This window comes from Patagioenas fasciata, chromosome Z, assembly GCF_037038585.1.
Source record: "Patagioenas fasciata isolate bPatFas1 chromosome Z, bPatFas1.hap1, whole genome shotgun sequence".
NCBI classification, from domain to species: domain Eukaryota; kingdom Metazoa; phylum Chordata; class Aves; order Columbiformes; family Columbidae; genus Patagioenas; species Patagioenas fasciata.
Genome location: NC_092560.1, coordinates 36,786,633 through 37,074,990, shown reverse-complemented (window position 1 = coordinate 37,074,990; position 288,358 = coordinate 36,786,633). Strand labels below are relative to the sequence as shown.

Below are 288,358 nucleotides of genomic sequence, written 5' to 3'. Positions count from 1 at the left end.
CTCCTGCGAAGAATTCAGAAATAAAATAATTCTAACTATGGTGACACTAAGATTTTTCATCTTTGAACACAGAAAGAGCTGAATTAAGATACATTAAGGGAATACCAAAGCTAAATTATTTTCAAAAAGCGTTTTAGAGTATGCTTTTCCTTTATTTTCACTTGCTTACTTTGCTGATGAGCTAGTAGATCCAAGTGTAAATTAACCAGCAGGTGGTAGCAGTGCTTAAGATTTCTAGAACTGGTGTATAACTCATGTAAGTTACTAGTTTATATACAGAGAAAGTATTTCAGAGATACCACACAGTCAATGCCGCTGCAAGTTTATTTTCATGGCCAGTTTCTTCCATCTTTGTTGATGATGGACTGACACTTGTCACTTTTAAGATATTTCAAAGATTATTTTGCTTTGTGCGTGTGTGTTTTGTTTGTTTGTTTTGTTCTTTTGTTCTTCTATCATTTCTTTGTAATTACTTTTGTTACCTAAGATAAATAATTACAAACAATATGAGATATCTGGATGGTGTAGCACAAACAAAACTAGATTTTAACACGAGAATTTTTCTGTTCAGAGACATGGTACATGCAGTCTCTGTTAATGGCCGATTCATTTCTGAAAAATGCCTGACGCAGATGCCTGTTAATGAACATGGACAAGTGTGATATCAACACTGTAGCAAGGTAGCTGTACTTGAATAGGTGACCCTGTTTGAGAAGGAAATTTTGACCCATACCAGACAATCACTAATAACAACATAATTATGCTGAAAGTACTGATCCATTTAGACACGGAGTTTCCCAGCTGATAAATAGAGGAGAAGTATATGTCCCCAGACATCAATTTAAAGAGGTTATGACTGATGCATTCAAATTGCATTTAAGATAATTTCAACAATTGCCTACATTCATGTAAACATTCTCAAGAAGACTCTGTCAACAAAATATATTGGGCATTGCACAACATTCAACTTTGAGGTCATATCAGGGCTTGTCTTTTGCATGTATGGCATATTAGTTGCTCTTCTCCATATCAGGCTATCAAAACTCTCACTGAATGGGAAGGGAAAACATGACTGTTAGGATATAATTATGACAGAAACAGAAGACAATTACAGGATACTGCAAAATACTTGTTTTTGTAGTCTGTACCTTCTAATTTTAGAGTGGAGGAAAAAAAAAACAGTGATAAGCAGGAAGATGCAAGAAGAAGAAGATGGTCAGAGTCCCAAGTTAGAAACATAGAGTGATTCAGTCATAACTTAATACTATGTAAACAGCCATGGTAAAGTAGTACAAATGATCAGCGGACAAGAGGGTCTCAAACCCATTAATTTAGCTGAGGTTATTTTGTCTGCCGTGATGTTCCTAGTGATTTCATTTGTAAGTTAATAAGATCTATCTATATGACAAGACGTATTCACTTATTTATACAAATAGACTCTGCTTCAGCTACATTGATACAGCTGCCCTGCACAGACATTGCATTCAGAATACTTTATTATTAACTATTTGCAGTTATTCTGGCATGAAAACAAATTAAGCATGTGATATTAGGGTGATTATTTAAATATACCAGAAGAGAATGCACATTTAATGTGCATTTGCCTTTAGAACTATAAGAAATTTATGCTGGTATAGCAGCCTATTGCAATTCCCAGACAGGGATGTATAGCTTCTCTCAGTGCCTTAACTTGCTACATCTTCTAGAAAACAAAGGTCTTGTGTCCTTGGTACTTCAGAGGTAGTTGCAATGTAAAAACCTAATATGGCTGCGAAGAGCTATCCCTCTTGGCAAGGTCAGTCACATTTTTGGGAACATAACTTCCTCTCTTCCATTTACTGCTAGTAATTTTATGGACATTTTTTATTTCTTAAAGTTGTTTTTCTTATATATTTATCTTTGCTGAATGTGTTGTAATCCATTGACCCTTGATTCAAGGAACTCCCTAGATGTTGTTAATAACATTTTCTCTTTCACAACTTGATTGTGAGTGGTCTTAGTAAAACATCATTTATTGTCTTGCACCTGTTAACAGTATGAAGAATAGATAACTACAGGTTTGTGGGGGAAAAAAAAAAATCTAATAATTAATCTAGAATTTAGTTAAATATTTGGCTGCACATGCAACTTCACAGGGTGTTTTTAAGACTGTGAATGCAGGCAGTTGCTCAACTAAGTCATTCATGAATTATCATGTGTTACCCTTCTTGCCTTGTTAAGAATTCAGTGGCAAGTAGACTAGCAAAACTTTGTTCTTTCCCATCAGTAACCAGGTGCAATTCGGCAGTTGCCTACAAGTTATAGAGATGTGTCAGCTCATCATGTCTGAAGTTAAGTGGGTTGAACACCAAAGTTGCGCAGCTTCCAGATCAGATAAGGCTTCTTTGGATCATCTTGGGCTAGAGAAACTGATCTTGCATCTCCCTGCAGCTGCCTGTGTAGTTTTACCTTGAGAACTGGGGTGTCTCATTACAGTCTGCTGTTCACTTTCTTTTCCCCATGTTTGCTACAAATTTTTCACACTGGTATTCTCTATAGTGGAGGTTGCCAAGTTACCATGAATGGTATACCTCAGGTTGTGACCCCGTTGTTTCAGACATTCTGATGCTTGTTCAGAATTTCTGACCTATTACAAGTTCATTTCAGAAAATAAATTCAATTTATGGTAACACATATCAACTCCATCCACGGTCCTGGATTACGGGTACAGTTAGCCTTGAGAAAGAGACAAAGCCTAGAGATCCCTAGGTGTGGAGCTGCAAAGAGGCTGCTAAAGGAAGGGGTGGGCTGCAAAAAAGTTTCTCCCCTAAGACCATTTTCCCCTGGGCTGTGATGTGTGTTAAGGTTAGCAAGGGTGTGCTTAAACTGGCTTTGTCCTGCTCGTAATGGAGAAGCATCTGAGTCACTTGCTGTGTTTCATACATATACATACATACATACATACATACATACATACATATATATGTATACATACATACATACATATACATATACATATATGTATATATGTGTATATGTATGTATGTATATATGTATATATGTGTGTATATATATATTATACAGCTCTCAACCATGAGCAAATCTATGGCTTGCAGGGTGAAGAAGGTTGTACATGCCTTTAGTGGGCAGATAAGACACATAAGCAATTTTTAAAGGATAGGTTGAGCACAAACTGTCAGTGTTAATTATTGTAAAACCAAACATTTATGGTTTTTCCACTTCTCAACATCACTATTCATTTTTTCATTATCCACTTATGATCTAATCTGAATCCCATCCAGTAGGTGGAAAGACTCCTTTTGTCTTTAAATAGAATAGAATGTGAATATGAAATATTGTTTATGTACACTGACTTCATGATTATCAAAAATTTGCAATTTTATGTGGAAATCAACTTCATTTCTTCATGTGGAGTGCACAGCCTCATTCTCTGAATTACTGATGAAAAAAGTAACAGCAATTTTATCCCACTGCATAATGAATCACACTTGTTCCCTGTTAATTTCTGAGAGTATTTCATCAGATTTTCCATTCCAGTGCACAAAGAAACATAGCTTGAATTTGTTTATGGACTGTGTTCTTAATAAGAACTTAATCCATTCCTTGAGTAGGCTTTTTCTTTTTGCTACTTGAAAGGTTTGATCATTTGGTGCTTTTTTGTTTTCAGGTTGTAAACATCTTGAATGACAAGTAGGATTTTATATATGGTCTTTCATTTGCTTTTATTTCAGCTGCCCTTCTTTCCTAACTTATAGATGCCTTTCATATCAATGCTTGGTTTATGAAAATCTGTACCTTGCCTGTATTACACATTTAACAAGCAATGTATTAGACATTTAATAAGTAATTTTTGTACTCACTTTGCAAAAAGAATCATAATAGTGATTATGTCTGCTGTACTTGAATATCATGGTTTATTATTTGTTTTGGTAGTGCCTCACACATACTTAGAAATATGTTACACCGCCAGCCAGTAAGCAACTCCAAGCACTCTTTTTTTCAGTCAAGCAGAACACTCTTGTGCTAAAGCAGTGCTGAGAAAACATCTTGCAGAAGGACAGACATCTGCAACAGCTGAGCTCTTAAGCATTTGGCTAATTCGCAATATTTCTATACTTCTGTGAAAATATTTAAGCCTTTCTTACATTTTTACCTACCAGAAGCCCCCACTAGGAGCATTCCTCTCAGTAGTGTGTTCTACTGTGACTAAATAAAAATCAGTAATGCTGTACTGACATTCCCTATTGAGCACAAAAAGGACATCTTGTCTGAGGTTTTCTTTTCATTTCCTGCCATAACTTCCTCCTCTTGAAAGGCTGAGTGAACTTTTATACCGTACGCTTGCCAGGTATTGCTAAATCTTTCAGTCTGTATGATAGCCGTCTTACTAAGGTAAAAGCTGGGACTTGTTTGTGGTTTTGAACAGTGAAAAATACCCTTCCATATATTTTTTAATAATTTTCATCTACGTAAGAGGTGATTACCTTCCCGGGTGAAAGGGATATTGACATACCAAGAAGCAAGGAAGACAATGTGACCTGCTTATTCTACTGGTTCATGGGAAAGGAATCTGAGGACATATAGTAACGTGAAGAAATTGCAGCATTTGTCCAACTGACCTGCCTTCTCACCAGGCACTGATTGTTAGCATAGTCCTAAAAATATGATGGGAATAATCAAGTGCCTTGTTTCTGTGGTGTAACACCTGGACTTGTTTAAGAAAGGGGTGTCATGTTCACAGACGGCCTAAGGAAGCTTATCAGATGCTGCAGGTGGTGCAGTCAGTCTATGCATATCATTTTGCTATTATAGGACTGATTTGTGGATGAATCAGCCATGAAAAATGATTTAATATGTTTCATAACTTAGAACACTAGAAATTACTGAAGAAAACTGAAGTAGCTGAACTACATTTAAAATTAAACCCACAAGTTGTTTGTTTAGAGTATAAACTGAGAACTCTGGAAAAGGATCAATCTCCTCTCCAGTAACCACCCACACAGTTCCTCAAACTCTGTGATATCATGACACGTTACTTCACTTCCTTTTGCTTGTGTCACCATCTAAATATCATTTAAATGTGTAAACTGGCAAAACTTTATCCAATAATTTATCTCTGCCATTCTGGATAACCTCTCCAGTTTCCTGGTTAGATTACTTATAGTGGCTGTAATGTGAAGAGCTAATCAGCTGTAATCAGCTAGCAAACTTGCCTTGTGTTTGCATGTCTGCTGCTGCTTGTTGCCCTTTGAAAATGCACACCCTCTTTTCTGTAATGAAGAACTAAACTGATAATTACAAAGCTTTGGATAACAATAATGAGCAAAGTTCTGCAAACTAGAAACAATTGAGGAACAGAGCCTATATTTTGGTTTAGTAATATTTTGGTTTAATTCCAGGTTTCCCAGGTTTTGGGGTTTGTTTTGGTATTGTTTGAGGGGTTTTTTTGTTTGGTTGGTTGGTTTTTTTGTGTGTGTGTTTTTTTCTGACAGAACTTAATTCTAGGGAATGGCTATGTACCTTGTTGCAAGAGGCTAGTCTGGGAGAATAGTTGTGCTGGGATTTATGAAAATTAGGAAAAAATGTTTTGAAATATCTCTACCAAGATGTGTAGCTAGTAAACTATTTAAATATATTATTTTATAAATGTTTTTTATTTAGCTAGTTTATGGCTAAGAAAATTATGCATACATGTTCACAAACCCTTCTATTATTTTTTCTTTCAATAAGGGAGATCAGGTTTGTTCTACATTACTCTTTTCAGTGTATTTTTGTTTCCAACAGTAAATCAGTTCCTGCAGCAGATCTTGGATATTTTTCCCAGTGTGCTTAAGCTTCAAGTCAGACTAGAGCAGGAAACCATGCTTAATCTTACTTGATAGTAATGATATGTTCAGCAAAAAGGTCAAATGCCTACTAGATCTATCATAACCTTTCCCCTTTCAATGAGACATTGCTAATAACTCAGTTAAGGAACCTTGCAGAATTGACCAAAATTTCAACAGTGTTGATTCAACTTCTCTTTAGAAGGTTACTGTTAGGGAAGTTCTTTTTCTCTAGGTTTCCTGTAGCAGAGACTCGGGCATGGATTCCAGAAATTCTCCTAAAATAAATAATTTATTTGCAAAGTACAGTGTAGAGCAGCTTGAGCTGGGTGACTCTTGAAGAGGGACTCTGTAGAAAAAAACTTCAGCATCTACAACCTCACAATCCAAGCGCCCAGACCCCAGTGTGTCATTCCAGGACAGCTGGAAAACTAGAGCCTGGGTCTCCCCATTCTTTATTGGATCTCTTCATTTTTGTCAGGCAGGTTGTCAATCAAAATCCTGACCTTCAGTTGCTATTTCAGTTGCTATGTGCAGCTAGAGAAAGATAGGTTCTTGGCAATAGTCAAAGCTTTCTTTCATCTTCTGTTAGACACCATTCTGTTCCTATACTAATCGCCAGGGACACAACTCTCCTTATCTTGTAGCTTGAAGACTCTGAGGTTTTTTTTAGTTAATGAGGCAGAAATTTCAAAGATTGACGTCTTGCAGAAGTTACACTAAGCAAACTTACTTATGCCAATCAAACTCTATGTAAGTAGTTTCTAACCAAGTTCTATAAGAAGCAGTACACTCCATAATTCAATTAAAATAAGGCAGTCTATTCCCTAACAATCACATAGCATTGAATAATCACTCTTCCTCTCTGGGTGAACCTTATCCATGACATCACTGTTTTCAAATCAATCACCTGTCTCAGCCAATATGTAAATATACATGTACAGATACACTCACACACAGGCATATGCATATCATAGAATGGTTTGGATTGGAAGGACCTTATGGATCAGCTAGTTCCAAACCCCCTGCCATGTCCAGGGACACCTTCCACTAGACCAGGTTGCTCAAAACCCCAACCAACCTGGCCTTAAGCACTTCCAGGAATGGGTCATTCAAAACTTCTCTAGGCAACCTGTTCCAGTGCCTCATCACCCTCACAGCGAAGTATTTTTTTCCTTATATCTAATCTAGATCTACCCTCTTTCAGTTTAAGTCTTTACCGTTTGTCCTATTACTACATGCCCTTGTCCCTCTCCAGCTTTCTTGCAGGTCCCCTTTAGATACTGGAAGACTGCTATAAGGTGTTTCCAGAGCCTTCTCTTCTCCAGATTGAACAACCCCAACTCTCTCAGCCTGTCCTCATAGGAGAGGTGGTCCAGCCCTCTGGTCGCGTTTGTGGTGCCCTCTGGACTCACTCCAATGGATCCATGCCCTTCTTATGTTGGGGGTCCCAGAGCTGAACACTGTATTCCAGGTGGGGTCTCATGGGAGCAGAGTAGAGGAGTAGAATCACCTCCATTGACCTGATGGTCTCACTTCATTCGATACAGTCCAGTACTGCATCTGGGTCAGAGCAACCCTCAGTATCAATACAGGCTGCGGGATGAAGAGATTGAGAGCAGCCCTAAGAAGAAGGACTTGGGAGTACTGGTGGATGAAATACTGGACATGAGCTGGCAATGTGCACTTGCAGCTGTTGTGTTAAGAGGGATAGTTTAGCAGAAGTTAAATTTCCCTTGCATTCCAGCTTGTCCTCAGTATTTCTCTGGCGGCTGGTTGCAGCTGAGCTTAACTCCTGAGTGATGCCCAATTACACCAAGTTACCTCAAGTCAGCACTAGAAGTCCAACTGTGCTCAATAGCCAGTCCAGCATTATGCTGACCAGCAGAACTAGAGAAGTGATTGTGTCACTGTACTCGATGCTAGTGAGGCCCCACCTTGAATCCTGTGTTCAGTTTTGGGCCACTCATCATAAGAAGGACATTGAAGAACTAGAGAGCGCAGAGGAGGCAACGAAGCTGGTGAAGGTCCTGGAGCACAAGTCTGATGAGGAGCGGCTGAGGGAACTGGGGCTCTTTATCCTAGAGGAAAAGAGGCCTAGGGGAGACCCTATTGCTGTCTACAACTACCTGAAAGGAGATTGTAGCATGGAGGGTGTTGGTCTCTTCTCCCAAATTGTAAATGAGAAGAAAAGAGGAAATGGCCTCAAGCTGCACCAGGGAAGGTTCAGATTCAAGATTAGGAACAACTAATTTACAGAAGGGGTTGCAAAGCATTGGAACAGGCTGCCCAATGAAGTGGTGGAGTCACCATCCCTGGAGGTGTTTAAAAGGTGTTTAGACAAGATTCTTAGGGACATGGTTTAGTGCTAGAGCTAAGTTAGGTTATGGTTGGACTCGATGATCCTGAGGGTCTCTTCCAACTGAAATGATTCTATGATTCTATGAATTCACACGATTACAGATTCACAGTTCACAGTCATTGAATTGACATGCTTGCACAGATTCACGAATAGTATAATATATACTTTAAGTCTAAGCGCATCCAATGAGAAATTCTCACGAATAGATTCACAACTAATGAGGTTTATTAAAGATACAGGTACAAGTGATTTTATAATAGATTGCCATTGATAAAATACACTGTGCAAAAATACATTTCAGTTGCAAAGATACACTTTAGTTGCAAAAAATACATATTGGTACCAAGCATAAATATTCTAAGATGATTATATAGCACCACTAATGTGATTAAGAATACAAGCTTGAAGTCTAAATGTCCCAGGAAAACACCTGATATAACCAAATTTGCAAATCTTACCCAAAGGTTTCCTTTTGGGGGGGAGAATATAGGTTCATGTCATCTACTGATCCCAGAAGTCTGCAATGCTATTTCCTTGACTTCTCAGTGATTGTGTCTTCCCTAACTTTCTCCTATTGTTAGGGTATTTTTTACTATTTTCTACGTTTAGGTGGAGCTTGGGTGACGCCAGATGTATATACTTTTATTACTGATGGGTGTAAAGTTCTCTCACTTTGATTTTACCTAAAAGAATGCACAGAGCATGCTCAAGGCAGAATAGAGGCATGATGGAGAAGGGTATCTTTCAGGCTGGAGGTGTGTTTTGGTATTATAATGAGGTCATTATGAGAAAAGTTCATTCACAGGACAAGTTTCAACACATCTGCTAGCTCTGCAACTATCATTTGGATGGAATGGAGTATTTATCTCTTTAATTGACAGCAGCTCTGTGTATGGTTCCATCTGGTTCCTGAACTCGCCTTTTACACAAGGCTTGTCCATCATATTGCCACACCACTCCACCTGTTGGGACCAGATCTACCATCCCCAGGCTGGTGCTACTGCTGCTGTCGTCGTGCCCACTGTTTGATCTAATGGTTGACTGTGTGCACAGAGGATAATATTCATATATTTCCCTTTCTTTTTGTTAGAAAGTAGGCCTTTATTATATGTCCTTAGGAAAAGTGTTCTGGCCATCAGACTATAAATGTTTTGAAATAATCTATTTTCTGTCTAATTCAATACACATTATAAATATTTTAGATATCCTGTCAAAAATAAATGCCCTAAACAACCTCCATTCTGAACTCTTTACTCACCTGTTATATATATTAAAGATCTGATATAATATTCAGTATCACCATACTAACTGAAAGAGTGTCATAGTACCCTGTAGCCCACAGATGAATTTACCTGAGAGGAAGGGCATCCCAAAGCTACTCTTTCTCCTCTCTGTCTTTGCTGGAGAACACAAATTTGTGCTCAGGGCTCCCTGACCTTGGTGAAGATCCTCAGCTGAATATTAAGTGTTTGTGCTGCAAGAGGGAAGGAATAGATTTAGTAGAGGTCACAAGGCATTGGTGTAAAATAAAAGCAACTTGCCCTCTGAAGTTTGGTAGTGCAGTGTTTAAGGCTCACTCTTTTAAACATAACATTATAAAAAGAAATTTTAGAACAAACAGAGTTCTATGAAGACAGATTACTATGAAAAAAAATATATTAATTGTCCTAGCATTTTTTCTCATGGAAGTTTACTTAGGCAGTTTATGTGTATGACATATGTGACATACATACTAGCAGTGCATAATTTAGGATCCTGTCATCTTTGTCTCTGTGTCTAGACCAGGTATCCTGTTCAGTTCAGCGGTAGACCAGCTGTTACAGTTTACCAACTATTATATAAACACTGAAAGCATGGATAGATTTCCAAACTACTAATGCCATTTGCCTTTCTAGTCTGGAAAATGACCCATTAGCTCTTCAAGTACTGTACGCAAACTACAAACTAGACTATTTCAGCTTTAAAACTGAAGGTGTTTAGTTATTTCTGTAAAATTATTTATTTCCATATAAAAGCATAACTATTTGACTTGTTATAAATAGCAATGGACTTCTTTTCCATTAGAAAGCAGCATTAATTTGTTACAGTATTTAGTACAGAGTATAGGATTAGCAAATAAGGGTTCTTAGCTTTTATCCCTGGTTCTTTCAATGGTTTGTTGTATTATTTCATGTAAATCACTTTCTCATCTTTACAAATGCATTCCACATCTTTAACTACTTTTCAGGTTTATAATACTGAGATTTATAAAACCACCTGATGTCTTTGAATAAGCAGTATTGTAAGTAAAAAAAAGCTCTCTCTAGATATGAGAAAGGTTCAGATGCAAATCTGAATATGAATGTATTTGATCAACCTGTCCTATATTAATAATATTGTATTCTTCAACTTTCTTGCATCTGGCACAATAATTAAAAAAAAAAAAATCATTGATTGCTTTGCTTCGAGTACACAATCTAGATGACTTCTTCCCTTTGTCTTCAGCTTCTAACTTCTATTGATGTCAATCCAAGATAAGGGAGAAAAAGTTGCCTTTTAAAGTACGTTATCTGGCTACGGTCCATATTATTAAGAGTGCTGGGTAGCAGTGCCTGCTCCTTTCACTAGTTCTAGACTTACTGATATTTGCCTTCCATTTATAGTAACTCAAAATTATGTCAGTTGTGAAAATTAAGAAACACTTCACATGGTTTAAGTATCAATTCTGTCAGGAAATGTCAGGTGAGTGTTGCTCCTTTGCTTATATGCTCTGCAATGTAGGAATATAGCACAATATCTTAATTCTTCTGTTATATTAGTCTTACATATAGCATTACAGGACATATTCTTCTCAGCTTGTATTAAGGACAGTGTGTGTAAATACTAAGAAAAAAGCGTAATACCCTGTAGTGTCAGCAAGTTACTTTGTAGTGGATAAAATAGACATAATGTTGATGTCCATTTTTTATTATCTGTTTACAGATTAATATAGAGGAATCTGCTTGAACTCTAAGAATAATTGCACCTATAAAGTTCCTTTGTGTGCTTGCAGAAATAAGATTTTTCAAAGGTAGTAAGGTTAAGAGCTGTTTTCTTTTAATTACTTTAAAGGCAATTTACTGCTATCAGTCTTCAATGTGCTGAGACGAAAACCTTTAGTCTTTAACGCAGCCCTGGAGGCCACACAGCTCTGCACTGCCTGAAGAGATCTCTTCCCTGAAATATAGCAGGTTAAAAGAGGGAAAGAAATTTACAACATGATTTTTAAGACTCAGAGTGATCACTGTGCTGAAGTAACAGGCCCACTTGATTACAAGTGTTGCAAAGCTGCAAATGTATTATCTTTTGAGCTATGAGACTGGGCAGACATCTTCAACAAAAGTGACACAATTTATACAAGCAGTAACTTGCTTTGCTTTACCAGACTCAGAGTGGAAATGGGGTCTTCATCTCACTACAGAAGTGATGGACTTCTGATCTCGAACTCTTTCTTGAGTCCCAGCATCCTTTAGCCTTCATCTTATCAGATGAGATCAACATCTCAGATGTTCCTGTAGCTCTGTGTTTTGTCCTCAGAGGCATTCAGAAAGCACAGCAGGTAAAATTTGACATGCTGATGAAAAACAGAAACTAATATTCTGAATTATTTTCATTTTTGTTTTTCATCATAAATTTCACTTTTTGCCATGAGAAAGGGCTCACAAAACTGGAAAACAGTAGTAAGTGATTAATTTGAGTGGTCCCAGCAGAAAATCTTGGCAAAATCATATTAGGTTACAAAGAATTATCAACTTCTTATGTGATTAATTTTAAAACTTAAAAATTGGCATATGCAGGAGATGCTATCACAGTTTTAGGAGCTGGTAGGAGATGAAGACGATAATGTAGGGTAAGCAAAACAAATGTCAGGAAAACTGGAAGAAATTATCCAAAGAATTAATTTTTAATATTTTCTTTATAAGAGATAGTAAGCATAACAGCAAAGCTGTTATAGGAAGTTCTACGACAAGACACTGTGAGTTAAGCAAAAATTTAACCCCCAGACAAGGAGCAGGACTCTTTTTCTGCCATACTTGTAAGATTAAGAGCTGTTTTCTTTTAATTACTTGGAAGGCAATTTACTGCTATCAGTCTTCAATGTGCTGAGACTAAAACTTTTAGTCTCCAATGCAGCCCTGGAGGCCACACAGCTCCCTGAAATACAGCAGGTTAAATGAGGGAAAGAAATTTACATTATTTTTAAGACTCATCGGAGTGATCCCTGTGCTGAAGTAACAGGCCCATTTGACTACAAATATTCAGCAATATTCTGCAATATTCAGCAGAGACTCAAAAGATGGAGCTGTTAGTAGCAGAATAATTACTAAGTAATTATCTCAGAACATTAACTGAAATGCAGCACAAATTAATTTGCTTCACAATAATTAATTACTCATATCTGAGAGATTAAAATATTGTAATGTCAGTTTATGCATTAACAAATTTTTTTATTTGTTAAGTAAAAGGTCAAAAATGTTGAACTTTTTTTTTCACTAACTTACGACTTCCATATGACAGCTAAATATTTTTTAATGATAAATATAACAAATATTTAATTTGTTAATTAATCATAAATGAATTATTTGTTTTGCTGTAATTAAATAAGGATATGAAAGAGTGTGCTAGGCCAGCTGAGATAGGGTTAATTTCTACACTGCCAGGATGGCTGAACCAGAAGTAACCAATGGGGGGGGGTATTCTATCCCTCATAAGGTCATGCTCATTTACATAGAAGAGGAACCGGGACGGGGGAGTGGCGCGCAGGGAGTCTCTGTGGCTTTTGTGGGTGAACTGGGCAGGATGCTTCTTGACCACGCAGTTTGGTGCTTTTGTATTTCTGCGGGAGCGGCAGGTCAGGGCAGGGGTGGAGCGATTTCGGTGTGAGCTGTGGCTAAGGGAGAGTTTCAGTGCGAGCTGCGGGAGGAGCCCGCCTAACACCTCAGTGAGGGCGGGAGCTGCAGTGCTACCACATGGTGGGACCACCGTGCGGAGCAACTTGCGCTGTGTGTCCATCGCTTTTGCAGATTCTTTTGTTACTATTGTTGTTACCGTGTGTTCGTTCTGGTGTTTTGTTTGTTTGTTTGTCTTTATTTTCTTTGCTGTTCTGTTAAATTGTTTTCATCCTAACCCACGAGTTTTGTTTTTGTTTTCTGGTTCTTCTCCCCATCCCACTGGGGGAGGGGGAAGGGAGAGCGAATGGCACAGGTGCCAGCTGGGGAGGGCTGCGGCTAAGCTAGCACAGTCCTTTTCTGGCAAGCCAGGCCGGAGAAACAAACAGTTGGGATAAGGACAGAGCTGACCAGAGTGTGTTAAACTGTATTAGTTAAGTTCTCACTATGTTTCTTTGTTCATCCACGTGGCTGTGCCATCTGAATTCCTCTATGTGTTAGGTGTTCTGTGTGGTGCTGTTTATTACATCTGGGAAAAGAACTAGGTTTATCATGTTTCTGTCTTGTGCGATGTCAACCTATGAGATCATGATTTCATTTCTTACATGTCTTTATTGGTATTTTTATAACATATTATTGGTATTTCTATACCTCGGGCGCCATCTCTCAGAATTGGTTAATAATCACACCCAGTCTATGGAGAAGACTGATGGGGTGTGAATTTTCACCCGTTTCTTCACCTTTCTTCACCTCCCTTTTCTCCTTCAGCTTAGGTGCAACAGTTTTTGAAGATTTTGAACACCCTGGGGATATCCAAGCTAGCATGCTCTTGTTGCTATGCCTCCTGAATTTGTATCAGGTCATATACAGGGTTACAAAAGTATGTGTTAAGAATATCACCCATAGATTTGCCCCGAGGTTGGATAGTCATGAGTGGAATGGCATGTGGGAAAACATGGAAAACATCTAGATAACTTCTCACCTCTAATGGCTTTGAGTTTCACTCCTGAAAAACTGTGGGACCCTGATGAGGTGACAGAATATTTAAAAGGAAAATACTCTGGCTATTCCAAAGAAGCACAACTTCTTGCACTGCGGTGGTCTCTGGCCAGTATCCACCAAACATCATGGTGGATAATTCAACACTATGCAGCACACTAGGGCAAAGAGAGGAACAAGAAACCAACAGCCACTATGACTGCTTCCATCCTTGTGCCGAACACTGCAGTTGCTCAAACCCCACTGGCAGACACTGTGGCCATCCAGACCCAGGCACCAGGTCTGCAGCTGAATTAGAGAACCAAACTGTGCCTTTATCAGTTGCCCCTGTATAGAAAAAGAAATACACAAGTGAAGATGATGACCCAGTCCCATCACGAGAACAGGAGAAGGCAGAACCAGAGATAATCACCCAATCTCTATCCCCAGGTGAGCTGTGGGATACGCAGAAGGATTTCAGCTGCAGGGATGGTGAGCATATTGTTACTTGGCTGCTCTAATGCTGGGATAATGGGGCTGATAGTTTGGAATTAGGGGGTAGGGAAGCCAAGCAACTAGGATCCCTGTCTAGAAAAGGGGGCATTGACGTGGCGATTGGACGAAAGACAGGAACACTCAGCCTCTGGAGGTGATTTCTGTCAGGTGTGAAGGAAAGATGCCTCTCCATGTTACCTGTCACCCAGGCAAGTGAACCACCATGGAGAAAGGTATTCAGTACTTGAGGGAATTAGCTGTCCTGGAGCTGATTTATAATGACCCTAATGATGAGGATTCACCCACAGATCCCGAGGAAATCCAGTGCACACAACTCATGTGGCAGAAGTTCCTGTAGAGTGCACCATTGTCCTATGCCAGCTCTTTCGCAGTGATGGCCTGCAAAGAAGGTGAAGAATGAATGGTGGATGAATTGGCTGACCAGCTCAGGCAATATGAAGGTTGTCTGTCTTTCTCCTTGCAGGCCTGCATCTTGGCTGTGGAGAAACTGCCAGACATGATAGCTGAAAAATTATCCTAAGAGTTCCAGCATTTTGAAGACTAGTTCTGCTCCCTACCTGCATGGCCTAGGGTCTCAGCTACTTAGAATAAGTGTCTCTCCAACCAAGAGAGAGAATATAAAAGGTATAAAAAACAGGGCACCCTGTGGTTTGTCCTGCATGACCATGGAGAAGATATGAGAAGGTGGGGTAGGAAACCTACCTCAGTCCTAGGGGCACGGGTACATGAGTTGCAAGGAAAGACAACCAGAAGAGGGGATTCTGCCAGGAAAAATGCTGCTCTGCTTTCCAGTTGGCAGTTTCCCAGAGGAAGTAGAAGAGCTGATCTTGCTTCTGACCCTCCTAAAGTGACTTCTGATTAATTCTTGCAAAAAAGAAGCAATGAGTACCATGACCACGACTAGAGGGGCCCTGCCTTCAGTGGGCTAGAAGAAAGGGATAAATGGGTTTATTGGACTGTGTGGATTCAATGGCCTGGAATGTCAAAGCCACAGGAGTACAAGGCTCTAGTGGACACCAGGCCCAATGTATTCTAATTCCATCAAATTATGAAGGGGCAGAACCCATCAGCATTTCTGGACTGACTGGGGGGATCCAAACATTTGACTGTTTTAGATGCTGAAGCGAGCCTGACTGGCAATGACTGGCAAAAGCACCCCATTGTGACTGGTCCAGATGCTCCATGCATCCTTGGTATAGACTACCTCAGAAGAGGGTATTTTAAGGACACAAAAGGGTATCGGTGGGCTTTTGGCATAGCAGCTGTGGACACTGAGAATATTGAACAGCTGTCTACCTTGCCCGGTCTCTCAGAAGACCGTTCTGTTGTGGGATTGCTGAGGGCAACAACCAGCAAGTTCTGGTTGCTATCATGACAGTATATTGGTGGCAATATCACACTAACCGAGAATCTTTGATTCCCATCCATAAGTTGATTCGTCAACTGGAAAGCCAAGGAGTGATCAGCAAGACTCACTCACCCTTTAATAGTTCCATATGGCCAGTGCGAAAGCACAGTGAAGACTGGAGACTTACATGGCCTGAATGAAGTCTCACCACCATCAAGTGCTGCTGTGCTGGACATGCTAGAGCTGCAATATGAACTGGAGTCAAAGGCAGCCAAGCGGTACATAACAATTGACATTGCCAATGCATTTTTCTCTGTTTGTTTGGCAGGAGAGCGCAGACAACAGTTTTCTTTCTCCTGGAGGGGGGTCCAGTCCACCTGGAGTTGACTGCCTCAGTGGTGGAAAGAAACACACCATTTGCCATGGACTGATCTAGACTGCACTGTAGCAGGGCAGAACACTAGAACACCTACAGTACATTGACATCATCATGTGGGCCAACACAGCAGAGGAAGTTTTTGAGAAAGGTGAGAGGATAATTCAAATTCTTCTGCAAGCCATGTTTCTATAAAGCAAAGTAAAGTCAAGGGACCTGCACAGGAGATCCAGTTCTTAGGAGTAAGATGACAGGATGGATGTCGTCAGATTCTGATGGATGTGATCAACAAAATAGTAGCTATGTCTGCATCAACTAGTAAAAAGGAAGCACAGACTTTATTAGGGGTTGTGGAGAATTCACATTTCAAGCCACAGTCAGATTGTGAGCCCTCTTTATCAAGTGACTCGGAAGAAAAGTGATTTTGGGTGGGGCCCTGAGCAACAGCAAGCCTTTGAATGAATTAAGTTGGAGAGAGTCCATGCTGTAGCTCTTGGGACACTCTGGGCAGGACTAGATGTTAAAAATGTGCATACAAAAAATCCAAGGCCTGCTACACTCCAACTGAAAAGGGGATATAGGCAACATACAAAGGGGTTCAAGTTGCTTCCGAAGTGGCTGGTACTGAAGCATAGCTCCTCCTGGTACCTTGATTGCTGGTGTTGGGCTGGATGTACAAAGGGAAGGTCTCCTCTGCTCATCATGGAACTGATGCCACATGGAGTAAATGTGTTGCATTGATCACACAATGGACTCAAATGGGGAACCTTGATTGCTCAGGCATCTTTTAAATGATCACAGACTGGCCAGAGGGTAAGGATTTGGGGGTATTGCCAGAAAAGGAGGTGACACATGCTGAAGAGGCCCAACTGCATAATAAGCTATCCAAGAATGAGAAGTAATATGTCCTGTTTACTGATGGATCCTGTAGGAAAGCATCGGAAGTGGAAAGCTGCCGTGTGGAGTCCCACATGACGAGTTACAGAAGCCACTGAAGGACAAGGTGAATCCAGTCAGTTTGTGGAGGTGAGAGTGATCCAGATGGCTTTAGACATTGCTGAACAAGACAAATGGCTGATGGTTCATCTCCATACTGACTCCATGGACCGTGGCAAATGCCCTGTGGGGGTGGTTACAGCAATGGAAGAGGAGCAACTGGCAGCACAGAGGCAAATCCGCCTGGGCTGCTGAATTATGGTGAGACAGTGCTGCCTGACTAGAGAACCTACCTGTAAGAGTATGCCACATAGGTGCTCATGTGCCTGAATGTCAGTTCACTGAAGAACGTCAGAACAACCAGCAGGCGGATTAAGCTGCCAAGATTAAAGTGTCTCAGGTAGATTTGGACTAGCAACACAAAAGCGAATTATTTACAGCTTGGTGAGCCCATGATGCCTCAGGTCACCAAGGAAGGGATGCAACATATAGATGGGCTCATGATCAAGGGGTGAACTTGACCATGGACACCATTGCACAGGTTATTCATGATTGTGAAATGTGCACTACAATCAAGCAAGTAAGGCAGTTAAAGCCTCTGTGATTTGGGTGGTGATGGCTGAAGTATAAATACGGGGAGGACTGGCAAATTGACCATATTACACTTCCATAAACCCAACATGGCAAGCGCTTTGTGCTTACCATGGTGGAAGCAAACACTGGATGGCTGGCAACACATACCATGCCCCATGCCACTGCATGAGAATTGAGTCAGACAATGGGACTGATTTCTGGAACAACCTCACAGACACTTGGGCCAAAGAGCATGGCACTGAGTGGGTGTATCACATCCCCTATCATGCACCAGCCCTTGGAAAAATTGAATGGTACAATGGACTGTTAAAGACTACACTAAGAGCAAAGGGTGATGGAACTTTTAGAAATCAGGATTCAAATTTAGCGAAGTCCACCTAGTTACTTAACACCAGGAGATCTACCAATTGAGCTGGCCCTGCCCAGTTGAAGCTTCCACATACTGTAGAAGGGGATAAAGTCCCTGTGGTGTGCTTGAACAATGTGCTGGGGAAAACAGTCTGGGTTACTGCTGCCTTGGGCAAAGGCAAACCCATCCATTGGATTACTTTTGCTCAGGGATCTGGGTGCTCTTGGTAGGTAATGCTGATAGATGGAGAAGTGTGATGTGTACCTCAGGGGGATTTGATTCTGGGTGAGAACACTCCCATGATGTGAATTTTATGATGGTAATTGCTGCATACTATACACCGGACTAACAATGTATTCAATCAGTGACTTTCAGATTAATGAAGAATCAACTTCAAAAAGCTTAGCAAGTGTGGCAATGATGGAGCTAGAGCTGGCTCTAATAACTGATATCCAGCCATCTCCCTGAAGTTAATGCCTTTGACATGCAAACCGTGAGCACTAGTTATGCTTTCCAGATGCATGCAGCAATACAACACTCCAGCATGACATTTCCTGCCCCAGGAGACTGTCCTGATAAAGTCCAAAGTCATAGACTCAATGAACATTACAAAGGAATGTGCTGGGCCGGCAGAGATATGGTTAATTCCTACACTGCCAGGGGGTGCTGCCGCATGAGGCAGGTTGTGTGTCTATTGCTTTTATAGGCTTTTTCATTGTTGTTGTTATTGTTAGTTCTGGGGGGTTTTTTTGTTTGTTTTTTGTTTTTTGTTTTTTTTTTTTTTTACTTCTCTATTCTGTTAAATTGTTCTTATTCTAACCCACAAGTTTTGCCCTTGTTTTCTGATTCTCCTCTTCATCCCACTGGGGGTGGAGGACAGGTGAGCGAGATGCACGTGGCTTTAGTTGGTGGCTGGATGGGACTGGGGCTAAACTATGACAAAGAGCTATTATTTTCTAACAGTGATATCCTGTACCAAAGCAGGATTCATTCTAGCTATAGTGTCATTTCAGACTGTGAAATAATAATAATGCACCTGGGATTACATTAAATCTCAGTGCAAAAGTAACGAACTTCAGGGATTTCAAGAGAATTAGTCCTGCATATCTTTGGTCAACGTCTACTATCCTTTACTCATTATGCAATACCTGTTAAATCCCTGTAACACTCCTCTTGCTTCCTTCCTTGTTTTTGCTGGAAGTACTTTGGCCTGGTATACTGAATTATGAGAATAACAGTATTTTATTATTTCAAATGCTTTATTGAATTGGTTTTTGGTTTGGCAGATATGAAAAGTCACTCCACCAATCTGTTGGATAGATACAAGAAATATTATTGTCCTGTGTTCTTCATTGGTACCTAGTCTCTGTGATGTTCCCACCTCCTATCAGAATATCTGAATGTTGTATACTGAAATTGAGTCTTGCAATGCCTTGACAATAGATACCCAGATAACAGCATATTAAATACAGGAGAATTCGAGTAAATGGATAGTGATACTTCTGAAGCTGTAGTCTGACTGTGTAGTACTGCCATTTTTATTGTTTTGCATTTGAGTCTTTATTTTTTATTTGTAGATACCACGAAAGAACTAAGACACAAGATAGTCATCTAGGCATCTAGAGATAAGATTCCTTGACTATAAAAATATTCAGGAACTACCTTAATTTATTGCTTTCTGCCATAAAAACATCAAAACATGCTACGATAATGCATAAGCCCCTTTGTTTTGGAAAATAATCAAAGAAGTCTTTCCAAATATTTGTCTCAGTCTAAGGAAGGTAAGTATAAGGCAAAAAAAAAAAAAAAAAGGCATTTGGCCTCAGAATTACTGCTGCCAGACAGCTTTCTGAGCATGTGAACAACTCATGATATTACATAAAGACTTATGTTAGAGAGAGGCTGCAGGATTCTCAGTCATGTACATGAATTTGATCTGTTGGACCCCTTCAGGATCCCACTGATACCATCAGGACCCACAGAGGCATAAAACCAACCCGTTCTGCATGGGTTTATTTGCAAGGATCAGTCTTAGATGGTGAACATGTCAATTTTGTTGAATGGTTCATTAATTTTTAACAGCATTGAGGGAAACACAATGAATCATGAAACTAACAGTTTCACAGCTCATAGATCCCAACTTGCAGAGGAGAGACTGAGCACAGGCAGGGGTGCTGCTATTCCACACTAAGGGCTCTCATCATCAGAAGCACAAACTTCCTGCTACTTGGTGGGAGGCATCTGACTGCGTTTGGCAGGAGACATCAATTATTTTAGAAGTTTAGTTTGCTATAGTGAAAGGGTGTATGTTTTTAAAGAATAATTCATAGGAATGCTAAGGGTTTCTTTTGTCTGTATTTTATCCATGGTGGGCTATATCCTTAGACTAGTGAAAACATATCCATAGATTTAAGTGGATTTGAGCCTTTAACAGGGTATGACCTTGAGAGCAGGTGATCTTTTCATCTAACTCCATCACTTTTGAGGTAGAAAGTGGAGTATTGATCCCTGTACTTTTCAGTTGTCAGGCTTATTTAAAATGCCTCAAGTTTTAATTGTTTCTCCTAACAGCACAAAAATAAAAGCAAATATAAGCAAAACTATGAAAGTAGAATACTCCTTTCTCCTGTGTCCAGGAAAATTGTCATTGCCCACTGACATACCTGTAGGAAAGAACAGCAAATCCCAGTTTTTCCCTAGGAGAAATTTCCAGCAGTAGCACATGTGGAAAGCTCTGATCTACACTGCAACTCCTGCTGGGCAGGGCAAGACTTCCAGGACACTGGCAGAGAGGGCAATGGATAAAATGGTTGTTCAGAAAAGAGATTCAATAAATGGGATTATCTTTAATGGGATCACTTGGTAGGGAAGCAAACTCTGAATGAATTCTCTTATGAGGAAAAAAAAAGACTCAATTAACAACAGGGTGATGTGACAGCACTAAAAGGGGTGGCAATCAAGTTGGTCTGAGATATTTGATTTGAGATATTTGCCTTTCTGGAGTGAAGAGTTTAGTGGAGGCAATTGACCAAAGTTTGCTTTTAACTCTTGAAATATTGTACATAATATGAAAAAGTGAGTTTCTTTAAACTTAATATTTTTTACTAACTATGCTTAATATGAGAGGCTTGGTAAAGTACCTACTCTTACTGGCTTGCCCAAACCTAGAACTGGCATAAAAATTGAATTTTTTATTTCATCTGGGACTTCTGAAGTACCATAGTTTTGTTCTCATGCAGAGCAAAGTTGAAAAATTTAACTCACAGAATGCTAATCCTAGAAAAAGTGCCGGAAGCTTTCCGTTCATTATACATTTCTTGATGGATTTCCTATTTAAATAAAAATGTGTAACATCTACAAATATTTTTGTTTGGCTTGATGAACCACCTTTTCTCCTTTATAGAGATTTAATGGAGGAACATTATGCAATTCTGCAGGTACTTGGCAAATGATACCTCCTAGATAAGACCGTTGATAAGGCTTTATAGGAGGGAAGGATGCATTGCACTGCAGGAGAGCAAATCTTCAATGGATCTTGGCTCAGAAAAGAAGAGTAGTACCTTGAATTACAGGTCTTATGGTGCAGGACACTGCTCAGAAAATGCTGAACTGATTAAGTTCAACAAACAAAGCAGCTCTGATAGACAAAATATTTTATATTACTTCCATTGATAAAGAAGATTCTTTAAGCCTAAGCAGTATGTCTTTTCAAATAAGACTTCTATTAGGTGTAACATTTTGACCAGTTATAGTTTATTTTTTTAATAAATTTTCATATTAAACAATCTGTTGCTGGATACTAGTGTTACATTTGATGCCATTTATTTTGACAAGCAGTAGAAACTCTTCAGTGAAAATTAGGTTCATTGACAGAATGTGTTCAGAAACTGTTGTGCCTAAAACACTAATTTTAACACATCCAACATCTGCCTTACATTAGATTTAATCCATACAGAGTAATTCCAGTCATTTACAGTAAGTATTGACAGCAATTTAAAACATATGTCCCATAAACTGTCTCCCATAATCTATGTGGATTCACTGCTACAGCACAGATGCTTTCGCCCAGGATGCTAAAAATGGGTTTAAGAATATTTTTGCATTTACTGAAAATCTCTAAAATTTTCTGTCAGTTCTTGGCATCTGTGTACCATATACAGCTTATCAGCTGGAACATTTCTTTTTACAGTCCCTAAATAGCTTTTGTGTGATTCTGAGAGTAGGCATGAACTGACTTTTCCTGGTATAAGCTACCATGATGACACACCACTAGCTGAGCCGAACACATGCACTAGAACTGTTTGTTTATGGCTGAATCCATCCTTTTATGGGTGTGCCATATATTCCAAGAGCCATGACAAATATTTAATCATTTTGTATATAGAATATAGGCATGTATCTGTTCCTATGATACATGTCCATGGTAATTCTAGAGAATGCATCATATAAAATATGACTGTCTCTAATTGCACCTTAGAATATTCACCTTGTATCTTTGCTAGTACATAGGACATACTCTCTGCCTTCCCCTGTTATAATTTTTAATCTAATAAAACTCATTAAAAACTCTGTTTTAACTATGAGAAATACGATGCTTCTTGTGTTTGCAGTAGAAGCTACTGTCACAAAGTGTTCGCTATGACTCTGCCTTTTATTATGCTTTAGGAAAAAGAAATCTGAGAAAAGACACTGGATATAATCTAAGAAGTAGAAGTAGAGAGGTGATGCATGGGATATGATGATCTTTACTCACTTTCTGGGTACTGAATTTAGTCCTCTGCTTAAACTGGCAGTGGCAAACACGATCTCAGTACTTGAGTCTGTAAAAGAAAACAAGGCAATTATGTTTTTGAAGACTTTATACCGGAAATGCAAGAAAAAGAGATAAATTATTGAAAGTAGAAGTTTAGTTTCTTAGGGCTACATGGTCCATGCACACACACGTATGTGCATATATGCATGTATATGTATATAAATATATATACACACATATGTTTTTATACCTATGTATAGAAACATAAAGATAACTACAGACTTGAACAGTGGGCCAGCTGCACCTGAGATATTTTGACCTCCAGTTTCACAGATAGGGATTCTCCAGTTACATCTGAGTAACAATCATGGGTGATAAGGCTTATCTAATAAGAGGTACAAGGGAACTGTGGTGTTACAAATCTTGTGCTGTTTTAACCAGTAAGAGTATTTGTTTTCCTAAGCTACAACAGGACATCCACTCTGAGATCTCCTTCTCTTTCAGTATTTATAGTTAACCACTTTTCATGAAATGGTTTCATATGTATGAGTCAAACAAAATAACTGTGTGGAAAGAACATTTTTTTTATACCTTGTATTCACATTTAACATAGGTTAGTGTTCCAATGCATTAGCAAACCTTAAATAAAGTAAAAGTAAACTTTGTCCAATAGCATTTTCTTATGAAATGTTACAAGGAGTCTACACATCCAGCCCTCCTTGCCCCTCTGACTGAATTTCTTGGGTAAACTTCCAGCACCACTGCAAGCAGCTGAGGTTTGCCATTCTACCTGCTGGGGTAGGAAACCCCCTCCTGTTTCTCACCACATAGTAAAATTAAAATAGAGGAAACATTAGCTCTTTGACTTTCGCGGTGTCAGAAATATGGTTTGTTTTCTATCACTGTTGGATGCAGATAAAATGCTATCTCTTAAATGCCACTGACAGACCATTAACAATAAGTTAATTAATAACTAATTTGCTAACTAGTTGTATTCCTAAAAAGAAAAAAAATTGTTTCCTTTCATTACAGTGAGAAGAGGGTATGATTTACAAACATTTCATCTATGAAAAAGCCACATACAAATAATGACCATTCTCCTGACGTTTCAGAAACTTCTGTCCAAAACCTGCAAGAAACCTACCAGGAAACAGGAATCTTAGTCAGTAGTCCCTAAGGTAGTTAAGCGTTGGTTACTAAAGTAAAGAGCTCTTTGTCACCTAAATACTTCCTTTGATTTAACTTGGAAAGGTTGCTGGAAAATTGTTTGAGTTGGCCTTTTCCTATCCAGTGATTTCTGTGTAGTCCACATCTAAGAAAATATGCAATCAGAACAGCATAGAATCAAGTTAAAATCTGATTCTAGAATACTAAAAGATTTAGTGGTTTTGTCAAAGTGCCCAGAAATATTTTTTGTTGTAATGTTAATTGGCACTTTAGTTTTGAAATGTGTGTTATTATGTAGCTTGGCTTGTTAAAGCTGGATGAAGGTAAAAGTGAAAACAAAATCAAAATTGGCTTTCTTCTTCCTTTCCTGCTCAGAAAAATATAAAGAATTTCATTTGATTAATCATTGACTGTAGCTCATGTGTGGCCTTCACATATATTGGGAGGTTAATATCATAAACCAGACTATTTTTCTTCTATGAAGGGTTGTTATTGGCCAGCATTATTTGATCTGGAAAAAAATAATGGTATTTTTCCCTGTTTTACTATCAGAATATTGTAAATCAGAATGATTGAACTCAGTATGACAAAAAATTTTCTGTAGGCGATAACTTAATTGAGAACTTGGAGATTAGACTGGACAACTGTGAGCTTGGAGATTAGACCAGAAAACCTGAGCTAGAAATATCACTGTCAAGAACTATGCTCAGTAAGTCTAAACACAAGAATTTCTGAGGATTTCTGCTTGATAGCCTTGCCTTCTCACACTTGGGAGATATTTGAAGAGAGCAAAGAGGAGAAGACAAGCTATTGATGGCCCCTTAGAAGGACTGCTGGTTCACTCAGATTCTCAGAACCCTAAGAAATATTGCCTAGACAGAGTCTGATTCTCTCAAATCAGGACAAACTGGAGAAGAACACTGAATTATTTGTAGGACAAAAAACTATGAGGAATTCAGTAAAATAAAATCTCAACAGAAATGCACATTGGAATTGGTGTAGTTTGTGGTGTACTGCTCTACTATTGAATACAGAAAATCTAATCCTCCATGAAATTCTGACATTCAGCATTGAATTTCCTAAGAATATAATCAGTATATTATGAACTAACCTACAAAATCACTTTTCATTAAGTTGAAGCAAGTGAGTTTATTTCAAACTTGGTGATGATTCATTACATTCCACTTTGAATAACAGCTTTGCTCCCCTCCCCCAAGCTGTTTTCTTTTACTGCCAGCCAGATTATATATTAAATTCTATTGAAAACTGACTTTTTTTTTTTTTAGCTTGCTTTTGGCCATACTTACAGTGCCAGTGATATGCAGTATGTTACCAGATAGAATTCCTGTTACACATTTTAAAAGATAACTAGATAGCAATTAGTTGTCTCTCCCTCTCCCTCTCCCTCTCCCCCTCCCTCTCCCTCTTCCCCCCCCCGTCCCCCTCCCCCTCCCTCTCCCCCTCCCCCTCCCTCTCCCCCTCCCCCTCCCTCTCCCCCTCCCTCTCCCCCTCCCCCTCCCTCTCCTCCTCCCCCTCCCCCTCCCCCTCCCTCTCCCTTTCCCTCTCCTCTCCTCTTTTTCCCTTTCCCTCTCTCTTTCCCCACAGTGAGTCAAATAACAAAAAGACTATTTGTCTCTTCTCTTTCATTTTTCTACCTCTCTTTCTTTTCTCTCTCTTAATTTCTATCAAATCTTACAATAAATTTCTGAAGTACTAGAAGGCTGATAATGAGTGCACAGAGATTTGAATTGTCAGTCAGTTCCAAGAAAAATACTGGAACAAGTAATCATTGTACTGCAACACAGCGTTATCTAAATTCCCCTTTCCAATTTCTAAGAACATACTTTATCTTTTAAAATAAACATGTTTAAATACTCTAATGGACTATAGAGACCATGTAAGACTATAAATTTGTCTTTTGCACATACATACAGTGTTATAGCACAAATACATAGATGCAGTTGTTCAGCTGAGCAGGGAATGCATTAAGTTCAAGATATCTCATGTTTCTCTTTAATCCTTTTTACTGAAAATTATTTCCAGTCTTCAGTTTCCATCTTTACTTCCCAGTGTCAAAGATCTTACGGCTTGGAGAAATCATCAAGGTGACCTATTTGTGGAAGAATAATATGCAAATATAAAAAGTCAGAATAACAGAGAATGTGAGCACAATTTGATGCGGAATATTTGAATCCTGGGATTTCACATAACAGTATTTCTGTCTTTACTTAGAAATGATAATGATATTTTTTTTCTATATGTTTTACTTCACAAAGGCAAAAATACTTCTGAATCCACTCCCATTTGCTGCCATGAGAGGTTTCTTTTGCCATTGATTTCCATGAGCTTGAGTTTGAGATGAATATTACTTTGAAGCATTTGTTAACCGGAAAAAAAAAAAAAATCTGATGATTTTTTTTGTTTGCTCATTTCCTTAAAAGGCTAAAAGGGGCCTTTCTGTAGACAATATCGAGGGGTTTGAGTGTCTCTCATTTTTGCAGTGTTCATGCTGCAATATTCAGGTAAGCTTTTCTGCACTCTCTTTGTCAAGAAACATGTGACTGTCACTGACAAAACAGCTCACACATATCTACAGCTAACTGAGAAGGTGACAGCCTGTTGAGACAGAAGATTTGTTATAAAGGAACTATGCAAAAGTCTTAATCCTGCTTTCTACAGAGGTCAGTGAGAGTTTTGCATCTGACTTTGTGGAAGCCAAACTGGTCCCCAGTTGAACAGAAAACAATCACTCACTGTATAGTGAGAATTTATATCCTTCAAAAAAGAGTGTCTATTATTTTAAGGGATGGGGATCACTGGGCAATTTTAGTAGCCTATAGGTAATTACATTTAGCACCCAGTTGTTTGTGTTTTTTTTTTGTTTTGTTTTGTTTGGTGCTTTTTGTTTGTTTGTTTTTTATGCAAGAAAAACTCACAGAGACCTCAGTAAGAACTTTTCTTACCGAAGGACTACAGGATTGGGTACTTACTGGAGAACTAAAGCAGCATTAATGACTTCCATATGTCATTGCATAAACCTCATTCATGTGTTTCTCATTTCAAGGATTATAAAACAGAAAACAAAAATATTCTGGGTAACTTTTTGTGAGAAGCAAAAATGCTTTAAAGATCACGGATGAGAACAATTGGACTCTAGTTAGATGTGCAGTAATTGTTTGAACCCTGGAAATCAATTCTACAAAACAGTCTCTTGTTCTTTTTGTTCAGTCTATCTGCCTGACATACTGTTTCCATTCTCTTGTCTTCACCTTTTTTATTTCGAAAAGCCCTGTGGGGATATTATGTCAGCACTTCTTGACCTCATGTGGTGAAGTTGTCAATGTTGAATTAAGTATTTTTTAATATAACCATTCCAATCCCATGCACAGATCTTCCATGCAATGTCCTTGATTGTATAGTGAGATGAAAATGCATAGGGTAATGCTGTAACCAAACCAAAGTAAGAATGTGGAAGCTAGCAAAAGAATATGAACTTTTTACATAATGGTTGATATGGAATTGCAAGGAGAGCAAGACTAAAGAAGAAAACAGAAACAAAACCCTTTGCTACTGGATCTGTAAATAATATTAACAGCATCCTTATGTACTGAAACTTATTTGTTGTTGTTTTAAAGATCATAACAAAATATCATATAACCCTGTCCTGTAAGGACAGCTCTCCAAAGTGGACTTCTACTTTGAGGTCAAGATTTGGGATTTACAATTACTTTTATTCTCCAACTCACGTTTCCCCCCATGGCCATTATTTGTGTTCCTCTGCTAGATAGCTGCAGGCAGACAGCATGAAAACAGCTGCTATTTTTGCATTTGCTGTATTGAAAAATCTAGCTTGTAATTTACCTGGATGTAAACCATATAAAATAGTGTAAGCCTTAGATCATGATACAAGGACTTGATCTTTTTTATTTTTTTCATATTTATTTATTGAACTGTACTGTGTTATTCTCTTACTGATTAAGTGAGGAAGAAACCATGAATATGGTAGTCTTTTAATGAGCTGTGGTCATACCAGACTAGCAGTTTTCAAGTGAACTTGTTGTGGGTTGAGATTTAGGTCAGTAGGTCAGGAACTGCTCATTTAGAGAAAAAAGGTTGACACTGACCAATGAGGCTGTAAAATTTAGCAGCACACGTTGTAACAGACATATGTAAAATCAGGAAATAATGCAAGGTGAAATAAAGGATCAAGGCACTGGAAACATCTCCAGGCCTCTTCCTGTGGATTACTATATTTTTAAGGGCTTTACTGAGGTCATTGTCAAGTGTTGAGGGAAGAAGATGAGTGAGTAGAAAGAAATTAATAAGCAATCATAAATTCATACATGCAAAATGTACTTTTCCCACTGTCTACAATGTCAAAGCTTTTTCCCAATGGTTCATATATCTATTTCCCTGAAAAGTGAAGTTAGAGTTTCTTTTGTTGTACACTTCCAGGCCTTTGAACACCTCCAGTCTTTGAAGCAGTTTCTCCCTCATTTCATTCTTTGATGCCTGATGTCTACCCTCAGCATGGTCATTCTCTGCAGTATTGCCTGCATGGGGCACTCTGGAACACTGTCTTTTGAACATAGCAGAGAAATGAGAGAATTAAAGCAAAATAGGTTGTGGAGAAGGAATGAGTAGGTTGTTATTATCTCAGAGCATTTCCCATCTCTCACCATTCTTCTGAATCCTGATGGAGCTTTCCAGCTGAATGATATGACCACTGAAGTATTTATTACTCATCTAATCCTGAACAGTTCACATGTAATTGATGAGGAATGCTGCTTCTCCATTTTCATTTTAAAGAAATTATTTGATCAGTGTAAGCAAACAACTGAACAATCTCCCACTTCTTTACTCTCAGAGGTCACTAAAATGTTTTCTCTTCTCTCTGAACTGCTGATACAGGAGCTGACTCTTAATAAAGGTAAAAGGTTGCTTCTCAGGACATAGGTAATGCCTCCTGGGTGTTAGCCATATAAATGGCTAGATTTGGGCTATGTTTCAGCTGCATAAGCAATTGTTTGCATGGTATTTATCTCGATTTTAAGCAGATAGGATCTCACAGAATGAATTAGAAACAGTAAACTGTTATATAAACATGATAGAAGAAATAACGTTTGTGTAGTGAGAACAATCAGGCACTGCAACAACTTCTCCAGGGACATGATGCAGTCTCCATCACTGGAGATGAAGTTTCAAGACATAATTGGAAAGGCTGCTATATAATCTCTTTCAGGCTTCGTTTCCCACAAAGTTTGGACCTTTTGAGGTCACTTCCAACTTGAGCAGTTCTATAATTCTATCATTCTATGATTAAGTTGAAAATAGAAAAAAAGCCATACAAAATTATAACTCAGTAAAAAGAAACTCTGTCCTTAGCTTTTTTTATCTTTATGTTGACAGTAAATTTCCAAGGCACTTAAAATTAGAGGCAGGAGGTCATCTTGGAGATTTCATTGCCCAGCACAACTTGATCCATCTAAAGTTCCCACCAAAAGAGACCAGAAGCTTGTGTCCCAGTCAGGAGCAGTAAGTCCTTAAAGGTATGCTATACTTTCTGGATTTCTAGACAAGTTTTTGCTATTTAGGTAGGCATCCAAATTCAATGCAAAACCTCTAGTCTTCTTAATGGAATTTTGTACTGTTTCCTCCACCTAAAAGTAGTAGTAGTTCCTAACTATACAGTTGAAAAATGTGTGTATTTACCCCCTTTACAATGATGTAATTAGAGAATTAAAGGCAAACACTGTATACAATTTATTTCCTCCTGTAAACTGCAGGGAAGATTTAGGTATATAGTGTGTTACTGTATTATTAGTGAAACCGTGAGGCTTTTTGAGTATGTAGATAAAATGATAATACAAGATCAACTAAAATGTAGGTAACTTGGATCAATGTTTAAAAAAAAAAAATTACCATCCAGTCACCATCCCCCAAACCCTCATAATTTGTTTTTCATTTATAAACTTTGGTGGCAGAGCATTGATCCCATTGTGTCAAAGACTTAAAGAAATATCACTTAGAGAAGAAGGATTTAGTTAAAGAATGTACTTTGTTAACAGGAATGGTAATAATAACATATGAAGTGTAACATATACACACAGCATGGCTTCCAGCTGTTTGGCTTCACAGTTATTATGTGTACTGTGAAAGAATAAATGAATCTCTCTGTAATGCAGCAAAACACTTTGGACTTCGACAGTTACTGTTTCTGAAGACGAGGAAAATTTCCTTTCACTATTAATTCTGAAGTACATAATAACATCTACTGGGTAGATCCTAAATAATTAGAATGACTGATGAATTGGAAGTGAACTTAAAAGTTATTAACTATCAAAATTATTAAAATTGTTAGCTCTGCAGAAAGAAATTAGGTTTCAAATCAGTAGTACAGTTAGTATTATTTCAGAATCTTCTGATACTGATTAAAATCTAGGCAAGTATAAGTCAAAATTTTGGCAAATTCAACTTTTAGGGGAAAAAAATATATCTTTGAGAGAATTGTCTCAGGTCCGTGTGTATTAAAAGGTGGCTGAATAGTTCTAATTTTTGCCATTCTGATTTTTTTCCCTTTTTTATGCCAGATAGTCTCCAAACTACATTTGAGGGAAGTTCTTTAAGCAGCTTTATTGTTTTTACAGTACTTTCGAGGATCACATTTTAAATAGGACAGTATTTCTACTTCTTGAGCTGTTTCTCGTACATGTACGCAAACTCTTGACAATATAACCTGTATCCATATTTAAACCTAGGAAGAAGTGTTCACGTCAGAAAAAGAACAGAAAATGAAAATAAGGGTAAATGCAACATAACATTTTACTTGTAATGCTTAGGTTGAAGGAGATCTTGCTCTGGTATCACCGCATCCCACTGGCTACAATACTCTTTTTAACGAGAAATTAAAAGTTGAGTTTTAAATCAAATATAAGGCCTTCTAAACTTGGTAATTCCTTAAGACACAGCATTTTAATGAACAACACTGAGATTTAAGTATGAAATGAACAAACGGTGCAATGTGTTGAAAGAGCTTGGAATTGTCTGAACAAGACCCGATATGTACAAATGGGGAATCCTATTTGTGAACCTGCATTTAAAGGCTGTGATTTTGACCATATATGCAAGTGTAATTTACAAACAAGAACTTCTCTCTTCAATCTCCTGATACATTTGCCAAGAAATTTTAGAATTGTAAGATAATGGAAAATAAGACACATGATTTAAGAAGTTAAGTATCTCTTCGGTCTGCTTTGTGGGCTTCAGCCTGGGATATGAAGGTGGCTGCCAACTCACCAAAACATTAAAAAGGTTAAGCAATGAAATGAATTACAATCATTCTCCTAGGTGATTTGTTTCAGCAAATGGCCTGCGTCATTATACAGTAAAGTGAACTTCATGTTAAGCCGTTTTTTTTCATCTTGAATCCATATTTCACTTAAAGGGAAGATGAAAGAGTTTAGCTCTTACTGGAATTTCAGGAAAATGTCTGTATTGGGAGAATGGCCACTGGGGAATTTGGGTTTACTCAGTAATCCGGAGCATAGACAATAACTGTTTTCATTTTTTTGTGTAGTTCCATCCAAGTTACTGGTATTTCTGCATTCATCCTACAGCACTGCACTTGACACCCTCCTCCTATCTGAGGTGAAGCTGTTCATCCTTACTATCTTGTTTTCATCAATAGCACCATTTTTTTTTTGTCTTGGCATTAATAGTGTCCTTGTGTAGTTTTCTAGTGTTCACTGTTACTGTATCAACAGTTATTTTCTCAGTTCTTGTATTCTAGTCCATGATTTACCTGTTTATTAGCATTGCTATTGTAAGAAAAAAAAAAGTGCATTGATGGTCCTGATTCTGAGTCTGGAGCAGCATGAGCGGAGCCCCAAGCTTCTAGGTAGCTACTTTAAAGATAAATAACAAAACAGAAGACAATAAAACTCCATAAAAGGTCCTCCTTTGAATGAATTTATTCTAAGTAAGAAAGGTAAGTGATGGATATTTTTCATAAGTAACTTACCTACAATACACAGCATCCTGCAATGTGTACTCAGTCACAGACAACGGGGCTCAGAAAACAGAAAAATTCCTCTTCTAGGATAAAACAAACTCAGTGGGAAAAACAACATAACTTATATCAGGAAGTGTATGATTTTACTTCCAAATTTTTAACTCTGAGTGGATCACTTCATTCATTTTTCATGGATAAAAATGGATAAACAGTTTTAGATATTAAAAAATATTAAAATATTGTGTTCCTCTGTAAGGAACTCTGAGAAAATAAAACAGAAGACAAGATTTACTAAATAATTACATAAAGACTGATTTATTCCTCTTAAGGAATTCAATTATTTCTTTTTAGCTGGATCAATACTAAATCACACTATTTAATTTAGTTTATGCTGAAGAAATCTCTCCTGATCTTAATAAGACCTTCTGCTGTGACTAGGAGGATGTTTGTCATGTATTTCAAAGCTATTTAACATTTTTTTGTAAACAAATGGGTTTTTAAAAATATAACTTTTTAATGTCTTAAAGTCACTGTATATTAATTGATTTTTTTACTCATCACTAAAGCTTACCTCGCCTGTTGGCACCTCTGTTCTCCCTGGAAAACTTTGACATACAATATATTTATTGTAGTTTCACAGTTGTTTCTGCTTCATCTGTCACTAAGGTCTCCTTACACAAGTGCAGAAGTATGCAACAATGAAAAATAATGGCAGGAATACAAACATATCCAAGTCTGCAAGCGAGTTTGGTCTGGCATGAGAAAAAAGAATGAATGTTCAGGTCATGGAGGTAAAATGGGCTCCTTATTTTTTTCTGAACTGTTTTCCCCTCTTCTCAGTGATACCATAAAAGAAAAAGCTACTACTGACATAAAACATTTAAGCCACTGCTTCAGTGAATTTATGTAGACCTGTATTCCAGGAACTGCTGCAACTGAGAAGACACCCTTACTTTATGAGACCAAAATTCATCAAATTTTTAAGGTAACTAGTTTTATAAAAATAATTTTGTAATTTTCAGTCTACTAAAATGTACTCTGGGCCTCTGGTCAAGACAGTTCTGCTAGATTATGCTTTTGAAGTGCCTAAAAGCGACCGTGATTTATCACATCCCAACTGAAAGCTCTCAAGTGTAAGGGAAAAAAGAATTGTCACCTACTTCACCAAGTGCAAAAACAGATGAGACTGCGTTAGCAGTCCTCATTTGTGTGCTTTGGGGGAAAAAATGAAGGTTACACACTTTAATCAGCTGTAGTAAATAGAGTCTGGATATTGATTTCAACTGCAGGTTGCCTGCTTACAGCTAGTGCAGGAGTCACCTGGCACACAGGTGAAACGAGTTTCTGTCTGCACTTATCTCGTCTTCCACTTCTTCCTACTACAAAACCAAAAAAGTGTTTTAAAACTGCTTAACCTCATCTGCTTGACAGGAAAGAAACAGAAGTTTTAAAAGTTCAGGAGTTTTAAAAAACTGGTTTAGAAGCAACCATCTCATTCTTATCATTTACTGTCCCTTGTTTCAGCCTAGAAACAACTGTACTTTTGTGGAAGGGCTTAGGTACATGTTAGCAAGTTAAAAATGGATGAATGGGCAATTTATGAACAAATCTGGACTGAAAATTCGAAGGCACACCTCTGTTGCAATATTTCCTGTAAAAGCACTTCAACACTATGTGTATCCTCTTATTTCTGAGGCATGGTTCTGCACAGGGTTCTGCTGTCTTCCATGCTCTCCTAACTCACCAGAACGCTCCCAGTTACTGCCTTCCTCTCTTTCCTCTTCAAGAAGATAATGAAAGATATGCAAATGCAGAGGAAAAGGCGAAATGGTATGTGCATGAGAGAGGAGCTGAAAACCAAGGTGAAATAACCTTTAATGTTTTAAATATATGTACATAAATATAACGTGCCATTAGCCAAAAGCAAACTATATTGATTTCTTTCTGATTTTACCACTGTATTATACATAGTTTCTCTTTGTGCAAAAGTCTGTTCTAAAAAGAAATCTGGGCCTAAAAATCAACACAAATACCTAGGTAGCTAGACACCCAGAGATGTACAGCCCTGACTCCAGTGTGATTTGCATGCATACCATCATAAAGCTGAGCTATAGTATTTAGCACTGGAATGGTTAAGAACATATTGAGGGTGCCTTGTAGTTGAAACTGCCTAAATACATTTGAATTATTAGTGGGTTAACACAGAAAGCAGGAGAGGCTACTTAAGCATTTCTTACCCTGTTCAAGTTGTTTATCAAGTTCAGCCAAAGTTAAATGTTATGTTCAATGCACTTCAAGTTTTATAGGTGGTATGGGGATAGATACATGGAGAGCTGTGCTACTTCTGCTTGTATTCAGCAATTGCTAACCTTCTTCTGCTCATTGTCTAATGCTGGTCTCCATGGGTCTCAACTATTTGGGACACATATTATACATTTAGCAACACCCCTATGTTAATATGGCTCTCCTGAGATCACAGCTGGGACACATAGTTTCTGTAGCTGCTTACGATTATACTAAGACTTTTTTTTTTTTTCTTTCCCCAGCTTTTACTTCTTATATGTCACTGTAGAATCACAGAGCCTGGTTTTGCAACTTCTGCACACTTAAATTCTGGAGACATCTCAGGGAAGATGCTAGTTTCTTGATTTATTTATTTTTAATTAGTCCTGCTGTCATTCAAAGAGTTTTTACTGTAAATGCTTTTAATCCACTGTTATTCCTGAAGGAATAACAAAGCACTATGTTCACATCCACTTTCTCATGTTCTCTTATTGTGAAAAAGGAAAGGATGTTCATCACTACATTGATACCAGAGAGTACCATTTGCTTAAAGCTGCTACGTTGCCCATACAACAGCTGCTTAACCTGCTTCATTTGAAATCTGATCTGCTATTGTAAACTGATTAAGTACTGGATGTGCCCTGAATCCACTTAAGAAAAAAAAAAAAAAAAAAAGAAAAGAAAAAAAAAAAAGGAGAAGGCATACCAGATAAATATCTCTACCACCACATCTGAAGGGTTGTGCTGCTTGAGGGAGTCTGCAGCAGGGGCTATAATTTCCTGCTCTGACATGGCTAGATTTCAAAAACTATTCCCAGTGCCTGAAAATGGACAACTGGGCCCGTACAGATACAACTGGGAGTCCTGAAAACCTCAGACTTCTTTCACAGGAGATAGTATTCTACAAGTTTTGGTTCTTGACTTGCTGTGTCTAGGTTGGACCTTCCTGTGTCCCACATGGATAGTTGTACATACATGCAGAGTCTTTCAAACTGATTGTATTTCTCTGATGGTGTAAATGGTATACTGTTTTCCCTCTTCCATATGAGAAGAGGCTGTCTTACTGTTCTTTGATTCCTTATGCAGTTTTTGTCATGGCTGCCCCCAAAAGGCAAAGCCCTTATCTTGTGGCTGCTTTAGTGCACCCAGTTTTCTGTCTCTCTGCTAGACAGGGTACAGCTGTACATCTGCAAAGGTGTACAGATGTTGTATGCTGAGCGAAGAGACATACTGAGTATTCTCACTTGGAGGTCATCTGTACCTCCTGGCAGAGGACAAATCAGGAGAGGCCTAAGGCTCTCAGGAAGTTCTCTGGTATTAAGTCAATGAACACGGTTTCCTATTTAGTAAAGAAAAAAATCTGCAATTAATATTGTTTAAACATATTTATTGCTTGCAAGGATGTTTATTAGGTGAAGCATTTAGTTTCATTCTGTTTAGTGCTGTACTTGCTACGATCCTCCAAAAATTATTTAATCCACATTCTTTCTGGTTTGGTGTTTTTTTAATTTGTTTGTTTGTTTGTTTTCTGGAAAAATCTGGAGAAGTGAAGTTTTTATGTCTGTCATATTGTGAAAGGCTATCAGAACATGACATGTGAAGTATGAAGGAAACTAAATGCCCATCTGTAACATCTGTTTCATTACCTTTTCAAATTTTGCATATGTGTTAGAAGAACAATCAATTCAGATACTGCTCTTTTCTGTGGTGTCCCTGACTTCCAAGGCCATCAGTGGGGGAACGGCAGTGATGTTATCAACCTCCAACAATAATACAAAATAATATTTACCAAAATACATAAATAATGAGGCAATTAAAAAAAAAATCCACTCTCCTTTCACTATAAACTTTAGAACTAGTTAGGCGGTCTGTGGTTTGATAACCAGGCATTCATTTACTATCTCACAAAAGTGCTGTGGTCATATCTTCTGTCCCTGAAATTCAACTTAGTGAGAGAGAGACACTGAAATGGCGTCAATGAAGCACATTAACACAAGAGCAAAAACAGCTGTTTGGGGTGTAGTGCTCTTTGCACAGACATCAGTCTGACATGCTGCACCCATATGGTACTTACTGGATCAGTCCCCCCAGTTGTTGCATTAGGTGCATAAACAACTCAAGAAAGGCTGAGCTCCTCTCCATCTCCTCTCTTCCTTCTCTTTTTATCACCCAGCTGTGAGAATTCATGCAGACAGTTTTATTGAAGTAGAGTTAGTCCTGTTTTGCAGGATAAAGCTCTCTAGTATATCACAGCCTTCTATGGGGTGATAGTTTGCAGTTATGGAATTTAGTTAGAATTGTCTTCCTCCTTCTTTCCATCCCTCCTTGTCTGTCTTTAAAATAGACATATTTGAAATAAACTATAAAATAATTGCTGAGAACATGTTTATTCTTAAGGTTTAATACAGTCATTGCAAGAAAGTGTGATGTAAATATGGACTTAATTTTTAATATGTAAGATATATTTTATAAATTTTCATGATGTTGGTAATTCCTGTGTAATGGATGGCCACATGTGGCGCATATGCACTATGATGGCACTATGCTGAGGGTTTATTGACACTTGGATATATAGCTAATAGCTGATACTTCAAGAAATAAACGAAGATACTCTTCATCCTATCCTCTATTTAATGGCACTGCAAATGTGCAAATAGTCATAAGTATTAAATCACTAAACTGGTGTGGTACATAGTTCTCTGCAGAAGTACATGACAATTTTCAAAATTCACTGCAAAAATTATTGTTAATAAGGAATGACATATTTAATCTAATGTAAGGCAGGGCTAATCTCACAGCTGAGATTTGCATGTTTTGAATTTATTAATGATCTTCATTCATTTTGCATTGGTCTGCTTTAAAAAAATAAATCAAAAAATTCCTTCTATTCTCAGTACTGGTGCACACATCCTCAGCTGGCTTATGGCTGAGCAGGGCTCAAAGGAGGTACCTTGACACAGTGACAGCAGCCAGAGCTGATACTTGCTACTGCCACTCCTTTTGGTGACCGCAGCCTGCAATGTAGGATTCAAGGAGATGCAATAAAATCCCTGTAACAGATTAAAAGACAAACCTTATACGCATAGTAGTGCTATCAGTTGGCATGATTCTTACTTTTAATGTTTCAGCATTTGTTTGTTTTTCCTAAAATCCTAATTACTGAATACTTGTGATTGAAGGAAAATTTTAACTCAGAATTTAAATTTCTAACCCTCATTTTGCCACCACCACTCCATGTCTTCTCCACAATTTCCTAAAATTCATTCCTAGGTATGAAAGCCTATACAGTGTAAATAAAAATAATCTAAAGGCACTTTTACAAATCCATATATTACCTGATAGTAAAATATTAACTATATTGAAGGTCGTATCTTTACACTCTTCTCTCAAATGTTTTCTATCAGAGTGGTCTTAGATTTTGAATATATTATAGCATTGGAAAAATTTTGTTTGTATTGCACATCTGTGGTTAATCTATTTGATGGTTAGGCCATTAAAGAACACAGCACAAAAATCAGTGGAGGGTGTAAACGATATTGTGTATGTTCAGCTTTTCAAAACTGGTAAAATAGTGGCTGAACTATGATACATTATAATTTTATTTTTACCATTAAATGAGAGACCTGTCAATTTTAACATCTGCAAGTTTATACAAATTAATTTAGTAAGTTTAATAAATTACTTTAAAATGGCCATAAGCATTGATTTGATACAGATTGGGAAAACCACTGAAGTTCCTTGAGCCTCACAGTTTGCATAATTGTTGCACTCCATACAGACTTTCACTCCATAGCTAGTTTAGCTAAAATCACAGGTTTTAGAGGAATTTTTTCCTATCCGTCTCTTAATTTCTTCACTATTGAAGCTGCAGATGCAGAACTCCAAAGGGTATAGTGACAGTGAATTTGCAAAAAAAATGGAGGGGCCTGTCACGGAGGCACCCGAGGTTAGTTTAAGGGACAACAGGGTCCAACACAACTTTTATTAAACCAGTGAGAAACAGGGTTTTAGCACTCCAAAAGTGACTTGAATACAGGTTCGGATATCAGTTGAGGAAAACTATTAAGGGGCAGCAACTAATACAACAGGAGTTTCACAGTCTGCACGCACGGGGCTTCACCAAAAACAATACTGGAGCCGTCCCTGAGTCCGGGAGGAGTACACACTTGCCTGAACACGGTGTGGGATTATTTTGAAGTATTACTCGTATTGAGTACAGAAAGCGTACACTCACAATCCTGCGAAGGTAAATTTATAATACACTCGCAATCCTGTGAGGAGAGATACACGTGCAAATGTGCACGGAATATTACACAAGCTTATGTGGAAGCACGGGAGGAAAACACACTCACGATTATGCGAGGAAATAATTTATACACGTGCTCAGATTGAGCACGGAAAGTACGCGTGCAAATGTGCACGGAAAGTATAAATACACGTGCTGATGTGGAAGCACGGGAGGAAAATACACTCGCAGTTCTGTGAGGATTAATTTATACATGTCCTTGTATTAAGCACGGAAAGTAGATACACTCGCAATCTCGCGAGGGTTAATTTCACTCACACACGTGGCGGCAAGGCAAGTGGAGTCTCCACCCCGGGGAAGGGGAGAGGCGGTGTCTGCAGACTGCGGTGGCTAAGCTGTAACTCCAAGAGCTCGGTGCAAGGAGGGCAGAGTCTCGACGAGAGTCACGTTTTTTATAGGCTGATCAAATCTGACTGTGGGCATTCCAGAAGCTTCTCTGCACCCTCATCCTGGCTGTGGGGTGCCCCTGAAGCCTCCAAACATCCCCCACAATGGCCGTGGACGCCCAGCGGCTCCCTGGCACCTCGGCACTCCCTTCTCCTTTCTCTTAACGGCCCTGGCCAGGGGACTCCTGAGGCCAAACAAAAGAAGCTGTTAGCCTCAAACAGCAGAGAGAGAGAGGGAGATGTGTCTACTCCTTCCATGATGAAGGAGGGAGGGGGAGAGAGGACGGTTTGCATTCTGCCACAGGGCCTTAGAACAGCAACTCAATCTTTGATAATTTAGAAATAATGTTGACTTGAGATGGGTCTTAGATTGTGCAAATTTCAAAAGAATGTATTTCTATTAGACATGACTTTTCTTTCTTTACTTTCTATTCAAACCCTCTTTTAATTTGTGTGTAGTTCCTTTTTTGTTCTCTATCAGATCAGAGAAGCTCTTTGATCTCTATAATTTACAGACTGTGAACCTGGTCTTTGCAGAGCATGTCTTGAAAGTGGTAACATAAGGCTTGGTTTTGCTCCTGTATCCTTTCTTGGTGGGGGGGGGAGGGCACGTGGGAGGGAAGCAAGGTCTTTTGCCATGTTCAGAAAAATTGGTTGAATTTAATTGTTGACAGCTAAATGACTGCAGGACTTCATTGCTACATCCAGGAATACAGTAAAACTGTATACTGGCTATACAGTAGAATAAAGATTTTCAGTCATATGGTTTGTTAGTTTTTTGGGTGATTTTTGTTTTGGTGGTGTTTTTTCTTTTGTGTGTGTTTGGGGTTTTTTGGTGGTTTGTTTTTTGGTTTTTTGGTTTGGTTTTTTTTTGGCAGAGTCCACCTTGATCAAATTCACTTTCCTCCTGGCAAGTAAGAACACAAATGTTTTAGAAGTGAACACTGAACTCCTTCACCTAACCAAAATCTTGCAAAGGAGCTAACAAAGAGGTCCACTATTTCCTTTCAGTTATGCAGCTCACATCTGGCAAGTGTGTAATCCAGTAATAACCTAAAAATCCCAGTAAAATGTGAGGTCAGTACCTAGAAAAGGATAGAACTTGGCTACCACTTCTTAAATGACCTGGTAGGCTCCAGAACATCTGGGAAATGGCAAAATAAAGGATTCTGCCATCTCCCAAAATATTTGTTAAGCGTGGGGTTGGGGAAGATCACAACACTGAAAAGCCATGGGACATAGAAAAAATATGCCTGATTCCTTTTTCTTCTGCTTTTCCCTTCCCTTCCCTTCCCTTCCCTTCCCTTCCCTTCCCTTCCCTTCCCTTCCCTTCCCTTCCCTTCCCTTCCCTTCCCTTCCCTTCCCTTCCCTTCCCTTCCCTTCCCTTCCCTTCCCTTCCCTTCCCTTCCCTTCCCTTCCCTTCCCTTCCCTTCCCTTCCCCTGTCTATCCTCTGTTCTAGAGAAATGTAGTAATGTGATCAGAAAATTTAAGTAAATAGTACTTCAAAAATATTTTAGTTCTAGGGTAGAGTGAAGATTTAGTAAAGAGGCTATGATGTTTTGTATTATGAGTTCACCCCATTAACATCATGTAACACAGTGGAATATGCTATAAACCAGCATTCTAATCCATAAGATAAATATTTTTCAGTTCTGTAAGCAATATTGTGAATGTGAACATGTGGCTGAAATGAACGGTGATAAAGCTTTTTTTTTTCCACAAGGTCATATCAGCATGAAATATGTGTTCTGTCTATTATAACAATAAAGGAATTTTTTATTAAAGAGTTGTTTATTCACACACATTACAATTTCATATAAAAATCACAAAAATTTGGCTGAAAGGAACAAGTAACACTTGCAAACACTATGCAGATGTTAATGTCAGTTTATCATTGTGATTTTGTTTTGTTCATTACGTGGCAGCTGGAGATCTGTTCTCCACGGGCTTTGCAGAGGTCAACAAAAGTCTTCCTTGTGATTTCAAAGGCTCTATTCCTGTCCTGAAAAAGAGCTTGACATCTTCCAGGACATAGTCCAATTTGCTAATACCAAACCATTCTGTACTGATGTATATTTCAGATATGTTTTCACAGAAGAGTTTTATACATATGTATATATTAATGTTCACATATAATGCTAAATGGAGATTCTTATCCATATTTGGTTCTGATTTTCTGTAGGATCTTAACAATATGTCTCTCCTGTCAAACACCATTTTAGAGTTTGGGCTTTATATTAACCATTTATTGGAATGGTATAGTAAAGCAGTAGGATCAATTGATTATATGGCTAAGCGACTTCATTTGTATTTCATACTTGGTTCTTCCTTACAGATTTGAACTGTAACTAACTGAAACTCACAAAAAAGTTAAATGTTTCTGTTTCTTTCGGGAAAGATCTAGTATGATGGAATGACTATGTGTGATCTAGGTTCTTTTCAAAACTGGAGAAATGATGATATGGTGAAGGATTTATCTAGCTGTAAGAGGAAATGACAATGAAACAATTGATTTTATTTTCCAGATTTCTTTGACAAGTCTGTGAATGTACTTGTGTGTATATGCAAAGTAAATATTAGTGTGTTTAGAGGTTACTTGCAAATGAGAGAGACTCTGGGTTTTGTTTAGGCAGCAGATAGAAATACTGTAATTATATATATGTGTGTGTATATGTATATACACACACACACATATGTATATATATTTACTCTTCACATTTAGGAATGCCAGTTTATAGTATGATTCTACTTTCATATTTTGCCTTGGGGGGAGGAAGAACCTGAGTGAGATGTTACACATTTTTGTTTTTTCCAGGCAGAAGAAGACATGTAATCTGAAGGTACTCATTTGAGTGTAACTTGTGATTTCGGTGGAGAAAAGGGTAAATTTCCCATTTAGTTATTAAGTAAGGATTTTTTTCTTCCAAGGGACTCAGAAACTGGTGAGTTCTGTTGTTTGCATGAGAATAAAGGTTACACTTCTTTGAAGAATCTCGCACTGAGTATGTGTAAGTCAGTATGACTTGTTCAAAAAAAATTCTGGTATAGACTGGTTTGCATTTTCACAGAATTAAAGCAATGCAGAGGCAACAAGAGGCTTTTCTCCTGTGTAATCCTAGATCATTCTCTCTGTCTTCTTGACCTTTGTTCTTTCAGCCTACCAGGGCCCAAACTCTTACGTACTATAGTACTCTGCAGCATATTCCATCCATTTTGAGTTGTTTGATTTTTGTCAAGTTCAGTTCTAAGTCATGGAGAGAGTTTGGAAGACAACTTTTATATTTAAACTGCTATAAGGAATACCTCCCTAAGAGATCACACTTATGCATTTCAGTCTAACACTGTTGTCTGATACATTCTCCATTAATTTCTATGGTTTCTATCCGTGCCACCATTTTACCTTTTGAAGTGACTTGGCTCATTGTTTTGACTACTAGTGCATGATTCAACATGGTAACAACCTAATTTTGTAGTAAGTTTTTGGGTAATACGACATACAACATCAAGATTGTCTTAAAGCAAATAAAAACTTTTCTTGAAATAAATATTATAATATTAAAAGCAGTTAGTTTTCCAACTTGTACTTCTTTCTAATTATGATTGTTACTGGAAATCTAGGACATAAAATAGTAGATGTGCTACTTTATGTAGCGAAATTAAAATAGACCTTAAATATTAATGTATTTCAACATTCAAGAGCACAGAGGAAAAACTTTTATTTGTTAGATTTAATTACATTTACAAAAATGTTAAACAGTTCAACCTTCATTCATCTTCAGCTTTTACAGTGTGAGAAAACTAGCTTATCTTTTTCTCTGATTGTTATTGTTTTTAAAGAAATAATCTACTTGAGACACAAAGCTTGTACGAGGGCAAACAGAACTTCTGTTCCAGATTGACTTTTATTCCGTGACTACAATGATGTGAAGCATATAGGAATACATAACTTGGATTAAAATTTACAGATTCTTTTTAACAATACACATATCTCATATTTCCATACTCCACATTTTTCAGATTTTTACATTCATTATTTGGTATTCCTTCAATAAGGCAATGAAGGGAACAATCAGTTTCTTTGTTGGACACAATTTCATTTGGAATTCCTAGTATACATTTTTCTAACATTGTGTTAGGGTGCATTGTAACAGATGGCTCTAAAAATACTTGAAGGACGTTCATTTAGAGTAAAACTGTTCTTCAAAGAATACACAAATACTATATTTTGGTGGGCAAAGCAAATTAATTTGCTGTTTTAAGAATACGTACATACTAACATTCATGACAATGATTAATCAAGTTTACATAAGAGTTTCAGTGTAACTATAGAAGATCAGTCATGTTTATCAGTCGTGTGCTAATAGCATTCCTTGGTATTCCAGTTCTTTTATGTTCCTGTCTTGAAGTTTTTATTCTTGTAAACTTCTCACTCATGCTGTTTTGTACTCATGAGCAAAAGATTAGCAATGAACCAGAATACATACACTCAAGTTCTATCACCCTTTTGCTGATTTTTTTTTTAAACTACTATTCAGTGTTAGTTCTTCTTGAGACTCTGATGAACTGCAGAGGTTTTGAGGTTGTTTTTCTGGCTTCTTTTTGAAGGAGAAGGGACTTAACATCTAACCCACTGTTTGTGAAACACCACTATATTCTGAAATGAGGTATCTCACTTTATGTATGTATTTATATATTATATTTTGGCTTTACAGTCTTCCACTACATTGTCAGGTGTCTGTCTGCTCTGGGAAGTCCGAGTCCTGTATATGCTTCATTCTGTATCCATAATCATCTTAGTGACACAACAGTATATGTGTATGATTTATTTTTTTCAATAATGAAATATAATGCTGAAAAATGATCCTACTTTATTTTTCTATTTGCTTATTGTTAGGCTTACATATACTGGACAGATGAAAAAGCCAATAAGCTATTCTCACAGTTTCTATCATGATGTATCTAATCAATCTCAAACTATTCATCAATGTAGACAGTAATTTTTAAATCAGTATTTTAACAGATTGGCAAAAACTTCATCACATGTATACAGTCTTCCTTGAATTTAACAGGATGACGCTAAAAAAATAATGTCATTATCAAGGACACTGTACCCATAATAAGAGGGCATTTCAAAGGAACGCTGCTGCTTCAGTCTCTGAGGCAGTGAAGTATGTTATACAGTATTGCAGGTTTATGCCTAACCATTTTTAGGTCTTATAACTAGGTTCATTGTAACTTGAGTAATTTCCAGTATCACTTAAATACAGCAAAGGGTATTCAATAAGTGCTCAGTACCAATCTTAGAAAATGTCCTCAGCAAGTAACTATTAAGAATATTTTGGATGTTACAACTCCAAGAAATTAGCATGTGGTACCAAACAATTTCCTATGAATTGAAAGTTTTAAATGTCAATGGACTTGCTTGTTACCTGGCTTCTACTGCTAGTATTGTAACTTAGATTAAAAGAAAACAATCACTTTTGTTGTGATAGGAATTGTAAATTATGGTATTATTAATACATACACAAGTTGTATGAAATTTTAGATAGTTAAGGTAGCAGCTGTCCCTGGCAATACTAGTGCAGGGTGAGGAACTCTAAACAAATGTGCCCTCCCATCCACCTGTTCCAGTGTCTCTGTTGTACATTTCTTCCAACAGGAGAGCTCAGTATGGAAACAAGCCCAGGTGCTTGGGCCAGAGGAACAGGGGCCCAGTTCAATTTATTGGTGTACTCTCTGCACCAGCTGCACCATATTGCTGAATAAATGTATTAGGATAAGAAAGAGATGATGGCCACAGCAAGAAGGGAAGAGAACAAACAAGAAGTGGCCAGCTACAGAATATTGATCATTTCTCAGGTTACAAAAGTGGCTGAAAAACAGTGCTGTAAAGCTGCTTGCATTTGCTCTTGTTTTGCATATAAGGAAGCTCTGAATACTACCACTTACAAAGTACTGACTGTGCAAACCATTGATTTGACAGATACGCAGACTGCTGTTTCAAAGGACTGGTAATCACAAGCATATTCTCCGAAGGTATAATTACTGAGTACATTAAGAAATTTACTTTTTTTTTTTAATTTCAGTTATTTGAAGTGTAATAACAAATAAACAAGGTATATGGACCTTGGGCATTGAATATTAGAATATAGTTTAAACATATTTTAAAGTTATTAATTTAAACACTGCTTGTGGCCTATTTATGCTGCCAAATGCAACAAAAACTTTCAACAGTTCTTTATAGAAGCCAAATGTCACAATAATATCACAGCAGGAAGTTGATAAATGCTTCTGTCTGAAAATTATTTACTATTTCTTATTCTTCACTTTTACTCCTGATTTTCAAAATCTGCAGTTAAAAGTATAAATCAGTTGCTCGGTAAGAAAGAGTTGCTTTCCAATATTTTCTAAATTCCTTTTAATAGCATATTTCTGCACGCATGTATTTTTAAATGACTGGGGTTTCAGCTGTGTGAAAATCAGCACACTTATAAAAAAAAAATTTCTACACTTTGTGTCTCAACACCAAAGTGATCTAGTTACTGTTTCATGGTAGGAATGGTTTCTCAGGTTAGGCTGTACAAATAGGCCTCAATTCTATTCCTTTAGTAGGTCTGTGACTTCAAATTTATAAATTATTTCGTTAACATCGATGGGACTATTCACATGTTTAAAGTTATGAAGATCTAAGGCAGTTATCTTCAGTATATGCTTATGCTCTAGCCCCTCCCCATCCTTTGGGAGTTTTCAGTCATATTTTGATAACAGGTGCATATTAACATTAAAACTTCTTGATACAGTGTGTCACTCTCATATGAAAAGGAATATTCTTTCCTCCATGCTTGCTAATTTTTTTTTCATATTCAAGATATATTAGCCTTCTCTTCAATTAAGAACATAGCGTGTGATCTGGAAGTCATGAGAAAACCGAATCAAAAGAAAACCAACAAACATAAAATATCAGACAAAGTATAGAGTGAATACTGTATTCATAGTTTTGTAGAAATGGGAGACATCTATAAATATTTCTGGAAGAAAATGAAAACATCACATGTAACAGAGCATTATGAAGGGATGGCACTCTTCAACAAGATACATGCTGTTGCCTTGAACTGGTTTATAAGTATTCATAATTAACAGCCAGTTATAATTGTTGTAACTATTGGTGCTGATTTCATTCAAGTGTAAGTTGTGGAAGACACTGCCATTCCTTTTCAATTCAAAATCATTGGTTTAGACAACACTGAATAGATTTTTTCGTTTTCTTCTCAGTTTGTGCATCGAAATCTTCCTCCAACTATATGCAGTGTAGCTATTTCTTTTCCTCATCTTGAGGACTACTTAGCAGTTCAGGATGTTAAAAATATCTCTAGGTACATTTTTAGCCTGGTTTCCTGAGGAAACAAGGCTTAGAGAGTCATGCTGTCTGTGTGTCTGTGTCTCTCTCACTAGTACCTTGGAGTCCCTCAGACAGTTTCAAAAAAATTTGACAAAGACATCAAGTTTTCAAAGGTATTAAGCTCTTTCAACTGGCCTGCACAAAATATTGCCCATGGGCCTCATTCAAGCTCCAAAGATGTTTGCTTGATCCATTGAAGTTGAATTGTTCTGTTTAGGCTCACCCAGCAGCCAAGAAACAGCAACCAGCCAGGCAGACAGCTCACAGGGAGCTGCTGGTCAGTAGGCAAGGCTGTGATTTTCAGCAAGCCACAGCGCATGTTGCTCCTTGCCAGGTTGCAAGGCCAAGAAAAGATAGAAAGGGACCTAATGGGCTGCGAATAGGCTCCTGCAGGATATGGCTGTGTAGAACTGCAGGGCACTGTGATTCAACTATTCTATAAAATAAATATTAAAAAATTAAGGACAAAACCTCTATAGCTTTATTTGTCTCATCACAGAACTACTTAAATGATGAAACAAAACACAGGGTTCAGTACTCACTTGCTAGCATCCAAATAACAGTTCTCAAAACTGCATGCACAAATACGTCTGTTGGGAAGCAAGCACTATCTAAAAGCTACAGGAACAGTTACACACATCCAAAACACCTGTGAGCATGTGTGTGTGTATAGATACATGTGCATAGTTGCATATGAATACATTAATCCTCCAACCATTACACTCTGATGTGCATTGTCCATATTAAAACCCCTCAAATTCTGTGCTTTTGTTATTTCCAGTGCATTTTGGCAATAGGACACTAATTTGTTAACTCACTCCTAGATGATGGAGTAGAAATTTGCTCACTAAGATTAGGGTCAAGCCCACTGATTGTACTGTAAAGCTTAATGGTTTCATTTGTATAAATAAGATTTTTAGATAAAATATGTTTTCGTCAGCGAGGCTGCTAATAAGCTTCACAAGGGCAATGGTGTCACAGAAACAATCTAGTAGTTCTAGTAAACAGCTTTGTTTCTGAAAAAAAGTCAGAAACTATTTCACAAATTTATTTCATTGCCAAAAATCTATCTTAAAATGTGTTAACCATTTGCCTTTACTCTTTACCGTGAACTGCTGTCTGTCTTTGGTTAAGAACTAGAGATTGGAGCCAAATGTTTAAGGCAACATTTTAATATTTTTGTTTCATTTCATGAAAGGTCCATATTAAAAATGAAGAAAAAACTGGAGGTAAGGAGAAAAAAAAAAAGCATTCAGAGTGCACAGCAGAGTGGACAGCAAATGTCCCGTAAGTAACGCCAGCAGGCAGGAAATAACATATATTAAATTCAAAGCAGCCATTTGTGTCTTCAGTCTCTCCAAGAATGCTAGTACAAGTCCAGCTGGCACCTCAGGTAGGTTCTCCAGCCACATCTGCCTGACGCATTTGGCTGTGTCTGACACTTCTTTTTTTTTTTTTTTTTTTCTTTTTTTCTTAAGGAAAGGTCTAAATGCTAAGAAAAGTATAATTCATTTATTTCAGGATTTCAAGGAACAGATAATCCACCACGTGGCAACATTTCTCCTCATCAGCTTTTTCCTACTGTTGTAATGCTGAGCAGGAACAACTGAACAGCTATGACTGCCATGCTTCATACTATTTAGAGAGGCATAACTGTATTTCCATCATGTATCTGCACTGTGGTTTTCCTTATCCAGCAAGATGCACAGTTATCAGCTTGAAGAAATGCTAACTCTTGCTATTGCATCTAGAAAACTCTGAAGCAAACCTAGTAGCACAACAGCAAGCAAATAGCTGCTTGTTCTGACCATATAAAGCACTAGCTGGTTAGCATCAAGTTGGCCCAAAATGTTTTTATAAGATAGTAGAAATCATTTTATATCACAAATTATTTGGCCAGATCCCTCCTTCATTTGATTTCATTGACTTTTGGCTTGAAATCAAGAAGGACTTGGGTAACTTTGGCTAATAGTGGGTTGTAAGCTCAAAATGTGAATCTAAATTTTCAAATGTCTCTAACTTGGAAGTCAGGTTTTGTTACAAGTTGTCTTTCTTTGTAATAGCAAGACAACATGGGATTGTGGAATTTAAATGCTTTGTATTTTGGTTATATGTTGCTCATTTCATGAAAGTACTAGCCATTTTTCTACTTGAAATAAATGTCTTTTGTATATCTGACTGCGTGCAGTCACCCTGGAAAATTGTACGTAATTTCCCAGTTCAGTTTGAGTTACAAGTGTCTATGTGAAACCTCAAAAAGACAAAACTCTATTGCACAAAAAAAGGAACATTAAAAATAAAGAAGTGCATTATTCAATCTGTTTCTTTATGTCTGCACACCATCAGGCAAACAACCAGCTCTCAATAGACTATAAAAAATAACAAATAAGACCAAGGGAGTACAACTGAAATAATCCCAAAGAATTAAGGCCAAGTAATTACAGCTTTTTAGATATATTGACTTTAAAGAAGTGTTTTCTTTGAGGGAACTTGAGGTTAACCATATGGCAGAGTGACCTAATCTTCAAAAGTACAAGAATGAGAGGCTTTTGATGAAGCATGGCATTGCTATCTACATCTGTGACACAGGAGAACAAATTATGTAACTCTGTAGATAATTCGATAGTCGTTACTAATAATTATAGTTATGCAAGTTAATATTATGGCAAACATTCAAGTATAATGTTTTTGGATATAAACTGCACAGTGATGGAGCCAGGAAATCAAGTCCCCTATGTAGAACAGTGACTCACTGCAGTATGAATCATTTATGTCTAAAAGCAGAACTGATTCTATTGTGTTTTGCATCGTGTCAATATTTCCATGGTAAATCATTGTTTTCAGGGATTCTACCCATGGAAAATGGATCTTTTATAAATACTGGTACACAAAACAGCAGGCCAACAGCACTAATGTTAATTTCTGTAATAGGTGTTTTACCATGCAAAAGCAATTTGGGTCATTTGTATGTGTGTTCAAGACAAATTTGATTTTCAAATGAATATTTTAACTGTATCTAGATCTTGTGGTCTTAAGAGGAAAAAATCTGTGTATTTGACTGTCATTATTTAGCTTTTGCATTTATGTTCATTCTTTCCACTATCTTTCCTCCCAATTCTGTCTACTTTGTACAACAGACATGTTTAGTTCAGGATTTGTTTAGCTAGAAGTGTAAACCCAGTGGACTTCTGAGGGCCTGATTCTTTAGTCAAAAACAGCAAACTCTTAGCTCCCTGCATGTTCCTTGTAATCACATGTATATTTATGGTTGATTTCCTAAATGTTTTGTAACAGGTATAATAAAAATCTGGTCTACAAGTATAAATGTTTTCAGTCCACACTTTTAATCAAACCTTCATGACTTGAGCATAATCTTTCTCAGTAATGACAGTACATGAATAGTCCTAGATTTGCCAGACAGACTGAACCCAGATTTCATTTGTTTCAGGTTGATATGTGAGTAGGATAACAAAATTGAGGTTTGACAGACTCCTACTCCTAGCAAAATCGTAAGGATGGAGGTGGAGGAGATTTTTCTGTTCAGTTTCAGATATGGATAAACTGGACATTTGTATGTAAGCCACCTACCTATGTATTAAACATCAGTGACACATTTGTATAATTTGAAGATATTCCACCATGAAAATGATTTTTTTGTTTCTTAACTCCATTTCTCCAAATTTCAGTGCTTGGGATCTTGTATGCATCTATTTCACCACCAGGCACCTACCCTGAGATAAGCAGGGGCTGCCTGACAGTTTGGTGAAGGTGGGGGAATTTAATAAATGTTGAAAAAGATTATTAGTAGCAGGGCATCATTATACATTCTGAGTCGTGTGGAACTTGTTTATTATAGTACATCAATTCACTGAATATTTGAAATTTTATGGTCTAATTTGATGGATTTTTTAATCAGGGGTTCTATTTTGATTATTTTTCTTTTCAGCATGACACGACAGCTAGGTCAATTTTATGCTATATATATATATGCTATATATATATGCTAGGTCAATTTTATGCTATATACATACCTTATCTAAAGTTTAGCTAAGATTAACTTTTGCCTCTGAAATATTGTGGGTTTCAAACACTTTTTGCTTTCTCAGATACACTGTTCTGCTGTTACGCAGCCTGCTTGTTGTAGCATTCACCTGTCCCAAAACTTTAGAAGCAGTATTGTTTGCCAAAACAAAGAATTGTCTTTTCATCTATGACTATATGTTTTGCTAAGGTAAATAAAATTAGCACTTCACAATTTTGACAATAACTATCAACTCAGTATGACCATTCAAATTATCATTAAAATGTGTTTTGGACAGCAAATCTAAACTCTAAAATGTATTAAATACAGCATCAAATAAGAAATATGATGCTGCTTAATAAATACTGAGAACAAAATTTAATAATTGTAATATTTAGTAACCAAAACCTGGTATTCTACCACTTCCTGTATAGTACGAGAAAGTCAGCTCCAGAGTTAGAATGAAAGTATAGAAATTTAAGAACTATTAGCAGGGTTTAATTTTAAAGCCCTTAAATAAAACCCACACAAAAAAGAGAAAATTAACTTTCTTGGGACATGGTATTTCAGTGTTTCCAAGTAATTAAAATAAGACTGAAAATAATTGAGGAAGTATGATCTGTAATCTGATATTTTTACTTTGACTCTAGTGTCATCTTAGAGCTCTGAGAATGGGGACGATTATTCTTTTCTTATTATATGATTTCTCAGCATGAAATGATGTGACTTTTTTTATTTTAACAGGGACATTTATAGTTGAGGGCTGCCTAGATCCTCTTCTTTGTGCCATCTGGCATACCTTGACTTGTCCCATGATAGTTCTTTGTTTTGCAAAGAGATGTGCAAAATCCCATGGAAAATAATGATGTTTAAAGATCCAGTGTACAGCTTTTTTATGTAGGGTGTAGAGCCTCTGTTCCTGGTTTTAAACCTTCAGGCAGATTAGGAAATGATGACAGTTACAACTTCTTTCAGCTAAGAAACAGATCCAGTGTGGATGACCAGATATTCGACTTGCACATCCATACTTAAGTAAAGAATAGCATGGGAATTCCTTAACAGCAAAGTAGGAATTGTATATCTACTGCATTAATACTTAAAAAATAATCTGACAACTCCTTTGCTAAATGAATACACTACTGAGTGGTTCTTTGAGTGAAGAGTGAGAAAGATTACTTACCTCAGTTTACTCTGACCATTTTAGAGTATGCATGTAATTTATAGGTATTCATGGAGAGGTCAGATGGCTCTCAATTCAGAAGCATTACTAGTAAAGCTTTCTCCTGGAAATTGCTGATGCAACTTTGTTCACCTAAATAATTAAGACCAAGAGTTGCAACAGTCTATGTTTCAGATATTTAGAATCACCTGCATCCCCCATGACTTGTAAGACAATTACTAAAACTTTTATGCATCCAGCATCCAGATAGTAGGATGGTCCATAATTTCCCATGCAATAATGTGCCATTCAAAATGAATTTGAAATTTTAATTTTTCCAAACTTTTTTCCTGTACTTTTCCATAAGTTATTATGAAATGAACAAGCTTCAGTAACAACAACAAAAAGGAAAATATAAAAAGAAAACAAATACAAACTAATGACTCCCAAATAATTGGTTTTGAAGTGTCAAGTAAAAGGTTGTTTTTACTACTACAAGGTATCCAGGTCTAAAAATAAGAAAGAAGATGAAGTGTTTTTACTAAAATTGCCTTTTTTCTGCAAAAAGCTAACATGTTCAGCCCCCACTGTCACTTCTTATTTGTGTGGGAGAAATCTTGTCTTTCTAGATTTTTGTTGTTTCTTTTCCTGTTCTGGCCTAAATGTAATAGTATGAGTTCAGATTTTAACCAGAAAGTAGTCAGGGGAGAAGATGAGAGAAACCATAATCATTTCACTTCTTGGAGAGATTATTAACAACAGTGTACCAACCTACACAAAACATGCAGGAGAAACAGAAGAGTGTAAAGTTCATAACTATGTTTTTTGTTTGTGGTGGGGTTTGTTTAGTTTTGCTTATTTTGTTTATTTTTTGTGTTTGTTTGTTGTTTTGGATGTTTGTTTCTTTGGTTTTGCTTGTTTCTAAATATGAGTCAGAAGAGCAATTACTTGCATGAGCGATATGTACTTCATTCAAAAGGATGTGACATTTCCATTTTGCCCTTGCAGCCCAGGACACAAGAGTTGTACATGTGTCATAAACCTTTTGACTCCAAGCATTGAAGAAGTAGTCAGGTTGAAGTGCAACAGTTAAAGGTTTTATTTGGTTTCCTGTGGTACATTCACTGTAGATACTATGAGAAAATATTTCACACCTGATACTGTTTTTACTTTTACAAAGGGAGAAAATTTCCTCTGAAGTGCTACTCAGTGTCCTGTGGATACATTATCTCTGGCACAGTGCATCTGCAGGGGTAGGTTGCTCTGCAGTCTTTTAGCAAAGGTCTCACAAGAGACACAAGGAACTCCCTCTGACACTTCACTGTCTCTTTCAATTATTTCATCCTTGAAGCTGTCAAGTGGAACTTTACAGATAATTTAGCTATAATAGTTTGTCCACTGCACTCCATGGCAAGGCAAGCCTCTATAAGCTCTCAGTATGTTTGCAATGTAGTAGGCTTTCTTTGGAATCACTGTTTATTTTGGAAGCTTATTGCCATTTATAGGAAACACATTCCTACCCTCAAAGGTATGTATGATTCTTTCCATCCCTAGGTGTTGTATTCAGAACTCTGTCTGGAGATTGCAAGTGGGTCTTCAGTCAAAATTAGAACTGTTTTATAGTATGTTCATAAATACCTGAGTTTTCTTAACTGAAGATTAACAAAACTGTTATGGATGCCAAAGTGTGGCAGCTGTATGCTCAGGTAGAAATCAGTTACTGAATAACAGGAGTCCCTGTGTTACTTGTCATGCATGAAAAGATGAAGGTGAAAAAGTTCAGCCTAACAGGCTCTTGAATCAGGTGAGTTAAATGAAGGAGTAACTACTTACTGCGTGTATGCCTCAAGGGGAGATCTGTTATATAAATGTGCATCTGTTGTTGTATTTAGTAATACTTCCACCCTTGGAGGTATCCAAAGCTTGACTGGACACAGTCCTCAGCAACCTGATCCAGTTGACCCTTCTTAGAGTGGGAGGGTTGGACTAGTTCATCTCCTCAGATCCCTTTCAGCCTCAACCACTCTGTGATTCTCAGCAATAATATCTCTGATAATCTACAAAACCAAGTGGACTGTTAGTTTACTTGGATGCCATTCCTTCCACATCCGTATTCCAACAGCTAGTTAATCTCATTTAGGATGCTTGCTAAAGAAAAGAAATCAATATTTGTTTAATGTTAGCTTTTTCCATTTCTTTAAATTCTAACTCCAAATGAAAACACTTGGAAATTGTTGTGCTCTCAAAGAAGTTAAAATGCTTTCCGTTTTTTTTTTTTTTTTTGTCTGAGGCTTTTTTCTTTTTTAATGTAATTTTATTTCTTTTCAGTAAAATGATAATTTTATTAGTTGTAATTTTAATATCTCCTCTGCATGCCATGCCTTCACATACAGAATTCAGTAGCAGAATTAGCTGCGTTGTGGTTCATAGTAAGCAATATTTGCACTTGAGCTACTAGAAGTTGTACTTATATGCTTGTCAATCTAGAAATAGGGGACAAAAAACGATGACTCTTTTTTATCCTTGAACCATCAGTACTAAAAAGCCAATGCTAGAAGTTCCTGAGACATGAGATTTTATACTTGTGCTTTTTCTGGATGAAAAACATACCGAAAGTCATTCCAGCTTTTTAATTATTGCTGAATTTTGAGCCCAGTGAAGTTGCTTTCATAGTAATTAAACTACGGGGGTTTACAAATTCAATACAGAAATTGTATGTTAAATTAAATTGGACTTCACAATCAATTGCAGTAGGTAGTGGGTATACTGTTCCAGAAATTTGGTTTTTTTCTTGTTCGTGTCCAGATGACATGCAGGTGTCTCTTTTAAAGATCATTGTCTCAAGCTGAGGAATTTTGTGTTTGCATGTACTCAGCTTATTAAAAGCATTGCATTCTGGAAAGATACAAATATCATGGGTAATGGGGGTGGATAAGTTATCTTAAAAAAGGTGCCAAATAGTCGGTTTCATATGTGTATTTGTAGGAGAGGGAGGGATAGGATTTAGTTGTGGTTGTTTCCTTGGTTTTGGTTTTTGTTATTGTTTAGGGGGGGGTTGTTTAATATTTTATTTTGTTTTATTTTATTTTGTTTCATTTTATTCTGTTCTAGTCTAGTCTAGTCTAGTCTAGTGTATTCTATTCTATTGAGCTTGTGCAGATCTTTTGCCTTTCAGGGGTTAAATCAGATACTGGGCAGACTTGTATTGACCAAGAAGTCTCCCCCACTCTGCTTCCATTAGAAGCCTTTGAACTCAGTTCATGTCTGCAATCCTCCTTCCATTACAAAGTAATGTCATGATCTCTGCAAAGACTGTGGCCTGTTTAATGTCTTATTTGTCACCTAGTTAAATCCTACTGTTTGACATATAGAATTATTTCTAATAGATTTCCCACTTTCCTAGGATCTTTGTCCCCATTCAGCATAGCCTTTGTATAATCTTTGCTAAAATACTGTGCCTAAAACTAAATAATATGTATGTTACAAAGATTTTAAAATTGTAAAAGGCTATATAAACATCAAGTCCATGGAGACTCAATTATGTAATTTCAACTGTAAAGAAAAGAAAACAGACAGTATACACTGCCTTAATCATAAACAGAACAGATCAAAAAAAAAAAAAAAAGGAGAAACCTCTTATTGTTGTTACTATAACTTCAATAATTTTCAAGATAATTTCTCTTTTAAAAATGACATTTTAAATAAAATTTTTAAAAGAGCCGAGTGGCTTACTTCTAATGAAGAATTTATGTGGCTAATTATCTTAATATATACATTATTTAGTAAAAATACTTTTCCCTAATATTTCATTATTACTATGAATTAAGTGAATATTTTCCACTACACTGCAGACTTGATTGTAGAGTAGCTGCGTCAATATGATATTCAGACTAAACTTCTCTCTTTGAGATTAGTCATTTAATTTGCACAATGTTTTACACGATGCAATCCAGATCATTATGTTTCTTAGGCTCAGACTTCACTATTTAAATGGAGAGTCAACTTTTTTGACAGAAATGATTTTTCACAATTTGTTGAAGCATTTGGCATACAAATCCATGACTGCTTTTGTCAGGGAGCAAAGCTGAATGAAGATGTATCCCTCCACTCCCTGAAACTTCAAATGGTGCTTCTATTTCTGTGCTCTAGCATACCAAGTCCTTGGTTGTTCCTCTGCAATTCTTTGTGGGTTAGTGCTGGAAATAATGCCAATGAAATTATCTGTGTTTAAAGAGCAATAGATAAACTTGAAAGGCTCATCCCAAAAAGGGCCAGAAGGAGAATCAGGGAAACTACAGACCTGGCAGTCTAACCTTGGTGCGAGGGAAGGTCATGGAGCAAATCATCATGAGTAATATCACATGGCACATACAAGAGACCCATATGATCAAGCCCAGTCAACATGGGTTATGAAAGACAGGTCCTGTTTGACCAGCCTGATCTTCTACAACAAGGTGACCCGCCTAGTAGATGAGGTAAAGGCTGCGGATGTTGTGTACTTAGACTTCACTAAAGCCTTTGACACTGTATCCCACAGCATTCTCCTGGAGAAACTGGTTGCTCATGGCCTGGATGGGTGTACTCTTCAATCAATAAAGAACTGGCTGGAAGGCTGGGACCAAAGAGTTGTGGTGAATGGAGCCAAATCCAGTTGGTGGCCAGTCACAAGTGGTGTTCCCCAGGGCTCGGTACTGGGGCCAGTTATACTTAATTTCTTTATCAGTTATCTGGATCGTGGGATTAAGTGCACCCTCAGTATTTTTTAAGACGACACCAAATTGGGTGGGAGTGTTTATCTGCTGCAGCGTAGGAATGCTCTACAGAGGGATCTGGACCAGCTGGATCATTGGACTGAGGCCAGTAGTATGAGGTTTAGCAAGGCCAAGTGCTGACTCCTGCATTTGGGTCACAACAACCCCAGGCAGCGCTACAGGCTTGGGGAAGAGTGGCTGGAAAGCTGCCTGGCAGAGAGGGATCTGGGCGTATTGATCAATAGCCAGCTGAACGTGAGCCAGCAGTGTGCCCAGGTGGCCAAAAAGGGCAACAGCATCCTGGCTTGTATCAGGAATAGTGTGGCCAGCAGGACTGGAGAAGTGATTATGCCAGTGTACTGTGCACTGGTGAGGCCCCAGCTTGAATCCTGTGTTCAGTTTTGGGCCACTCATCCTAAGAAGGACATTGAGGCACTAGAGAGAGTGTAGAGGAGGGTGATGAAGCTGCTGAGTAGCCTGGAGCACAAGTCTAATGAGGAGTAGCTGATGGATCTGGGGCTGTTTAGCCTGGAGAAAAGGAGGCAGAGGGGAGACGTTATCACTGTTTACAACTACCTGAAAGGATGTTGTAGCATGGAGGATGTTGGTTTCTTCTCCCAAGTAGCAAGTGATAGGACAAGAGGAAATAGCCTTAGGTTGCACCAGGGGAGGTTTAGATTGTGTATTAGGAAAAAAATTCTTCCCGGAAAGGGTTGTCAGGCATTGGAACAGGCTCCCCAGGGAAGTGGTGGAGAGGAGACTATTGCTGTCTACAACTACCTGGAAGAAGGTTGTAGCATGGAGGGTGTTGGTCTCTTCTCCCAAGTAGCAAGTGATAGTAAAAGAGGAAATGGCCTCAAGTGGCACCAGGGAAGGTTCAGATTCAAGTTTAGGAAAAACTAATTTACAGAAAGGGTTGCAAAGCACTGGAACAGGCTGCCCAGTGAAGTGGTGGAGTCACCATCCCTGGAGGTGTTTAAAAGGTCTTTAGGTTCTTAGGGACATGGTTTATTGCTGGAGTTAGGTTATGGTTGGACTTGATGATCCTGAGAGTCCCTTCCAACTGAAATGATTCTATGATTTCATTAGCAAGTAAGTTATAGTGGTGGTGAGGGATGCAGCATCAGGGATATTCTGGCTCTTGATCTTTTTTTTTACTAGAGAAAGCTTTCTACTTAGGTGGTGTATCCAGTGACAATCCAACATGCAGAGATGGTGGTAAAGCCCTCAGTGTGATACAGGTACTCGTTCTAAAATGCAATGGAGAAGTACTTTTTCCTGCATTCACAGAAACAGGAGTGACCAGAGAAGAGAAGAGAACAAAAGTATGCATCCTATACATCCAATTGATTGTTCTGACATGGGTAAGGACACCCATGTCAATAAAGCTTGTTGTGACCTTCTGTGGGTGCACCACCCACAGTTAGCATGTCAGAAGTGCCAATTGAATGGCACATGTTGCCCGGTAAATCATATTGATATTCTGACTTACACCAAAGTAACTAGAAACAGCACAATACATCTGCGGCTGGCTGTTTTCAAATAACCCTGGCCTTTCTTTACCTAGCAGAAATTTCCTGTTGGCTAGCTTCCTCACCAAGGTAGAGGGTAAACACTGATGTCCATGGAAACAAGTTTTCTCAATCTGACATTTTCCCCAAACTCTATGATTTGTGGCACTGTCCTCTGTCCCCCATCCGGGTATAGAAATTCATCATTTTATTTAAGCTTTTACTGACAGCAGTGTCTGACCTTAAAAACAAAGTCAGTTCCTCGGATAGCCACTGAGAACTAATCCAAATCATCAAGTTATGAGGCTAACCATACTGATAGTGATAGACTGTTCTTCACAGATATGTATGGGGAGACTCCACCACCACCATGCAAAAAGAGAACAAACAAAAGCCATCAGGGCTATAGGTCACAATTTTGTAATTGGTAAATTACTACATAAATATCTAGTTATATGCTCCAGCTAATTAATTAAGATACACCTATTCCAGCTCTGGTTTATATTACCCAGTGATTAAGCCATGCAAACAGCTGATACCAGAGATCATCAGATCTTGTCAGGAGTGGGGGGATGAGGGTATAAGGCGCAACATTGCTTGCACAGGAGGAATGAATTATGCGTAAGTAGTGCATTTTCCATATCTTAGTCTCCATGTTTAAACCAATTTTCAGCAAACTTTTGAAAATCTATTAAGAATCTAAATGAAGACAATTCTCTTAAATGGCCAGTTAAATTGTGGCTTGCTTCAGAATCGTAGAAGTCTGGATATGACTGCAAATACTCTGGAGAATCTATTTTCAGTGGTTCTGTGATGTTGAAGCTGGACATGCTTCTTTGCTTTGAATCAAATACTATACATGGTGCTTAAGAGCAGCAAAATAATAGAAATGGAAATCTTTAAAGTGCCTGTGAACTGATCAAAAATCTAAAGGAGAAAAGAGCGTTATAAACTGAGAAACAAAAGATGAATTAACACATCTCTCCATCATAGCTAAGAATGCTTCAATTGTGATGGGATTCAACCCAGGACTTGTGGTGTTAGCTACAGAGACATATCTATAGTACTCAGCAAAGAAACAAATATAATTGCTGCTGCTGCTGCTGCTGCTCAGCATTTTTCAGAGTGTGATTTGTACTCATGGTCACTATGTAACACAGTAGAAAAAGTACCACAAAATATTCAGAGAAGTTGTCCCTAGGGAGCCGCCTTTTCAGCAAGATGACACAACCAATTGTATAAGTGCATACATTTATTACTGTAACAGTATTGAAAGAGCACATTTATTACTCAGAACTCATGTTAACTCTGACAAGCATGTACCCAGTGACATCAAATTAGCATTATATTCTATACAGAATACTTGAAACTGTGCAGAAATACATTGTTTCCTATCTAGACAACTATAAACACAAGTTGTAAAATAATAAAGCCATGCAGCACAGTCTACTCACTTACCTTGACTGCCTCTGTCTTAAAAGACAAGTTTGAGAGACTTAACAAACTGCATTACATTGTGCTTGGCTCAGAGAAGGGAAGCACATTGTGAAGTTGAGTTTTTTTTTTTTTTTTTAAGAAAAAATCCCTCCTGAAGCTCCCTTCTAAAAGAAATAAAATTCCAACCTGAGACAACTACATGATTGCAGCTGTGGCAGTATGAGCTGGGTGGCAAGGCAGCCCGAGGCAGAGTTGGGCTCTGTGTGCTCCATATCTTCAGCTCCATCCAGATGCACAGCAGAACTAGGGCACATCCTGGGAACTGTAATCCCTGATGTTTTCAGTGGGAAATTCAATCTACCAGCAAGCTCTGAAAGCCTTTGAATTCTGGTCTGTTTTGGAGTAAAAAGAGCATAACATCCTAGTGACTCAGATGCGGCTACCTTACTGTCAGTGGACTAGGAATTCTGCCTAGAACTTGCCAGTGTTGGACATTTTTTGATGAAAGGTACATCCATTCTATATCAAATGCAGAGTAATCAAACCAAAGCAATGCTTTATGTAGCCTTTATCTTAAGCAGATGATAAACTGCCATCTCTGAAGCGATGCTGACCACTTCCGTCAGCAGGCCACCAGTTTACTATTACAGTTACCACAGGTCTAAACCAAACCGAGCAAAAAAGGGACTAACTGCAGATCTCTGCCACCTAGTGAGGTGATGTTATTTAACCAGATTTACTCCCTTTTGAGTTGATACAACCCCTGCTCTGTTGTCGTGGGTGTTCAGCCACCCTCCTTGACTGCATCTCGGTTTGCCTTCTTCCCATCAGCTCAGTAGCCAGAGTAATGAAATCCCTTTAGTTTACAGCCTATGGGTAGGTATTAGGACTTCCCTGTAAGGCTTTTCGCTAATTCCTGTTGTCTTGCTGGAAGTAACTTGGTTCGCCTAGCCTGCCATGACACAACCTGCCAGGAGACAGCAATAGACTTATTCTCCTAATTACCCTTTCAGCCCTCGGGGGAGCTGGCATTTTGGTTGTAAAAGAAATTTCATGAACCACAAAAGGAGCCTGCCATTTGTAATACTAGTTAAGTGCAACACTGCAAGCATTCTGCTTTGTTCAGTAGTGGGCAGTGTTTGGTATCATGTAAGAGCAAGTAATTATGTGTAGCTAGAAATGGAAACTTTACTGTAGAGTTTTTGCCCTGCATGTTAGATTTGCTCATTTAGAAAATGTTTGTCAAATAATCACAAGTATTTTCCTTTCCCCTGTTCAAGCCATCTACATTTAGCATATATATATAACAATACAGTTTTCTGAAAACTTATTAACAAATTATATGTATAAAATAGCAGTAAAATTATGATAGTTTTTAAAAAATAATTTTAAGGCATATGCTCTTGTCTGTTTCTGGCCTATATTTTACCCATTTCTAACTTTTGATCTCTTTAATATCTCAGTCTTTCCTACTAAAAATTGCCCAACAAGTTTTACACAATTTAGTCTTTCCTAAATATAAGTCCTTCCTCTACTCCCCTGCATTCCAAGACAATGTGATTTCTCAGATTTTTTTGCCTTTCCATGTCACCCTGTTTTAAGGGGACATTATCACCAAGACGAGACCTCAGTCTGCTTTCAAAATCCTTTTCTGTTTTCCTGTTAAAGACAATTGTGTTGGCTGTAGAGACAAGCCAAGCCATGAACAAGCTTCCCCTAACACACTGTACTTATGTCTGATAATTTTATTGCTATTACACGTGTCTAACACAAGACCACTGTGCTGTCTGCAGCTTCAGAAGAACAGAGGATTAGAGCATAGCTCCCAGGCTTATTTCTGCTTGAAAAAAGGTCTAAAATATCTGCATATTATCATAAGGATAAACTTCTGAGTACCATTATTTGCAAAACTGCCAATGTATCAAGCCTGCTGTTATTTGGTTTACCAGCTTTGCCATACCTTCAGTCAAAAGTCCACTTTCTGCTGAAATGCAGACTTCAACAGTCACTGTAAAGTGCTTATAAACTCCCTATCATATATGTTGTTAGTTTCCTTCATACAAAGTGTTTTGGTTAAACAAATACTAGAAAACGCTGTGTCAGTTTTAAGCTTTGTAGATGGAGAAGAGAACAGCTAGTTGTTTGTTCTTCTGTTAAAAGTGCCTTAATTAATTTCTAAATCATGTTTTCATTCAGATTCATGACCTGAACATGTAGTATTTTTGTTACATTTTTTTCAATGTCTACTGTCTGACGATATCAATGACGATCAATGAAATCATTAACTGGGTTTTTTTGCTTCTTTTGTGAATAATTTTTAAAAGCTCTGTGATGAAGATACAAATTTGCTCTGAACAGCTTGGTCTGTTTCTCTTTCCCCAGTCTATGTGAGACTGAGAGATAGACAAATGACTGTCATGATTCTTGACACACTTCTAGTTCAGATAGAGAAGGTTATAGAATTGAAATTACATGGCTGTATCCCACTACTGACAGAATGATGGGTACATTTTTTGTGGGAAAATCAACCAACCAACCAAAAAACTTCCAGATGAAAAAGAGAAATAAAACAAAAAACAAAACAACAAAAAAAACCCCAAACAAAACAAAACAATAGACCAAACACAAACAAACAAACAAAACACCCTCCAACCCCACAAAATCTAGCTGTGTGCCCTCAAGATTTAGAAAATAAGAAGGGCAATCCATTCTGAGATTTTCTGTAGACCTAGGATTTTTCCCTAGAGACTCATTGGAAACCATTCATTCAGCCAACCAAACACAAAATTGTATTTTTAAGGTGATATAGGATAAAACTCTGGGTTTGAAAAAAGAGAAAAGCAAGATTCTAATATATTCGTAGTCTCAGAGGACAGACTGATTTTTGTAATTAAATGAAAATGGTAAAGGAGATGTGGGAGTAATTCTGGATGTGTGTACAGAAAAAAAGAGCAGAATCCAGAAAACATGCATATATGTAGACAACAAGTTAATGAAGAAGTAAATTGGTTAAGACAAATTTGCTCTAAATCACAGAATTTAGCAATAACTGATAAAATAATCAGAAATGACAATTCATTGAAAACCTTTGAAAAACTTGCCCCTTTGAAATTTTAGATTAAAAGGGTTAATCAGAATGACCTACTCAGTGATTCAGCAGATAAATCTCATCTTTTTTTTGACTGTACTCGTAAACTAATGTTGATTCTAATTAGGTGAGGTTCATAAAGCTAAAACTAAATTAGTTTTCAGAGCTTCAGTGTCTGCACTGTGACCTTTAAACACCTTTCTAAACTTTAACCTCATTCTAAACATGTTTCTAAAACATCTTTGACACATCCAATGTGACTTAAAAAAGACAGCTGTTGACCTCTATCAATGTATCAGGAAGACTGGTGAGGGGAAGGGATATATGCAGGAAAACCAAATGAGTGTAAACTTCTTATGAGTAAACACAGACTGGAAATTAGATTTCTGAGAATTTGGGGAATAAGATTTTGGAGGAAGTTTCCTAGAGGGATAGAGAGGGACAAGTTCATATTAAGTGGAAGTTTACATGTTTGTGGAATAGAGGATATGAGAAGGTTATTTGCAGTAAAAAGGGACTAGACTTAATGTTCCAAGAGGATCCTTCCAGTTTTATGCTCTTATATCACATTTGAGCAAACTGAAAGTTAGTGGGGTGCATGATTTTTATTATGCAGTTGCTGAAGCTTTGCACATGAAACAGTGTTAAATATTTAACCCCAAAAGAGTCGGAGCTTAATTTGAAACTAAATAGTACTCAGCACATTACACAGTTGGAACTACTGTCTAAATATTGAAAAGAATCTAAATGAAATGCCCATTTTCAAGAAATTACTATTTAGGAATTTACATCTCACATTCTTAGATAAGTAAGTCACTACTAGAAGTAAGTTTTGTTCCCTTAAATTATCCATTTGCTTGAAAATTGCTTTGAAATCTGTACTTAGTAGTTCTTGTAAATTTATGGTTGGAGAACCATTCTTTTGTAAAAAAAAAAAAAATAATAGAAGCTCAACAGAAACTGATTAATCTGTTCTTGAAGTATTTCTAGGATTTACTTTCTGGATTTTATGATTCAGCATATGACTTGATGTGATGTATCAGCCTCTTTTCATACATCTAAGAAATTGAATAATTCTGAAATCTTATCGTTATCTACCTTGCTACAATATAAAGTTGGTACCTTTGAATCGGAAACACTATAGATCTGTAAAATATTAAGCAATTTTACTATTTCTATGACTATTTGATTTATACAAACAACATATCAACTTTTGTTACTGCTTTAATTTTGCCAGTTACTATCTGTTATTTTTTAGGCTATTTTTTAATTGAAAGTTTAAGCAAATTATTATTTTTGCTGATACTTGATCAGTTGCAGCTCAGCAGACATTTACCACATTTATATGCCTAAATAGCACAGCTGGTGACTCTTAATTGAATTTCTGGTTAGGCAACGTGTGCTTTCTAAAAGGAAGTTGTAGAAAAATCTTGCATAAACTCTTAACTGAGAATAGCTATTATGAGGGAGCAAACAAGTAGTTCATCAATACTGGCCTCATTTTTCCTCTGAAAAGATCTATTTCTACTTGTGGATTTAACTGTACTCCTTCCCACCCCAGTATATCTAAAGGAGAGCAGTGGAGGCCCCAGAGAACACTCTCCTGGTTTCAAGCCATAGTCCTATCTCCTACAGACAACAGCTGGCAATTAATCACAAAAATCCTGGTCCTATCCAGACACATTTATATTCCAGGTGTCCTTCTGCAAATTTAGGCTGTGAATGAGATTATGTCTGCCTTTTTTATGTTGCTTGCTCTGTTGGGTTTACAGCACAGTACCCCCAAGTGGCCTGTTTAAGTCAGAATTCAAACACAATAGTTCACTGATGGTTTTTTTAATGAACAAAGCTGAAACTGAACTACGATTAAAAAAATAGAGAGAGTAGCAGGGAGCACTTCAAAGAATGCTATGTAAACAAAATTGCACCTCGGTGACTATGTCAGAGGAAATTAATGTTTTACTTAAAATCATGTAGAAGGCAATCATGAAAATTTTCACTTTGCAATGACTTTCAGTGGCTTGTGGGTCCTGGCTCATGGTTTTGCTCAGAATGCCTGTAAAATGGTAATAGTAATCTTTGGAAGTAATTTTTTCCTTCCTTCACTGAGGTTTTCTATGATCCTGAGCCAGGAAGGACTGGGTAAAGCTCAAACTTGTTATCATGGTTATCACATGGCATATAAAACAGCTGGGCAAACAGTGGACTTAGAACAGTGACACTGAGAGGATGGCAAGAAGGAGAAGGAAAGGGAGAGGGAGCTTCACGAGGACTTTTCCTTTTAATTGGCAGTTCCTGCTAACATTTATTAACTAAATTGTAGTACATTTTGTACTGGCAACTTCTGCTCCAAGACAATTGAAGAAAAAATTCTTTGGACAGTTGTCATCAAGTGTTTTGATTGAAACCATGTTGTTTTAACAGATGCAGGGCCATATTTTGAAAGGACCTGTGTACTTAATAGCTTCACTGAATTTACGAGGAGGTTAAGTCGTATTGGTATCAGTCACGGACCATGTAGTAGCTTCTTCAATGTGTAGCCAAAGTCAGGGGTACTGGCTCCGTAACTGGATGGAGACTGCCAAGGATGCTGAAAACACCTCTTGCTGTAGCCATTACTTGCAGCACATGAGAGTCGTTCTGAGATGAATGCTGAGGCAAAGAGCAAGGGAACATTTGCTATGAGGCCTGCCTGGCTTACATATGATGATAAGGATGTTAGCATCTGATTTGTTCCTACCATTGGCATAATCATTACATAAAAGCTACTAGATACTGCAGCCACTGTGTCTTTCACTGCAGTATGGTAGGGTATCATGCCTTGAACTGAGATTTCTTGGTTATCTCATTGAACATGATGGCTGAATTATACTGTCAGCTGAAATAACCAAGTTAAATTCTGTCTGATAAAGCAATAATTTCCAAGCAGTCCTACAACTACTTATTTCAAACATGTGTATAATGTGGGTTTTTTTGTTGTTTTTATTCATTTGCTTGTTTGTTCATTTTTTCTAATTCACCTGGTTTCAGTGATTTGTTAACTTCCAGAATTTAGATTTCATTATGTGATATCTACATTTTTTTATAACGTTGCTTCCCTGCCACTGGACACTTCTCCCTACATTTTTTTCAAAAAGAGGGATTAACCTCATGGGTAGTCACTAGTTGACTATTCATATTCACCTTGTTATTTCAAACTGTGAAGGTTACACAATTTTGATTATATTATTTGTTGGTGTTTTTTTGTTATGCTGTATGGGCTGTTATGCTGGATGGACTGCGCCTGCATAAATTGTATTTATCTTTCAGAATCGGAAAAGTATAACATTTCAGTATTTTAAAATATTTTTTGTCATTTTAGTACAATTTCAGAGAAGTCCACTGTAGTTCTGCAAAGAGAGTTTGACCTAAATAATGTTATTTCTTCTTCAATACTCTGTTATATGGGTATGTATGATGCTGGCAGAATATTTTCTTGCATTCTGTAAAGAAAATCTAAAATTAAATGTTATCTAGCTGGTAAAGCAGCCAAACTTTAAATTTCTGAGTGAGGGTTTTGAAGGCTTTCTGCAAACCATAAAAACTTGCCAATCACAATTTGAGATTGAATGCTATATATTCTGTCCCACGAGCAAAAATTCATCAAGAGAATATTGGATGTATAGAAGCAATTATTTTCTCACTTGTTCGTCTTTGATCATGGACAATTAGACATGGTAGTATTCTTTAAGGAAAATTTACTAAGCATTTCATATGAGGCAAGTAAAAGCAGAGAAAAAGAGTTCTGTCATACAATAAATAACGATTTTCCATAATTATTTTCTTTCAAGCTGTGTTGCTTAAACAACATAGTCCTGAAATACATACCTCTCTTCATTCTTCTCAGTTTTCATATTTAGACAAAAGAAAGCCCTGTAAATAACCTTGGTCTTTCAAGAAATATTTTATCTTTCTTTTTTTTGTTTTTTCCCTGTAGATTTTCCACCTATGTAACACTGCCTGAATTTAGTCTTACAATGACCTTTCATTTGCTGAAATCCTCAGTCACATATTAATCACTTCTTATCTGGATTATTGCTATCCTCTTGAAAGTCTTTACAAATACTTTTTATTTCAACTTCAGAGGGACCGAAGTGTAACAGCCAGACAGTTCTGTCTGTCCAGTAAATATCACTACATCAGCTTCATCTTCCAGACCATTCCCTGGCTTTCTACTTAGAGTGACCTTCTAATCAACCTCAAAATGTTGTTTTTCAAATACTTCATAAATTATTCAGATTCACTATATTAACTTGTTGTCCAACTACACCTAACTTTGCTCTTCCATCTTGATATCTTCTCTGCTTTTGCTCCATAATTTGACCTGACTACTGAGGTTTCATTCAAACCAAATGAGATTTTCCATCTTTGCAGTGTCTTTGTGACCAAGTAATTTGAAGTCTCACATTACTTTTTTAGCATAGGTTGCTTGGTTTTTTTTTGTAAATCCTTATATGATACTGTTTTACACGCAATTGTATTTCAGAATATGCCAATATGAGACTGCAGAATAAAACTAGAAGATAATCCTGTGTAATTCAGTAGTTTCATTCATTTCATGCTGGATGACTTCAGCTGACACACATGATTTTAGCATAGCTTTTGTTTATATGAGTATAATATTTGTTATTTTTAATCTTGAAAATTGAAAAGGGAGTGTATATCAGAAATACTTACATCAGAATATAAAATCTATAGCTGCATGATGAATATGAAGTTTTTCAATTTTATAAAGTGATATAGTTTAAATGCATTTATTGCATTTATTTTCTGAGTCAGGTACCAAAAAAAAAAAAAGGAAGTTTGAGGAAGCAATATTAAAAAAAAAAAAGAGCAACAATGTTTAAAAATCTCTAGCTCAAGATATGAACAAAATGTGATGAAAATACTCAGGTATGAAACTTGATATAAATTGTGAGAAATGCTTTATGGAAGGAGAAACAAAAAAATAAAACAAATAATAATTCTTAATCCCAATGCTAAAATCTGCATTTGTTTTTTCTAATACGGAGACTTCAGTGACTAATTCCTCTCCAAGCTGAACAAATGACCACTTCCCTTTTCATAAAAGCAACAAAACTTCACAAGGCTAGGAGAATGTGACATTTTACTGCAGCCTGAAGGAATAGACTTACAACTGTCAAAACCACCTCATAATGATTGTAAGCCTTGAATTTATTCCAGCATACACTTCAAGGCAAGCTTACATTGGGAAGCTCACTTTCTAGTAAATGGGAAGTGACATCCCTGCTTTAAATCATCCTTTGAAGAATTTTATTTCATTCTTTCTACTGGCAACATTTTGAATACTGTATAAAAAATACAAAAATTCAAGTATAGATATTTTGTTTGATAAATTCTTATCTGTGTCATGAGGCTAATTCATAATGTGTGAGCTCTGCTTTCTTTCATTTTATAAAATGTTGACTTGCAAACTGAAGTAGGAAGTTATCACACTACTGCAGGCACTTCCCACAGTTTTACTGCCTTGGTTATACATAGTTTTACAGGAGAATCCTTCCTTTTACCAGGCTAATTGAAGGGATGGTTTTTTTTTTTTTTTTAATTATGGGTTAAGAATTACTGTGTGATTTAACTTGAAGAGCTGCTCTGTAAGGTCTGTTTTAAAGTAATAAGGATACTACAATCCAGGAAACTGTATATATGAAACACCCCGACTTTTCAATGAGGTACAAAATGTCATGTGGTCTGTGAAAGCTGCCAGTAGAAAAGTAATAGAGAGAAACAGAAACAGAAAACAGGGATAAGGTCAAGCCTGGAATATTTCAGAGATTTAGCAAATGACAGATGAGGGTGATAGAGGCTTGAAGGAATAGATTCCTGGAAACTTATTTTATAATTAGAATATGAGTCCTGAGTATCTCATGGACACTTGTCAACTACAGTTAGGCTGACAGGTTAAATAACTTGGTGTATTCTTTCCATATAATGTCAAGGTCACCAAAACTTCTCATGTTCAAATCACCGTATGGCACACTGAGAGCAGCTGGCCATTCACCACTTCATTTGTAATTAAGTCTCTCCTAAGTAGAAGGCAGAAAATTGGACACAAAGTATCTCAACAAAAGGAAAAAAATATTAGAAATCAGAATTTTCTGATTTCTCTGGAAGTTGCACTGTATACATTTAAATTAAATGCCAGTGCAGAGGTGTGGGTGATCACATTTTGCACCATTTAAGCACATCCTTTATCAGATTTAGAAAGGATTTAAATAAGGTTCTGTGAATGCAGGTGAATTTAATATGTAATTACCATTTTGCCATTTTATAACTACCAACATGGAAATATGCCAGTCTTTTCCATAAAACAACCTGATTTTAAATGTATTACTTTTTCCTTCTCTCAGTATAAAACTGCCATGATTTCTAGATAAAATCATGTGATGTGACAAAACATGCACAAATATGGAAACAAAGGGAGATTTTTAACAATGAAGACAGAGAAAAAAAAAAGAAATTAGAAAATTAATGGACAAAAAGGATAAGATTTTCTGATATACCTAAAATATAGCTTGAGACCTGGGAACATGGTGACAGCACAACTCAGAGGAAGGCTCAAGAATCATTAGTTTAATTAGGTTTATTGACTATTGCTCAGACAGTTGCTGAGTTTTGTCTATAGGCTTTCTACCTACTACAAAATAATCAGTTTTATGAGTACTTCTTCATTGCAGAGTTGAAAAAATTGGTTTCCTTGGATCATTTCAGCTTGCATCCCAAGGAAGTCAGTCTGAGAAGCTGCAACAGTGAGGATATCCGGGGACAACAATTTCATTTCCAAACATGCACACAACACTTAGAGTGAGGATTTTGAAACAGAAAAGAATTATTCTGCAGACACCACCGAAAGACATAAGTATTAGTTTAAACATAAAAAAGTCAGGATCTGCAGTTATTTTAAACAAACATTAAAAGTCCAGGTTACTCAAAATTCAGGCTAAAGAACAGGCAAAACACTCTGCTACCTTTCATTCCACTCTGCTGCTCATCCCAAAAATAAAATAATAAAGAGACCACCCGTGCAGTGAGTTACATTAATTAATGTTTACCACATGATGTATTACTAAATGGTATGCTACAAGAGACGTGAATGAGCTCTTCCCAGAGCCTAAGCCAATAAGAGCCATTTAACTGCCGTTAGAATATCACAGAACCCAAGCTAATAAGCCCTGCTGTGAAGCACTGTGTATTATTTTAGGAATGATGCCATGCTGATGTGGCATGGCTTGTATTGGTAGAGAGTGCAAAAGAACAAGATTATTTGCTAGCTAAAACCTATGTAAACACAGTCATAATTATACCGAAGAGTTTAAGTTCCTTAGGCAGCTTAGCTGAGTATCTCTAAAATGAGTATTTTCTACAAGTACAGCCAGAGACCCATCTAAGAATGAGTAAGTGCCTTGTTTCCATACAGAAGTCATGACATCTGCTACCTAGTGACTTTCAATTAAACTAATTAAATTTTTTTTTTTTTTTTTTTTAATGGTAGGCTACCAAATTCCATTGCTTTTTAACTATCATTAGATGTGATGTTGGAAATTTGGGGGAAGTGAGATCACAAAAAAGTTTATCTCATATTTCCTACCCTTTTGAAATGAGACTTCCCCAGAGTTACCATAAATGCCATTTTGCCTAAATTACATGTTTAAAATAAAGATTGATTTGCAAATAATGGATATATGTATTTTTAGAAAATACTCTCTGTATTCACAGACATTGCTATGATTTTTTTAAAAAACTCTTTACTTCAGAGGCTAATATTACTTGCCGCGAAGGCATCTCATATGCAGATGTAAGGCCACTGCATAATCAGATTTCTGAGAAGTACCTCCTTCTGGACTTACCAATAAATGAGTACCAATATAAACTAATATTTCAGACAACGGCTTTATTTTCTAAACTGCTTTGTACTAAAACATCTATTGTGTTTACTAGTTCTGCAGTGCACCAAGAAGATATAGATAGGTATTTGCATGATGTGCTAACACTGCCTTCTATAGAAAAGGAAGGTCATGTGTGTAAAAATATGAAAGACAAGTAAAATTATGGAATAGTCTGATTCTTCACCTGCAATTCAATACAGGCTGTTATTTCAACCTGTCCTGGGCCACTGTAAGCCCAAGATAGACGGGTCAAAACCAGGAACACAAAGAGATTTCTAGGATATCCATAAATAATATTTGGCAAAATATTCAGAAGAAACTGTCGTCATTTCCTGCACATGCCATAAAAGAAGGGAAAACCAAACAAAATAGTGTTTTTGCAGTCTGAGCAAAAACTGACAAGTCTCAAAACTAAGCAGACAAATACTGGTACATTGACCGGGGGTAGGTGGTAGCCATAACCAAAGCAAATCTACAGTCCATGCCCAGTATAAACTTACAGTCCCCAGGGCTTCCCCAAAAGCCCATAAATCTCATTTTCCAAAGAAAACAGAGATGATTTTGCACTTTATTTTTCAAGATGTGGTGTATCTAACACAATGTATAATGTACAGACCAATGAGCGTGGCTTCAGGTACTGAAGTTTGGCTTTATATATAAAATTGCTCATCCCAGTCCAACAGGAAAACTGTCTTAGAGTTGCAAAGTAGCTTTAGAAAAATTATTTTGAGTCATTCATACTTTACACTATTGAATTATTTTTTGGCATCTTCCAAGTACAGCTGTCAAATTTAATAGAAAACCGGATGCAGTGAGCCTGAAAGATTTAAAACTGATGCCAGAGGAAATGAGGAATTGCTGAAGTACAGAGAAACAAAAAGGCCAAACAGAATAATCAATATGGTACAGTATCTGAAAGTCTTTCCCATACAGGGAAAGATATTATGTCTTACGAGGGAAAACAACAGTAACAGCTTGTAGAAGGGTCCTCAAAACTTGGTAGACAGAAACTTGTATCTGTTCTGTCATCCAAACATCCCACAAAGGTGAAGAGAAGGGGCAATAGGAACCTGACAATCTGTAGAAGAATGTCTTAAATGACAATGATAGCAGGTTAGGACTAGTGCCTCTACTAAAGCAAAGAGACCCCATATAGATCTGTAGCAAAAGTAGTGTCTATGCCTGAAGGGTAATCCACAGGTCCAAGCAACTAGACACATCACAGATACATCAAATGTATCTGATATGCTTTATGTGGTGCTCTGCATTCAAACACTTTGCCGTAACTACATGTGATATGCCATATCACTGTGTTTAGTAAAGTCTGAAAGTCTACTGCATTAGCACATCACCAATTGAGCTGTGTTTAATAATCCTCATGAACGGCTGGTAAAAGCTCCTCCTCAGAGTAGCTTTCCCGAAACTATCAGCAATATTGTGCCTCATAAAAATCTGACTTAAAAATTTTAATTGTGCTACTACTGTATTTTGGTATTGTTCTGTCTTGGACTGAATTGTTTTTTTTTCTTCTCCTGCACTCATCTTCCCTGACAGCTGGGGAACCACAGTATGTGCTTGTGTCTTTTCCTCATGAGATGTGGCTATTCCCAGAGTGAGAGCTTCTTTATTAAGAAATCTTGTCTTGCTTCCCAGTTACAAATTTTCTTCTCAGTTGTTTCCACTCTGTGTGGCTCTTTTATGAAATGCAACCAGCTTATATATATTGCAGTAACGACATTTCACTTGCTGCAATCATGATAAGCATCTGTGCTGTATGTTCCACTTGAGAATACTGTGGACACTTTTACCAAAAACAAAAACAAAAATAACAAAACAAAACAAAACCAACCAACCAACCAACCAACCAACAACAACAACAAAACAAAACCAAACACCACCCCCCCCCAAAAAAAAAAACAAACAAAAATCAAAACAACTTTCCAAACCCCTTAGAGAACAAATATATAAATATATCACTATTAAAGAACAAGTAGGCTTTTTCAGGCATAACACAGTAAATTGAGGTATTTCTTTATAAGATGCTTAAAATACCTATTTACACAAAGATATCTGGAATGTAATGACCACACTGCCACTTTTTTAGATGATGTTTAAGTCTGTGAAATGTTTTTACCTAATTTCCTCAAGAGTAACTGAATAGTTGAGAAAAAGAGCTTTAACTTTTGAGTGTTCTTGCTTTTCCTATGTCACTTGACCTTGTTGCTGCTCTGCAGTTGGGTGAACATCCATCCTGCAGTTTGGGAAGAAAAATTTGAAGACCTACCAAGGGGGGTGAATTTCTTAGGAAAATAAAATTCAGGAGTTTTAAACAGAAGGAATAAATAATCATGATTAGATTGTTTTTGTTCAGGATTGTGCAGGCTTTACATAAAGCATCGTATCTAAAGATAAAACACAGCTACTGTCACATATAATTCAATTTGAAGATAATTTCTCTAGGCAGACTCGCACAAAAGGGAAACATATGTATATACTGTTCAGCTCAAAAACAATATGGCCACCTCTTTATCTGGTTTATTTGATTGCTTTCCTGCCAGGGATTGTGGGAATCTCCCTCTTTCCTGAATGAGTATCCCAGGCCATTTAAAATACACCAAATGTTTTGAATTTACTGATCTGTAAATGTCTGTCCAACCCACAGCTATTGATGCTGAAGAGTTACATGTGTTGTCTCCACCATGGCAGGCTCGTGCTGCAGTCTGTTTAACGTTTGTGTTCCCTGAGCATTCACTGAGGGCTGTTCGTAATAGCCTCCTCATGCATCTTCATGCTGGTAGACACCAGACCATTCCTTACATCGAGCTGAAATAAAGAACCATAAGCACAGTATCACTAATTTGTTTTTAAAGCTATACATACCACAGATAGCCCCAGATCTGTTTTTTTTTACCTAAGGCATGAAGAAGGTAAGAATTCTTCTTAACAGCTGAGAGTGGCTATGATATGTGTCATGATTTTTATGTGTCTCTGAAAAGCTGACAAAGGAGCAGAAAATTTGAGCATGATGCAGAACTGAGAAGCAAGCTGATGCACAGAAAGAAAACAGAAGATGATGAGAGCGGCACAAAGATGGACAAGGGCATGTGAAGGCCATGTGTCAGGTTTCTCACTTAACCCCAGCACAGAGATGGGGCTCAGCAACATCCATTGCCTTCTTTTGGTGGCACTGTATAACAGATAGCTGGCAGATAATTAAGACTTGCTGTTCTACTGGAAGGGTCCCTGAAGTCACCTTTCATAAGCATTTTTAGTAGCTTGATCTTCGTTTGGGTTCATTCTACTTGCAAGGGAAATGGAACTGCAAGGAGGCTGGACTGGGAGCTTTGGGATCTCTGGGGGCACTCTAGGACATGACAACCCAAATGCAATCTAAGTGTGAACAGCTTCCACTTGATGCTTCTGAAAAAGAGATGTCCATGGAGGAATGCACCTCCTGCAGATAAGGTGAAGCCAATAGCTGTATAATTGAAAAGGTACCAAGCAATAAAATTATCATGAAGACAGAGCACAAGTAAACTAAAAGATCCCTGTTACCTTCACTGGACTTGAGACTGGTCCCATAAACAAACCCACTTGCTGTTGTTGCAAGCTAACCCTTTTAGAATTTTAGAAAAACAGATACCTATTTGCTCACATGGGCTTGAAAGTCTTAGGGCTTATTACCGAGCTTCATATTCTTTACATTTCCCCATAGTGCTCTGTGTTGCAGCTCTAATCAATTCAAGAGTTTACAGTTTCTTTACCCAAAGTATAGACCAAATGCTGTTCTTACTTATCACATGGTGGGATTCAGCTGATAGACTGGAATTTTTCCTACATATTCTCTAAGAGAAGCATAAGCAAAAACTGAATATTTAGTATGAAGGGAAATTGTTTGTGATTTAGCATGGTGCCAGCATTGTAAATGATAGTTTGATTTAATTTTGAATAAAGCAGAAATAAAATGTTTAACATATAGTAAATGCTCAAATAGATGCATTATGGTATGGTGGTGTTTATTTTGTTCAAGGCAGAAAAATTAGATTAGCTTGTCTGGTAAATCTTATTTAACAACAAATCTATGCAATGACTGTCATTAATCATTTCTGCTTTAACACACATCTTGTCAAAAGTTTATATATGCTTGAAATTGAAATTGCATATATTGTTTTTAGTTTGTAGCAGCATGTTTTATGTGATATTTTCATTTCCAAATGGAGAAAAAACGAGTAAGTTGTTTTGCAGAAAGGCTTGTTTGGTTTTGTTTGGTGTTTTTTGTTTGTTTGTCTGTGTTTGTGTTTTGTTGTTGCTGTTGTTGTTTTGGGGTTTTTTTTAAGATCCCTTCATACTCTTATGGTCTGCTTGGCTGCTAAGAATATCAAACCTCTGGTTTTTGGCAAATATGAAAGACAGCAGTACAGCCATGTTCAACAATTTAATGCAAATATCTGTACATATAAGGATCTTTTCTATATATATGTGTGTCGAGTGTTTTTAGTATTCATACTATCTCTTCACCACAGCCTCATTTGTCCAGTGCCATACATACAAGAGTTTTCCTTCCTATTCCAACCCCCTTACAGCTAAGTATGAATAATAAGAAACGGTTGCTGAAGAAGACAGAGGGGTGAGGACATGACCAGGGACAGGACTTGTACTGGGTAGGGCAAATGGTTGAGAGGAAATGATTTCTTGGTTAAAAGAAGCCATGGGAGATAAACCTGTTCTGTAGGGTAATGATGGAGAGGAAGGGAAAGGCTGCTGTGATGGTGAGAGCCAGAAGGAAGTTGGAAGAACTCTGCAGCCAGTGAGAGAGTATTGGCATCTGTTTAGGCAGTGCTAAAAAAGGTTAAAATTTCAGTAGTTGGCTGCATTTTAACCAGTCCAGGAGATGCTTGTGTTTTGCTGACACTGTGGTCAGAAGAACCCAAAGATGAAGAAAAAACATGAAGATGTTACAACAGAGACAGTACTTGTGGCAGCATCTTCAAAGATAGTAAATATTGCACCGAACTGTGCGGCAAATAATTCCACTTAGAAAGTATGACTTTGCTCCAACTGGAAAATGAATTCAGGAGGCAGCCCTACTTTTAGAGCTACACCCCAGTGCAAGGGATAAAAGGCAGAATGACTAGAGACCTTCCTTAGTCACAGGGCAGAAAAATACACTTCTGTCTATATCTTGGGTCAAGAAAAATGGAAGGTAAGATAGTGGAAGAACCATAATTATCTGCTACTATCAGAGCTGTGAGCTTTGAAAAATAAGATCCAAAGCAAAAGTTCAAATCATTAAGGCTTTAGGATGGGCTTAACTGCCCCCAGTGTGTTTCTGTGCCAGTAAGAAATAGGATATTACCTAGTGTGCCAATATGTATTTCAGAGGAAGATGGTGTATGGGGTTAAGCAGTGCTTGTGAGGGTGAACTCTGCATTCTGCAAGTGCTGAAGCCAGTTTAGCAAATGTTGAAAGTAAAGGCTGTGTCCTGCACAGCCATGCTTACCATGAGCTCAGCTTCCCCTGCAGCATGCTTCCTGGGTAACAGCTGAATAAAAAAGGTTGCCATCAATGCAGTACTGGATAGGGTGAAAGGAGTAGATGTTGGGCTGCTCAGCCTTGTAGACAGCAGCTGCGTTTTTAGTTATGACTATTTGCTGTGGAAGTCATCAGCCTTGTAATGTGTGAAGGAACAGTTTGTCTAACATGCAGCTTGTTTGTGATGAATGTAATGTAGTGGGAGCATTTTCCTTATTCCCTACAGATGTAAAAGAGGCCATCAGTGGACTAGCAGCTGCAAAGCATAATTACGATTAGTCTGAACCTCAAATGAGGTCATAATAAAAAATATCATAAACACTGTCAAGTACGTTTGATGGTCTCCTTCAGCGTCTGTAGTTTGCATAGTATTTGTGACAGCCCTCATTTTATGGAACAGAAAAAAATATAATATTTCAGATAATGAAAATTGGTCTAGATTTTCTCTGTTTCCATCTTCCCCCTTCTCTATTCCTTCACTAACTCTCTTAATCTTTTATGAAGTAATCTGCTATTCAGATCCTTTTTTCTAAGGCCCAGTTTCCTGGAAAGAAAATCTTACAGAAGGAGAGGGAGTAAGAGACCGCAACACAAGGCAGACACTGTTTTGCAGTACAATTTCTCAGATTCTGGCATAACTGTTTCTCTGCAGTAAATGTATGTTTTCCATCAGACTTTGCTCTATCATGTGGCCTAATCTTCTTGATATTTTGCCCAACATATTATGAGCTCAAGCTACTATTTCTTTCCTTTGTACAAGCCAGTAATATAAATGCTACAGCAAATGGTATAAATCCCAATGGAAAACACATATCTATTTCATTGGAGTTATTAGTTGCCAATGGGAATAAACAGATTTTTGTCTTTGAAGAGCTCATTATCTTTTAAGAAAACAAAACAAAACAAAATAAAATGAAAAACAAACAAACAAACAAACCACAAAAACCCAAAAGAAAATACAAAACCCTTTCTAACCCTGCAAATCTATTGGAACCCAAAAATAAAATTTAATTTCTTATTTTTGGAACTTCTGCTGACCTTGGCTTTGACAAACCTTGTGAGCTGTACTTTAGGCCACACAGCTTTAGATGCTCACAGTTAACTTATAAGATATCCATTACTGCTTGTATCTGAACTGAAAAAGGGTGTTGGTTTAGAAAACAACTGCCTGAGCTTCCACGATGAGCTCCTCTATTAGATCATTCCTATTGCCATCTTTTCCCTGCTATTTGAGTACTTACCTTTTCCTCAAGGTTACCCAAGGGAATATCTTTCTTGGACAGTGTAAGGCACACGTCGATATTCCCTGAAAATCATATCCCCATTCAGAACTGCAGTTTATGCAGAGGGTGTAAATCACCAGCTACCTATCTCACTCTCTGTTTCCATTAAAAGAAAATGAAAGAAAAAAGTCAAATATTGTGATTCTTACTTGATCTACATTGCTATCATTGTTGAAAGGAGAATTTTTCAATAAAATAACAGGATGTCTACTGTTTCTCTTTTCCCAGAAGGCAGTCACATCCTGCTGGTGGTCTTCTCTCCAGACTGAATCTCTAGAGGGAATTCTAAAGAACCACTTTTAATCATACTGTACTTCAGAATACAAATAATTTTACAAACTGGAAGAAGCCTGTGGATAAACAGCACCCATCAGAAAAAAAAAAAAAAGGAAAATTATTTTTCATTTGGGATCAATTTTACTCTTAAAAAAAAGTATAAGTAAACTATGAAGTATCCTCAGCCTTCTGAATTGCCATCAAATATCCATAGCATTTGCTGTTAATGTATGGTGTCATTTTTAGAACTAGTCACAACTCTGGTTGCATGGCATATACCATGGGTGAAATCCTGGCCAAATGAAATGACTGATGAACTTCCCTTGCTCCAGCAGGTTACTGAAGGTATTTTTTTAGAGTTTTTCAATTTCCTGCTTAAATAAACACCAATATCTAATTTTAAATTAAATGTTTAAATAATTTCATATGAACACCAAATCCCCAGGACAACTTCAAAATTTTATAGATTCTGTAAGTTGCAATGAAAGAAATAAGTATGATCATTACAGACCCTGTGTATTTAGTGTGCCTTTCTCTGGATCTTGCTTTTGATACAAGACTGGAGATAGCAAAAGTGCAGTATACAGAGTTCATATTCTATATAGAATCCAATTAGAAATGGCTTAACCAACCTCATAACCTTTTATAAGGACATAACCAGGTGGACAGATGATGGCAAAGCAGTGGATGTGGTCTATCTTGACTTCAGTAAAGTATTTGACACCATCTCCCACAGCATCCTTGCTGATCAGGTAGTGAGGTGAACTGTGAACTGGCTGAAGGAAAGAAGTCAGAGAGTTGTGGTCAATGGGGCAGAATCTAGTTGGAGGCCTCTATCTAGTGGAGTGCCTCAAGGGTTGTTACTGGGACCAGTACTATTCAATATGTTCATCAACGACTTGCATGAGCCAATAGAGTGCACTGTCAGCAAGTTTGCTGATGACAGCAAACTGGGAGGAGTGGCTGACACGCCAGAAGGCTGTGCTGCCATCCAGCGAGACCTGGACAGGCTGGAGAGTTGGGCAGGGAAAAATTTAATGAAATAACAAGGTCAAGAGTAGCGTCTTACATCTGGGCAGGAACAACCCCAGGCTCCAGTATAAGTTGGGGAATGACCTATAAGAGAGCACTGTAGGGGAAAGGGACCTGAGGGTCCTGGTGGACAGCAGGATGACCATGAGCCAGCAATGAGACCTTGTGGCCAGGAAGGCCAATGGCATCTTGGGGTGTATTAGAAGGCGGGTGGTTAGTGGGTCAAGAGAGGTTCTCCTCCTCCTCTACTCTGCCCTGCTGAGACCACACCTGGAATATTGTGTCCAGTTCTGGGCCCCTCAATTCAAGAAGGACAGAGAACTGCTGGAGAGAGTCCAGCGTAGGGTAACGAAGATGATTAAGGGAGTGGAGCATCTCCCTCATGAGCAAAGGCTGAAGGAGCTAGCTGTCTTTAGCCTGAAGAAGAGGAGACTGAGGGGTGACCTCATTAATGTTTATAAATATGTAAAGGGTGACTGTCACAAGGACGAAGCCAGGTTCTTCTCGGTGACAACCAATGATAGGAGAAGCGGCAATGGATACAAACTAGAATGCAGGAGGTTCCACTTAAATATGAGAAGAAACTTATTCACAGTGAGGGGGACAGAACACTGGAACAGGCTGCCCAGCGGGGTTGTGGAGTCTCCTTCTCTGGAGACATTCAAAACCCGCTTGGACGCCTTCCTGTGTAACCTGATCTAGGTGTTCCTGCTCTGTTGGGCAGATTGGACTAGATGATCTTTCAAGGTCTCTTCCAATCCCTAACGTTTTATGATTCTGTGAAATCACACTAATCCACTATGATTAAGGATTTCATTGTCATAGTCCAGACTATTTGCTAACCCAGACTGGCTATAAGGAGCTCTGAAGAAGATCTGTTCTGCTGCCTATTAAGTGATTGTTAAACCAATGTGGTCACACCTGTAGGTGCAATGCTGCCTAATAATCCCTTTCAAGGCTTAGCATAGTAGTGTACTAAAGTACCACAGGAGATAATTAGAGTGTCAGTGACAAAGACACTGGTAAAGGCTGTGTTTTTTTGCCATGAGTGTTCATGAAAAAGATATATGAGCTTTCTTTTCCATGACATCTGTAACATCTCAGTCAGTGACTAGTTCCAAGTAATTGTCTACTCTTGGGGTTGCTTGAGTGTTTCATGATGAGGATTTTTTGTTATACTTGGATAAACTCACTAAAACTCAGACTTGACTTTTGAATTGCAAAGAAAAAGGCTGGCTTCAGAAAGGACAAATAATTTTTTGGCTTGAGTTTTGAACAACAGTATCTCTTGGTGAGACTCTAAATGCACTGGGGGAGTTTCAAACTGATAAATAAGCCAAACACACAAGTTTGTTTTGATCAGTGAAATTACTGGAAAAATGAAAGATACCATTTAATTGGTAATTAAAATTGGTTAAAACTTGCTTTAGTTCTCATTTCTTTGTTCACTGACAAATCATCTAACTACCAATTCGTTATCAAACATTCCTTCTATGACAATGCATGTAGTCAGAGCAAAAAAATAAATTGTTTTTCTCGTGTTTTTATGTTGTGTGGCACAATACTGTGCTTATCATTAATGCTTGTTTGCCACTTCACTATAACTGAGAATAAAGAGAGTAAATTCTAGCTATTGGTGCTAATTGAACAAAATGGGTTATAACCATTGTCCAATGTGAGAGATAAATCCAACCTGGAGGAAATTTTTATTTCTTTATTTAATTATCGAATTTATTCATAGACTAAGAACAATCTCTTGGGTCATCTTCTCCTATTTTCAAGACAATTTGTGATGGGGGTTATTATAGCCTTTTGTGAAGATCCAAATCACTATATGTGAAATCCTTAAGAAATTTGTTTTTCACAAAAGAACTCCGATTCAACAATGCTAAATTGTAATCATTATTAGCATAATGCTGGAAGAACTGACAATGACTAGTGATGTATTTCTTGTCCTCTGATGCTTGATGTGCCTCTTGCGGGGGTTACAAATGATCCATGTTCTGTCTTTTCTGTAAATTTTCAGGTATAATAGTAATGGACTAACCAATCCTCTCCATATGGGATTAGACAGGGTTGCCTGCATGCAGGTCTAGTGATGCATGAGCAGGTTTGCCACTAAACATACTTCCCAGCATCTGTCTTTGTTGTTGTATGTAGCCCTTTTTGGAACAAATCCTGTTGTTTCAGTGCATTTTACTCCACTTTCATTTATTGACATCCTCTAGTATTAAGTCTACTTGCCTCAATCGTTATTACCATTTTTTTCTTTTTTACTATAATGACTGCTTCTTTTTGTTTGGTTTGGTTTTCTTTGTGTTTGTTTGTTTGTTTATTGTGATTTTTGTTGTTGTGTTTGGTTGGGTTTTTTTGTTGTTCTTTGTTGTTGTTGTTGAGGTTTTTGTTTTGTTTGGTTTGGTTGATTGTTTGATGGTTTGGTTGTGGTTTTGTTGTTTGTTTTTTTTTTTTTCCTCTGTTCCTTTATTCATTCCTCATACTGTCCAGGGAGTCCTCTTTGCCAAAGAAGGTAAATCTTTACCTGACCCTTCTCCTTACAGCCTTCTGTTTCAATTTCTTGCCCAATGTTCCTCTGTTTTTTTCTATCAGAGAACCTTGAGTCATCCTCATTAATTTTAATAATCCAACACATTCATCAGTTGAGAAGGGGAACCCAGACACTGTGTTTATGTGCAGGTGTATCCATACACAGTGTGGACACCTCTTTTACTTACAGGCCTGTGGGTTTGTCCATATGCTTGGGCAGCGATCCCAAACTCCTGGGTGAACCAGAGGAACACAGAACAGGACTCTGCTCTTGGTAACCTCCGAGGAGTTGTATTCCAAGTCTATGACCTAGATTGCCATTGGTGTCCCTGTCTATCAGTTCATTAATGCATGGATCCTCTCAACCTATTACAAATTTCCCTACACACTCAAAGGTAAAGATCCCATTCATTCCTCTTGACTGCATAGCAGGATGCTATTTTACTTGTGTGTGTGTGTGTGTGTGTGTGTGTGTGTGTGTGTTTGGTCCAGATGCCTTTCACAATCGCTTACTAAAACTGAAAGTATAGCATTTGAGGGTGTGCCTGGAGGGAAATATTAAGGATTGCAGTGGATTTTAAATTGTTCCTCATATCCTTGTTTCTGTTGAACATGATCTAAGGCAAGCTTCAAATATATGTACATAACAAAACTGGACATTGAGTTCACTCTTAACTTCATGGCACAAATTCAAAAACTTGTTATGATTGAAGAAGAAAAATGGCAATTCACACAAATATATTTCTGTGCAGTGAAGCCATACGTCTAGATTGTTCCTGGCACCCCACAGCTGGAACCCTAAGTTGGTACTTAGAAAAATACAAACTTCTTGATATGCCTCTCCTCAGACTGTGAACAAGCACATTATGTTCACTGCTGATTCTATACTGCTGTTGACTAAATTAAAACTGAATCTTTCTAACCAGTTCACATGACCTGAAGTTGAAAAATGTCAGCATTTATTGTCACCAAAGAAACAGCAAAACCATTTCATAAGGTAAACCAATTTTAGTATGGGAAAGTGAGCTTATAAATCTCCAAGGTAAAATATCTTCGTTTTTGATTTAAGAACTCAGTTGAAACAAATAATGTGTCAAAAAAAAAATAAAGTCACAAATCTAGGAGCATATTACAACCCATCCTATTCACTTGCTTATGTGAAGCTGAGAACTAAGATTTTAATTTGAGACAACTGTGATGAAATCTAATTCAATATTAGTTCCCAGGTGATAACAGTGAATGAAAATAATGATACACCCGTGAGAAGGGATGAAGATCTTCCAGAACAGAAATGTAATTAATTGGTCCCTGAGATAATATAGGTGATCTATTTGACTTCAGTTGACCCACTGTATATTAACTGATAGATAGACAGATAGATAAGTAGCTGAGAGGCCATCAGATATCCTTACTAGATGTCCAAGTATGTAGAATTACGGAACTGTGATGTGGGCATAAAAATAAACATGTTCTTAGCCTTGATCTCAGCCACATTTTTGTTTGTTTTTTCTGTTTAGTAAAGCCATTTTTTTTCTCTTCCCTTCAGTATTACTTGACTTTTGTCCCATGAATTGCCTAGGGCCTAGTGCATAGTGAAAATCAGTGGTTGGTCCCCCAACTGTTGAAGCTAATGAAAAGTTTACCATCTGCATGGCTATATAGAAGTAGAAAAATCTTTACTGCTAGAGGGCTAGCAACAGTTTTCCATAGTGTTCATTCTACCTGCTCTTTTATTTCTAGCTATTACCACCAATCTAAATTTCTATTTTAGTTCTCCGGCTTCCTGACTCTTAAGTTAGTTATTTTTCAAGCTTCAAATAATCATTTACAATTCCTTTACACTTGATAGCTTCCGTAAATTCAGTCTTGCATTGTCCCAGAGCTAAGATATATTCTACTGTGTTTTCTTGATAGGGTTGAATGTCAAATTTTTTTAAGATAACCTGTGGCTATTTTGTTTTCATTCTTAAGATTATGCATTCCTCCTCTGATATTTTTAAGAAGCTCCCGTGTTGAGCTGAGTGATTCTTATTACTGACTCTTTAATGCCACATGGTGAGGCTTTTAGCTCTGTCTTTTAAGTACCCTACCCTCAGCACAAATGCTTTTTGTATTGTTTTGCAGACAGTTGTACTTTTCTGTACTGTGGAGAGTAAAAGATCATAATTGTAATCTTGCTGTGTTATCCTTCAATGTCATGATCTTAGAATACAATCATAGAATTGTAGAGTTACTTAGGTTGGAAAAGACCCTCAGAATCATCAAGTCCAACCATAACCTAACTCCAGCACTAAACCATGTCCCTAAGAACCTCATCTAAACATGTTTTAAACACCTCCAGGGATGGTGACTCTACCACTTCCCTGGGCAGCCTGTTCCAATGCCTGGCAACCCTTTCTGGGAAGAATTTTTTTCCTAATATCCAATCTGAACCTCACCTGGTACAAGCTGAGGCCATTTCTTCTTATCCTATCACTTGCTACTTGGGAGAAGAAACCAACACCCTCCATGCTACAACCTCCTTTCTGGTAGTTGTAGAAAGTGATAAGGTCTCCCCTCAATCTCCTTTTCTCCAGGCTAAACAGCCCCAGATCCATCAGCCGCTGCTCATAAGACTTGTGCTCCGGACCCCTCACTAGCTTCATCGCCCTCCTCTGCACTCTCACTAGTACCTCGATGTCCTTATGATGAGTTGCCCAAAACTGAACACAGGATTCAAGGCGGGACCTCACTGGTGCCGAGTGCAGTGGCATAATCACTTCTCTAGTCCTGCTGTCCACACTATTCCTGATAAAAGCCAGGATGCTGTTGCCCTTTTTGGCCACCTGGGCACACTGCTGGCTCATGTTCCACCAGCTGTTGATCACCACGCCCAGATACCTCTCTGCCAGGCAGCTTTCCAGCCACTCTTCCCCAAGCCTGTAGCACTGCCTGGGGTTGTTGTGACCCAAATGCAGGACTCAGCACTTGGCCTTGTTAAACCTCACACTATTGGCCTCAGCCCAATGATCCAGCTGGTCTAGATCCCTCTGTAGAGCCTTCCTACCCTCCAGCAGATCAACACTCCCACCCAATTTGGTCCTGTCTGCGAACTTCCTGACGGTGTACTCAGTCCCTTCATCCAGATCACTGATAAAGAGATTAAACACAACTGGCACCAATACTGGGCCCTGGAGAACAACACTCAGGCCGAGGCCTCGAGCCAGTTCTTTATCCATCAAAGAGCACACCAGCCAGGCCATGAGCTGTCAGCTTCTCCAAGAGAATGGTGTGTGATACAGTGTCAAAGGTTTTAGTGAAGTCTAAGTACACAGCATCCACAGCCTTTCCCTCATCTACCAGGTGAATCACCTTGTCATAAAAGGAGATCAGGTTGGTCAAACAGGACCTGCCTTTCATAACCCATGTTGACTGGGCGTGATCATATGGTTCTCTTGTATTTGCTGTGTGGTGTTGCTCAAGATGATTTGCTCCATGATCTTCCCCAGCGTGGAGGTTAGACTGACAGGTCTGTAGTTTCCCTGATCCTTCTTCTGGCCCTTATTGTAGATGGACATCATGTTAGCCAACTTGCAGTCAACTGGGACCTCCCCAGTTAGCCAAAATTGCTGATAGATAATGGAAAGTGGCCTAGTGATCACATCTGCCAGCTCTCCCAGCACCCTTGGTTGTATCCCATCTGGCCCCATCTTATTCAACTAATTCAGGCGCATCTCTAACACCAAAAAAGTAAATCCTCTCTGACTGCCACATGCTACAGCATTTTTGTTCCTTGTATCAGTTATACACAATTGATTTGCTATTGAATACTTGCCCACGTTGTATCCATGTGTGTCATTAGCATAAAGTGTACCTCTGCTCATGATAAAGGCTACCAAACAGGTTAAAGGATACCATTATCAGATTCCATATTAAATGTTTACTTTAATCAGTTCGTTGCTTGACACTGCAATGGAGAGCGGGAAGGTTATTCTGACTGGTTTCTGGGGAGTACAAAGGAAAAATAATGAAACAACTCAGCAGCCTTTCTAAGCCATGGCTGAGGCCCCACCTTGTAGCAAGAGGGAAAGAAAGACAGAAGGTTAGGAGAACACAGAGGAAAATGTAAATGTATACGAAAAGAAAAAGTTTATGAAATGGATAAGGTTTAGAACTACCCTTACAGAGCTTGAAACCCTGACCTCTTCAGCATATGTCTCACTTCGCTCCAGAGCGTGGCTTATGAGAACATGCTTGCACTCTGTTAGCACATCTGTTCTCTGCTCTTAATTGCATAAGTCTGAGGTTAGGCAAATTAGAATAATAGTTGCAAATTAAATTCAGTTTGGGCTACTTTCATATAAGCGTCATGCAGTATTTCAAAAAAGCTAATGCTAGTAGTAACTAGGGTGGTTTTAGAGGCAGACATTTGCTCAGATCATTATATTTGCTTTCAGTTAGATTAGATTATGTGAGATCATTATAGAAACAAGTGAATTGTTTTTTTGGTAGTACATTTTGTGCTCTCCATGGAACTACTACTCTCTGATTCTTTATTTTAAAATTGCAGTCTACAGTTTCATATTCTGTTTGTTGACTATTAAATTGAGAGAGAGATTTATTTAAAAGATTGCACTTACCACTTTTGTGAGCAATTGAAATTGAAGCCCATTTGTAAGAACCAGGTCTTACAGCTGTCATGGGTTAATAAAATGCCCATGTGGATAGCCATAACTCTTCGGCTTACGACTACGGAATGTTCTAAGGAGAATAACAAATCATCATAATGTTTCTAAATTTTGAATCTGAAGTATACAAGAAATCATAGCAAGGTAGACAACACCCTATCAAGTGCACCAGTTTATTCCTCCTGATACCTGGAATATATCTCAGAGATACTTGGAATCCCTTGTTATCATTCTTAATTTCACCCTATCAGCAAAACAGGTGAAATCAAAGAGTGTTCTTTTCTTTCCTGTCACCATCCCCACTGTTTTTACTAGTCCTTAGAATATAGCAAAATATACTGTATTTCTATGTGTCTTTGTTTTTGTATAATATTTATTCTAGAAGAAGAAATGGTATACTGTCCTGGAATACAATGTACCAATACTGACTTACATCACTCAGTCATTTGGAATGCATTTCCTATGAAATAACACAAGATAAGTATGTTACATAGTTAGTTCTTATGCTTACAAAAGATTAAAAGTCATTAGAGTTTTCTTGTCTGGGATCAGAACCAAACTCTATGTCAACAAGTTTCCATAAGTGTTGCTGGATGCCTTCTTTGTAAGTCCTAAATAGTTGTGCTTTTTCAAAGCCAAGGAAACAAAATATTTTCAACCACTTTTTCTTCAAATGTGCAGTTGATGAAGAAAAGCATGAAGAAACACTGAAAGGAACTGAACTGTAGTGAAGGAGCCTCCTGTTGAACAGTATTGTTCAAGTCCAACAGTAGCAGAAAGTAAATGAAAACATGACCTGAATCAGCAGCTGAAAAAAGTAGAACTTAAACCCACTAAAAATGCTTCCATCAGATATTTGGCATAGTTTTGCCCTTATATGTCTAAAATACTGTAGGTATGTTCTCAAAATAACAACAACAACAACAACAATAATAATAATACAATAGTAGACATTAAAGCAATTCTTCTTGAAGAAGCAATACAAGTTAAATAGAAACCATCTGTTAACATGCTTGGGCTCAAGAAGGCATTGTTTTAGCTGGTTATTCTGATTGTTTCTGTGATACTTTTAACAACAAATTATTTGCAAAACTACCCTATTTAAATAATTTCTAAATTAGGATGTATTTTCCCATTTTAAGGGGTGGGGGGTAAATCAATCACACGGTACTTTTATTTACTTTAGAAGTACTTATATGCTCTTTTCTTCAGGGCAATAAGCTTCTCCTGAAACCATTTGCTCCTTTGCATTTAATTAAGTCTTACACTAAAGCTTTCCTGTAAGCATAGCATAAAGAGTTAAAGCTTGTCACTAATATCATGTGATACAGGCTTTTCTTGCCTGTTTTTTAACACTGGGCTCTACTGCTCAGTAAGATGTGTACAGAAGGGAGAGACAGCCAGAAGTCAGTAATGAGGTTCACCACACGGTTCTTAACTTTGTCCATTCCTTCATTTGGGGGCCATCCCTGTACAGAGCACTGCAGTGCAGAGCTCCTGAAACAGACCTTAACTAGCAACACAGTTATAGGAGCTAGAACATTTAGTACAGGTAAAATGACAGAAGATTTTCTTGCTCCACACAGGTTTTGCACTGGGGCCATTTCACACAAGGGAATTTCATGCTGCCTTGACTACTAGCAATGCCAGGACCCACTAATGCAAAGCAGATGCTGAGAGGTCATAGCAGCACAGCTGTATGGAGGTAGCAAATTGAGCAGTGAGTAAGAAGGCAGACTGACTTATTGAGGAATGAGGAGATGAAGTATAATTTATGGGCCTAATTGACAAAAGAAGTTGAAATCTTGATCAGCTTAAAACACATGAGTAGAAATGGTAACTTTTGCAGAGCTCCTATGTTTCATCTAATTGTACCTTAAAACCAATGGATGTTTTGCCTAACACAGGATCAGACTTTTCACTGCATTTCTTGTACGACAGCATGTTCTTTGTCTGCATTTAGGTTGAAAATAGGAAAGGAAGTTTATTCCTTATTACATAACATTATTCATGTTCTGGCATCCATAACAGAATGACCATTTAAAGATAATGCTGTTAAAAGCAGACTCTGATAACAAAACTAATGTTCAAAACAAAAACTATATTGTTCTACAGATCATCAGTAACCTTGCTGTTGTGCTTCAGATGACACATAATATATGTATGCCATTCAAGATCACATTAATTTATTTATTCTGTTTAGGTAGATCACAAATTCTTGTAAAGTTCACTTGTTTGAGTTAATATGTAGCTGCAGAGCTCCCTCTAGCAGAGTTTAGTTATTCCCAGTCATTTTATCCAGTGTGTCCTCTGAAGTGGTTCTACAAATGCTTCTCTGTTTTCTTAAAATAAATTTCTTCACATAGATGCTTTTTCAGAACTTAAGGCTAGATATTCTGGGAATAAAGCTTATTTTGAAAGAGGTCTATATAATGGAGGAATAATATTTTGATCACAGACCTAAGAGAGAAGAAAAAACACTTTTATCTTGAAAAGATGTGAAAAGATACCTGAAATGAGCTTTGAAATTTGCAGTCACCTATATGCTCCTGTGAACATGTCAAACATGCTTAAAAAAGAAAATGACAACAATATTACCACCAAAACAGAAGGATCATTCTTTTTCACCGTGTGCAACATTGGGAATGTTTCTTAAGAAGTTTGTAATTGTTAAATTAGGAAGGTACACTAACTAAAGAAAGGCGAGTTCAGTCTTTTTATAGAAAATAATTTAATTGAACTTCCATTTTTTACTAAGTTGAAAATGCATTAATCTCAGCATGAATCTTTACTATGAAACTCTTTAACTGACAGCATTTGCTTTCTGATTAAAAGTTTTTTTAGTTAACTTAATTATACTTACTGCTTTTACGATTTGTATTGTTTAAAATATATTTTATAGGATGCAGCAGATTTTCTTACAATCAATATTTGTGTGTTGCTTTACCAAATGTACTACAGAAATACTTTTATTTTTCTTAATTAAATAAATACATTTTAACAAAATCTTCTGTTGAAGCTATAGCAAAAAATCAAGCAAAACACAGCAGGGTAATAAAAGGCATCAGGACCACTTTTGGTCAATGTCACCCTGAAGCTTTGAGGAACAGAAAGTGGGCATTCTCATTAATATATGACTGTCTCCAATGGACTATTAAAACACACAACTCATATTTGAATAACCATGTGAAACAGAAAGATTTTTTTCAAGATTTCAATTTTTTCAAGCCCCAAAAGCTTTGGAACTTTAATATCAACTGCTGATCTACTATAACTGGTATATTCATTTGTCTAAAAACAATGAGAGTGTTTGTTTTTCTTAAATTATATAAACTACTGATGGACATTAGGAAAACAAATGCTGTAATCTACTGATAGATGTCAGGGATTTTAAATTAACCATTTGAAAGACAGAAGTGGTATTAATTTTGCCTGGATGCATTTTTCACTTTTAATAGAAACCCTTTAGAAAACAATGTGTCGAAGTTTGATGTAGTCCCTTAGATACCCTGAAATTGTACGCCTTTTGCATAGCTCTGTAGGCTGCTAAAGCAGGAGCAAAGCTTCAGCAGCCTTCAGACCGACAGCTGATATGTCAGAGAGTCACCATAGGAACCTTGAAGTATTCATAAACATTAAATGGAAAAGGATGTTCTTTCTCTTCTTCTTTTAATTTTTTTTTTCCCTACCCCCCCCCCCCCCCTTAGTTGTCTCCTTCCTCATTCATCAGTTTTGCTTCTATTTATGAATAACACTTCTTAACACAAGAGACACTTGATTTTGTGTACTGGCAAGTATTTAAGAAAGGAAGAAAAGCAAGCAGGGAAAAAATATGATGTGTTAATATGGGCAAGATGGCACTCCACTGCCAGCCAGGTTTGAACTGTACATTCTTGCTGGTTCAACAAATGAAGCTGATCTCCAGTGTATTAAGGACTGAACAGTTTGCTACCATAGGTTTTGCAGTTCTTAAAAGGGGAGGAAGACTTTGCTCTCCAAGTAAGTTTTTTTGAATGAGGCACTGGTCCCTCTCACTAGATTTTTCATAAGTCAAAAGGGAGAAGAGTAGGAACAACTTGTTCATTTGGTGCATTTCCACTACTGAGATGGTCATTTCATAGGTCAGGAGGGACAGTTAGAGGAAGAGCTTGCTTATTTGGCCAATTTCCACATAATTTCCTGCAATTAAACCATATCCCTGTTTGCTTTTGCTGTGCTTTCATCTCTTTTTTCTCTAGAAATCAAACTAAAGGAAAATATAAACTATACGGTCTTCCTAGCATGTAAAAACACATATGTTTCTTAAAGAACTCTAACATTCATGACCTCAGGTCAAAAAGGAAACAAAATTTATCTACCTTTATATAAATATCAAGTGGAAAACAAGTAATATCAATTATGTTTTTATACAGACTCTGAAATATTAGTGATAGCTGCCATGGTGCATACATATCATAAACAACCATATTTACCTTCCTTGCCAGCACTAAGTTAAGCCTGAATGCAGGGCGCTGGACTTAGGTTTCTTCTGAGCAACCAATGGTTTAAAGCTGAATTTAAGATGTTGATTAAATGGTAAGGGTCCTACCTGTGTAAGCTATTGCCTTAACAACCTCCATATCTGTAGCTGAAGTCATAAGAGGCCTCTTGTGCTGTAACACCTGGCTACAAAGAAGGACTCTATTTAACGAGGTAAGGTGCATCCTTCTTCCCTTTAATCTGTAATAACTTGGATTTATTAACTTGCAGGTTGTATTATAAAGCCTCCATCTCCCCACCTCCACACAGATTTCTTCATTGTTTTGCAAAAATTAGTTCTTTGGCTCCTTTTAACATTTGAGAAACTTTTCAAGATGAGATGTCTTTATTTCAAAAGGCCAAAGGAAGTCTTTCTCCTAGTAGGTGTAGACTGATGAATGAAAGGATAAGTAATGTACAAAGAAATTTTGCTATGTTATGAAAGAAACTGGAGGTGCTGCATTGACACCAATGTGCAGATACCAAACATGTTCCCTAAGGCAAAAAAGCCCTAACATTCTCTGATCTGTATTCTGAAAATATTTTCCTTACCTAGGTAAGTGCAAAATGTATATTGTATAAGTGTGAAAGTATATTCCAACTATTAAAAAAGAGGACAGGCCAGAAAGGCATAATACTTGTATTTAAAATATAATATTCTCCCTTAAAGCCATCTTCTGTGTATATTTATGAACAACTTTGTACAACAGGTTAAGCCACTTTCAAGTCACACCTAATTCATACTTGCACGAAGGTCCTGCGTTCTCTGCTCAAAAGCTGGAATTGTGTCCATTTTTATTACTAGATGTCACTGCTTCTAAGGATAAGAGATCTAATTGAGCTTATGTCCTACCTCACCATTATTTTGGTGCGATGAGCTTGAAAAGTCTAACTGGGACGCTTAAACCCCACTGTATTATCTGTAATCCCAAGACTTTACTAGTTCTTACTCTATGAAAAGAAAACCCTTATTCTGATTTCAAACACGAAGGAAAGTCCAAAACATCCCTAGAGGCATTACAGATTGGACTGAGGCCTTCAGAACCTTGGGGGTTAACATTTGCTTTTACTTACTGACAAGTGGTAAGGCTTCATCGAGAACCTATTTTGGGTAATTGCATTTCCAGAAAGATATGGGTAAGTTTGAGAGTCCAGGAGAGACCAGCAATGCCCATCAAAGGTCTGGAAAACATGAACCTGAAAACATGACCAGTGGGAAAACACTGAAAAAATGTGTTGGGTCTAGAGTACAAAGACCCCAAAGAGCAGTGATAAATGTTTGGTAGGCTGCTGTTGAAAAGAGAAAGGGAAATGAATTTTCCTCCTATCTAAAGCTGGCAAAGCAATAGCTTGAAAGTGGAACAAAAATATCAGCTTGGACCTAAGCAAAAATAGGCTTTTTAGCAGTTATGATAGTTTAACAGTGGAATTCATATCAACTAGAGAGCATGGATTTTTCATCACTGAGATTTAAAATCTGATTGACTTGATATACAACTCTCAGACAGGATACTGGTATTACAACTGTTTCTTGGGCAGAAAGGTGGATAAAAGGCCTGCCCAACCATATTTTTCAGAATTATGTGATGTGGAAAGGTGAGGGAAAGGGAAGCTCTCTGGTATGCTTACCCTATATCTCCCTACCATCATGATGAATAGCTATGTAATTGGGTTTACTTAATGTCACCTTCCTTAGGAAAGAAAAAGGGAAGCACATCTAAACATTTCTCTGAGCATCTTCCCACCTGTTTTTTCACTTCCTTGAATGTGTGAGCTACTGGTCAATAAGCTAATAGTCAGAATTGACTGTATTGGTTGCAAAGCTTCATTCTTCCTACCATCCAGAGCAAGTGCACTGGATGGCAGGAAGACTTATGGAAAGAAAACAGAGTGAGGAAACAATATATAGAAATCAGGTCTCTGTGAGTGAAAATTATGACTGGTATATGTATGAGCTTATTTCCACCTCATGGATGCAATCTTCACAAAAATTCTTCCATGGAGGAAAGACTGGATATCTTAATGGAGAGATAACCCTCATGAAGGGAAAGTGGGACTCCAAATTTTGGGATTATAATATTTCACTGGAAAAAAGGTGTGGCTGGATAACTTAAAAAGTTGTTGGTGATATGCAACTGAGAATCTAAATCAAGGCCTAAAACAGTAGTCATGAAAGTGAGGGGCAGTAAAATGAACACCAGAAACTTATGAGAGTACCTTATGTGGTTAGACATTATCTCTGAAAAATTGTCATATTGACACTGGCCTTATCAGGTCAGCCACCCCTACTGATAAGCTTCTAGAGCATATCCTTTTCCTCACATCAAAATTAAGGTAAAATATTGGAGGCTAAATTGCAGGTAATCTTCCTTGTTTAGGAAATGACTGAATGTATAAAAACTCAAATTAACATTATCTTCTTTACATAACACAAATATCAAAATAACAGTGTCTGGTATATAGGACACCTTATTAGGAAGTGAGAGATCATAGAATCATAGATGTGACTTTAAACTTGGCTTTTACTACCTTATCTGGTGTAGACTTCAACAGATCATTTGGTTGTGTCTAGGTTGTTTCCTGTCTTTCAGGCACGTGAATAGATTAAAAGCGCTGAAAACTGTGAAAGGCTATGATAGTATGACCTTTGAAAGCTAGGGTTGGGAACCACAAAACTGGTTTTGTAATAAGGCATTACTTTGATGTCCTATGGGAAATATTTCTGTTGAAAGGAAAAGTCCTCCATGTTTTTCATATTATCAGAACACTTGCTAGCCTTTTCTTTGCAGGTTAGCCATTACTTCTGGTCTTTTAGTGATATGTTTATACTACCTGTCGCAGGTGTCATATGGCGTTGTACTTACTTCAAATACATAGAAATCTGTTTCCTTCATATTGGCCATGGAATAAGCTTATCCTGCTATCTAGACATGGAGGTAAAATCCTTGGTCTACAGGATCTTACATTGGCAGGAAAAGCAGGAGCAATCATGGAAACCAGATTTACGTCAGCTGGTTTAGAAAAAGTGTTTATAAATAATCCCAGTGTTTTCTGACAATACATCATAGTTCACATTTTACTGGGTAACAGAGCTTTTTGCATAGTAGTGACATATAGCATTTTAATCTCCAGGGTGCTATGCAATCAAGAACTACTGTCTCCTATACAGCAGAGATCTTTGAGCTCTCTGTTGACTTTGGCCAGGAACATGAACACTGTCAAGTGGATTGCCAATTTGATTATTTCTACCACCTGACCTCACTTAAACACACCAACTTTTGCACTTTATTCTTATCTGTCTCAGCATAATGGGAGGGCGAGGGAGGTAGAGATTAAGAATTGAGGAGCAAAACTGGGAACATCTCATACGGCAATACTTTTTTCCACCTCAGCTCAAGCAAGAGACTACTAGAGAGTAGCTTGGAAACCCTTTAGCCATGTGTCCTTGGCTTTTTGCCTGTTTAACAGAGGTCTTGCACAACCTGTGTTTTATGTGCTGTCACCTTGATTTCTCTATATTTTAGCTGGTCTCCTGGTGCCACTGTTTGCCATTGGCCTGCCTTCAAAGTGAGTGCCTGTGGACAGCACTCACATGGTATTTAACATACCGTATGCTTTGACAACTCATGCGGTCTTAATGGGTTTCCCAGTTACAGAGGCTAAAAGAGCAAGGCATCCTGCTCTGCAGGTTACCACACAGCAGTTCTTATGAATAAATTCTTCAGATAGGAAAAAATAAATCATTTCTGCAATGTTTGTTTTTATCTGGTAGATATAGTGAAGTCTTTCTCTCTTGCGGCAGGGGAAAGTGCAAATAGGATATCAGCAACGTCATTTAGATGAATAATGGCTTAGAGACTAGTTAATTTCATTTCAATAAGGCTTCATGATATCTTCAGTGCTTGCAGCTAGTTGACATGTTGAAGAAGGATGGTCTAGAAATCAGTTATATTTGTTCAGCTACGCTATTGCATGCTTTCTTTAAATCTATACAGGAAGAAAGATGTGTTTCAGTAAGCAAGGTTACTTATATGCCTCACCTTACAAAACAGCAAGAAAAAGTACCTTGATGCATGGACCACTTTTTCTGATTTACTTACAGCTTTTGAAGTGGTATCTCGCTATCTTCTCTCTATCCTGTTTTGTTTTCCTTTACTTTGTTATCTTGATTGTCTTTTCATCAGCTCTCAACTGGCTTCTCCTTATCCTGGATCCATTCTCCTGACTCTGTGTGAGTTAATAGTGTAATAGATATATGTTTTTATATAATATATAAGAAAAAAAAAAGTAATGCATCTATACTGATAAACTGAAGACCTTACAGCAATTTGATTGCTAGAATCTCTAAAACTCATTCAGTTTTAAACCTTTCTTGGCGCCATATTTCATGTTATACAAGATTTGCCTGCATTGCCTTTAATATTTCTCACTTACATATTATCATTCCCATTCCTGTATTCTTCATTTTTATCTTCAAGTTTATATGCTTTCAAGTTATGAAATTATTAAAACCTAGCATCTTTATCTGCTTTACCCTTTTGAAATGACAAAGAACAAAAGTCTAAAGGATGGACTAACTAAATTATTACTGTTTCAAATATTCATTGACAAAAAAAAAATAGGTTTTTTGTCTTTTTTTCTGAATGTAAATAGTGTAAATACATAATGATGTTAATATTACTCAGCCATTTAAACTGTGTTTCTAAGTAATGGAAAGGTATATTTAACTCACTATATGATTCTTAACATGATTACTCCATCTCTCTACATAAAATTAGAATAAATTCTGAAACAGACTGATTGCCTTGTAGGGTTGGGATAACTTTGGCTTATAGAATCTTTTAAACTTACTATATAGCTGAGCCATAGCAGACACCTACCTAGTGTTCAGTAATAATCTAATGTAGCTGTCAATTATTCTGGTTTGACCAGAAATGCTATGGAGTTTTGTACCCAGTCCCAGATGTTTGTAGTTCCCACCAGCCATGTTCCTTCGTTGTACAGCTTGTATTCCTTCTTGCTGTCCCCACCGCCTTTTAAAATGGGGACATGTGGACAGGGAGAGGATAAAGTAGCCCAGTCAAGTTCTCTGAATTTGTTTCTGATATAAATGAGAAGAGGTTCAAAATACAAATGCTGCAGCCACAAATGGAATACTTTTCCAATAGGAAACAGAACTCTCTTTTTCCACCATTTTTGATGATGCAAAATTTGTTTGATCTTCTAACCTGCTCTTAACTTTGGCAAAAGAGTTGGTTTCATTATCGTTATTTCAAAGAGACACTTCCCTCTACTCTAAGAATTTATGTCTATCAGGTTATTTTAAGGATATTGTCTGTCATTGCCTTTTTTTTTTTTCTACAGTAGCTTATGTTTCCATGTTCTCATATACATTTACAAATTTTAATACAATTGTAAGCAGTATTTTTATTTTGAAGACATGATTATTTTAAGATATGCTTACTGTATTATTTTAAAATGTAATTTACAAGAAGAACCATGCAGTGTTAATCAATTACGTGAATGTATTCTCCGTAAGTAATCTGTGCTATAGCATCTCTTCTACATCCTATGATAGCACTAGTGATACACTGGTTTCAATGATAGATTGTACCTGCTATTGAGTGTAGGTAGAGTTTTACAAAAGTTTGAATAAGATTTCAATAACACCTATAAAACAACGACTGTAAGATTATACACATTGACCCCAAAAGGATTAGTCTTCTAAACTTAGGCACTCATGTCAACCACGGAAGTGTACAAATCTTAATTTTTACTGAGAATCAGGTTCAAAATGCAAACTCAAAAATTATTAAAACCTAGCGTCTTTATCTGCTTTGCATTTGGAATAATAAAGTTTTGTAATGACAGAGGACAAAAGTCTAAAGGATAGACTAATTAAAATGTTACTGTTTCAAAATATTTTTACTATGCATTTTTCTATAATTCTTCCACTTTAAAACAAGTAATTTATTTTGAAATCAAAGCAAGTACATTTTTATTATCAATGGAAATAATTGTTATCAGAGATCCCCAATGCCACACAAGGTCCTGAATTGTTATTTTAGCCTTTTCTCTGGTTAGAGATAAAAGTTTTGAGATAGAAGCCTGCATTTGTTTGAATGTTTGTATTCACAATTCTCAGCTATCTTTTGAAATGCAAATTAAGCTGTCCTTTGCCATCTTCTTAATTAGGAAGAAACTCACAAGGATTTTTTTTCACGCTTTTGAAAATTCAGCAAATACACTTTCTTTATAAGTTGTTTGAATTTGAAGAGAAACTCAGAATCTTGATGGATTTGCTTTTATATTGGAAGAAATCAAGAAGAGCTTTGAAATCTGTGATGTACAAAAGAAACCTTACTAGATGGGTCACTACTCACAGGCAGATCTTAAGGCTGGGGCAGTGAATCTGTGTTCAGGGTTGTGAGTTTTGTTTTGCTTTTTTGTTTGGTTGGTATTTTTTTGCTTTGTTTTGCATTTTGTTTTGTTGTTGGTTGTTTGTTTTTGTTTTTAAGATGTATTACATTGTTTCTTATGTTGGTTTAAATTTCTCTTTATGTTCAAGAGTGAGAGATCCAATTTCTGCCTCAGAGAAGCTTTCTTGCAAATTAGCTTTTTTTTTTCCTCCAACAGGTTTCAAATTTGAAGTCTTGTTCTTTTAAGGTATTCCAAAAATGGAAACTATTTGTTGATCATTCTGAATTATGCTTTTCCACATAATTGATCAAGTAGAATATTTGCTTGATAGATTATTTCTAGTTTAGAAATTTTAGGAAATTCCTCTTTGTGGAAGACTTCAGCTTGGCAAATTGCGTGGGACTCTGGTTCACAGAAAGAGTCATGCTGTCTTCTAAGTGGCTTCCACCTGAGTACTCTGGTACCTTCCATTGTACAGATTGAGCTTTCTGTCAAACCATCAACAATTGCCAAATATAATTTTTTCTGAGAAAAAAAATCAAATGAAAAATATATAATAATAGAGTTGTGAAAGTCTATTCTATTAAATAGTGACTCTGCCAAACATTCCATCTAACTAGTGTATTTAAAGTGTCTTTTTATCTATATGTACCATTCACAAGGATCTCAATCAATTTCACAACATGACTTCATGAAGTACCTCAGAAGGTAACAATGGTGACTTGGAAGTAAAGTTCACTGAATTAACTGAACTCATTATGATAATAAGAATTGGTGATGTAGCCTAATAGTATTAAGCTGCTATGAGCTTAGCTTTGCACTTTTAAAGATTTTCACTATGAACCAGTAGAGGTATTAAGCTCAGAATAGTTCTGCACACATCTTGCTCCACAGGCCATCTGATTGTACTACTGAGTTTAGATGAAAATGTGAGATTTGCTCTGAAGTAAGATCTGCTAAATAGAATGTTTTTGAAGCAGTCTTAAATATATACATTTTAAATAAACCCTTCATTTCAAGCATGTAAATCACAGTATAGAATTACAGACTAAACATTCTAGAGTCCATGAGCTAACAGGAAGTGGAAATTGGGAAATACAACATTTTCTGAAATGGAAGAAAACTAATTTCATTCACGCTTAAGCAGAGAAAATTTACATCAGTTCACACATATCCTGAAGCTAAAAAAAATTTAGTTCTATCTGGTTTTAAACAACTTTATTTATACTGAGATAACATTTGCAAAGCACCCAAGAAACAGGAAGATGTGAGTTTCTGTTTCTAATCTCAACAGTCATATGATACATAACCTTAAGGTAGTAAGCACCATTCAAAACAGAATAGATTATTTCCAATCATCTAACATATTTTGTTAAGTTGTAAAAATTTGAAACAAATGTACTCAAATTTTAAAAAAATATATTGTATAATCACATATTGTATATGTGTATGTGTATGTGTATGTGTATAGAATATGCACAAATAATTAGCAGCTATTTCCTTGTGAAGACAACTAAAGGTTTGGGATCTTTTGGTAACAATCACTCGAGGCAATCTTCTATATGTTGTAAACCTGAAGTAATTTGAAATCACTCTTCTATATATAAACTTCATAGTTTTTACAGTTAGATAGTTAAGAGAAAAAATAAATCAGGGAAAGTGGTGTCTGTCTTGCTAGAAGCTGACATTTTAATTCCAACAGTACGATTTGTCCATACTATCTTAAACCTCAGAATTAAATCACTGAAACAGATTCACCGAGATGGAGGGGAAAATTCTGCCCTTGCTAGGGTAAACTAAGGGAGTAACTGCAGCACAGATTTAAATAAAATCATAGTGGTAACCGGTGTGGCGGTTGAAGAACAATGTCCTTGTGCACAAAAGGTGCCTATGGTACGTCACCAGTGACTGGCTCACTATAGTGAATTAGCTTGAGCCACTAAAAAAATGTGAAGTCAGGCTGTGGTGGGGCCTGAGAGAGGTGTTGCCCTGCCAGCCCCAAAGGGACTGATGGCACAGTTCTGTAAATTTAACATCAGGGATGACCAAAAGAAAGGAATTGCCCAGTCTCTACTGATTTCAAGAAAATTAGGTTGATTTATCTCAATCAGGAAAGACGGATGATGACACATTCTTCACCTCATTTTCTGGATTTTTTTTTCTTATGTCAGTGAGATAGACTGGATCATCGATATCTATTACTGTACCGTTTAAAGAATCTACTGTTGCAAACTGTTTCTTTTCATTTTGCTCTATAGTGATTCTGAAGATACTATTTCTTCCAATTTTAGGAAGTCACAGTTAATACTAGCCAGCATACAATATGTTCTGTAAAACAAAAACTATTATGCAAAGAGTTTCGGTGACTTTGTGGTTAAGAAAGTAAAGTCTTTTGTATGGTACATGTGGATACAATACTATTTTCTCTGAAAAATAATTTCAGTCTGAAAGCATTTTTTTTAATTTTAATTCTTATTCTTTTAGACATAGACTTCTTTGCACTAGTTTCACAGTGACGACAGTTAGCTTGTGGTGGGCTACAGTACCGTCTACCAGTATTAACCTATGACCAGACTCTTTGTTAAAACTAATGAACACCAGTAGGGGCTCTATTTTATAGTGCACTTTCCCCAGAGTTAAACATAGAGAACTTCCCCCTGTATTTTTACTTTAACTATTGAAACAATAAAATGAAAACATAAAATGAGGTAAAGAAATTTGCTGCAGCTCCACGTTTGCTTTAGCTTACCTTGTATTTGTATGTGGAGACTTATTTGAAATGGTCCTCCTTTTTTTGGCTGGTGATAAAGTAAAACATATTAAAGTCTTTTTCAATTGGCTTTTTACAGTCTCTTTACCACCTGCAGCTTGTGTCGAAAGGGCCAAATTCTGCCTACCTCACCGACAAAAGCATTTGTCTGTTTAGTGAGATTATACATGTGACTAAGAGGAGCAGAATTTGATCCAAAGGACTAACTTAACTTCAGCAGATTGAAAATAGTTACAGCAATTCACAGTTTTAAACTAAGAAAATGTACATCCCAGGTCTTCCCTTATTTCCGTTGGTTATCCATTTATATATTTTGGGATGTAACTGTATGCACCTTATGCATCTTGTCCATATATTCAGATTTGGTTTTTTAAAAAATACAATCAGAGTTTGTATCTAATATTTGCACAGGAGCTTATAAAACACATCTTACAGCATTTTCTAATCTGTTGTAACGAGAGTTTTGGCTGTGGAAAGGCTGCCATATTGGGCCTATTAACTGATTCCACCGTGTGTGTGCTGTTAGTTACTTGGAAAACAAAGCTTCACCTTAAATGCATTTTTAAAGCAACCTAATTATCAGGCAAATACTAGTTTGCAGCCTCTGGAGAACTCCCCTCTCTCTAAACTGCTAGATGTAAATGTGTCATCTTGTTTTTACGAAGTTTGTCTGATTTTGTTTAGTGTAAGTTGGCTCAGATGCAAAAAGAAAAAGGAGAGAGAAGAGAAGAGAAGAGAAGAGAAGAGAAGAGAAGAGAAGAGAAGAGAAGAGAAGAGAAGAGAAGAGAAGAGAAGAGAAGAGAAGAAAGAAAAGAGAGAAAAAGGAAAAGAGAAAGAAAAAGAGAAAGAAAAAGATAAAGAAAAAAGAAAAGGAAAAAGAAAAAAGAAAAAGAGAAAAGCAAGAAGAAGAAGAAAAAGGACCACCGTATGGTAAGATTTTTTCCTAAAATACTGTTTGGAGTTAGTTGAGAATACATACCCATGCCACATAGGTTTCAAACAGCTACTGAACAAGGCAGAGAGCAAACCCCAGCTGCATTTGGCTTCTGTGGAGTCCAACATGTTTTTTATTTGGAGCCCCAATGTGATTGTTTGTTTTGCTTTTCATTTTATACAACTAACTTTCAGGAAGAATTGTTGCAACTTCGTAGCTTACTCTTAAAAGCACAGATGGCTTTCCTCTCCACAGTAGATTGCCTCTCTTTCCCCTAGGGCAGAGTAGTCACCTTTGACACCACCAACAGTAGATGAAGCAGAAGTTATGATAAGAAATCAGGCTTTTAGAGGAAAGTGTTTACCTGTTGCTTCTACAGTTTATAATGATGTTAGATGTGCATTTAAAGCTTTTGCTTGACTCACTTAATAATTCATTTGCTGACAAGGGTTGCGGTGGAAAATGATGGGTTTCCATGGAGAACTGTGCAGCGGGGGGGAAAGGAGTTTAGAATCGAATTGCACAAAACCATGCAGAAATGTCTAACCTCTGCTGTTCCCTGAATTTGAGGCACAGGCTGTGCAGAGCGCGTTCCCGGTGGCGGGATGAAGGGAGCTTGTCCCGCTGTCAGGACGCACGCGGTACGGGTGCCAGCTCCTGCACGGCCGGCGGCGGCCGGCGGGTGCGAAGCGCGGTGTCCAGCGGGCCGCGCCCGCGCAAGGTGCCCGCGGCACGCAGCCCGGAGTCAGCTGCGCACAGAGCAGCCCGGGCGCCAGCTCACGGCGCGGCGGCGGGACTGGCCGGGAGGAAAGGGGGGCCGCGCCGGGTGCCCGCCCGGGCGGGGCGGGGCGGGGCCGGACGGGACGGGCCCCGGCGCGTCCCGCCCCGTGGGGGCGAGCGGCAGGCGGGGGCAGCGTGGTCGCCGCCGCCGGGGCGCAGCTGCCCGCCCGCCGCCGGGCGCTGTGCGCGCGTACGGGCCGCGCTCCCGCCTGCGTGCGCCCTCGCAACGGCCTCTCCCTGCCCGCCCCCCCCACGTCGTGCGCTGCACATCCAGCGCTGCCGGTGCTGCCCGCCCGCCCCGCCGGGACGTGAGCTTCGCGCTCGCCTGCAGTTTCTCCGCGGGCGCCCAGGTGGCTGCGCTCCCGGCCCGGCTCGGCTCGGCACGGCACGGCCCTCCCGTCCTGCCCGCCGGCGTCCCGCGGGCGCGGAGCCGATGGGAATGGGCGGGAGGATGCGCCTGAGCCGCGTCTGCTGCATTTTCTACCAGCTGTGCGTACTGTCAAGCGGGCTTTCGGCAGGTAAGTGCGCGCCTTTCGCGGGACGGGGCCGAGTCTCGGGGCGGCCTCCGTGCCCCGCCGGCTGCCGGTAGCCGGTACATGTCCATTGTTAAGTGCCGCAGCTGCAGTACTCATCCTCTGTAACAGATGGGTGATCAGATAAAGCATGCCTCCGCTGTGAGGGTGCATTGCAGTGCGCTCGTCTGCACTGTACGAGGTCCAAATTTTCATACTCAGCCCTGTCATCTCGGCAGTGCTGTTACTGTCCTGTGTAGGATGAATGTGTAGATTGTCTCCTGTCTCAAGCTCGTGCAGATTGTGTGTACTCATATCTTTGTAACACTGGCATACTGGGAATTTTGGTTAAATTGTGATATAGTGTATGCAATACGGAGACATCACTAATTAGTGATTGTAACTCAGTTTGACTATAATGATAATGGTGATACAGCATATGCATGCATCTACCACTTGTATGTGCACTTGCAAATTTGCAGCCATGAGGTGTGTGTGCATTTGAATGCACTTTTGAAGTCATAGTGGGTCTGGCAAAACGTACTGAAAACAAGGTTCAAATTTTCAGTTTTTCTTGTTCAAGTTTTCCCTGCTAAAAAAACATTATTTTTAGCTGTATGAAAAAGTTGCCAGTTTGTCTAAGTGATGAAAAGTTTGTGCAGCTCTCTTTGCATGGAGGTGGTGGTCAAGAAGAACATCCCCAGCTGCTGGTAGAAACGCACCTTCTGCCCAACTTGAACTCCTGAGACCACGGTGTGTCCCAGACCCCTCAACAAGCACAGGGACATCTAGCGGCTGGCCTACCTGCCATGTGAAAAGACAGGATGAGAGGGCCAAATGTAGCCTACTGTATTTTGGGTGGCATGCTTGGTCGGCTGGGAGCTAGGAAGAGTGCATTGCGGTGGGGCAGAGAATAGGTTGCTGACAGGCACTCTGTGCTGCTGGGTACTCCACTCACTTAAAGCATCTGCTGGCCTTCCCACAGGTCTCCATGCTTCAGAAGAGATGGAGGAGTGGGAGATCGTCTTCCCCGCGCTGTGGAGCAGGGGCCAGCAGGAACCAGCGGGTGGCAGTGGTGGTGGGGGCGACTGCAGTGCCGACCCCAGCTGTGGGAACCGGAACAGCACCCTCAGTACCCCTGTCACACCTAACCCAGTGGCCGGCAGCTCTCGGGAGGTGCGTTCAGTCTCCTCCTTGGTGGAGGAGCAGGCACAGGCTGTGGGGGAGGCAGCAGAGGAAGAGGACACTGAGGATGAGTATGAGTCTCAGGAGTTTTACCACTGGTCCCCTCTGCCCCAGGGGTCTGGTGCTTCTGACCAGTTGCCACCACCACCATCCCCTCCGCCACCACCTCCAGCAGAGGATGGAGATGAGGTGCTGCTGAGGATTCCAGCTTTTGCTCGGGAGCTCTACCTGCTGCTCAAGAGGGACAGCCGCTTCCTGGCTCCTGGCTTTGCTGTGGAGGAGCGGCTCAGGGGTGAGGGCAAAAGCCCACCCAGTGCTGCACAGTCACAACCTGAGAGAGCTTGCTACTACAGTGGTACTGTCCTCCGCTACCCAGGCTCCTTCGCCTCCTTCAGTACCTGTGGTGGACTGGTAAGATGACCTTGCATGCAGGGGTAGCACCAAGGTCTCCATACAAGTGTTAGCTTCATCTGCTGCTTTTCACTCCCATCTGTTTCCTGAGGTCTTCTTCCATATTCTCTTGGGTCCTACCTCTGTACTTATTTTTAACCATCTCGCCACTCACAATTTTATTATCCCAGTCATAATTTTTCTCAAATCTTACTTCTGCCTTTATCCTGTAAAATTTTCATGTTCTTGGTCCCACTTCCAGATACGCTTTTTTCTTTCAGTCCCGTACCTTTCTGTTTCAGATCTCCTTTTTATTCTTATGCCATTCTTTCTTCAGCTTTTCTCATCTACATCCCTAATTTTACTGTGTGTTCACTGTGTGCCTGTAATTGGTTACATCCATGCTCATTCTCCTTTCTTTTCCCTGTATCATCATCTCTCCTCTAGTCTATCTGTAATCCATTTGTTCTTCATTCCCATCCTATATTATAAAGTTATTTTTCTTATTTGTGTTATTTTCTTAATCTTCTACATCTCAGTTTTCAGACTGTTCTGTCTTTCCTACTTGTACCCATATTTTATGTCTGCTTTCTTATCTTCATTCCTTTTTTCCTTCTGCTTATCCCATTGGCCTCTTTTCTCTACCTCACAACTTCCCACATGTGGTACCTGTAGTTACTTGGATTTGGGACTCCATACCCTTCTTTTCTTTGAATTCCTTTGTAGACATAAACAATGCATATGTTCTCAGGAGAAATGTCAATACAGTCTGATGTTTTGAATGGTTATTACTCCTCTCATTTAAAACAAATTTCACCTGCTATAATTTCTGTTAGTTTTTACCAGATAAAGACCAGAATTGCGCACAGTGACAGCAGTAGTGGTGATCCAGTGAGCTGCAATCTCAGGATGCTTGGGGGTGGATGGGAAGAGTAGAAGGCAGCTGGAACGATGTAAAATGCTGCCAGGATTTTAAACAAAAGCAATTATTATTACTATTATTGTCATTTGGGGTCTTTATGTAGTATCATAAATGCACATGCCTGCAACACTTTACAGACTATAGAATACAAACAGTAATGGCACTAGGAAGAGTTAACATCATGATGATCCTGGGTTTTTTGGGTGTCTAGATGGGTGTAAATCACCACAATCACATGACGGGATGTTTTCTTATATTTTTTTCCGAATTTGAACATCTAACTTGTTCCATTGTTGATTCACGAAGATTTGCCTGCCTGGTTTTTATTTGCATGGTCATGAAGTGAAACCAGGTAAAATGTGGAAATTTTGACTGCTTGTTCATTTGCCTGTTTGGACTTACTCAAAAGTCAAAACCAAACTGAAAGTGGTACAGAGGGAACATATGTGGATTGACACCAAATAAAATATTTGCCTGCACTCCTGCAAAGCAAAACCGCCAAGTTTCACACAACACTAAGTGGTTGGCATCTAATTATTGACATTTTGTCAGATTTTCCAAAGCATAATAGCAGAATTAATTGCAGAGAAAAATACTGAAAGTCAACGGAAGGTGGTGTGAAAGCAATCAGGTAAAGGATTTTTATATTCTGGAAAATCATTTGACTTCTGAACTTCTTTTTCTTGTTAGAGTTTTACTTCCTTCTACATTGCATGTGGGTAAAATTAGGTTAGAGAAAATCTTTGTGAAGAAATTGATAGAGATAATTATTACAAATGTCTACTGAAAAGTGAGGTATGTCATTATGTATCCGTAATTCCTTTGGCCTGATTTATAAATTGGAATTCACTGTTTAAGTAGACTGTTCTCTAGGAGCCCCACTAGAAATTTTTGATTCAGTCAAATTTTTTCTAAGAGTACCAGCTTATTCACAGCCTACTGGCTGTGCAGATATGTTCCCCATTCAGAAAGCTGGAGCTGAAGTGTAAACTATTCTATGTCTCTCAAATAAAATTGGAAACTGTTGTTGATGTTGACTGGTGTCATGATCCTCAACTGCATAGTCTTGTTTGCAGTGAAATAGTTAAGCAGCTGTTCTTCCTGAGAGTGCTGCTGTGTCGGACATAGAATTAAAAAAATTTCACAGTGCTATTATGTCAAAGTTGTCATAACAAATCTTAAGTTATTTGTCGTTCTCTATTCTGTCATGGCTTGGGCTCTGTTACATACGTAAGTTGCTCTGTTTCCAAGAGTCTTGAAAAAACATCATACCTACATTGCATATTCTATCCTGTTTCCTCTAGGCCTTGCTGTGCAAAAAGAGCCAAGCAATATTTCCAACTACATTTTCTCTTTTAAGATGTAAAAATGCATTGAAGCTTGAAGCTGCAAATATTTTATTGTAGTTACCTCTATTACAAATTATGTTTTATTTTTAAATATAGAGAAATTTCAGAGAAAATATGGTTTAAATGTCTGAGGTACACTCTCATTTCAAAGCTTGCAGACTTGGGCTAGGATTACTAGGCTGCCTGCATTTTGGAAAACCACAGAAGTGGGCTGTAAGTCCCTTAACATGAACCTTAGATTCCACTTGACAATTTTTCTTTCTGGTCTAACAACAAAACTTACACCATTCTCTTCTTTAGATAGGAGACTTTTCAGGAATCTCTTTGCTCACCAAGGAAGGTAACTATAGTCTGACAGACAACAGTGATTTTTTGCCACACAGGAAGAAGACTGAATCAGTCAATAAAAAAAAGTGTGGCCATCGTGTGCAAGGGAGTGTCATACTTGGCAGTACAGATGTGTGGCTGATGCTGTAGGGCTAATTTTGTGAAAAGATACCGGATCTCCAATATAATGAAAAAAGGCCTTGCATGAAATTGTTGTGACATACAAGTTAAGATGTTAGTGTTGGTTCCACGTTCTCAAGGCACAGAAGACCTGACATGCCAGTGGCATTCACAAAATTGAAAAAAATGTTGATTAGAAGTCTTAACTGCGTCTGTAGGCAGAAAGAAGAATATTGTTGCAGATGTTGGGCACCTTCACCCCTTGAAGTGGGATTTGTATGCTTTTTGAATAGTTCATTGGTTGCAGCTGGGTAAAGCATGTACAGCACAGCATTAAAATTTCCCCATATTTCTTATTTCACAGTTCTTGAGAGCTTCAGTACTGTGTTTTTTCTTGAGCTGATCATCAAAAGCCAGTGATAATAATGGTGTTCTTAGCATACCATGTTAATCATGTGAACATACAAGTGAAAAAGAAGAGCTGTACTCCCAGCTAATTACTAGCCAAATTCTGACTGTCAGCGTTGGCTTCATTTGGCAACCTGTCTTGACAACTGATGGAAACATAACTCAGTGGATATTTTCTAATCAAACTAAAGACTTGAGATATGCATGGACCGTCTAGAAACAACATCGCTGTGACCTTGGCATAATCTTGGAGATCACATGATCAGTAATGACAACCCTATCCAACTGCTTGGTAAAAACACCTTGGATTGTTACGTCCTTTTGTAGCTCAGTGGGATTGCTCTGAGTACCTTTTCGGATTCTGCACTGGTGCTGCAGGAATATTAAAAAGGAGACGTTTCCAAGAACTCTCCATCTGTATGCTGACTGCCTACTTGTTCATTGTTAGCCAAATACCAGGATGTAAGCAGGCCTACTGATGCCAGTGAGACTGCTCTTCTGAAACGGATGACTTGTAGAGTTGGACCATTAATTATTTGAATTTTTTTTCTACTGCTTGCTCTTGTTTTGCCATAATATTTGAAATAAGAAAAAGTCTGGTAATACTTATAACCTACAACTGACCATTCTTTTAGAGCACACTCTAAGAGAAACTTACTGTGGACTTAGAATAAAGAAATCTGGCTTACTGGTTCTTCATCAACAATCTGTTCTGCTGCAGGCATGAAAGTTGAAGTAGTCTCCCTGCATTTCCCCAAAGAGAGGACTAAACATGGCAAGTGTGTGCTTTATCCCCTACTCCTTTCATTTCAGAGTGTTTTTTCTCAGCAGTGAATTGCTTAGGTACTAGTCTATAGCTATGTGGTGAAAGGCATGGGATTTGCCAATGTTCCTGTTTCTTTTTCTTCTTAACAGAAGCAGTCTGCAATAAATAGAGAACAGCTAGGAAGAGAAAGGATTTTCATGTCTTCTTATACCTAAAGCAGTGGGATATCTTTAGATTGTTCGGAAGTGCGAACAGGAGCAAACGTACTCACAGAGGATGGGCAGGAGAATGCAGGTCCATACAGCTATGCTGTTCATGGCAACACTTACCAGTTTGTCTCACACAGTAAGTGTCGAGATCTGCCTAAATAGAAACACCTTTACAGGAAATGCATAATTTTTAAATTCCTGACACAAGCTGTGTTTTGAAGATTAGTGCTATTAACTAATAGTAAGGGAATGACATGTGATTGATTCAAAATATTTTAGATTTTTTAGGATATTCTAAATTCACATGACCTTTAAATTCAGGACATAGAACAGAGCTTTTACAAAATAGGAATTTTTTATTTTGTTGCTATCCATTGAGGATAGTCTGACTTTACCGGTTGTCTCAGGATGAGCAGAATGAAATTGTAATAGAACAATAGTAATAAAAATATTTTCTGTATTCCTAAAATTCTGCACACAGTCACTTTTGAGGATAGGATTCAGCCCAAGAAAAGACTGAAGACCTGTTTGATGTCTTTGCTCCTGGAACAGGAAACACCAGAGTATTTCAACAGTTTTATATGGGAAAACTCCCAATTAATATAGTTCTTAGCTACACTTAGCGATTTTTGCAATGAGAGTGGTGTCTGACATGGCAAGCATACTTGAATTTATGGACAGCTTGGAAAGTTTTGGAGACCTGTACTGAACTCCTGCCTTTTGGTTTTACAGCTTCTTTCAGTGGCAGTACAATACTTAAATCTGCTGCAACTTCTTTCCTGACATAGGGTCAGACTGATTGGGAATGCATAGTTTGTTTGCATTGGGTCTGAGTGTTGAGGCTGACATTTGCTGTGCAGTACATATGCAAGGGAAATTCTTGCTTTTGTGAGCATCCCTACTTTTGTAGGGCTTTTGGAGCAGAGGGTCAGGAGCAAATCATGGGCTTCGTAATTTGCCCTGGGAAGCTGTGCTATTACAGGTTGTGAACTTCTGGTGTAAGACTCTGAGCCTTATAACAGACTTACTGCTTTGATCAAGCTGGAGAGTGACTACCGCTTTACACACCCTGGACCATATAGTACCAATATATAAGCCTGAAATGGATTAAATACCAAGCTTCTTGTCAACCAAAAATGGTTCCCCTGCCTTCCCACTTAAGTGATGTTGCAGTTACACATCAGTATTGAGTACCTTCCACAGCACATACTTTTTCAAAGGAAATTGGAGACAATTACAGTTTCTTTTGTACTAAGGGTAAGCATTAGAAAACAAAGATCACTAATAATTTTTAAGAAAAGTGGAAAGAAAAAAGATTGTTAGTAATATGCATGGTCAATTTGATACAGATAGGCTGAAGTTCAACATTGCAGAAGGAGGATTACACAATTAAATAGGATTATCCTTAAAGGCTGCCAGGCTGAAATGAAGTAAACACTCCCTACTTCTATATCCTCAGCTTTCTGGGATAGTAAAATGACAGAGAGGACAAATAAAAGCAGTAAAATATGTGTTTAGATCCCTTCTTTTTAAAAACTAGGACTAACTCAAGACAGAAAGATGTGGGAAATCACAGGTGTGGTTTTTTTGAGGCTTTTTCAGTTGCTTATTTAGAATGCTAACCTCTTTATTTCTTAGTGCACAGTTTGCCTATTGTGGTGAGTTTGTTAGAGAAAAAACTTTGCTGAGAGGGACGGAAATAAATATGTGAATGATGGTACTTTGTGAGTATTTGAGATTACTGGTTCACTAACTTTTTCTTGGTTGACTCGAATGTACACTTTATTTTTGTTTTAAACATCTTTAAATGGGGAATATGAAATTTGTCATCAATAGAAGTAGGCGGGTCAAGCAGGGAATGAGTGGAAATGTCAGCTCTGAACAGAAAGATGCTTTGCTCTGTTAGGAAAACGGTTTTCTTTGCAGAAGAAACAGAAGCACCACTGGGAAAATAAAGTGTTGGAATAAAATTTGGGCTTCCCACCTCTACGTAAGGTAGAAGAACCAATGAAATGGTGGTGATGCTCCTGGGAGAATACCCATACTGTACGTGTTGAATCTAAGCCGGGTTGTTCCTCCTGGATTTACGTAGCACTGAAACATGGGAGAGAGGAGGGCAGCCAGGCCTCTAGGTAGTCAAATCTCCAGTTAAATAAAACAAGTTGTTTACATGAGGTTACTTTGACATGCTTAGGTGCAGACACATCTTCCTCTAGCATAGGCTTATCAGCTGTTTTTGTTAATCTCTCTGTTACATTAATCATAGAAACATGCTAGGACACTTCGGGCTGGAGGGAACCTTAAAGGTCATCTGATTCCAGCCCCCCTGCCATGGGCAGGGACACATTTTCCTACACCAGGTTGCTCAAAGCCCCATCCAACCTGGCCTTGAACACTTGAAGGGATGGGGCATCCACAAATTGTCTGGGCCACCTGTTTCAGGGCCTCACTACCCTCATGGTGAAGAATTTCTTCCTTGCGTCTAATCTAAATCTGCCCTCTTTCAGTTTAAAGCTGTTATCCCTTGTCCTATCACTACATGCCCTTGTAACAAGTCCCTCTCCAGCTTTCTTGTAGGTCCGCTTTAGGTACTGAAAGGCTGCTACCCTGTTTCCCTGAAAATAAGACTGTGTCTTAGATTAATTTTTGCTCCAAAACTTATTACTTTTTTACATGTATAGCTGCCTGGACACTACTTACATTGGCTTTTTTAAATGAACTGTAACTACAGCTTATTTTTGGAGTAGGGCTTGTATTTCAAGCATCCTCAAAAATCCTGAAAAATCATGCTAGGGCTAATTTTCGGGGTAGGTCTTATTTTTGGGGAAACAGAGTATAAGGTCTCCCCAGAGCCTTCTCTTCTCCAGGCTGAACAGCCCCAACTCTGTCAGCCTGTTTTCATAGAAGGGATGCTCCAGCCATCTGATCATCTTGGTGGCCCTCCTTTGGATTTGCTGCAATAGGTCCATGTGCTTCTTATGTTGGGGGTGCCAGAGCTGAAAACAGTAATAAAGGTGGGGGGGTCTCACCAGAGTGGAGTAGAGGGGCAGCATCACCTCCCTCAACCTGCTGGTCACGCTTCTTTTGGTGCAGCACAAGATACAATTGGATTTCTAGGCTGTGAGCACACTTTGCCAGGTCATGTTGAGCTTCTCATCAACCATCACCCCCAAATCCTTCTCCTGAAGGCTGCTCTCAATCCATTCTCCTCCCAGTTGGTATTTGTGCTTGGCATTGCTTTGATGCATGTGCAGGACCTTGCACTTGGCCTTGTTGAATTTCATGAGGTTCTCTTGGGTCCACCTCTCAAGCCTGTCAAGGCCACTCTGGATGACATTCCTTCCCTCCAGCATGACACAGCTTGGTGTCATAGGCAAACTTGTTGAGGGCTTGCTTGATCCACTGTCCATGTTGCTGACAAAAATGTTAAACAGGACCAGTCTCAATACCAAACCGTGAGGAATGCCACTCATCACTGGTCTCCACTTGGACATCAAGCCATTGATCACAACTCTGAGTGTGACCATCCAGCCAATTCCTAATCCACTGAGTGGTCTATCTGTCAAATCCATGTCTCTCCAGTTTAGAGACAAGGATGTAATGTGGGACACTGTCAAATTCTTTGCACAAATCCAGGCACATGACAGCAGTTCCTCTACTCTTACCCACCAACTCTGTAGCCCCATTGTAGAGGGCCACCAAATATATCAGGAATGATTTCCCCTTAGTGAAGCCACCAATCACCTCCTTATTTTTGATGTGCTTTAGTGTAGATTCCAGTGGGATCGTCTCCCTGATCTTACCAGGCATAGAGACACAAAAATCTCTTCATTATCTCACCTTGAACATCTAATGAAGCACAACTGAAAACACATGAAAGAAGCCAGAGAAAATTAAAACTAATAAAGTGACTATGACCATGTGGCATAACCAGCATATATGTACAAGCAAAGCACTATTAACAAACATTGCTTTATCCTACCTGAACAACATGTTAATTACAAACAAAACTACTAAATATGGTTCATCTTAGAGCTCTCAAAGGAAAATAGCAACAGTCGTTAGTCCTTCATAGAGGAGTACTGGAGGTGGTATCCCTGTAAATGTTTGATTAGGGTCATTAAGAACTGTAAACCAATTAAGATCTATGTAAAGATGAAGGACTAAAGACTCTTGCTATTTTCCTTTGAGAGCTCTGATGCTGCAGTCTACTGCTAATCATCTTTGCCTTTCTGGATGAAAGAGTATTTGGTTGGATTTGTGTTTTGTGTATCTGAGAACTCTTGCTTATCGGTAAGAAGGACAAGTCTTTTAAACATAAGAACAGCAGTGTTAATGTAAATCTGAAAGGTTTAGGCTGAGACTACATTTGAACTATAATGAGCTCTGTTTCCTTTAATATTCAACGCTGTGGCATGGTGTGTGAGATATTGGACCAAGATGCCGCAGACCATGTGGTAATGATTCCTTTCTCCTTCTAAGAGCTCTCCTATAATCACGTAATCACTCCATCCTGAGACAGATTTGATTTGTGATTCCAATCCTGTTTATAATAGCCTGCTGTTCTTGTAAAGTGCTTAGTTTCAGTACAAATACTTCCTTTGTGATAAATTTCGAAGCTATAATTAGAAATGAGAAATATGCTATCTCCAGAGTAGCTTTATTTAAAGAAATTGAGACTGTTGTGAATCACTTGAGAGCTCTTCCCAATGTAATCAATAAGTATAAATTTATCAAGGTTATTTTGCAAGATACAGAAGTGAGATGGTAAATCAGAAAAACCGGCTAAGTCCATTAATGAGTAAAGGTTTTGCATTAATCAGATCAGTACATTTTTGACCCTCTAATTTGAAGGTAATTGCTCCCAAAAGGAAGAGCACTGAACCTCTCCCAGTTACAGCTGTTAGTGGAATTAGCATTTTCTCCAAGACTTGTATCCCTGAATTTTATTCATATCTCGTGTTATGTGCCAATTGTTCCTTTTACAGCAAATGACCCAGAATTTTTGAAAGAAACAAATGTTCTTCATGTTACAACCCTTGTTATTTTATTTTAAAAGCACTGTTCTTTGTCTTTCTTTTTTAAAAGATTTCTTGAGCCTGCAAGAATGGAGATTCTTTTTGGCCATTAGCGACAGACTGTGATAGGGAAAAATAGGAACATCCATGATTACCAAGATGTAATACCATAAAAATAGAGGAGCTGGGAAATAGGGAGTTAAAAATAGACATCTTCAGGTGTGAGACTCATTGTGAGGTTGATGGTAGGTGAGGATATTCAGGGACGAGTCTGTGAAAACTGACGGTCATGTAGAGATGGCATGTGTGATGCACATATATATTTGCTATGGGTTAAAGAGAGCTACCAGGGTAGAAAGGGATGAGTTGAAGCCATATGGATTTGGGGGAGAATTAGATGTTTGCAGAAATTCTTCTGTAGAGCATGTGCCTTTCCTTGGTTTGCTCAGGTCTCTCACTGATGACTTAGGGACATAGCATAAGGGTTTGTTCATTGCTCCTTGTTTAGCAGAAGCAGCAATGTAATAGAAACGCTGTGAAATAGCTTAAGCACGTGCATGTGTGTGTTATATTGCATATCCAGATGGTAGTTTGTCAAATTGTTATAAACCAATAGCCCAAAATATCTATATTAGATTTAAAATCAGGTGTACATCTGCTATGCATTAACAGTTCAGTTAACCTTTTGCTGTTAACCTGTCATTGCCTGAACAATCTGCTCTTCTTGGTTATTTCTATTGCCTCTAATAATGACATAAATAAGCAAAGAAGTATTATTTAGAAGGGAAAGAATTAATAATGTTTCTGTTGTTAATTGCAGAACAATCTATTCAGAATAAGAAATTTGTATCATAACATTAGTTGCTAATAATACATGCCCGTACTGCAAATGTTTTTCTTGGGTCTACCAGTACTTCAGTCAGAATTATTTTCTGAATGAGTTTTGCATCCAAAAATGTAGAAATGTGCCCAAAACTGACTTGTGAAGTGATTTACTTTCTGTGTGATTATCTTTCAACAATTGCATATGCTTATTTTATGTTCTCAGCTGTGCTACCTTAAGTTCTCATTATATGTCAGAAGTTTAACTGGGTCAAATCAGGTCAAGCTTACTTAGGTTACAGTATGTTAAGGAAAATATAGATATTTCTGCACACAATGTTAATTCAGCTGGGGACAACAGCTTGTGATTTAGTACAGAGTAAATGTCCTGTTATGTCCCTCTGGGCTTAAGGAGATGCTGGCTGGGAGAGGTGCCCAAGTGATTTTTAAAACCATTATAGTAATGCCATCTTTTATATAAGAGTTAAACTGTGCTTCAGATATGCTTAAACTTCTCAGTGATATTTGATCAGTGGAAACACTGATTAGCCTAGTGATCAGATTATAACCTTGAAAACTCAGGTGTAACTTGGCTTCAAGGCTTCTTGCATGAAATGTTTTGATTTTCTCCTGAAGATGTGGGATAGGGGGAAAAGGATGGGGGGGGTATGATAGGGGACAAAAAAAAAAGCTGAGTGCCTGTTATTCTGGGATACAGCAGTGGATGAAGGTTGAGGTCTTATTCTTGATATATGCAGGTAACATAAAGCTAGGTTTGTACACATACTCTCAGAACTAAATATTAATTGTGGTTTTGCTTAATTTGTCTTTTAAATATACTTGCTAAGTATAAAGCTATCTGGATCTATGCTTCTGTCATAACCACTGTGTGCAAATCTTCTCATTTAGGCAATTTTTAAAATCTTCTGAGAATTTACAAGCTTTTTGCAAGTTAGAGTATGGGAAGTCACTTACGTGATTTTATGCCCAGATTGATCCGCAATCTGTTTTGTCCCTTCATGACATAAATAGACCTCACCCAAATATTAATTAAGTAGTATATGAGGGGAGTGAGGGAGTTAAAAGTAGAAGAGAATTTATAGACTAAAATGGATACAATTGTGAATATTAAGCACTTTGTTTTCCAATTTGTGGCTGACAGTCCTAGCATTTTTCACTTTTTCTGTCTGATCACCAGTTTCTTGTAGTAACTTATTTAAGGAAGCACAATAACAAAAATTTATTCTATCTGCTTTTGAGCTCTTTTTCCTTCTAATACTAAATTATTTGCATTGGAAATAATGGAAGGAAAGAATTCCTTCCTTTCTCATTTCATTTTGGGTGATAAATTTTTCTTGTTTTCATAGAAACAATTTGCTTAAAAGTGACTAGTCAGACTGATGCTACTTGATCCAGGCTGCTAATATCAAAATTCCATTCTGCTCACCATTTCTATTCTTATACACATCAAATCAAGCTCTCTAGTGAAAAAAAAAAAGAAAAGAAAAGAAAAAGCCTTCTTCCAAAATGTATTTTCTTCCTTTTCATTAAAATAATAGTTCTTGAAAAATAATTACATACTGTTCCTTCTTTCATGAGGATAGCAGAACTTTAGTTTCTATGTGTGAGAAAAGTGGGGGTTTTGTTTGGTTGGTTGGTTTTGTTTGCGTTTTTGTTTGCCTTTTTTTTTTTTTTTTTTTTTTTTACCTAAAAAGCAAGAGGCAATCTAAGCTTAGAAGTGAAAAGCAAAAAACTATCTATGAATTTCAGTTAGCAGTCATAGAGGCATATGACTTCTCTAGATCTTTAACTTTTTTAAGCACTGTCAATCTAAAATGATAATGAATTGTGAGAGATTTAGTTGTTTCGCATAAAGCCACCAGGTCTGGATTCCTGTAATTCTAGATGGAGATATAAAAAGCCTAAGCATAGCTTTATTTTATAGATGGACTAACTTGATCTGTTGAATTATAGTTCTATACCCATAAATATAATTTATTTTCCTTTCTTGAATTACTGTTTTCCATGGTTAGTAGTTTTGGCAGTTGTAGATTTGAACGAAACTGAGTTTCATGGAGTGTTGCCTTGAATTAGATAGACTTTGAATGCAGTTCAGCCCCTCTCCCAGAAGAAAACTAAAATAATGGAGTTGTGGATAGATATTTCAATGAGGATTAGCAGAGATTAAATTTCTCTATGGGCAGTCATGGGTGTGTTCTGGAGCTGTGCCACCTCCCTCTGCAGCTACAATGAAAGAACATGGACTTGAACAATGGTAGCTCATTGGTATGCACTATTTAATTGTTTTACACAGATGAAGCAATTTAAACTCGGATCCCTTTTATTGGTCTTTTTGGTACTAGTTTAAGCATTTTATCTAACATAGGTTACATAGACAGTTGGTGATGCTTTCTGTTTAGATCTCCTGCATGGGACTCAGTATAGAATGCTTTATGCTCATCCTTTGTGTACTATTACATTTTTGCCTGCATAACATAACATTTCAGATTCTGATGGGTTTAAATCCAGGCTTGCACTAAAGAAATGGAGTTAATGCAGTTTCATTAGCTAAAGGTACAGCAGTTTAATTCATACTCCAGAAGAGTGGGGTTTAATCTTAACACAAGAAGTACTGAAATGACTCATATTACACAAAAATGCTCAGAAGAAAAACATATCCTTACAAGCACCGAGTCTTTAATTGCAAGAATTTTTTTCCATACGTGTTGATTTTTCTAGGACAAGTCATGTTTAGATATGAAAAGGGACTCTCTTATGCAATATTAATAATTACAGAAATGTTATACAATAAATGATTTGGAGTATCACTAAACCAGTTCACTTTAAACAATTTTGAACTCAGGTTTATAGAACAAAGTTTCTTAAATCCTGTCTTTCTTTAGAGAAGCTGTTGTATTTATTTTGGAAAGGGGATAAGGCCGGGCTGGTGAATTTCTTTTTTTTTTTTTTCTTTTAATAGTAAATTACGGGTGGTGTTCCATTTAATACAGAATATACTTGATGGACAAAATCAGGTGATGCTAGTGACGACATGATAGACATAATTTACAGGTTAGGTGGCTGTTTTAAAAATGGGGTTTTGTGCCAGTTCCACTTTGAATTGTGCAAGTAAGGGGCTGTGCCATGCTTGTTCAAGTATAATTATATCTTGGTTTTCAGTTTGATTCTAGTTTATTTTATTGGTATGTATTAGTCTTCTGGGGTTTGTTGAGCATATTGTTTCAGCATACTTTTTGAAGTGAAACAAAATAAGGCTTTCAAATACATTTCAAGCAACAGACAAGAAGAATCTTTATTCATTTGTTAGTTGGTGCATGCACCAGCAATGCACTTGAAGCCACACAACCACATTTAATGTATGATTGTGTAGGGGACAGAATGAAGATCTTTGTCCATGGGACTCAAGTGTTCGTTATATTTGAATTTTTCCTTTAGGTTAAGCAGCCTTGGTAGATGGTTAATGCTTCCTTTTGTAATGGCAGTTGCTTCCTTTAATTCATTTGGAAACTCTGCTTGAATCATGGTCAGCTCTGATTGTTGTTTTTTTGATACACTAAACAGAAGATATGGCTCTTGTGAGTTGCTGTACTATTACTGTGTTTTCCTGCTTGTTGAAACATAGGCCTGCATGAAAATTGGAATTCATAAAAAAGTATTTCTCTAGCCCACGAAAACACAGATCAAAATATGGAACCTGAAGACCAAAAAGCTGAGACATCACTGAAATAATCTATTTTTTTTTTTAAAAGGTGCTGATTGTAATTGACCATTTAGAGCTGAGCGTACAAAAAGTTTATGTGTATGATAATAAATTCCATTTTAATTAAATTGTTTTCTAATTAACATTATTTTTTCATGCAAGTGAAGAGGAATAAGCTGGGTGGCCAATTCATTATTTTTGCACAGATGTTGCCTTCTAGTTTCCATCTCTTTAATAGCTCTAGCTCCGTTTATTTTAAAAATAAATTACTTTTGTAACATAAAGGTATAAGAATGAATTTTTCTACACACCATAAAATCAGAATCTTGATCATATAACATAACTTTATACTTACTATCGCAGCACAACCATTGATCTAAATTGATATGAAATCAGATCTGGATCTGCTTAAAGTTTAGGCAGAGAGGGTGGAATACTCTGTCCTGCTTTACTGAACATATATTGACAAGAGCAGATTGAGAGTTTTGAGGGTTGCATCCATGAAATGATTTTTCCACAACAACAACCTCATTTGTCTGCCCTTTTAACAGTCTAAAATAGTAGAACATCTCTGATCTTAACTGTAATCTGATTACCCTCTTGCCATAATATCAGGGCTTGGTCATAGTTGACATAAACACATTGGTTTTGAAAGAGAGATAGGATAGTCTTTAGTGTTATTATTCTTCGAAAGTAATAAACACTTCATGTTAGGCAAGGTTCCTGAGAAAAAGATACTTTTTTTTTTTTAATTCAGCTTATGTCATTGGTATAAATAAACATCCTTTAAGGCTTTCTAGCCCTTCCTCAGGGCTCCTGTTTCTTCTGTAATAGAAGCAAAGCTACTTCAGAGGTAAGAATAATTCCAGAATCTAACTAGTTTTACGAATCAGTTCAACCTTGTGAGATAAAGATGAGGAGCTACAGAGTGAAAGGAGAAATGGTCAGACAGTGACCAGTAATTTATTATTTGGTGGGCTGGGAGGACAGGGAATGTTTTGTTTTGTGACATAGTCAAGGTTACCATAAAATCTGTGTTTTTTAGGTTTTTAAAACACCACATTTGCTTTCTTTGATTTTGAAATTTTATAAAATAAAGTCACCTATGCTACGAGTAGTAGGCTTTCTGTACCTCATAAACTTCCAGAATGCTGTGCAAGGGAACCTACAGGAAAGCTAGACAGGGACTTGTTACAAGGGCATGTAGTGATAGGGCAAAGGGTAATGGCTTTAAACTGAAAGAGGGCAGATTTAGATTAGACATAAGGAAGAAATTCTTCACCATGGGGGTAGTGAGGCCCTGGAACAGGTTGCCCAGAGAAGTCAAGAATGCCCCATCCCTTCAAGTGTTCAAGGCCAGGTTGGATGGGGCTTTGAGCAACCTGGTCTAGTGGAAGGTGTCCCTGCCCATGGCAGTGGGGTTGGAACTAGATGATGTTTAAAGTACCTTCCAACCCAAACCATCGTATGATTCTGTGATACGGAAAAGAATAAGGACTTGCTGCGTTTCTTACTTTATAGTTCCTAAGTATAAACCTTGAGGTGCTAATAATTTTAAATTTATGATTTTAAAGGTATATCTTTCGAATCCTTTTGTTGAGTGAACATGAACCTGTTTGTGTGTGAAAAAAATGGCGTTTCATGTACTGCAAACTCTAAATCTTGAGCTCATGTGCATATTGTATAATCTCTCCTGCCCCTCTCCTTTTTTCCCCCTTTGTTTAAAGGTTGTAGAGTCTAAACATTTGATAGATTCATAGATGTGTAGCTGTGGAAAGTGTGTACTTAGCATACAGAGAGCTGCAATTTAGTAAAAAAATATGTTTATTTACACAGTAATTTCAGCTGTGTAACATGATAACAGGAAAAAAAGAGGCTTTTAGAATATTATGCTTCTGTCAAACATTTTTCGTGTATCTATGTTTACAAGCAACTACAATTGGTTGTTTTGTAGATGTTGCAATAGAAAGCTAGGCTTTAAAATTTGTTTATGTCAAAATTTTAAAACATAGACACTAGTTTTGAATGTGTTATGTTATTAGTATTCAGCATATACACACACAGTCCCCAAACTGAGTGCTAGTTAAGAATACTTGAGCATAAATATCTTGGCCCAATTTATGTTGCAAGTCAGTGACAGAACAAGATTAGAATTCAAAATTTATTGGGCTGGTGCAAAAGGAATTGTGGTTTTTACATTGTTGAAACTTGCCCTTTGATATTGGAATACATACTCAAATGTGGATATGTTGTGCATAATTTTAATGTGCTTTGCTCACTTTTTTTACTTCTGACTCATTACTTGCTGTTTATTTTGTATTTATTTTAGACTATGGAAATGATGATAGACAAAAAGCAAATGTGAGCAATTTTCTTATTTCAGTTCAAAATGGGTTGTAAAGCAGTAGAGACAACTTGCAACATCAACAATGCATTTGGCACATGAACTGCTAACACTAACTGCAGTGGTGGCTCAAGGAGTTTTGCAAAGGGGACAAGAGCCTTGAAGATGAGGAGCGTAGTGGCAGCCAGTGGAAGTTGACAACGACCAATTCAGAGCAATCATTGAAGCTGATCCTCTTATAACTACACAAGGAGTTGCCGAAGAACTCAACATCAACCATTACATGGTCATTTGGCATTTAGAGCAAATTGGAAAGGTGAAAATGCTCCGTAAGTGGGTGCCTCATGAGCTGACCAAAAATTCAGAAAAATCCCAGCAAAACCATTGCATCTGAGAAGTATGCTCAGCAAATTGATGGGATGCACCAAAAACTGCAATACCTGCAGCCAGCGTTGGTCAACATAAGAGGCCTGATTCTTCTCTATGACAATGCCCAACCACATGTTGCAAAACCAACACTTCAAAAGTTGAACAAATTGGGCTACAAAGTTTTGACTCATCTGCCATATTCACCTGACCTCTCACTGATAGACTACCACTTCTTCTCGACAACCTTCTGCAGGGAAAATGCTTCTGCAGCAGCAGGATGCTGAAAATGCTTTCCAACAGTTCCTCAAATCCCAAAGCATGGGGTTTTCTGCTACAGGAATAAACAAACTTATTTCTCCTTGGCAAAAAATGTGTTGATTGTGGTGGTTCCTGTATTGTTTAATAAAGTTGGGTTTGACCCTAGTTGTAGTGATTTAAAATTCATGGTCCAAAATGACAATTACTTTTGCACCAGCCTAATAAAATAAAGGCAGAGGAAAAGTAAATAATTGAATTGGATTAGAATTTAGAGATCAGGACAGCACCATCTTAGTGGAACATCACATCCAAGTATATGTCCCTTATGTGAGAGCTGATGATGTTGACCTAAGCAGTGGCATAGATCATCTGCTACTACCAGAAAAAAACAAATTCCAGCAGAACAAAGTTGTAAGGATTATTCAGGCTGAACTGAGGAAGTACTGAACGAGCTGTTATATCTTTTAGAAATTGTATACACAGAATTGTTCATGCAGGATTGCAGCACTGTTGATTTTTTTTGATACCTTGGACAAAGACATTTGAGTAATTTTTTTTTTTTTCTTTCTGGATATATGTTACACTTAGCAGGATTAGGTAATTTTTTTTCATTATACTTTTTCTCTTTGTTTGGAGGTGTCACTTTGTTATATACCATGCTCAACCTACTGCCCACAAGGACCACCAGGTCCATTTTATCACATCTGTTTGCCATCTATCCATCCATCCATCCATCCATCCATCCATCCATCCATCCATCCACCCACCCACCCACCCAATGGGAAGTCTGTATCAGTGCAGGGGTAAATCTGTCCCATAGGCTGGATTTGGCATTCAACCTTGCTGAATTTCATAAGGTTCCTGCTGATAACTATTCATAAATATGTATTTATAAATACATTTTATGTGTATAGGTTAGATGGTAGTAAAATGAGGCATTTTAATGATTTGTATCTCCATGAGACTCACATTTCTGTCATTGTGTGGCTTCAGTAAAAATTCTGGGGCTCTTGTTGGCTGTCCCTGTTCTTTATATTTTTGTCTGCCTCATAGATGGCATTCTTTGTCCAGTCATACCTGTTCAACCCCCCCAAAGGGGGTTACTGGCATCTATAGTGCAGTAAGAGAGTTACTTTCATGTGTCACCTTGGGAATAAATGATTTGCAGTTAAACACAGTTTGATTGCCATCTATTTGTTTTAGAAACAGATTATACAACAGGAATAGTACATTTAGCTGAAGGAGTTTGTTACATTTATGTTTGAAGTGTTTGAAAATAGCACTTAGAATTGCCTTATGGTAGTAGTTTTCAATAAATTATTATTAAAGATACACCAGTTACCTCAAGCTGGAAGAAGTTCAGACTTGTCTCTCTGGAGAGAAAGAACAGCATACATACATCTAGTTCATGGGACAGTGTGTGTAGAGTAGAGGTTGTTTATAAAGGTTTCTGTAGTTGTCCCAGAGTCATCTTAGAACCATAGGGTTTTGCTCAAGACCGGTGTGCTATTTACATCCTTTTAACATTCAGTATTTTGAAACTTGAGTTATGGTGTACAAGTGATTTTATATTTTTTATGTATGTTTCAATTATACTGTACCTTCTCAGTGCAAGACCCAAAAGAGTTTGGGATGCATTCTGTGTTTTAAAGCACTGAGCCTCTTCCAGTGTTTTGACACAACTAATTTGACTAAAGCAATGACGATTAAACTATTGTTCTGGGTAACTGCTGCCAAAAAAAGAGTGTACACTAGAGTCAATTTACAACGTGCTGTTGAAGCAATAAATCTGTGAAAAGAATAACATATGTTTAATTTCAGTAAACTTAAAGTTGTGGCTTTTGGTTTTTATCTTTTTTTTTAAGGGAGAATCTATGAAAGCTTATATATGATGCTGTAATGAACTTGCTGGCACATTATTTTCACCACCATATCTAGCCAATAACATGTTATATGCCTTACAATACAGGAAAACTAAGTAGCATCGAAGACTATCAGAGAAAACTAGTTAGATCTAGCAAAGTGAGATGAAAAAAGGTACTTCTGCAAAAACAGAATGTCAGATGTAACTATGTCTGAAAGGAACAAATTGGAAATAACAATGGTAAGAATTCTGTTGTCCCTCATGATCCTAGTATGTATGTGACTGTTGTTCTGTGCTTTCCCACTTCTTAAAGACTTAATTCTCCATGTGAAACTGGCTGCCTTTCAGTGGAGGACGTACCTTTGGTGTAACTTGGTATGATCGTTCTGAAGTCCCACTCTCACAAATTTAGCTGGCAGAGTGAGAGACAGGTTCCTGTAAATCTTGCCTGCTTTTCAGTCTGATTTCTGTTGATGTATGGAAAGAAGGCAGTGGTTTAGATGGTGAAGAACATATTATTTTTAATGATTCAGTATTTTCAAGGGAAAAAAAAAACTCTTTTGCTGGAAAGCTCCTGTCCAGTTCTAGTCATGAAGGGCCTAGCTAGGAGGCTTTATATGAACAAGAGGTAAGTTTGGTGGCAACACCTGGGGAGTTGATTTTTCTTTAGTGGTAAATTCAAAACTGGGAGGCACAGGAGAATTAAACAGACCAAAGGCTGGTGTAAGTGGCGTCTAGCGTGACTTACTACTTTTATACTACTGCTTTATAGGCTGATGGTAGCTGTTAGTGACAGAATGTGGAAAAGATGGTGTATTGGCTGATCACAGGATCATTAGGAGCCATCAGGCGTGATGTGGGTGTGAAAGATGCATCTAACTGGTGAAGGACATTCAGTGGGGATACAAAAACTTTATTCTCATTTCAAAGTTACAGTAGCTGAAATATGTCTTGCAGTTGTTTGCTGATGTTCAAGGAGAGGAATTCAGTTGTGTCTACAAGGATACTTACAGTAGTAAAGCCTGTTTCATCAACCAGCAGTCAAATGCTGGTGTGCTTATCATCACACAGCAGAAATAGTGATACAGTATGATTACCTTTTATAAAAACATTGGAGTGAAGATCAAGGAGCCTGGAAAGCTGGCTAAGGAGGAAAACAATACTGACTCATTGTCAGATGGGTCTAAAATAATGTCCATAAAGAAATTAAGCTTAGAGAATTGGAAAGATTTCCAACTATTAGAAGAGAAAAATCTCGAACAAATTTCAAATAGGAATGGTAAAATAATAGAGCAGCAGTTCTATTCAAACTACTTTAATTAACAGCAAGGAAATTAAAAAGAAGTCTAGGCTAATAAAGGATCTGTGTTCCAAGGGTGTCAGAAAGCCTCTATTTTACTAAGTCTTGAATGCATAGGAGGCTGGAATTGATCTATGGATCACATACATCTAAAATACAAAGTAATTTGCATTCTCTGTTCTGGACTGTTTCCTATCCTTTATTAATTTTTCAATGCTACAGGACTTAAGCAGTGAAAGTTAAGTTAGTAAAATGAGAATAAAGAAATAATGCATGCTGCACGTGACATAAAGTGAAAATTGGATTTGATTTAGCAAGTTGATTTTACCTGAGTCTGTTTTTAATATTCAAGTGAAATTTATAATTAAACCTAACGTATGCATGGTCTGTGTTTATACCAAGTGCTTCAATCGGCACTGGAGAAGTCCAGATGATTCACTTAGTTGTAAGTGGCCTTATCCTGCTGCGGTTTTCTCTTTCACAGAGTACATAACCCTTTTTGTTTATTGAGGTGTGCTTTCCTTTATCAGAGATGCTTCTTAAATTTAGGGTTTTTTTTGATCCTTTAAGCCACAGCTTAATCAACCAGAACCTGGGCAAGAGCTTCCTGAGCGGTGGAAAAGAAAGGGGGTTTGAACATATAATTTTAACATTTGACAATTGGTTTATCAATTCTACTGAATTCTTCTGGAGATCAAATGGCAAGTGTACAGTAGTTGGAAATGCACAGACTTTTACGGAAACAGTGGTACAAGCTGAACAAGTGGACTTCATGAGTGCTGTGACATTCTTGTTGCGAGAGTCTGTAGCCAGTTGATGTTTCTAATAAGAAGAGACCAGTTGGCATGTGAAGAGATGGTAATTTGAACCTGATGACTAGCCTGTTACATTGCACAGAAAGCAATGTCACTTGGAGTGACTTGTGTCAGATTCGTGAGTTTCACTGCTAATGGCAGTGACTGAATATCTGATTTTAGAACACCATGATGAGTTTAGGCAGCACATTCTGTGCTTTTATCTAAATAAAAGTCCTTGAAAGAAATAAAAAAGACTAGAATTGATAAATTTTCCGTATTTTATTTGCAATTCCATTTTGTGTATAGTGAATGCCTGTTCAGTAGCAAGTAGCATAGTTTATGCTGCTGATTAATAGCGTAATTATTTTCTTGCATCTATGTGGATTTTTCAGAGTGAAGAGTCTGTATTTCTGTGTCTGTCTAGTCATTGTAAAATACTATAAAATGACAAGAGAAACAAGGGTAGTAACTACTTCCGCATTTTAATGTTATTCTTCAAAAATAATGGATTTTTAAATAGTACCTCTCTAAGATGTAGTCATGGAAGATGGATATACTGTGCTGGAAACTAAGGAATTTGTATTTACTCTGAAATTTGTGTTAGTCTGTAGCAAAAAAGGAGTTTGTACCCTTGTGTTAACCCTTGTGAATTGTGTACCAATTCATAACATGACCTTTTAGGTAATATCTTGATTAAAAATAATCTTAACCATGTGTGTTGTAGGCTAAAGTCCATTTGGTATAAACTCAATGAAATATAAATATTATAAGGACATTACACATTTATTATGATGATCACATATTTTATCATGAGGAACATTTCAGCCTTTCATCTTTTAGCATGGATTGTTGTGGATTTAGAAAACTCCACAAGACAGCAGAAAGCACAAGAGATGAGAACTTTTATGGTAAACCCAAATACCACGGGACCCATTATAAAAGTGCCAATTCTGAAACAAAAACCAGATGTGAAATGTGGATAAGAAGTTTATAATGTTGTAGTGATATAGATAAGTTTTCAGCATAGACTTTTGTTGATACCTGTGCCTTTACAGCTTTTTACTTCCTTTCTTTAAGGTTGGAATTAATTGAAGCACTTTAAAGCTTAGTGTTATTAATGAGATATTTACCTGTAAACCTTGAAAAACTTTTTTTGAATGCTTGGAAAATCACAGTTTGTACTATCTGTGCTTACATTAATTTTATAATATCTGTTTTTGCTGCTTTATCACCTCATGGTGGGTATGCAAAATGCATCCTCTACCTTTAAAGACACTGTATTGCAGCTATGCAGACAGGTTACAGCTTGAGGGTTAATTATCTCAGATGTGACATGACAATTTCCTGAAGTGTCCTGCAAAAATTCTGATGTTTGATTCTTTATCTTTGAGATGTGAGAACTAATCATTGTAAGCTGTGGACTTCATAGCCTAATACTACAAATTATACTGAAGCGTTTTTGTCTGACTTCCAGTAAAACCTAAGTCCATCACAAAGAGCATATTAAACAGAACTGAGAGATTTCTGCAGATGCCTCTCTCATAAATTAAAGTAAATCCCAAATGTGAAAAGCTAGCCATGTAAGTTAGGGTATTTATACTCTGTAAATGGCTAACATGTAAACAAGCCTGTGTAGATTTTTTTGTGTCTTTTATATCTTAAAAGTACGGACTGCAGTTAAGAGATATACATTCTAATCTGAGAGATTTACCTTCTAAACTCAGATTTTTATCTAGGGAAAATAAATGTGAGCTCCTCATTTAAAAGATTGGCACTATTTGGGACCATTTGGGTGAGCAAGCAGGTTTTTGCAGAGCTGTGGGATTCTTGCAGAGAATAGAGCCTGTCACCAACTTCTCAGTTGAAACTCAAATACGTTTTCTTAGTTTAGCTGTATTTCAGCAAAATGCCATTGAAAGAAAACAAGTCTTTCAACAAGATAGGTTGCACGTCACTGAGAACTGAATAACTAAAATTCAGAACCTGAAACTATCATGGGAATCTTGTAGGCAGTGAATTTGGAGCATGGCTATAAAACAGTATGTTGCTGGTGAGATATTCTTATCACTGAGTAAATACACATAGTTTCTGATAGACCTGATTTAACTTAGAGTTGGAACTTTTAATTTATAAGCATAATTCAGAAGGAATTTATGCTATCCGTATCTTGTTGCAATTCACCATATAGAAAGTAATATGTCTCAAAAAGGTATTATTGAATGTTGCCCAGTAATCGTCAGAGTGTATACCTATACTGAATCGATTTTAAAATTAAGTGATTGTTACTGTGTTTCCAATGTATGTATGTGACCATTAATAAATATTCTTAAGGTTTTAAAAAAAAGTTACAGAACTGGCTACTAGCTTACTAACACGGTATCATTTTAGAGACTATCTGATAAAATTGCAGGTGATGTAATTTACATCCTCCAGACGAAAATGTACCTTGAATCTGTTGTCTTATAACAGCAGTTGAAGCGTTAGGAAATTCTGCCTTGCAGAGAGGTAAGATACCAACAAGTAGCTGAATGGGGATGCCTTATTGTCCTAATTTCAGCTGGGATAGTTAATTTTTTTCCTAGTAGCTGATACAGTGCTGTGGTTTAGATTTACAATGAGAATAATGTTGATAATAAGCTGTTTTAGTTGTTGCTAAGTAGCCAAGGCCTTTTCAGCTGCTCATGCTGTGCCAGGTGCGCAAGAAGCTGGGAGGGGCCACAGCCAGGACGGCTGACCCAAACTGACCAAAGGGATATTCCACACCATATGATGTCGTGCTCAGTATATATTTTGGGGGAAGCTGGCTGGGGGAATGCCTGTTCAGGAGCTGGCTGAGTATCAGTTGATGGTTGGTGAGCAATTGCATTGTACATCACTTGGTTTATCTATTCTATTACTGTTATTATTATTTATCATAATCACCATCATCATTTGACTCCCTGTTAGGAAATCAAACCAGTCTACTGCACGACAGGCAGGGATACTCACCACTATACAAAGAAATGATTTATTATCACCTGCAAGAAATACGGGCAGTCCAGCTGGCCATAATGACACAGGCACACTTTGGAAGTGGAGGCGGGCAAGAAGAACTATTGCTGGTAAGAGTGTAGGAGGTTTTAGGGGTGGAGGTTTTATTTTGAGTAGAACTGGTTGTGATGCGAGTTGATAAGACAGACATTTGTGGAGTAGGATGGAAGAACCAATATAGGGTAAGGGACTTCAGACTGCAAAATACTCTTTAATGTTAATTTTAATGAGAAAAAATGCAGCTGTATCAAAGCAGCCTTTCTTGAGGTCCTAGTGAATGCCTGCAAACTTGAATAAAAGTCGATAGATATTTCACAATTTTGTCAGTTTCACAGTTGTGACCATATGTCATGTTGTCTCAATTACCTTGCTTCCAAGGTATGTTAAATTTGTCACAACTCTGTAGTGATATTTAGGAGCCTGACAACCTTTTATGGCCTGTGAGATTACTAATAAATATTTGACAACATGGAATAATTTCCAAAGCTATGAATCCATTGTCTTCTTTGAGTTCTACACTGTGTAAGGACAGCACTGGACTTAACCAACAATGTCTGAAAGCACTTGCAATGCAGGGATCACAAGACCAATGCTTGTATGTTACTCATTATAAAGTGAAAAACAAAACAAAACAAAAATAACCACAACAAAACAAAACACCCCTCCCCCCCCCAAACCAACCAACAAACCAAAACCAAACAAAACCCAAACTTAACCAAAACAGCAACCAAAAAGGATGCTTTTTAAAGTAAATGTTAAAGAAAGTGGAGTCTATAGGTCATGGAAAGTTAACTAACCCTCTGTCCACCCTTCCATATGCTAAGATCTTCATAGATCCTTTTCCATATTTTTCTTACGGGTTTTGTTAATTGACTAAATATTTTTGAAATCTCATTCACCATGGTTGGAAAAAGAAAGCTAACCAGTTTTACTTTTGTATGAATCCTTCCTGCATGGCAAATAACTCTTTAATAGTGTTTTTTGACTTCTAATCTTGTAAATGAGCAATGTGAGGAGGAGGAAGAGGAGGAGGAGGAGGAGGAGGAGGAGGAGGAGGAGGAGGAGGAGGAGGAGGCGGAGGAATTGTTGTGTTTATTTCCCCTACAGTTTATGTGTACCGTAAAGTTTATGCATACTGTGAAGCTACTGGTACCAGGTCCCTACTGAAGTTTTCTGTAGGCTATGAGCATAGAAACTACATTTGCTATGTTCTGACGTCCTTTCTTGTCACCTGTTACGCACTGTCAGAGAGAGGATAACTGTACAGGGTGGACCTTTGTTCTGACTCAGTCCAGTTGTTCCTATGTACTTAACAGAGCTGTGTTTGTGTTAGTATCGTCAATGGGCAATTTTGTCAGTGGTACAGGTGATCAGTCATCCTGGTAAAACAGGGTGAGGACAACATTGCTAGATAGAAAATTTCCTTGAGGAACAGCTGTCAAGATTTGAGAAGGTGAGATTCTGAAAAAATGATGCAGTAAAGGCACAAATGCTAAAATCTATTTTATGTACTTGCATTCAGTAAAGCTAACATTAGAAATAACTGGTGACATCTTGTGATCCCAATCTTGTTACAAAATAATTTATTGAACACACAGCCATATTCAAGTATTTTTATCGTGGAGATAGTCAATGATTGTTTGTGGTCACTTCTGAAGTAGACTGTACTTTGTTTTGATATCATCCTGCACTGTGAAGACAGTTTAAAAATCATAGCAAATAAGAGAATATTGGCAATTTCAGCAGCACGTGTACCAAATACAGCAGTAACTTCTAATAATGTGTTTATAGAGGCAGACTTGGTCTCAAAAAGGAAATAGCTTGTTTCTGTCTAGGAAACATGAAATTTGGAATCTGGAGGAAATGCCAAACATTGTAGGGCTTGACCAGCAGTGAATTAATGGGCAAATGGAAGTTTGAGGGTTAACAGCCACAGACCCTCTGGGCGGACCGGATGTCTATAGTTTCTTTGTTCACTGGTCTCCCTTACTGAATTTTCTTTTCAACAAATCACATTCCTTGGGATTTGTGTAGTTTCTGTGATCACCTTACACTCACTCTCCACTGTCAGCTTGAGAGATTCTTGCTCAGTTAAGTATGGTTATGTGAATTTCTCAGAATATGTCAGAATATGCAAACTCATCTCAATTTTTCATGTTTCACTATTTTACTTTATTTGCGTATAACAAAAACGTATAAATCCTTTTGCATGTGCAACATCAGCTTGTTTTGATAAAAATAGCCATCATCTTAAACATCATGAGAGCAGCATCCTATAGAGAATGATTTTCCTAAAGATTCAGGGTAGTGCCAGAGAAAGTCTTGATATGATGTGAATGGATGTTGTGGAAAGCCTTCATTTGTGAGGGCAAGTGCCCACTTTAAAATGCATGTTGTGGATGTGAATCCATTTCAGAGTGTCCATACTTAATCTCACATAAAGCTTTACATGCAGAGCAAGTACCCATTTCATCCTTACTTAGGAGGTCTGAGGAATTTTTTTCCAAATAAGGTTGTACTGAGCTTGAACTCCTGAGATGCTGAGATGTATGTGTGCTACATTTTTTTTTTAATTTCGCAGTTCTAACCCAGATACTTTTTTTTTTTTTTAACACTTTTTTGAAAATCTTTGTTTTGCTATGAATTTTCATGACATGGAGGTTTTGTCATTGGAGCGGTCTGATACCTGTATTTGGCCCTGGCATCCAATATTTGAAAACACATTGAAACTGTGGTTGTTTAATGCATGGCTTTGATTTTCTCTGCTTTCTGTGCTTTGTTTTATGCTAGAAAATGTTCTTAACTCCACTTCTAAAGTTTATGAAAAAATAAGGATGTGGTTGGTAAGGATATGGCTTCATTGTCCCTTTTCAACCTGTGGAACGGTGCAAGAGATAGAGAAATAGACATGTTTTTTTTTCAAAAGCATTTGAAATGATCACAGAGATTATTTGTTTATCCAGATTTGTCTGAAAATCACTCGTTTGAATACATATAAATGAGGTTAATTTTATTCAGTAAACTTTACATCAGTGTTTTGACTCACGAGATTGGCAATAATTTTCAGAGTTCTCTACCAATGGATTAACCTTCAGTTTATGCAAGGAGGTGAAAAAACCCAAAATGTCTGTGGTTGAAGCATAGCTTCTCACTATGTGTGGCTGGCAGTCTGAAGAATAGCATCTTAAAGCCCTGGTTTCATTTTGCAGCAAAGACAGTGAAGACAGAAGAAGTAAGCAAATGTGCATTGAGTTTCTGTTCAAGGTGGCCTAAGGTCTTGGTTTTTTTCAGATTTAGATAGCCACCTGATGGGCTGATATTCCTGTTCTATATCCAGAGTTTATCAGCATCTCTCACAGGCTAAATAATTATTAAAAAAATAATCTACACCTGAGTGAAATTCAGCATTAGACATGAAAATCAAATTAAAACTAGTTTATGCATTTTACTGTAATTGACAACTATGCTTTTAAATAAAATTTCATTTAACATCATCCATAGTTTCTATTAGAAAAGTTAATTGTTACGTAAAGGTAACATTATTCAAGACATATAGAAGTGGTATCTGCTAGGCATACAGAAAGTACCTAGCAATACACCTGTAGCTAATCTTCTGAATGTGTAACATTCAAGGTCATGGTGAAGATAAACTCCCTAAAAACCACATGCAAAAAGGAAAAGGAACAGCCAAACAAACCAGCTACTCTTATGTATCTGTACAATATTAATGGTGACCTTTCAACAGTTGTTCAGCATTCTGCTGTTAGTGTAGCTGATTGAAAAATTAAATACATCTATTCACATTTATTTAATGTGATTGTGCAGAAAGGGTTGGTTTTGGTTTTTTTTTTTGTTTGTTTTGTTTTGTTTTGGATTTGGTTTTGTGTTTGTTTGGTTTGGTTTTTTGTGTGTTTTGTTTGGTTGGTTTTGTTTGTTTGTTTGTTTTTAATAGTGCCTGCTTACATTTTAAGGAAATTGTGTTTTGTACCACCTATAAAATTTCATTTTTCTGCTTGGAATTTCTTTTTTATTATTTATCAATATGTCAGGGAGGATATCCGATGTGATAATGGCATCTGAAGAAACAAAATTGTTTTCTATTTCTGTCCGGTCATGCTACTTGGAAACATACAGATGAGATCTTTACTTCTCTCAGCCAGATGTACCACATTGTTTTCGTTCTGTAGCAAAACTATTTAATAGATTTTTAACTTTAAAGATGAGAAAGTTAACTGTCAGTCTTGGTGATGACATTGTCTAGGTGGAAAAAAAATCACAGAACCTTGCTGTCTCCAACTTTACTCTTGACAGAAACTTGTGTGTGTTGGCAGCTTGACAATTTAAACTGAGTTACATTTGTATGGTATCTATATAAATACGTTTTATAGAATTTTTTTAGCTTTTTTTTTTTTTTTTTTTTTTTAAATTCTGGCCACAGTCTTGTAAGTTTCTTATGTATGTTTGTGTGTATAAATATGTTGTGGCTGGAGGGAAGCTAACCAACTAAATGGCTCTATCAGAATGTTTTTCTGTTTTACTTGCTGGTAATCAAGGAAGGATTGCTGCTAGTTTGGATTAATTTTTTTTTGCTTTTTTTCTTTTCTCTCTCTTTTTTTTTTTTAATTTGAAAAAGTGTAAAATCAAAGTTGCAAGATGTAATTTCCAGCTTCATAGTTGTTCAGGATGTATTCTTATGCCCTAAAGTATTCCTGTGATTTCATTAAATATAATTATCTAAAAATGTGACAATACACTGCATAATAAAACTAGTGTAAAGACTTTTCTATACATGCTGTACATATTTAAATGACCCCATGAGTCTCCCATAGCAAACTTTTAACATTCCAGATCTTTTACCGTGCATCTGCTACTGGCATGTTGCCACCCACCCACCCAGATCTAACTGAAATAAATGAAATTTATTTTATTTCACTTAAGTAGAAATGCTTGTAAAAACTAAAGGTAGGCACCTTGCTAGTAAGGTTGCTTAAACAAAGGGATTTCTTAAATAGAGTTTTGTGGGTTTCTTTCTTCTGCAGGACTGTGCACAGTTTCATACTTTCTTAAATTCATATCTTATGTTTTCCTTTTGTTTTCCTTTGCAGATGGGCTTTATACAGATTAATGAGGACTTCATATTTATTGAGCCACTCAATCGCACTTTGGCTGTGACAGGTCACGCACACAGGGTGTACAGACGAAAAAGGTCCATAGAGGAGAAAATTATTGAAAAGCCAGCTTCTCACAATCAGTACTGTGGTGTTGTTACAGGTAATATACAAATCTCACTAAAAAGATGTAATGTAGCAGACATATTTTTAAGATATGTAGATAGTAGTTAAAAACAACCCCTGACAAAAGCATATCTGATTATTCTTGTAGCAGTAACTTATGGTGAACTTTGAGGTAGAATGCTGAGGCTGCCATTTCACTTGTCAGAAGAGGGTATTGTCCACTGAGGAACAGATGCTGCTTCTTAATGAGCAATTATATTTCAAAGTAGAAATCTTCATGTCATTTGTTTTACTTCTTTCTTCCTTATTTGCAACCTATTTCTTGTCCCTCTCTGTCCTTGTAGTTGCTTAATTCCTTACTACAGGCAGTGCTTGTAGTTCATTTTCTGTCTTAGAACTTTTCATCCCAGTTTTGCTTAGTAATAAGTCTTGAACTTCCAAATGGGTCTGATACTGAATTGAAATTATGTTTGTAACAGAGTTGTTGTTCTGTGATCGACACTTAGAATAACTGTATGAAACAATCCTAATACATCTGCCTCAATCCTAATACATCTGCCTTAATGGTGGTAGAAAAGCTGTTGAAGTAGAAGGTTTCAACAAACATTTGGCTTGTAGTGATGACTTAATAGTTTTCAAAGGAGAGGGGAGAAATGACTTTTGTGAAAGAGCATTCTATTGTTCAGAAATAGCAGAGGTGCACTGACATGGCTAGGGACCTGGATTAGATGACATTAGGGGTGAGACAGAAGGAACTGCGTTATTTCAAATAGGTAAAGAAAGGTAAAGGAAGGTGCAGCTGCAGTCTTCCAGTGCCTAAGGGGTGGCAGAGAGAAGATGAAGCCACACTTTCCTTAGAGGTGTGTTATAACAGTACGAAAGAAAACAGTTGTAACTTGCATTCAAGGAAATTTTGATTTGGCATAAGGAAAAAAATCTCAGCAAGAGTGCCTTGCACTGAAAGAGGTTGTCCAGAGAGGCTGCAGAGTCCACGTCCTCAGACATTTCCAAAACACAGATGGAAGTATCTCTAAGAGACCTGATCTTACTTTGACGCTTGCCCTGACTTGAGTGGGAGGTTGGCCTAGCTGACCTCTGGACAACCCTTCCAGCCTCAACTTTTCTGTGGCTGTGTAGTTCTTTCTGAACGTTTATGCTGCTCTGGCCTTTTATATGGTTATGGAATAGATGTGACAGGTTTTTTTTCCATTTTGGAAGTATTTGTAATTAGGCATCCATCCACAAGTTTAAATCAAAGATGAATTAGCAAGGCAAGGCTCTTTTTGTAATTATTAAAAGATGATAAGTAAATGACATGTAGCTTCCTTTATATTTCTCTTCTAGGCATTGTATTATGTTGCCACTGCTTATCTAGAAGTGAAAATTTCTATATTAGCAAAAGTTGTTGACATAAAGGAAAGCTGGTTATTCTCCCTTATTAGTGATGAGTGAGTTAGAGTACATGTGTCTGCATGTGTTTGGGAGAGAGAAAAAAAGAGAATATGAAAAGCGTGCGTGATGTGTGCACTGTGAAAGGGGAAGGGGGCATCTGATAAATAGGAAACCATGATGTGTATGAAAATGAGTAAAGATACAAACTCTTCTGTAAGGACATTATTTTTCTGTTATGTTCATTACCAGTCACCCTTTTGCTTTGTCTTATGCACTAAAATGGGAAAATCAGCTTATTCTGTTCTAGTAATCCTATGCCCAAGGCTCTGAATTGGTGCAAATAGTCTGTCAACAGACATTCAAATATTTGCTTGAAATAAATTTCATTATATCTGCTACCAGCCTGAAATTTCAAAATAACTCAAGCTATGCATAGCTGATTAGCATCTGCTGGCATAACCTTATTGCTAGGGGGGTATAAATATCTGCAGTTTTTAACTGAACCTGTTGTACTGGCAAGACAAGTCCCTCACTCTGCCGTAACAGGTTATTTTACTAAGCAGGGCTTGCAGTAAGTGACATACGTAATAGCTCTGTCTGCTTGAAGCAATTTGCTGGTGTGACATGCCTTTAACTAATATCACCAAAAACATTCATGGTACAGGCACAGCCTTAAAGATGGGTTGATACAACAAAAGTAAGCCCTTATAGCAATATTGGAGAATTTTAAGTCAAATCCTTAACTAAGTAGATGAATGAAACCAAGATACAACAGATGAGTATATGGGGCTCTCTGATACTCTCAGGTTATGCACAGCTGCCTTTGGTAGAATTGTAGCTGTGTCACACAGAGAAACTATTATCTTGGCAACATGGCAACTTCTCAGCAATATGGACTTATCTTACAGCAAGATCTCTTGGTTCTATAGTACTCATGTGTCAGAGTAGGTGCTCTGGGACAGACTGCTGGTTTTAAGCCAAATTGATCTCAAAAGACTGGCTAGCTATCAAGCGAATGTGTATTGCCAGTGATGAATTGTAATTATTAGAAAGAATGAATGTCTGTGCTGGAGGTGTTGAAGGGTCACTATTGGAAATAATAGCTTTTCCTGCAGAACTAGAAGAGGCGATCAAAGAAGGTATTGTTTGTTGTCTGTTACTGTTGTGGACTGAACTGAAAGAAGCTACACAGCCAAACTTGTTTGGAGAGAACAAAGAACTTGTTTTTCTGAATGGGGTGAATCTTTCTTATTAATTAGGGAAGGGAGAGAATCATACCAACAGAAGCAGATGCTTTCTGGATTTGTGAGAGTGTGCGTGTATATCCTTTTGTTGAATGTGTGTGTGTTTTATTTACATATGTGAACCAGTTGCACATACAAAGACCTCACTCTCCACACTTTTCTTTAGCACATGGTCCATGAAACCTTTCAGAGCAACCAGTTCACAAGTGAGTTACAGAGAAAGTGTGAGAGAAGCAGATGCTATTTAAACAAAGGGCCACATCAGAGAGTGTCCTGGTTTCATCTAGGACAGAACCAATCCACCTTTCAGTAATATTTCTTTTCAGTTAAATTTATTATAAGTAACTGCACTTTCTAAATCTAACTACAATTTTCAGTAAATATCTACTCCTAGAATTGATAATGCTTGATGTTTACAGTTATTCTAAGGTAATGGTAGGAACGATATGGAGAAAGGCCCATGCTTACACCTATTCCCATAGAGGTCGCTGCTAAATCTCTTATGTTCTGTAAGTAAAAGGGCATAAAAGAGTCACACCTGAGGAGAGGACGGTATAGAACAGGTGATGAAAAATTGACCAACAAAGTATTCCATCCCATACATGTCATACTCAGTTTAAAGCTGAGGGATTATGGGATTGCACTTTCTTCTTTTATGGCCAGCATCCTCAAGGGACTCTGTTCAGCTGCTGCTGATTTCAGTCCATGCATTCCTGGATCTGGTTCCACCTGCTGTTGAGTCCCTGTCTGAGATTATCCAGCACCATCAGCGGTGCTCACCATCATGGAGCACAATTCCATGATCATCATTGGGGAAGCTAAATATTGGGTTTGTGTATTTTTCATTAATATTGATATTAATATTCTCTTTGTCATGGAGGCATCCCAGAAATCAATTTAGGCAGATGATAAGCTCCAAACAGACTTTATTGTAACCAGAACTATTTAGCAGAAAACCAACCAGAAACGAGGTTTATCAAAAATTATCCAGCACTCTGACAACACTAGAAAACAGATTTGGATACTGGTTAGGGGTTAAATTACTGCACAAGCTGATTCAAACTCAAGGGATCCCAGAACTCTAGAGTGATGATTCTAAATGCACATCTTCCCACCTAAACAAAGTGGGAACTCTGAAGGATACACAGAAGATCACTTGCCAATAAGGCAAAGTGTCTCAGTCCTCAAGGAAATTTCCTTAGATGGCCAGTATCAGGAGGAGAGTCTTCCAGTACAGACTCACTGTTCCAAGGAAAACCACCTCAATGTGGGTCTCCACCAGGCTCCATTTTTACCCTAGCTGAATCTGAGCTGTGGTCATTTATAGTAGTGACCTAGAAACTTCTCTCAGCCAAGGTGTCTCATTTGTCAAGGTTTCTGTCTGCTGACCAATGGGTGTTGTGCATGACCGTAATGGTGAATTGTTCTAGCAGTTTCTGGTGCTTTTGAGAATAGAGGGTCAAGTGAGTGCATCTGCCACACCCTTTTTCTTTATTGTTGTTTTATTAAAGCTGTTTTAATTTTCTAACCTGTAAGTCTATCTCCCTTTTCTCCTTTCTGTTTCCCTTCTGGGGAAGTAAAGGGTTAATAGAGAACATCTGTCATCCATTTGATTGCCAGCTGAGCCTCAGACAATGACAGAAAACTAAGCTCTTCTCCTTCTAGACAATCTGAAGCACTTATTCCAGGCTTAAAGAGAGAAGCCAGAGAGTGGTGGTCAATGGTGCGGAGTCCAGTTGGAGGCCAGTATCTAGTGGAGTGCCTCAGGGGTCAGTACTGGGGCCAATATTATTCAATATATTCATTAATGATTTAGACGAGGGAATTGAGTGTACTATCAGCAAGTTTGCTGATGACACTGTGCCCTTGTGGCCAGGAAGGCTAGTGGCATCCTCGGGTGTATTACAAGGGGGGTGGTCAGTAGATCGAGAGAGGTCCTCCTTCCCCTCTACTCCGCCCTGGTGAGACCCCATCTGGAATATTGTGTCCAGTTCTGGGCCCCTCAGTTCAAGAAGGACAGGGAACTGCTGGAGAGGGTCCAGCGTAGGGCAACAAAGATGATTAAGGGAGTGGAGCATCTCCCTTATGAAGAAAGGCTGCGGGAGCTGGGGCTCTTTAGTTTGGAGAAGAAGAGACTGAGGGGTGACCTTATTAATGTTTATAAATACATAAAGGGTGAGTGCCACGAGGATGGAGTCAGGCTCTTCGCAGTGGCAAACAATGATAGGACAAGGGGCAATGGGATCAAGCTGGAACACAAGAGGTTCCACTTAAATTTGAGAAAGAACTTCTTCTCAGTGAGGGTGACAGAGCACTGGAACAGGCTGCCCAGGGAGGTTGTGGAGTCTCCTACTCTGGAGACATTCAAAGCCCGCCTGGACACATTCCTGTGCGACCTCACCTAGGCGTTCCTGCTCCAGCAGGGGGATTGGACTAGATGGTCTTTTGAGGTCCCTTCCAATCCCAAACATACTGTGATACTGTGATACTGTGAAGTCATTTGTCTTCTCAAATGGTCATTCCTTTTCACACAAACTAGTGAGTGGAAGCACTAATGTAGGCAAGGTACTGTAGATCTGAATTTTGGATCCCGTCTGTATTTGGAAGACTGGAAACCTTGTCTTTTACTTCTCAGTTCTGTCGATAAACAAATACTGTTCTGAGTTATGAGCAGGCTGTTCGTCTCTTCCTAGACTGATGCCAGTTTTTAGGGAAAAGCCTGCTAGTTTCACTGAATCAAAAGCAGAAGTTTGTCTATGGGCACCCAACTGGGAGAGCTGTCTTGGTTTTTACTCTGCAGCCTGTTTCCATGGGATAATAATGAAATGAAATACATAAGCTATCTTGGTCTAGATCTATGAGATTCCATGAGACGGTGACTGGTGCTGCTTGTCATTCTGCATTAAGACATTTAAATCTCTGTCCCAACTACATTGGAGCTATAGCTTGTGACTTCCTAAATTCCTGAATATGCCATGTCTTGCCAGAATACTGCAATTTCCATATGGCTGGGGTATCCATTTTCTTTAGCCTGAGAAAAGAAAGCATGGGGAGTGATGGTGATTGCTCTGTAATCTAAGCCTTATGGATCTACTCAGGGAATGTTCTTTGTGCCTGAGGACTTGTAAGTGTCCAGGAGTCCTGTAGTCATAACATGCTCTTAAAGTTGTCTCAGATGCTTTATGCAAACTGTGGTTATAGTAGCTGGATTTTCAACTCTTTAAGGTTTTTGTTGTTGTTGTTTGTGGTTTTGTTTGTTTTTGGGGGATGTTATTGTTTTGTTAACACTTCTTGTTATTTTCTCTTAATTGCCTACTGAATGTCAAATGTACTTGCTGAAGTATTTCTAGCTCCCTTGCTAGACTACCAGAGTACTTCTAGTTTTCCTTTCAGTCAACATGTGTTTAAGTAACAAACTGATAGGGCATGTTCGTATCTTCTATTGTTGCACAAAAATAGAAGTCTTACTGCACAGAGCCCTTCTTCAGTGTTTATCATTTATTTTGCCAAAGTAATTACATTTCTAAGATTAATTTATGCATCTTCAATTCCAAGAAGCAGTTTCTTCAGTTAATCTGACTTTTATCTTGTTAGTAGACACATTATTGATGTGGGTATGGGTTTTTTTCAGGAGTTATTATCTCTTACATACTGTGCCTTCAATAATGAGCAATTTTTGCAATTTTTACTTATTTATGTAAAGAAATACGTGTTTTTGCCTAAATCCTGTTTTGACAGTAATCATGGCAGTTGTTTGAATACCACTGGTACCAAAATTACTAATTATGTTTATGTAAAAGTCTTACGGAACAGATAAAATTTTCAGATAAATGACATCTCATGTGATGGTGAGTTCTGCCAGCAATTTGGAAAAGGTTGGCTGACCAAAAGCAAACTGTTCCTTGGTTTGTTAACATGGCAGATATCTGAGGCAAATGACAGGCACTGCCCCTTCCAGCCAGCTTGTCTATGGAGCTGTGCAATTTTCTCAGTCACTACAATTCTGAAAGACAAGAGGTTTCAACAGTTCATGGGACTGATGTGACCTCTGTGTTAAGGACAATGCTGTATTTTATTGTGGGCTTTTTACTCTCAATTCTGGATAAAAATGCACCTCTAGCTAAAACTTTAAGAGAGGTGTGTTAGCAGACTTCTCTGAACAGCCATATTAAATACTAGATTTAAAGTTTTCAACCACTAGCTTCTGTTTTTTGCAAAAAAGTGAACAATGAATAAACTGTGTTGTTGGAAACTGCACAGGAAACAATCACTGCTCCTAGGAGGAAGGCAAATTGACCAGATGGCTCATGAGAGATCTTTGTTAACCCAAATGAGTTTACTATGTAAACTTTGACCTACGCCTACTCTTGCAGCGTTAGGTGGTTGTATGGTAGGTCATAGTTGTATAGCTTATAGGGTGTGGGTTTTTTGGCACAAATCCTGACACTGAAGTTTCATTAAAAAATGTTCTCAAAAGAGTGATGGAAACACATATAGTGTTTTATAAACTAGGCTGTAGATCCACAGTTAGCAAACACAAATAAAACTGGAGGCTAGCTGTATATGTAAGGCTAAGCAAGTGTCTGAAGTATCAAAATGAGAGAGGTTAAATTAATTTTAGATAGCTTATGCATTTATAAGTTGTTTCTCCTTCTAGGAAATCAAAGACCAAATATTTATTTCTGGAGAATATATACTTTTTTTCTTTTAGTAAATTTGTATGTTTATCAGTGGTAGTAAGTCTTACATTGTCATCAGTTTTACAGGAGTCAGTAAGCTCTTCTAAAATACAGTGTGATGGACTAAAACACTCTCATATATAATCTTTAAAAAATGACTACAGAAAAAAGAAAGACAACCTTTTTTAAGAATGGATACTTTATACTTTTGACATTGAAAAGTATCGACACTATGTTTACATTAAATCTACATTACAAATACATGTATTAAACCACATGTGCTTTTACAACTAGTATGTTATATTTTCAAGTTAATTTGTGAGTTCAGTGTCTTGTAAGGCATATTTTTAGCACCTTCCTGAAGAGTGACTTCTTTTTGGAGAGTAGTTCTGTGTTATAAGATGAACTGCAGGAACTTTCCTATTAGAGATGAGACTGATTAATTGCAAAACATTTCCTCAAAATTTCTAAATATTTGTTTTTTTCAAGAACATGTGTTTATAATTGTCATCTCGAACATCACTTTTATTGTAAACGGAGAGCCCAATATTCCATTGTGGAAGCTGGAAAATATTTCACTATATTTCAGTGACTTCAGTGAGATCAGTACCAGAAGTTTTAAGTCTTTGAAGGGGCTCTAACAGAATTTGACTATTACAACAGGGAGTTGCATTTGTTTTAAATTAAATTATTTTAAATATAATTGCTAACTACTGTATGCATATCTGGCCACCTTCTGGCTTGAATTGTTTGTGTGTATTTAGTTTTTCTTTTTCCATATGTACTTTAGTAGTAATGAAGATTTTATCACGGTTTTTGATGGGAAACTTAACAAGAACAATAACATCTAGCTTACCACAAAGGTAACAACTTTTTGATTTGGAACTTTCTGTGGGTTTAGAAGCCTGTTTCCAGGTTTTGATTTTGTTGTTTTACGTTAGCTGCTTATGATGACAGCAGTACTGACTTTGAAGTCATGTTAGTAGAACTTCACTTTTTTGTTTCCAGCAAACCTATATTTTACGTATCATTCTCTGTCATTCACCTGAAATATTTTTTCATCTTTGCAAGTCACTGAATTGTTCCATGTCTTGTCTTAATATTGAATATGTGGCAAATCTATATTTGTCATCTTTTATGCTAAGATACAATTACATCAAGATGTTTTCTCTGTGATTTGTGAAGATGGGAAGATAGGAATTCCACAATCTCAGTGAGATTATTTTTCTGTCAAACTTAACATGAATTTAGTTTTCTCCCACCAACTGAACTAGGAGGTACATACTCTCATGTAAATATGTTAGGTGAAAAGATGCAAAGAATCTGAGGGACGTTATTTAAGCAGCTGGATAAGATTGCTCTTTTATTGGTGTGAACTAACTTACGTGTAGTACAGGCCCTCAGTCTGCACCTTAGCATTGTCAGTGCCACATAAGCATGTATTAATGTTAGAGTTCACAGCTGATACATTCCACATAATCAAAATTATACCATAATGACAGGTAGGAAATCCTGAAAGTAGTGTAGGAGTAGTTTGAAGGATGAGTTTGTCAAGTAATGCTTTATGTTACAGATAAAAGAAAATCCAAGAATCGGAAAGTATCAGAGAGTGGAAGAGGAAAACGATACTCTTACAAGTTACCTCAGGAATACAATATAGAAACTGTTGTGGTGGCAGATCCAGCTATGGTTTCGTATCACGGAACAGATGCTGCCAGAAGATTTATTCTAACCATCCTAAACATGGTAGGAAATTTAAAATTAATTTTGGCATTTTGCCAACAATGCATGCATGCTGGGATGATCATTGCTCCTTTTAATTATTCTGATGGAGCACCTGTGAGGGACAGTACATAACTATGAGCAGGCTGTCAAGATTTAACTCCATATGCTCTGCAGCATAAATTGATGATATTACAGACTTGTCTGTACTGTCTGGTCTTATATTTTCATGGAAGCCAGTAAGAAAGAGCTGAACATGATGATTTTTTGGTTAGAAGCCCCTGGTGTTGTTGAGAAGGCTGGGGTATTGGATGATTTCTCATGATCTGTGCTTCTTATGAAGAGGTTACGTTGTTAAGAAGGATTGTGTGATCATTAGTGGCTGGAAAAAGAAAAGATGGTGCACTCAGACAATTAGATCCCTCCCCAGCTCTATCTGCAGCTTCAGTGTGCTCATTTGGTGTATAATGCAGTGAAAACTAGCATCTGTAATGTGCAAGGAAAGTCTATGCTGAAGAAGGAGCATAAACTGAAGAGCAAATAAAAACTTCAACTGTTCTGAATGACTGGAAGACTTATGACCATGTTATTGCTCATGCCACTTGGGCCATCATCCTGGCTTTAACCTAATAGAAATTTTCATGTGAATAGTATTAAATTCATGTCTAAGTACTTGGAGAAACAGCCTTTAGTTTGTAAAGTGGTCATGGCCATAGAGGGGAAAAGGTGTTTTTGTGCTCCCAGAATGAATATTGCCTAAGCTCTGTTTTCCCTTCAGAAGACCAACACAATACATTAGTTTAATATTCTGTTCAAAATATGGCAAAATAAAGTAGTCACAGTAGAATATGAGAAATTTTTAAAGTTCTTTGAGGTTCTGTTATTTTTAGTCTACAGTGTGTTGTGTGCAATACAAGCAGATATTTTTATTTACTGTTTTTTATCTTAGGTTTTTAACCTTTTCCAGCACAAGAGCCTTGGACTACAAGTAAATCTTCGGGTGACTAAGCTTGTCCTCCTTCATGAGACTCCAGTAAGTATATATTATCTTTGTTTTAGCCTAGAGAGGATAGTGCTACTTAGCTTGTTGCTCTACAAAGGCTTGCAATATTCATTCACTTTAATGGCTGACAAATTTTCTCATTTAGCTTTTGTGCATTATTTAGTTATTTACATTACTGTGCATCTCCAGTAGAGATTAAGCTTCTCCTACTTTATGTGCTGCACATATTGAGATTTTTCTGTGCTTGCAGTTGGAAGTCAAGCAAAGTTGCTGTGTGGAAATCAGTTAGTTCTGAAGAAAATCTGCTTGTGCTCTGCTTTTTGTGCATTCGTATAGCTCAATAAAAAATCACCTCCTTTAAACTCATTGGAAAGTAGAAGGAGAATGGATGTTTTTCGTCAATTAATTTCTGGATGAACAAAAAGTGCCATGATATAGCACTATTCTTTCATTGCACTTTTCAAGAATTATCTCAAATCCTTTTCTTCTTTCTTTCTGAAGAAAGGCAGTCAGCTGGTATCTTGATTGATACTTCCTATTAACCTATGGTTAGTATATCGTATTTCAGGATAATGTCAACTTTGATTTCTTGTTGTTTCTACTAAATATTATGGAAAACCTTTCATATTTTAGTCAGTTCCTAAGAAAATGGGATTCCCTTATCCTCATTTTTAATTTTAAAATATTGTATTTTTCCAGTGAATAAGAAATTATTTCTTTCTTCAGTGTCCTCTCAGCAGGTGGAGATGTCTCATTTCATGTTCAAATTCTGGATCTTCACATCATTAATTCTGTCTTCCCTATGGATAGTGAAAAATCAGTAAATGAATGAGAAAAGCATTCAGGTGAACAGATCCACTGAACACCTCTCAGTACACCATCTTCACCTGTGTTCTTAACATGGGAAAAAGACGGTCTCCATTCCTGAAGTTCAAGTCATTCTGCCATGAATATATTATGCCATAAAAAGGAGAATATTTTTCCTGACTCAGTCAAAAAAGTTCTTAATTCTATTTAGAGAATCATAATTTTAATATTTTTTTTCTTTTATTTCCAGGCAGATATGTATATTGGACATCATGGGGAAAAAATGCTGGAAAGCTTTTGTAAATGGCAACATGAAGAATTTGGCAAGAAGAATGATATACACTTGGAAATGTCAACAAGCTGGGGAGAAGATATGTCTTCAGTTGATGCAGCCATACTGATCACAAGGTAAAGTACTGAAAGATGAACATTAAAAAATAGGCAGTGGTCTAATATGGACATAGATCAAAGGAATTGACAGATGAACCAACACAGTTAGAATTCAATTCTGCAATAAGGAAGAGTGCAACTTGAGGCTTCTTACCAGAACTCAAAGGTCTTGGTAAGAATGGTTCAGAAAGCAATAGCTCCCAGATGGTAAACATGTGAAATGACAGATGAGTCACTCGTGTTTCTTCCTTGGCTATATAGCTAGGGTCGTGGGTGCCTTCATTTAAAAGAGGCAGCACACACAGACCTGTAGATGCTTTCATTCAAAACAACAAAGCATTTTTAGACCATTCAGATCTGTATCAGCATGGCACAAGGCACACTACTGAGTTATGCTTACCTCTAATGGATCCAGAACTCATATGTTTGATTGTGTGCTGAAGGTACATCGTGTGCATGGTATGTGCTCTGCAGCCACAGGGGTGTCACCACAGATCTGCAGTTCCTTTTAACTCTTTAAGTGTCAAACCTTTCATACATTCAGAAAGAAATATGCCTCCAAATCACCTCTTTCCTCCCCAGTAGGTGCTGTCATGGTTTAGGCTGTAAGTCGTGCACAGAAGGATGTGTCTTGATGTTCAAATAGCACATAGCCATTATCAAAAGAAAAGGCCAGAATGATAGTTCAGCTGGTCTAGAGTCCCATTTTTGAGGTGGACCTTGTACTTGATGACCTTCAAAGTTCCTTTCCAAAGAAAATTCCTGTGATTTGCTATATTATATTACTATGGTGCTGTCCCATGCTAGTTCGTGACATGGTATCCTAAAACTATGTGTAATCTTCAAACTAGGGCTGCATTCTTCAGCTTGTGAGATGTATCCCACGAGCAGTAAGATACTGTGAAATAAAGCATTTAAAACCTCTTTCCACTCATGTCAAGGTTTAAGGCAAGGCGGTGATAAACCATGGCAGATGCTCCCTGTTATCCCGTCACTTCCCACTACCCCTTTCCTTTGGATCGGAAAGACGACAGGAAAGATAAGAGGAGGAAGAGAGACTTCAGTTTGGAGAGCTTTAAAGGGTTTTACTAATGCTACTAATAAATAGAGAATATATATACAAAATATACAAAACCAATCTTGAATGCTCGATGTGGAGCTGGCGTCGCTCCAGCAGTGGTGGAGCTGGGTATGCAGAGCTGGCGGCTCCAGCAGCTGCAACTCAGGACCCTGGAAGTCATGGGCGGGACTGCACAGCAAACCGGAACCTGGTTGCAGGGGTGCAGGGCCTGAGGCCTGTAGATCGCAGGCAGACAGGCAGGGTCCTCTCTAGACACCGACCATGGTCGAAGAGAGAGTGACCCTTGTGATCACCCTCTTATATAGGGGGTATGACGGTTATGGGATGGGATACTTCAGTTTGTCAGTTATAGTCACCTGTTCCATCCACCCCTTCTCAAACACGCCCCTCTCACAACAGAACATGGGAAAACTTTTCAGTCTTTCTTGGCTACCATAGTAATAAATCTAAACATGAGCTTCTTCAGGATTCCATTGTTCTTCTTATCAACACTGAGTACAGCATCCTAGGAAAAAAATATGCAGGCTAAAACTCAGAAAAGTACAGCCACCTAGAAGAACTTAGCTAAAAGAAAAATCACTAAAAGAGGGCTGGTCTTGTTTTTAACAAAACCAGGACAGCTCAGTTTTCCATCTTCACCTTAACCAGCCTTTATGGGAAGAGGCAGAAGAGTTCTGAACTGATATGAGTGATACGTCAGTTAAGCAGTTGAGAGGTAGTGGTCTGGAGGTGTCTTTAGCAGTCAGTGTGTTTAACCAGAGAGCTTTTTGAATTTCATGCAACATTTCTAAATGGTAAAAAAGCTTTTGAAAAGTCTAATCATGTGCTATTCTGATATGCAGTGTAATAATGATATTCTGATTTGTGCTGCCTACAGTTTTTTTTACCTGTCAGTTTTAATATGTTTTTTTGAGTAGATCCCTGATCAGTGTTAAGGAAACTGAAGAGAGCAGGGAAATTATTGGTTGGATACTAAATAGAAAGTCAGTGCTGGAGCCAGAAATTAAAGACCTGTTCTGACATTTTTAGTTTTTCAGTGGTATTCTCTAGACTATACTGCCTCCCATCTCAGGGCTGCTTTAACTGCTAATAAATCATACCAGTGCAGTTTGCTGACTGTGGGAATGTTTTGCTAATCCAGACTCCCTCTGCACACCATCAGGTTTATGGTATAGCTAACACCATGTGTGGCTTCACTTGTGTATTTTGTTAATTCAGTCTCATTCTGTTTTGGAAACACAGAAAAAGCTCCTTTGTCACAACTTCCAAAGAGGTTTGGACCAGCAGACCTGCTTTATTGAGAGAAATAATGAGCACCAACTGTTTGGTATTTTTCAAGTAAAAATGTAGTTTTGGTTATCTAACACATTCTTTGGCAGACCTCCTAAAACACCTCCTTTTTTGTCTTGCATGATAATAGAACAGTAAGAGTACTTTGAAAAAGCTTTCCTGTGCTTTCATATGCCAGTTGTGTCTAGTAACTAACATAGTTAGAAATGAAGTAGTGAGCATTCTGCAGAGTTAATTTTAATGCTTAGCTACAAAGAACATAATATGTGTGTGTGTGATAGAAGACTTAGTCAATAGTCAAAGAACCATCATAGCCTTTTCCTGAAAAAGGTACTTTTCAAAACTTATTTTTGCATTTGTTACATAAAGCAGAAAGCAAAACAGGCTTCTCCTCACAACTTTCTCTGCTGCCCAAACAGGCTGTAATGATGCATATGAATCCGCTACTGATTTGTTTGGTTCACTTTACTGTAGTCCTATTTCAGCCTGTGACTTTTTGTTTAGTTTCCCTCTAAACTGACTTATCCAGATGAAGTAATATCATGTTCAAAATATGGTGCCATAAAGTAAAACGAAGACAGAAAGAAAAAGTTTAAATAGTCTATTTAGAAATTATCTCCAGGGAGGTTAGGTATAAAAAGAATTAAGACAGAAATTGTTTTGATTCTCTTGATAATACTACTTGATTCACAGTTATAAATTAGCACTATTACTTTAGAGATACATATATCAAGAAGTACTTTGAAGAAAAAATATACCATGGCACATCAGCATCCATGCCTTTTAAGTTACAGTGTTGGAGTGCACAGAGATAAGCCCCAATGCCAGTGGCCACTGAGATTATGTTACCAGTTGTTATCTGCATAGGTTGTCTTACCTGAATTAGGTAACTGAAACTAAGGCAGGAAGAGGTCCATGGCATCCACAGTTGTTCTATGATGACATTTGAGTTCTTATGTTGCCCCTATTGCAAACAAGGTAATGAAAGCTGCAGTCTATCTACAATAAAAAAAAAAAAAAGGTTAGAAGAATGATGCAGAATCTGCCTTCACTTAAAAATTATGCATCATGCTGCTTTTCCAGCACATAGATCAATCCCTGTCACAGTGTTTTTTAGAAAAATATGTAAATACAAAAATAATAATAATAATTAAAAAAATCAAGTTCTGTATTCTCCTTCTCAGAATTGCCATTTTCACATGTGCTTCTCGCAGAAAATAGATTTCTGATTCTCCTAATATTCATCACATAGACAGTGATATTCCATGTTCACAGTTTATATCAGCTATTTATACATACTGATATGCAGTATCTGAAATCTCTTTCCTCTAGGTGATACATAATTGATGCAATACTGCAAGTCATCCTCACTGTGGTAAAGTTCCTCATTCTGTAAAAGTAGACAGTGGCATAGAAAGCACTTAGACTTTGTAAATATTGTTTCATTTCCAATCGTGCCAACCTTACAGAACTCTCCCCAGATCTTGGACAAGAATTTATTAAGCATTGCTATTACCATCCAATGCATACATTAAGTACAATTATTTTCCTGACTTTTCTCTTTACTGTCTTTCTGATGAGAATGGTTTGAACCAAAAATGACACCACAAGGAAGCCACAGTTGGGACACTGTGCACTTGCACAGAAACTAAAATTACCCAAAAAGATTCCAGTGTTTGAGAGTATGAACCTGTTGAAATGTAGAGCAATAGAGATTGGGTTATTAAGCTGCTACTGCTGTCCTTAAACTTATAGTGAAATTCAGCTCTGGAAAAATGATTTCTTGCAAGTTCGTGGTGAGACATGAAATTATTCATAATTTTGTCTTCATAATGATATTTTTTCATCACTGTAATTTCAATACTGCCAACTGTTGTTATTTTTTCAAAGTTTTGCAGTGTTTACTGTTCTTCTTTTGACATCAACAGCAGACATCAAGGGAGTTCATGAGAATGTCAGATGTCCTTACCATTAATTATTTATTAATAGGATTGTAGATGCAGAAGGAAGCACAGAAATGTGAAAAGAGCACACTTTACAGTCAAAGGTGTCTTTTTTTTAAAAAAACCACAATATTTCTGTATTTGGCACATTAATTTTAAGACACGTATTTTTATCTTGTGTATTTTAAAAATCCCTCTAATTTTAAGTCATCCCAAACTGTTTGTTTTGAGTTGTTTGAGTCTGTGATATGGTAATGCTTTTGATAATACATGTGAGAAAAATCTACATGAATTTACCTGTTTATGTCAGCTTATTTCCTAGAATTTTAGTAGTCAGGCTACGTATGTTCTGTTCACTCATGCAAATCTGTTGCATAGCATTATATGAGCCTAAACTTCATTTTAAAACTCTGATTATTTAGTGCAAGGCCCTAATACTAAATTGGGTCTGTTATTTTAACATTAGTTTTCTTGGTGAAAAAGAAAGCTAGACAGTCTTGAGACAAAGATTTAAAATAAAGGAAAATTAACTGTTTTCTAAAGTAGAACATTGCCACAGTTATTTACTTTCAGAATGTTTCTTATTTCTAATTTTTGTTACTTCAGTTTTCATCCATGGATCTCTTTGTACCGTTTGCTGCTGAAGAGCTGTTATGAAGTTCCTCCCTATATAAATACTTGTAGGCTGTTCTCAAGTCACAACTCATCTTTCTCTTAGATTAATTTAGAGAGGTTTTAAGTCTGTTTCCCAGACATTTAATCATTCTCTCGGCTCTTTCCAGATCTTTTCCTATTTTTCAAATTGTTCTTGAAGCATAAGTGCCAAAAATGGACACAGCAGTGCGTAAGTGGTTGTACTGGTGCCACGTCTGATATTTTACTGCATCTTTATACAAGGATGCTGTTCAGTCCTACTGTCTGTTTTCAAATGCTGATTTTTTTGTTGTTGTCGTCATGCTGTTGCCGTATCATATCAAGTTTGGGAGTCCAGCTTTTGCTACATTAAAAGTTACCCAGATGAGCCATCTTTAAAGATTGATTTGTGTTCATTCGTATTTTTATTTCACCAGAACTCATTTAATTTTCAAACTTTACCAGCAGTGCTCTCTGGGCCACCGATGTCCTGGGGTGCATCAAGCACAGCATTGCCAGCCAGGCGAGGAAGGTGATTGTCCTGCTCTGCTCTGCACTGGTGCGGCCTCACCTGGAGCACTGTGTGCAGTTCTGGGTGCCACAGGATAAAAAGGACATAAAGCTACTGGAGAGTGTCCAGAAGAGGGCTACAAAGTTGGTGAAGGGTTTGGAGGGGAAGCCATATGAGGAGCAGCTAAAGTCACTTGGTTTGTTCAGCCTGGAGGAAATTGAGGGGAGACCTCATGGCGGCTACAGCTTCCTCACAAGAGGAGGAGGAGGGGCAGGTGCCAAAGTCTTCTCTGTAGCAAGCAATGACAGAACTCAAGGCAATGTCAGGAGAATGTGCCAGGGGAGGTTTAGGTTGGACATTAGGGAAAGGTTCTTCATCCAGAGGGTGGTGGAGCACTGGAACAGGCTCCCAGGGAGGTATCACAGCCCCAAGCCTGACAGTGTTCAAGAAGAGACTGGACAATGCCCTGAGACACATGGTGTGAACTGTGGGGTTGTCATATGCAGGGACAGGAGTTGGACTCAATGATCCTTGTGAGTCCCTTCCAACTCAGGACATTTTATGATTCTATGATTTTTTTTGAGATCATGGTTTAATGAAATCACTGAGTCTAGGTTCTGTTTGATTCCACTCAAAAACACCTTCCTTGGCTTCCTGGCCTTTCTATATCTCTGTTCATATGTTAGCTACACATTTGGTTCAATTTTTAGGTCACTTATCACATTTCTGAACTGTTATTTTTTAGTGTGCCTGAAACATGAACTTTAGAAGAACCTATTATATTGTCCTTTTTAATCTCAGTTCAACTTTACAGGCCCTGAGTGATCTGTGAATTATTTAAATTATTTCAATGTAGTATTTCCTGACTTGTGAAAATACACTGCCCAGTGCATACCAGTGCATTTAATGTTTACGCTCAAAATACTGAATAGTTTCCAAATTAGCATTTATGATAGTAACATTGTCAATTTGTTTAGGTTCCCTACTGGATAATAAATGTGTAATTTAATTTGTGATTCATTAACTCTAAAATTGACTTTTTAAAGTGCATTTATTAGTTAATATGTATGTGCCTAGTTTACATGTGGGAACCATACAACAAAGATAATGTAGTGAGCTTATAGTTTATATTTGTAAATTGGATAGCTAGTCTCTGTGACTTGGAACCTTCTGTGAAGGCCCATCATAATGCTTTATGTAGTCGATTAGAAGTGCACTAACTAAATGTAATTTTCACAAATAATGGATTGGTAGTTACTCATTCTTGCTTAGAATTCTTTTCTAGGATTAGCCAACTTGTTCAAGCTCAGAAGTCAGTTCTAAATCTCATGAAAGCTCCTCTTTTCTTGTACTTGAACAAGGACCTGTTTTCCGTTCCATGTACATTCAAAGTAACCATTTAGAGTAATGCAAGTTGTGTGTTGGATACTGGTTAGAAGGGAAATCTGGTGTACTTTAACCCATTTGTTGCTTTTCAGTTTAACTTGGTTAGTAACTTGCACCACAAGAGCTTCTACATACTTTTAATGGTAATGGTAATATTTGCTCTATTTTGCTAAGAGAAGGGAGAAATAAACAAAGGCCTTTTAGTGTGCTTTATTGCTCTATTTTATACCTCCTCTTCCTCTGAAGAGTTCATATAATCTCTTTTGCTTTGTGTAGTTTTAGTATGCCAATTCCATATATAATGTGTAGAGGCATATATATATATATATATACACACATAGATATATATGTATGTATGTGTCTATGTATGTTATATACACACAGGAACATCATATAATATGATGGAATATTTAAGTTACTCTGTGGGAATTAGAGAATGATTTCAATGAGAGTCATTGATAGGTCTAGCTAGAGCTATAAATCTTTACTAAGGAGCCTGCTCTCAGGTGTATGTAATGTATTCGTATTCTTGAACATTAAAGGAGCTATTACATTCTTTCAATGTAAATCAGGAACTAAGAATGGTTTATTGTACTTCTCTCTTGCCAAATCATAGCATTACCATTTCCCCCAAGTCCCATAATGAAACATGCATAACATAGCCATAGTCAGAGTCAGCCAAGAAGGTAAAGCAAAACAAAAACAGCTCTGTAAGTGTATGAGAACAAAACTATTAAGTAAGCAGAAACCTCTTGGATATTTTCAGTTTAGAATGTCAGATGGTATTCTTGTACATTTAAAGGTATGCTTTCTTTTTTTTTTTTTTCACTTGTTACGTTGGTTAATATTTATGGTACTTGTATGAGATGAGTGTGTGTGGAAAACAGTCTGTGTCCTTAGATTGTCTTTACACATTTTCTTGCTTCACCATAAGTCCTATATTTCTAATCATTCTGTCACATTACTTAACAAGACAGTAAGTCCCTTGTGTCACACGGCACAAGACAAAGAATTGTGTTAAAACCCAGTGCATTAATGCAATTTTTTGCAGGTTTGAAAAATATTAAAAAACTTTCTTCTGTATCTGATCATAGTTTCGTGTTCACAATATTTGGCTCAATTTCCAGGGCTCTCCTAAGTGGATTCCCAGAGTTTCTTCATCAATTTATTTGCAAGATTCATTTCTAGCACTGTTGTTTTGCTTTTCTACTCTGTAGTTAGCTGACAGTGGTTAACAGAGAATCAAAAGCTATACTATCATATGTCTTTGGATGTGTAGCTGTTAACAAGTGTTACAAATTTGCCAGCCGCTTGAGATTTCTTTTGGGTCTAAATAACTCTGTGGAAATAGTCTGTGGGAAACAAACAAAAAGCTCTTGGACCAGTTGCATTTGTAAAAGTCATAGGTATCACTAGTCTACTGTCTTATCTCAAGCATCAAACAATTCCTGCATTTTGTTCCTGGAAAATGAGTGTTTATATTGTCTGTATCTTTATCAGTTCATGTGTATATCTGTGTAGCTTCATAGCCAGAATATAAAAATTAAATCTTTCTGGTGCATATGCTCCCTCTTTAAAAACAGAGACCATTACTCTGTGATACAGCTAAAGAACAGAAATGTCTTTATACATGTTAGAAGGAAGTTGAGGTAACTACATTGTATTTTGCTTAGATGCTATACATGTTTATTTTGTTGCTGTTTGTTCCCTGTTGGTTCTCTGCCTCCCTGCCCTGTTGATGCATACCTCAGCATCCCAATTTTTACTTAAAAAATTAACGTAAGTTATAAACATCGCAGTGAAACAAAGCTTTTCCTTTACTCTCTTGATACCTTTGTTCTGTGTCTCTGAGAAAAGATAAAATAGATGTGAAATTAAAGTTAATCCCAAGCAGATATTGTTAAATACCAAGAAGAAATATTTATTCCACTTCATGCAGTTCAGCAGTTTTATTTATAGAGCTATGACTGGACTGGAATCTGTGTTGGAGATAGGATTGTCTTCTCCCAGTGAGTTAATTTGTAAGTCTTCCACTGCTAGAATGGGATGCCTCAGCAGAAATGCTTCTTCAGAATGGATTCCTGTTAGTCACTTTAACTTTGTTTGTTTTGTTCTGGCTTAATCCCAGCCAGAAATTAAGCGCCACACAGATGCTTACTCACTAGCCCTTGGTGGGATGGGGAAGAGAATCAAAAGAGTAAAAGTGAGGAAACTTATGGGTTGAGATAAAGACCGTTTAATAAGGAAAGCAAAAGTTGTACATGCAAGCAAAGTACAACAAGGAACTAATTCACTACTTCCCATTGACAGACAGGTATTCAGCCAATCCTGGGAAAGCCAGGCTCCATCACGAGTAATCATTACTTGGGAAGACAATAGCCATCACTCTGAATGTGCCCCGCTTCCTTCTTCTTCCTCAAGCTTTATACGCTGAGCTTGACATGATATGGTCTGGAATATTATTTTGGTCAGTCGAGGTCAGCTGTCCTGGCTGTGTCCCCCACCAGTTTCTTGTACCCTGCCAGTCTGATCGCTGGTGGGTGGTGTGAGAAGCAGAAAAGGCCTCAAGGCTATGTAAGCACTGCTCAGCAAGAACAAAACCATCCTTGAATTATTAACACTGTTTCCAGCACAAATCCAAAATACAGCCTCATAGTAGATATTATGAAGAAAATTAACTCTATCCCAGCCAAAACCAGGACAACTTTTTAGCACAAAAACTCTGTCTGTCTCTCTGATTTAAATGCTGGATTACAATGCTGCTTTTGGACCTGATATTAAGCAATGAAGATTTTTTCATTTCAGATTAAAGAAAAATTAACTTTACACTTGTTACATTTTGATATACTTACATTAGTAAAAAACCCCATAAATTAGGTACAGTGCAATTTAAATATATGGTACATGGTTTGCTACTTGACTCCTCCTAAATCTGTTCTGAGAATAAACTGAAGTTTAAGTGTTCTGGGTGATTCTGACCTCTGCTTCCCTGCTCTCTTTGTTGAGATAATGATGTTCTCTATTTATTCATTGAGCCATACAAAATATTTGTAAATAGGTCACACAGTCATTACCAGTCTAACAGCTTGGCTTGCTTAATGCTTTTCTTTTCCCCCCAATTCTAGGAAGGATTTCTGTGTACATAAAGACGAACCATGTGATACTGTTGGTAAGTAAATAAACATAAGAGACTCTGAGTATAAACCACTTCATAAAGTGTTACATAAATAGAGATGTGAAGCTATAAGATGACAATAGCATCTGTGATGGACAGCTGTAACTAGCTAAAATGCAAAATACATCTAAATTGCCAATAATACTTTGTTGCATTTGTGTATGCATCTAGCAAAATTGTATGTTTAAGTACAATTTCTCTATCTCATTCATAGAGCAAACTTTGAAAACTTTTTAATCTTTCACCGTCAGTTTAGTACCAAATTGTTTTAATATTCTTAATATATAAAGCTAAACAAATGTGTTTATCAGTTTTTTTGTGCAGTGAATTTATCTTTGCTTAAAGTACGTCTGATGTTTAAAAAAAGTTTCTGTAAGAACATAATGTAAATATAGTAGAATGATACAGTGTTTATGAGCAATGTAACTTCAGAAGAATACAGGATGTAAACTATCATGCAAGGCATCTTCTGACATCTTCAGTTAAAGTGAGTGCTAGCTGCACTGATTTTTTCTATCAACAGTCATTAATTTAGTTCACACCCTTTTTGGAAAACAGTTTTTCAGTGTAAAGGTCTGGTGGAAAACATAGCACAAGGTAGCAATCATTCTGTAGGATCATACTTCTGGGTAAAACATGCCATGACACTAAATGAAGGATGTCATGGCATGTTTTTAGCCTAGAATTTCTTTTTGGCTAATGGAAGTCTTTAGCAGTTCTATATGTAAATACGAATACTCAAAACTTAAATAATTTCAGTAAGATTAGGATGATAGTAATGGACTATTAATTATTGTCACTGTTTTGGTCGCTATTCAATACAGAAGTAGATTATTTTTCTTTTCCCTTTTTAATTTCAGTGGCAAAGGTTTGGAGAGAATTCTTATGTGAACTGTATTGCCTCATTTCTTGCTAGTCTATTTTCTGTTATTACTGTGTCATCCCAAGTCTATGTGAGCATGTCTGTGGGGTGGATATCAATAAAGAATCCTTCTAAATGAAGACTGGAATGTTTCTCACAGCAGTTAGTGGTTAAGAATTCATAGTGTTCTTCAACTAATCAGTATGTTGGTCTTAAGTGAATTTTGTATGAGTGTTTGGTGCTCACAGGTACTTATTTTTGGAAAAATGTTTCCTTCTCGCTGAAAGAAGAAAAGATGTGAGAAGTTTTCAACATCTCATGCTGATCTAAACTGAATATCAAATCTGGAGTAGTTCCAGTATATCTAAGTCAGGATAAGCTTCTGTCTGGATTTCACAGATGAAGTCAATGTATCAAAGGATTTTCCCTGAAAAATATTTTCTCTTTGGTTGAACCTTGGAGGTAATAGAGTGACTATTTATCTCTGAATTTGTCCATCGAATTTTAAATGGGATAAGATTGAACTGACTCAAGTATCAGTCATTCACATTTCTTTGATGAAGAAATTTTGATTAAACTTGAAAATGAGGCAGTGCATTAATGATAAGTGCACAGAGGAAGTAAAGAGTTTGCAGTCTTAATATAGTCATAAGCAAAATGAAACAGGGAGTCTGATTTGGCATTTTGTGGAATGGCTGTTGTAAACTTTCCCACTCTGAGTATTGTTGTTTAGAGTTTTCCTCAGGAATTGAGACATAGTTCATATGTGTAACTCTTCCATATAGCTACAATTGTGCAGCAAAAGCTAAGGTCATTCTTTTCATCAGTTATTATATGAATTTAATAATTAGCTTTCCAGATAAATATAGCACCTTTCCATAAATTCAGGGTATTATCTCTTCCACTTTTTCCACATAGTGCTATGGGCCCATGCTCACTCTTAAGAAGATAATGTTTTTTTCTGAAGCTCTTGCCAACCATCATCTGTGAGCTGATTTAAGGAAGAGTGTTCAAAAACTAGGGAGAACTTTGTGCATTTCTCTTGACGAGAATTTTTAAATTGTCTTACTGGCATGGATATATTATGTCAATATTTTTAGGACTGCAAATTTATACACAAAATTGTTGAAATGTTACATAGATGGTGATTTCAATTTGACATGTTTTGATTTCCCTAGGAAAACCAAATGGTGATTTTTAGTCTTAGTTTAGATGATGAGTAAGAGTTCATTGAAAGGTAAGGAAGTGCAGTTTGATCTTACTACAGATCTTCACACAACATATTTATAGGCAAAAGGAGACAGCACATTCCAGGGATATTTAAAATGCTGTAAATTATAGAACTTGGCAAAGAAAGTAGAGGAGAAACGCTAATGTAGCATCAACTCTACAGTTCCCAACTGTCCAGGGCTTGCTGCTCCTTCCTCTGAAAAAACCCCGAAAGAATACACCACAATACAGACTTTTGTCTGCCATAAAGAATGGAATAACGCAATTCTCTGTGAAATGTTAACAGAACTGTACATGTACGTGAGGCAGTCAAGGTGATCTTTGTGACACATTACACAATCCAGAAATGAAAATCATGAAACAGGAACATTTACAGGATGGACCTCATTATTGGCAAGGGTTGTCATGTTGGATCGTTGTTCTTCCCAGTGATGGATACTAAACAGGCAAATACTGGATTTGTTGTTTATTCATGAAATTCCAAGACTCACAGTTTCCACACTGCACGTGAATACCAACTTAAGCCAGATTGCATAAGTGTGAGTATTCTGTTTTATAAACAAAGTATTGATGTGTTTTGGTGGCAAACAATACATTTATCTGTCCTTCTAGTCTTGTTCTCCTTCAAGTACAGATCTTATGCACTCTTTAATTAGTACTTTTTAATTGTCTCTTAAAATAACAGCATGATTTATATGAAGATTTAATGGTTTAAAGGTAACATTAACTAGGAACTCTGATAACCAGAAAAAAAACGTTTACTCAAAATCAAAAACATGTGTCAAAACTCCCTAGAAATATATAGTTTCATTCTTGATTTTGAAATAAAGTTCATGATACTAATCTTCCAAATATTCCTTTGCAAAATCATTTAAGGTGGACAAATATAAGATTTTTTTTTTTTTTCCATAAGGACAAAAACCATGTTTCAGAATGGTTGTCTTATTTTTACATTCTTAATCAGGGAAAAAAGTTCTGGCTATCTTGGTGATCATGCACAAAATGTATTAACACGTCATATTTGATAGTTTTGAAAAGTAGGCAGAAATAGAAGAATTAGTGCTGCAATTTTATCCTATTTCCCAAAGTGTGTTGGAGTTTAGAAAGTAGAATGTCTTTATTTTATGCTTTTCAGAGTTATATTAAGTAGTATACTATTACTATAAGTGTTTGGAAAGCTCTGCTCTAGCCAGAGGAGTTGTGGGGTTACTTTCACATTGTAAATCCAGAGTAACTCAAATGGATGCCTTCCTTCACTAATCTCATGTTTTCCTAAAACAATAAGCTAGACTCTCATTGGTATCAGTCAGCCCAGATCAAATCATTTCAGCTAAGCTATTCTAATTTCAGTGTTGTAAATTGTCTCAGATCTTGTCAAATTCCTTCTGGGTGGAAAACCACAAGATGATTGTTTTAGGGTCAAAATTGACCATACCCAAGTGTGTTCTTGAGCTTCTTCTGGTTGGTTGGCTGCAGCACTCTTATTTTTTTTTTTTTCCCTGCTGTACTGCTGGTGTGTGTGTCCCCTGTCCCCTGTTGCTGTACAGACGTGAGATCCTGTTGCCTCACCACTGATTCTCATAGCTCTTCTGTAGATTAAAGAAAGGGAGGTTTCAGACTTTATTTAGAGACTACTACATTAGAGATTACTATGGTTCAAACAAACAGAGGGCTTGTCTGGGTGTAGAAGAATATGAGGTTGTTTATACACAAATTAAGTTTCCTTTAACCAATTAAAAAAAAAAAATAGGCATCTTTGTGTAATTGTCCAAGATTTTTTTCACCCAGAAGATAACTCTTTTTTGGAATCTTGCCATTTCTGTCCTCCAAACAGGTTTTGTTAGCTTAGTCAAAGGGAACTATCTTTTAAATTCATGGTGGTTTTGAATGTTGTTCATATTCTTGTGCTGTAGACAGGTAAAATGAGTGCAGATGTCTCAATGAATTTCTGAAAAAATCTAAGAAATAATTCAGTTGTTCGCTTTCAGAAAACTAAGTCTGTACTAAGATTCAGTACGAAACGTAAACTGGAGGCTAGTACATGCTTTATTGGTTTTGTGGATATATCTTTTGGTATTATATTTAAATAACAGAAAGGAGCAATGATTCATAAGGCAACCTGTTAGTGGGTTATTGCCAAAACCATAGTACCAGCAGATGGATATCAACAAATATTTTTTCACTCCCTTCAGGGATTAGGCTAACAAATAAAGATGGGAAGACTATTTCTTGAAGCAAGTGTATGGACATTTGAATTTCCCTTCCTTTGTCTACATTTCTACTGCCACAATTAAGATTTTGAGTCTCTGAGGAATACTTCTGTTGGATTAAATTCGTTGTTTGCTGCTAGCTAAGTCTTCTGTGGAAAGACTACAATAGAGACTTTGTGTGAAATGTTACAGGCACAGGCAGATTGTAAAATGATGCTTCTCTTGTGCTGGCATCAGTTTGGAGCCTCTTTAATCTGCAGGAACTGAAGGGATGACTGTTTTAAGGCCAGCCATATCCTTTCTGGCACTGCCCTGCTTGGAAGCTACCTGCTGTCTTGGTTTAGCATCCTTCTGCCTCCTTTTCCAGTCTTTCCTGGTGCCAGTGAAATGACTCAGTCAGCACAAACATGCAGTTATGTTTAGGGGAAATTGTGACTGTCTAGTTAGCTAGCTGTAAAATTTTGTTTACAGCTGCCATGCAGCTCACTATTTGCATCGAAGTTGTAGGTTTTGACTGATAGAAAGTTTCTAGCAGTGTTCTTGAGAGATTCTGATGCCCTAGAAGTATTTGGGGATGCATAGTTGTTTCAAAAAGCGTAGGAATGAGAGCATAGTTACTCAAGCTGGAAATACTGGCAGGCTGAATGACCCCCACAGATCAGTGAGTTAGCAAGTTAGAAAATCAGGAAGGAAATCCAACATGTTATTTCTCTTCATTCTGCCTATTATATTGCCTGCATTTCTGATGCCTATGACATGGCTTTTGAGAAAATATAAAATTTTTGTATGCTGTCATATCATTGTAAGTTATAAAGCTCCGAGTAAATTTATCCATAAAGCATGTAGAATTTGAAAATAATCTGTAGACCAAAGTCTTCTACTATTTGAAAGCTGTTGATTTAGTAATACTATACTATACTATACTATACTATACTATACTATACTATACTATACTATACTCACTATACTGTAGTGAGTATAAATTGCAGTTTCTGCTGTTAGTTTTTTTTTTTTTGTTTTGTTTTTCTAAAAGACTTTATTGAAGATAGACCATTCCAGATATCAGACACTAAGCACCTGAATCCTTCTATTATCCCTTCTCTTACACTATCTGATTCTTTAGGTAATATCTTCTCTCATTCCTTGTCAAAAGTCCATGGGTGTACAATACATGTGCGATGTAAAATATTGTGACCATATTTAATGTTTAGAAAGATTTACAATAGCTAGTGAAATGTCCTAGTAACACTGATTGCAACAAAATGGAAAACAAACAAGTAGTATTTTGATGCTGAGTTACTGTAAGCTTTTTACAGCGCTCACTTAAAAAAATACATGTCTGCCAAAGGAAGGTCAGGAGTTTTCTCAACATGTATAAATTGAGTTCCACGTGACCTACTATGTCAGAATTATGAGACATTTTGAAGATAGTGTTTGCCTTAAATAGAGTGACCCCAGCTGATCGTTTCAGTACTATCTTCTTACTGAGGCAGAGGCTTTTTTGCTCTAAATACTTATCCAGCTGAGAAACTTGTAGGGCACAAACACGCTTCCTTTGAAGCTGATACCATTTGCTTATAATTTTAGTCCTGGTTGAAATTCCCAAGTAGTAGGATGTTTCAGGAATAGCAAGTGGAGCTTTTCTGATGAGTTATGAAAGACAGGGTTCCCAGCATTTCATTGATCTCAGAACAGGTTTTCCTCTAAGAAACAAAACAAACAAACACCACAACCAAACAAAAAACCCCTACCTTCAAAACCCAATACTGTATTTTCAGATAATATTTTCACTAAAACATCAACTAATCAACTATAAGAACATTGTTTCCTAAAAACATGTTTCCATCTAAACTGTTAACTAGAAAGCATTTTCCAGTGCAATGCTGACATTGCAATCTCTGAACAGAATTCCCTTAAAAGCTCTTGTCTTGATTATTTTATATTATAAATTTCTAACTTGGGTAACAGCTAGTGTTGCAGAGATAAAAACAATAGTGGAAAATTGAGATGCCATCAGGTCTTCATTCTGTTGGAAGGGATCTAAATAGTGTAGATACAAATAATGATCATCAGGGACTCAGGCAAACATCTACACAACAAAGACCACAAACCAAAATGAAGTGAAAGAACACATCTTCCATCCAACTTAGCAAAATGCCAAAAATACATTTATTTACTTTTCTAATGTGAAAGCTATAGATCTTCAATACAAATCACTTGGTCTTTACCTCCTAAACTTGTCCCCAGGGCCAAATTTTTAGTCCAGCCCTATGCGTTAAGAGGTACAACAGAAATAGGGAATTGAGCAGGCTATAGAGGTTAATGCTGGAAGTACTGAAGCTGAATGCGTAGGGCCTGTTACCAATGAACAAGCAGGCAAACCATTTGCACAGAACAGGCAGCGGCACTGCAGAAAGTAAACCTGAGAATTCTCGTTCCCTGTGATTCCTCATCTGTATCCATCTGTTATCCCTCCCCCCATCCAGAAAATGCCTCTGTTACAGTCTTGCGTCTCTGCCCTTAGCCTCACTGGCTGGGGGAGTGGGAACGGTTTGCTGAGAAGTGGGGTGAACTCTGTCATGCTGAGCCTTATGCTGCGGGCACTTGATGTTGCTAACTTAAATATAGTTAAAGTACCTGTGTGCTGCAGAACAGGAGCCCTTGGGATGTGAGGCCTGTAGGCAGAGTTAGCCTTTCTGCCCCTCTGACAGCTCATGTGTTTGGGTTCTGGTTTGTGGCTAGACAGGTCTGGTTTACTGGACCCTGCATGGTGTTTCTCCAGAGGCAGGGAAAGGAGGCAAAGAGCTGCTGCCATGTGTTTGCAATGGACATATTTGGTTTAACTGGGATAATGAAGCAAGGGAGGTCTGTCCCTCCTCTTCCAGGCCCTCCCCACCGTCAAAACTGGATCCTGCATATGTCTGCTTTTCTAGAAGGTATGAACAAAGGCCTCTGTTGTCTGTATTCACTGGAAAGGTTTTTTATGTTGGTTTCTTCTCTTTTGTTGAGGCACAATTGTGGAAGAAATACACTTAAGGCAGTTACAGATCAATACTGTAGGTTGTTCAGTTGCTGACACTTGCAGGTATCAAGGGAGATTTTGATCAGTCAAGGCAAACAAGAATCCGTAAACCCTGGGGTCTGTTATCTCCAGTATGTCCTAACAATAACATGCATTTTGGGAACAGGTTTCTCCACAAAACAGATAAGGCTGAAAGTAGACAGCAGGCCAGAACTACTTCTACAAAGGATGGTGTATAGAACCTATGTATAGGTCCTCCCCTTTATTTAGCAGAAGGGTTTGGGATGGGGATGAGAAACTTGTATTGTTGTGTCCTGTCAGTCTTGCAGAGGGAGATGTAGGAAACCTGCTTAGAGAATGAAATCAATGGTGGTTATAAATATGAGTTTTGTAATGGGTGTGCATACATCTTTTTTTTTGAAACAGTTTAGCATTGCACACACATTGGATATTAATAAAAAAGTGTTATGTTTAAAGTAAAGAAATACTATCTGAGTTGGCTATTTTAAAATCCTGTTGACTGAAGTTGCCTATAGCTGGAGATGTACATCTAGCCCTACAGCTGACCACTGTGACCAGAATTTTTTTCTGATATTCATCACTATTTCAGTTAAATTTGGTTCTTTGTTCTCAATGTTACTCTCCAGGGTGTTATGGGAGATTCTGAGCATGTCATGATCGGTTGGACAGACATACTGGATGAGGAGAAGCAACTGCAGCGAGTTTCTCCCACTGAAGGTGTAGCTGCGGTCTGTTAATCTTTGTAGACCAAACATGTTCTCTGACATATCTCTGAGCTTGTTGCTACATAAAACTTGCAAAAACGGCAAGGGCATTTCAGGCTTTGAATTTTTGCCCAGTGAGTTTGTTTATACCAAAATACAAAACCTGTCTTTAACAGAACATACTCTAAACATATCCTGTGTGAAGGAAAAATAATTTTTGTCAGTAAGATTGCTAACACTCAGATTACTGGGTTGAACATTCAATCTGCAAAATATTTCCTATGGAGATTTCCAATATGTAACATAATCTAAACCATTCATATAGCTTATACAATACATGCAATTTTGCATTCATACAATGTTATCTTTTGCTGCAATTCATGATAATATGTCCACTGACATGTATGTAAAGGAACACAGAATCACAGAATCACAGAATGTTAGGGAATAGAAGGGACCTCAAGAGATCATCTAGTCCAATTCCTCTGCCGGAGCAGGAACACTTAGATGAGGCTACACAGGAATGTGTCCAGGCGGGTCTGTCTTCCAGAGTAGGAGACTCCACAACCTCCCTGGGCAGCCTGTTCCAGTGTTCTGATACCCTCAATGTGAAGAAGTTTCTTCTCAAATTTAAGTGGAACCTCTTGTATTCCAATTTGAACCCATTACCCCTTGTCCTACCATTGGTTGTCACCGAGAAGAGCCTGGCTCCATTCTCATGACACTCACCCTTTATATATTTGTAAATATTAATAAGGTCACCCCTCAGTCTCCTCTTCTCCAAGTTAAAGAGATGCAGCTCCCTCAGCCTTTCCTCATAAGGGAGGTGCTCCACTCCCTTCATCATCTTTGTTGCCCTTGCGCTGGACCCTCTCCAGCAGTTCCCTGTCCTTCTTGAATTGAGGGGCCCAGAACTGGACACAATATTCCATCCAGATGTGGTCTCACCAGGGCAGAGTAGAGGGGAAGGAGAACCTCTCTGGACCTACTAACCACCCCCTTCTAATACATCCCAGGATGCCATTGGCTTTCTTGACCACAAGGTTACAGTGCTGACTCATGGTCATCCTGCTGTCCACCAGGACCCCCAGGTCCCTTTCCCCTACAATGCTCTCTAATAAGTCATTCCCCAATTTATAACGGAAGCAATACTCTACAGATGCAGATGCAGATGCAATACTCTACACTTACCCTTGTTATATTTCATTAAATTTTTTCCCCGCCCAACTCTCCAGCCTGTCCAGGTCTCACAGGATGGCAGCACAGCCTTCTGGTATGTCAGCCACTCCTCCCAGCTTGGTGTCATCAGCAAACTTGCTGATAGTGCACTCTATTCCCTCATCCAAATCATTGATGAATATATTGAATAAGACTGGCCCCAGTACTGAGCCTTGAGGCACTCCAGTAGATACAGGCCTCCAACTAGACTCTGCCCCATTGACCGCAACTCTCTGGCTTCTTCCCTTCAGCCAGTTCACATTCCACCTCACTACCTGGTCATCCAGACCGCACTCCCTCAGTTTAGCTGTGAGGATGCTGTGGGAGACTGTGTCAAATGCCTTACTCAAGTCAAGGCCGCCCTGCCATCATCTATCCACCTGGTTATGTCCTCATAAAAGTCAATGAGGCTGGTCAAGCATGACTTCTCCTTGGTGAAGCCATGTTGACTGCCCCTAATGACCCCCTTATCCTTGATATGCCTTGAGATGGCACCAAGGATAAGTTGTTCCATCAGTTTCCCAGGAATGGAGGTGAGGCTGACCGGTCTGTAGTTACCTGAGTCCTCCTTGCCCTTTTTGAAGAATGGAGCGACATTTGCTTTCCTCCAGTCCTCAGACACCTCTCCCATTTCCCAAGACTTGGCAAAGATGATGGAGAGTGGTTCAGCCATGACCTCAGCCAGCTCCCTCAGCACCCGTGAGTGCATCCCATCTGGACCCATAGATTTATGGATGTCTAGATTGCCTAATTGCTCCCTAACCCAGTCCTCATCGACTGAGGCAAACTCCTCCATTTTCCTGACTTCCTCTGGGGCCTATGTGGTACAGGGCTCCTCAGGACAGCTTCCGGCGGAGTAAACAGAGACAAAGAAGGCATTCAGTAACTCTGCCTTCTCTGTATCTTCTGTCACCAGGGCACCCACCTCGTTCATCAGTGGGCCTGCATTGCCTCTGGTGTTAGTTTTATCTGCCACATATTTGAAAAAGCTCTTTCTGTTGTCCTTGACCCCTCTTGCCGGGTTTAATTCTAAGGAGGCCTTATAGCTTTCCTAGTTGCCTCCCCACATTCTCTGACAACAGCCTTATATTCTTCTCAAGTGGCCAGCCCCTCCTTCCATGATCTGTAAACTCTCCTCTTCCACTTGAGCTTACCCAGAAGTTCCCTGTTTAACCACACAGGTCTTCTGGCTCCCTTCCTTGACTTCCTATGTGTTGGGATGCTCTGATCTTGTGCCTGATAGAAGCAGTCCCTGAACGCTAACAAACTATCTTGGGCCCCTTTACCTTCAAGCAGCCTTGCCCATGGGATTTCCCCTAGCAATTGCTTGAGAAGGCCAAATTTCGCCCTGCTGAAGTCCAGGGTTGCAATTCTGCTAGCAATTGTTCTCCTGCCACAGGAGATCCTGAACTCTACCATTTCATGGTCACTGCAACCAAGGCAGCCCTCAACCTTTACTGCTTGAACCAGACCCTCCTTGTTAGTGAGGATGAGGTCCAGTAATGCACCTCTCGTAGTCGGCTCCTCCACCCTTTGTATCAGAAATTTACTGTCAAGGCACTGGGGGAACCTCCTAGGCTGGCTGGCTGGCTGAGTGGTCCTTCCAGTGAACATCAGGGAAGTTAAAATGCCCCACCACAACCAGGGCATGTGACTGTGAGACTGCTCTCAGCTGTCTGTAGAAGACCTCATCAATTTCTCACATCATACAGTGGGAGCAGGAGCATCTTTTAAGTGCATTTGTGGAACAGCTAGCTATAGAGATCTCACTTAAGATCTCACTTAATTTTACTTCATGAACTTTTCCTTTTGTTAAAAGTACTGTAGCTCAAATGTGTATCCAGAAGGTGCAACTGCCTGAGTAACTACAGTGTCCACATGTGGCTTTTGAACGTTGATTTCTCCTGTGGCACTGGTAGGATGTTTTATTTAGTATAATTTGAACCATGTAGAAGCGCAGAAATGCAAAAGTGCCCTGGGAAGTGGTATCCATATGATCGCACAGTGTGTCTGGTATGCAAATACCTTTAATACACAAGATTTTTTTTAAGCTTCAGGGAAATTTTGATTTCTACACTATACAGAACGAAACTTGTTTTTTTTTTCTTGAGTTACATGTCTGTAAGTACAGCAAAGCAGCACCTAAGTAGATGTGAATTCCAACAAATGTAAAAAAAAAAAACCCAAACAAACAAACAAACAAAAAAATCCAAACAAAAATAAATAAATATATTTTAGTCTACCTCATGTGCCCAAAATGTCAAATGAATTATTCATACTCAATGAAGTTTCTCAGGAAAGCACAAGAATGTAGGGCTACAATGCACGTGCTAAGTCATCAAATCCAGACATCTGGTATTGCAAGCCTCAACTTTATTCCTCTTCTAGAGATATTAATTCAGTTTTAAAAATTATTAAGATTCTTGATTCTAGCAAAACTGTTAATATGCAGTCTCATCTTACCTTGCCTTTCATTTTACTGAGTTGGACTAAATGGCAACACTCCAGTGAGACCAAAGAGCTAGGTTTTCATGCCAAGACAGCTGAACTTTTGTTTTCAAGTTGTGTTCTGACTCAGACACAAAATACCTAGGTTATAACACACTGTATTGTGTGTTATAACCAGTGTTTTAAACTTAATTAATCTCAACAGTAGTAGAGTATACATCGAATACATCTCTCTGAATGGACTCCTGATGACTTACTTTTAATTACTAACTACTTACCATACTTAAAAATGAAATCTCTTCTTCTTTAAGCAATTGATCAAGAACTTACTGCTTCAGGCAATTCCTTCGGTTTCTTTTCTTTTACTTTGAAGTAGTTAGCCAATTCTTTTAGAGAGCTGAAGGTGGAGGGAAACAAAACAAAACACAACAACCTTTTCTGTTTTGTTTTTTAGATTATGCTACAGAAGTCACTGCTTTCTTACCAAGTATGTGTTAATAGTCTGTCTTAGGAAACAGTAGATGCTTTGAATGTCCTTAGGAAGACTGTAAGGTTAATTTTCATGTTTACATCCAATTTCAGAAGTTTACAATGAAATCTGTAAATATATTTGAGATAATGCTGAGGAAGTCTATGACATTTGTGTTGAACTTCCATTAGCCTGTGGATGTTCTATTTCAAGAAGTAATGGTTTTTGAAAGTGAAACACTCTAACACGTTTTTAGTTTGATGTGCAGGATGATCTTGTATGTTTGTTGATAGTGTTTGTATTTATGGTCATCGTGTTCAACAGTATTTGTATCATAGTTGTAAATTTAAAATAAACACAGGATAATTAAGATAATCTTGAAGTTGCAATCTTCCCTCAGTTACTAAAGAAATAAACTTTTTTGGATATTGTGTTTGTCTCTGAGGTTAGCAATTATTTTTTCTTACATTGCAGTAGTAAATATTACATCCATTCAGACCCATGTCTAATTCTTGTTGCACATTCCAGTTCAGTTACATTCACTTATGCTCTTTCTCCTTGAGACAACAAGCTATGATTGTTCTTAATATACGATTAAATCCCCGCAGAGTCATCTACATGCTCAAGTACTGAATTTAGTTCTTGATCTCAGTAAGTGGTCCTGTAATATGCCAGAATACCATCTATAATTCTTTGTAATTTCACGTGTAACCATACCCTTTCTGTGAAAATGTAATATAATTTTGTCATTTTCTACAGATTGCGCCACTTCATATCTAGGTATTTATCTATCTATCTATCTATCTATCTATCTATCTATCTATTGGGGGGTTTTTTTGTTTTTGTTTTTGTTTTTTTTCTGTATTTAGTTTCAATTTACCTGTGCTATTTAAAATTCTGTCTTAAAGAGATTTAAAATATAGAGAGACTAACTATATGTAAAGAATTTTAACATCACACTGAATAACATTTAGAATATTGGTGCTTGGAGCCAGAACTTTAATTTCTTTCACAAGCAAAACTCCTGTGTCCATCAGAAAAAAAGGGACAACCAAGTAAGGAGAAAAGAACCAGTAATACTATATAGTGCATATTTGCTTTGTGTTAAAGAAAACAACAGGAAATTGCAAGCTAATTATCACAATAATTTGTGCTTGTCTTGTGAATAGTGGGTATGTTCTAACCTCATATATGAGTCCTTCAGCTATGCATGCCAGGTTCAAAAGTGAAAAACCAGTGAAACATCGGAGCAGTACTGCCATGCTATGCAAGAGATGCTTATGTCAAGGCTGTGAAAGGGTGGTGAGACACAAACCAGTGGACAGAGTGGACATGGCTTAACTAAGCTCGGTTCTCTGCTGGCAAAAATTCTTTCACCAAGAGAAAATTCACAGTTTTAGCTGATCAGACTGCAAGAGATAAATGAATAAGTGATGCAGTGACCCTTTCACTGTACTGAACAGTGAATTATGTCCTGTGTCATTTTATTCATCCGAAGTGTTGAAAAACTGAATTGGGCCCAAGCATCCGTGAGCTCTTAAAATATCTTTCATTGTATCCTTGATTTTACAGCTTCAGTTTTTATCTTTTATAGCATATATTTACATGAAAAACATATAGATGAAATCTTGTGTACATTTGTAATAAAATTGTGTGGGTTGGCAACTGTAAATAGTCATGCATTGATAATCGGTTACTCTCTATGCTAAGGTACTGATGTGTAATCTCTATAACTTTGTATAAAGAATTGCTCATTTCATGTATTATGCATACAATTAAATTTTAACAATGAAAAATAAAATTTGCTGTCAAATATTACAAATTAAAGACATGCAAAATATGTGGCTGTAGAGTAAGGTGTACTTGTTCTCTACCTAGCCAGACATTTAGCTAATATTAGTCTTGCATTTAGATCTTGGAAGATATAACTGTGTATAGTATTTTCATCTATTCAAATGAAACATATGCAAAATTGTATTTGAATAGATTAGTCAACCTTGTATAGTATTTTGCACTAAAAATGTCACTGTTTTTTACTGAGAAGTTTTAAAAAATCAGAGAGACCAGGTAGCTCCTTGTGGCTAATGCATCAGTTTCTGTGTCCTGTAGCTATATAATGGAAGAAAAATCATCAACATAATGGAGTTAAATAGACCATGTAATGAATGCATGTTTTTCTCTGGATTTTGAAGAATGGGATGAGTAGGCAGATACATGGATCCTTTGATTGAAAAGGGAACAAAAGGAGCTCCACCTTTGTAGAAAGAACTGTGGAGGATCCATACAATTTCACCTAGCTGTTGTCAACATAAAAGTAACAGTGCTGCACAATTACAAGCAGGAAGTAACAGAGGGACAGGGACAGGGCTCACTCTTCATTTAAATGTGTTTGGGCAGGTTTTTCTGTTTTAATATATCTCATAGCTCCCTTTTGTGACACTTAAATGGCAAAAAAGTTCTTTTGTATTTCCCTTTTGGGTCTATACTGAACGTTTGTTGTTCTCAGGGTGATGGTACCCTACCCTGACTAGAACATGAGTTTCTCGTCGAGTAGGTCATCCTTTACTCAACTTGCTCAAACAGGGACTAGTCAGAATATAGCACTGCACATGTGAGATTACAGGAGGCTCCTCTACTTCTTGGTTACCTTGAACCTTGCAGACTTTGCAATGGTAGTTCAGAGAATGGATTCTCTGGAAGATACTCTCAGTTTTTTTCAGCTTGCTTTTCATAGAGTTCAAACTTCTTGAGGACGATCCCAGCAACCTAAAAGAATTTTGCAAGAACGTTGAGATACGGTCTTGAAGAAACTCATAATGTGCAGCTAGAGACTGGGCCACTGATCTGTTAGTCCTGACTCTTACTTAGGTCCCATAACTACTTTTATCACATGTGCTAATAGAGCGTGAACCAGTATATGCTTAGTTACACTTAAAAGATGGAATACGGGATGGATATCCGGAGATAGCAGTAGTAATTTTAAATCAAAATATTTTATCTGAAAAAAGGTGTGATAGAAGACTCTTCTCAAAGTAGCTCTGCCTTTGTTCTTGTTTATCAGAAAGATAGTAGTTAAGCTAGCCATCCACACCTAGACAGTGTTTCCTGTGTAAAAGAACAGATAGCTATTTAATTCACTTTTCCTAGAAGGTGTGCTACTAGTGTCTGTTATAAGAGGTCCCAAGATCAGTCATTTTCATCTCTGTCATAGTAAGACAAAGTATAATTTATTCACATGAAATACTTAAAGGTTTGCTGGCTTTTATATGCTCACCACCGTGATGCTGGGCATCCCCAGATGCTGGGAAGGAATGTGTGAGTTAAACTCAACTCAAGCCCATTGCTCTGTTCAGAATTTATTTTGTCAGTTGTTCAGATTTGTACTCTGTTGGGCTGAGCCACGTGTGCACTTACCCTTGCTGGCCTGGCTAACTCAAGAAGCCATTCACACTCTTTTGATTAACTCAAGGGAAAATATTTACTCAAGCAGTTAATCCACTGAACTGACACAGGTATTTGTCTAAAAGAAACCTTCCAGTCACTTTTCTGTAGAGATAAGTTCAGCTTAGCAACCACTGTGGTCAGTCACTCCCTAAATTCTTCCCTCAGTTTCATAGGTACATCACCCTTGTCCATCTCATCTCACCTTTTTTTTTCTTTTTTTTCCTGTTATGTTTTGGCTTTGTTGTTGTTAAATAAACATTTTATATAAACAGGTTCATTTAACTAAAGCAGGTGTGGAAAAGAAAAATGAAATATGGGCTAAATAAGGATCAAAAGAGGAGGGAAAAAAGTGTGTACATACACAGAAATATAGAAACAATTAAAGGAATATACAACCTTCATACCATGTGCACACATGCCACCTTGTAACACTGTATACAACTGCAGGTGCCAATATGGGGTGGTAGTCTATCTGATCACAGAGGTGTATAAGTAAAAGGAAAATATATTATTTGGTTTACATATCTTCTAGTTACTATGATGATCCATTAGCAGCAGTCTTCGCTTAGCTGCTAAGTTAGAGTTCTTTCTATCAAAGACAAGCAAAATTCAAGCTGTGCTTTTTGCCATCCAGCATAATGTTTTAGAAGATGTTTCTTCCTAGTGGTCTTTTTTATGCTGTATATGTATGTAAAAAAGTGATGGACAATAATAAAAAGCTTTTCTCTGTAAAGAGTAAATTCTCATTCCTGTTTCACTACAGCTATATCCCAAGATACGGATATAAGCTGTATGTGTAGATATCATAAGGACTGGAAATAGCTAGGTCACACAAATAGTTTTTTCCCCAGGAAAAAATATGATCTCCAGAAGGGGTTGATACAGAAGGCTACAAATACAGCCTGAAAGGTTGCAAAACAACACTGCCACATTGCCCACCTGTAAAGAAGTGTAATTGTAGAATAGCTGGAAAATACAGAAAGCAAGTTTGAGTTGTTAAAAATATTTCCTGTGGGGTACCACAGTGTTCACTGACATCATGCCCCCACCTGGTCTGTTAAGTAACAAGGGTTTTGTCAACCTACAGAAACAGAGTTTTATGGTAGGAAATGGGCACTTACTCTTAACCTGAGGCATGTGATACTCATTCAAAGTAAACTGTGTATCTGTCATGCCTGTCCAATGCATCGGTGAAAAGTACATCCTCAAGATGAATTTGTTTATATGTGTGTTTGATGAGAACTGTTTTGAAATGACTAGTGCTCCGCTTGAAACCTGTTTCTGGCATTTTAAGTAACAAGCTTCTGCTTTACTTTGGAAAGCCCCATTCGGTTTTGTTGCCAAAGAAGTGAGGTGTCTCCTTTTCAAACTCACATCTTATTTGATTGTATATAGCAGAGTTCCTTGAAGCTTTCATAAGGCACTCTTATAATTTACCCATGTAATTTAAGGACTCAAAGTCTTTATTGTGTAAGTCCTAAAAATTTACTTTTCTACTTCTGTCCAAAAGTTAGACTTGTAAATGTAGATCAAGATTATAAACAATTTTCTATGCCATGTAAAATAAACATCTGGATAAATAGTTTATGCAAGTCATGCCATGAGGAAGTTATAGTAATGGATCAAACTGACCTTTTGACTATAACTACTTTTGTCAGAAAGACTGTACTAGAGCAAGAGAAGGTCCCTTCCAACCCAAACTCTTCTATGATTCTAAGATAAGGTAATATATACAGAGCAGTATAAGATGCAGATTGTTTAAAGGGAGAAGAGTAAGCTTAATAGTCTATTCTGAAACATAAAATCATATTTATCATATATTGATAAAGTATTTTTCTGAAAGTCTTATTTTTTCTAAGAAGTACGTATATAATAAATTAACACAACAGGTTAATAAAATTTGAGTTAGGTTTCTGCTTTGCATAAAGTGCAGCTGAGGCTGATTTGGTTTTTATCCTTGTTTGTTTGTTTGTTTTTCTGATGTCTTACATCAGTATTTATGTACATTTGTATATCTATACACAAACACATAAAGGTATAGTTATCATTGTCAATATCTTTCACTGTAAAAATTAAAAAACATGTCTACACTTTTCTGTTTTGCGTTTGAGATTGCTGTTTGTTAACTACACTGTTTTGGTTGCCACCATGTTTAAGGGCTGCTGATTCACTGGCGAGTGACAAGACTTCTTTTTTTCATGGAAATTGTCAGTGCCTGGAACTCTCTTCAGAGCAGCTTGTGCTAATTAGACTTTTAAGTGTCAGCTCTGTGGAAGGCTTTTTTCGACGCCTTCTTAAGAAAAAAATCTGGGCTGCTAAAAATATCTTTGTTAGATTAATAATCAAGTCCAGTTAAGTACTATCATTAATGCTCACAGGTCCATTGGATTGCCAGTTGAAATTTAAAATACCTGTGTTTGAATCAAAAGCCAGATGTACTTGGGCATCACGTTATGTTTGCATTGCAGTGTCTTACTAGATTTCTGCACCATTAATAATTCAATCTAAGGTGATGCTATCAGGACTGTATTGCTGCCTGGCACCTTCTGAAGGCTAAAGATTTTATTGGGAAAGCTTGTGATTCAAATCACCATGACATTTTTTTGCATGTTTGCTATCCATTTCAATCTTACCTATATTTATTCAGTTTTTTATACTATTATTTATGAAGCTTGGTGTAGAAACTTCAGAAGAAAATTCCATACATAAATATCACTTTTATTCGTAGTATGTGTTTAAGCAATATCAGTTGTATGTATACTAAGTTAATGAAAAAAATTCATTGTTCATGAAGTTCATGAAGTCTTTCAGTGCTCTTGAAGCATACTATCCCTAGATTCCTGAGAATATAATATACTCCATTAAAAATGCTTTAAAATTGAAACACTAGGTATTTTACCTTAACTGTGCTAAATGGACATGTGCTCTTTTCAGTTCTTTCATCTTATGTTTTTAAGTGTTGGAAACAGAACATATGAATTTTTTTAATGGAACTTTGATTTCAGATGGAATGAAAATTCAGGTATACTCTGCTCTTGATCAGTAGTAGAGGGGACATCTGGGTGAGCCCCTATCCCTTTTCATTAAAGGATCACAGAATCACATAATGGTTGGGGTTGGAAGGGACTTCTGGAGATCATTTAGTCCAGCCCACCTGCTAAAGCAGGTTCACCTAAAGTAGACCACACAGGAATGTGTCCAGGCGAGTCTTGAATGTCTCCAGACAAGGAGACTCAACAACCTCTCTGGGCGGCCTGTTCCAGTGCTCTGTCACCCTCAAAGTAAAGAAGCTTCTCCTCATATTCAGATGGAACCTCCTGTGCTTCAGTTTGTGCCCACTGCCCCTCGTCCTATTGTTGGGCACCACTGAAGGTGGTCTGGTCCCATCGTCTTGACATCCACCCTTGAGATATTTATAAACATAGAGATATTTATAAACATGGAGATATTTATAAACAGCTCTCTCAGTCTCTCCTCATAAGAAAGGTACTCTAAGCCCCTAATCGTCTTCATAGCCCACCGCTGGACTCCCTCCAGTAATTCCTTGACCTTCTTAAACTGGGGACCCCAGAAGTGGATGCAGTACTCCAGATGTGGCCTTACCAAGGCAGAGTAGAGGGACAAGATAACTTCCCTCAACTGCTGTTCACAGTCTTCGTAATGCACCCCAGGATACTGTTGGTCTTCTTGGCCACAAGGGCACCTTGCTGACTCGTGGCCAACCTGTTGCCGACCAGAACTCCCAAGTCCTTCTCTGCAGTGCTTCTATCCAGCAGGTCTGCCCCTAATCTGTACTGGTGCCTGGGGTTGTTCCTCCCCAGGTCTAGTGACCCTACACTTGCCCTTGTTGAACTTCCTTAGGTTCTTACCTGCCCAGTCCTCCAGCCTGTCCAGGTCTCACCGAATGGCAGTACAGTATTCTGGTGTGTCAGCCCTTCTTCCCAGTTAGGTATCGTCAGCAAACTCAGTGAGGGTGCGCTCAGTCTCTTCATCCAGGTCATTGATGAACAGGTTAAACAAGACTGGACCCAGTATTGACCCCTGGGGAATACCATTAGCTACAGGCTAAGTAGACTCTGGACTGTTGATCACAACCCTCTGAGCTCTGCCATCCAGCCAATTTTCAATCCATCTCACTGTGCACTCATCCAGCCCACACTTCCAGATATTGCCTATGATGATACTGTGTGAGAACCACGCCAGAAGCCTTGCTTAAGTCAAGGTAGGCAATGTCCACTGCTCTTCCCTCATCTACCCAGCCAGTCATACCATCATAGAAGGCTATCAGGCTGGTCAAGCATGATTTACCCTTGGTGAATCCCTGCTGACTAGTCTTGATTACTTTCTTTTCCTCCAAATGCTTGCAGGTGACATCCAGAATGAGCTGTTCTATTACCTTTCCAGGGATGGAGGTGAGGCTGACTGGCCTGCAGTTTCCTGGGTTGTTCTTCCCTGCAGTGACATTGGCATTCTTCCAGTCCTCAAGCAGCTCTCCTGTTCTCCAAACATGTTATGTTACAGGAACTTTGTTCTCTTTTTTTTTGTTGTTGTTGTAATTAGTGCGTTATAATTTGGGGGTGGGGGTAACATCATTGTGGCCTGAACCATGGCTTTTCAACAGAGAAGTTGTTAATGTCTGCCCTCTTTGAAAGAATAAATAGTGTGATAACGTGATGAAGATGTTCATCAAGAAACCAGAAAATTTTAAAGAAAATTTATCATATTATGTAGAAGGAAATACCCATCTCTGTGGGTAGCAGTAATGGTGGTAGTAGTAACAAAAATACTGCTATGATTTAAGCAAAAAATCTACTTTTCTGAAGCAGCACGTATTGCATTTGGATGTTTACATCTTTGATAAGAAAATGTAGTCCCTTATGCAATTCTCCTAGGGCACAAGGTAAAGCTTTACTCTCTTGATGGGTATTGCATGTACTTTCTTGTGAATTAACTTGAGAAATAGTGATCTACAGAGTGAGGTAATTTGAATATTTTATATTTGGCATGTATTCCTTCAGTGGTTTTGTTTGTTTGCTTTTTTGTTTCAAAACACAGCTTTCCTTATAGATAAAGAACGGGATTCTTCCTTAAATTTGTCAGTGACATGATGTTACTGTTTTCTAGCCAGTACTTTTCAGATACTAAGATTTTAATTTGAACCTGTGTGTTGAGACAGTGGAGTTCACTAGGAATACCTTAATCATAACAAGGGAAAAATTGTTCAACCTTTTATTTTCTTTCTTGTGGATTTAACCTTGGAGCAGTTGCAGCTGTGTTAATAATCCCCAGGAAGCTGCAGTGAACATAGATATATTGAAAGAAGAAATTCCTTCTCTTACCCAATGCAGAGACAACTAAGCAATTGCAACAGCTTACTGAAGTCAGTTTATTTTTCTCTGCATGTGAAATTAATAACCAAGGACAAGACATGAAACTAGTTCATGGCTAGTAGTTGATTGATTTACCTCCAGTAGCTGTTGTTGGATGTGGCTTTCACATATGAGGTTGACTTCATTTAAAAGGGGGAAAGTTGTAAATCATTAATGTCATTTGATACTTTTGGACATTTCTAGAATCAGAAGTCTAATTTAATCTAAATGAAATACAGGTCTTCTGTTTCATCTGTCACACTTGAAAAGGGGAAACATAAACGGTTCTCTTCAAGGAATGCCATGTATAAAAACATTATTGGTGGTATATATTGAGTATTGTTAAAAATGCCTGCTACTGCTGACTGCTTCTTCTGCAGACAAGGTATGAAGCTTGTGATGTGCATAGTTCTTTGGGAATAAATTGCTGGGCAGGCAGGACAGTAGACAGCAACTGATAGGACTCATGTTGTGTGGAAAGATATTGCTAATGTGCTTGAACCTGCTATTTTAGAGGCCAAAAGATGGTTAGAGGACTCCTTTTCCCTACAAAAACTATAGAGCATTGGACAGTTTTCAGTTAGTATTCAGCATCAACAAGCAGATGGAGATTTGGGAATTCTCTTCCAGTAGATCCCAGTAAATAAGTTTTATCCAACTGAGGATAGCCATCATCAATAAGTGTCATGGTTTAACCCCAGCTGGAAATTAAGCACATAACAGTTGCTCATTCTCTCAGCTCAGTGGTAAAAGTGAGAAAACTCAGAAGTTGAGATGAGAACTGTTTACTAGTTTGTAATAATAATAATTATTAATAATAATAATAATGTAATGAAAATAAAAAATGACAAACAGAAATAAAACCCAAGAAAGACAAGTGATGCAAATGAGAGCAATTGCTCACCACCAGTCGACCCAGCCAGTCGTGACGCAGCAGCCCCCCTGCCAACCTTTCCCCTAGGTTTATTGCTGAGCATGACGTCATATGGTCTGGAATACCCCTCTGGTCAGCTGGGGTCAGCTGTCCCAGCTGTGTCCCTTCCCAGCTTCTTGTGCCTTCCTACTGGTGGGGTAGGGTGAGAAGCAGAAAAGGTCTTGACTCCGTGTAAGCTCTGCTCGGCAATAACTAAAACATCCCAGTGTTATCAACACTTCTTGCAGCATAAATCCAAAACATAGCCTCCTTACTAGCTACTATGAAGAAAATTAACTCTATCTGATCCAAAACCAGCATAGAACATATTTCTGAATATTTTGCATTATAGTAATAGGAATGCCCACAACACTTCAAAATGCAGCACTGGATTTTGTCTATGGCAAGACTAATTTTTCCATTTAGTTTTCACAGTTTGTAAATTCATTTGTGTTAGCTGAAGTCAGAACCCTGATGCCTGCTGTTTTTGGTGTTGTTATCAGCTCTACTATTTAGGGCTACAGTGTTAAAAGCAGCTCTGGATTTTTCAGTTTGCCCATCAAAACTTGAAAGATGATGCATATAATTGTGGAATTAAAGTCACAAAATTATTTTAGAATTATCTTTCTTCTTATTTCAGCCACTGGAGCATAACATTTCAAATAAAACCTTGCATTTTGACATGCTTCTTAGTTCTCTTATTTTCATAAAGTTAGAATAAATGATACTTAACATTTAGCATGAGGTATCATTTGAAGGATTTCCATCTTTTGCTTTGAACATGTTTTACCTTTCTTTTGTTTCCCAAATTACTTGTACCCCTGCTCCATTTTTTTCTCCTGTCTCTGGAAAAAAATAGTGAAAGTTAAAATATTTTGCCTTACTCAAATCTAATTTGTGGTAGTTTTGTGGAGTCCTGAACATTTTTTGTCACATGAATTCTGTGTCCAAAAACATTCGGCCAACTGTGTTGAGAGCAGCACTGCCAGATTAGTGATGGAGTTAGAACGTGAATTTCATGTTGTGGATGAGATGATGTGCTCACAGATTGATGCATACTTGGATTTTAAGAAGAATGACTTTTATCTTGTTAACATAGAATGCTAATTATCAATACTTAACAGTGATAATGTAGGGGCACAGCTCTGTGCTTTGCATTCTGTTCTTCTGAGTCCATCAGAGGAAATACCTGTTCACATTTTTGTCCTATTGTTGTAGACATCTATCTTCATTTACAATAGTATCAATATTCATATATATGTTTTATGACATCTTATTAAGATGCATACCAATGCTTTTAAATAATACATTTTCTGCACATTGCAGTCTATGTAATCAGGTAACATCACTGTCAGGTAATATTACCACTGCTTGTGATTTCTTTGCAATCTTTTATCCCATTTTCTGCTAAACTCAGTTGTTCTGACTTATAGGTGAACTTCTGTCAGATGTCTATTTATATATTTGGATGGCTCTAACTGCAATAAAGTTTCATATCTCTTTGGGGTCAAGAATGCCATAATACATGTAGTCAGTAGTAACAAAAAGTAATAAAATGTGGTGGTTGTGTTTCCTAGGAATAGCATATCTGAGTGGAATGTGCAGTGAAAAACGAAAATGTATAATTGCAGAGGACAATGGTCTGAATCTTGCCTTTACCATTGCCCATGAAATGGGTCACAAGTAAGTATACACTAGTAAGGGTGACAAGTAAGTATACTCTAGTATTTCTTGACATGTAATATTAATATGATTTGATTAATTTGATTGTGTACTTCAAATTTTCCTTTTTTGTTTAGGAAGGTTTTAAAAATTGATTAAAAATATGGAAAATAATGTTACTAATTACAGTCGTGATGTATATTGAGATATGGTATGTAAATTAAGAAAATATTTACAACTTGGACAATACAATAATTTAGGTTAGCTGGAAGGAGGAAAAGCAGGTGCCCCAAGATGTTTTTTCTTTTGGTACTGTGATATTGTGTATCAGTTCCAGCTTTGACTGTTGTTGCCAGCAAACATTGTAATGAGATCATGAGTTGGAAGAGCCCTTATTTAATTTGGCTTTCTCAGGATAGATACCATTAAAGTGTATAAGGGTCATTGGTCATCGCAACATGAATATTTTTTCCTCTCCCCAGCAGAAAAGCATGACAAAGTGAAGGTGGAAGTAACTACCCTTCACATTTGGATTGGATGCTTTTATTCATTCCATGAAGAATACTTTGAAGCAAAAGTGACATATTCTCATGTTGCAATAATCATATTTGTTAGTGAAAGTTGTGTTGGATTCTTAGCTTCAGTATTTGTTAAAGAAAAATGAATAGGAGAGTCCTTTAAAAAAAAATAAATTAAAGGGACCTGTGTATTGACCTGTCATTTTTACCTGCAATGCCTGGTCTGCTCCAGGTATCTGTGTATATACTTTTAGAACAGCAGCTTCAGGGTGACAAGAGAGAGATAAGTTTTGCTGAGGTTAGGTATCTTAGAACAAACACTTTGAATTCAAAGTGATTTGGTTTAAGTTTGGTCAAAGCTATCTGGAAATGGAGGCCGTAGCATCTGATGTTGAAACATGCAGTTGATTACAAGAAAGAACTGGAACTTAAAATATTTCTATTGAAGATTTTTCCTGGGTGCAAAATAAGCAAATTCAGAGCAATTACATGACTTCAAGGAAAATAGTGATGTGAATATGAGATGCTGCATGAAATTCATATTTTCTATTTTCTCTTTTTTGAGTTTTCATAACTGTAGGAAGCACCTCCAGGTTAATATAAGCCAGATTGTTTGAGTGGTAGTTATGATAAAGGAAAGACTTCTGAAGAAAAAATTTTTTGTGTTTTGTAGCCACATGCTGCTGTTTTTCTTTTTTTCACTGTATTGTTTGCTAATATTAGAAGGGGGGTGGACAGAGGAAGACTCATTTTTCATACACTTGTTCTTACTATGGTAAAACAACGATAAGGGGAAAGAAACAACTAGAGATCTGCAGAGAAGTTCACTCATGGAGTAAATGAGAAAATTGCTTAAGGCAGTTATGAAAATACTAGACAATTTATAGAAATATCAGTCCTGCTTTATGCCTTGCATGATAAAAATATGTTTCGAGAATAAGAAGCTTGGCAGCAAAATTACTGGATTTGAAAAAAGAGGCATCTTGATCAACAAGAAATGTGACACCTTAAGCATCCTGAGAAATGGTGATTTACCAAATCTTAGATTAGGAAAACAGGAGGTAGGTATAACATTTTTGCGGTTCTGGGAGATGTGTTGGTTCTACACTAGCAAATTTGAGGATGTCTGACAGTGATCATATGAAGAAGGTTTTGTCTTGCAACAGACAAGTCAGACCTGTCTTTGACATTCTAAGGGCTGGTGGATGCCAAACAGTGTCCAGAACAAGTTAGACAGGGAAGCTCATTGGTGCTGACTAGTAGTTCTTCCAAGACTGCTGCATAGGCCAGGATCTATGACACTGGTTGCACTTCATCCTCAGCTTGAAATATTTTCATGGCTTTGCATTACTGTGGGACTGAGGAGATATTTAGCATAATCTTCCTACAGGGACATAAAAACAGACTTGTTCATATATGAATCCTGGGAAAAAATGTTAAAATCTACACTATGAAATTTCAGAACTTTCAAATCCCTCCAAATTAATTCAAATAAATTTGGAAAAATAAATAATGGTGATATCCAAGCCATTGTATTCTCACAGTAGTAAGGGCATTTGGATGTCCTTTGAGACATTCTCACATTTTTCTGCAGGTATTATAATAGACATTTGCAAACAATGGAATAAAGTACAAACCAAATCTAGTTTCCTAGTACAGGACAGGATGTTATTTGAACCACACATTTCTTCAAGAAGTTCAACTTTACCACAAATGTGAAAGAATAGATAGCCAGAGATGACCAGCTGCCACAAATACTAAAAAACAAGGGGCAACTACTAGTGCAAAACATATGTAGGAATAAAGCCTGATCCCTACTTCATTGTGGACCCAGAATCCTTAACCATTGCAGTCTGAAATATTCTTGCACCAAAGAGAGTAAGGTTATATTCCAGAGACATTTGTTTACTCTTCATGACTGTCTCTATCGATTGCAAAGACCACACTAGAAGTAGTTGACACTTTGTGGAGAGACAATATAAAAATATTGGAAGAAAAACATTGGAATGAAGGTCTCACCAAAAAGGACTTCAAGAGATTAAAATGTAACTAGAATATTTCTCACAGAGATTTGTCTTGCTCATTCTTAACTGTCTCAGAAACAGAGATTAAATGATCACCATCTAGATCAGTCATAAATCTTTTCCTCATCATGTTTTCTAGAAAATTTTCACAAACTCTTTCTGAATCTTGAAGTTACTTAACTATTACATTCTTTTTTGCCTAATATCTTTAACCATTCTAGTTGTTCTTGTTGTGGTGTAGAGAGTCCTGTTCAGGTGTACAGGAGAAGCAAAGACTTTCTCAAATACTTTGCCTCCCAAAGTACAAAGAAACAACCCTGAATTTTGTCTTCTGTACAACAGGTAATATACTTACCCATAAATTATAATGCAAATAGGCTCAAAATGGATGCAGTATAGACTGTTCATTTTTATTGATCAACCTGAGAACATAAATGAACAAATACATTTAGAATTGCCATTGTTTTGATGAGTATAGAAGTAGCTTTTAAAAGATAATATTTTGCTTTTGGGGAGCTTGTTTTTTATGCACCAGCCTCCATGCTGTTATCTGTATATCTGAAATTCATTTGTCTCTAGTAAAATCTCATGATCAATTGCACAATCAGAACAATTTGGCAGACCTCTAAGGTCACTGTCATGAGTTGCATAATTATGGAGTTAGGAGACCTTGAGGAGGATGGGCTATAGCCCTTTTCTGAAATCTAAGTTTGTTTGCATAGGAACACAGTTGAAGAATTATGGTTAATTATATTGAACACTTGTGATACGAGGATGTTTATTAAGTATTGTGTAGGGTTTTTTTAGTTTTTCCAATTAAAACAAATATTCTCAATGAAATACAATGGCAAACTAAACCTTACTTTCGAATATGAAGTGCCTTTGTTCTAGCCATGTGTATTTGAAAGTAGATCATCTTCTAATGACATGGAGAAATAACACTGCAAGTTAACTATCGATTTTTAAGCTCTGTCTTGAAATATTGCTAGCTAGTCTGTGTAATCAGACATTAAAAACCGTAACACACTGGTGGATTTGATTTTAATAAACAAATCCTTTTTATTAAACTGAATTTAATGAGCAATAAGGTGATTGTATAATGTAGAATTTAGTTTTACAGAATAAAACTAACAACAATGGATTAAAGAACATTGTCTCCATTTGGAGAACTGAGAGAAAAAGAGAATACTATTATTTCAGTTCTCAGGTAACACATATGTCCTCATTTTATTTACATGATTGCTGCCTGTAGGATATGACTCCTTCTTAAGTATAGAGAGATAAAGAACAACTGTAAACTGCAGTATCTCAGAATACATTAAGTAACATTTCTGTGCTCTAAGTGTACTTTAAATGCTGTTTTACATAGTTGAAAGAAACACTGCTGGAATTTCTTTGAATCAGTTTCATTCACATCAACATTTTTTTCTGCTAAGTTTTTAGTGAGATATGAAATGTACTTTTTTTCTTTTTTTTTAATGTGAGATATTCTATGAGGTATTTTGTAGTTCTAAACAGGAAGTCTATGCAATTTTTCAATCACCTACTTAATAATTCACAAGCAAATAACATATTTTTTTCTGATGATTCTAAACAACTGTAAGAAATCCAGTGGAACTTGCAGGGAGTTTTAAATGGTAAATAAGGTAATGCTGGTGGAGCGTAAGTTATACCATATGTTTTTGTTATCACAGTCCAAAACATGATGAACGGAACACAATCAAATCAACAAGGGATACGAAAGAGACTGTATACCCATCTTTGTGAACAAGTAACTCATGTGGAGTAGGGAATCTCATCAAAGTAACCTAAAAAAGAACTATCTTGACATTTTTAAGGTTAAAGTAGAATTTTACCATTGAATTTGTGTTTTACAAGGAGAAAAATAATTTTTTATTTTTGTTAATAACAAGACTTTTTTTTTGTCTATTCACTGAATACCTGGTAGCTCTGTCTTTTTCCTGATGACAAATTTTCTTTGAAGAAATGTTATATGTTAGTGTTTTTACTTGGCATAAGATAAAGTCATAAACAGTAGACATAATTATTTATCTTGAAATACTGTGTTTTGCAGGGTGTAGCATGGGTATCATGCTTGCCAGAGGTGTATACTTTTCCTCTATTATATACTCTCTGTAAAAAACTTCAGCAAGGGACCTCATGTATCCTCATGTTATAATGCTAAACACGTGTCACATCAAAGCTTTAAGTTATTTATGTACGTAAGTCAAAGGACCATAACACTCTGCTATGTCTAAATGAAGCTTCTTGATACATGGTGGTAGAAGTGCTAGGTTGCTACAGAAGAAAGCAGCTGTTTAGCAAAAGTTACCAAGTCTTCTGGACAGTAGCATGCTACATATGTTTATATCTGTATATGGATGTGCATGCTGCATTTTTTTACCCAATTTTTTTTAAGATTGAAAATGTAATCTGAGTTGCAAACATCCTGAAGAACAAGCAATGATTCACAAAAGAGAAATATTAATTGCCTAAACATATTTTGATTTTTTTCTTTTTATCATTGAATTATTAACAAGATTGAGATTCCTTGTTCAGTAGATTCTTTCTTTGAAGACACAGTTTTTCCAAAAGAAATGATCTTCTACCTTTTAACATTGTTATTTTTCTGTAGCTGAGTTACTTGCCTTTCAATTCACTTCAGACTAAATAATTCATTTACTAGTAGAACCATGTGTTTTATCGCATTTGTGCAATGATCTGTGAAGCAGTCTTATGTTTTAAAACACTTACGAAAATAATACAAGAATTACTAATTCACTATCTGGGATTAAAAAAAAAAATCTAGTAATACATTTTTTTTGCATAAATTCTATAAAATAGCTTATAGAAACCTGCTTCTAGTCTACTTGTTTATATAATTTTATCCATAAAAATAGAAGTGTGATAAAATTTTTTATTTAAAAGGTGCGATACAGCTACTGTCAAAGTACTGCAGAATCTGTCTCCTTGACTTTGACAGTCAAATAAGTGGCATTATTTTCACTTATCAAATGCATCCTTATATTACTGTGATATACAAAATTTCAGATTAGACAAGTTGTTGGGGCAATCATTGTACTATTAAATGCCATAGATGCTTCTAAACCTTGTTGTTGAAGAAATTTTGATCATTCTAACACAATATTATATGTGATGATGTGACAACAATAACAACGAAGACTATGGAAACAATAATGGCAGGATAACACCTTGTAAGTAATTAATTCTTATTTTTATTTTTAGAAGTAACATAATCCATTATATGTTTGTGATTTATAGGATAATAACTTTGGTAAATTTACAAATGCTATGACTTACAAACGTTAGAATAGAATCATAGAAACACAGAGTCAAGAATGTTCTGACTTGGAAGTGACCCACAAGGATCTTTGAGTCCAACTCCTGTCCCTGTGTGTGACAACCCCACGGTTCACACCATGTGTCTGAGGGTGTTGTCCAGTCTCTTCTTGAACACTGTCAGGCTTGGGTCTGTGACACCTCCCTGGGAGCCTGTTCCAGTGCTCCACCACCCTCTGGATGAAGAACCTTTTCCTAATGTCTAACTTAAAACATTTATATCATTTATAAAAATATGAATTGTGAAAGAAAACAGATGGTACCCTGATCCCATCACACATCACAGATATAAACTGGCAGCAGCATTCATAGGTTTGCTCTCTCTTTCACAAGGGAAAGTTTTTTCGATCATTTTTATTGTGTCATGAGCTTTAGTACTATGATCCTGGGTCTGCAGTTTACATATATCATTCCTCTGTTGCTTATATGTCTTGGGCTGAACTGTTCTCTTTTAGGATCTGGGAATATATTTATTATACTGACTATTCAACAACCTACCTTTGGTTCCTTGGGTACTGGCTCTTGTGGATTTCCTAATCTATCTCTTATTTCCTAACCTGTCTCATTGTTAGTGACTGTAAAACTCTGAACAGTAGTAGTTCTCTTTAATCTTATTTACTTATTTATTTACAGATAGACATAATGTAATTCTCCACATCTATCTGAACTCTCCCAATTAATTGCTCTTATATTAAGTATTTGATGCTACTCAGTCTTTATGCCTGCATTGCCTGTTTCTAGTTTAATAGCATCATTCTTGTTCAGCTGCACTAGCATGCATTTAAGTGGAATGTGGTGGTGGTAACCAGGTCATCAGCTGCTATTTTCGAAGCACAATGAAAATAATGAATAAATAATAAAAAGCTTTCCACCTAGAAGAGTGTGGAGTCACTGAGCAAATTCATGATGCCATGAATGTAGCACACACAGGAGAATTTTGGACTCCTGTAGTGAGAAGAACCCGAATTCTTTCCAGAACGTGTGTACATAGCCTTATTTAATTTATTTAAATATATCATAATGACTGAGTACCCTTTATTGAGACTTAAAAGGACTTTTATTTCTTAATACACAACAATAATCAAATAAAATCAGTGTGGTTTGTACTTTTTCAGTATGTGGGTTGACACTGGAATGCATTTTGTGCCTGCAAGAAAATGACCTAATCCGCTAATGGTAGGAAAGATGCTGTTGTCTATCTTGGATCCAACTGTGTGCATATAATTGCAGCACTAGTGAATTGTATAAGAATTGTTTTTTAACTGAAAAATAGAACTAATACTTGCCTCTTACTTTTAGTGGCCTGAGTTGTTAATTTTCACTTTTAAGTACAGAGAAATTAAGGATTTTTCTTCGTACTATTCCTACTGCACATTAAATATCAACAGTGATCATCTTCAAAATTAAGCAGAGACTCTTCCAACTTTCTGCATGATATCACAAAAAACTCTGGCAGTGTTTTTTAAACAAGTTTCAGAGGTTTTATGAGATAAAAATATTTTTTCAGTTGACTTGACAACCATGTATAATGTTAGTGGAGTTTATTTGACCAAGGCTCTTTGTCAAAATACTTTTAAACTGAGATTATTAAAATATAGTTTAGTTGCATAGTGTGAGTTGAAATATTGCTAATATTTCAGTTAGGGAATGCATTCTGTCAAATGCTTCCTACTTTAATGTTATGTCTGACATATATAGTCTTTAACCAGAATCAGTGTAGCATTTTTATATATCAGTGAAAAAGATAATGCTGCTTCTTAAGATAGAATGTGATTTATTTCCATACAGATATGATCTACTACTTGTTAAAGTATAGCACTGTGTTCTTTGTTAATGGAGTTTTTTCAGACTGTTGTAAAGTTATCCTCTTACTCCAAACTCCCTTGTCTTCCTCCCACATATGCACGGTGTTGCTTTACTCTTGCATGAGGTTGAATGATCACAGCTGTGGGAGAGAGGAGCTTATGGACAGAGTGGGAGAGAGGAGCTTGTGGGAAGAGAGGGCAATGTGCCCAGTGCTGGCATAATCAATTCTATAGGAACAGCACGGAACAGCACCTTACACACATACAGCTTCTGCAGTGCCTTTGTTTTAGTGAAAGAATGTAGTTGTCTCCTTCGTTTAGACAGTACAACAAGGAATGCTAGAAAATACCACAACCACCAGTGTGCACATTAAGTATTTTTATATCCTTGATTGTTAATGGAGAAGTAGATAAGCATGCTTCAATTACTTCCTCTCTTGTTGGATAAGAAGGGGCAATGACTCTTCAGCTTCTTTCACTGCGCACATGATATGATGTGGTGAAAGAAATCTGAAGTCAATACTACTGCATATCAACTTTTATGTGATCTTGTAACTGATATTGAGTCAGATAAAAGTATGCAGTCACTGCAGTGCTGTAAAAGAGATCAACACTATGTGTTGAGGAAAAGGTTTCTGAGAATGTTTGAGAGCAGGTTCTGTTGCTACTTTAGCATAATCCTGACATACTATCTTGCGATTTAATTAGTCGATGTTAACGTAATGACCTGTATTTCCCTTTTGAAGTAGCTATTCATTCTGCTGGTCGAAAGCTTTGACAGTGGTCTTCACTACTTGCTGGGTATTTTGTTACATGTACTTCATTTGGAGGGGGAAGTGTGTGGAGGAATGAATCTTACTGGACTAGTACAGATACTTTGAACTACTTTTGAATGTCAAAGCAGAACAGGAAAAGTGCTACAAATATGTAGCGGTTGAAGTATTGAAGAGGGTTGGAAGTACATTTTTTTATTAGTGCTTAATGTTGCTGATATACACAGTTCTTATAAGCAAAACAGTTTTTACTGCTTCTTACCTTAAAAGACAATGTTGTCCTCAGATTTCATGTACAGAATGTTTCTGTGGTAGTAGTTTAGAAAAAAGGATCACACTGCTGTTTGGATGTAACAGTGGCTAGTGGAATTGTTTTTTGCGAAACCTTGATTCAGCTCAGCATACCTTGTTCTGGGTGGTTTTACAAACTAGTTTGTGACATAGCCTGACTTCAAGAACTGCTCTTCAGAGTGGATGGGAAATAATAGCAATCAGATTTTTTAAAAAAATTATTTTTAATTTTAAAAAATGTTTTAAATAACATAACTGTGTTAATTCCCACTGCATAAGTGGGAGCCATCAATTCTATGGTAAATTATATCAATAAGATTTTGTGTACTTGTATGTTGTAAACGTTTTGTTTCAAAACCTAGTATGTATATGATACTGATAAATGAGTATGTTTGTGGTGAGGAAGAATATAACTTGAAGAGCTATAGCTGAAATTGATTTTTTGTGCAGTCAGCAAAGCAAAGTTCAATTAGATTTTCTGCGTCTTTTTCTTACGGATGTAACTCTGGTGACAAGGACATCTCAAATCCTGCATGTGAAGCTTGCAAGAAGAATGTAAGGAATGTACAAAGGCACTTTTCTGTATTTGTTTTGTCCTATTTGGGCAGTTCAGGAAAAGAGAGAAGCTGAGAGTCAGACAGATTTGTTCACCTCGGTTACATTGTTTACAACTAACAAAATTATCCAGCTCTTCCAATGCTTCAGACTGTGGGATGTACTTATCACTAGAAGAGACTGAGCACTCTGGCAGGCAAGATAAAGCCATGTACGGCATTTAAATTCATTTAATTAGTAAACACAAGATACTGCAGCTTGCAAAACAATATAAGATTTGATCTAGTTGTGAAGGTGTTTTGGCACAGAGAAGAGAAGTGAGCTGATGTTCTAAGTGGTGGGTAACAGGCCTTTTTTGGCATTGCAGTATGGTGAAGTATGGTGAAGCATGATGTACTGTAGTTTCTCTACAGAAGCAGCAAACTTTTTGCGTCTTTGCAGTCTTTAAGTGCTTTGACTGCTCTTTGCCTGAAGGAATCAATACTAGGTATAAAGCGTTATTCACTATAAATATTTGCTTTTCTGCAATGCAGACTAGGGCTGCAAAATTCCAGCACTGCTTTGAATCCAATGCTCTGCAGAGTAGTCCCATGCTCCTTTACATATCTTCAAAAACAGCTGAGAGTATTTCATTTATTTCTCTTAATGCCAGTGAAGCATGTGTCCGCTTAGCTAATGTTGAAAACTTTATTTCTTATTTAAGTCTATCTTCTTCCTCTCTGCTTACTGATGTGAATGAGATGACAGTGAGTCTTCAGTTAAAGTAACAGCTTCAATCAGATTTTTAGTAGAATTTTTCATTGCAATGCACTATGTGAGGACTCACTGGGATGCATGTGAATGCTGAGTCTTTTAAACCAAAATCCATGTAATTGCTTCCTGAGTGTTATTTCTGACAGTAGACGCTGAAAACATATTTAGGTGATTTTTCTTTAGATACAATAACTATGTATTTAACTAGAAAGCATTTTAGTGTTCTATGAAATTTCAACAAATAATTTCCATATGGAATTAAGGTAGAATTACTGGGGCTCTCAGAAAGCAGATTCACAGTATTTTTTTTTGCCCATTAGTGAGGAAAGTACAGTTTGTTAAACTTGCAGTACTTGTACAGTTCTGAACATTTAAAGAGCTGTCCAAAGTATACATTGAACAGCTGATTAGAATGTAATATTTCTCATAAAATGAATGAGACTTCACTCTCACCTTTCCATATAGCATTGCCTTCCACACATGGTAACATGTACTTCTGCAAAAGATATCTTGGAAAAAAAATCAGAAGAGATTTCCTACATGTAATATACTTGAGTTTTTCATAGTCCCTTGCAAGAGTTTTAACTTATAAACATTTTGAAATCAACTTGTTCTTTTCTTGTGCTTTGGTTTATTTTTAATAACTTCAAAATTCAGCATGGGGATAAACCATGACAATGACCACCCATCCTGTGCAGATGGTCTCCATATCATGTCTGGAGAGTGGATTAAAGGACAGAATCTTGGGGATGTTTCATGGTCTCAGTGCAGCAGGGAAGATCTAGAGAGATTTCTCAGGTATGTCATGCAGAAAAGGAATTCTTACTGGATGTCATTTACAAATAGTTGCAATAAATATCCTGAAATAACAATACTGCTTCTATGGGAGATATTTATTTGCATAATCCATCAGAATAATTAAAATCATTGTGAACTATTTAAAGTTTGACAGATTGATTAAAATATAAGTGTTTTCAGCAATTATTTGTGCTTTCATATTTTCATGTTTTGCTGTAAGTTATATAAATTTATAAGTACATTTTTAATATATGTAAATGTGTTTGAAATATAATAAATGCTATGTATTGAAGAATGTTGGACAGTGAATGACCTATGATCATTATGTAGATTCTCTGATCTGTATTGTGCCATTCAGTATCTAACCATGCAGTATAATTATCTTACGTGAATTTTTAAATAGAAATTTACTATGATGACTTAATGGAGTAATACTTAACAGAAACTGAATTAATTTTTTTTCGCCTGTATCTCTTAAATAGGATCTGTTCCTTAAAGCTTTGTTCCTTTATTAAGTTTATAAATATATCTGTCGAGAACTTACTTGCAACTGTTAAGCAGTCCTCAAAAGGTCTGCTTTATGACACTGGAAAGGTTAGTATAAGTTAGATTTGTCAGTCTGATAGATCTCTACTGAATCTAGACAGAAGTCAAACCCATCACTTGGTGCTTTAGCAGGTGTAAGTATTTTAAAATAATTTTTCTGCAGTTTTTGACAAAATTTAAATTTCTGGCTACCAGCTCAGAAATTTATGTGTTTTGAAATGTGTGTATATATAGTCAGAGAAGTGATTATTTTGAGGTCCTGCTAGATGTGAAAATTAAGTTACACAACTGTCCACGTCTAATTTTAGACAGTAAACTACCTTAGCTTATTAAATTATAGATTATATAGCTTTTATGGTTATTTAAATCTCTACCCAAACCTCAGTTAAGAAAATTTTATACTAAAATGTTGTCCTCCAGCACTTCCTTAAATTCCTACTATACCTGATAAATTACATTGTTTTACTGCAAATGTGGATCATTACAACACACCATTAACTAATATCAAGTAAACCCTATTAATTTATATGGAGTCATTTCCCTGAATGACAGCTCAATGTTAATGAATAAAAAACTCTAGAGAGTCCCTATTTTTCTAATGTCAAATGCATGTTTAAGTCAGCATGACAATCACACTCTTTAGGATTGATCAGCATATGAATCTCTGCATATTGCCAGGTCAAAGGCCAGTAACTGTCTGCTACAAACGAATCCTCAGAGCCTCAATTCTGTGATTATTCCCTCCAAGCTCCCAGGAATGTCATACACTGCAGATGAACAGTGTCAGATTCTTTTTGGACCAACTGCTTCCTTTTGCCAAGACATGCAGGTAGGAAGGAGCATATGTTCCAGAGAATGCACTTACCACATAATTTTTCAGTAAGAGATTTTTTTTTGTATGTTTGAGAGAAAAAGAACACAGCACCACTGAAACAAGAAGTTTATAATTTGCTTTCTGAAGTTGATATGAACATTTTCATTTGTTTATCTTCTAAGGCTTGCTTTGGACCTCCAAACATTCTAAATTCTGTTGTATCATAGCATACCACTGATACATTCCTTATACCTTAGAAACAAAACGTCATAGTGTGAAGTCACCTCATTGCAGCAAATGGAATATTTGCAGTTTATTCCACTGGGACCAGATTTCATGTGTAGGTTCCATTTCATTATGTTTTGGGCATTGAACCTCGGTATCCAAATTTCAGTAGCATATGCATTGCCTGTGCTAGCTCCAAGGGAGAAAACTGGTGTTGGCTGAGGTCTCTGTATTGCTGAATATACCCTCCCTCCCAGTAGGGCTCCTGTGAGCCCTTGCAGAGCTGTGCAATGCCTTGGAAACAGGAGTTCTGTGCTTAAGTGAGTTTACTGATATGCCACTCCATTGCATGAAACGGTACCACTGTATATTAACCTTGAAAAGGCAGATTAGCAAAACTGAAGAACTCTTCATAATTTTATGGCCTAATACTAGTAGACATCTGATTAAAGAAGCACTTTAAGAATGATTCTAAAAGAGAAAAATAGCCCTTCTTTAACATCAACAGGGCATATATATATACTAAACATGTTTGATGCCCTTGAGAAGGTAACCAAGACAAGATGGGTAGATGATATTGCAAATGGGTAAAGAGCGTGGAATATGGGTTTATACAGTGGGAACTAGAAGGAACTGCCAAATAAAATTTCATCAGAGTTAGAGTGAACAGATATCCTGGAGAGGTCAGGAGTATTTTATATGAAGGCATAATTCCCTACTCCTTTAATTCTTTGGTTTTCTTAATCTTTTCAGCATGGAGTAGTACTGTTTCTTCAGTGAGTTTCAGTGAAAGTAATCTTTCTCCTAAAGATTCTTGAAGGAAACATTGCAATGCATGTATGACTACCACATGCTGAGAGTGGCAGAGCTGGAAAAAAAAAAAAAGGAACTGTAGGTTACTGTTATTATTTTAACTGTTATATTGAAAACATTTTCACTCTGAGAGATGAGCAGCAGAACTCAGTGTAATGGTTCTATAAATGTTCTTTATTATTCCAAGTGGTTTTTTTCATGAATTGCAGTCAGTTTCTTCATTTTTAGTACTTAGTTTTCGATTAAAATATGTGATTCTGGTTTCTCATTCTCCAGAAACCTCTTTTAAACATTAAAATGGTACAGCGTTAGCCCATTATTACTTCTAGGTCTTCTTTATGAGGTCAAACCATTTCAAAGGTAATTGAAGAGATGATCAAACCTGGAGACTTGCTGTTGCATAATACCTTTATATGCTTTTTCACTTCTCTGGGCACTTACCTTCCTTTAATACTCTTGTGTTTAGTTCTCATTCAGGCATTTAAATGCAAGTAGCTGAGTGGTCCCGTGACAGTTTCTTTTCATTCACAGATGCAATGAATATTTTTCTGTTGGGGTCCCAACTCCAAGGTTTCTTTAGTTTTCATCATTATTTTAGAAATGTTAGGAAGTTAAATTCAATTAAGGCTACTCTGGTAGTATTCAATTGTTTGCAGAGAGAGTACTTAGGCTCTGGGTGCTGGTACCTAATTGTCCATTTCTAATCATCTTCAGTAAATTTCTCCTCTTCTGGCATTTTCTAGGTGAGAAGACACATATCATCACCCTTTTTTTTCCCCACTTACTGGATCATTACTTTATCTTTAAATGGTTAATTTAGGAAAATTACTATTAAATATTAGTATTAAGATACCATTGTAACTTAAATCCAAAGACATGCAGTCTTGCTTTGAAGAAAGAACCTGAGAAAAAGAGAAAAGAGCAAGGGGAAGAACCTTCTGCAGTTTCACCAAAATCCTCTGCAAAACTGGTAACCCTGAACTGGAAATCATATAAGCAAATACTGAATAATAAAAATATTGTAATTCATTTTTAAGAGCTCTGGACCTATTAGAAGTTACATTAAATTGGATAAAAGATACTAAGGACAGAATTGAGAAAATCTGGTGAGGGCACTGAAGCAGAAGGTCTCCAAAACTCCCCTGCCAACCTCTGTAAAGTCACCTTGTTGTTTTTCCTCTGCATTCTTTTGTCTGAAAGCAATATTTACTCTTCCACCTTCCCCACAACAAAGAAAATCCAAGAAATGTGATCTTTAGACTGTAGGCCTGAAGAGCTAGTTACAGCAAGCTTAGACACTATTCAGATCTTCTTTTGTTCCCTGCTGTGGATCTTAAATTTAGCTTTTTTGTTAGGGAAGTTTAAAGTATTCTACTCCAATTAGATAAGATTTCTACAGTGAAGAGGAAACTCAGAGCAATAGATAGAGCACAGTCCAAAGGATAAGAAAGCCGTCCTACACTTACATCTGTTTGTCCTATGTGTGAAGACAGGGAAAAAAAAGAAGTTGCCTTTTAAGGTGGGCTACAGCCAAGCTATATAAATTTTCCAAAAATCCTTCAGGAGTTCTATTACATGGACTATTCAACATTGACGTCTTACTGCAAAGTGGTGTTAGTCCATAGGTAATTTTATTATCTCCCTCTGAAATACCAGGATATTAGATAGAAATAACAAATATTTTTACTTTAACCTACCAAATAGTTGCCTTTTACATGTTATGAAAGTGACTCAAAGTTCACTGTGTTGATTGTGCAGATTATTGTGGCTGCCATTGGAGAAGTCAACATTTAGAAGACTTTTCAAAATTGAATACAGTATTTCATAAGTTGTAGAATTAATTTATTAAAATAATAATTTTATTATACATTGCAACCACTGAATTTTCCATGAAATCCAAACTACTTTCTTTTATCTCTGTGTGCTCTCTTCTACTCTGCCAATACCTGGCAGTTTACTTTGGTTACAGTTGTTGTTCGCAAGCCAGGAAATGAGAGAGAAACACACTCCTTGAAGATTCATTTGAACTTCAGTAAACCAAACAATTTATAGCCCAGGATTTCTTGGATGCATTCTACTTGCTGAAGAGTTCCTAACTGTAACTATGTAAAAAATTACTGATGAACTATGTCATAATCTTACATTTTTTGTGATTGGAAGATAATTTGATGACGAGACTTCCGTGCAGTCTTTTACATTAAGCAAGTATGTTTCATATATAAAAGCTTTTCAACTAAGAACACAATTGAGTAAAGATGGAATGTCATTTTTTTAATGATCTAAAAATAATCTACAAATATCAGTGGTACAATGAATAATGCATTTCTGCTGAGATGTAATTTTCTACAAATGCTGTTACTGAGCAGCACTTTAGGATAACTTACAGACACATTACATGGCAATCTCAGAGAAACACTGCAAATGCCAATGATTTTCTCTTGCTACCAGGAATTCCTCTTTATGAATGGCTAAAACAAAGGACTGAAGGGACCATTGAGGGCCTACTCCCGTATTTTGCTAAGGGAGCCCCTCCCACTCCTCTTTCACGAATAGTGTCCAGACTTTATTTTTTCCTTTTCATCTTTATTTCAAAGCCCTTTTTTCATACCCCAAGCAAAATTTATAAAGCCTGAGAAAAGTGTGAGTGGATCTCCGAGTACAAGATTTATACCATGTCACCATGCTTATCTTGTAAGAGAGCCAAGTTTGCTTTTATGCCCATGATGTCTCACACAAGGATCAGTTGGACCCTAACATTGTTTTGCATAACATATAGTGAGATCATGACCCAGCAGTAGTTCTTGATGATGAAATGCAATTGTAGAACTTGAAAATACCATATAATTGTTGAACTATTAAATGTTGGCTTTTAAGATTAAAGTCCAGGATGCGAATGCTATCTAGTCAGCTCCACTAAAACAATTCTTGTCATAACACAGCTGTGATCTCTGCAAAGAAGTAGGAGACTGGTTATATTTCATGGTGATTTTTAAGGCACTTCAGGGAAAGATCACAATAAAAAGTCATGGAAATATTATAGCCTTGGTGAAATATCTGTCCTCATCTCTCCCACCACACTTTCAACAATCTTGATGTTGCACGAATACAGTTCTGAAGTGCTCTTTTTGTCCCTGTTCTTTCCTCTCAACTGGACATTCTTTTCAGATGTTTTTATGATTACAAAAGTATCCCTATGATGTACACAGACCTGCCTCACTCTTTTCATTCAAAAAATACCCAAAAAGCTGGAATGACCTCTGCCATTTCTGTCACACATTGTGACTTTCATGTTGTATTTTACTAGCTTTTGCTGTTAAAAACTCATGATTAACACATTATTTCAGAAAAAAAAAAAACAAAACAAAACAAATCCTTTGTGTGTTCTTGGCAATATTTTGTTGTCCAGCATACACACAACCAAATATTTTACAGATGGTGAATAGTCTACTACCACAAGTATTAGTTTATAATCTCCAATGGCATTTAGTTCCCTTAGCTGATCTCAAAAACTGTAATGGCCTTTGAACTGTGTTTATGGTAGATAACTAGTAAACCTCTGTGCATGTTAACAGCACAGATAGCAGTAATCATTGGGATGGTATGAACAGGGGGATTTGGAAGTCCTAGGGAAGCCTCAAAGTTTCTTACAAACACCTTTTTACAAAACTCCTGTGAACGTAGTTCTGTATAGCTTCACAAAGACTCATTAATCTTTGTATATAGAAAAGAGCTGATTTAAAAACCTTGTGTTTTGTTGCTAGTGACAGTGCTGTTTTTCTCCCTTTCACATGAAAGAATGAGCATTAAATAGAAGCAGTAAAAATATGATTTAATTTTTAAAATAATCCCCAGAAGGCTCACACCTCTTCCAGTCTCTGGGGTAGTGCATCTGTGCAGTGGTCACTTCACATCATGCGGCAAAGTTGTCCCTATGTGCTTTGTCAGGTCTGCCATGTGAAAAGACGGTGACCTCTAGGGTTGGACTTAGAGGGTTCTTCCTCCCGCTCTATGAACACACTAGCTTGAATTATTCAATGTGTTTCTGATTAGTAAAAGAATAAGCAGAATCTGCACACTTCGGGTTTTGTGCCATTTTTAAATTGTCTTTAAACATACTGCAGTAGCATCAAATTGGTAACTCTATGACAGTATTAGTGAATTGTATGCAGAAAGTAATTTTGCATAAGAGATTTTGTGCTTACCCGTGTATTTGGTTTTCAGCACGTCATTTGCACTGCATTGTGGTGTAAGGCGGAAGGTGAGAAGGAATGCAAAACCAAACTGGATCCACCAATGGATGGAACAGACTGTGGTACTGGAAAGGTATATTTCTGGTGGAAAAGCAATATAAATTATATTGAACACCTAACAAGCTGAACAGGTCTTGTTTAAAGTTCCTGCTTACCTCAATTATCATAAAAATCATACATATATATATATATTTGATTGTATTATGGGTTATCTATTATATAATATAGATATGAGAAAAAATATGTTTCCCTACAAATAATGAATTTAAAAAAAAATAGTTAACCAAAGCCACAGATGTTTTAATGTTTACACTGCTTTATTTCAAATTTGTTCTCTTTTTGTATCCTTTTAATGAATGGAATTCCATTGTTGCACTGCTTACTGTAAATAGAAATATAAGCTTTCAAATATACAAATTTTCCAGCTATGATTTAAGATTTAAGATTTAGAAATAGTCTCATTGAAGGAATTGGTACAGATTTGTGATAAAACTTCAGGATAAACTTTGTATATTTATAGTGTCAGTGCATGTAAACGAGTGATAGATGTCATTAAAAGTATGCCATCAAAGACAAATTAAATGGTCACCTGAATTCAGACTTACATTAAGTGTCCTTCAGGAGCTTTCCTGTTTGAATGACCTCTGTTGTCTGTATATATAACTGTAAATGAAAATAAATAACCTCAAACAGATAACAGAGAAAGAGCATGCATATGCATGTATCTTGCAGTTTTCATCATATTGTGCTTACAGCAGCCTCCCACAGGAGTGATTTGCTCTTGGATCATATTACATCATCAGCGTAAAAACATAAACAAATCAATCAATTGAGATAAACAGGCTTTATTCATTTTTGTATCTTTAAAACAAATAGATTGCTGAAATATTTTGTTTTTGATGAATGTACGTAGTTGATATTCTGTTTTAAGTCAACACCTGGAAAGTCAGGAACGTGACTTTTGTTCAATATCCCATTCTGTACATTGAGACTGGCGTACCTGTGGTATGGAACAAGAAAGCACCACCTCTTATTAAGACTACCTAGAATGTCTCATTGTGAAACCATCGCCATTGTGAACTGGACACTCAAAATTAGTGTTCATATTGCATATTAATGCATAACTTGCAAAAGGTAATAATAACACCAACTCACTGCAGAGGACTGATTCTAACTTTATACTTGTGGGAGCATTATGATATGGTAGTGACATGGGTCCCTTTCCTGGGAAAGTCCGAGGAGGAAGGTAGCACTCGCCTCTCTATTGCAGACCTGAGCTAGTAGGGAATAAATAATCAGCAAGGGTAGGACAAAGTACTGATTCTAGTTTGAACGGTATATTGAGCCTTGTGCCAGGCTACAGAGATAACTTATTTATATCTAGCAGTAAAAACCTAAGCAGACATCACTCAAACGTCTCAGAGGATTAGAAGGGCTTATTTGTCTTATTACTTCATTATCTGTCCAAGATTAGCTTCAGATCACACAAATTGCTTTGTTTTGTTTTAGTTATATTGTAGAGATGGAGTATTGTCATGCGCTCCTCTTAGGATCTTAGGAAGTAATGGAAATGTCATTTGCGTAGCCTGTCCAACTTAGTTTTTTTTTAAGTCAAGGATTTGTAAGCATCTCTGAGATGCTACGTAAGGCAGATGCTATCTCTAGAGAAAAATATATTTTGCCTGTCATATCTGAAGGAATATCTTTAAATAAATATGAGAATTTTTGGTCTGAAACATCCAAGAGCATTAAAAAATGAATAGTTTCTGACTGCAAATCCAATATAATGATGGAGCCATCCTATAGGAAGACATTTTAAAGGTGGCATAATTACACCACCATTGTAATACTATGATTTAAGAGAGAAATTAACATTGACTGATCAGTGAAAACCAGCTTGAAACTGCAGGTGAAGTTTAAAGATCACTAGACACCTTATTGCTTTGCAGTTGCTGAAATTTCATAATACATAGGACAGATATTTAGCTGGTATAAGTTTATACAGTACTAGTTACTACAGAGTTGTGATGACTTATACCAGATATGGACATAGGAAACAGAACGTAACAATAACGACTGTGTAGTTTTTGAGTGTGAAATTGCAGTTGTCCTGGGAAACAATGTATGCATACAAGATTATGGAGGTTATTATTATTATTCAAATGAATGCCAGAAAATCTCTCTTTCTCAACACTAGCTTAGTGAGGCTTCTGTTCTCTCTTTGAATACAAGCTGTGAATAAAATCTTATTTTCTGTATTACTTGTAATATATCCTTCTATTGAAATTGTCCCTGGATAATCAGTGACAATGCATTTCCTGCTAGCTATGTGGGAACTGTAGTAGTGAACCAGAAAGGTCCTGAGAACAGCCCTGAACATTGTGCTGTGATCATCCATACAGTTCAGCCGGAGAATGATTCCTGCAGTGGGTCTTGACTGGACCCAAAGGTGCTTTCCTAGGCAGTGTCTAGGCTCAAATGAAGGTGACAGGATGATCTGGGGACCCTTACCAGCAACTTATTCCAGGAGACACCCTTTGTTGAGAATGAACTTAGGCTTGAGTTTGTGGACAAGATTTGTATCTGCTTCCTGGCCTCTGGACCAGAGAAAGGACTCTGGATGTTTTATTTACTGAGATAGGAAAAAAAATATATGGGGAACAACAGGAAAGAATACATCTGACTCATATGAAAACTATTTATTGAACAAAATGTTTATGTTGTGCTTCCTGTGTGCTTGTGGAACAGTGAATTGTTTTGCATATGCCTTGGTTTATTTACCTAAGAGCTGAATTTTCACCTAGTGGTGTAAGGCTGGAGAGTGTATCAATCGGACTTCTTTTGTGGAGCATATGGAGGGGGAGTGGAGTGCATGGAGCACTTGTAGCCGTACTTGCGACACTGGAATCAGCAGTCGACAGCGCAAATGCCCTGGGTAAAAACAATTTCATGTTTCCATTGCTGTTTATCAGAATTTCTGAATGGAATTTGAATCTGAGTACAGAAAGCCATTAGGATACAGTTGGAGCTACTGAAAAGAAACAAAGCATATTGTCTGAACTTCACAACACCGCACTTGTAAAAAAGGAGAGGTGGCAAATCTGCAGATGTTACTGTCAGTGGCACCTTTGGCTCAGTCCAGCTACAGAAGAGTCACCTAAACTATATCAGAACTGCAGCTGAGGTTCCTTACTGATGCTTCCACTAGTCTTAATGCTTCTTTGAGGCCACGTGTAAATTATGAGTTAGCACCTGTTACTCTTGACATGTAATACAACCATTAAACACAGAAGGCAAATATGTTTTGATCTGTGACTTTGATTTTTTGTGGGTGATTTCTTAATGTTATGTGTCAATTAAAAAAATCTCTTATTTAAATTGAATTTGTCTGTAGCATAAATGAACTGTGCTGTAAGTTTGACAAAATATTATCAACAATAAAGCATGACACTTATGCTGTCTTTTCTAGTTCAGGCCTTGAAGGAGAGTGTCATGGTCCCACAATGCAATATAGAGTATGTGAAAACCCTTCTTGCCCTGCTGGTGTGCCTGCATTCAGGGACTGGCAGTGCCAGGCTTTCAGTGTCAGATCTTCAAATCAGAAGCATGTGCACCAGTGGCAAGCTGTTATTGATGATGGTAAGTATAAACCATCTCCTACGTTCTTATCAGCTGCTCATATGGCTTATAGCTTGTTGGTATTGTTGATCAAGAAAGATACAGGAAAAAGTAAACCAAACAAATGAACAAACCCCAAGCCCAAGATTTTTGGTCATTTTTACTTAATAGACAAGAGCTGGTAGTATTTTCATATACTCTGGAATCTCTTGTGTAATATTCCTTTTTAATTTGTTCTTCTTGATATCTGATGGCTACATCTGAATTGAAATTCAGTATTAGTTTGGTCCTATTTAATCACAAATATAGTATGAAATGACTCAGAAATACAGCTTTCTAGATTAACACTATATCATTAAAAATGTGTATACCCATTATTCTTCTGCCTACAAAGCCAAGAAGACAATACAGATATTGTGAGCTTCTATTTTTGAGGAAGGAGAGAGCACTTCTGGCTTAACAGTTGAGTATTTCAAATACGGATGTTTGATTTTGGCAGAAATCCATGTCTAATGCAAATCGCAAACTTTATTTCTATAAATCCTAACAGCTACTGCATTCATACCGCATACTGCATGTATGTTTCAGTGTAACAAACATGCTTAGATAGCATATCATTAGGAGCGTGTTGAAGTAGAAGTACAGTAATGTCAAACTTTCAATATCTGCAAAGATAGTATTGATGTAAAATACCAGCAACTGTAAGACAAAATATTCCACACAGGTTCTTTCTAGAAATCTGGTAAAACAATGGAAATATTTCATTAATGAAAAGAGTTAACTTGAGAAATTAACAAAAGCATAGCAACTGGTGATAAAGAAGAGCCTGGAATGTTGTAGGAATACTGTGAGAATGTGTTACCACATTTTAAGTAGTATTTCTGAATCCCCAAAAAGTGAATTTATTTTCAATAACTATACAACTAGCTAAAAAGGGTTTGTTATTTTTTTTTTCTTCTAAGCTTTTTCTCAAGGTGCCAATTTCCTAATAAAAACACGTGAGACTATTTTCATTAGGCTCGCATGTTAGCTCATTTCATAGGAAGAACACTCTCCAGCTATTTTGTAGGTGCTGATCTAGTGAATTAGTTTTGGTTTGCTTTACTAAATTTCACTTTAACAGAGGAACACATGATTTTTATGCTGAGGGATCAAAAATTTTCAGCCTGTCTTTGGGTAATTCAGTCATCTGATGAAAAACCTGGACACTCTTCTCTCCCAGGCTGAGTATGGAGGTTGCTTTCATCTAACTGTTTTCTGAGGCATCCTGTTGTCTCGAGATGTCCCTCGGGAGACATGAAGTGGACACCACTATCTAAAGCATTCCAATATTCCAGAAATACATTATTCTCAAATCCTTAATTATTTGCACTCTTAGCCTTTAGTAAACACTAATTGTGCACCATATCCAAATTATTGCTGTATTTGATGAGGTCTCCTATATTCTCTTTCCAGTGCTGTCGGATTACTGCATTCCGTGTCCTTAAAATAACGTTTAGGTTGTTAATCTTGTATTTGTTTGAAAAATGCTGATACATGCTTAAAGCTCGCAGGGAATTTTGGGATTACTACTGAAGAAGTATAACAGGAATGCAGAGAACAGAAATTCAGGCAGAGACTCACGCTTCTTAGCTGGAGGTGGCTCGTGTCTGACTGACTTCCCCTGTTTGCAAAAGATATCACATGTGTTTGCACCAGTTCCCTAGAGATACCCAGAAGCTGTGTCAATTTTAGCAAATTAAATGTGCCCAGACCACTCTCCGATGTGTCGGCTGGCACAGAAGTCCTATGTCTGTACTTTTCAGCCCTTTTGCACTCTAAAAAGGTTGATGACATCCAAACTGCTTTTTGGAAGTGGTCCTTTGCAGGTGGCAATTTCCAGTCTAGACCAAGCTAGTGCTAGTTAGCACAGTCAAAAAATGTGACATAGACTGTTTTACAGTTCAGCTGTATAGGCAGTAGAATTCCAATGCCCATGAACGTTTCCTGGAACTGTTTAATTTACTAATAAAAACACACTCCAGGAATCTAGAAGTCAGTGTGAAGTCAGAGTGGCATAGACTGTGTCCAAGTGAAATCGGTTTCAAGTTCTGCAACAGATTTAGGAAGAAGTTCTGAGTCAGTACACTTGTAAATAAAGATATGAAAAAAAAATGTCATTTTGTACTCAGTTGACCACTGAGAGGAGACATATTTTATTTGGTTTGGTATCACTTTGGCAGTAGTGAAGCAAACTTTATAATTTATAAATTATGACCACTAGGAATACATAGATACATACAATATTACTACATTTTATTCTCTTTCAAAATGGAAATGATTTGCAGAATGTTTTAGAAATGTAGTGAAAAATTGCCTGACCTTGGTAAAGATGTGAGAAAGAATGTGCTCAATTTTTTGACTTTTTTTTTTTAATGTGAACTTTGTAAATCCGTATGTTTTTCTTACCAGGGTGTCTCAATTACTTAGTTTTTTTCTCTTTGACCTGCATAGCTGGAAAATCTGGAAAATGTTAAGTTTCTTTTTTCATCAGTATTTGTAATCTGCCCAAAATATAGTAGAATGAAGTTACAGATTACAACCAAAATATTCCAACAGCTGTAATGTGCATCTTCTTACTTACAACAATGAACATGACACTAGTACTACGTAGGCCAAGTTTATAGCACCACTGTGCTCTAGCATGGAAAAGAAAATCTTTTCAAACAGGATCAAAATCTTCTCATTTTCACTATATCTAAGATAACTTGTCATGCTAATGTAGATTCATGCCACACAGATAAGCAAGGATCAGTTTTAAAAATAATATTGATAATAATTCTGTATTTGTTAAGCGACTTTTTACCAATTTGATGTTTTTTTCCATCAACTGCTACTACAGAAAAGCCATGTGCCTTATTCTGTTCACCAGCTGGAAAGGATCAACCAATTCTCCTAACGGAAAAGGTAATGGATGGGACTTCTTGTGGCCAGCATGGATCAGATGTCTGTGCAGGTGGTAGATGCCAGGTATGATTTGCTTGTTTTGAACCTGCAGGCACACATTTGCTACACGTGTGTTATTTCTCTGATAGCATGTTGCCATGTTGCATGTCCGAGACTGAATGGCTCTTTTTGTTTCATGTTAGAATATTTTAAGCTACTTTCACTTAGTATATGAAGCAGCTGACAGGTTTTCTTGGTGAATGTGTACCTGTGATGATAAGCATAGAATCATTTTGGTTGGAAGAGACCCTGAAGATCATCGAGTCCAACCATTAACTTAACACTGACACTAAAGCATATCCCTTAGAGCCTCATATATGTCTTTTCAACACCCCCAGGGATAGTGACTCAACCAGTTCCCTGGGCAGCCTGTTCCAATGCCTGACAACTCCTTCCATGAAGAAATTTTTCCTCATATCCAATCTAAACCTCTCCTGGGACAATTTGAGGCTGTTTTGTTTCATCCTATCACTTGCTACTTGGGAGAAGAGACCAACACCCTCCATGCTACAACCTCCTGTCAGGTAGTTGTAGACAGGGATAAGGTCTCCCCTCAGCCTCCTTATCTCCAGGCTAAACAGCCCCAGTTCCCTCATCATAAGACTTAGAAGCATGCTTACAGCAAACTGATGCAGAGCAGAAAATGGGTATAACTGATTTCACCTTCTAAGGGAAGCCTCAGCCTCCAACAGGTTGGGAAATTTTGCTATGCGGTGTGTGTATGTATGTAGGTCTAATTCTGCCTTTTTCAACAGTACAAAATTTTGCATCTAAATAAACTGGGCTTGAAGAAGCAGAATAACAGAATTAAAGTTGAGTGGTATTGGTGATCCTCAGAATTCATTTGGTTCATAGAACTTCTTTTGTTGCTTTTGTAGTGTCTCACGTGGAAACTATTCTATGTAAAAACCCCACAGGGCTGGTCTTTTTCTTTGTTCACTTCTCATTGCACACAATGAACTCAGTGGAAAAAACAAACTTTAACACAGAAACAACATTTCTAGATAGTATAACTTTGACAAGTTAACTCACAGATACATGCATGTATATAGGCATACATATGCAGATATGTATGCAGAGTAAGCGTTTCTTGAAGGACTGAGTGCTTGCAACAAGTATACTCTGAAATACTTTGCTAAAATGGGGCTCTTTCTCACCATGTAGCTATTACAGGTTTAATCACAAAGATTTTATATATATATATATGTAAATATATATAGCCAGTTTTTCCTGAAAAAATATCATTTGTTTTATCATTCACTTTTCACAACTCACTAATAAAGATGAAAAAGACCTTTAAACCAAACCCACCTGACTAAGACTGAGTTGTCTTATTGGAATATCAAGGGTCAGGCTTGAAAGTCTAGTTTGTAGTCTTCCCCATTTTACCCTGACTTCTTAGATAACCCATTAGGAAGAATGCTTGGGACTATGGGTGTAGAGTTAGGTATTTATATCTTATAGTTCTGCCATTTTGGATACACAGCTCTTTGAAGGCTTATGCTGTAATGACTAAGTCAAAATCTGTATTGCTCTATTGCTTTTTTAGGTAGAAAAAACATAACAAAAATTGTGTGCATAAAGTGAAGTAACAATCTTAAGGTGCTTGGAGATGAATGACACCTTGGTTGACCATGGTTTCTATTCTTAAAGGAATCCTTCATTTTTTCTTTAACCTAACTTTTGTCTTCATTATTTATCAGTCTTGAAGTTTAATTGGTTTTATGAGATACATTTATATAGTGCATAAGATTACCCTGGGATGACTTCTCTGGACTTTAAAAGGCTTTTATTTCGTATCAGGCCAGCGTGTGATATTAACTGTATTCCTATTGTCAAACTACCACAGATATTTATTGATAGAAATGTGTCCTACATAGTAAAGTGAAGGTGCTTGAGTAAATTTAGTGCTTTTTAGCAAAACAGAAATAGAGTTTTTATTTACATATTCCAGACATGTTCATGTCCTCTTCAAAATAAGACCTGAGATTGACATTAGACATCGCTTTACCATAGTGAGTGTGACAAGGAACTTCCCATATTTTGAGTAGAGAGCAATAGAATCACAGAATCAGAGAATGACTGGGGTTGGAAGGGACCTCTGGAGATCATCTAGTCCAACCCACTTGTTAAAGCAAGTTCACCCAGAACAGATCTCACAGGAATGTATTCCGGCAGGTGTTGAATGTCTCCAGAGAAGGAGACTCCACAACCTCTCTGGGCAGCCTGTTCCAGTATCCTGGCACCCTCAAAGTAGTTTCTCCTCATATTCAGATGGAACCTTCTATGCTTCAGTCTGTGCCCATAGCTCCTCATCCTATTGTTGGGCACCACTGAAGGGAGTCTGGTCCCACCCTCTTGACATCCACCCTTGAGATATTTATAAACACTAATGAGATCCTCTCTGAGCCTTCTCTTCTCCAGGCTGAACAGACAAAGCTCTCTCGGTCTCTCCTCATAAGAAAAGTGCTCTGGGCCCCTAATCTTCTTTGTAGCCCACCACTGGACTCCTTCCAGTAATTCCTTGTCCTTCTTAGACTGGGGAGCCCAGAACTGGAAACAGTACTGCAGGTGCAGCTTCACCAGGGCAGAGTAGATGGGGAGGATAACCTCTCTCGACCTGCTGGTCCCACTCTTCTTAATGCACCCCAGTATGCTCTTGGTCTTCTTGGCCACAAGGGCACATTGCTGACTCATGGTCAACTTGTTGTCGACCAGAACTCCCAGGTCCTTCTCTGCAGTCCTTCTGTCCAGCAAGTCCACCCCTAACCTGTACTGGTGCCTGGGGTTGTTCCTCCCCAGGTGCAGGACCTACACTTACCCTTGTTGAACTTCATCAGATTCTTCTCTGCCCAGTCCTCCAGCCTGTCCATGTCTTGCTGAATGGCAGCACAGCCTTCTAGTGTGTCAGCCCTTCCTCCCAGTTTGGTATCATCACCAAACTTGGTGAGAGTGTGCTCAGTCTCTTCATCCAGGTCACTGATGAACAGGTTGAACAGGACTGGACCTAGTACTGACCTCTGGGGAACCCCACTAACTACAGGCCCCCAACCGGACTCTGCACCATTGAGCACAACCCTCTGAACTCTGCCATCCAGCCAGTTCATGATCCATCTCACCATACATTCATCCAGCACGCACTTCCTGAGCTTGCCTATGAGGGTGTTGCAAAGGATGATGTCAAAAGCCTTGATGAAGTCAAGGTATACAATGTTCACTGCTCTTCCCTTGTCTACCCAGCCAGTCATACCATCATAGAAGGCTATCATGTTGGTCAAACATGATTTCTCCTTGGTGAACCCATGCTGACTACTCCTTATAACCTTTTTTTCCTCTGCAAGGAGTTATACACATTGCACTTGCTGAACAGGAGAGGCTGTGGGGATGTGTTGCACAGTGGCTTAGAAGTGCAGAGCTGCTGGAGAGAGGTGGGAACATGGTTGTGTTGCCCTTGGAGAGTAGCTGGTAGAGTTACCCAACCACATGGGAAGACTGAATGCAACAATCTACATAAAAATGTAAAAACAATGACTATGGAAGGGATCTCTGCACATGACCTAGTGTAAGCCTTATTCTGAGCAGGACTAGATCACATTGCTTAGGGTGTCTTGCAAAAGGGTGAGATGCCCACCACTAAACGCAGCTTTATGAAAAACGTGACCTGTCGCTCAGCAGCTTTCTTCTCCCACAGAAATTTGGCTGTGATGGTATATTAGGATCTCTGGCTCGTGAAGATCATTGTGGTGTATGCAATGGCAATGGAAAGTCATGCAAAGTTATTAAAGGTGATTTTAACCATACAAGAGGAGCTGGTAAGTCTGTTTATATCAAATACTCAGGAAACCAGTAGCTGTTTAATTATTTTGGGTACTGGGAGCTTTGAAAAGCTATACTTCTTAAAATTATGCACTTCCTTACAAGAACTTCAGAACTACTTCTCTTTTTTTAAAATAAGAAGATATTTAAGGAAAGAATGCATGAGTATTTTTAAATTTAATTGTTGCAAAATTATTGCAAGTTGTATCAATACAAAATTAAGGAATTATCTAAACTATCTTCAATTAAGACACACATTATTTCACAGAAAAGCCTGATTTAAAAAAAAAAAAATCTGTGAAATAAAATGTATATTTTTAGTAAATAAATAATCTATAAATACTTACAGTCTTCAGATTCATTCGATGTTCATCAAAATAAATATCCAAATTATGATCTGTTACCTAGAGTAATGTCATTAAACCAAGCCAGGCAGGGGAGAACATAAAGACAAATATATGAAGAAGTCTTATGTATTTTCATTAATTATTGTTTTATGCTGATAACATATAATTAAGAGTGAACAGATTTTCTGATGCAGAATGAACATGAGATTTTCAAACACTGCTGTGATCTGCTCTTTGAATGAGAATAATTGACCTGCTTCAGCACAATAGCGTTGACAGAGAAGAGGGTTGAAATCCTAATGTGAGCCATGCACCATGTGTACCTTCTCTCCAAGAAAAGTCTTCTCTTTGCAACAGTTTGGCCAGTTGCTTTCAGCATTTGTTTGTCATTACACTCTTGTTTTCTTGAGTAGAATATGTGCAGAATTTCAAGACAGTGAGTAAAACACATCAAAAAAATATTGTAATTAGAAGCAAACAGTATAACTTTGAAAAATCAAGGGCTTCAATGCATTATAGACTGCAGTATAGTACTTTAGAAAAAAAAAATAGGCATAGTCTTCAGATCTTTATGTCTGGCCTTCTCTTAAGCTGAAGGTCATGTAGAGCAGGCGTTCCTAACAACAGATGAGTGTGGAGGACTTAAAAATCAAAAACTACAGAGAAGGTAGCTGCTGATAGAAAGAAGTGTGTCAGCTCTCTTCTATAACTAATGTGAATATCCATACACTTTCCATTTTATTCAGTGTTCTCTGTCAATCCAGAATATTGTGCTATTGCCCTCTAAACTACTCTGTAAGCTATTTTCCTTCTCAAGAAACTGGACTGTCAGCAACACACTTTCTAGTGTTATTAGCTCTTAAGGAAAATGGAGATAAATAATGCTGCTTTGCAGCAGTTTAGCTTTCATGTTTCAGGATTATTGAAAAGGTGTAGTAAATGCTCAGTAGTTTGTTACAGAACATTACATAGCTACATAGTGTCAAATCTTGGTTTATTGTCCATTTTTTGAAGTTCACACAAAAATCTAAAACATGTTCCTATTTGTTTATAACATTCCTGCTTGCACAGTGTTTTATACCTTCATTGCCTTTCCACCCCTTTTTACTTAAAGCAAATTGATCAACATGTCTTAGTCTCATACTCTAAGGAAGCAATTGTAATGTAAAGCGAATAACTAATAAGTAGACTTCAAAACTAAAGGCATTTTTAATAGAGTTTTAATGTGTTAAAGAAAAAAGAGGGAGATGGACCACAAAATATTAAAAACAAAAACCAAACAGTGGGAGGAAGTTTGAGTTTTAGTGCCATATCATTTGTCTTCACATGCTGAGTGAAGTTCAAATTCTTTTGTGTTCATCTGGTGGCGATGATGACACTAAGGTGTTTGGTCAGAGACAATTTCATCTGCTCCAGCCCCAACTTGCCCAGCCTCACTAGTTCTTGTTACGTTTTACTTGCTATAGATACTCCTTTAATTGTGTAACATGGTATATCTATTCCACATAAGGCACAGTTTCATAGCTTGTTTCAGCACATTGCAAGAACCCTCAAGCCATTGCTATATAAATTATAACCTGTTACACCTAGAAAGTGAAATGGGGAGGAGAAATTAAAAAACATGTAAGATGTACTTTTCTATACTTTTGTATTTTGTATAACTCAGAACATCTGGTCTTATTTCTAGGTTATGTGGAAGCTTTGGTGATACCTGCAGGAGCAAGGAGAATCAAAGTAGTGGAAGAAAAGCCAGCTCACAGTTATTTAGGTAAATGTCCTAAGTTTTAATGCTCATGTCCTGTTTTGTTCAACACTAAAGAACGCTAGCTAATCATGCTCTTGTGATTAAACAAAACTCTGAGGGGAAAAAAAATGTGTGAAGTATACATCTAAAGAAATTTTGTAGAAATAAGAAAATAAAAGAATGGCTATGGCACCATTCTTTGTATAGGTTTTATTTTGAACTTTTTTCTCATCTCATTTTGCTTAGGAAAGGTTTCAAGAATGTGTTTAGGTGATTTAAGAAAAATTCTGCATGCTTTATCTTCAACATTTTCAATTTTTCATATGGAAAGTGCTAAAGAAAATACTTCACATTAAAACTAGTGAAAAGAGTTTTATGCTGAAGTGTGAAATAATTTCTGCTCAGACAACGCAAAAAGCCACACTGACCAACGTATAAAAAATCACCAACAAAGTCAAACAAAAGTTCTAAAATTAGTCTAAAAAAAGAGAAAAGTATTTCTTGGCATTATTTTGAGTTGTCTGAATGTTCCAATAGAAAGTTTAATCACAATTCTGTTTTTTTTTTAGTTTTTTCGTTTATATAAAATTATCTTTCATTAAAAAATAAATTATCTTTTAATGAGCTCTAAAGCTGTTGTGTCAGAGAGTATAATTTGTTGCTGTTATTGTTACGGAGTTTAAGTGAATATATGAAATATCATAATTCTGTGCCCTGGTTAAGTATAAATTGAGAAAGACTTAGTATGAGAAATAGGACAATGAAATTTAAAATTCCCCACTTTGATCACTGCTCTTAGTTCTGCTCATAAGTCATATCTGCATTTTAAGAAACTTTTTACCTGAGTGTTCTCAGTACCTCAATTAAGAGAAAGATGAAGATCGTGAATCTTAATTATGACAGCTTAAGTGACTCTTGGTTTATCATGAGGTCTGCACCTGCCCTATTAAGATATCACAGGAGATTTAGAAATCTGCATTATTTCATTGTTTCCCAATGGACCATAGCTATGGATATGTAAGAATATCAAATTGGTAACTGAATTTTCATTGACATACTTTCTGAATTTTGTCAGGTTTTTTTTTTTTTTCACTCTGTGCCTATTGTGTTAACACAGTTGGACAACAGAAATTTATTTTTTAAATGATTAAATAATAAATAAATATATTTAGGGAAAGTAATTCGTTTTTCATGAGTAGCGAACTGATTCATCCCTTACCTTGGAAAAGGCAAAAAGAATATAATGCTTTTTATGCTCATAAAATAATGTCAGTCATGCTACTTACTTTTGAAAGGTGCTAATTAGTACATAATCAGTTTGTAATGTCTTGTCACGTTAACTTTACTTTTGATTTCACTGATGTCAATCTGAATGAAAATCAGCCAGTATTTCACTGTAATATTTTTTGTTAAGCCTTTATGGAGAAACAGGAACAGGTCTGTTTTAGTATTCTGAATTAAAATCTGTGTTGTTGCACTTTTTTTCTTCTTTACTAGTGGAAATCATTTAAACTTTCTACACTTAGAGAAGATTTATTCTGAAAGCATAGAAGTCTGAATTGAGAAGGAATAAACTTTTAGACAGGAACATTTTTGAATACAAGTAACATAATGAAAGTTTTGAGAAGAAGGCATAAGCTTTTCATCTTAGAAACAATATTCTTCAAAATATTTGATTAAAAATTTGAAATATAATACAGTTCGAATTGTCTTGTGTTTCTGATTTGTTTTCTATCTTATAGTTCTGTATGCTAATTTTATGTTATATAGTACTTTGTATTTCTTTTCTTGAAATTAGTTAATATAGGCCAAAACTATTTCTATTTTCCTAATTGTCATAAACATATTTTAGGATTAAGGTTTTTTTTCTATAATATAGCTCATTATATAGTTAATAATTGTATAATTAGAGATATAGTTGTAAACACAATTTAATCCAGTGTACACTAAGAACTGTGGCTAAAAAAGTAGAAGCTAATTTAAACTGAGGGAAGATTTGATCAGCACAGATCAAATACAGAGGGAGTAAAAATGAAATGCCCTTCTCTGGATTTACGTTTTGGTTAGAAGGCAGAGTCAATATGATCTGGAATCTGTGATGATATTGTTAAAGTGATTGGTAAAGCTACATCAGGAGCATCATTGAGTGATTTAGCTATTGAAGCAAATCCTCAAAGGAGTTCTTCCTGAACACCTCACATATCCTATTTATCTGAGGTATACCAACATACATCACAGTAACAGGAGCTCTGGCACCCTAGGAGAAAAGAAGAGGTATAACTTGCAACTGTATTTACTGAATCAATTGATCTGTCGATGTCTGTCCTGTCTCTTCTGCCCTGTGGGAAGGTAGGAGCAGTGATATTGCCAAGCAATAGGTATTCCTCTCTACATGTCAGAAAATGCATGAGACATTGTGGTTCTTCTTTCCTCAGTGAAGTGTTCAGGAATCGGAATTATTTGTAGTGGGTGGGGAGGGGAGAGTGTTTATTTAATTTGAGACTATTTCCTAAAGCATATACTTGTTAATTTTTGAATTAGAATTCATCGTTTTAAGAAAGAATTTTGAGATTTATTTTTAAAGAATAGACCAGCAGTGATAATTTTGTTTCCTTTTAACCCTGTTGACATGAGACTTGGTTCATTGTCAGTTACTTTTAAAAAATATTGTAAGAACAGCTATGAAAAGTTATTTCAAGTGTTATCTAGATTCCTGTGACCTGAGATAATGCATTTTTTGTTGCTAAATTTTCTTTTATATTTGGCATTTTACTTATATCGCATTCATATTTGTACAATGGCATGGACAGGTCCGGGCCCCATAATGAATTAATGAGGTTGGTTAATGGTATACAACTTTACAAGTCACTTACAGTCTAACACCTGAAATTTTTTTTGGTGCTCATTGGAAGTGAAAGAAATTATTTCTTTTCAGATAAACTAAAGATGTGGATTAGCTGTATCATTCTTCTCAAATATGTGATCAAGCTGCTTCAGGTATATAGATCCTTTGGAGCTGCAATCTAACATTGCCTGATGTTGTAATTGCCAATTCTCTTGTAGATATCAAGTCCATAGGTGTGCTCTGTTCTTGTCTGACTTTCTTTATGAAATACGTTTCCTAGTAAAATAAAAGCACGTTGAAACAAATTTTTGAGGAGAAGGGTGTGGGAAAGCAGTTGGGGTCTGACAAATAATGCAAAATTTTGAATCCCTCATGTCTGATAACGCTAGCAGTTTTAAAAGGCCTTGGATCAAATTCTTAGACTATGTAATTTCTGATTTCAAGGGAAGGCAGCTGAAGGACCCATAGTAGAGAGCAGAGTCCACTGAGACTAAATTTGTTTTCCTTTCATATACAGAGGGCCATAGAAGATGGTTAATAAGTAACAACTTTTGAAACCGTTTCATATCAAGATGGAACAAATACCGTCTATTAAAAAAAAAAACCGTATTGACTTCACAGAGCTTCTTTGAAAAACAGCAGTGAATGGAGAGCTTATGGGTAAAAATTGGCAGCCGAGCTAACAAAGGAATTTTGTGATTGGTGTATACTACAGGTTGCCTGACCAAGAGGAGCCTGTTGATGAAGTGTTCTTACTTCAACTGCAGGAAACATCATGCTTTCAGGCTCTAATTCTGGGACGTCAATAACCCCACATCTTGTGGAAAATCAGCACAACAAGCTGTAAGCAGTCCAGGAGACTCTTAGAGGGTATCAAAGATAATTTGTTAATCCATCTGATAGTCCAACCAGAGAAACAGTATCACTGGACCTTGTTGGTTGCATACCAACACAGATGAACTATTTAGACAGATCAAAACTGGTGGCAGCCAAGGCTGCAGTGATCATAATAACTTCAGTGGAAGTGCAACAATTATTTCCTTGACGAAAGATACTAGTGAAAGTATTCACATTTAGAATTGAATTCCGAATTTTTTGGATTTGCAAGTTTTCATGAGAAAACTAAGGGCCATTCAAAATGACATTGTTTTGGCACTTTTCTGGAGACTGTGACTAAATTTTGCACAGATCAAGAGGAGAACTTCACAATTCACAAAGATGTCAACTTCCCTCTTATTTCGTACAAATGCCCATTTGCTTAATCTCTCTGTAAAGTGTGGTAATTTCAACTTAAGCAAAAATTTCAAAGTTAATACAGTGGTATAGTATTTTACAGTTTCCCATAAAAAGCAATAAAAGGAATAGTAGGCACACATTTACCAAGTGGAGGAGCAGGACCAGGACTCTGTTGTCCCCACTGAGCACTGGGACATGCAATAGCTGAACTGTGAAATGTTGCATCTCTATGGCTGTGTAGCTTCTTGTACGTCATTGAAATTGGAAGAGTGTATATCCCAGTTACAATAATTAAAGAATACATTGCACTCATCACTGTAACTTAACTGTCATCATGATAATTGCTATTTTTTGCTCTGCAGAGATACACTTGTAATTCTCTTTGTTTTAGCACTGACATCTCGATCTTGGTTACAGTTCCAGTAGGTTTTCCCAGTCTGAGCTTTCTTTGTAGACGTATTTCTCTGTTTATTTTATAGCCTGAGAGAGGATACTCTTGTGCACTGAATTTTCTTCCTGTATTGCGTTACTTTGTGCAGGAAATCCTCTTCTCTTGAAAGCTAGGTGGAGTGGGAGTATGTGTGTGGTGTGGAATAAAACTCAGTGAACTTGCTTACAATATCGGGTGTGACAGAGTCAAATCAGAAGCTGGGCTGCCCGAGTCCGATCCTGAAGTTTAGGCTTGCAGATAACGTCTCTTAGTTCATCTAACCTCAGTGGCTCAAGTGAGGAATCTGACAGCAGAAAATTAAAGATCTGGCATATTTCTGTTTTCTGGGGCTGGGATTCCAGTCCCCTGCACATGTCTGCATGCTGTGGCACACACGTTCATTTTAAAGACAAGACGAAACGATGCAACTTCTGCTGCTCTCCAGGGAGAGGATGCTGCTCCATCTGAGCACCATGACCCAACTGGACCTTGGCACTTTCAAGTACATTTGTTTTGTTTCTCCTCTGGAAAGAGGAATGGCCCCTACAGTATACACACTAAACAGAACTTAATTGCGATTGATTAAAATCTTGTAAAATCATTGGTTATTTTTACTACAGGGCTGTTCTACAGTGCTAATGGATTTTATAGTCTTAACATTTGTTGCATAGTGCTGCAGTAGTACGAGTCAGTGGTGTCTTATACAACTGTATTTCTGCCAATCCATAGACCTGTTGCCATTGTTTCCCATGGAAACAAAACATAACAGTATAAATATGGATAGGAGAGAAGATGATTACAGGAGTGACTCACATTAACTTTCAACTTTGAAAACTAAATTTTGACAAGGCTTAAACTGTTGAGGCTCTCTTGCAACAGTCTGATGCCAAACATGCAATTTCAATGAAGAAGAATGTGTGAAACTTCTTGTCCAGGTGACTTCAAGTATATCCCACTTCACTTGATTATTCAGACCTGATAAAGTAAAAGAAAATAAAATGAAATAAAATAAAATAAAATAAAATTACGAATCATTCACAGAAGAATCTACTCAGTTTACTATTGAAAATTAATATAAAAGCGTGTGTACTCAATATAAAAAATATATCTTACCTGACTTGAAGATGCTTTTGAATATAAAGCAGGCCAACAAGAGGAATGATTCAGCCAAAAAGAACAAGCTTTTCTTACTTGTTGAAGAATCATCTTATTATGTGGTGAATATGGATAAAATAAGAGTTTATGTAGGATGAGAGTAGTATTGTCACATTCTAAGGTGGAAAAAAAGACAGATGTAGTTACTAAAGGGGAAAGAATTCTGAACTAGAAGTTTTTTGAAGTTCTAGCCTAATTCTACATATCTTGAAGAGCATCTTGTGAAAATTTTGTCTCCCGTGCTTTTATGGATTATAGAAACAATCACCCCGGAAACAGAGAATGGTTGCCTTTGCCTTAAACTAATTTAGTCATCAAACTATGAATTATGCTGGAGCCTGTCAGTCTCTTTAAGCATTAAAACACTGGTGTTAACTTCAGGTAACATTAAACTCACGTGGTTTTGCCACACGTTTCTTCTAGAAAATGTTTCTGAAGCATGTTCCTATTGTAGTTTATATGTAATAGTATCCATAAATATTTTTGCAAACAGAGTTCAGTGCTTTTACCTGCTTGTTAAATTATATAAACAGAAAGTGAAAGGAGGCCCAGATCACTACTCAACAGACACAATTTATACTGGTCTTTTTTCCACATACTTTGCAGCTCTTCGAGATGCTGGAAAACAGTCAATCAATAGTGACTGGAAGATAGAGCATTCAGGAACATTCAATATTGCTGGAACCACTGTCCATTATGTTCGGAGGGGTCTCTGGGAGAAAATATCAGCCAAGGGTCCCACAACATCACCTTTGCATTTACTGGTATGATAATATGGATTGGGATTTTTTTAATCTAATTCTTATCATGTAGCATGGTAACTAATATTTTTTCCAGGGTCCTGAATACATATACCTGCTTTTATATATCTATAAACATACTGCTTACATATATAGCTCTGTCAGCCCACTTCTGAAAAAATGCATTTAAATCAGAGAATAATCTGTTGCTGAGGCAGAATGGAAGGCCACAGTGTTCCTGCAAATGTTGTGAAAAGCTGATGTGACACTTAAGGAGATTCAAATTAATGTCAGATGGTTTTTATCCTGGCTGACTAGAGCACAGCATCGCTATTTCAGGATTGCAATCGCCAAGTTCTCCATGAAGAAGGCGAGTTTTAATGCATTCCAGTGTTGGTGAGGAAAATCTGATAGCCACCAGAAGGAAAGGAAGAGGTGATGAGGAAGTACTCACAATTCAAAAATCCTTCAAAAGCAAGAAATTGTCTTGTATATCTAAAATAGTTTTAGATCTGATGCATCTAGGAAAGGTCTACTCTGATTAAGAACACTGAAATCACCAGACATAATCGTCCTCCAGATGTCTGGTGAACTTTGCTTATTATGGAGAGCTTTTTGACCTCTATTTCAAGTAAAATAATTTTTCGCATTGTCTTGATTTAAATAATCTCATGGATTTTTTCTACAAAATCCATTAGGAGGGTTGAAAGGCTATAGAGCAGGGGTGTCAAACTCATTTTCACCTGGGACCACACCAACCTCATGGTTGCCTTCAAAGGGGCAAATATAATTTTAGGACTATATAAATGTAGGAGTAGTTAGGGCATTAAGTTATTCTGTTGTGGTTTTTAACATTATCTCCTCACAGTTTGAAGTTTGTCTTAAACACTGTCTGTGTACATAGGTAGGTTTTCCTTCTCTATATCTTGCAGGTGCTGCTCTTCCATGACCAGAGCTATGGTCTGCACTATGAGTACACAATCCCTCTGGATCCTCTCCCTGAGAATCAGAGCTCTAAAGTACCAGAGCCTCTTTTCATGTGGACTCATTCTGGCTGGGAGGACTGTGATGCTGTATGTGGAGGAGGTAAAATAAAAGAAACACACAAACATCTTAAAAATATATACGCATATACAATATGCATGTATATACACAATACACATATGTGCGTATACAATATGCATATATATTTTTATATATACACTGTGTGTATATCTATCTCTCTGTTGATTTAAACACATAGTATATTAATATTGAAGATTCGGATGGTCAGTGTTGTATATTTATTAGTAATATCTTTATTGTGGGTTGTAAGATTCCATGCAATGATGGACATACGTCAGACTCATGCATTCTGATTATATTAAAAGAGTACCAATAACTCTAGGGAAAGATTCAAACCAAATAAAGTATGTAGAAAAAGATGGTAGTGAAGGAACAAAACCTACATTAGCAAAGCAAATTCTAGACACAGTTTCCAAGAAGAAATACAAGTGCAAGAACTAGAACAAGAATAGAAAGTTTATATGCATTCCCCTCTAATTTTGGAACTATTGAAGATAAATGATCTATAAAGGACATTTCACACTACAGAAAAGCTGAACTCCCATCTCAGATTAAATATGTACACTTAGTAACATGAGTTGAGGATGATCCAGAAATGTATGGAACAAATATTGCAACAGCAGATATTAGTATGCTGATGTGATATTTTTCTTATGTTTATGTTTATAAATCATAAAAAATGGGAATTTGGGAGAACGAAACACGATTATGAAAACAAATATTGGAACACCAACAGTATTGCTGTAACAAAATCCTTTATAACTGCTGTTTAGAAGAAAGTTGTTCAAATAGGTAGTTACACTGAAAAAACACTTCAGAGTTTTTCTAATGAATACATCCTACAGAAATCTGCTCATAACTTGTGCAATTAGCTAGGGTTACACTGTGAATACTACATTGATTTTTGATACCTGTCTTTTCTGCTTATGACCTTGACAGTCATGGTTGCTCTGATGAGCAGTTCTGAAAAGTGCTGTAAACCTTGTGGTTGAATAAGAAGGCCTGGAAATGCTTCACTTTCTCATAACAGCAGCATAAGGAACACAGTGTTCTAGCTTTTTTGACTCTGTGAACAATCCTGATGCCATGACAGATTACTGTAGTTTCCATAAACATGCTTTTTGTGGTTTGGTAAGAAAGCTTCTTCCCTGAAGGTATTTTGTACATGGTGCTAGTCGCATCTTCTGTTTCTTAGCAGTGCATTCCTATTCACTTGGAGTCTTCATACTTTTTACAGTTTCCTGAAGTATTTTTAGAATAACTTTAATGCTACCACATCTTATTATTGCCCCAAATATTTCTAAAATTACCTATCATATGGAAAACTCTTAAAATGCATTATGTTGCTAATTTATTCTACATCAATACCTAAATAAATATTTAAGTGCTATACAGTAATGTTTATTTATCATATTTTCAGTTGCAGCTGGCCTTCACTTTATCTTATTGTCTAAAATAGCTAAGTTAATACAAAGTTATATAAAAGGTATTTTTCCTGAAGATTTTCTGAAATACAAGTGAAAGATTTTTCTTACTGTAGACAAAACCATTTAAACTGTTCTTTTAGTTCTTGGCTTAAATATGAAGCAATAATGAAATTGTACTGCTATAGCTTGTACCCCATGTAGATATTTGTGTTTCAATTTTTAACATCAATATTTTGATGAATCCGATTAAAGAATGTAACAATTATCAGTAGTTTTGCTTAAATGTTTAAAGTGCATGTCAGGTTGAAGCTATTGATGAAGCCATGTGGTTTTGTGCATGTTTATATAAGTAACTGGTCTGTGACCTCCTGTGTTGCAGGAAAGCTTTCTTTGTGTGGGAGAGGATATGAACATATATATGTATATGTAAATGCAGAAAGAATTGTCAAACATTTCAAATGCTGTATATGACAGATGAGTTGCATGTGCTGTCACGTACACAAGCACTGTGTAAAACATCAGCTGCGGTCACAAAGATGATTATACTTATTTATAATTTACCTGCTCGGCCCACAGGCACATTTTTGACTGCTGGTGAACACTGGATGCTTAAGTCTACCCCACACTGGCACGCACCCTGTTTGTCAGTTAACTTCCAGATAGAAACAGAGTGTTAAAACATAACCATAGGAACAAATGGTTATCAACATGCTTTCTACCAATTGAAGTCTTTAATTTAAGGATTGCTAGTTTCTAAAAACTAGGCTCCAGTCTAATTGCAAGTTACTGCTTGCTGTAGGTATTCTGTTGAATTCTGATTTCTAATGCTTCCAACTTCAGGAGATGCCAGGCTCTAACCCACCCATCAGGGCAAGGTTTCTGTACAGAACATGCACTAGATCGCTGCAGGCAGTAACCAACTTCTAAAATGATTATCCTACAGATCAGGTCAGTTGTGTGGTCTCTTTAGTTCATGGGGAATAGTGCAGGCTCCGTACTAAAGGTTGCATGTGCTGATTCCCTTTGGCTGTGTGCTGGCCACACCTGCCAGTGTACTGCTATACCAGGCAGAACTACTAAGCCTGAGCAAGTCAATGAAGCAGGACCTGTCATTCCTTTAGTTATTTCATATACTAAGGAACAACCACACTTTCCTATGTAATATTTCTTCAAAATTTGCTCAGCACTGGGGTCTCAGTGATTGAGAAAGAAACAATTATTCCCAAAAGACTAAGGTTTTAGCCTCTGACTAGTTATAGGAATAATCCAGCAAAACTCTCTTGACAGTGGTGTTCAAACATTGGATTAGAAAACCACATAGCTCTTTGCAAACTTTAATATCTGTCTTGGGCTCCCTTCTAGCTTTGATTTTCCTTTGAGTTTTTACATTTTTACAGGTTTCACAGTTCTTTTAGCCAAACTGTATCGGATAAAGATACCTTTGCCTTTCCCTTTTTAAGAAAGTTGTGTATTCCTGGTTTTCGCACATACCTGCTTTATATTTTCACTAGGTGAAAGAAAGACAACAGTCTCTTGCACAAAGATTATGAACAAGAATATCAGTCTTGTGGACAGCAAGAAGTGCAAATATTTAACAAAACCTGAACCACAGATCCGCAAGTGCAATGAGCAGCCATGCCAGACCAGGTAATAGTACTTTGGTTACATTAAACCATAATACCTAGATGTAAAAATATTAGGAACTAGGAGAAATTACTGCCTCTGGCAGTGGATGTGCAGTAACTACATACATCCAAAAGGTTTTAATGCAAAATGTAGGGAAAACAGGAACATTTGCTCTTATTTCTCCCAAGTTTTAATGAAAGAGAGCCCTTAAGCACATGCCTAAATCAATTCTTATTCAATAAAGCAGCTCATTACTTTCCTCACAGAGGGTTCTCACAGACTGAATTGTACTATGAAATCAAAATTTAAATGCAGTTTGTGTAAAGGTGGATTTAATCCCAGGCTTTTAATTAATGGTATGTTTCAGTGCTTTGTTCAATCATGGCTTCAATGTGAAATTCACCCCAGGAGGCAGCTGCAGCATGCAGTTTGTGTCCTACAAAGCCCATACTATTTGGTGCCCCTGCAGCCAAGCTAGCAGCCTGTACCTTGTACGGGCTGTCCAGGCTGGCACAATGACCCGTTTCAGAGTTCACCACCCTGTTTCCATATCGCAGCTAAGAATTCTGACCAAGGACATCCCCGAGCATTGTGTTGACTTGATTAAAGGGAGGGGAGAGCAGCTAGCAGTAGTCAACCGGCATCCCCAGGAATAAACACGGGGATAGGTCTACCACAGTTATCTGGAGGAGAGGTGGATGTTATTTTTAAAGACAACAATGAGAAGCAAATAAAACGCAAATATTGTTGAAGAATGTATGTAAAATGAACCAGAAGACATAGCCTTCTTGGAAAGGATGAAATACTGAAATTAATAAAAAGAAAGTTATTACACATTTTAAGTAAGACCAAACCACCGAGGTTTGGACTTCCCCAGACTAGAGCATTACACTTTTTAGGGATTATTTCTGCTTCATTACATACATACTTGAGCCGATCTTTTTATTTTATTTTATTTACATCACTAAAGAGAAATGGAATAATCTGATCTTTTTTCTGAGGCATTGTCAACTGTAAATTTGCAATGTACTTTTTCCGGCTTATTAAATAAAAATTTTAAACGTTACTTATTGCTACTTGCAGACATTGTGCTGAGAAGTGTAGAAAGATACCATGATCCTTAACTTATATATCCAGGTTATATATACAGCGTTAATGATTATTAGAAAACAAATATTGTTAGCTTTCAACAGAAATGTAACTAAAGCATATGCTTGCCTAACTAGTTGCTTGTTATTGGCACTTGAAGAAGTATCTTAAACACAATTGCATTACTTTGGCAGGCTGTGATTTGTAAACCAAGTCTCTGGATTGATAATTGAAAAAAAAGTTAGTTAAATGTTTTATTTTCTTACAACAAATGCATGACAGAATGTTGGAATAGATTTGTAAATCTCAGTTTCCTAAAAATTCTCCCTTGCAATCTAAATCTCCTGGGATACACTCGTACACTGCATCAGTGGCAGCGCTGTTTTATTTTTAAGGGCATATGGCCATAGTCTGGAGCTACAGACCATTTGGGGAAAATTATGTTCTAGAACAATTGCTCCCCAGGTGTGTGTAGCCAAGCTACATCAGCCTTCCTTGCTGTTGGGATTTAAACCACGCAACCTGAGTTAGGCTTGACCCTGAAGAAGTCTGAGCTTCTGTACTTCCTCCAGAGCAGCAACCCTTTCACACAGGAGTGATTCTGTCCTGCAACTGAGTATTTTCAAAGAATGCTGGATTTTACATGCATGGCATGCACTTGACATGTAGGTAGTCATATAGATAGAGAATAACAAGTAGGCTGATCAGTGATCTGTCATCTTTAAAATGCATGTGTACTTCAGAGCTTTTCCAGTTGGAATTATGAGAGAAGAGTACTCTGAAAACATAGGGACAATGGGTTGGGGAATTAAATGATATGGATATTAACACCTTATGTAATGTAAAATATGTTATATTAATAAGTTGTCTGTTTGCAAAGTGAAGTTAAACGGAAGCAGAAAATACACAAGTATGTCTTGGCTGTGTGTGTACTGGTAAGCAAGAGAGGAAAATGATGTGGTGGTTCTTTTCCTCTCCTGATTTCTTGTTACTGCGGTGCCTCTGTTTCTTTGTAGATGGATGATGACAGAATGGACTCCATGTTCAAGGACATGTGGAAAAGGGACCCAGAACAGACAAGTAGCATGCACATGGCAGCTGAGAAATGGGACCCTGATCAGAGCTAGGGAGAGGGATTGCCTTGGGCCAAAGCCTGCTTCTGCACAACGCTGTGAAGGCCAGGACTGCATGACTGTGTGGGAGGCAGGAGTCTGGTCCGAGGTGCTGCATTTATTCATACAAATAGTCCATAGTGATTATTTAAGCCTTACTGTTTTCTGGGAATATGATTTTTTTTCAGCGGCAAGTGGCACAGCTCAGGCTAATGATTTTTGCGGTCCTCATGCAATGATTTGGCAAAGGGATCAGGGACTAAGAAAACCAGCCGTGTAGAACTACTACATTTTACCTAGTTAATGTCCCAGAACAGTTTCTTTTGGCCAGTTTTCAAGCACATATAATCAAGTTTGTCCTCACTGTAGCAGTGGGTATCTAGGAGTAAATGAAATTAAGGCCATCACTTATCAACTACCAGAGCTTGAGTTCAGAGTGGTAACACCTCTGACATACATTTCTACCATGGGGTGTTGATCAGCAAATGGTAGCTGCCATTCTGCTTCAGAGAGGCTGTAAAGGGAGCTGCATGCAAAGAGGTAATTTCCTTCCCTTCCTCTCTCTTCTCCTTTTCCAAGAACAGCACAAGCAGTGGGCAAAAGGACTTCTAAGTAACACAATTTCACATACATTGATTCCTGAAACTTTGCTATAGAATGCAGTTATTATTCAAAAAGCTTTATTAATTTCCAGTCTTTTAATCTGCAGGTCCATTTGGCTTTCTTCTTCTTCTAAAAAGGTATACTACTTCTAAAAGTAGTTGCCTTGTCGAGGAAACAGGGTGTTGTTATCACTGCCATCTGAACAAGCTGAAGGGGTTATTTAGAGCTTCTCCCTCCATTGGAAGAGCAAAGGCAATTCTGATTGCCTCCCATACTTGAAGCTGTGCCATGAGTCCATCCAGATTCAAAATAAAAATAGCAGCTTCTGAATGTGGGTGCAGTTCCTTCTTTGGTCTTCTCTGCTCAGCAGCACCCCTTGGTCCCCAAGGAAGAAAGAGCTAAGAGAGAGTGAATGTTTTAAAAGATGAAAAGCAGATGCTAAGATAGAGATAAGACAAGAAAACAGCAGCAGTTCCTGGTTCCTGAACACAGAGGTTCATAATGCAAGGGCTGGCTGTGAGAAGAATGGTATTCACTTACAGAGGTGTGAGAAAGAAACACAGATCGTTTAGCCAGTTTATTTTACTTGAGAGATGAGAAGTAAGTAAGCATGTTTTTGTTGGAAGCAATAAGTTTATTTTGAAGAGTGAGGTGTTTCCCATAGCCATTCCTACTATCACCATTGTATTGGAAGCTAGCCATTACTACTTCCTGCCGTTATAATCAGCTTGGCAAAGGAGAGTTTTGATCTGCAAGCAGTGAGATGATCAAAAGCAGTTATAATGTTTTGAGAAGGAAATGGCATAGTTTTTGGCAGTGTAAGTGGGAATGGTAAAAAAACCCCATAGATTAAGACCTTCTGTGCAACTTGAAGAGAGTTTTCACATGCTGTATATGCTGTGACTTTGAATTTTCATATTCACTATAGATTTCTGATTAGTTTTAGAATATTTACTTTTCCATTTTAACATTTTTTCCCTCCCAAAAAAAAGGTCTATTAGACATTAGTACAGTTTTTCTGAAGTTGCTTCATATCTTGTTCTTATGAATATTAATTACATTTTCTTTCATTATATTTTATTTCATTCATAGGACAAAGATTGCCTAATATTTTCAGTGTAATGTTTTGCATTTGCTTCATCATAGTTTTTCAGGTGTTTTCTTCCAAAAACCCGTATTTTCCTTAAGCAAATAATTGTTGATGTAATCATATATTTTTAGCTGAAAATGCAACAATTGTCCTCTGCCCCATGAATAACCTTTGTTCCCTTGTTAGTTTTTAAGAAATCAAATGTCTATGCAATCGAAGGCTCTAAGTCAGGAAGTCATTGAAGTCTTGAAATATGTTAGCCTGGTAGGGGTCATTAGAAGGGGATAAAATGGGGGAACTATGACTTTTCAGAAACCTGAAAAACACCTTTTTCCAACAGTGCTCTGTAAAGTGTGGTAAGGGAGTACGGCATCGGACTGTGAGATGCACCAATCCACGCAAGAAATGTGTTTTGTCCACGAGACCTAAAGAAGCAGAGGACTGTGAGGACTATTCCAAATGCTACATCTGGAGAATGGGAGACTGGTCTAAGGTGAGGCATCCTTGATACTAGTGCCCCACAGCATAATACATTTTGCAAGCTGAGTTCTTTGTAAGAATTGCTTTTATCAGAAGTGTAGGAGTCTCCTGGTTGAAGGAACGATAAGATAAAAAAAAAAAAACAGCAAAAAAACACACACACCAAAACATGTAGTCATACTGAGACCACAGTATAAATCACAATCAGAAATATAAATAAAGCTAGACATTAGTCTTTAATATCATGCAAATCTGGTATAAATTTATTGTTGTCAGTACATAGGCAGATATCTCCAGAAATTGCAGCTCACTCCAACTTCACAGTTTGAACATTTCATTAATTTGCATTTGCACATTTTATTTGTGTTTCCAACAAGTTACACCCTCCAGCCTTATAAGGAATCATTTTTAGCCTATTAAATTTCCACATAGACCATTTAATATCTAGGAAGCATCTATTACTGTCTATACTGAACATTTGATGTAGCTGTCAGTACATTATTTCCTTGGCATATGAGTTTTGATTTCAGTGAGGTACATAAGCATAGGCTTTAACAGAAATTATTGGTTAGATCTATGATTGTATGTGTTATTGGACTGGGACCTTGAATATCTGGTACAGTTTTGCATATCCAAAACATGCAGAAATACTTCGATTGAACCTCAAAATCACAGTTTTCTCATGCCATATCACAGACCACATTTTAGCAGAGATTGTAATTTTTTTTTCCTTTCTTCTCTTTATAACTTTGAACAGAACACTTCTACTTTTAGTGCCTAACATTATTGAAGCAGCTATTAACTTTCTTGTATGGAGAAGTATTTAATATATTTTTAGTTGTCTTTCTTGTGATGTAACAGCTGGAAACAAGAACTAAAGCCAGCAGTGTATGACTAGCCAGCCTTCCGAGAATTAGCTGCAAGTACTCTGTGGGCAACTAGTGTTTCATAGAATTCTGGTTGGGAGCTCCCGTTTTATGACAATGGTGTACAAATTGTTACTATCACATTACTATTTATTCTGTTTTCTTTTTTCACATTTAAAGGATAAAGGATATGTCAAACAATTATTTTTTTTTAATAGTGGAGATATTTAAAATGTTTGAAAATACTTTGGAGCAGTCTCATAAAAACTGGAAGATAGCCCCCCTACCCTATTTACTTCAAAAGCACGAAGTAGTGTAACCATTAATTTTTTAAACAACTGGAGCAACAACACTTCAGCAGCAGGGTGACTTTTACAAGAAGATGTGTTTGGCAATAAAGTTTAGTATTTGCGTTTTCATACCACAGAACTGCAGTAAAAATCTGTGTCATTTACCATTAGCACTAGAAGGGAGTAGACTATAGAGAAGTGATCATCTGCTTTCTTAGTTGAAGCAGTAATTCAAATCAGGATTGCTGAGGCTATATGGAGATGTTAAAACAGTTGCACGGTGTTCACAGTGCCCTCTGGAAAAAATAAGAGCTCTATTAACTAATTTAGTACTTTTCACAAACATCCATGTCAGAGATGAATGTACAAGAATGTACTTCTTCCTGGTTAAAATTTACTGAGATCTTGTATGTTCTGCTTTCCTCCTACAGTCTAGGCTGTAACACTGTCAAGTAAATTGTACTTTAAACTTCAAAATTACAAGATGAGGAATTATTTTATATGGAACTGAGAAAACCTTTTGAACAGTTAACATACAGCCTGACTGGCACTTGTGCAGCTGAGATTTTCCAAGGTTTATACCAAAAAATAGATACTTAAATTTCTCTACAGAGACATGAGTTTGATTTAGAATAAACTTGGATTTATTTTTTTTTTTTAAACTTGTTACTATTCTGCTCCATTGCTAGAGTACATAGCAACATGAAGTCATGGCATACACGTTAATATGTCTGCAATGGGGGAAACAAATGGAAAGCTCAGAGAAATGTTAATCTTTGCTCACTGTTTGTTTCTAACTCAGAGGTTCAGTGCAGCTTTCTGTGTTCACTGTTTTCACTCTTTAGTATTGCTCTTGACATTGACAGAAGGCTGTTTCTTTGAGCAGAGCCAAGGTCCCCCAAGCTAATGCCAAGATTTGGCATGAAAAATTTAAGTGACACTTCTCACACATTGAAACAAGAGGCTTAATGTGATCCTTATTGGCTTTGCTGATCCCCTTGAATTCCAAAGGCATAATTTTAAATGAAGCTTAAATTGCACTATTACGGAAAAGATAACATTATTAATAATCATAGTAGTGCTGTATTGGAGATAATTTATTTTAGAGGTACAGTCACATAGAGATGAAATAATTCTTCTGCTTGATGTTTTAACAATAATACCAAGATCAAAGACAATTTGACCAGGATTGCAAGCTCCAATAGGTCAATAAACACATCCATCCTACTAAAACTGTGACTTAATTTACAACTATGCTGTATAGGCTGGACTGTATGTAGCATTAAACTCCATAATAACTCTTAAGTCACCAAGGTGGCTCAATATGCTAAACACTGCTGTTCTTACCATCAGTTGGGCTCTGTGCCTGCCTTTGTGAGGAAAAGGATTGTGATGAGAAAGTAAAGAATAAAGGCTCAAACTGAGGCTCTGGAGCCAGAACCTAGCAACATTTCAAATTACATTATCATTTCCCAGTGAATGCTGTCCTTGAAATACCATACTTAATAACATCAAAGTTACCTTTGGATGAGGAAAGCTCATAGCTACTGTAGTGCCAGCTAGGGTGAGTTGTAGTTCAGTCTTGTTAGCAGCAGTGTACTCTAGCAAACTGTCTATTGCAACCCATTTCAAGGCTATGCAAGGACAGGATCATGTTCAGAGAGATTTGTCATCCAAGGATAAACAAGTAGGTAGGGGAGACATTAAATGAAATTCATATCATGTTAGCACATCTGCCTGGCTTACTAGAGAAGTTCACATCACTGTAGAAGTCATTCTCTAAAAATGTCTTAAACATCAACAGCGCAGGGTGCTTAAGGGCAAGTATTGGGTACTTCCCTTTATGTAGGAAGCTGTGTAGTTTTTTGGGGTTTTTTTTTTGGCTATTATCTGGAATGTTCAGAACATCAGTGGAATAAATGAAGCAGGAGAGGTGGGGTGAATTTTGGAAGGGAGAATAATTTGTAGAGTGGGTTTTGTAAATAATAATTAAAAGCTTAAGTTTGATATGATATTATACCAGATACATTGGGAGAGATTCAGCAGGGGATATTAGGATCAAAATAGTAGGAAATTAAGTAGAATTTAGGAACAGCCATTTGTAAGATTTGGAGAAATATAAAGTATATGTCTATATGAGACCAGAGAAGATAACATGGTATGGGTTCTAAAAAGACATTTTGCTATGGAAGCTGCAAAGAGGATGCATTCATTAGAAACTAAAGAAACAGCAGCAGCAGAATTTCTAAATGGTATCTATGTGTTAGAACAGCGATGTAGAGGAGTCAAATGTAACATCTGGGATGATGGTCTTAATGGCTGGAATGGGGTTTTCTTTGTCTAGAGCCTGAAGAAGCAAAAATGGGGAACAAGGTTAAGTGAGCCTGAAAGGACACCTGAAGCAACTGCTTGTTTTTTACACAAATAAGTCTCAGAATTCATGGCCTATTCCAATTTATTGATTTAAGACAGTACATGGAATGCCCTATAGAAAGTGTGTGTGTGTGTTGGGGGAAGACAAGGTGAATTCAACAGGTCACAGGGAGTGATGAGTGATACAAGAAAGCAGCTGTCAGTGATGATTACTTCTGTCCCAAGTGAAGAACATGTGAAAATGGACAAACAAAAACAAACAAAAAAAACCACAAACAAACAAACAATTTGTCAGCTATTCAACACCATGGGGCATTCAACCTTTAAACTGTGGGCTTAAATATTTAAACAACCCCTAAATTTTCATAGCAAATAGACTCAACTGATTTCATCTCCTTCAGTTAAAAAGTAGAATTAGGATAATATTAATGTTACAGTTTTAGTGACAAGGTGATTAGCATTGGTTTTATTCTTTGGATCCACATCCAAAATTGTTAGCTCTTTTAGATTCCAGGAATGGAACACTGCTGGCCAAAAATATGACACTATTAATAGATTTATGGATAAAGAAATGATGTGACTTTTGTGAAATAATAGAAGTCAAAATAATATTGACATCACATTAATAACTTTTATATTGACTTAACTATACAATTAGTTTCCAGCAAATGAGCTATGTCTTTGTTTCAGAAATGAAGTATGAGCAAATCATATGGAAGAAGTCAATAAAATGAAATGAGAATGGGGAGTTTTTTGTACATTTCTAACCAACCATGTAATATTAACACAGAATAACAGAATAGTTTGGGTTGGAAGGGATCTTCAAAGGTCATCTAGCCCATGAGCAGGAACATCTTCAACTTGACCAGGTTGCTCAGAGCCCTGTCCAGCTTGGCCTTGAATTTTTTGTTTCAGATAAAGGGGTTTTTTTTTATAGATCAATGTACTGTAGTATTTTGCCTGGAAGAAATGTTATGTCATGTGAGTTTCCAGAGAAACAGAACAAGACAAGCCTTCATAATAGGCAAAATCACTGATAGGACTGGAAAGAATTTTAGAAGTAGACATTACCCATTTTGCACACACATTAAATCACACATAAATGGGAAATTCTGGTATCTGTAGCACATTTAGATATACTGGGACATCTTTTCCGATTTTCTGCTACAAGTGTCTTTAGGTAAGCAAAGTTTTTCAGAAAGCCAAACTGGAATCAGAAGGTAATTATGGTGGATGTTATCTTGTCTCTTGAATGGCGTTATCTCGAAGTGGGGTTATATTAGAAAAAAAATAAGTTGTGGTGTATCAATGGTATGCATCAGGACTGAGCCTTGCTGGGGCCTATAGGAAAACAAAGCAAGAACAAATCACAACAGAAGAAGCTTACAGTTCCTGCTGGAAGATGCTTTTAGTCTTGCCTGACAAGTGACATGGTAGGGGAAGAAATATACAATCAAATAGATAATGAAAAGAACAAGAAAGAAAAAACATTTTAAATCCATCTGATAACAGCTACTCTTTTTACACCTGTGTGTCTTAGGAGAGGGTCTCAAGCAGAAGGTACAGCCTTTTTATATTTGCTTTGAACATTCCCTTCAAGAACTAAACAAATGGGTGCCCATAATGACCTTTTCATGGAGTACAAGAGATGGTATAATGCAAAAAAAAGAAAGGGAACAGATGAAAGAGAAGCAACTTCCATAGCTAGAAGAGGATGCCTGGAAGATGGCAGCATATAGCAGAGGCAAATACAACCCCGTGCTTAAGTAAGTCTGTACAGCCACAGTCTCACTGCACAATCTTCAGCATGCTGCAGGATGCGATCTGAAAGAGTGCCATGTGGAAAGAGGTGATTCACCTACATAGCTACTGTTGTTGACTGAGAAAGAAAAGTGTAACATAGATGAGTTCAGCAATTGTATGAGATTGCTTTGGACTCCGCTGATTTTCAAGATTGGTTTACAGGGAGACATGCTGAGGTGCATGCTAGCAACACAAAGTAGTAGTGAAAAGGTTGACTTCTGAGTCACTTTCATAAACGTTACCAATTAGAGGAAATCCCAAAAAATAGGAGACCCAAAATATACCTGAACAAGATGGCTTTTTCTTACTCCTTGGTAGCGGAAGTAAAATGATAAAAGTGCTGCTAAAATATGTAAATAAGAACTTTATAAATAAATGACATTTTCTTACACATATGACCAGCAATATTTCAGAACTAAATATTGTTAGTATTAATATGCAGTCATAGACTTTTAAGCCTTGGGGAATGGTTGTCACATTTTCTTGGCACTCCGTATCTCTATGGTTCTACCTCTAGCTTGAAACCATTGCTACAAGTGAAGCAGTCTGGCTGCTATTTGCCTTACCACTCTTCGGCAGTACTAAAAGTGAACAGGTATGATTGATTGGATTCTGTCTTACTAGTGTGAGAGACATGTATCTGTATCTGTATCATCAAAGCAGACTTTTATTTCTAGTGAAGCAGGAGTTGCTGAGTCAGTTTGCATTACTTTTAAAAGACTTTTCACTGTACAATGTAGCCCATTTTATCTCAAGTTGAATAGACTGTAGGTATCCATGCTGTAGACATAATGTCTATTTTGCTGTTTTCTGTTGTTGACAACTAACTGTCCCTTTAGTTTCTGTAATTACCTTCTTTACTAGTAGTTTGTCTAGCTTTTTATTGAATTGCCAGATTGCCCAAAAGGATAGGTAGCTGCGATAGATATTTTAGTGGTATACTGGTGATGGGGTTTAACCCTAGCCAGCAACTAAGCACCACACAGCTGCTTGCTCTCTCCCTGCCCCTGATGGGGTCAGGGAGAGAAAGTATGAGAAGAATAAAAGTGAGAACACATGTGGGTTGAGATGAGGATAGTTTAATAAGTAAAGCAAAAGCTTCATACGCAAGCAAAGCAAAACAAGGAATTCATTGACTACTTCCCCTGGGCAGGCAGGTGTTCAGCCATCTCCAGGGAAGCTGAGCTCCGTCATGCGTAACAGTTACTGGAGAAGACAATAGCCATCACTCTGAAATCCCCTCTTCCTTCTTCTTCCCCCAGTTTTATATTCTGAGCATGATGTCATATGGTGTGTACTATCCCTTTGGCCTGCTTGGATCAGCTGTCCCAGCTGTGCCTCGTCCCAGCTTCTTGTGAACCTGGCATAGCACGAGAAGCTGAAAAATAATTGACTACTACTTAGTAACAACTAAAATATCAGTGTATTATCAACATTATTTTCATTCTAAATCCAAAACACAGCATTATACCAGCTACTAGGGAAGCGATTAATTCTATCCCAGCTGAAACCAGCCAACTGGATTCAGAGATCCAGGGTATTGACTGAGCTTTGTGATCTGACACATTTCTTTCCATACAAATGACTGTGTTTGAAGAAATTATTCTATCTGCAGCCTTACTGAAAAGTGACAGTGTGGGCAGCCTGAAAAGTACTGATACTGTCTGTTAACATTAATGGCCCTCTTCAAATGTGGTAGACAGAATCAGTAATCAGGAGTCCAAAAACTGCATACGTAAGATTTCCAAAATGCTAATTTATAACATTTTTTTTTGACATTTTAAAAATCATCTTTGACTCTACACAATGAGGTAAAAAAAAAAATAATGTCTAGAATGATGAGAATATTTTTCAAACATTTTTTAAAATTAAAAGTTAAGTGCCTTAGCTTGCCAAAATTAGGCTGAAATGTTTTTGTGAGAAGGGGATTGGTCAAACAAGATACTGTCAACTGGGTAAGTTCTTGGCATAGTTTTTGTTAGACCAACTAGGTGGAAAGTTCCTTGAAATTTTGCAGAGTAATACAAAGGTATGGCTTCAGGGAAGAAATTTGGTGAAATTGTTCTGCATCGTGGCATTTACTTAACATCTTCAGAAAGGGAAAATCATACCCGTATGTTTGTATTACAGCATTAAACTTTGATACTGGATCTTAATTTAAAAGGATATGGGCATTACCTTCAAGATTAAAAAAAAAAAAAAAAAAGATAAACTAGGAAGCTAGAATTAAGAAAACAAACAAATGAACCCATGTTAACTATAATTATTAGAGCTAAAAGCACAAGTAGGATATTGAAGCTTGCTCAGTGCTGTCTTTCAAAATTTGGACATCGTGATCTCTTGGAACAAACAAGGCCAGTCAAAGGAGACAAGTTCACACATAGCAGGAGATGTGCCATGCGGCTACAAAGGCAGAAGTCACAGAGCACATCAGCAGCATCTTCCCATTATCTCCTTTTCCACTGCCACTGTCTTCCAAGCCATTCTAGTACGGCCTAGATGAGGCAAAATACCGATTTCCAAAGTTTTCTGGTTGTGAGCCATATAGTGCCAGGCCAGATATTACTGCTGCAAGGGAGTTACATATGTGCAGATATACATATAAACATATATTTAAATAAATAAAAACATTCTTGGGAATTGCTGAATAGAAGCAATGTCCTGTATCCAAGACTTCGCTATGTGCTTTCTCAGAAATGCTTACCGATTTTTTTTGAGGGCTGTTGGGTTCTTCGAACAATGAATGTTGTGGAAGGCTGATGCATAATTCAGCAGGTAGATAAGTGGTGCTTTACCAGTGAAATCTTTACTCTTAATGCACTGCTATACAACCATTACAATGCAGAACTTTAATCTGAAAAGATGAATCTCAGCAAAATTATATTAGATAGGCCCAACACTAACCATCAGAATTTCTGTGTCCCAAGGAGCTATGCTGAATTTACATGCAAAAATTACCATCACATAACATCACAAGTGAATAAGTAAGAATGGAGGTAGTGGAATTAGAAGTAACATTTGATGGCAAAGGGGGGACAAGACAAACAGGAGCAGCAACTTCTGTTTTATCTTCTCAGAATTTCATTTAACTGAAATGAATATTGTATAAGTATGTATGTACAGCCCATTTTACAAAAGGATCCTGAGTCTCTTGCAATAACTGATTATGTACCTGAGTCTACATTGTAACACTATCTCAGTATACAAACTGGAAGACACTGCAGTTTATCTGACTTTTCATATCTGGTCCCACAGATTGGAAGAGAACACCAGTCCCCTGACTTTTTGAACTGCACACTTTTTTTTATCTTTTCAGTGTAGCCTTTGCTGCATGTTCATTACTGTAATTTCTGCGTTAATGTTCTTTCTTGGTTTTCCTTAGTGATACACATCGGGAAAATAATTCCATTGGTCTGTTCATGATATTTTCTCTGATAGCTGACAAGTTGTTCCAAAGCTGTCAATGTGTACAGTAAAATTCCATTATTCTGTACAGTGTTGAGACTCAGTCCAGTAGGTGTTCTTTTGCCTGGTGCATCTCCATCTCTAAGATCATTGCTCTGTCTTTACAGATGTTTTCCTCAGCATCTCTGACCGTATCATCTGCCAACGTATAACATGTTTAGCCAGTTCACTTGGGTTCTGTAGAATTTATGTAATCCTTCTGCTCTTGTGGGATCTAATTGATTTTTGTGTGTTGGAAAATTTTTTCGTTCATACATTTTTTTTGCTAACTTTCATACAGTTAATATAGATAATACTGCTTTTTCTTGTGATAAACTTGATCTTCTATGAAGTCCTCATTTTGTCACAAAAGTACTTATTCTTGTTTTTTGTTATTTTGTTTTAATCTGTGTGATTATTATTTTTTACTGTTTTCTAATAGCTTGTAGCTAGTTGCTAGCTGAAAATACTTTAAAAATACAATTTATAACCAGTTCTTGAAAATTTCTTTTGAAATAATTGTATCAAATTAAACCCTGGCAAAAGAGAATCAGAATAGCTACTTAACATTATTCATTCACCAGTTTTAAAGAATTACAGGTAATACTACATATTTTAAAATATTATAAGAAATATTTACTTTTCTGCTTTATGTATGCTGTTTTAGGCTGTTGCTCATAGATTTATGTTTAATCTCCAGAGTTCCCTCATCCAATCTTGCCACAAACACTTCCAATAAAGCTAACATAAAACAGAGTTCACTCAAAAGTAATGCTCATTCTTTGGTAAGTTTATCACAGGACAACAACTCAGGTCAACGTTGTCTGTCTGCTGGCTCTCTGACAGCTCCCTCAGGACACTTATGCTTTTGGGTGACCACATCATACATAATAGAAATGTTACACTTTAGTATGGTTTTCCTACTATTAAAAAAGTTAGAATAATTTTCTGGAAATCCATTTTCTGACAATTGAAAATGTGTTTAGATATTCTGAAGAGAAAATTAACCAGTGGAAGTGTTTTTTGATAGTTTTAAGTTATTTTTTACTTCATTTTCTCTGTTTATTTTTTAAGGTTTTTATTTCAAAGTAATGATTCATATGTGGGATCATGGTATTTCAGCTTAAAAAAAATGCTTAGGTTCAGTTTCCTCATAAACTCTCAATTTGTTGTCGGGTTTTTTTATATATATTTCATATCCATTTAGCTGAGTTACATGCTATCACTTCAGATCTTCATTATTTAAAATCTGGTAGATATAGTGAATGGAAGTACAGTCCATGAGCTTACTCTTTTACTTATAATACTACTGGAAAAATTTGAGAGTGCTACTTAAAGGCAAATGCTTAATTTTATGTGATACAAAACAGCTTTTTGACTTTTTTTTTTTTAATTTCTGAAAAGTATATAGATAAAATATTACAAATTTTGAAGAGAAAAGGGTTTGTTGGAGGTTTTTTTTCCCTCCTATGACACTTTCTTTATGTCCTTAATGCATTCTTTGTATCTTCTTTTCATTAGAAATGCCATAATCCCTTAATTTTGGTGCTGATGAGCTATTCCTACAAAACAGCAAGTCAGCATTTTGAGATATGCTGACATTAAACTATATACTCAAAGGCTAATATTTCAAATTCTTTTTAAGAGTTTATTTTCATCAATCCAGAATTACATACTCCAACTATTTCATCAGAAAGACACAAGTAATTACGAGGTCATCAAATCTAATAGCTTCCAGATTCTTGTTTGCATGTGTGATAGTTCTAATGCAGTGATATCTCAGATATGAAAGTGTGAGATGTAATATTGTCTTTTTCATCACTAAGAACTAATGGCAGTAATATATATAGTATGCCATATAAAGGACCTTTTATGAAGTGTTGGCAGTATAATATGAAGTCTAATCCACTACGTGTGAATCCTTTTACAGAGTTATGCGTTGCATCTATACAACCAGTTTTATCACTTGATTCTAACAAATAATGATTTCCTTCTGGTTTCTTTGCTGACATACTTTAAAAATACAGCCTTAGGCAAACCTTTTGCATCTTAGAATTGATAAAATATCCATAAAGACATTGAAAACAAGCCATAGTTCTGTAAAAGTGCTGTTGACTGGAATTGTTTGTTTCCTAGTCTGGCAGGTACAGATCCTAAAGAAATGGTGCTTATACAGTTTCCTTTCACTTCCCTCATCTCAGAATATCACAACCATCACAGATGTATTTTATCAAAAAAATCAAATTGAATATTTGGTTTGAGCTTTGTATCTGTATTGCATTTAAAAACCATGAAGGAGATATACAATTTTCAGAACCAGCAAAATAAAAGCTAAGGCTTCACATCACCGGGAAGCATGGAAATATAATATTAAATATGGATCTATAGAAGGTATAAGTACAAAATGGAAAAGGCTGTGAAAGTAAAGTACATCTGGAGCATATAGAGAAACATGGCTTCCTGTATCCATTATGGTGTTGCCATTTTTGTCCATGCTTAAACATAGGTCATTAATGATGAGAGAAAAATGCTGATACCTTGCTTGATGTGGGAGGCCGTAATATAATCTATTGTTTTTATGGATCAGGACTACAGATTGTCATACATAGAATTTTTGCAGCTTAATACTGAAGGTTAGTCTTCACCTTGAAGTTTTCAGGAATTCTCATCTTAGGTTGTTTGTTTTGGTTTGGTTTGTTTTTTTAGTAATACAATCATAATCAGTTTTCTGCATGTGGAAGAAATGAAAAACTTCATGATAAAGGTTTTTATGTCTGTTTAAAGCTGGTGGAATAATCCACCAGAAAAAAATTCCCTTCCCTTTTGCTCTTCTTCTGGTTCCTGAGAGATCCAAATCTATCGTATGTGCCACATCAGAAAACTCTTAGTCTTGCCAGAAATTTTCACTTCAGAATTTGAGGGTGTTCTACCTGTTCCTTGCAAAGTTCAGTGAGAAGTATATTGTGGCATGAGCCTTCCTTGAGCCTGAGGAAATTCATGTTCCACCAGTACTTCTCTAAGCAGGCTTCCTAAATGAACTAAGAAATTGAAGTCTCCTAACAAAATAAACTAGTTTCATTGGGAAAATCAAGCTTTTTAAATCATAAAGTGCTGACTCTGTTACACTAGTTCATCCAAGAAAGGTATTGGGGAACTGAACCTGAGTTTCAAATATTAATTTACAACTTCCAAGCTGAGTCCAGCGAGTCTGTTAAGACTGAAACCTATCAAACCCCACTATTCATTCAGAGTAAATGAGTAATGATATTCTTGAGTATAGATTTTCATATACTGTCCTAGAAAAAAAATATTTCTTTTGTGTTGTTCCATTAATAATCATATTACACCAAATTGTACATGGTTTTCCTCAATCAAATTTTACTGGTAAACTTTTAGTTGCGTCTTGTCATGTTACCAAAGGCAGTTTTATGTCATCCACCAAACAACTGAATTGTTTACCACCTCTCTGGGTAACTGGTTCCAATGTTTCACCACCCTCATTGTAAAAAATTTCTTCCTCGTGTCTAGCCTGAATCTCCCCTCCTTCAGTTTAAAACCATTGCCCCCTATTGTATTGTAACAGACTCTGCTAAAAAGTCTGTCCCCATCTTATCCATTACTAATTCTTACTCCAGAAAGAAAAGCTAGAAACAAAAATGATGAGGAAAAACAAATTTGAAAAGAAAAGAAGAAGAAAAAAGCAAAAGCAAAGGAATAGAAAAAAAGAAAAAAGAAAAGAAAAGAAAAGAAAAGAAAAGAAAAGAAAAGAAAAGAAAAGAAAAGAAAAGAAAAGAAAAGAAAAGAAAAGAAAAGAAAAGAAAAGAAAAGAAAAGAAAAGAAAAGAAAAGAAAAGAAAAGATTAAAAAGAACAACTAAACTTGCTAAACTTAGGAGAGACCAACAACAGAATTTTCTCATCTGAACTTAGCACAAGTTCTGAATTTTAAATTTGGCATTCATATACTGAGGTGTTGGGTGTGTCAGAAACGAGAGAAAGACAGACCTTCCTGGAAATGATGCATGGGAGAACTCAGACTCCATTTTATGTTTGGATACATTAGTTGCTCTTTTCATATTAGTTTCTTCATACACAAATGCCTTTAATAATAATAAAAACCAACAAAACAAAAAACACAAAAAGAAGTAAAAAAAAAATCTCAAACTGCAGATTATTTGCTTTATTTAGTAACCTTTAAGAATATTGCTAAACTCAGTATAAAGTCTTTGTTGAAAAAAATGCACCACTTCATCTACTACCTGCCTTCGAAAGCAAACTTCATAAAAACACAAGGTACATGAAAAGATGGCAAGCATGTCAGTGAATATGAATCCTGTTGCTAAAGTTTGCTTGCTATCCTTGTTTCACACTCACTTTATGAAAAGGTTGAAACAGCTTAAATGCTGGAACTGATGAACCTATACATAAATGATTAGGAATGCTCTGCTAATAATTTCCAGTAGAACTCATCACTGAGTTTCTTTATGAGCACATGCCTCTCTTCTTTGAATGCTACTTAGACTTGTAAAAACCTTTTATTGAACAATCCATTTATTCTTGAAAATAAATTGTACAAGTGAGTTCTGTTAATATTGTCTCAGATTGGGTTTTTCATTATGGATTGTATCAAACTTTGCAGTGATTGCCTGTTGTCTTGGCAGAAAGATGCATTTTGACCGTTACTCTCTGCCAGTGACAATTTTTCCCTTAATTTAGGAATTCCTACTTCTTATGAAGGCCAGCTGGAAGCAGCTAAGGCATTACAGCACCTTCCTCAGCTGTTGGCCTTGGGAATATGTATTCTCTCCAGAATATATATATTTGGCAGGGAACAGAAAGAAGGAATCTTGGGTAACGGGTGTGCATGCCAAGCATAAGGATTGTTATATTTAACACCTAAGTTTCTGTCCTTGAAATTATATCTTAAAAAAAGTTCAAAAGTAGGCCAAAATTCAAACAGGATGGCTAGATTTTATTTGAAAAGAATAAATTAATAAATTAATAAATAAATAAGCAAGCTGTTAACTATATTTATCCAGGAATTTTTTGTAATTTTTAATAGGAATGTTTTACATGTCTTGCTGCTTGAACGGTTCTACAGTACCTTTAGGACTGTGTCCAAAATGCACAGATTAACAGCCACATAAAAAAACCTCTGGCTGAGTATTAGAACATTTAGTCTAAACCTACAAACACAGTTGTCCTACAGGATTTTTCAATAATCAGCTACATGGCCTTAAATTGTAGGTCATCTGAACACTCAGAAGTAAAATGTAATTAACCACCACAAAAATAAAGTATAGCATGTGCAAGAGTGATATTTGGGAAGTGGAGGGCATGGGAAGAAGAGCTATAGAAAAGTATTCTGCATTGGCTAGCAATAAAAACTGTGGATTGAAATTAATCTGGGATATGCTGAATTGATGCAAGTTACTACGGATTGGTTTGGAGTGGGTGTTTTCTGTAAATTTTATATACATAAGTTTTATATTAAGCCATATGTATATAAAATCATGGAAAACAAGCAGTTTTGACAGATAATTTTCTGACTAAATTCACTGCTTGATATGTAAAAGTTTTTTTGTTTTTTGTAAGGTGGAAGTTTTGTTACAGTTTCAAACACTGAAAGTCCAGAAGTAAATAGAAGCTATGCCACTTTAGCTATATACCACAAGTGCTACCTAAAATGTGGCAACTGCACATCCAGTGAGAGGTATTTGCCTCAGGCTGAATATTTTCAGTGAGAGAAATCAAAAAGTGAGGCAAGCTTAGGAGACAGTTTTTGAAGAGTCTGCTACAGCTAAAACGTATATGTGCATATGCAGTAAAACGAGTATCAAAACGATGATCAGAGCTGTTGCTCTGAGTTGTATCTAGCTGGTTTGCAGCAGCTGAGGTGTTTCCTAGTGAAATTTTATTAAGTCCATACCTTTACAGGGTGAAAAAGAAAAATATTGTGGATGCCTTTTATCCTCTAATATTCAGGGTCTGTTCTTAGTTATACCATCAGTTGGCTGGTGTGTATGCAGCACAAATTTAGGTTTAAGACCACTTCATAAAGACAAAGAAGAGTCTTAGTGTTTGTGTAGCTTGCAAATGCACTGCTAAATGCTATATCTGAAGTGTGTTTTCCCTGTTTCATACTGTTACATATTACTTTGAATGGGAGATAACATAGATGCAGTAAAAAGATTTTTTACTATTATTTTTTGGCTTCCAGTCAGTAGAATTCTTAATTTTGAAGTCAGACAAAGCCGGTGCTGCTGGTGTGTGAACAGGGAAGAGCACAGCTTGACTTTCAGATGTCTGGTTGGTTTTAAAATGCTGGTGGTTTGGAAAAACCTCTCCATACTTGTAAACTGGTCAGGCTGTCCTTGAAAGCTTTGGATTGTGAATCAGTGAAGCAGCCTTGCCTCTTCATATTTTCCATCAATCATGTTTCAAGATTTTGTAATGGGTTTTATAAAATAAGAATAAATACTAAGTTAAAAATCGGTACATTTCTGTGAAAAGAAGATAAATCAGAAGGCATTATTTTATTTCCTGCTTTGCCATGTATTTCCTATATGACCTGAGACATTTCATTTTATCATTTTAGTGTCAGTTTCTTCCTCTGGGATGCTAATAAGCAGCTCATGCAAGACAAAATGGCTCGTTTGTAAGATGTATACATTTTTGGATAGAAAACTACATTGTAATGCTTCGTAACACTTTAAAATATCTCACAAAGGCTAGTAGCTGCTCAGTCATTAAAGGGATGTTAATTCAACTATTAAGATTTTAATGCCAAAGTCTTCCCATATTCTGCATAGAAACTCAGGGCCTAAACACTGATTAGCCAAGAGAGAGATCTGTCTTCTTGTTGCATGTAGTTCTCAGTTGCAGTCACAAGAAGCTTTTGGGCCACGGCTCATTTGACATAGAGATGTGGCTGCCACCTGAGTGCTCTGACAAAGGCATACATTAATTGTTATGCATTATCAATTAGCAGATAAAACATTGGAGCCCACTTTGTCAGCAGAAGTCTAGTGTCTTCAAATCCTATTCTCCCTCCAGTACTCCAGATAGCTAGGTTGCACCTACTAATTTCAAGATAAACAAAGGTTAAGGGCAGATAAATTATTTTTAGGTCTTATATACCAGATCCACCTGTCTTTGCCTCCTCCTCTGTAGCTGATAAAAGAAGATATGTACATACTGCAAGCTCACATATTCTCTTGCTTTCATTAATAAACATGGAAGTACTTTACTGAAGGGGAGAAAATACAATAGTGTATGCATAATTACCCTAAATTAATATTATTGTGATAATCTTTAAATATTATCTTCATCTCACTATCTTCATTAAGTTGTCATCATCATACTACCTTCAACATTCCTTCATTCTCAGGTTTAGGGCTTTTTTGTGTGGTCTAGATTTTTTTAATTAATTTTGCTATTCCATTGTCTCACTTGCTGTTCCATTAAAATATTCCAAAGGTAAACCTCTCTGAAATTATGAAGAGAGGAATCCAAGAAGTGGCTGGAATTTTGGCAAAATTAAGATCAGTGTTGTGGCTGCTGTTGGTGATTAAATTTGGGTATGTGTGATTACACATGTTTACCATGTGCATCATGTTGGCCATTATAGGAAATGAGATTATTTTTAGCTGCACAGCGAAAAGGCAAAGAATTCAGGAAACGGAATTCTATTGAGAGGCTTTTTCTCATGCAATTTGAAAGCAGTTTACCAAATTCTAAGTTGATTACAAACTTCTACTTTGAAAATACTTCAGTGGTAGCTGCATTCCTGTTTTACTTAGGAAAAACAGCATATTTTTTTCATATGTAAAGCTGTAGTTGCTATTCAGTAGAAAATTATGTATTCATAATTTAATGTCTTTGTATGCCTTGGCTCATGCAGGCTGTACCTGATAAACTTTGCAAGAAATTGTAGTTCTTTATTGACTTTATGGAGTTACTCCTGATCTACAAAAGCAAAATCAAGTCCACTTGCTGCCTCTATAGAAGGCCAGCATTTGATTTAATATGGTTACAAGCTGAAGTGTGCTTTGGACCTTGTTCAGTCCCTTGTGAAAACACCCTTTAAGTGTGTATCCTAGTGTCTTGTACCTCTCTTGAAGTCTCATGAGTCCAAAAGACTTTAGTCTTACCTCCCTTGATGTACATATTTATGTGCAAGCCGTCTCTTTACCATTTAGCATGTGTAAATCTTTTCTCCAAGTAACAGTGTTTAAAATGTCACTCAAAAGCACATAGATAACAAAACTAAAGGGTAAAAACCCCTTTACTGTATCCTACACTCAAAATTTATTCTTTTTTTTTCAGAAAACTATACTTTTTCATCTCCGTCCTGAGACAGGATGTTTGGGAAACCTTTATTGTTATAACACCCTCTCCCTTGTCTTTCACATTTCAATGTTTTTCTGCTCCTTCTTGAAACCTCCCAAGGAAATGTGTTCTGACTATGTAATTCCAATTTTTTAGAATAAAAATATTTGCAGGATTATGTGGGTAGTAGTGGCATAAATTTTCAGCCAGTGCTGATATCATTCATTGCAAGAAATAAAAAGAAAGAGAGACTTCAGGTTGGAAAGGGTTTAAAGGCTTTACTAATGCTACTAATAAATAGAGAATATATATACAAAATATACAAAACCCAATCTTGAATGTCCCGGGGTAGAGCAGCGTTTAGCCCCTCTTGTGGTGGGTGGAACTGGTGTGGCTCCAGCAGCGATGGAGCTGGGTGGGCAGAGCAAGCATGGTTCCAGCAGCTGCAGGGCAGGCACCCAGAAGTCATGGGCAGGACTTCACAGCAAACCAGAAGCTGCATTCAGGGATGCAGGGCCCTCAGGCATGAGATCACAGGCAAACAAGCAGGGTCCTCTCTAGATGCCGACCATGGTCAAAGAGAGCAAGACCCTCGTGATCTCCCACCTTTATATGATGTGTGACATGGAAGGGATGGAATACTCAGTTGGTCAGTTTTAGTCACCTGTCCGCCCCTCCTGTAAACATCCCCCTCTCAGTTACAGGATGCATGGAATCTTATCAATCTTCTTGGCTGTCATAGCAATAAATCTAAACATGAGCTTCTTCAGCATTCCATTGGTCATCTCATCAGTCTTTGGAGCACAGTGGCCCCAAAACATGCAGGCAAAAACTTAGAAAAGTGCAGTTACTTAGAAAGCACTTAGAAGAATTTAGCTGAAAGGAAAATTCACTAAAAGAGAAACTGGTCCTCTATAGTACAGTCCTCTATAGTATATTTCTCCAAAACTTCAGGAAATTTATGTTATGGGTTCTTGAGTCAAAATGATTAGCAGGCAGGAGCACATTGCAATAATATTTTTTTAAGGAATTTGTATTTAAAGCAATAGAACATATGACAATGGACACAAAAATAATTCCTGCCCTGTGAAATTTTGTTCAGAAAATCAGTGAAGGGGAAACAATATATTTTGTTGGTTTAGGATAAGATTTGTATGCATCTGTACAGCAATGCCTGAATGTGTTACGTTATTGTGATAGAACATTACCATCATCACAGTGCTTGGCTGTTTATTTTCTCACTTCATTCTCTGTGGCAACAAGATGAGAAGGTTGATTAAAGGCCAGGCAGCATGCCTCAGTTATGTGCATTTAATTTGTGGGACACGTGAAAATGTGAAGCTGTGACACAAAGACAAGAGGCATACACTCTGTGCAGTAGAAAGAGCACTATTGCACTGGCAGAAGTAATGGCTTAATTAAAAATGCTTCTCTGTCAGTGTCTGTGAGCATTTTCTTATGTTCCATCACTCTCACTTCTAACGAGTAAACTAGGATACAGATACAGGAGAAGAGGCCTTGTGTCCTTCAGGCACATTGGTGCAGTTCAGTTTAATTTCAGGCTCTGCAAAATGGAGCTTCAGAGCAACAGAATGCTGCAATCAGTCCTTCAATAAATATTGCCAATATATTTGTGCTTTTAAAATTTATTTTCATTTAGCTAACAGAATGGAAGGCAGAAATCTTGGAATGCTGACAACTGAAGAAACAGCCACTGACTTCACCTGAACTGGCATCTTGTCTTCAAGTTTACTGGCAAAAATAACTTTCCAATGAATGTCTGTCTTCTGTGTGTTCCAGTGCTCCGTCACCTGTGGCAAAGGGATGCAGTCCCGAGTCATCCAGTGCATGCACAAGATCACAGGAAGGCATGGCAATGAATGCTTTTCCTCAGAAAAGCCTGCAGCCTACAGACCCTGTCATCTCCATGCCTGCAATGAGAAAATTAATGTTAACACAATAACATCACCCAGGTTAGGTAAGCAGTCAAAATAACACATTCCTACTGGAAATGTATTCTTAGTTCTTTTTCTCCATAGACTAATGACAATCCCAGTTTAAAAACAGAGGGCTAGGGCTCAGGAGATGTAAATTCTATGAAGAGACTCATCTCTCTGCCTCAGTTTTCCAGTATGTACATCAGGGACTGTACCTCAGAAATGGTGAAGGGTTTTGCTATCCAAGGCAGGACTATATTATGGTACTGGGTGGTATTATGGACACAAAATGTCCTAGGTGAAAATAAGTTTGTATTAGAGCTAAGAATTTAGTTTCTATGTAATTTGTTCACTCAATTTTATCAAGCATTTCCTAAAGTGACAAAATACCTTGTTTTCTCTTTGAAAGCTCTGCAAACTACATTCTCATTGTATTTATTGAGATCAAGGAGTTCCTTATTTGTTCCTCAGATACAAATAGCTCTTTCCACTTGTCTTTGGTTCAGATGTCTACAGTCTGTGCCTGATGGATTAGGATGTGTGAAGGAAAAATACTAACATAAAGATATTTGCTGTTCCTGGAGGAACTCGGGCCTCTGTTGCTCTTCAACAAATTGTATTACTGCACAGCTACAGAACTGTTAGTTCTGTTAATTATTATTTCCTAGTGAATTGTTGATGATGGTCTTACCATTAGCTCCCTAAAACTTGCATCTGCTTCATGTGTATGACTGGGGAATATTCAAAGGTTTTCATTAAGACAGCATACCCTTTCTAGATGATTTTCCAGAGCCCTTGTTAAGATAAACCCTGCTGTCAAATAGATTACTCCTGCATGGAAAGCAAGTTTTACATTTCAGGCTGTATGTAATCCCTCCTTTGAGTCAGTGAAGGATATTTCTTTTTGAAGTTTATAAACCTTAAACATTTGTGTAGTAGTCATTGTTTCACTTTTGCTGAATAATGTGGCAGCTGTTGCTTATGGCCTTCTCCTCTGCTATTTCACTGTTGTAAGGTTGCCCTTCGTACTCTATCTTTCTTTGTTCAACTGATCTCTCGGAAGCTAGAGGCCATTGCACCATCACTGACACTCTCCATCTGGTGAGGTAAAACCAGCTTTGTGTCACAGAGTTAAATGAATCACAAAGCTTCACAAAAAAAATACAGCCTCAGATTCATTAAAATTTCATTTAATGTGAAGTGCACAAAACCAGATTTGGCTATGTTGTCCTCGTAGAAGGAATTATGTAGCACTGTTGTTAGTAATCTAGGGGTTGACCCCATCCAGCAGGAGTCAGAATCCAGTCTGATAGAAAAATTATCTCCAAAAAACATTATGTAGTAGTTAGGGATTCTCACAGTTAGAAAGTAGCAACAGACTACTAATAGACCAACATGAATAAATGAGTGAAGATAAGAACTGGAAAACAGGAAGATAGGGATTAATAGCCTGACTTTGACATGGAGCAGGGAAGACCTACTGGGGTGATTAAAAAGAAGGTAATGCAGTCAGACCAGTGTATTGGAAGAAAATTTAAAAAATAAAATATACATATACACATATATATATAAAGCCGCACATTTTGAGTGTACTTAGGATGAAAAGGTCAGAAAGGTAAGAAATGCACAGTATTTGTGCATTTGAGAAGCACAAAATGCGATAATTGGGCCTGAACAAGTATATTTGCCAATATTTCAACAGTCATTGACCACAAGTTTCATTTTTCTAGATAAGATGGATTTGCACTGTGAAACATACCATGAGACTTGCTGTCTTCAGATCTTATAATAGTGCCTCATAGCATGGCATCTGTAGCTTTCAAGCTAGCAAGACCATGTATTTCTGTTCCTTTGAACAAAGAAGCCTCACAAAATCAAAGGACTAGCAGATCATTTCACCTACAAAGAAAGATGATGTAAGATACCATGTAGTTTTGTTCGATTTCCATTCATTGACTACATGGCACAAAGTCATGATTTCTTAATCAAAAGCTGAATTGGAAAACCAGCAGCAGTCTCCATGATTTAATCCCTACATTTCCCTACCTGCCTCTGAATTTAAAAAATCTACTTACAGGTGTCATTGAGAACTCCATTCTAGTATTATTCAAGCTGAAGCTTCCTGTTTTTCCAGTGGCAGCTTCTCTCTCAGACTGAGGGCAATTTCAGCTGGAGCTGCTGTTTCATGAGAGTCTGCTGGATCTGGCTCTGCTGAACCTGGCTCTGCAGCCCACACCTCACCCTGGCCCCAGCCTTAGCCTGCCTCTGTATAGGGCAGAAAGATGGACTTCAGTCTCTCATGAGGAGACAGCTGCATGACATTAAACAAATTAATTTCAATACAACTTAATCCAATTTACAAATTAAGCTGGCTTTAAGAGGAGGTTTTTGGGTTTTTTTTCTTTTTTTGTTGAATATCACAGAATCAGAATCACAGAATTGCTTGGGTTGGAAGGGACCTTCAAAGATCATCTAGTCCAAGCCCCCTGCAATAAGCAGGAACATCTTCAACTAGATCAGGTTGCTCGGAGCCTCGTCCAGCCTGACCTTGAATGTCTCCAGGGATGAGGCATCTACCACCTCTCTGGGCAACCTGTGCCTATGTTTCACCACCCTCAGTGTAAAAAATTTCTTCCTCATGTTCAGGCTGAATTTCCTTTCCCTTCCCCACATACACTTCTGCTGTCATTGTCACCTTCGCTACCTGATTCTTCACTAATAAACGTAACAGTAATGTATATTTGATTTTGATATGTTGTTGTTTCACAGCTGCTTTAACATTCAAGTGCCTGGGAGACCAGTGGCCTGTGTACTGCAGAGTGATAAGAGAGAAGAACCTCTGTCAAGACATGAGGTGGTATCAGCGGTGCTGTGAGACATGCAGGGACTTTTATGCGCAAAAAATGCAACAAAAGAGTTGACCTCTGTCAGGCTGCCTGGCTCTCAGCTCTTTGCAATCTTATTATTTATAAACACATACACGTGTACACACACACACACACACACACACGCTTCTTCAGACCAAATATTATCAGATTACATATAATTTAATCAAATTAATTTATTTTTGCCTGCCAGACATCCTTAATTGTTTTGGTTAGACAGCCAATTTGTTTTATCTTCTGACGTTTTCATAATTAATTTTTATATGTATGGCTTTGGATACATTTATCAGAATTTTTAAAAAATAGTAACTAGTATTTTAAATGTTTATTTTCAATAGGGTCGTCTCTCTCTTGCCAAAAAAAAAAAATCATGTTAGCTTGAATTTATTTTAATTTAGCTGAATAGTTTTGTTGTATATGGAAATAAAGCCCTTTTTAATTTTATTATATTTTTGGCATTCAGAGTCAGAATGATCTTGTGTATTTTGCAACAGATGTTGAGGTAAGCTAACATTATTGAACAGTTTATTACAGAATGTATTGTGAACTCAGCTCATTTGATTTAGAAACACTAAAGGGGATATTCTGCTGTAACTTATATTGTAAACAGGAAAATTAAAATAGCTAAGTAGGGATTTAGATCATTCTTATGGACTCATACTTGAACACAAGTATTGAATCAATGAAACACTGTAGAGATTTACACTGAATCACTGTTGCACTGTTTGAGCTAGTGTAGAGAAATGCAGTCCTAGAACTTGTACCATCCTATGAATCCACATCTGTACTATTTTACTGTGTCACTTGATTTTTAACATTTTGAAACAAAAACCCCATGCCCCTCTATACCTTTGTGTGTCCTCTTGCAGATTTACAAATTGAAGAGGCCTTCCTCCTGCCACTTTTATGAATTAATCTGTTAAACAATTTCGGTTCTCTGTTGACAATTTAGAAAATAGCTTTGTAATACTACTTTAGTTTGATCTTTGTTTTATGAAAAAGTCTTTATAAAAATAAATTGTTTTACAGTTTTGTGAAACGTTATGAAACAGCTAAAATTTTCCTTATGAGAAAATATTGTACATGATTCACATGATTTTTACATTTTCAATAAAAAGTAAAGCTTCTTTTGTTATTTGCATTTTTTTCTGTTTTGGGCATCCATGTCTGGTAGCCAAATCCATCATACTAAGCATCTCAGCAAGTGCAGCTACAGTAGTCCCTACAACAAGTGCCTCCTGCCTCTTGACTTAGACACTTTTCTGCAGCTCCAGGCATGCCACTCTGTGAGCTTTGATATATGGGAACTTGGGTATAAAAGAGTAATATTCAGAGGAGGATGACTTATTTATCTCAGGTGATTTCTGTAAGCACTGAATTTTGCAAGAGGAGATGAGTAGGTCCTCTGCCTCCATTGTGTGATGCAAGCCATTAGGCATGCTCTGAAAATATGTAGGAGAGCAAACCCTGAAGGTAAGAGAGGTGGAGAGATGAGTCTGAAAAGCACCATATTTTCTACTCAAAGCAAAAAAGGAATGTGTCTTATTTGAGTGTTTGTTCCTTTTAATTCTCTGCACAGTCTGCTATATAGAGGTGATGAGGTAATCCACACAGAATTTAATATACTGAGGCCCCCAGTCAGTACTGTGATTCTGTCCAGGAAGGATACTTAGCCACAGCCTTAGCTGCAATTGAAATCAATGTACGTGTTTTCAAATAGCTGTACTGTCAAAATCTTTGGTTTGGCATCTTACTGCTATGCATTGAAAAACCTCAACTTTAATGATGTGCTACTATATGACTGTAAATTAAGTATCTTCTTGTTTTAAAAAGTAAAGCAGGAAAATAACTCTGACACCCTGGAAGGTGAAATTATATTTAATATAACTAAAATGTTTAAATGCACAGAACATTCAGATGCTCTTGGACAATACTCCTCCATGTCCCAGACGTATTTGAAAGTCTAACAGAATCATTGTTGGATGGCAAAAAAATACAATCATTTTTTTTTAAATATCTTCATACTTACTTAGTAACTGGTCCTGCTTATACACCTGCACTCTCTTGATTCACACCTAAAATCAATTGAAAGGAAAGCTGTCTGCAGACTAGGGGCCAGAGGATAGTCTTTTATCAGCCAGTGACATTATCTGCACAAGTTTGAAAGTTTATGCTCTGCTGTTTCTGAATATTCCACTAACAAGAATGTAGGTTTTATCTCAAAATGGAAAAGTACATTTTAACTCTGCCTGTATCCATTCAAAACAGATCAGTGACTTGTGCTGAAATAATCCTCCCATCACCTTTGTCCAACATTATAAAAGTAAATTCTTTTGGATGGGAAACAGTAGTGGAAAGCTGCACAGTAAAATGATCTTCTTTTCAAGTGTAATAAGTGAAATCAGGATGTTATAATACTGATAGCTCTGGCTCTGATTCCTTCAGCATTGGTAATACAAAAATATTAGTTGGATGTGTCTGAATCATTACAAAGCAGTTTTATGTCTACATCACAAAAATGCTTCTTCCTCCTCTGCATGGATTTGAAGGCAAGTTAATTTTACTGCTTCTGTACCTTCCTTCATCATTCATAGTAGCACAGACCAAAATACCTGTTTTGTCAGAAAATAATAAGAATATTTGGAAAGTGTGCCCAGCCTTTGGCCTGAGTCCCAGCACACCGGGAGGATGTGCATGCATCTGCCTGCCCTGCAGAGCCACATCCCATGGTGTCAGCTGGCAGACCTTTCCAGATGTGTTCAGGGAAGTAATAGCCTTCTTCACTCATAGACATTCCCACACAAGTTTACTTGTGTTTTGGATTTGGTATTTCTTTTTTAGCAGCAACCCCTATGCATTAATACACTTTCCTTCAAGCCTGCTGAATATGTAAAATTTCAACTAATGAATGTCAAATCTGTCAAGTTCAGCTGACAAGTAAAGGGTGAAACCCACTTCAGCTCACAAGGGGTAGAGTAGGCCTCTCTGCTAATTAAATCCCACTTGGAGTCTATTTTGTTGGATTAAGTGGGATTTAAGTGGTGCACAGGGTTTGTGCTAGGCTGGTGCAGGGTGGACTTCTTCCCAGATACATGCTGACTAGCTACAGCAGCGACCAAAAGTTAAAACAGTTAACACTTCTCATACCTTCCCTAAAGAAAAGGAATGCCTGCATTTTAATCATGTCATCATTTATTCTGGAGGGAATTTGCTGCTTTGTTCTGGAGGGAATTTGCTGCTTTGTTCTGGAGGATGTGGTTCAGGTTCCAGGTTGTTAGAGGGTTTTTTCATTCAGTTTTCATTGTCGTCTTCAGTGACAGAGAAGCAGCCATTTGCTTCTTCTCAAAATATATTGAAAATTGAAAGCCTGCCTGCATGAGGAGATCAATGGAGGCCCTAAAATCTAGCACATCAATTGTGAAGAGCTCTTGGAAAGAACTTGAAGAGCTTTGTAGAAAAGATGGGCAAACAAATAGTAAAAAGGACCTGAAATACATCAAAAACAGGAAATGAGCTAGGGGGTCAGTGGGACCATCTGGTAACGCAAGTGTAAAAAGGACACTCAGGATGATAGAGCTACGAAAGGGAGCAAAGAGGATCTGGTGGACACAGAAGTCTTCAACAAGGTTCCACATTACAGGTTATTCACACAGGACTACAGGAGCAATCTTTATGGCTTGAAAGCTGGTTGAAGGATTGTAAGCCAAATGGTTGTCTTTCAGGATAGAGAGGAGTCAGTAGAGTTCCCCAAGGAATGATACTGGGTTTACTTTTTTCAAAACTTTCAGCAATGGCATGAGGAAGAGAGTAAAAATTGAATTCTCCAGCTCTGTAGGTGATATCAGGCTCTTCTAGTCAAACAACTGTTGCCTCACTTGGTAAGCAACTCACAAAACTGAGTTGATTAGGCAACAAACTTTGATGTGGGCAATTGTAAGATCATACAGCTATGGAAAATAACCTAAGTTATTCCTACAAGATAATAAACTTGCAACTGGCAGTCATAGAGGTGGAGAAAAATAATAGTGTCATTGGCTACTGTAGTCTGAAGTTATTATTTCTGTGACAATAGCACAGAAATAAAAGCCAAAAATGGATGGATGTGTCAGAAGAGAGGACGTAATTTTCACCATTTTTGGAACTGTGGTATACCCACAGCTTGAGCATTGCATTCATTTATGGTTGCCGTGTTCTTATGACCAATGTAGTGGAATTACACTGTAACATACTTTGAAAGTCAAATAAAGGAGCAAGGAGATAGACACGGTGAGACTGAAGAAAAAAGATGCTTTAGGTTGGAGAGGAAGAGGTTGAGATGAGCATGCTTAATATTTAAACAATCCCAAAGGTGATGGATAAGCTGCGTGCAGAGCTCTTGCTCTTAAAATACTGCAGTACAACAAAAAGGGCATCCTTGATAAACCTAGTACGGAAATCAGTTTAAAGCATGTAAAAAAGTAAGATGGTGATGATGTTCTGAAGCTTGCTTCTAGAGGGGTAGTATCAGAAGAACTGGAAAGCAATTAGAAAAATTCATGGATAACAAGTCCATAAATAGATAATAAAAGGCCTGGGAAGAGACACACAAGGACAAAAAATTGTGTGTCTTATTAAGGAGTAAAAGGAGAACAAACTGCAGAAAAGTAGCCAGGTGTACATAGCCTCCCTAAACAGCATCTCTTCTTGCCTTTTTCAAACACAGTGATAGATCCTGGGGTTGGGAGGTCTGACTTAGTGGGATTTTTTTTTAATGTTTTTAAATCATGTCTAATAAAACAAGATAATGTCAATAAGCGAATTCACACAGACACACATCACATTGTATGCTACAAAAGCACAAAAGGATCCTGTGTTCAGAGAGATGCTGGAAAGGGTATATATGTTTAAGAAAGAAGGCATGGCTGTATGTACCCAGCCACTTTGGAAGACTAATTGTTACCATCTTAGTTCTGCCCAGGAAAAAAGGGCCACTACATGTCATAGTAAGTCTCAAACAGCAGCTTCATGCTAATGGTGTGTTAGTGTTTGAGGGCTTCACTACAGTGAGGAGATACAGTTCACAATGTAGCCGCAGTTTGCCTCAGAAGCATGCACATCCACTCAGAAACACAGTCACTACTGTCGCTTTTGTGGCTGGCCACAAATGCTCTGAGTATTGACTTGTAAGGCAACAGATTAATAATTTTTAATAGATATGCTGTAAAATAATTGTCAGTAAATACATGCAAGGAAAAATCATGACCTTTCTAAGTAGATAAGGGTTTTAACTTGTATGTATATCAAAGTGTTCATTTATTAACTTAGGATCTCACATTACTAACATTTTAAAAATGTTTTACTTGTTTTATTTTCTTTTTAAATTTCGGCAATCTACTGTAAGGAAAACAGATGGGTATGACTGTCTGGTGTAAGTATAAGGCTAAAATTTTTGTGACGCTCTATTTATCAGCAGTGATTTGATCCAAAATAGATTTTTATGGATTTCAAAAAAATAGCAGTGTCATCAAAAATGAAACATAGCTTAGAAAAATTGAAAGGTTTGGAAAAAAAAGTTTAAAATAAAAGCGAGGAAGCTACTTTTGCTGGTTGTAAGAAGAGGAATTTAACTAGCTGGAAGTCAAAAGAATTACAGTCTCACAGAATGATGATGAAAATATGAAATCTCTAAATTAAATAATGAAAGTGAAGGGACTATGCCATTTAAGTTAGTAAGAGTTTTTTTCCCTTCAGTTGAACAGGAGCAGATTCAATTCCCTGAAAACTTCTGTTATCAATTACTTTAAATAATCTAATATCTCCCAGGGTCAAGAAGAATTTACTGTGAAAGAAATCCCTGAACCTAAAGAAGTGCATGTCATAGCTGCCATGGTAAACGGTACCGAGCCACACAGCACAATGAAGCCTCTTAGTGCTGCCACAGAAAAGGAGGACTTGCTTTGCACTGGGAGCTGCTTCTAATTTTGTGGGGGAAAAAAAAAAAAACAAAAACCTTGCTTTGAAGTATTGTAAGCTTGACATTTTTGGCAGGTCACTTGAGGAAGTGCTGGTATTCATTTAAGTGTCTCATGCATCTACTCACTGGTACTCTGTTAGCTTTAACGAGCACGTATGTATCTATCAAAATAGATCCTGAACTTGAAAACTTAAGCTAGGCACTTACAGAAACATGTCCTGTCTGCTCTGCCGCTTCTAAACAATCTTTTATCATTGGTAGATGATATAAGTGAGCCTGACACCAAACAGAGGTCAGATACAGTTTCAGGAAACTGTCGTATCCTTCTTCACATCATTAATAATAGAAGGAGCATGCATAGCCAGGAAGCAGAAGCAGGGGCTGTTTTCATTATTATTCTACCGGACAGAAAGATGGACTTCTCTGTTTTGCCAAACAACAACCATCCTGATAAATTCCTGCAACTGGAGGTGAAGTCTTTAGTGAAAAACTCTACCTTCCTACAAACCAGCCTGGCAAAATTCCCAGAAGCAGCTTTACCTGGAGTGCAGCGGTGGCACAACAGGGTCTATTTACAGGTAAGGTCTAAAATAGGCTGATGTTTTTCCTGATTTTTTCTACCTTGTTTTGGGGATCTTGAGATAAATGACATGAGGTTGAGACTTCAGTTGTGGATTCAGCTTCCTGCATCTCTGAATCACTAATATCCCTGTAAGTTTTCCCATTGACTTCAGTGAGGATCAGGCTCCAAGAGAAGAGTCACTCTTCAGGGCGGTCCACTGACTTTATTTATGTACTTGAGGCTTTCTATGGCTCATTGTAAAATTTTCATAGCATTTCCCAGAAAGTCTATTGATGTAAAACACAGATTAATTGTACTAAAGGGGCAAAACAAGAAAAAGATAGGAAAAAAAAAATTCTGGAAGTCAGGCCATATCCCCCAAACTCAAAGAAAAGGCACATTAGAGAGAACATCAGAGATTCTCACTAGTGTCTTGCAAGCTTATATATATTTACACAGTTCACTGTGGCTTCCTCTGTATTTTGCCTTGTTTTCTTTATTCTACTTTGACCTTTTGTTGTCCTGACAGCTGTCAAAAGTGTTAAAAACAGTAACTATATTAATCCAGGTTATTATACAGAGGTAGCAGCAGTTTCTCAGTAAAAATGTAAATGTGTGCTGCCTAGTAGAGGCCCTGGAGCCAGCAGAGGAGAAGTTCATGTCTGGATCAGCAGCAGTACAGCTGCATCAGCTCACACCCCTCTGGGCCCCACTTGCTGCTCCACAGAACTCCTTTCCTGCTGCCCAGGGAGCCCCTTGCCTTCCCCACCCCTAGCATGAGCAAAAGCTCCAAGGTCTGGTTCTTGTCAAGGGATGGAGACGCACACAAGCAGTTGGAAGGGGGAGGGGGAGGGACGGGTGGAGAAAGATCTATATTCTGAGGATACTTATTTTGGGGGTCCAGTTCCCTAGAGGAATGAGGAGTGGGTGCTAAAAAAAAAAAACACCTCAGCTGAGGACAGGGAAGAGGAGGGGAAGAGAAAGATCCTTAAAGTCTCCCACAGCTACTTGGAGTTGCACTTCTCCCCTCTTTGACTTTTTTCCCCATTAGCTCCCCAAAACAACCCCTTCACTCCTTCCCAGAGCCCCTTCCAGTCCTCATCCACATACAAATGTCCTTCCCCTCCTGACAACCGCTTCCATGACTCCCCCCTTACCTTTCTTAGCCTCTTCCCCACCCCAGCACCCTTCCCTCTCTCTGCCTACCCCAAATGCCTCCAGCTGCTTCTGCTCATATTGTATAATCTTTACTGGCAATTCCCCAAGGAGAGCTGGGAGGAGGGGGACGCATGGTCGCCCGTCATCTCCCATGCAAAGAGCCCTAACCAAGGGAAGGAGCCTGTGGGATCCCAAACAATGGGGTATGGTGCAATGCTGGCCTCACTCCCCACCCCACCTAAGCCCCTCTTTTGTGCAGGAGGGAGGCAGCCACACACAGAGCCTCCTCCGCAGCAGGCATCCTTCTCCCTATTGTCGTTTAACAGGACACGCTGTCACCGAGCCAGGGCAGCAGAGCTGCCGGAGGATTAAAAATGTGTGGGGAGCCCTGTGCTTTTTCGACTTGTGCTCTGCTCTTCACCACCAGCAAGAGGGTTTTCCTGGAACTCTATTCCCATCCCTGGGATAGCCATTTCAAAGGAAATGCGTGTGCTCACATCTCCAGAAATGCAGTTTACAATGTAGTGTGTTTTATAAATGTTAAACCTGGGACACAACCTATACTTTTAAGTGTATTCATTAGTGAATTCAAGCTGTCCAGATAAAATTCATTGTGGCTTATTCTCTCTCCCTTATGAGCTCGCCTTTTTTCCCTTTTGCTGACAATCAAATTAGGGAAAAAGAATTGATGAGTTCCAGACGTTAGAATAAACACGATGGCACAGTGGAGAACTTATGGCGCAGGAATAACATGTTTTGCTTTAAGATGAAGAGATCTAATGGGGTTAAGGGTTAGTTAATTCAGAAACGGAAATGGAGAGGGGGGAGGGGACAGAAGAATTCGTTTCAGAACATATGTGCATGACCTACAGACTCTCTAAGTCATTAAACTTTGTGAGTATCCTAAATTCCCTCTCAGAAATTAATTTTCTTTTAAGAAACTATTGCTACTCAGGGCTCCCCGTGTAAAGTGCCTCCTCAGTGGTGAGTTTGATGCCTCTTCCAGACCTTTATTACGAGATGACTTAAATTCAAGTGCACTTAAGCACTATGTGTTTTCTTCACCTCTAAGTTTTTAAATTTATTTCTATTATAAAAAAGCACCATGACATAATGACAATTCCTATAGCTGATCAAAAAGCTGCCGCTCTTTCTCCTTACTTTCTTCTTCTCTACCAGGCAACCTGAACAGATTCCCTCCTTAGCATATATTTTCATCATCTACTTTGAATAAAACAAACTATAAATCAGTCCAGGAATCTTGGCCCTTCCTTGTGAAAAGCGGCATAAAAAGCACAGACTGTTTCTCCTGCAAATGGCTAGCTACTGACCGCTTTCTGATCGCCCTGAAAACTTCCAGTCCCACTGGACTCTCTGCCTTAACAATATGTTTTAGTGATCAACATACACCTCATGCTAAATGCCCTATATCTGCTTCTGATAGCTGGGATGCATGTCTCCCCTGTAGTCCATCTGGTTATTTTCTGCAGTCTTTGAATTTCTCTTTCTTGCTGTTTTTTCCCTTTTTTCCCTGTTTTGGGAAGAGGGCAGAGAGGAGAGGTGCTCTTCGAACACCATGCTACTTCTTGTCATGTTGGTTTTGCTTTGGAATTCACAACTCTGAACAAATGTTGACCTGCAGGTATTACAGTTATACTTAGGGTACTCCTCACCCTTCCTGGGGTGTCTTAATGCATGTGTCCTGCCTTTTCTTGTTTTTCAGTGGACCAGGACAAGAGATTTTTTTTACCTATGAGTTAGGTGCTGTCTTACAGTCACTTGTTTGTCCCCTGGCTCAGACATGTGCTACATACTTCCACTCTTGTCCGTATTCTTCCCTATACAAGTGTAACAGGCCAGAATCAGAGCCAGCTCCCAGGCTGACAGGACAATGTACAGAAGTTTTTATATAATGCACTCACAACCTTTCAGAACTCTGTTGCCACGACAGATAAAACAGCTTTCTTTAAGTAAACAATTCATTAGGAAGACAGAAGTACTCTCAATGCTACACAATTAAAATAGTCCATAAAAAAGCCTACTTTTCTCTAAGTATTCCTGTCACTTCCTTCTTATCCATGTCAGGTGGCTTCCCAGATAGCTTAGTAGTACCTGGTGCTGTCTTATGTCTCTGACAAACAATTATGACCCTCCGCAGTTCCTCTGATATGAAACCTTGCATTGTCAGGAATCCTTGATGTGAGCTGTTTGCCCTACTGTCTCTTAGATCTGCTTACCTACCCTTGGTTACTCCCTGCCTTCCTGTTTGGTTTTCCACAGCATCCCCTATGAGATCAAATTTGTTCAAGAAATTCTAAAGAGCTAATAATTATTTATACAGATAAATTAGCCGATTTTGTTTGTTTGTTTGTTTGTTTGTTTGCCCTTCCAAGTCCTGGGAGGGTCATTCAGGGTACATTACAGCGCTTTTGCACAAGAGAGGGTTATAGTTTTAAACACATTACATGCAAATATAATAATTGTCCCACTACCCGCTTTCATTAGGATTGAGGAAGTTGTTACAAAACAAATCTTGCAGTATCTGGTGGCTCTAAGTTTCTTGAAGATTCCCTTGGGTAAAGCTTTTAGGCACAGCCGCCCAAGTGTTTGTCACTTTCATTACTTATTTCTCCTCCAGCAGCAGCTGGAGAGCATGAGTGGCCATGGGACAACAGGAACTACCTGTCTTTGCGGGGGCATAAAGAAAAGTTTGACTTGCAGGAAGTAAATTTCCTTAACTTTCAGGTGTCTCTGATCTCTTATTGCAGGTAGATGGGCTTAAGACCAAGGTCTAGCCGTAACCGGTGATGTTCTGGTTTTGGTGGGTGATTAGCTTGTTGTCTCATACCACAGACTGAGGAAAGACCAGTTAGACTCTCAGGTTGTTTCAGTGCTAAAAACAACGGTGGGAACAAAACGATGAAGGGAAGACAAAAATTAGATTAAAATGTTTCCTAGCAATATAGAATAATTTATAATTTTAATTATATATATTGTAAAGTACCTATATGTATAACTTGTGTTATGAAATAATCACCAAGAAAAACAGGTGGAGTAAGCACATTTTGACCGAGGGATGCAAGTAGCATTGGCTCTCTGTAGATGTCTGGGCTTTTTACAGAACCTTCTTTTTGTACATGTCAGCTCTCTGGGTTTGTCAAAAAGGGACAAACTGTTCTCAGTGAAACATGAGCTATAAACCATAACATCTTTCCTGCTCATGAGTTGTATGTAGATCAAACACAGTTATGTGTTTGCATAGTTGAGCATTTTTCATCTTGTTAAATGAGTATTTCATCAACACATTTCAACTATAGTTTCTCAGAGTTCTTCGTAACTATTTCTGGTTTGAGCATTTGCTGTTCCCTCCTCCACTTCAGTGAATAGTAACATAAATTGCCTCCTGTTAACTCTGATCTGATCTGTTCCACCCTCATTCACACTGTCCTCTGAGACACAGTGTATATCATATAAATTCTATAATTCATATGGATACGTAAGTTTACAATACTTTCATCTTTCTCTGAACATTTGCTTCATGAATCAGAATCAAAACACAGAAGTCTGTAAAAACTGTTGGGAAACCTTCTGAATCGTGAAACAAAAGTGTAATTTTTGCTAAATTGATACTAGCAGGGACATTTTTGTTATCTAATCTCCTGCTGCTCTGCTTTTGTAAATGCATATGTTTCATGCAATCTTTTCTTATTTTTCTGTATCATTTCTTGGACCTAAACCTTTTATTTTTTTTTTTAGTATGTGCTTCAGTTTTCTGTCACTTTTCCCTAGCTAGTCTCTAGGACATACCTTCTGCAGAAGTTTCACAAGCAAGCATTTACTGCACTCAAGTGTATTCTCCTGATTAGCTTTGCACTTCCATGTCTGTTCTCTAAAACTTCTGCAAACCATTTCATATCCAAATTCCCATCCAGTTCTCATGCTAAAACACCACTGCCCTTCCCGTCCTATTTCCTCTCTACCTGTGCTCCAGTCTACTACATTTTCCTGTTGTCATGCCTGTGTAAAAGGAGGTACTCCAGATGGACGGGGCAAAAATTTTGCCACAGAGCACTTCTTTATGCACAAATTTTGCATCATGCCATCTGTTCCAAATTTTGGAGCATTTTATTTAAAACAGCTTTAGAAATCACTGTCAAGTCACATTCTTTCACAACATTTTAGCCTAAGGAGACCAAGCATCTCCTGGTGAGACAGTTCGCGTTCTTCAACAAAATGTTCTCCAAGTTCAATTATCTAACAAGCCTGAGGGAAGCATCATTAATGTCAGTGACAAATTTTAAATAAGAAATAAAATAAATAAATAAAATGAAATAACATAAAATGCAGTCAGAAAGAAACGACAGTTAAAAACACCAGCTCAGCTGAAATCTGGCCAGTACAACCCAGAGGGCTTCAGTGCCAGCTGTAACTGCAATGCAAAGAGTAATGTCATCAGGGGATATGTCAAGACTAAGCAATGACATATGGAAATTATGAACTAACAGAGGGAATGGGAGAGCACTGAGGATCCACCCACCTACTAATGGTGATTATTGATGGGAAATACGCTTAGTCACTTGTGAACGATTTAGTGATAAGAATGCCAGCATGATGCTTCCTCCTAGGGTTTCTTAAACAAAAACTATTGTGTCCTCCACCTTTCCTTTCTCAAGGAGACCAGTCCTCCCACTTCCTTCTATACCCATCTGCCCTAGACTAACTCTCACACGTGCGTGTGCACGGGCACTGAGGCATAAAGTAGGTGATGACATCTAGCAGCTGGCTTCTACTGAAAGTAGATTCACTGACCCACAAAGGGGACAGAAAATTACCCAAGCAGAAGAAACCAACAGTTTGCTATGAACTTAGGGACCTGCACTGGCTGATGTGGGATCCAAGCAGCTCCCAGAGCCAGCGTGTGAGAGGAGGTGGGATCCCCTGCGTTTCTGTGGGAATGGTGGAAGGTGAAGCAGGACATGTCCTCCAGCTGCTGAAGTCCATCCAGCACACGATACCTTAATGGCCGAATATCTCAACATAAGTGAAACATCCTGGAAAAGGTGTCCTTTCATGCAAGGCAGTTTCTCAGGTCCCAGCGTCTTCATTGGCTGTTGATGATGTGCATTTACTTTATGGGAGTCTGGCAGTGGGTGCTCCCCACACATTTGTGATTTCTGAGGGTGGGAGAGCTCTGGGGTGTGCTCCCCTCCCAGCATGCCTGTCACAGGGCCACCGGGTCAGGCCAAGGCTCCCCTTATCTCAACACTAATGACAAATGTGCTTATGAAGAAGCAGTGTTTGCTAACAAGGAAAGCTGAATTTGCACTCTGATGGTTCTGTAGCAGCAGCCCTGATACACAGGATAGGTGTAAGCATAAGGCAAGGGCTCTGCCAGAAGCAGGTCTCTTAGGAAGCTGATGCACAGCCTGAACCAGAGATCAGTGACAAATTAATTCAGAATCCCGGGGAGAGAAACTTGTGGTGAACCAAAGTGTTGAACAGCTTGAACTGGAGAGTCTGATTGCATTCCTCCATGCAATTATAGATTGAAAAATACAGTAACTACCATTTTACCAGCTCCTAAAGAGGCTCTTAGTGCTGCACTAAGTGGCAACTTGTGAGTTCTTAAAACATGTGATCCCACTATGGTTGTTCATCCTCCTCCTTTGCCACGTCCCTGTTCTAAAAGGTCCAATTTAATGACTGTTGTTGCCAGGACACTCCTCTGATATTTAATTACCTTTGAGTTCTGACAGTGCCTCAATTAAGAACTCTCCCTCAGTTAAATGAAGTGCCTCTTTGACACCCTGACACGGGTCTAGCATTCAACAGCATGAACAGAACTGTGAATCACGCCCCTGTTCTCAAAGGTGAAGCACCAGTCAAGGCGGTCACTTACACACCACTACCTCCGTGCTTCATTCTGCTTTGTCCTTACAACTTTGCTTCTGCATCATACGCCTGTGGCTTTCATGAGAACTACATCTTCTACTGCAGTGCTCCATAGCACTGTTTCACTAAAGCAGAGGCTTTCTTTCAGTAGGCATTATAATGTCAGTTCACATTTGTAAAAGAGTTTAATATTCAGATTGTACTCACGTGTTTCCCCCAGAAAGAAGAAATCTGAACAGCCATGCTCCCTTACTGCACTGTAGAAGTTTACCAGAATGAGAAAAATTGTTGCATATATAATTCTAAAAATAATTCTATTGTATTACAAATGATGACTCTGGAAGGGGACCTGTATCCTAGGCAAATGAAGATGAAAGCCAGCTTCTGATCCAAATTGTGCCTTACAGAGAGAAAAGAGAAATGTTGCTGAGCTGCCGGGCTTAGACTCAGACAAAGCCAGTCAAGAAATTATAGACAAAGCCCTCGGGAAACACATTACACCCATCACTCTGAAATCTACAATCAAAAGTAACCCCTTGTATAGTGATATTCAGCTGGATAACGACTGGGAGGAGAAGAAAAAGACTCCTTCCTGGACTGTGCAAGACTATGATAGACACTCTCTGCACTCTAACTTGGCCAGCCACATAAAGGTAACTGACTGTTGCTCCATGTTTGGGCAAAGTAAATTGCTATGAGCTGTGTGGTGTGTGCATGAACCACTGTACAACTCGCTTGGTTGCTTTGGTGGGATTATAGAAGTAAATATGGGTGTATTTTCTGGTACAGAAGTGACACTGATATGAGTCTTATCAGGAAAAGAAGTCTATGTATCTGGATAGACCCCAGGAATTTCAGTTCTGCAGAACACAACCTCTGTGACTAGAGAAAGCCTTAAACTGCAACATCCCACAGCTCACCATCCCTGTTTATATAGGGAAGAACCATAAACAAGGCACTTAAATGCTATATGCCCACTTTAATAACTGCTCGTAACATCATTCTGTTGTCAAATAACATATATTTTCTCAGTCTCATCCACACTATACAGGATCCTGCCTGCCTGTGAGTTGGCACAAATTGCTTTTAGAGTTACTTTTGTGAGCTTTTTTCTGCTGTTCCCATTATTTGGGAAGGGACTCAGATCTGGGTTTATGAATTGACATCTCTTTTTGAGAAGACAACATGGTTTCTTCTGGGTTTTTTAATCACATTTCAGTGGCTGTTGTCCTACATTTGGTTCCTGGCTGAAAAGAGTGGTTTTAACTTTCCCCAGTGGAACATTTGCAACATCTGGCAAGTAGAACAACCTATATTCAAGTGAAAGTTTCTTGCATTTGTGTTGTGATGCCTTAAATTCATTAATCATTATCTGATGATAGCCAAAATACTTCTGGGTATGTTCTAATGACTTTATGTGCAAGAGAGAGGAACTGAGTTCATTTTTTGATTTTTCTTTTAGGAAAATCCTAATGATCTGCATTTCTGGATGGGGGATATTTATACTCCTGGGTATGATACCTTGTTAAAAAAGAAAGAGAGAGAAAAAAAGCATTCCAAATGTTGCCGAATAATCCTGCTCATGGTATTAGCTGTTTGCATCCTGATTACCATAGTCATGCTCAGCATTTTATTTACTTAGTACAGCCAAATAATGTTGATGGGAGTTCTTTCAATAAATATTTTTATTAAGCTATTTGCCTGGCTTGTTTTATTTGAATTCCAATTTTTTGTCGCAAATACAATTTGTTTGACATCACTATTTTACAATGTTCCTGTTCAGCATAAGGAATTGATCCTGAAAAGAGACAAATACTCCAAGCATGGCAGAATGTCTCCTTAACGGTACAATTAATATAAGAAAACTATGAATATGCTACTTTTCTTGGAGCCTTCTTCTTTGGACTAGTGATTTGTGTCAGTATGTGTGGTGTGGTACACATAGTGTGCACAACCAGCCAACTGACTATTCATTCTAATAAACACCTACCATCCTGTTCACCTTTTTATGATTACTATTACTGGAATATAGAAAAGTGTGATAAAGTGGCATTCAAGATACTTCAAATAATTCTAAACCAAAAATTTAAGAATTACTTAGTGACTGAATGCATTTCTGCAATGATGCAGCAACAAGTAAAAAACTAGCCTAAGTGCATAAATGTTTTCTTATACTTTTTCAGAGAAGAAAAACAAAAATTAGACCACTGGTCTTCTTTCAGAATAATTCCCTGAGACTTGAAACAGGGTTTCTTCATCACTGTGGCATTTTCTTTGATTATGTAGCATCTCTGACAACCCAAATCACGGAGTCCCAATATTTTTTTAATCTGGTACATCAAAACTAGAGCAAAATTGGTGAAGTACTAGAGTACAAACTGGCATTAGAATACAGCTTAAACAGATTAAAGATACATGTTCATGCTGGGAAAAAGGATCTTTGTAAATGAAAGGATTGTACACACAGTTTAATTTACACACCTCAGAATAATTCAGAAGAATGAACATATGAGACAAAATTACAAAGTAAAAAGTGAATGAATAGCGACTGAAGGAAAATACTCCGAGCACTGCAGACCCTTTATAACTCTACACTAGGGCAAGAGGCTATGAAATCTATTGAGGGCATCTCCCTCACTCACACAAGAGAATCCCACAGATGCACTAAAGCTGGAAAGTTGGCATTATACCAGATCTATCTCTCTCGACACAAAACCCGCTTTGGAATAGGTCAGGAATAAGACCAAGGTAGATGGTGTGTATCACCCCCTCTGAATTCTAGCATGTGCCCTACTTACAGCAGCTTTGCAATCCTTCAGGTCAGGTCAGGATTAATTGATCTTCAGGTATAGTGTGACAGTAAGATTAGTGTGTTTAATTCCTTCCCTCCTCCCTCACCTAGTCCATGTTTGAATTTCCTTTGTGCTGTAACTACTTGGACCCTAGTCTAGCTTGTATTGTAAATGGTTCAAAGACCTGAGCTAAAACAGTTTACCACTTTAACCTGGTGACCAGCCAACAGCAAATGTGTAACATATTTTAATGCATTGGCATAAAATTAGCATTCCTATTACAAGTTCAAACATTGCTTTAAATATACAGGTGAACTCAGTCTGCTGCCTTGCTGCAGTTTCAGTGTCCACCTGTGTTCTTGTCTGAAAGATCAGGTCCATTCAGCTTACAAAAGTAAGAATTGGCAAGCATTTTGCAAGACTAATAGCTGACATTATGAAGCAATTATTCACAACAAGGTAACAATACTTTACTGTTTTTTTTCCAGTCCAAGTACATTTGCTTTAAGTGCATTGCATACAATGCAGAAATGTATTTTTGTAAATTATTGAGGCCTGCAGGCGGGAAGCCTGAAAGCAGAGGGCTCTGTAATTTCCAGGAAAACAGCCAATAACGAGAGTTTCTTAACTGCGTTTCTCTCTGAGAGTTTAGCAGTAGGGATTAATAGTTTTCTCCACAAGCCCATTACCGGCTGCTTCAGTCTGGTTTTGCTGCTGTCACCTAGCGGAGAATTAGAAAAGACTCTCAGAAAAGATGTTTCAGGCGCGGAGGTGGAGTAACTTTTTTCCCCTTCTTTTTCCTTCTTTTTGGGGGGATGGGTGGAGGGTCGGACTGATTTTTTTATTATTATTTCCCGCTCGCGGCGCTGCGATGCGGATTCCTTTGCTGACACCTCGTGGCGGAGAGCGGCGGGCGGGCGGGCGCAGAGACCCAGCGTCTCCTGAGGCCCCGTCGCCCCGCCCCGTCGCCCCGCCCGCTGCCCCCCTCCCCGCACCCCCCCCCCCCCCCCCCCAGAGGCAGCAGCCCGCCCCCTGCTGGTCACATGTGTACCCGGCCGTGGCTGCGGGGCACCGCTGGGGCGGGGAAGGGAGGGAAAGGGCCGTTCACGGGGGATTGCCCCGTTGTCTGCCTGAACGTGAGCTGCCTTCTTGGTCTGAGAAAATAAAACAACATTTGAATACTTTTAGCGGGATGAAAAATCCCCACAGATTGAGTGACAAAAGACCTCTCTTCAAGAGGGCATGGTGGGACCTCGGGATCCTTTGTAAGATGTGCTTAAGCTAAAAAGCCCCTTCTTTAACCACTTAGGTTATGCCTGTTGTAGAAGAACAGTTTCAATTTTTGGTTGGCAACATTGCTTTGTGTTTCCTCTTTTCCTGTGTAATTTTTTGGTTGCTTGGTTTTGTAATTAATTAATGACAGGTACTGCAGAAAAGAAGTCATCAGATAACATTTGTAAAGTAGGATCAGTATTGGAGTTTGGAGAACAGAATATTTAGTGTCTTCCAAAAGTGCTTTTAAAACTGGATGAATAAAACAACTCCACTAGGTAATGACATTAAAACAGGAGATACGGCATTTTTTCCATGGTAAGTAATCTCTGAGATTTACATTCATTGGTCTCATCCTGGCCTGAGAGAACACTCACGCATACACTTTGACTTCAACAGGATTTAAGCAGGTGTTTAAAGCTAAGAAAGTAGACAAATTTCAATCTGAATAGAGACAAATCTTGGCATGGGTTTAATTTTTTTATTCCAGTTGTAATCAGCTCAAATGTCAGCAGTGTCTCCTACTTAACAGTCAGTAAAAACTCTAACATACAACACCAGGTTGACACATCAGTATCTTGTCATCACTTACTGACAACATGTAGAACAAGGATATAACTGCAATAGAATACTACCTTTGACTGGGAACACCAGCATTTGCAGTGAGATGTAGCAGGAATTAGCTCTTACAAACTGTACAGCTGCAACCTGGAAGCAAATAAGAGCACTTGTTCATGCAGATTCTGCCAATTTATAATTGTGTTTGCAGTTACTGTATTTCACAAGCGATTTTAGAAAAACTGACTTCCTTTTCTCCAGCAAATAAGGATTAGCTTTCAAAATCACTTAAGCGATTGAGCTTCGTTTTTTATTGGTTTTGAGTACAATTGCTCTCCCAAATTGCTAGAGCACCTTGGAAAATTCTGATGAGGATACTCCCAACCTTCCTCCTCCTCTTCCTTTGCTACATTCTGCCCTTCCTAAAAGCATCCACAAATTCACAGCTGAGTTGTCATGTCATTTGCTTTTGGATTGTGAAGTTGCTGAACATGGGCTCCTGCTTAGCTCTGGGGCTCCAACAGGCACTATCTGGGGAAATTACAGCTGACACTCCAGTGAAGTACAGAGCTGTCTGGTGGGAAGGGTCTTGCAGGGCTTGTTCCTTTATCAGGGTGCATGTATTTGCAGTTTTCAGCTTCCTTTTTTTTTTTCCTTCTGGCAATGCACTCATTAAACAAGACAAGGGCTAAAGGAGGAAAAGTAGAGGGAAGGAGACATTTTTGAGTTTGTCATGGGTGAAGTTACCTTGGTCACATCAGGATTTGAAAAAGGAAGATGCAATTTGAGTTGTGAGGTGTCATATGTTATAAATTTCTCTGGTCAGGGAAGAAGTTACTCCTTCAGGTATGATGTTCTGGTGTGTGAGTGCTGGATTAATATTTATTTGAACAATAAAGAACCATAGCAGCAAAACCTGTGTGGATGCTAAACATCTCTGCTATCACTGAAAGATCAGGAAGGTCTCCACAAGTTCACCTATCCAAGGAGAGTGTCCCACTGGTTAGATCAGAGATGTTTTGAAACATATCATACTACAGAATCCACTTTAAGGAACTTCATCTGTATGGTTATGCTCTTGTAAATGGAATAATTCACTGAAATACAGATTTACAGGGATACTAGTTAGATGAACTAAGCATCAGAGAGCCTTCCAGCACAACAAATGTGATGTTCCTGTCAACAGTATTCTCACTTGATTTTATTGGTTAGAAGATGCTTCCAGATTTAAAAAGCTCTAACAAGTGACAGGTGTATCATAAGGAGTACCATCTCTTTTTGTTGCACAAGGTAAATTTTTGAAGTTTTTAGTACCCAGTGTTTTAGATGGATTACACTTCTTGGTTTAACAAGTGCATTTTCCTTGTATATGGTTTGCTTTAGAAAAAGTACTTTTTTTTGCACTACATTATTAATATAATATAATATAATATAATATAATATAATATAATATAATATAATATAATATAATATAATATAATATAATATAATATAATATAATATAATATAAATGTTTTAGGATTTCGCAGAAATATTTACCTCATGAATAAAGAGGGATACCAAGCCAGAGCTCTTCTGCGGATTTACAGTTCTGCTGTACAGCCTGTAACCTGATTATTAGAATTGTGTAGGAATGCATTAATAAATGCAGGAGAGACTCTTGTGTCTGTGAACTCCTGTTTATATTGAAAGGCTTTCTCAGTTCCAGCTCCATCTTGGACAAGATCAGTTCAGAATCAAGACACTGCTACATGCAGACTCAGGGTACCTGGATTCATGGGTAGGAACATGATGTGCTATGGTTCAACTTGTTAGTCAGCAATCTGCTGACACTGTAAATGCAGAATTGTGAGTGACGTTTGACAGCCTGTGCCCATTTCCAGTCTGTTGGCTGGAAGGAGAACAACAGAAAAGTGGCTTAGAGAAAAATAAATACCTTCAAGAAATACTTGTCTGCAAAAGATTTAACTTTTAAGAATCAGGGTTTAGGTGGCATCCCTTTTGCTTTCTCTTTCCCTCTTCATCTTTTTCTCCTCCCCTCCCCTCTCCTCCCCTCCCCTCCCTTCTCTTTTCTTCTCTCCCCTCCCCTCTCTTTTCTCCTCTCCCCTCTTCTCCCCTCCAATGAATTTTATTTGCAGTCTTTCATTTAAGTTCCTTAGGACTGGAATTTCTGTTTCTGACAGGTACTTGACCTACACCATTGAGCTAGGCTCAAACCATAAACTTACTAAGCTACACCTTGAAAATGGCCATTTGCCTAGGTTTGCAGGTGCGCAGCTTCTCTGGACATGTCGAAGTGCAAAGAGCAATGAGTTTCAGCTATCCACATACAATCATCACAGGACTGCCCCTAGATGGATGCTTTCCAGTCACAAACACAATCCAGGCAGATTTCTGCTGAAGTACAGGTGCAGTTCAGATTCAAACTGAGGTGGAGTCTGAGTGCACATGGGGTTTATGTAAAGAGCTTTTGACCAGAACCCCCAGACGGTGTGACACTGACTTCTCCTTTTTGCAACTGTGTCTCAGTGGACTTGTCCCTGGTAGCAGACAGTCTGGTCAAGTGGTGGTGTTGCAGCCAAACAGGCAAGCCTCTTCCTGATAGAGGGACTTGTTAGGATTTCTTAGTTGTGCAGTTGGCTGGAGGCACTTTGCAATGATCCTGATACTGCTCTAATGCTGAACACAGCATACTGAATTCCAGAGTCAGAATACTGAGTGATGAATGACATATTGTTAAGGATTTTGTTTCCTCACCAAATGTTTCCTCACCAAATAATGTTTCCTCACCAAACCTAATATAAGTCATCTGGTGGTGGAAAATAAATTCTCACCAAATGTTTCCTCACCAAACCTAATATAAGTCATCTGGTGGTGGAAAATAAATTCTCGACTCACTCTTCTCTGATATATTATGTTGTACAGAGGCAAGCCAGCAACAAAATTCCTGTACACATTTATATTTTCAAAGCATTACTGAAAAAAAGCTGGCAGACCATTTTTATGTTACATTCAGAGAGGGGAATAGTTAATTCATGGCAGTATGACATGCTGTATTTTCAGGAGGACATGCAAATCCTGAGTTGGTGTGCTTTACTTTTTCCACCCACATATTTAACTTCACAGACAAACCAGCATATGAACCAGCCTTACCAAAGAGGGTTTGTTTCCCTCTGAGGTTTCCTCTGTGTGGATTGTGCTCCTCTTGGAAATTCTCCAAAAGGCCACTTCCAGCTCAGAAATCAATTTGCTGCAGCTGCTGCAGTAAATTGAAACTCTTGTAGCTGTAAGTGGGTTCATCTGTGGCAATTCTTGTTGTGTTTGTTAAGGTTAGTCTTGTTGGATACCCTACTGGGTATCAGACTTTTTTTCTTCAAATTTGGTGGTGGTATATAAAGGGAATGTTCAGCCTTTAAAGCTTCTTCTGTCTAGGCACAACTGGATACTGAGAACTTATATATAAATGTTCACATTGAAGCAGGATTTTGTGTTGATCTGTTTGGGTCTCTCTTGTCTAAATAACTTAACACTTGCTTGGAAAGGGAAGTGATCTATAGTGAAGATGACAAAGGATGGTTTTGTTGTAGAAAATGCTTGATTTTGTTTCTCTCTTTCATAGCCTTACCTACTTTTTTGTTTTCTGAGCAAACACAGTAATCTTTTGAAAGTGCTTGGGATATAAGACAATGTGTAGTTACAGAAGTTGTCAGTGAATAACATTCTGTGTGTGGCTAGCACTGTTAGTAGTAAATTGCTAAGGGACTTTGTGCCTTATAAAAGTAGCTGTTAGGGTAAAATAAGCACAAGGCCTTCAATCTGTAAATTTGCATTAATTCTCTTTCTTTTCAATGAGGAACATCATAAATGATGCCTCAGCTCAAGGAGAAGTGAGTTGAACCAAATATTAGTAGATTGGCATGTGGGTAATCTATACAGTCAGGAGCCAAATGTGCTGGGGTTGTTTTGTTTTTTTAAAGGCTGTTTCTTAAGATTAACTGGACTGAATTTCAGAACCATTTAGGTTATGTATGTGGGGGAAAAAAAATCAAATCTGGAATCAGACAGCTCTGTTTTGCTCTGAAATGGTCTGTATTGCTGTAAAGGTCTGACAAGTTATTGTGTCTTCATTGCACCTCATAAAAACTTCTGAAATGCCTGCAATATAAAATTACCATATAGCACAGTTTTCAGCACAATAGAATGTGAGAGAGCTTTTTAATCAGATGGAAAGGGAAAGAGGAAAGGGAAAGAAGAAAGAGAAAAAGGAAAGGGAAAAGTAAAGGGACTTCCTAATTTGTTAAGATTAAGCTGAGGATAAAGAAACAACCATGACATTAAATCAGGCTTTGTCCCTGGTTGAAATGTGACACAGAAAGTGATCTATACTTAGAACAAGGCATTTGGAATTGAATGAGCAGATAGAACAGCAGCTCTGGCTTTGTGAATATGGGAAAAATATAAAATGTTAGAGGTAATTAGGTCCGAACTATAAAATTATGCAAAGCTCAAAGCCAGAGAAGAATGGTGTCTCCTAGCAAAGGGAGTAAAGATCCTACTTGCAGCCTGGATGCCAGTGCATTAAATTCACAAGTTGTCAAAACCCCAGGCACTAGAAAACAAATGAATAAAATGTAAGCTTTACAGCAGGAATGTTATGTGGAAGCAAATGTTGCAATACATAGCAAACTGTCAAGGGAGAGGAGCATTCACTGAAGAGCTAAATGCATATCTGACCTTGAAGTGAGAAGTCAGCTTCCTCAGGCTTTTCTGGACAAGGGAAAATTAAGGTATGTGATGGTGGGTTCTATATAGTGATACCCTTTCAATTTACCTTTAAATGTACACGCCTTGGTCAGATACTTTCCCCAGTGCTGTGTCCATACGCCTATAATGAGGAGTCAGTGACCTTGTTTTCACAAGGCAACTCTACCACCAAAAAACCTGCTTCCATTTTGAGCAAGATCTCCTTCCATCAGGGTAGATTATTGCCTGCTCCCCTCAGTTTAGATGTAATAGTTGTGATGATGGGCCAGTTAGAAGCTGCCTGGCCTTGTTTGCTTGGCATCCGGGCAGTGGGGAGCTACCATCGCCTTCCCATTTGTTTCACAACTGTAACATTTCTGAAGGCTCAGTCATATTATACCTCTGACTCACAGCATGCTCTCCAGTTTCAGGTTTTTTTTCTCATTATTCAATTGTTTGGTTTTTGTTTTGTTTTGCTTTCCTTTTAGGGGTGACCCTGTGACATATTCAGTCACAGAACCAGTTTGCGTAGTTGTCAATTTGGGGGCAAACTTTGCCTTCACTGCTACCTAGAAGTAGTGTCTTGGCTTCCCAGGTTACAGCACATTTTCCAATAAGTTGGGCAATACATGCATACATATGAATACATACATATATATTCTGTGAGCCAGAAGACAGTGACAGGGAGCAGAATGAAGCCCAAGTAATCCAAGGGGAAATGGTTAGTGACCTGCAACACCACTTACTCATGCACAGGTCTATGGACACAGATGGGATCCATCCAACTGTACTGAGGGAGCTGGTGGTGGTGCTCGCCAAGCCACTTTCAATTATTTATCAGCAGTCCTGGCTAACTGGGGAGGTCCACCTGGACAGGAAGTTGGCAAATGTGATGCCTATCTACAACAGCACCGCAAGGAGGATCCAGGGAATTACATGCTTGGCAGTCTGACCCTGATGCCTGGAAGGGTCATGGAACAAATCATCCTGAGTGCCATCACACAACATACACAGGATAGTCAAGAAATCAGGCCCAGTCAGCATGAGTTTATGAAAGGCAGGGCCTGCATGACCCACCTGATCTCCTTCTTTGACAAGTTGACCTACTTAGTGGATGAGGGAAAGGCTGTGGATGTTGTGTACATAGACTTCATTAAAGCCTTTGACTTTGTTTCCCACAGCAATCTTCTGGAGACAGTGGCTGCTCATGGCTTGGATGGGCATAAACTTCACTGGTTAAAAACTGTCTGGATGGCTGGGCCACAAGAGTTGTGGTGAATGGAGTCAAATCCAGTTGGCAGGTGGTCACAAGTGGTGTTCTCCAGGGCTCAGTACTGGGTCCACTTCTGTTTAATATCTTTATCAATGATCTGGATGATGGGATTGAATGCACCGTCAGTAAGTTTGCAGACAACACCAAGTTGGGTGGAAGTGTTAATCTGCTGGAGGGTCTACAGAAAGATCTGGACTGGCTGAATTGATGGGCTGAGGTGAATTGTGTGAGGTTTAACAAGGCCAAGTGCCGGGTCCTACACTTGGGTCACAACAACTCCAGGCAGTGCTACAGGCTCGGGGAAGAGTGGCGGGAAGGTTGCCTGGTAGAAAAAGACCTGGGGGTGCTGATTGACAGTCAGCTGAACATGAGCCATCAGTGTGCCCACGTGGCCAAAAATGCCAACAGCATCCTGGCTTGTAACAAGAATGCTGTGACCAGCAGGACTAGAGAAGTGACTATCCCGCCGTACTCAGCGCTGGTGAGTCCCCATTGAATCCTGTGTTCAGTTTTGGGCCCTTCACTACAGGAAGGACATTGAGATGCTGGAGAGAGTGCAGAGAAGGGCAGTGGGACTGGTAAAGGGTGTGGAGCGGAAGTCTTATGAGGAACAGCTGAGATAACTGGTGTTGTTCAGCTTGGAAAAAAGGAGGCTGTCTACAACTACCTGAAAGGAGGTTGTAGCATGGAGGTTGTTGATCTCTTCTCCAAAGTATTATAGCAAATGATAGGGAAAATGTCTTCACAGAAAGAGTTGTTGGGCATTGGAACAGGCTGCCCAGGAAAGTGGTGGAGTCACCATCCCTGGATGTGGTTGAAAGATGCATTGATTAGGTTCTTAGGGACATGTTTTAGTACCAATGTTAGGTTAATTGTTGGACTAGATAATCTTCAGAGACTCTTCCAACCTAAATTATTCTATGTGTATGTATACATACATATATATGACAGGTACTTCTCTGTGTGTGTGTGTGTTTACACACTTGAAATAACCACTGGCCTTGTGAAGTTGTTACCTCCTAGGAGTAACAGGTGATATGTTGGTTGTGTTTTGGTTTTTTTTTTTTTTTTTCCCAGAATCCAAAGCAGAAAATCTCTGGTGTCAAGAACAATTTTGCTTAAGAAGTTCTTAAGCAATAATTAGGGTATACAAAGACAAGACCCAGAGCACAGTACCTGTGAAACAGATGGCATTACTCCATTCTTATGCATTGCTAACAACTGCTACTGCTGCTTCTTTGAGGAAGGTTGGTGATCAAGCAGCAAGGGAAACCAACTAGAGTGCCAGCTGGAGATCACTGCATGACTTCAGTTTGCTTGTTATGGATTTGTGCTGAACATCCCTTTCCACTGGTAAGCCCACTTGGGAAAGAAGGCATGACGAAGTGGCCTTTTGAGATATTGTGCTGTGTAACTAATTGGCAGCTAGAAATTAATTAATGAATTATGCAGAGGTCTGTGGAGCTGCATTGCCCAAGCAGCTGTGAGTCAGGGCTACCCAGGGCACATGGGAATGCAAGCACCTGGCTTGTTGGATGGGCATCTCAAAGAAGGAGATGGGCAGCTGGATGCTGCAGCAGCTGGGGAGGCTGTACCAGCTGCCTGGGAATCAGGGCAGCTCTGCAGCTGGTGGCCAAGGGCTGCTGCATTTGGGGGAAACCAGGCACACAGTATTGGCATCTCTGCCTGCTCCTGCTGAAACTTCTAGTGGGATCAGTTAATTCCAGAGAGATGGCATCATGTCTCTTAAACAATAAAAAAGCCCTCATTTTCTTGCCTACAGATGTTTTTACATATTATGAGTGGACACTGAATACATGCTGAAAAGGAAACATCTTTTTGCTTGTTTTCTTAATCCATTTTGCCTTCATTATTCAGCACAGTGATGTGGACCATAAGGGTAAGAAACAGTGTAAGCTCACCAAAATGGTATGTGAATTATCAGGAGTTAGTGTTCAAAATCGGTTTCATATTAATTATTAAATAAACTGCTCATGCATTCTTACGAAGTATTGAAGAATAAGTTTTGCTGATCATATCAGCAGAATCCATTTGAGGAAGCTGTTGATTAAGGAGATAATGAGGGAGGCATTCATTGTAAAGTTATACAAACTAAAAAGAGATAAATTCTGTCCTTAATAGCACTGTGGTATACTAAACTTGGTTCGTTAATACTAAAGTCCAAGAGGCTCTCCCTGCCTGCTCTCTGTTTTTCCCTTTCTAGCTATGCCTTTAAAACTTGGCACCGACTTGGGGCATGTGTTGAGGATTCCTCCTAATGAATCAGAATAATGTCCTTTTCATATTATAAAAATGTTCAATGTTTTAGGAGTTTATTTTTCCTTTCATACATGATGTTCAGAAAGTATATCATGATGCCCAGGAAGTTGTTCTTCCTAACTTCATCAGAGCTGTTGTTAGATACATAATCTTTTTACAATATAGTTACAGGATTCTTCAGAAGTTTCCTTCCAGACACAAAGTTAGTTTCATCCTTACTGATCCATCCTGGTTTTATCTGATTGTGCCAACAGCATATTTGGTTACCTGCCAAGGTTCACATTTGTAGAGCCAGCTACATCCACAGCTTGCTTCTAGTGCAAGCCAGTTTGCATTCATGCTGCACATTGGCAGTATGCAAGCTTGGCAAGCACACTTAAGCCTCAGAATTATTCAGTGTATTTTTGCAGCTCCCTCTGACACATCTTTTCAGTGCACCATATTCACACGACAGGCAACTCAATATACTCAAGAGACTGGCTTGCTACATTGAACTACCTCAGCCCATGTCTTGCCAAATACAGGTAAGATGCACCAGCAGCTACAACAAAAAGCCAGTTGAAAGTTACCTACAGCTTTGTGTTAGGGCCGAAGACCTCAAAAGTGGCCATTACGCTTTTAAATAAACAGACTGTAAAATAAATGAGTAAAGACTGTTGAAAATAGATGTACTCTGAAACATGATGTTCTCAGATGCAGGATGCAGGTGACCAGATGCTGCTAAGTGACAGCTGAGGGCTGCTTTGAGAAGCATGGAGGGAGGAGCTGAGGGCTGCCTGGCACAGACACCACCTTAATTATCACTGTGCTGCTTCTGACAAAAAACAGTACGTGTTTGTGTATTTTTTTTTTCTTCTTACACTCTCTAAAGAGGTGAATAATTTCAGCCAGTCTTGCACATGTCACTTCATGCATGTAGTAACACTATAGCACAAAATGACTGCAAAATGACCAGTCCAGGAAAACAAAACCAACAACAACCACCAAAACAAAGAAATTCTGAGCAATTCAACATGATGCTCATAAACAAGGATTTTGTTCTGCTTCAATTATGCTGGCAGAATATGTCAAAATCCTTGGTATTCTCACTGTTTTTCAGTAAGTAGCAGCAGACTGTTATGCATTACAGCCTGGTTCTGCCTTCTAAGGCACCAGCTTTAGAGGTTGAAAAGAAAAAAAAATCTAAAGAATATACGAATTGGCTTTATAAAACAATTGACCATAACTGCTACACATTGTAATTCAGGGTTGGGTTCTACTTTACATCCACACTTTCCTTCTGGAAAAATATTAACACACCAAATGGGCAATAAGTTTTATTACATTACAAAAAGATTTTTTAAATGAAGTACCCCTGACATAAATTAGCTTTCCATTTAGTATGACTTCTCCATCTACAGCTGGAATTCTCAGATGATAATTAATATTAAAATGAGGTGAAGTCTTAAGCAAACAGCTATTCCCTTGATAAAAATACTGGCAGCAAACCAGGGAACATCTGTGTGATTACTGTTGTATAGTTTCTTAGATCTGTAAGCTTTCCTTCAAATCTTAATTTGGTGCTTTTTTTGGAGGTAGAAATAACAGAAGAACCAGGAAGAAGAATGCTAATCTTTAATTTTAGAAGACTGACTTGTTATTGTGAACTAAACTTTTTTTGGTATGAAACGCACCCTGACAAAATTTACTGCTAAAAAACCCTGCAAATATAAAACTAATCCTTTTTTCCTAAGACATCATGTCATTTTACACTTTGAATAAAAAAATTCAAAACCCCACACTTATTTGCGTGTTTCATTTTGAAGACTGCTGTTAAGATAAATTGTCACAGGCACTGTGCTCGTGACCTATATAGGTAAATGACAGACAAGGATAATAACTTTTTGAAAGAATTGACAATGCTGAGTGGTAATGAGCACAAGCACATTTTATTACACAAAGAGTAGCAGGTACAGCATTGACATTGCAGAAGATCACTTCCTCTGGCAGGGCATTAGGACCTCCATAAAGAAACCTCAACAAGAATCTTTGGAAAAACTCATCCAAGTTCTGGAGAGCACAGAAGTGCTACAGAGGTGCCCAGTGGAAGTAGAAACTGAAGAACCCTGAGCTTAGACAGAAAGTGGATGGGAGCTCCTGGGCAGAACTAAGGTGGAGTGCTTCTAAAATAAAAATATCAGTGCAGTCTCTTAGTTTTCAATATCAGTCCCAGTACAGGACCTAAAAAATCTAAATGCAGTCAAAGAATTGGTACTAAGTTTATTATCTTGAATGCCCGCACTCTAATAGGATTTTTGAGTGACTGAACCTGAACCATCTTTGAGAAATGCTGATTTGGTTGTATGAGGCACCTTAATGTTTCGGGACATGTTTTTGTTGCTGTCAAGAGCAGAGATGGGCCAAGCACAGCTTCCTGTGAACAGGAGAGCACAGCTCGTTGTGTTTTTACACAACAGTTAAGTGATGGGTTTGCTTCAGTTTATTCTCTCTAGAAGCCATAGTTAGGCAAACTGATCAATTTTTAAACACCAACATTGCATTGATCATCTTCATTCCTCTTAGCATCTCACCAAACTCACTATTCTGAGACCAGTAGGTCAAGGAGGTTATCCTCCCCCTCTGCTCTGCTCTGGTGTGGCCTCATCTGGAGTACTGCATCCAGTTCTGGACTCCTCAGTCTAAGAAGGACAAGGAATTACTGGAGGGACTCCAGTGGTGGGCTATAAAGATGATTAAGGGCCTGGAGCATCTTTCTTATGAAGAAAGACTGGGACAGCTAGGTCTGTTCAGCCTGGAGAAGAGAAGGTTCAGAAGGGATCTCATCAATGTTTATAAATATCTCAAGGGTGGACGTCAAGACGATGGGACCAGATTCTTTTCAGTGGTGCCCAACAATAGGATGAGAGGCAACAGGCACAGACAGAAGCACAGGGGGTTCCATTTGATTATGAGGAAAAACGTCTTCACCTTGAGAGTGACAGAGCACTGGAACAGGCTGCCCAGAGAGGTTGTGGAGTCTCCTTTTCTGGAAACACTCAAAACCCGCCTGGACACATTCCTGTGCAAGCTACTCTAGGTGAACCTGCTTTAGCAGGTGGGTTGGACTAGATGATCTCCAGAGGTCCCTTCCAACCTCAACCATTATGTGATTCTGTAATTTCTGGCTTTACAGCTGCTTCTCAGTTCTCCAAGTGTCCTAAGATGAAGTTTTGCAGCTTCAGCTGACATCAGCAACACCCAGATTTTGTAAGGCCTCTCTCTGGTATCTATGTTCTCTTTTCTAAACTGAATTTTTATGTCTTTGGTGCTGATACATACTGTGTTATCAACTAGATCACAAACAGCCCCTTCAGTGAAAATCAATGAAAACTATAAATACAATGGCATTTTAAAAGAAAGGAAGATACAAGTGCTCACATGCATGGTCTCTGGCCTGTTCAGCATCATTGCTTTCCTCACACACATTTTCTGTGTGTCTGCAGGGTAAGTTCTTGTTACCTCTGATACCTGTTGTTGTCTTGCATCCTTTTGGTCCCTGGATACTTGATGACATTTTCATCCTTGTCTTCAGTAATTTGGCTTATTTTTCACTTTCTGCATGCTTCCTTCTTTAAGGCAATAAGGAATGTACAATCAAATCAGGCTGGTCTGTTACTGCACAGTGAGTGCACTGGAAATGTACATAACAGAAAATTCCTTCCTTTGAGCCCTGGCCTTGTTGCTTTGAGGAACTATTTCCTTGCTACCTTTCCCTCCTAAAGGATTTTTGCCTGCCAGTGCTCTGAGCTTATTCAAACCTGCCAATTCTCTAACATAGCACTCTGCTGAGAACAGGTGTCAGTGATGGGTTCTCTTCTACTGCGAAAGATAACAGCATTCCCCACACTAATGTCAGCTTAATTGAAGAAGAAGCTCTTTTCCTTATGTTGGATCTGTCAGCTAGTGTCTAGGCATAAATCAGCAAGCTGAGTGCTCTTCAGTGTGAAAAGGCTTTCAAATATAACTCTGAAAACAGAAGAGATTAATCAATGGAGTGTATTGAAGGTGGTATGACTCTTCCCCCTGTTCCAGGATTAAAAGAGTGAAACTAAATAAAAGAGAGAGAATGGCAAATCTCAATTATTCAGTAGAATCTATAATTCCTGTCTGACATTCCAAGAGACAAATAAGGAATCCTCCACCTCTCCTCTGCTCAGGAAATCACTCTTTGGGAAAAAACAGAGTATGACATGAGTTAAGGTCAGTACCTTTGTATCTGAAAAGGAAGGTTGACCTCTAGGAAGTGCTTTTCTCCTGCAAATAAACTGTGTACCTTCATGTCATTTGGAGAATGCTCTCAATGTCGTAGCAGGGATCTTGATGTGTGCTTGATTAGTCTAAGGAAAAATACTTAGGAGCTATTCATATTGATTTAAGTATCAGTTGTTTTAGCATGGTAATCACCTTTCTTACTGTGGCAACAGCTAACGGCTACAAATGATAGGGCATGATTTGTTAGATGCAGTCTTAGAGTGCACTAGCTGCTGAACAGCTAAAATCTGTTTAAAATGCTTTTACAAGAAAAATGTTTTTAGCTGACAAATATAAGCTCTAACCTAAAAATTCCTAGTAGTGATTACCTGAATGAAAGAAGCCATAGATAATGATTAAGGAGATAGAAAGAGCAAGGGCAAAAAAATCCTGATTTTTTGCTTGCTTGTTTATTATTAATAGTGAAATAAAGACAAATATAGCTAATAATAGATTTGGACCACTAACTTTCATATAAAAATATCTTTAGGTGATGATATTAAGTATTATTTACTGCCCATGTCCCAGGAAAAAGGAGGAAAGGGTTGTGTCACCCCTCAAATATTTTCCCATTGTACTGTACAGCTATGCCTTCAGGTGTATCTGCAGCGTTACAGAGTTTGGTTTGGTCAGTTGTCGGCTTCCCCCCACCCACCCTCCCCTTGCTTTTTAAAAGATTTGATGGAGGAAAATGACAGAGGGTAAGCTTTGAGAGCCATTGCAGTCAGTCTTATCAGTCCAGCTAAAATGAGCAGTGCATTATTCCCTGCAGCATTCTGTGTGGCTGTTTCCTTTGGGTGGCCAGGTGGTACCCGTCTGGATGACTCCTGCAGTGCTCTTTCCCCCATCTGGAAAGACCTTTACAGAATGGAAGTGGTGGAATAGATTATTTCAGGAATGATTTCTAGATTGTTGGTGTGTTAATCAAGGGAAATGTGCCATTTACCCTTCTTACCCGAGTGGAACATCCCTGCCTTTGTACACAGAACACTTGGCAGATACCACATGGCATATAAAAGGATTTTTAATGATCATATAGTACCATAATTAATTAATCACCTCAAACACTATAGTTTTGCTTAGGATAAACCAGAAAGATTAGAAGCCATTTGAATTTTCTAGTCTACAAGAAAAGTCAGCATGTTGCATGGAAACATTAAAAAGTACACTTACTGTTATCTTTATGGACCCTGAGCACTGTTTTGCCTAAAATAATGCTCCAACATTCTGCCTTGAAGCAGAGCAGTTCAAACAGACTGATTTACTCTGAGCCAAGTTAGTGTCCCAATCAGAACTGCACAGAGTGATTTAAGTGCTATTTAATGATGTTTAGCTGGAGCTTTGCTGAAGGGTCTGTCACCAAGCATGGCAAGAGCAAAGCCAAGTGGGGCATGATATTCTGGAGAACAATGGACTTCCTTAATAGAAGCTAAATGAAAATAGATCAGGATCAGCCTACTGGGATGAACAGGCATCTTGCAGCCTGGAAGCAAGGGTTCCCATGCAGGAGAGGAGCCAGCTGTGGCACAGCTGTGGGGTAAGCCATCCTGCTGGGCAAGAATGTGTCAAGGCAGCAATTGTGGCTGTATGTAGGCTGGCAGCCGGTGACTGTGATCAGCAGGAATGGATTTGGGTTCTTCCACCGTCCCGTAAACAGTAAATGCTTATCTACTCTCTTTGTGCACACTTGCTAATGCTTCACCCTGTGAGGAAAAAATTAAATAAATGTTGTTGTATTAACAATGACATTCATACAGTCCCATCCCTACACTGAAATAAAGGGACAGTTTGGCCATGTGCCAACACTTGAAACCCCAGGTTTTATTTTTCTTTCATGTTTTTGCTTCTTCTTGTGATTAATCCGCTTCCATGTACAAACGCATACATGCATGTTGTTCTGTATTTGAACTGAAAGCATTGCTAGTATTTGGGGGTGGATTTTTGTGGGCACTTTCAATGGTAAGGAAAACTGACTAGCCTACCTTTGAAAGCCTTTGTGCTTTAATCCCGGGTTTGCATAGATGCAGTTCTTGGAGACAAACGTAGTCAAGATAATCCAAAAGAAAATAAGGCACAGGCTTACTTTATCATAAGAGGAATTTAGTAATGTTTGTTCTATGATCACCTGGAATTTTAAATGCTTGCCTATGTGGAGATAGCTCTTCGAACCTTGCAGCATGAGACTGTAAATCTATACATTTTCTACACTCTCACCTCAAGGCCATAAACTAAACTTGATAAACTATTCTGAGTTCTGGATAGTCTTCGAAGTTTATTACATGATGCTACTTAACAGCAGTGTAAATGGCAGTTTCCCAATAAGTGAACCTTTTCCTCATGGATTTTGCATAAAAAACAAGTAGCTATCTAAGCAAAGGGATTTTGGAAAGCAAATTTGCCAGACCTCAGACTAGAAGCCCCTGCTCTAAGAAAGTTAGTTGCTAAATGCACGGGAGTCACAAACACTGAATTTCACAATGTCTCTCTTCACTATAGCCACTTCCTATAAGTGTAAAGATTAATTCAGCTGGTAAGCTATATTTTAAGCTATATTTAAATGTGTTGAGGCTTAAGAAAATCCTAAACTTTCTTATTCAAAAAAAGTTAAAATGGACATAATTTCAAACACATCCTTTCTGTAATTACGATGAAATAATACCCATATTAGTGATTTGGAACCAGTGCTTTGAAATGTAAACCAGTACTTTTACTGTAGCACCTCTGACATTTTCAAATTATATAACAACTTGTTAATTTTATGCACAAAATGAACCTCCTACAGTTTTTCTTTTGAGATGTCTGGAATCTGATGTCCTACTTCCATTAGGATTGCTTCTATGCTAAAAAGAATAGATTTTGCTGAATTTGGGCCACCGTGTGCTGGGTAACTGATTAGCCAAAATATACCCCAGATTACTCATGGAATGAAAGGGTAGAAAGGAAAATATGGGATGATTCTTAACTGTTGTGTTCTCTTCAGCCAAATCCAGGTTTCAGACATTACTAATCCAATCTCCTATTCCTACTCTAGGTAAACAATTATGGTAAAACTCATGATGTATTTATTTTATATGATACATTTTTTAAAACAGAGCAACTGTTTCCTTGTAGAAGTTTGCTAAACTGGTTTTGTGATTGATCTGTCACACGTGTACTTTTACTCACATGAATATCATATCTTTTAAATCAAGAAAAGTTTTTTGAAATTGCTTTAATTTTTTTTTTTTAATTCTTGAATGTAATTATAAAATGATAAACCAAACAATTTAGCTTTTCCCTTAGAAAATTCCCTTTGCCTGTGGAATATTTGTTTCCTTCAAAATTCTAGATTCTCTAGACAAGACACTTTATATAAAATGAGTTTATATTTTTTGCCAACGATACAATTATTTTGGAAAATATTCTGCTATCAAGAGCTGTTTACTCTTTGCACAGCTTGTTCCAGCTACATGTGGCAGGAAATCAGCAGGTAGAATGCAATGTTTTAAGCAAATAGTTCAGAAAGCAAGTAGAGAAGCAGCTTCTTCTAAAGTATTTTCCAATAAAAGGTATACAATAAAATGGTGTAATAATAACTTGGTCTTGAATATGTTGCATGTTGTTTTGAATTATAATGAAATGCTGCCACAAACCATCAGATTGCAACCACAGTATTGTTTCACAAGGTGGCACAATTACTCTTCAAATTGTGCATGCATATTTTTCTTAAGCCACCAATGAACTGGTTAACATCTAATCAGCCTCCCAGTATAGTTGTAAAAGAGCCCAATTCTATTGAATCACAGAAAGTGCAAGCACAGTATATAGTCTTCAGGACCAGTCCAAGGCTTGTTGAAATTGCTTAGCTTTCCAGTGTCCTTGATGGGAATTTAATAGTTTATCCACAGTGTGTTTATAATTGTGTTTAACTTCCAACATTATTTTTACAGAGATAATTTCCTTATGGATTGTTTACCCTGGGTGCACTAACTTACCTTTCTTCTTCCTTTTTTTTTTTTTTAAATTTGACAATTTTTTCACACTATTATGCAACAGACAGGACACGCTTTCTGGTGTGATACCTTACTACCTGAACCCACTTGGACTAGTATGTGTAGCAGTCTTGTCTGCTGGACTTAATAATCGTACACAGACTCAGTAGCTCTGTTCTTATTTTGGCCACCAATCTGAAAGCTGATCTTGAAAAATCAAAATACACTGTTCATCAAACATTGCAATTGCAGTTTTAAATTATATCTGCACCCAGTAAACCACAGAGGTAATTTTAGTGATAAATAAGGGAATACTTTGAACAACAAGTATTTGGCCAAGTCTACTTAGCTTCAGTTCTGAAAAATTCCTTCAGCTGACCAAGTCAGGTCCTTCAAAAAATTCCCTTTGTAATAGGCACCTAGACACAAATATGGCTTGTAACTCATTACTTCTGTGGAAATATTTATCTTAGCCCAAAAGGCTACCAGGATCTAACAGAATAATCCAATTAACATCTGTTTTAGGTGAGGAATTTACCTCCTCTGGTTTGGCACAGAATTGTTAAAATCACATGAAGTTTCTTATGCCACTAGTGTACATGGTATGGATGCAGCCATGTCTCAGCAAGCATCTTCAGGTGCTGATTTGCAAAAGCAGAAAATGTGCTCTTTGTTTTAGAGAATCTAGATTATACGTTTTACTGAAATTTTTTCTTTTTTTTTTTCTTTTTTTGTTTGGCGGGCAGGTGAGATGGGGGCAGCGAGCGGGGATGGAAGAGGAATTTATAGTTAAGGTTCTTCCATTTCCCAATCCCCTTTAAAAAGTCTCCTGCCAGGCTTTCTAATCCTGTGTGCTATTAGCTACAGCAGACAACAAATGAATCTTCTCAGGAAAAATAAGCTCATAATGCTTAGCTCTCATCTAGCTTTTTAGAAATCTTTCTATAATTAGTAATAATCTCAGTAATAAGAAGTAGAAGCTGAATTGACACATCCATAATCCTACCAAATTCAATGAGACAGCTCCTAAGTAAATTCAGAACACCTGCTGCAGAAGTGGGTTCTAATTAGAGCAAGTGTCTCCTTTTAGTTTTCCCTTTTAAGATATCACATGATTTGATGACAGTAGATGTTGAAGGAGGGTGTGTGTATGTGTTTATTGACATTTTTGTTATGGTGAATTTATAGTGCAAAATAACTATTCAATTCTTCCTCTGGAACCAATAGCTGCTCATCTCAGCAGGCATTCTCCTGTTTCCTTTGTAAAGTTTTCTTCTAAGCATTGTAGGCTTTTTTGTTTGTGTGTTGTGGTGGTGGTTTGTTTGTTTTTTAAAGTTAGTTTAAATGTTTATTCCCGCTGCCATATTTTTATTTTCAAATGGCTTGAATAACCTTCAGAGTTTTTGCATCCACTTCTCAGGCCATGCCCTCCACTTTCACAAAAGAACATAAAAAAATACATGCTATGCGGCTTCCTAGTCTGCATTGCTTTAGACTGTAGGTTAACCAGTAAGGTATTTGCATACAGAGGACATGGCTATTGCTGTTAGAAATTAATGCTGTATTTTACTATATTTTGTTTCTTTTGTTTCCAAGTAAAATATATTAATTAATTAATTAATTAATTAATAGGACTTCTTGTGGCCACATTGCTCAAATGGTAGTGTTACCCTTGGTGTTAAAACAATTAGTAAAAGCTATTGCAACATTAACTTTTTTTGCCTTCTGAACATATTTTAAAATTTTGGAAGAAAGCACTAAACAGGTTTTTTTTGCTACTGTAGATATTGTCAGGAAGTTATGTTAAGCCAGAAAGTTTTTACTTTTAATCTCTCTGTATAGTCAGTTCTTACAGTACATTGAGAATCAAATATTCCTGTTGAGGTCTTTTAAAGAGATTTTCTGTTGTGCTCCTTACTATTGTAGATACCACTTTACCAGGATTGATGTACATGGCTTTCTTTCTATCCTAAACACATACAAAGATGAAGCACATTGCTGACTTCACTTCAAATGGCAGAAATTACTCCACTTAATCTTTATATCTGCCACGAAAACAGCAAGAAATAATGTGACAAAAATGTTAATACAGGGGACACCACTGTATTCTCTAGTATTGCAAATGTTCAAGAACCTACAAGAAACAGACTCCTTCTGTGAACATTTCCCCTGGAATGAACAGGTCCTCAGTTCTCCCAAAATGTTCTCTGCATTCCCCTGCCTGGGATTCTTTCAGGAGCATTATCTCAAGCCACCCAAAGACCATGTATTGGGACAACAGTTGCAGAACATGCTCCAAATCTAGAAACTTCCAGGTTTTGCAGCATTTTGGAAGTCTTTTTGCCTACAGCCTCTACCAGTGCATGCATACTGTGGCTCCAGAGAGTGCTTTTCTGCTTCCAGGTGAGAGCGTCTCTGTTGGCATAAGAGTTGTCCATGCACCATATTGTCTCATCCTGTGGCTTCAAAGGAGAAGATGCTGTGCCTGTGAACTGGAAGAATGCCACGGTGCTCTCCAGCCACATGCCTGGTGTCAGGATCAAAGCCTGTGCGATGTGTTGCAAAACATGCTTGCATTACAAGTGTGATGGTATGAGAGTGCAGTGGACCTGTGATGCTGGGAAAGATGCAGCTCTCTTAATTTACCTGAGTATTTCCTACGGAGGTCAGCCCCTGTGGGGAGAAATTATATACAATCACCCACTTGAGACTATGCCTTCCATACAAGTCCACAGCTTTTGTGGCACCTGAGAAGAAAGAGAGTAAGCACTGATGTCCACCACACCGGACCATTTAATGTATCCCACAAATAGGTGGAAACTGTGTATCGATGTCTCTTATTCATAAGAGTGAATTAGTCTCATCGATTTTTATTCTAAGGTGAGAAGGAAAACTACTATGAAATACAGAAAAAAATAAACAGTTTGAAAGAGGAGCAGAATAAAACAGGTTAAATAAAATTTACATTTAAATTGTCGATTTAAACTGAAGTGTCATAATAATTCTTCATAAATACATTTTGCAAATGTTAAATCTGAAAGGATCTTCCTAAGTATGGGTTTCACAGCCTAGCCTATCATACATATTATTTCAATTTGGCTTTCATCCAAAAATAAATTACAGAAGTATGGAGTTCCACACTTACCTTTCATTAAATTGCAGATCAAGTACATTAGTTTCACAAGTAAAATATGGGCTTGGTAACAACTGAGGTTGCAAACTCACCTTGAATCTAAAATTCAACTTACTGCTGGATTTTCATAACTGCATAGAACTCTGGAAGATATAAATTTTTGCTTTCAGTGATGCCTGTTGTACTTCACTGATTTCAGCCTGGAGCATGACTGAGTACATGGAGCATCAGAAATGGCTCCGTGGACAGTAGTGAAGGAGCAAGAAACTGCAGTCAAATTCTGGCTCCAGTAGCTGTCATTGCTCTGCAAGGAAATAGTGGTAAGATCATACCGGTGTGGATGTGACTGAATATACACAAGGATCTGATCTTTCTTGAAAGAAAGAGCTATATTTATCCAAGATCCGGTTGGGTCCAGTGCCCAGTAAAAGAAACAAAGTAGGCTTTAATCAAATTCTGTTGGATGGCTGTGAGGGTTAATAGAGTAGACCTATAATTACTTCCCAAAATCAACCTATATGTAGAAATGCAAATTGTTGTGGAGTCAGATCTTGCAATAATGCGGGAACCATATACCAGTACCAAGTTCAGCATAGACACCCTGGAGTTTTAGAACATAAGAGTAAAAATAAGGACCATTAAAAAAGTTAATATACCATTAATGCATATGATTACCCAGAGGTATTAATGAATAAATATATGCCTATAAAAATGTTAAAGGACATCTGCCAGTTACAACTACTGCTTTGTAAGTGATATTTACATGCTTCCACAGCAATACTGAATGCCCAAGGGGAATTTCAAGCTTAATGTTTTCAAAAGTTTGCTCTACAACACAACTGAAATTTGTCTTTTGCAGATACCTGTGCTGGCACCGTTTTTGTGGGGTGGGCACATTACAGTCTATCTATTTAGAGCTATAAATTTTCTGTAACTTCACACACCTAAAAGAGAGCTATTCACTGCTTCCTGGTGATATTTTGAAGAACAGAAGTGAAAAAGCAGTGAAAAAGGTTTTGTTATGGCTTCAAAGACTGAGACCCTACTGCATAATTTTCAGACCTGTCTGATTACTGATGCTAAGACCTCCAGTCCTTTCAATACTGAATATTTCAGTCATGAGTTTCTCCTTTCTTGCATCAAGCAGATCCATTTGTCACCATTTTTCAGGCTTTTCATTTTGTTTTTGAAATGGCACTCATTGCCATTATTCCTTCTTAATTTCCTAACAGAGCTTGAGTTGATTGTAGTGGCTTCTACAATATAAATGGAAGACATCCTTAAGGCCACTTTTTGAATTCACATATTATGTTACCAAGGTCCTCTTGAAAAGAACATAAGATAGATATCTGAATTTGTTTTCCATCTCTGAAATTCTCTAAACACATACTTAATACCTCAAAATCTGAACACCCCCCTCCCCCACCGATTATATATTAAAGTTTATTTTGGTCTGTGTTGGGGGAACCATACATCATATGACTTCTATAGAAGCACACATACAAACAAAACTCATCCAGAAAGCTAAGACACTCATCATACTGACAATCCTAAGTAAACAGTCTCTTATCTGGAATGGCACTAAGCTGCTTTATGAACAAATATCAGCTACTTTATCTTTATTATGTGTGCCTATATTTATGTATATATTTAATCTTACCATTCCATAATGCTCCTTTAGAGCAAAACTTAAATCAGTCAAGAGTTAGGAATACTATCCAAAGTAACTGGAACCATTACTTTTTCCTCACAACTGCACTTCAGTTTTTTTTTCACAGCTGACATTCTACATGTTTTAGCAACTGGTTACTAATGCAGAAGCTCCTTTCTGACAACGAAATTAAATCAGATGCTTTTTTTTCCCTGTTCAACTCTAGCCTGCTCCAGGGCTATGACAGTTTCAGCTGATCAGCCGATGTCATGGAGGCACCACAGAAACCAATTTCGTCACGTGATAAGATACCAGTTAGGAGTTCAACTACTACACAGACAATTCAAACTCAAGGGATCCCAAAACTCTAGAATGATGATTCAAAATGCACATCTTCCTACTCACACAAAGTGACAACTCTCAAGCACACCCAGAAGATGGGTTACCAATAAGGCAATCACCAAGGAAATTTCCTTAGATCGTGTCCCAGCTTAAGGAAGAAAGTCTTCCACTGCAGACCTGCTGCTCTGGTGAAGATCAACTCAGAATGAGGTGTCTATCAGGCTCCATTTATAACCTAGTCAAATCTGAACTGTGGTCATTTATGGTAGTGGTCTAGAAACGTCTCTCAACTGAGCCATTTCATTGGTCAAAGGCCCTGTCTGTTAACCAAGGGGCATGTGCATGACAATAGTGGTCCATTGGTGTAGCAGTTTCTGGTGGTTTTGGCAGGGGGCATGGGAGGGTGTGGTGTTAAGTGCATCTGCCACACATCCACCCTGTAACCAGAGTAATGATTCAACTAGTCTCTTTAGAGTGGTGGTACAGTCATCTCTTGCTTCCGAAGTTAAGAGGGAGTGCAGTTTCAGTGAGTCTTGCTGCACACTATGAATCATCGTTTCTCAGTTATCTTCCAACTATTGCAAATACTATTGGTAATCAATAATACACTATAAATTGTTAATCAAGGATAGAATTATAACAACAATCATCAACAGCAGCAGGGAGCACTATGCTGTGGTTGACAAAGAAAAACTAAATACATCAACACTTTTCCCAACAAATTAGTCCCCAATGCAGCAGCAATTGCTTCTGAGTCCCTTGATGCTTTCTTCTTCTGTGAGTTCCATTGTGTCAGAACCCAGTTTATTACCATCACCACCCACATTAATAACCTTGACTTGTTTTGAGGGTTATCTGAGACAGTTTCTTCATCTGGATAGCTACAACAGCTAACCATGACTTCTTTAGAGGACCCCGTGATCTCTAGATTTGGCTATTAATATTCCCATCCTCTGCTGCAGTATCACAGCTGTCATACTTCAAAAGTGCCTGTGTTGGTCACTGGCACCACCACTAGGAGTGACAGGGTGATCTGTTCCTCCACTATCCAGTAAGAAAACATGAAATTCACCTTGGGCTTGGAAACTAGGCCTTTGGTTAAAGGTCCAGGATTATCCACTGGATGCTGATGCAGTGGGTTTTCCCACTTCCGTCCAGAGCTTCCCAGGCATATAAATCTCTGGGTTTTGCCATGGTCATAGTCACAATGCCGATACAGGGCAGCTTCACCATAATATGTTGTCCCATGTGTGTTTTTAGTGGAGGCTGGTCCTTTCCATTGTTTGATGTAGAATCATTGTCTAATTGGGTGCTTCTCAGAGCAAAATGTCCTGATTTGGAGGCTTCAATAATTCCCTCAGTTGTTATTTGCTGGAGAATGGCTTGGAAATAGGGGACGTGGGTCTGCGGAACAGTTGTGCAAGCAGAGCCTATTCTGAAGGCCTTAGCATAAGTAGCAAGACTAGGCCGCAATGGCAACCGCTGACTGTTTCAATAAAATCAGCAAGGTCACTGAGACCTTGGCAGAGTTTCACAAACAGCTTTCAAGAGCACAAGAATGTAGAATAAGCATAGCTAGCAGCTGCAAGTAGGAGGACCGTGCAAATGTGACTGTTAGAGCTTAAACCAATTGGTGACAGGTATGCATAATTATTGTTAACTGTATAAGTATATGCTATTTGGGCTAATAAATCGAACTATGCTTTATCACTCATATTGAGTCGACCTGCGTGTTCCTCCGCCGCTCAAAAGTGGCGCCCGAACAGGGATGCAGAAAAGCACCGGTTAGCAGCGAACCGGGGAGCTAAGATCAACCCAGTGCTGTTCGACACAGTGTGTCGTTCCAAAAGCCTGGACCGTTCAAAAGGGGTCCACCGTCTGCAGGGGCTACTGGAAAGGCTGCAACACAGAAAAGCACCAGTTAGCAGCGAACCGGGGGGCGAAAGCCTGGACCGTCCAAAAGGGGTCCGCCGTCTGCGAGGGTTATTGGAAAGGCTGCTACAAGGTTAACGAAGATAATAAGGATTACAAGGATTACAAAGATAACAAGGATAACGGGAAAGGTTGAAGCGCCGGCCAGTGACATGGATTTTGAGGTAGCCTTAAATTTATTTCAGCGCTTTTTAGAAAAGCGGGGTGTAGATTGTATCAAGCAGCTATCGGGGTTATTTGCGTTAGTAAGAGTGAAGTTATGGAGTGAAACGTGTTTTCTGAAGAACAGGCCGTGGTTGGGCTCCTCCTGTGTATTCTCTCTGTGGAGGGACTTGAATGGAAAGAAAGTAACATTCGTAGACTTAATTTGGGAGAAACCGAGAAGGCTTTTAAACGTTAACTTTGGGATGATAAAGGGCAGAAATTATGGAATAAGGTCAGCAATGGAGATGATAAAGAAGCTAAATCATTAGTAACTACATGGAAGCTTATAGAAGATTTTAAGGCTGAATGGTCTGCTGCTGCTGAAGTTTTTGTAGCGTTGTGGCCTGATAAGAATCCTGAGAGCCACTGTGAGGTTTACCCAGTTCATGTCTTTGATACCCTCCCTATTCCATCCCCTGCTGTGCTTTCGGCACCCCCGATAGCTCAGCAGTCCGGGGCATGGGGGGGAAAATGCTGAGCAGGTGGCCTCCTGTACCATTGTCCAACCCTGGTGAGAACAGCAAGTCCAGAGGATTGGACTCAGACAACTTGCCCAAGGAACCTGTGAAAGCTGAGAATGCTAAGGTCGTAAACAAGTGTACTGTCAGTCCTTTTACCAATTTGTATCTGCCTTTAACATCTTTTAACCCTCCAACTTCCATGAGAGAGCAGAAAGAGTCGCTGGATAAGAACTGGGCAAAAGAACTGCGTGACAGATTAGATCAGCTATTAGCGAGTGAATCCAACAGTCAGCAACATCAAGCTATGAGAGAGGTACCTGAAACCAACAGGGCGGCCAAATCGTTTGCAACTATTAATCAGGGTCTCAATGAGAATTACATGCAATTTATTGACCATCTTCAAGAGACCATCAATAAGCAGGTTGAAAACTTAGAAGTTAAAGAAGCACTGGTGTTGAAATTAGCAGTAGAGAATGCTAATGTTTGCTATCAACGTGTTATCTGCGGGTTTTACAGTACATATTACGTGCTTCTGTGTATTCTCTCTCTGAAAATCAAGCAGCTTGTCAGGAATGTGAGTTAATTGTTTTACTAGTTGTTTTTAAGTGCGCCATACAACCTTCTACCCGCTCTTCCCACTCGCGCTGCAAGCAGCCCTGTGCTTCCTGCTCCCCCTTCTCAAGGTTTTTACTTGCAAGATGGGGTCAGGAATGATTGTTTTTAGTTGTGTTCCTGAAAAATAGGTATTGAGAGGTGTTTTAAAACATAGGAAAGCACTCGGACAAGAAATCATTAAATCATTTCAGACAGTTTCACAGCCAGGGCGATTTGAACTTCAACAAGCTGGGGGAGAATTGGCTGATAACACACAGGTCAGAAAACTTTAGTTAAAGTCTGCAAGATGCTTTCTTTATTAACCTGTTTTCTTTGTGGGTGTCTGTTTAAGCATGTTGCAATTTTGTTAGGTCTTTGTTATATGGTCCGATAAGTTCACAGTCTGTTAAATCATGAGAATCCATTGACTCAAAAAGTGCGTTTTGTGATATTACAGAAGATCATGAGTAATTTAGCTATTTACTGCGTGAATGTGATGGTAAAATTTTTGTGTGTAGTAGTAAAAGCCTTGCCTGGTCCACCTTGCTGCGGTGGCGGGGGGGTAGGTGCCGGTTGGGCTCCAGTGCACACTGACCTGTTTTGTCAGGGAGACCCGGCGATACCTCTGCCTGGCTGAGCAGTAAGCAGTTCAGAGTTGCAATGCAAAAATTGAGAGATTGTCTTAAATTAGAGTAAATGTGATCTATCTGCATAATTGAACTTTGTATTTGGTTTTCATATCTGAGCTCAGTATTTTAATTTGCATATTACTATTTGGTACCAAAAGAATTTTGTTTGGGAAGATATTTACAAAATGGGAATCGGTTCCTCTGCTAAAATTCCACCTTGCTCCCCCTTAGGATGCATCCTTGCGCATTAGAGTAATTACTTATATTGTTAGCTAGTAATTTTGAGACCAGAAAACAGTTGTTAAATCTGCTTTGCAAAAAAAAAAAAAAAAAAAAAGAAGAGAGAGAGAAAAAAAATGCTATGATGAACTTGGTATTGTATGAGGTTGTATTTAAAAGTTGCTAGAATATGAACTGATTTGGAATCTAGGAAAATGGAATAATACATTGATGCTCAATATACTGTGTTTTGACATCTGTAAATTGTGAAAGGTAAATGGGGCTGAGGAATGTAACAACTGTTGAGCTAATTGGAATTGTGTATAAAGCTCAGCTCATTGTAATCAAGGAGTTTGCCAGAGCCTCCCAGTTCATACCAGCGATTATGCCAGCTGTGTGGCCTTGGCTACATCTGAACTGCAGCAAGAAGAGAGGGAAAAAAAAAAAAAAAGGAAAAAAAAGGAAAAAAACCCACAACATGGTTGCCTGCTGCTAAGCGGAGAAAAGGGGGGCTTTACTCCCCCTGCTCTGCCTTTTTTTTTCTGGAGTATTGTCACCCATCCTTGTTGTGGCACTTCTCGGCTTTGTATCAGGGGTTGTTGGTGTTGTTTATTTTTGCTTCTGTCTTGTTTCCTAGATTTTGACACATTCCT

At 37.7% G+C, this 288,358-nt stretch overlaps 2 protein-coding genes across 8 annotated transcripts; both read left to right on the top strand.

Moving 5' to 3' along the window:
* Positions 1-101,347: 101,347 nt before the first annotated feature.
* Positions 101,348-244,893, top strand: ADAMTS19 (ADAM metallopeptidase with thrombospondin type 1 motif 19). Of its 6 annotated transcripts, XM_065860510.2 has the most exons (24): positions 101,349-101,681; positions 102,661-102,851; positions 102,975-103,271; positions 131,980-132,145; positions 140,997-141,169; positions 142,095-142,178; positions 143,206-143,363; positions 153,315-153,358; positions 176,852-176,957; positions 187,673-187,813; positions 189,038-189,188; positions 194,433-194,534; positions 197,266-197,396; positions 197,931-198,100; positions 200,961-201,088; positions 204,756-204,876; positions 206,915-206,995; positions 213,244-213,401; positions 214,310-214,463; positions 217,381-217,516; positions 219,601-219,805; positions 221,730-221,882; positions 240,775-240,952; positions 243,681-244,892. In XM_065860510.2, exons 1-24 carry the CDS (start codon positions 101,597-101,599, stop codon positions 243,830-243,832), a joined length of 3,465 nt encoding a protein of 1,154 aa, XP_065716582.1. In that variant the 5' UTR covers positions 101,349-101,596; the 3' UTR covers positions 243,833-244,892. The 6 variants fall into 6 exon arrangements, with proteins under 6 accessions (XP_071658828.1, XP_071658829.1, XP_065716582.1 ...); XM_071802727.1 differs by having other exon boundaries at positions 101,348-101,681; positions 102,661-103,271; positions 142,113-142,178; positions 243,681-244,893; XM_071802728.1 differs by having other exon boundaries at positions 101,348-101,681; positions 102,661-103,271; positions 200,991-201,088; positions 243,681-244,893.
* Positions 244,894-250,021: 5,128 nt separating this feature from the next.
* On the top strand, positions 250,022-259,053 carry MINAR2 (membrane integral NOTCH2 associated receptor 2). 2 transcript variants are annotated; one of them, XM_065861799.2, is made up of 3 exons: positions 250,022-250,327; positions 257,769-258,014; positions 258,824-259,053. In XM_065861799.2, the coding sequence occupies exons 1-3, from the start codon at positions 250,103-250,105 to the stop codon at positions 259,001-259,003; spliced, it is 651 nt and encodes a 216-aa protein (XP_065717871.2). In that variant the 5' UTR covers positions 250,022-250,102; the 3' UTR covers positions 259,004-259,053. The 2 variants fall into 2 exon arrangements, with proteins under 2 accessions (XP_065717871.2, XP_071658358.1); XM_071802257.1 differs by having other exon boundaries at positions 258,581-258,916.
* Positions 259,054-288,358: the final 29,305 nt, after the last annotated feature.

What these genes read in the sequence shown, in the direction of transcription:
- MINAR2 (XM_065861799.2), top strand. Translation starts at nt 250,103, where the DNA reads ATGCATAGCCAGGAAGCAGAAGCAGGGGCTGTTTTCATTATTATTCTA. An exon ending in ACAACAGGGTCTATTTACAG is followed by an intron (nt 250,328 to 257,768) that starts GTAAGGTCTAAA and finishes TGTGCCTTACAG; the next exon opens with AGAGAAAAGAGAAATGTTGC. An exon ending in ACTTGGCCAGCCACATAAAG is followed by an intron (nt 258,015 to 258,823) that starts GTAACTGACTGT and finishes TTTTTCTTTTAG; the next exon opens with GAAAATCCTAATGATCTGCA.
- ADAMTS19 (XM_065860509.2), top strand. Translation starts at nt 101,597, where the DNA reads ATGGGAATGGGCGGGAGGATGCGCCTGAGCCGCGTCTGCTGCATTTTC. An exon ending in CAGACTGTGGTACTGGAAAG is followed by an intron (nt 194,535 to 197,265) that starts GTATATTTCTGG and finishes ATTTTCACCTAG; the next exon opens with TGGTGTAAGGCTGGAGAGTG. An exon ending in GCCAGCTCACAGTTATTTAG is followed by an intron (nt 206,996 to 213,243) that starts GTAAATGTCCTA and finishes CATACTTTGCAG; the next exon opens with CTCTTCGAGATGCTGGAAAA.